The sequence below is a fragment of the Teleopsis dalmanni genome, chromosome X (assembly GCF_002237135.1).
Source record: "Teleopsis dalmanni isolate 2A chromosome X, ASM223713v2, whole genome shotgun sequence".
Lineage (NCBI taxonomy): Eukaryota > Metazoa > Arthropoda > Insecta > Diptera > Diopsidae > Teleopsis > Teleopsis dalmanni.
In genome coordinates this window covers 10,941,905-11,230,262 of record NC_051848.1, presented here as the reverse complement: position 1 = coordinate 11,230,262, position 288,358 = coordinate 10,941,905, and the positions used below count along the sequence as shown (strand labels likewise).

The 288,358-nt window shown below is 33.6% G+C and overlaps 4 protein-coding genes and 1 long non-coding RNA gene across 7 annotated transcripts; 3 read left to right on the top strand and 2 right to left on the bottom strand.

Moving 5' to 3' along the window:
- Window positions 1–5,259: 5,259 nt before the first annotated feature.
- LOC119662587 (nucleolar protein 9-like) lies at window positions 5,260–5,875 on the top strand. 2 transcript variants are annotated; one of them, XM_038072234.1, is made up of 2 exons: window positions 5,260–5,351; window positions 5,408–5,875. In XM_038072234.1, the coding sequence occupies exons 1-2, from the start codon at window positions 5,342–5,344 to the stop codon at window positions 5,839–5,841; spliced, it is 444 nt and encodes a 147-aa protein (XP_037928162.1). In that variant the 5' UTR covers window positions 5,260–5,341; the 3' UTR covers window positions 5,842–5,875. The 2 variants fall into 2 exon arrangements, with proteins under 2 accessions (XP_037928162.1, XP_037928163.1); XM_038072235.1 differs by having other exon boundaries at window positions 5,272–5,348.
- Window positions 5,876–7,624: 1,749 nt separating this feature from the next.
- On the bottom strand, window positions 7,625–14,070 carry LOC119690047 (glutamate receptor ionotropic, kainate 2). Its single transcript, XM_038105030.1, has 14 exons — window positions 13,751–14,070; window positions 13,517–13,669; window positions 13,381–13,443; window positions 11,362–11,565; window positions 11,085–11,296; window positions 10,890–11,006; window positions 10,555–10,827; window positions 10,257–10,483; window positions 9,452–9,641; window positions 9,158–9,381; window positions 8,852–8,989; window positions 8,369–8,799; window positions 8,055–8,317; window positions 7,625–7,982 (listed from the first exon to the last, which is right to left on the bottom strand). Exons 1-14 carry the CDS (start codon window positions 13,836–13,838, stop codon window positions 7,692–7,694), a joined length of 2,874 nt encoding a protein of 957 aa, XP_037960958.1. The 5' UTR covers window positions 13,839–14,070; the 3' UTR covers window positions 7,625–7,691.
- Window positions 14,071–93,864: 79,794 nt separating this feature from the next.
- Window positions 93,865–114,417, top strand: LOC119689559. 2 transcript variants are annotated; one of them, XR_005253449.1, is made up of 2 exons: window positions 93,865–94,888; window positions 114,376–114,417. It is a non-coding gene; the product is annotated as an uncharacterized LOC119689559 (long non-coding RNA). The 2 variants fall into 2 exon arrangements; XR_005253450.1 differs by lacking the exon at window positions 93,865–94,888 and adding an exon at window positions 97,400–97,549.
- An 844-nt stretch (window positions 114,418–115,261) lies between these two features.
- Window positions 115,262–216,660, top strand: LOC119688176 (protein O-mannosyl-transferase TMTC2). The gene is made up of 12 exons (XM_038102861.1): window positions 115,262–115,272; window positions 115,374–115,637; window positions 193,465–193,551; window positions 201,861–202,413; window positions 202,564–204,019; window positions 204,152–204,266; window positions 213,175–213,260; window positions 213,345–213,733; window positions 214,503–214,587; window positions 214,734–214,891; window positions 214,971–215,138; window positions 215,221–216,660. Exons 1-12 carry the CDS (start codon window positions 115,262–115,264, stop codon window positions 215,254–215,256), a joined length of 3,408 nt encoding a protein of 1,135 aa, XP_037958789.1. The 3' UTR covers window positions 215,257–216,660.
- A 34,427-nt stretch (window positions 216,661–251,087) lies between these two features.
- LOC119688175 (piggyBac transposable element-derived protein 3-like) lies at window positions 251,088–252,497 on the bottom strand. Its single transcript, XM_038102860.1, has one exon. It carries the CDS (start codon window positions 252,495–252,497, stop codon window positions 251,088–251,090), a length of 1,410 nt encoding a protein of 469 aa, XP_037958788.1.
- Window positions 252,498–288,358: the final 35,861 nt, after the last annotated feature.

Below are 288,358 nucleotides of genomic sequence, written 5' to 3'. Positions count from 1 at the left end.
AATTCAACTGGTACTGGCGAAATTTCTCGTAGTTCTAATGGGGGTTCATCGACGCAATATACCGATGCGTGTGCGAAGAACACTGTGTTGTTAAGTCTTCACGGCAGGTATCCACGTAAAAATTCTGTACCTTCAATCCCTCAGAAGCGATATCAACAGAAACCATTATTGTGTTCTCCAGTGTCTTAATTCTCACGTCCTTATATATCTAGTAGTCTCGATTTCAAATCCACAAAGTAAATGTTTGTGTGCTCTTCAATTAAAAGTCCTAAATAATCACGTCACCTGTTAAAAGGTATTCTGCATAGCAATATATGGAAATAAAGCTTGTTCAATACCTCTATCCCTCTGCAATCGATATACCTTAAATTGATTTCATTTCCGGTAACACCAACTAATTTTATGCCTTCACTAGCAGAAGTCACTTCCCATCGGATTGAGTTTCCAACTTCAATGCAAAATAATAAAAAAATTAGTGCCGATTTCATCGCGTGCCTGATTCCCATCAGCTCAAATCAATCAGAACTTCACGTAAGTGTTTCTCCATTCCGCACCCGCACCCCAGCTGGCTGCAATTTGGAATATATAAAAACGGTTAAATGGAATACAAAAATAAAACTGTTGGGCTATAAAATTGATTATTTTCACTTTTGTTCTTCGATTGCGATGAATGAAGTGCAACTTTTATGTTTTTATGTTAATTCAATAAGAATTTGTGCCACTTTAAGAGTGAAATACAAAAAAAGAAGGATGTGAGGGATGAAATTCTTAGTCACTAAAATGACATACGTTGACTTAACTAAGACCTCAATACACTATTATTTTTTTAGACTAAATGAAAATTTAATCATTCGTTAAGATTTTGAGTACCCTCAATTCCTTCACATCACTGCAGGGAACTTTATAGAAAATCGAAATCAGAAATCGATAATAAAAATTTAAGATAGGCGGATTGACAACTAACGCCGCCAAAATAACGACTAAATGGCACATATTCATCAAGTGTCGAATTTCGTAGCTATTACTGTTGAGAATGAATTTTATTTTAGGAATTCAAATCATGACCTTAAGCAATGGGACATGCAAAACCAACTTATAAGGTAACTAAGATTTAGAATCCTTGTCAAATTGAGTTTATCTCTTATATTGTAGTCAGATTTAGGATACCATTGGTACCATTAGTAGGGTCTAACGTTTGTAAGGCTTAATAAACTGTAGTCTTCGGGTTATCTTATGCTTACCCTGGCTAAGCACAATAACAAACACCAAGTTACAGTGCAGTACTAGGCATATATTATATATATTAATAACTTGACCACATAACACTAATACCTGCAGATGACATTAATAAAAAAAAACTTTAAATCTTAACCCCGGTTTTCTCACAAAACATGGAAAAGATTCAAACAAATGTTAATCGACTAAAATGTAATAAAATAAATTGGAAATTCGATACTTACACCCGATGTCGCCTGTAATCATTTTATAACAACACATACAATATGAATCAGAACTTCTGTTCAATAGACAGATTAGAGACTTTTTAATCTCTTTAATATGCGCGCGAGATCTTAAAACAACTCTAGCGTTAACTTTTCTTTCTCACGAATCGATTTGCATGCTGGCGAATAAAAGTACTACTTTGGTAATGCATGCTAGGGAACGTTTAACACTATATCACTAGGTATCAGTACCAGCTACCATATCACAAAATGAATCAATTTTAATGCAAACAATATAACTTTAACATCGTCGTTTTTTAATATGTCCACATTTAATGAAATGAGAGCTCTGCTTACTTACTTACTTACTGCTGTCCTTCTCTTCTAGTGAAGCAAGAGACCTCCATGCTCTAGAGCTCTGTATTACTACCAAAATATCCCATCCCATTATCATTCTTGGTCCGATGCTCATTAACGTAGTACACTGACAAATTTCGTATATGGTAGCGCTTGAAAATCCCACTATTTAAATTATAATATTTTAAATAGAAAATAATTAGCTATCCTTCTTAGAGAAACTAAGGCCAACCCATGTCGTCCCAATTGCAAGGCATTAATTTTTCAGACAAGAAAATGACTGACTTCATCAAAAGAAATCTCAATGAAACTCACTTTAATGAGTTCATGGACTTGCGTTTACACAAAATATGGAAAGGAAAAAAATCACCGCACTTGTCAATCAACTTTGAAGGATGCAAGGACCAGGATGTAACAAAAAATGAAAAATTTTAAATTATTCCTTTTATTTTGCGAGTAATTGGAGCATTGTACTATAGTTGAGCCTGATACTGAGCCCCTCTTTTCGATTTGATAATAGCTTTGAAGAAATATACGCCAATTAATTTTGAATGCTCATTACATTTCTTATGTTTTTGTTGCTGTTGTTGTTGTTGTTGTTGTTGTTGTTGTTGTTGTTGCTGGTGCTATTGCTGTCGACATCCTTGTCGTTAAAGTTGTCGTCATTGTCGTTGTTAACGTTGTTGTCCTTAAAGTTGATGTTGCTGAATGCTGTTACCGCAGCATTTATTAGTCTTGTAGGTACATTTGTGTATTTACCTTTGACGTTGAGGTTGAGGTTGTTAGTGCAGCGAGGCGCATTAATTGCTACGATAAAATACCGAGAGCTCTGCTACTGGTATAGCAGATTCGTCACAGCTCCCTAGCCAATTTCTCTTTTATGCCGTTAAGTTTTGTTCACTTGGTTCACTTTGTTTGGTGCATATTGCTTCGTTCATATCGTTCATATCATGCATATCGTCACTCCTCTCCACAGTTCAGTTGAGCTCTATGCCATCTACATTGGCACTAATTGGCTTAATTTAGCTTCTTTTTTTCAATAAATAATTTCGCTTCTACGTTTTGTTTTTGTATTTTACTCTCTATGCCAATTCTCCTTGTTTTTCGGTTGCAATCTTTTATGTGTTTTATAAGTCAACCTGGCGTAGACTTCACCTGCAATCAACTGGGCTTCTAGTTGCTGCTATTCCAGGAGCTTCGACGAATATGTACGGACTGTGAACCTATGAATTCAATCAAAATAAAGCATGAATGCGTTTGCTTTATGCAACAATTACCAGACACAATGCACTGAACGACAACGACGAACGACAACGACAACGACAACGGAATTGCTACCACATGAAACGATTTAAAATATGACACCCAACCAATACGTAGAGAGAGATTTAAGCTCGAAAATGTGTAACGTAATATGGTTTTGGGGAAAAAATCAATTAATTTTTAATGGCCAAAACAGGAAATTCTGGGACAATTAATATGAATCTGCACAGCTAAATATCTGTTTTCAGTACACTAAATTTACGGAGAGTGAGCGCACTTTTTTTGATTATTTGCTTAAGCTTGGTTTTGCAAGATACTGTTTTAGTCATTTATCTATATAAGAAGATGCCCTTAAAAAAATAAAGTAAGAGAATTCCCGCAACAGCAAAGCATACTTCCTAAAATGCAATGAAAAGTAACAACACTTTATGAATGAAGGCAAAAGATATATAAGTAGGGATATACAGAGACCAGGGCTTCTGTTTGAAGTAAACTACTGTGACTGACTCTACTTTTCTGTTCCGATCAAACAAAATCACTCCACCTTACTAATACAATACATGTCTGTAGTTTACGATTTCCTGATGTTATTAAAATAAATAGGTTTATCCCTGAATTGTTCTCTTCAATCCGATAGTTTTAAACCATGGAAGACACTGAGTTATTTCGGCATTTTGACTATTACTTTTTTAATGATTTGGTAAACTATTTTTTACTGTTTGTTTGAATTTAGACTTTTTCAAGCTAGATTAGAGCCTAATGAAACCCAAAAACTTACACTGGTATTTGGTCACTTCTCTTACTTTTGCATATGTTCTCCAGTCACCTCGATATACTAATACGCGTGCTGATTATGTTGCAATCGTTCATATTTCCTACAGCTCCTATTATTGATTGGTAACTACTAGACAAAACATTCACAGAAGTTCTTCCCAATAACTGAGAAACAGTTGTGAGAATAGTATGAAAAAGGGCGGCTTTTGACTTCGAAACAGATTAAAGTCTGAAGACAAAAACAAATTCTACATCTTTACCTTAAGTACTTTCAAATAATTCATGATGGCTCATTAACTGGATATGATACATAATCTCAAGAACTCTCCGTGTCGCTTTAATGCAACTATTTTCATTTACATTTTTATTTCTTTTTCTTTGACTAATTTTTAAATTTTTGAAGTAACATGAGAACACTAGGATTGTCCTTAATACATTTCGATCTAACGACAATGACTTCCATTAACGCCTAACGCATAGAAGACACTAGCTAAAGGCATAATTTTAACTTGGTTTTCGTAAATAGCGGAACCCATGTTCCTTACTTACTTATCTATAACAACCAAAGGAAATTACAAGGAAATTAGAATGAAACTGACTATAATAAAAACGGAAGAACTTTTCCCAGTATTCTTCTTATTTACAGAAGCTATTCAATTAAAACGTAATTGTATAACTATAATGGCAACATAAAGGGAGGCGATGTGTAATTTAAAGGATGATCTATGGAAATGACGCCTCTCACCTATCACTTCCAATCTGCTTATTTAGCTCCAAGGTAGCCACATCAGAATAGGTAATTACAAGTTCGAGTCCATAAATAAGTTTAAATATCTGGGCGGAGTACTCAACGTAAGTAAAAATCCGAATCTTGCAATACGAGATCGTATTCAAACTGCTAACTCAGCATATTTTACCCATATCAATGTTATGAAATCAATGGTGCTAAAAAAGTTGCACATATAAAAACTGTCATTAGACTGGTTCTTACAGACGACTAGGAAGTATAGATCCCGAAATCCAGCGACAACAATCTGCTGCTGAGATCCGTCTTATACGTATACGATATAATGACGGAATGAATGTCTTGGACGAAGGACGTACTATACGATCGACAAATAAAAGCTTAAAGATTGCGCTGGTATGCTCACGTCCTACGAATCAGTAATTAGAACTGAGTAAGAAAATTTTTGATACAAAACCAGAGGGGAGTAGAAAATGAGGACGACAACGACGAAGGTGGTTGCAAGACAACATACGAACGATGAGAATAACATAACACAGAAGGAAAGCGGAATGAAGATGTTCCATTCTCTTATGAAACATTTCATTGTCACATTACCATTGCCACATGTTTCAATAAACAGAATTTTCTGTATACAAATCGAAAATGAAATGATTTCTGTTGATATTCATTATAAAAATTTTTATTCCGAATGTGATTCATAAACGTAAAAATCACAAACTTGAAGTATAGTATTGTATCCTTGAATTCAGCAGATATAATGAGCCGTAGTGAGTTTATTGCTTTTTAAAACATATTAAAAAATGTGATGCGCTTTTTCCTTTAGGTCGAAACAAGAAGCCTCTAACTATAACACTTACTCAGGCGAAACCTCGTAGACGAAAGGTGGCCGGTCGAGTGCAGTATAAGCGGGCAAGTCGCCCGTACAGAAAAATAATTAAATACCCTGGTTGTTATGCAGCACTAGGCCGTAAGGGTGCAAGAACTCTAAACCGTCGTAAAACCAATAAGACGGCATGTGTAGGTAAAGAAGCCGCACATCCTCGAAAGATAGATATTGCTATTTGCCATCAAGGGCAGGAAGGCTTCAGCCATGTAAAAAAGAAATACAACGAAAAGGAAGAAAATGAGAAGAAGGAAAAAAAAGAGAAGAAGGAAAAGAAGGAGAAGAATAAGAAGCAGGAAAAGGGAATGATGAAGAATATGAATGAGAAGGAAAAGAAGGGAATATGTGAGATTTGTAAGAAGAGAAAGAAGTAAAACAAAAAGTTGAAGAACAATGTCTCTTATATATAAATTTAGAGATTTAAAATTATTAGCATCTCAAAAGAAAACTAGAAGAATACACACAATATTGGAAAAAATAAATTGAATACGTAATAAACGTTTTGTTCTTACTTAGAGTGAAATGTCTTTGAAAAAGAAGATTTATTTCGTTTGTTAGGCATATTACTTGTCCATCATTTTGTTGGTTTTGCAAATAAGCTCTTACTGAAACCACTGTCCGGAATCCTATCTGTCCACAATGTTAAAGTCAGCTAATCTGCTAAGATGAATTATTCACTTGATTTTTAGCAATTCATATATAATTGAACAGCTTTTGATGTAGATATAGAGACAAGAATCTCAATGAAGATAATATATATTATGGTATATATTATAATATATCATTCGTTGTTGTTATTGAATGGAAAAATGTATTTAATGTTTTTAAATTCGATTGATTTAAAACCTCAATAGCCTTCATATGACAATTCTTATTTATTTGATGATCGACCGATTAGGTTATCACATTTAAGGTAACAGTGGTTTGGGATTTTTCATGGTACATTATTTACTTGACTTAAAAGATTTGGATATGAGAGTATAAATTTAATTAGGGCTTTTGCAAAAACAAAATCATAAAATCATTTTGAAATCATTTTCACACCTGAGATTCAGCTCGATGGATTGAAATGCAGGTATAACGACTTGGAATTTTTGTACCATTACAAGCACAGAAAATTGTATTTGCTTATATATGTATACTATTTAATCCACAGATATTTTCTTTATATTACTTCATTCGAACCAAATTCATTTTCTCTCTCTACAACTCCATTGAATTCATTTTACAGACAAATAGGGAGAGTATATCAGTAATAAATCGAAAAATATTAATTTAAATTTTGGCTTCATTTATGTAATTTATATCAAAAATATATATTTATTTTTGACATTTCTTTTTAATGCTAGCAAGGGATTTGGCAAGGGAATAATCAGGACACTTCGACATCTTTTCTTATCCAATTGAAATATGTAAAGTACTCGGCGTATCTGTTCCAATTGAGAAATCAAATTGAAAGTAATTTGAGACGCAATAAAAACAAATAAACATTACCATGTGAAATCGTAAATTTTCATTCAAATTTTTCACATTCTGTGGCCAAGAAAAATTGGCACAGTTCTGCCGCTACGGGTAGGAGCAAAAAATGAGAGGAACAATCCTATTGTTGTGAAAAATTTCAATGAGTTTCTAAAAGCTCATAGTGCACTGAGTCGGTCTGGCTTAATGCAGATCATGCATCAGGTAAGCTAAAGTAGTTACGCGATAAGATTTTTCCATTTAATGGACTTCAGAGCAGTTTCATGGACTAATTACTGTACTTGTCAACTGTTTACTGCATTCCAAAATATGACAAAAATGAGAAAAACTTATCCAATATTTGGAACATGTAGAACTATGAAACTTTTACCAAAATGTTAGTACTCCAGATAACAAACTTCAAAGAGACTGCGAGTTAAGCTTAAACTCAGTTGTAATTGATTTATTTGATGTTGATCGTTCATCAAAGTTTCGAAACGGTCTCAATTCGTTAGACTTTTTAAAGCAAAAGAATTGACCCATACGCTTATAAGACCCCCTGGTTTTCCGCTATAATCTACTTCAAATTAAGATATTAATTAAGTATTTAAAGCCATTAATCACTTTTGGGTATGTAAATCTTAGTACCCTTACTTAAGAAGAAAGAGTTGATATTTTTACAAAATATTTTATTGCATTTCTTGAAGCAATTCTCGAATAATAGATCATTTAATTCAGTTTTCCATTTTTTCGAAATACTTCATCTTTAAACATTTGACACATTTTCTGTCACATTACTGGAAGCAATATTATTCCCACCATGGCTATAAGCGGAATTTTCTTTCTTACGGCTGCTTGTATTGGCTCCGGTCATATTCTGTAAATCCTGTAACTCTTCCATTGATTCCTCTGGCGTGTTCTTCGGTGTCAATTTTGGTGTCTTTACTGAAACCATTGACCCAAGACTTGCAGTCGGTGTACAACTTATCGGTTTTTTATTATTCCAGATGCAAAGAACAAACTTCACTTCTTTTATAAAAGCCTTTTTAAACGACAGCTGCCGACAAAGAAAAGAAAAATGAATCGCATCTAAATCTTATTATCTCAAAAAAGCAGTTATTTCTCCTACCTTTTCGTCCGCTGCAACTTTTTGTGTATGTATTAAAAATTCAATAACGCCAACTAAATAGGCAATAAAAAGTCCAATTCCGAGTGTATAAAAAATACCCCTGACCTCTTCAAAATTCATGTCAGGAGTTTCTCCAGTACTTTCTTTCGAATCAGTAGTCTGATTTTCGTTTGGTTTCCACCAGTTATTTTTTATCTTAAATAATTCTCCACGTTCGCTCAGCCTCAAAATACCTACACTCAACATTGAGCGATACTCAGCCCCTATAAAATTTTGAAAATACTATTTGCTGTCACTCACATCACCTAACTCACCATAGGGCACAGCTATCGCGTAGTGTTTTTCTCCAAACTTTTCACCTACCATTCGTAGACTACTATTCTGCGCTATGTTATACTCTAAACTTGTTGTCTCCATTAGAAACATATATTTACCCTCCATTTTCTTCACTCTTTCTACTCCCTCTTCATTGCTTTTGGTATAGGCTGATGGATCATCACCATTCATGATATTGAAAGCCAAACGATATGTAGTTTCATTTGACTCTGAAAAGAATGTGTAAGTGCTGCCCCCCTCCATTGTTCCAAACTTTGTACTTGTCTGCGATGCTAAACTTTTTATGTCGGAAATAGTGCCTTGCATTTGAGAGTTTGTAAGAAACGCAGCTAAATTTGCTGTATAGGAGTTTGAGACTATAATCGCAAAAACCCACCAAAATCCCGTTAAAGTCCTCATTGAAGGGCTCCTGCAAAAGCAGTTTGAAAACGTATTGGATCTTGCAATAAAATTAAACTTACTTTGGTAAAATATCACTACCAGCGCACATCACAGATGCCATAGTTAGCCAAAATGTATTAGCTATGTGCCATTGATTTTCCAAAGCATCGGGTTCTCTATCACATGGATGTGGATTCTCCCATTCAGCTTTAGCCACTCTAAAAACAGTTTTGAATCAATTTTAAAACATTTTATTTTTAGTCCTACAGTCGTTACTTTAGCCTTAAAATTGAGTTATGAATGAATCAAGTCAACAAAATTTAATCAATACTAAGACTTCAGTTGCAACTTTGAAATCGGACCTTAAACTCCAGAGTTTAACTCACCTTGCTACAAACACGAACATAAAGGAAATAATTAATATCGCAGTCATAACGTACAACCAAACTTCTACAGCGAATGGATCCAAGAATGCTAAGACGTGCTTCTGTTCTTGTGGAATATTATAAGCCAGAATGCTGATGCCCAATTGCATGAAGGGCACTGTAAAGTCTACAACAGTCTTACGCGCTTGTGTTACTGTCAGGTCACATATTCCCATGTGTGCGTCCTGGTAGACAGTATGCAGAAATGTACGTAGTAACTATCGTTAACTTTAAAACTTACCCTTGTTTACTTACATTATTGATAAGTTCACCAATGATGCCGTTCCACTGTTTTGTGTCTTTATTGTATTTTCCATAAGCATTGTCGACAACTGGTACGAATAAATACTCGAACTTCATTTCATTTGCCAATGCCTCTATAAGATCCACTGCATAGCCCTTGTAACGTTTGTTTCCTGTGGCATTCGCTGCAGCAGCTTCTTCACTAGAAAGGAACAAGACAAGATACATTTAGTGTTAAAACACAACATCGCGACGTTAAGTGAAAGGAGTTCTGATCACTCTTTCTTTTGACAGTTTGTCAGACGGTTTATCAATAAGGATGAAAGATCCGTTAAAGTAATTAAATTCAGCGAAATGGATTTGGTTTGATTCTTCTTAACTCTTACGGTTAAGAAGGATGGCTTAGTAGAATGGCGAAAAATCACTAATTATGGACAGCGAAAGAATATCTGCTATTTGGTCATATAAACAACTACTTTAAAGGAAAAATTCTTTAATGAAATACCAAACTAAAGTTTTCTCAATAATAAGGAAATCCATTTGGCGAATATGTTACAAATATATATTTAAGAAACAGAGTATTTCCCGTCATACAATGGAAAATATATCGCATTTACATTGAAAATGTTGCACAAACAATTGAATGTATCTCAAAGTTAAAAATTTAGCCGACTGTACTCATTTTGGTCATATATGTTAACTTGGTTTGTGCCAAAAGAAAATTTATTTGACTTGGAATATTGGCAATCAGCACTTCAAAACCTTTACTTATAAGAGTGAAATTGTTGAAAAAAAAGTTGTGTTCTACCTCACTTACTCTATCATGAAATATGGCTCTCCAATCCGCGTTGCTATACGGTATACAATCTTTTTGCTCACACCTTCGTCCACATGTAACAGTGTTATATGACCTCTAGAATTCCAAATTAACATGCCATAATTAAGAATTGGTTCGTATACTTCTATATTAAAACTGAAACGCAAACCGTCTTCATCAAACTGTAGATCCGAAGTTCGGAAGTCCGTATTATTAACACCAGAAATCTAAGTGCAGAAGAGCCGATTAGTTAGTAATTGTTTCCATACGTAAATACGTAAAAGTTTCGTACACTCACCTTTTTCATAGTGCTTACGAGCACCTCACCAAAACTGCGTGTTTGGGAATTCTCAAATTCTTCACCGAAGCCTTCCGTTCCACTATTTTCAAATTGTGTAGAAGCACAACTTGTACTTGGCATTTCAATAGGCCACATATAGGATCTGGACATATTTCTAATAGCCATTACGAAAACACTAACTGCATCGTCTATGAGATTTGTAAGTAATGTGTCTGGTGGCTGCTCCATTGAAGTATCGTCAGTAACTGTGTCTTGTAAATAGCTGGCATCCTACGAATATGCGTTAGAAATATTCAGATTTCTGTTTTTTCATTATAAAGTGCTGGACTCACGCTAGTCTCTGTGGTAAGTAAAAGCCGTGCTGCTGTTACATTAACAGCGAAACTCACATTGTCACGCAAATCTTCCCAGTTGCTATTGTGAACTTCCAAGTTCGTAAGAAATAGTTGCTGTAAGAAATTAGATGGAGATGTCAAGAGATATAGAGGAAAAATTAGAATTTGTTGTTTTAGAAAATTTCGACCTACATTAAATTCGCCAGTTAAATCGAATGGTATGGAGGCGTTCAGTAGATCAACAAGTTTGTCCGGTTCGCAGTCCAACACTATGCGACGTTCACCTTTGATACTCTTCCACAGTATGCGAAAGTCCTCATCGCGTTTATATTTACGTACACGCACCACATCGTTGTGCAGGTCATGCAGTTGTAATAAATCCTGCAAGCGTGTCGGTGCATGCACTGCAATTATCACAATTATATATTCTGTTAAAAGATAAACTAATTCTATTGAAATTAACACTGACCATCCTCTTCATTGTAAACAACAGTAAACTTTCGCCATCCAAGGCTTTGTATAATATCTGCATATGCTTTGGATAGAACCAGTTGTGAAGGATAGACATTCACCGTCATTTGATGATTTTCTTTCTCTTCGACAGTTTCCTCGAATGCCATATCGAACTGTATATGCAGAATACCAGTTGCATTGCAAATAACAGCAACTATGTCTATAAATTAGTTTTACGAAAAGAGTTTTCTAAGAAAATTTTAGAAGCCCTTTTAATGCATAATAACCAAATTTTAAGATTTTCATTTAAGTGCACCCAAATGATGAGCTTGCGGAAGATGATATTTTAAACAAGTATGAAATACCTTCTAGACAGTAAAAAGACATTCATAATGTGTATATTTTTTGATCCCAATAACATGGGAAGGTTAGCATATTTAGTGAACTCCTAGAAGCAGTGTGTAGAAGTCCAGTTCCTCAATGAAATTACTCACGATTACACTTCAAACGTCTCCAGGTAACCTTATTGTACCAAGATCGCATTACAACATTATATACAGAAGTAGGAAAATAAGAGGTGCTATCAAAGAAAAATGAAAATCCTCAAATTTCACGTGTCTTGTTGATTGAGTCAACACTTTTTTTGTGTATTGGTTGGACTGATATGCTTAGTTTGTGTGTGCGAGATGAATTAGCAAGACTTTGTTGTACGATTTTTGATTTTTGATTCTTGAGTCAGATAGAGTGTCAAATTTTGAATTATAACGGGAAATAGATGCAGCTAAGGATTCAAAAGATTGAGAAAGGTCTTTAATAATAATAGTAAGATTATAACATTCACAATGAATGACACAAACGTTATCAGAAGAATATCAAAAAAAAATTAGTGAGACACTGAAGAAGTGTCAATGTCATGTACATCAAATAAAGTAATCTCTTCAAGTATTTTAAACAGTAAAATTTGTTATCAGTCTATTGACTACCACAGTACTTGGCCAACAATGCCTTTAATGTTATGGCGCAACTACTGTACTTTTCAGAATAAATATTTAGAATTAAATAAATACTTTCCAGTACTAATAGACATAAACACTTGCAGAAGGAAAAAACAATAATATAATAAATAGAAATCATAAGGTTCAGTCTATCTGATTTTGATGAGAAAAAGAATAATGAATCACCGGCTCCCAATATGCGAAAAGCTGTAGAAAGGACTACGAGTATTTTTCAATTTTTTAGAAATTACTAGAAAATCATCACTTTATTAAACATTAACTACTTAATCTCAAGTTGACAATGCTATAGACTAAATAATGTCTGCATCCGATACTAATATTTGCATATTCTGCGGTGATGAGAAAGAGTCTATGGAACATTTGATCACCAACTGTGATACACTAGGCTACAGAAGAAACAAAATTTTAAGTGCATACCAACTAGAGAATGAAGAGCTTCGAAAACTCCCTCCAAAGGAGTTGGTTCGGTTCCTCGAAATACTGAATGCCTAAATACACAATAGAGCGTACAACAGTTCAAGCTGGTCGCAGTGCATAGGTGCCGTAGCCTAACTCAAAACCCCACATACCATTGACCACCGTTCAAATTGTATCTGTACGTGAGAGTCCTTCACATATTCTCTACAATATGGAGAATAATTAGTTTAAAGATAAGTTGATGACGGAAAAAAAGATTATAAAGATGGCTACGAAAAGACAGTGTCCACAAGCGGAAAAGTCTTAAAATATAAATTTAAATAACTATTAAAAAACAAATCATAGTTCTTTTGGTCTGGTAAGGATTATATAAAATTATACCCAATACACAATTGGAGCACTCATTACAACTGTAGTTGTAAGGTAGTAATAGGTGGTTGTGCCGACTTCTTCAAGAATTATATGGAAAACAAGAAAAAGTGACCATTAATATCATCTGTTAATTTTATTTTTTGTTCTCTTATTCCCACTTCCGCTGCATATTCATTTCCTCTCATATTAACTGAAAATATTTAAGTGCTTTATGTTTTTTGTATACAAACCATTTTTCGCTTTTGAACTCGGTCCGAAAATAGCCGTGACCCCATTGTCTACCATATCACATGCTGTGTAAATATAAACAAACCATTAAAAATATCCATAACTCAAATATCAAACACCCGACGACTGAGTCCTCACCGGCACGCTGCAGCGCTGTACTTGCCGTGTTTTCGCCTAATTGCCGCACCAAAGGCAGCAAGCGAAATGTGGTGTCCGCGGCACTGTTTACGCGTTCCACGGCCGCCTCGAATGCTCTCGCAATATCGGTTTCATTTTCAAAGAATATAGCACCTGGCGAAATGCAACACAAATAGGGAATAGATGTAAGAATGTTTTAAGTTTAACTAATTTATCTAATTTTTTTTCTACTACCAATTTTTATCGGCTGCAATTCGCGGCCACTCACTACAAGTGGCAACAAAAGCGGTAGTAGAAATCGCAAAAGACGACTCAAAAACATTTCAACACATCACACAAGAATTTGAAAGTTCAAAAATTTTATTAAAACATTTTATTTTTTCATTTAAATTTATTTATATTTTTATTTTTTTTTTGTGATAAATTCACTAAAAGATACGTAAGTTCACCGCAAATGCTTTACTCCAGCTACGACGAGGTCGTTCCGAAAACTGCTCACATGGCGCGTTATGTTGTGCGCCAATCGCCGCACTGAACGATCGGGAGAGTCGAAGATTATTTTTAAATGCCGACAGCATTGAAACGAACTTGGTCTTGAGTGCTCATAGGTGACTTCTATTTTTAAATCTCAAGAGTAGCGAGTAGCGAATAGCGAGAATATGCACCTCCATGAAGACATTAAAGCTCAACATCTTCAAGATTTTTATGTGAATTTTTGGAACTATTTTTGTATTCCACTCAGGCGTTACACAAACTCTCCCACTTCAGAGAAATATTTGTCGTCTGTAAATTAATATTAGCTCCCGACGTCAACCGCAATCGGTGCCCTTAAAGTCCACATCCAACACTTGTACGAATGAAAGCTTTTTCAAAGAATGCTTCCACTTCAAATGGATAAAGACTACAAAGAACTAAATTCCTCATAAATAAATTCAAATGTTATGAATATTATTCCTTGCAAATACAAAGTAGCCCTTTACTCCCAAAAATTTATCAGTTGCGTGTAGGGGTGGGAAGGAATTTAAAATTTAAAATTTGAAATTAGAAATTAGAAATTTCCTTTCATTTTGTTTATTGTTGATTTTGCATTAAATGCCAAGAATTTTCATTGAATTTTTTTACTAAAATATTTATTCAAAAGTCGCTTTAATTTATTCTGAAATTTAATTATAAAATTCCACGACACCATTTAAGAGTTAGGAATTTTCTATTATCACAATTGTATGTCTTATGCCTCTCCCATACCCATACCCATATCCATACCCACACCCACACCCAATTACCTCCAGCCAGCAGCTGTGGTGTCGGCCTGTGCGTTTAAATGATAACTTCAAAGAGTGAAATGCTGTGCTACTTCAAGCAAAAGAATTTGGTTAAACAGTTGAAAATTGTCAGTTGCTAGTTGCCAATTGCCAGTTGCCAGTTGACAGTTAACAGTTGCTAGTTACAAATCATATCAAACTTCAACAAATTAAAATAAACCCATTACAAATCCAAAATAGCAAATATAGGCCGAACGGATTAAAAGTCGTTGACAAATGCAATAATCGAATTAAATGTAGAGTAACTGTTGTTGAGGTTATTATCTATAAGAGAGCGTTTAGTTTATCCAATAAATCACTTAGAAAAGACATGGGTAATTCAGATTTCCTTCCGATTACAGTTAATCATTAAGTATATATTCCAGACTCGTCCATCAGTCTGAACGACACCTTTTCTTAATATGAAAGCAAAGCTGTTAATAAATCTATTAGCTTTATACTGTTATCTTAATAACCTAGCCTTGTCAGCTATGATTAGTCCCTGTCTTTATCTGGAAAGAAATTAGATCTATTTTAACATTTTGTGTGATGACTTATATTTGCTCGAATTACAGGGAAAAGTTTCAATTCAGAAACAATTGTGTGAGCTATAAATACCAAGGACATGTTCTTAGATAGGACACCACTTTAACCAATACAGTCTTAAATACATTACTTGCACTAAGTAGAGAAAAAATTATAATTCTTGTAGGGGTTTTCTTAGACCAATATTGGTTGAGGAAATACATTAGCAAAATTTGTATCTTAGAAACCAGTAACTGCTACTATTGTGAAATAGAAGTTGAAACACTTGAACACATTCTCCATGAGGCATCAAAATTGAGTAATGATATACGTGTACTTATCAAAATTGTAAACGGATTCCTTGTTCTATATAACATACAAAATAGAAGAAGTACGCCATCCAAGGTGTCATGAGATGTGCGTTAAAAGACTTAAGGTAGATTAAGATTATTGTGATAAGCTTAATAGTCAACCTAAATCGTGAAGCACTGCACTGCTTATAACTACTTTTCACAATAACCTTAGCGTAAAGAACAAAAAGCTGATCTACAGCCAGATAATCAAACCAGCACTACTGTATGGGTGTGCCGCATATAGCAAAGCTGCCAACTCTATTATCCAGAAGCTGAAAATTGCTCAATGTCAGTCTCTCCGAAGACTCTTCAAAGCGCCTTGGTATATCCGTACAAATGACATGCTAAGAGACCTTAGAATAGACCCGGTCAAAAAATACATAAGAAACAGAGCTCTGAAGCTATTCACGAAAACCGACAGGCTGCTCTATTTAGGACTATCTAATCTCAGAATAATCTCTAGCCGCAGGAGGCGGTACGTAGATATTAGATCAGTTATTGAATAATCACGAATCTTTTGAGAAATACATAAATTAGTTAGTGAAAAGGGTAGGACTCTGCAGAAAACCCTCGAAAATGAACTCCACATGAACTACTCTAATATTTCTGACGTTTATATGTCATCAACGGTCACTGACGGTAATTCTAGAACACATTCGATTTTCGGATTTATGTAAATAACATTTTCGGCATTATTATTACAGTTTCAGTTCAAATTTCAGAAACTCATCATGGCAATCAAGAAGTGTGAATACTTTGGCTTATTTTAGTTGCAGTTTGTGCCTTCAATTCCTGAAAATTAGACTAAATGCTGTTCTGGCACTTATTAACAGTCTTTACACAAATTGCATTATCAGTTCACATATAAGACTCCCTCCACCTATGCAACTACTATGAGACATGCTGCGATATGTTCTTTTCTTTACTCAAAATAAGAATAATCACGATGATATGCGACATAAAAATTTCATAAGTATTTAGGATGTTTTGCGACGCGACTGTTTTCAAGCAGAATCAAAATTCGGAACTTGCGTTTTACACCACAATCGTATTACATATTCCGGATACCTTAATTAACTGCGGCAGTTTTCTTTTCGCATTTCAAATTTATTCACATATGCGGTTCCCGACAACACATACGATAGAAGCGCAGAGTTCCTTATTATTTTAATAAACGGAAATAATAAATTTCGATTCACACTTGGAAGGGCTTTGATCGTTTTTATTGGATAGAAGGAAGGAAAGGCAATTCTAGCAAATAAATAAGCGAAAGGCATAGAGGCTATGGTATAGCAGGGATGCGCATAACTGTAAATATTAAATTTTATCTACCAGTCGAATGCATAATTCATAAGCGCATAACTTATTCGAACTATTAAAGGAACACAAGACTCTTAACCCTTAACCTACCACGTATCTGCAGGCTTTTTCTTCACATTCGAATTTTGATGCGTACCTCTACTGCGGCCATACAATCATAGTGGCCACTATTCGTCTCTACTCCATTCCATGCAGCTCCACTTCAACGCTCCTCTCTACTCCGTTGAACTTGATTCGACTCTACTCGACTCATCTTAACTCATCTCATCTCAGTTGAGTTCATTTCAATTGAATTTATTTGAACAGCTCAGCTCATTCGCATGCGGCGCGTTTATTTTATCGCATATTTTATTTTATTTTATTTTCTTTTTCTTTTTTTAATTTTTTTTCTCATATCATCTTCCTTTTTGTTTCTTCCTTTTTTGTTTTTTATTGCAATTTATTTCATTTTTTACTGAAGGATGCGAGTATCTGCATTTCGTTAGTACAAATATGTGGTTGGTTATCTGGTTATTGGTAAGAACAGAGCCAAAGTGCTGCTGGCTAAGTTAGTGCTCGTTTGTGAATAAATAAAAAGTTGCTTTCGTTCCAGCATCTTGGGATGAATCAGTAGGGAAGGAAAGGAGTGTGTAGCGCGCTGATGTAGCGCTTCATCCTTGCCGTTGTGCACTTTTGCTAGCTGCCAATCGCTGGCATGAATGAAGCAATACGATAGCGGTACGTGGAGAGGTCGTTTGTGTAAATGCAGAAAAATTCGTTGTCTGATGAAAAAAAAACCAACCAGGAAAAATGGGTTAAACCGGGAAGTGGTACGAGGACTGAGAAGAGTTCATGTTTTTATTAGTTTATAAGCTCAGCTGTTTTGTTTCTTATATCATAAAGCGAAGATAAATGGAAAAAAAAGGAAATAAAAGTAACAATATTTCCATTTTGTTTTATCTTTGCTATTCTTTTATGTGCTGAATTATATTTCACTTATGAATAAATAAATTTCTCTTGCCAGAAGTATAAGATATTTTCGTATCTATTTCCATATTAAAATGTATCCCTTCGCACGTATCTTTTATCTGTGCTTAAGTGTTGCTCTAATGGCGTATCAATGAACAAGCAAAGGAATCCATCCGTCCGTTTGCATCCCTGAAGTGAGATATGACAATATTTTTTGAAGACGTTCCTCGTAATAGAAAAGTGTTATACGCCCTCGAGTACCTGCCTGAAACGTACTTTAGAGTTTTCAATTGCAGATACAATTTCCAAGCTTTTCCCTGTTCCTCATCTTCTGCTTCTTCTTCTTCTTGTCATAGTTGTTTTATTTCGTTTGTTATTAAGCTGTTGTTATATTTAATTTTTGTTATTTTTTCTCTCTGCTTCTATGTGCACTTGGTAGGTGCTTAGAAGTTCCGAGAAGAAATTTATTCATTTTTCTATTTTTCGGCTGGTATTACTGTGTGTCAATACTTCAAGTGCGAAACACTTCAGAGGGCTCAAGTTCTTTTTTTGTGAGCTATTTTTTATCTGCGATTTTCTATTTTTAAGAGATCAAATTTCCAACAAAAGTAAATCGATTGTGAAAATTGTTTTGATTTCTACAATACGAAACAAGCGAGTAATTCTTCCTTCAGTTTCTTCTTATGTGATTTACATATTTGCTTTATTACTTGAGAAAATTGAATTGCGAAAAATATTCCCAAAAAATGGAATCTGAGGTTGTTAAGATATATTCAAAGAGTGAAGAAAATTTTTCAGAGTATAATAAAATTTACATATACGTGTTGAAATCTATAAAAAAGACTATAATAATCTAAGAACTCTTCAACGGAATAAATGCTCGCACGTACCCCAATTATAATGACTACGTCACAGCAGAATATCTTCTACAAAACTCTAGCCATCCCAATAGTTTTATTTACCAATAAAAGTATTTGAATAATCGTAGTGAATAAATTTTTTTTGTAAAAAGTTTAGTTATAGGATTGAATCCAATCCCATCTGGGTAACTAAGGTTAAAAACAATGTTAAGAAACTCTTCAAATCGGAAAAAACGTCGCAGGTTCAGTCAAAAATATTTTAAATATGGTAAAATCTTGGGAACATAAAATTTAGAATATATACTGCATACACTTTAAAAGCAATACCACGTACTTCCTTCAGAAGGAAGCAATGTTTGTTACAAATAGTGTATCTCATCAGTTAATTGCTTGCCAAGTCCTGAAGATGTCTAGGTGCTTACGCATTCGTATATTACGTTAATGAATCATATATAACTCCAAGCGAAATATCTAGCATCCGTTCCATCTCCAATTTTTAATTTATTGTACATTATGCAATATGTATAAATGAAGGAATCTCTGTGAAAAGAATTTCTTTAACAATGTGGAAAATACTAAGCACCGTAACTAAGATGGACAATTATGCTAGTCTTAGTTGTCTTAGGTAACGTTATTGTCTTATTCGAAGTTATTTGGGGTCTCTCGGCCTTTAAAACGGCCAGGTAAAGACTATATTGCAAATAATGAACACAAAGAATTTTGATTGCCCATAGTATCATCAGTACAACGTTGCCAAAAAATTATAGAACGAATCATTATGGGCAATTAAAAATGGATGAAATGCGACAGTGTGATGAAATCGTAAAGCCTCTCGAAAAATGGCAAAAGATTATATAAATAACAAATAAAGAACTGCCAAAATATAATTGATTAAATATAAATAATATTATGGATTTTTTTTATTATATTAATGTACCCGATTATCGTCTACCATAACCAATGAAATCCATTGGCCCATTCTGTGATTAAAGCCAAGATAGATAAATTAAGGCTATTTTTAACAGAAAAAGTATATCATGGAGAAAGTTAAGCCATATCCTGACCGTTGCAGGGTACAAGCAGGAAAGATAAATATACCTCAAGTAAATAACTAATCACTGACTTCTTCATATTCCTTATCTGATTATTATCTGATTATTATATAATTTTTTTACCAACTATTTCTGTTGGTAAAAATAATAAAAAAATTAATTAAAAACTTAACACTGATGCACTACTCATTTAATAATCTGTAAATTAAGAGACACATTGACATGATAAATGATGAACTATATAAGTAATAACAAATTAGCGAATTAGCGAATCCTTCGTCGATCCGGACTACGAGCCATATAATGCATATTTTCCATTTCCTTATTTTATCTAAGTTACGAAGAAATCTGAAATACTGGAGATTTGGTTTAGCACATATCTACTGTACACGTTTTATCATCCATGGTAGAGGAAATTTTAAATGGTCTTTAAGAAGAAGTTTATTAGTAATTTTTCCTTATTCCTAAACTCTGCTCGCATGGGTCTCATAATATATTTTTCCCCTCCAAAATAAAGTACAGATCCTTTGCCATCAATATATAGCAAACTTTACAGTAAAAACACATAATAATGTAGTTCTATTAAAAATCTAGATTTGTTAACTTTTATTGTACTATTATCCGAAAAATAAAAATAGATCATGTGTAACTTCCCGATTAATATGGTATTTTACACCAAAACTTGATCTTGGGAAATTAGCCAAAGGTTCCACGTTAAGGACATACTGTACTTCTTTTAGGTTACTGGTGCATAGGAACCCACAAAGAGAGTTTCTATTTCTTTAATAATTCCTTATTGCGGAAGTTATGAAAATTGGCAAGAAAAAGAAACTTTTAAACATATTTTCTATATAGGTATACCTCAACGTCAACTCGTTTTTGTTTTCGACAGCTTGTCAGAGTGTTCATCGGTAAGAACGAGAAACCTTTTAAATAATCCAAATTCAACACGATTGATTAAGTCTGTATTTTTCTAATATTGAATACATTTCGCATAAAATCACCACCGAGGATGATTATAGAATATTTTTTTTACAAATAAAATGACATTTATATACATAAATTGCCATTGCACAATTTTAATGTTTAAAGATTGCTCCTTAAGCCCGGATTCGTGCTTGATTGCGAAAAATTCACAGTTGCATCTGCAATGGAAAACTGCATAAATTGTATTTTAAAGTGCAGTGGGTAAACAACGAGGCACATCACATATCCGGCCATCCATTCACAATCCTCCCTCTTCATTACTCGCACAACCACAACGTCCATCAATCGAAGCATTCTTCAATGATTTTACATAAAATCATTTGGGTTTGGAAAACAATCAATGAAAATAGAGGAAAACCAAGAGAAACTGAATATGAAATTAAATTCATAAACATTATTCCTCTTAATACTTTGTAATACCATCAATTTGAGTAAATTTCATACGCACATACCCCTCTACCGACCGAATGCGGACACACGCATGCACTGTGGAAAAGGCTCCAAAATTGTTTGCAAACGTGTTGAAGCAAAAAATTATGGGATTACGACAACGTGCCAAAAATCATTTTGTATTCATAAGCACCAGAAAAAAACAATACAAAAAAAACAACAATGAGCCAACAACACTGGCAATAGTAGAAACAGGAGCAGCAGAAGCAACACTGAGTCGTGGACATTTGAGGCAAGCACAAAACACAGGACGAATGAGGAACAATCAAGAGATGTGGTGAAAAATACGAGCGAATGGATTCAATGCTTGCAACAGTCATAAGAGCCCATAAAAAGGATTAACAAGGATATCGGACGCAACACCACAGCCGCTGCCTTCTTCTTTTTCTTCTTTTGCTGACCAGCACAGCATCATTTTCGGCATCTGCAAATTGTCATTTCCGTCAATGACTTCCAAAATCAAAATCAACCAAAATCAGGTAACGAGATTCTTTTGCTGCTGCAGCGGAGGTCTCGAATTCGTAAAAATTCCAACGTGATTTTTGTTTCTGCACTTCCTGCAGTTCTGTGGCATGCTCTGCCATCTGCCATAGAAACAGGCAACGGGCTTTTGGATATTTTCTGTGTTTTGTTTAATGTTTGCTTACAAAAACTGAGATTTTTAAAGTCTGTGAATGTTAACTCATGACGTTTTCATTTTCATGAGAAAGACGTGCAACTGACTTTCGAAAAAGCATGGATTTTGTAGAGGATTTGGGTCAGTTTGGTATTATGAGACACTGAAAACAATCAAATTCTCGCTTATGTAGCTACCAGCGACTCCGACATAGAGTGACTTCTTGATGAACCATTCGGAACCATAAAATTTCCGATCTGGTTACTTCTTTATCATGTATCTAGAATTGTTTCATGGCTATTCAAGTACCAAAGGTGGATTAAGATAGTTGACGACAACTGAGTCAGCTAAGTCTAAACGGTAAAAATGCATAGTTATAGATTTGAAACTCAATTTACCATAGATGAAGCATTTTCTGCTAATTCCGTTAATTAAAAAAACTGCATAAAAACATGCTATGAAAGAGGAATTATAAAATTATGGTTCAAATTTGGCAGGATACGGGTTCGATTCCTGGTACTTGCAATAATAATAATAATTAAATACAGGAATTATTTCCAAGACCACTGATGATGAGTATTTGGCAAAACTCGAAAGATCTGAATGGTCAGCCAAAAACTCAATTAATTGAAATATTATTAAAAATAAAATTTTTGTTGTTGTAGTTCACTACTTGTCGGAAAACCCTCTTTATAAAATCATAAATTGAATTCCATACAATAGTCTTTCTTGGTCATAATAGATTCGATGGTAACTATAAATAACTAAAGATCCTATGAAGGGGTGCCTTAATTCGTTATACACTCATTCTGAACTAATCTTAACTGCTATTTTAGTCAACAACAGAAGATTTCACAGATTTCTCTGAGAGAAATGAGGCTCCCGACGCATTAACTATAACTTAGAGAAATACGCGATTTTAAAAACTTCTCAGTATATGTTGCCGGTTCCATTATTAGAGTTCAATTAAAATTGATTATAGAATATCTATACTCCACCTCATAGGATTGAAAAGCACCGTCGTTGTCAATATTTTACTAATACAATCTTCACTCGTCCTCGTAAAAATGTTTGATTTCCTTTAGGACTTTCGAATTTGATTGAATTTCATTGCGGATTACTCGTTGCTAATTACTCGCTTAGCGTCAATAGCCACAAGTTTTCTTCGAGCCAGAGCACATCGCACGCAACTCGTATACGAGTATATGGTGTATTAATGTAAACATGTCTGATTTGGCTCAGGAGCGGCTAGGAAGGACTGGGTTACAGTAGGAACTTTTAATCCGTAATCTCTAAAATAATCACATCCCAAAATTAACAACGAAACTTTTGCAAAAATAATTCAAAATCGCTTTACAAATTCGACTAATTCGAATGCACAGCAAGCGTCCGATAACTCGCAGACACAACCACAAGCCGACAAACCCATATAGCCCCATTCCATTGTCAAACCCATGCCGATGCCGATGCACGTTTACACGCCTTTCACAATAGACGTGGCAATGGTTATGCTATGTTGAGCTGTGCTCAGCTCTGCTCTACTCTGCTCTGCTCTACTGTTCTGTGCTGTGATGTGCTGCGCTGTGCTGTTTGCTGTTACAAATAAGAAGCAAAATGACAACAACAGACAATATCAAAACAACAACAACAACAGCAATAGTACTAGCAACAACAACAGCAACGAAGTATGACAAACAAAAAGTTTTGTGTTGATTCGCGCAACAACGCGAAACGACGCCGCATAGTTACTTCTCCACACACATATGGCATTTGGTGTTTCGCTAGTTGCCGTAGGGTTCTGGGGTCTGTGCACAAATCTGGCAGGGTTGAGTGAATGTCTAAGCGCTGCTATGTGCGTTTGTATGTTGATTCAGTCCATTTGTATGTTCATCACACATGGAGATATTGCCAAGTTATTGTACTTCTGCTGTTTGTTTCAGATTATTATTTTCCCTTTTCCTTTTCATTCTCCCTTCTATGGAGCCTTTAGCAACCACGCGCCCATCTTCATCGGATTGCTGATGTTGTTGGCATGTTGCTGGCATGTTGTTGTTGATGTTGATGTTGCTGTTGCTGTTGCTCTCTGTGCTGTTTTGTTACTGCTACTGTTTCGGTTCAGGTTTTCACTTTGAATGGCTTTGCTTGGGTTTTGGCTGGGTTCGGTTGGATTTATCTGGCTGGGTACCTTATTGTTCTTATCTGTTGCCTTTTGCAGTTTTCAGCTAATTTGGAAGAGATTTAGAAAGTTTTTCACTTGCTTTGGAGTTTTTATATTTGTTTTCGTACTCAATATTCTACTTGGCTATGTTGAGCTATTTGTGAGTAGCTTAAAATTCATTTTCTGTAGTCGATTACAAAATCGCCAAATTACGAAACAAAAGCCATAAACAATTAGGGATGCAAGGATAAAAGGATAATACATAAGAAAATGTGAACCAAATTAGTTTGGATTTTTGTAATTCTCGCAGGAAATTTTCTAAACAAACAAACAAACAAATAAACAAGCTGTCAAAAAGTTTTCACTTACTGGCGGCATTTATGCTCGAACGATAAGAACTGACATCGCAAACAAATGCACAGATGATCTGGACTCTAGAGAGCACATGAAGCAGAAGACAACTGAAATTAGATGCGTTTCTTTATGAAGTTTATTAACAGATTTTATAAGAAATTCAAAATTTTTTGGTTGACTTTTATTCTACTATTTTATTCTATGTAGAAAAAAGAAATTCTGGATGAACGTCCAATTGTAGGGAAAAGACTAAACTAAAATATTAAGAACTATTGTCAATTGCCCTGCGCTAATACACATACGAAACAGGCTCCTAGGAATGTATACTCTTACGGAAAGGGCAATAAAACTCTGTAAAGTAGGTTCTATACTATTTTTATTGACGCAACAGGGCTTAAAGACCTACTCTAAGCCCAGAATGGGACACAATAGACCCGACGGTCGCAGTGCTACATCCCCTAACAATAATAATAATAATAATTGTCAATTGATACCCGTTTTCTTACCTATAGATATAATTTCATTAGTCTACTCTCAAGCACAATCTGTTTCATACTACTCCTTGTTATGTGTGAAAAAAAAAAAATAGAGTTAAGTTAGTTGCGGTAGTATAGGTAACAACATAAATAAAATTTGATGTAAAATCTTCATAAAATTTGCAAGTTACACTTACTTACTTACTTACTGCTTTCCTTTTCTCCTAAGTGGAGCACATGGCCTCACCGATTCTTCTAAATCTTATTCTGTTGCCTGCTTCTCTTGTGATTTGGTTCCAGGGGTACTATGCATCTTTAAACTCCTGGTCCACGGTTCTTCGCTATGTCTTAGCTAGGGCTCCAGCTAGAGGGCGACTGCCTCCTGGGTTCCAGCGTAGGCCTTGCTTTGTTATGCAGTATGATGTTTTTCTGAGAGTGTAGCCACTCCACCTCCATTTTCTTCTTTTGATTTCAGTGGCAGCCTGTGTTTTTTATGTGCATTCCCAGAGATCAGTATTGGATATGCATTCTGACCACCATATTTTTAGTATTCTTCTTAAGTATTTGTTTACGATTATGTATTTGCATGATTAAATAGAGACCAAGTATTTTCACGTTTCGCATCCGCAACGTTGATTTGACGTTCGAGTTAAATATACGAAGCTTAACTCTATTATTATAGTATTTCTTTACATACGAAAATTGAACGTACATCAACTACTGACTCTTCTTCCACTCTCTTCATAAGTGCTATTGGTTGCCATTGCTTTGGCAACCATCTCTCTTCCACTCTCTTACATTGCTATTGATTGAGTCGCTTATATCTATCATCATAAAAAGTGAGTGTTTTTTTTTATTCTGGTTTATTCAAAGCAATCCCTTTTCGAGTTATAGATTTTTGATATCCCTTTTGATATGCAATCTATAACTATGTAATCGCGAAAATTCACTTCTAAAAACGCATAGCTAAACTCAAAAAACGATAACATATAAAACCTTAACACTATTTGCTTAAATTCGTACAAAACTGCCAGCCAGAACTGCTCCGTCTTCGATGGAAGATTATTAAATACTTTCGCCTCATTAAGTATTGTGACAACACTGTTGGTGTGCTGAAGATGGCACTGGTAATTGCAACTTAAAATTCTGGAATGCACAATTTCGGATCGTAAAATGATACTTCGAAAATTCCATTAATAATCATGAATCCCGTAGGTTCTTCCAGCATCTACGTGCGCCATATTTGACGTGGAGTGCGACTATGTGTTCGACTATGTTTGCGGCTATGTGTGCATATCTGTTTGTTTCTGCCGCTGTCGATTCGTCTGGTGGTGGTGAGGTGTTTGTGTATAATGACACATATTCAGATTATTGCCGTTTATGTTGTCAGTGCTGATGTTGTTAATTTTAATGATGTAATACAATTACATATTTGGCTGTAAACTCGCACATATGTACTCCCACACCCTCCGCTGTCAGAGTGGCAGCAGCAGCAAGGCATCGTAAAAGATATAATTTCACATTTTGTCTTAATTCCATCTTGATTTCAAGCATAACATTTTCGTTCCAGTTTGATATACAGTCGCAAACATATGTCAAATGTATCCTGGTATCTACTAGGACACCTGTCAGAGTATCTTTCGCATTGAGGTAGTTTTGCGGGTGGGTGTGTGTTTGTACTATATAAGTACATTTCATTTTTACAACGGTTTGAAATCATAACCTTTTATATATTAAATATAAATGCCAACACACGTATCCTTCATAGAAAAGGATATGTCAGTGCTGAGTGCCTGACTAAGGCATAGCTCAGTAGGCAACCAAACGCGACAAGTTGAAAAATAAAGAAGAAGAAATCATTGGCGGAAAGGAGGTTTTGGTTAATTTCAAATGTAATTCATTCACTCACAAATGAAATGAAGATGAATATGATTTTTATTAAAACAGAAGCAACCATTACTATAAAATACAACAGTTTTGTGAAGGCTCAGAATGAAACGTATTAAATATTTATTGATGTAGGCAAATAATTTGCACATTGAACCTTAAACGGAAAGGATTTTAAGTGATTAAACCCTCGAACACATTTGTCCGTTTTATAAAATCTTACTTAACATGTCCTCGCACACACCACATTGTGTCTTCATCCACTTCTGAATACCCACAAACCTATTCCATTTAGAGTTGCTGAAACATTTGCTTTGATTATTAAATTTTGAACTCCGTATTACCCGCGTGCCCAATAGAGGATTTGTGCGGCTGTGCTTAAACATTTGTGTAATTCTCATTGTAACTTTGTGCGATTTTGTATAATTGCGTGTGTTTGTGTCAACCACAACCAATTTGACAATATCGAGCACAGAGCACAGTACAGTACCGTAAACCTCAAGAGCAATTTTAATAATTCCGTTATGCGAAAATGGCTTTTTGGGTTAAATGATTTTTCGTGCATTGACTAGAATGCTTACAGCAGTACAAGGCGTCCTCCCACTATATCGTTTAGATCCTAGTCATTTGCAACGGTGGATTACTCAACAAAAAATGTATGTAGCATTTAAGTACATGTATGTCAAACCTATTTTTGATAAAGTGAACTCCAAAAGAATGTTTTCCATATTATATTCAAATGGTACATGCTAATTCGCAGATAGCTAGAGTGACTGTCGTCTCTTGGCTTATTATGATGCCATCGCATGCCATATAACAGGTTGACATAACACTGATTTATTAACGCAGATATGTGAAGCGACTGTCGCTTCTTGGCCTATTGTGATGCCACTGAATATTTATTTTGGCAATTTTCCTCAGATCATACATGAACACTTTTATTAGTGAACTTATGCAAGTTCTAAATTACACTGGACGATTGTAGAGTAGGTACTAATTCGTTCCTTCCTTCATCTCATTACGGCAGATCCTACAAAAATCACTTGAGGGAGCTATGGATATAGTACCGTACAATCAGATAGTGATCCTTCATTATTCCTATCAGGACGGCAAAATCCCGCCTACTGAGCCAACTTAAATTATTTATATTGTTACTCCCTACTTTTTACCACTCTCTGCTCACAAGTTCTTTCAACTGTTTACTAACTATTTACTTGTTTAAGGCTAGAGGTTAGCTACTATTTTTTTTTTTTGAATAGAAATTCACCGATAGTACGTTGTCTGTATGTAGACATCAATATGATTACAGTCGCTCTTCTATATAGACAAATGTTAGAAAATAATTAATAAATATTTTACAAAAAATTTTAATAATTTAATAACTATATATTTTGCGATCGTTCATTATATATGATCGATTCTATATTTTAAAAGCATTTCACATTTTAAAAGCATACAGGCCTTCCCGAATGTGTAATAGACGTCGTTGTCTGTGTCTATACAGACAGTTAAGTGACAATCCAGACATCATCTTGCAGATTGTCATCAAAAGCAGCAGGTACTAATAATGCGAATTTGGACATTGCTTAACTGGGCGATTGGTTATGTTCAAATTGATAGGTATTCAGCTAAAAATAATCTTATATAGACCCGTTTTATTGCTGTAATCTAATGGACAAGCATTTGTTTTTAAAATTTTTGAATTTTAAATTTGTTTCTCAATCTGATTAATTTAAATAATGTTTTTTTATACATTTTATATCTGGCCACAGGTCACCTTATGAATATTAATTCATTTTTATTATTTGTCGGTCTGAAAGAAAATGAGACATTTATTGATATTTTCTTAGATCACCCGACATTGTTTTGTACCAGAAAAATAATAGCGTTGTTATTTTTTTTGGATGAGATGAAAAATAAATATCATTTATAGTCTCTGTAATACCACATTCTCTTCAGAGGATCTAAACTTATGGTTGCTATATACCATAATGATAGACCAAGACAGGTAAAGCTGCGTCTTTTCCACTCAATCATAAATTAGATCTGTTATAATTCAACCAAATATAAAAATCTTCATCACTCGCTGGTTCTGCTAATTTTATTGATGATTTAACCGTAGCAATTATTCAATTCTGAGGAACAGGCTCAAACAGATGGAATGAAAACTTTTAAGCAAATTCGGATGTGAACATGAAATTGGATTGGATGCTATATAACGAAACTGAAGAATAATTTCTGGAACACTGATTTGGACAGAAAAATGAAATGGATTGCATTGGTTATGGTCTAAAAAGATTAACTAATAATCTCGCTTAGAAAGCATAATGATTGAACTCACAGTACCTTGAACACACTTATGAACCAGTCTTGACCTCAAGAAAACCTATAGAGTGTTTAGAATATTCTTGGCAAGATGGTGTTTTTAATTCACATTGTAGAATTTGGAGGGAAAATTTGCAAAATGTTTAATGCGCTGTTGGGGAGTAAGTTTCTTCAATTTGCATATCAGAATTACAGAGTTTTATTACATACTTTGTCTAAGTCGACATCATGATGGTCACTATAATCAAATATTTTTACAATTATAAGCACTAAGTGAGTAATAGATTATGGTTTTAAAAGAATCGATTCATTAACTTCAAATTGATACATTCCAGCCAAGAAGTGGTATCAACTAAAAAATTAATATAACTCCACAGGACGTTTTTTTTCGGACTACCATTATAAGCATAATCCTTAACATCTCCACATTTCACACCGGTTGAATAAACCAACTAATCATCTTCCGGCTCCCACTAGGATACGACAAAACTCATAATCCTAAATGAACATAAAACTAAATCGTAAACTACTTAAATTTAACAAAACCTCGTGTTGATTTCATAGATGATAGACTTCGTCCATTAACGTAAATGTTTTTAGCGAAAAATGGAGCTAAGCATATTCTGTGCGACCATTGTTGGCGAGGGCCTGACGGGCGCAGGTAGTGGGGTAGCAAATGCAAAATACTGTTAATGCTACGGCTTTTGATTTGATGCTTTCTGACTCAGGTGAGAATAACAAGACGTTCCACTTTTCCACTTCACAATGGGGGTGACTTGGTAGGGCCCTGCGGCCAAAACAGTCATCATACAAGTTCATTGTTGCATATAGCTTGAGGCGATGTGTGGGGATGGGAAGTATCATACTTACAAATGTGTGACGCATAAGCGACATTAAAACGGTGGCATGTAACAAAGCACAAAACATGAAAACACATTAAAAAGCAAAAGAATAAGAAGGGAAAAGTAAGGAAATAGGAAATTACAAAAAAGGGTACGGAAAAGAGAAAAAAGGTTATTTTACGAGCATGTTGTGTGCATGTCTATTATATACGATAATACACCTTACATACGCCGCCACTTGTAAGCGCTTGTATTCATGGGCATGTGTGTGTGTGTGTGTATGTCTGTATGTATTTGTTAATACATTTGTGGAAACTCTCATTTGTATGCCGTTTTATATGCTTAATGCTTGAATTGCTTTTACGATCGCATTAAACTTAACGGACATTAAAACGACTGCAGATTATGGAGCTCGAACGCACATAAAAAACATACGAGAAGACAGTGGAAAGTACATGCCAGGAACATAAACTCACACATTGACATATAAACATTTACTAATATGTCAAAGTTCACATATTCGCATACACTCACAGGGAAAGAAGGAATTATTGCTGCATTTGTAACGGTTTTTATAGTGCGAATGCCAAAGCTCGGCATCGGCTGCGAAAATATTATAAAAATTTATGTTTCCGAGTACCATAAAGCCAATCAAATCTGGCGCTTTCGTTTAAGATTTCCACGACTGCGTGCTTAATGTGCAGATTCCAGTCTGTGGCGACTAGTCTTGGAATATTTGCAATCCAAATCTTATAGTAGCTAAGTCCAATGACATCTACAGCGTAGTGAAGTATGAAAGGAGATCGGAAAAGTTTCAAGGTTTTTATTATTAACTTATATTCCAGATAATAAACACCCGCTAGGAGGTCTTGCAAGAGCCGTGGCTCACTAAAGTTCCAAAATGTGAATCCACTGTGATATCACATCTTTCACGCATATTACATACTCCAAGGAACTTTAGGTAAATATAACCCTATTTTAAACTGGGAATATAGACTTTATAACAACAGGCAATATCTTTGTTGCTTATACGAGTTATATCGGAATGACGTTAAAGTAAAATACATCCCACAATAAACGTAGTGATTCTGCAAAGAGGTGGGCATGTTGGTCGCATTTTCGAATTCCTCATATGACGCACAGCAATGAAAATAGTTATCTGATCTTTGAAGTAAGATTTTAAACAATTAATATAGTAGTGGTTACTATATGTTGAGTGACAAATCGGCCTATACCTCTCCACTGACTTCTGCTAGTGATTTTTTTTATCATTTTACTACCACATTTTTCGCAATAAACTTTAAAATACATAAAGACATTGCCTGACAGAACACCACCTTCTGTTACATCCGCAGAGTCATTATTAGTGACTCTTGGGTATAATATCTAACAGAACACCACTCGATTTTAGCTCGTTAATAAGACAATTCACCTAAAGTCACTAAGAAAACTTTTAATTATATATATTAATCCAGGTAAGAGCACACTTTTGGTGATATTACATGGGAGTTTGTGAATAAAGCATCCACGGTAAAAATATTTTATAGTTGAACCAAACAACTTATACTTCTTATATATTCTGTTCTCATAAGATTATTAGAGAGAAGATATATCGATAACTTCTTGAAGAAGTGCTTCTTATTCTCATGTTCACAGTATGATTATGATATCAATCAGTGTCTTTTCTTTTTAGTTGTGAAAGATACATAATTTTCAAAGGCTTAATTGGTTTCCAGGGTGATTTGAATTTTCACTTCAAGTCAAAGCAATTATCTATCAAACTATCGTCATCTCTAGTTCTTCACTGCCTCGGGAAGGTGACCACCAGATCATGTTTAAATTAATGAAAGTAGTAATTTCTCAATAATTGCCTTTGGGCTGCAATTACTATTGGCAGCAGATAAGCAGATAAAATTCAATTTAATTGAAATAAAAACCGGGATATGAAAACTCATATTTACGGATAACGGAAAAATAAATAACGAATGAAAGGTGAAATGAATAAAAAAAACACGAAATAGAAAAAGAAAAATAAGTAAAAAAGTTTTAGTTAAATTTCATCTGCTAATTAAAATGTTGTCAACTTCTTGTGTTTCGCACCGGCAACTTTCTATGTGGATTGTTCATCGCAGGAAGTGTGCATGTGTGTATCTGCATGGATGGGTTTGTGTGGATGAGCAAAGAGACTGTTTCTGTACTTGTATCTATTTCCCTGCACTAAAGTATCTCATTTTGGTACTAATTATTTTCGTATAAACGTCAAGACTTTCATTAATGCAACTTACGAGTATTTTACGTTAATTACATGATTAAATAGAAATACGAGAGGACGACGAACGGAACGGCAACGGCGACGACAACAACAATGTTGGTAACAACGGCAACAACGGCAACAACGACGGAATCCAAAGTGAACCTAACAACTACGACAACAAAACTTTAAATAAAAATGCAGAAACAATGAATTTAGTTTAAATAATGATGAAGAGCTCAGTTGATAGATGGGATAAAAGGGAGAGAGGGAAGATTCAAATTGCAATATCATATACAGCAGCGGTTATATGAATAATGCAATTTCTTTGCAATTTCTTACTGGATTCTGTTTTGACTGTTTGCAAGTTATTCGTAAGTTTAGTGCAACTCAAAAACATATACGGAAGAGAAGGAGGAGAAGGTATACTTATGACAGCAATAATTAATGATGCGGCTTCATTTTAGTAAATTAATATGACTAGATGTAATTAAAGCCAAAAGCAGCACTTGGTGAAATGAGATAAGTTAATTTGCTAAGCGATTTTTGTATAAAAATACAAATTGAAGAGAGCGAAGGTATAGTTTGGATACTTAAACATATTAAATGAATGGTATATATCAGGAGGAAAACATCTATAAAATAATGATCAAAATTTTGACTCTAACAAATTTGACTTGGTTATGATGCTCTTGTAAAATCATCATAAACTATAAAGTCTGAAGCACATTTACAGGACATAATACCTCCAGTCCATTGATTATATTTCGAATGTAATGTCTTCAGTACGTTATACATGTTGATGGACCTCTCATTAAATAGGTCAAAATATGTTCAACGTATTAACCAGATAATGTAATGTAAGTCGTTTTATTCAAAAAAATATGATTATGAAAATTTAAAACTAAGAATGAAGAGTAAAATAATGACTAATCAACTTGCGCTAACAATACAATTAGGCAACCTGAATGGTCAAGGAGAGAATAAAGTGATAACTATTATTCGCAACCTAATTTCTATCATCTACGTTGGATTGTGAATAATTCGAGCTGATTAGGCAATACCACAACCACCACAAAAAAGAGGATTCTATTAAAAACTCAGATTCTATCCAAAACGAAGATTCTATAAAAACAAAACTTAAGACAATGCAGAAAGCCTATTGGTCTGAAGGTATCCATATCAAAATTTTAGTTACTTTTTTTAAAAGCATAGGCACAATCTGTCTATTAAGAAACAGCCAAACACTTCTTATGAAAATACTTAAGTTTGACAATACACTCACAATAAACTCTAGAATTATGCTAACATATGCGAAGAGGAGCTATTATTCCCATAGATATTACAAACGTCTATGTTGACTACACACATTAATGTCAAAACTTAGAACTTTATGTCAGGATGTGACAAAAAGACGAAATGCGCTTCTACAGCAGTTAGTAGCGCACGTTGCTTCATGGACCCTTTCAGTCTCCAAGCTAAGGATAAGATATTTCCATTAATCCTAACTTTTTGAATTATTTTCCTTTTTTTCCACTTTAACAAGAATTTATTTTTGTTCTAATTACAACGCAAAGAAATCTCTACATTTGCTAACAATTTTTAGTGGCGCGTGAATTTCATTGAGGATTTTAATGAAATCCGAACTTGAAGACATACGTTCCTATCACTTTGTTGGTATATCCTTAATTAATTTTTTATTGCTCTTGCAAAGCGCAAAATTGTCCACGAATTGAAATATTCCCACTTCATCCTTATAAGTTCCAACACATCGAATTGCTCGGAGTGAAATTATCAAAACGATTTTCAGACAATTTCACTACAAGGCATTTTCAAATGTCATAGTTACAATTCGCGTTGAAAAGTAACCATTTTATCCTTATCCTTCTGCTCATACAATGAAAATTGAGCCTTTCCGACTAATAAAAAGGAAAGTTGCAAAAAATAAAAAATTCCAATTTACTCAAGGAATTGCGACCCTTTGCAGTGTTTCAACTCCGTGTCTCATTTTTGGATGATTTCAATGCCTGCGGCTTAGATTTGGAAAATATTTTTCTGTAAATTTCTAAGTTCAGCTTCCATATCCGCTGAACCCGAGGCATGGGCTTCTCTATGTGCAAATTGCACTTAAGTATACAGTAAAACCGTTTTCTTCCCTCATTTTTTTCCTCATCAAATTTAATTTAATTATACGCGAATATGAGATTTTGATTCACGACCTTTCAGAACTGAAATTGATATTTTCATCACCTTCGGAATTTTGAAAATTTTATCTTGAAAAAGGATAATCAAGTGTAGTTTTTCCTGAAAAGTAATTAAATTATTTTTTATCTTCATCGTTTCAAATTTTGTTCAATTAATTTAAGAAATATAATCATTCTACAGTAATTCCCAGTTGAAGATATTTTCTGCTTCGCTTGGTAGCAGCAGCATGTATTCGATGGATGAACACTTGGATAAACACGATACTCATTACAAGAACAGTAGACATGTCCTGCAAAAAATTAAAAAAAAACAAGTGAACTAATATCGTTAGTAAGCATACTTTTAATGCTTTGAATTTGCGAGGTTTCTTCCGGTCTCTTAAAATCCAGTATTTATTCACATTTGCACCTTCTCCAGCAATCACTCTAAGATACATTTTTTCGGAACAATCGTACAGTAAGAGAATCAGTTCTCATCTAACTCGATATAAGTCATAGAAAGATACTGTACTTATTGAGAGTAGAAATTCCTAAACGATTTGACTTGTCATATGTCCGTAGACTTGCCTTAATACTATCAAACAGTTGGAACACGCTATTTTTAAACACTGATGCATTTAAACAAATTAATATCCTAGAAAACAGTTCAGGTTATACGAAGTGAGACAGCGCACCTTCTTTCGTATCCTTGCCAGCTGTTTTGTCATGCAATCCATACCATATATTTCAAGGGTCCGTACCTGAAAAAATGTTCTACTTAGAAAACTGTTCTAAATTTACCGATTGATATGACTAATTAAAATCTTTTTCTATTGCACTTTTACGCTTAATAGGCCATTATAACATACTCCACCACTGAGGATAATCTCAAATTTTATCAATGAACTTTAAAGTTTTAGAGATCCACTATGATTTTGTGATATCACAATAGTTCAATTCACCCTAAGTGTAGTGACTACCAAACTAGAATGTCAGTGACTATACTCACATGTGTACCTAGCTAGGACCTTTACGAGTACCTTTACGAGTACCTTTAGAAAAAAGGAAATTAGAACACTTTATTCGCTTCATTTTCAACAGTTTCGAAATTACCGTATGTATGTATTCGCTTGTATTTTAAAGATTATGTGATATCACAGACGGTCAATCTGACCTAAGTACATTGACTACCAAAAAAAGGAGTCGATGTAAATATACCTGCTGACAGTTCTGATCTCCAGCAGAGTTGTTAAGCATTGGAAGGCAAGGCAAATCAATTAATAAAGATGTATGAGACAAGTCTTTGAAGTACCTATATCATTTGCGTATAAATCGTAGAGCTGTTCTGCAAGAACATTGAAATAGCTTAATAGTGGGCATGATTATAAAGTAATTCAAAGTTTCAATCTGCTTCTTAATCTTCATTATAAAAAAATATAGATTTCGTTTCCGGTAAATTCCTTCTGTTCCTGAGTAAATGATTCTCTGGGAAAATATTATGCTAATGGTGAAATAGTCCTCAGATTCAAATTGAGAGTGTCTTTAAAAGAACGCATGAAGACTTCACTTATGAAGGACTAAAATACTTATAAAATACTTATAAATATTGAAATGCAGTACTTTGCGTTTGTTCGGCTTTTGAGTATTGGTGGGGCTGTCACTGCAACGCGACAGCTGATGAAACTGATGCGCACTTCACTGGGTTTCATTACATAAAAATTGTTTTAATGTTTTACTTTTATTTATTTTTATTTATTTTTTTTTTGTTTTTGCTCTACCAAAAATTTGCTTTTGAATTTATTGAAAGTTTATTGCTTAACGGATTTACTTAAAATTAAAAAAGTTTTCTCCGTCCACTTTTCACTTTTACCGTCTGAGTGTGTGTGGGCCGTTGCCAGGGGTTGTCTACCGGATATCGTTGCTTCCACGTTACCACAAAGTTTTTCTTCCTCCGCAGACTTCCCCTTTTCCACTCACAGCCGCCGCCTAAGTTTATACTACACTTTCGTTTTTTTTTTTTTCTGATTTTTTTCATCTGGATTTTTTTTGACCAAAATTACTTTTGTTTCGTTTGGTTATTGTTGTTGTTGTGGTGTTGTTGTTTTAAAAAACAATTTATATTTATTTGTTTTTTATTGTGTTCCACTTTCGGCTTTTCTCATCATCTCTGGGCCTTCAACTTTAGCGTATTAATTTCTTTGGTTTCTTGGTTTGCTCACTCTACAATCGCAGCGACGTAATTTGCGGTTTGGTGCCCGTACGGCAACCAGTGCGGCTGTACTCGTACCAGAACCTTCAATTCCATCAATGTGTGCTGGCCGCTTTGGCTCAGCTCTGTGCTGTGCTGTTCAGTAGAATTCGGTTTGGTTTGACTTGGCATGGCTTGGTTGTTAGTTGGTTGGTTTCGGTGTGAGTTGGTCCTCTGTTGAGTCGGAACTGCTCCATTGCTTCGCTTCAATACATGTGGGAAGAAATGCTATTCGAGCGTTTAACCGTTTCAAAATTAATTTTAAAACTTTGACTTTGGCTGCCTTTCCTGTTTCGGTTTCTTTTAAATTCATATTTTATTTTTACACATTGTTCATGTTTCATGTACACAAAGGTTTATGTATTTTTGTATAGGGTTTCGTTGCATCAATTGCTCGAACGGAGCAAGATCCAAAAAAAAAAACCAACAACTTACTGCAAAAAGATAAAAAAAAGCGTAAAGTATTGCGGTTTATAATGCTCTGAACTCCGTTTAATCACAGTTTTTTAACTTATCCTTTCGATTTAAGAATAAAATACATCGACAATTGCATGGTATGTGAAACACAGATTGAAACATCTACTCAAATTATTTGCCGTTGACGGGAAGTGATCCAGTATCTCCACCCAGATGCTGGAGAAAAAACTCTCGTCTCAACTAATCTACCTTTGCCAACAAATGATCCAGTATCTCCACCTAGGTACTGGAGAAAAAACTCTCGTCTCAACTAATCTACCTTTGCCAACAAATGATCCAGTATCTCTAGATTTGGTTTCATTGAATCGCAAGTGATTTGAAATTTTGAATTAAAAGGTCGTTATAAACATTGCGATACGTCTGCATATTCTCATTTTAAACTGGTTATTTCTTAGTGTATCTTTCAATATTTTCATTTTCCTGCAAATAAGTACTAAGGGATAAATCGTGGTAACTGTACTGCCACACTTGGATAACTGTACTCCTTACTAGTCAACTTGGATTTAATAGCTACCTTTATTTCACAAAGTTGATTCACAAACTCAAATTTGTTCCGCTTTAAATACTCAACCCTACTAAGGGGATCATCAGAATTGTCTGTCATCTATAATATTATTCCTAACATTTCTACAAGTCGTTACACCGATCCCATTATATTTCCTAATAAAATTCAATCAGAGAAAAGTATTATTAAATACTTAGTTCAAACATTATCGGTATTCATATAATCGTCACCATTATCCACCTCGAGTTACACGTGAGTGAAACCCTAAATTGGTAACCGTTAGCTACGCACTAACAAAGGATTTCGTATTTATATTTTTATGTATTTTTTGTTGTTAATCTTCTTTTATTTACTCATACCAATACTTTTTGCTGAAAAGTCCTTTTTAAGGATCTTTATAAGTGCTTCTTAGGTCTTTACGTCTGTATTGACACAAGGCAGAAATACATTGGCATCGGAGGAGGTGGAGCTGTTGACGTTTGGCGTTTGGTATTGATAGTGGTGGTGATGGTGATGGTGACAGCGACGACAGTTGATATATATATATATTTGTCACATACATACGTGCGTTACGTACTATGTTACATATCGGCACTAATGTTATAGGCCAGCCTGTTTGCCTTTGTGAACGTGCCGAGGGGCGGCACTGAAGTACTCATATTTGCTTAAGGTTTTTATTGAAATTTTAGTGAACAAATAAATAACTTTTTGATTTTTAACTTTTGCTGTAATATTTCAAGAAGTTTTCAGTTTGAAGAATCTTTATTTAATTTATGTTCATTTTGTTATTGCTGCCTGCCATTGCCGGCATTGTTGTTGTTGTTGTTGGCGTTGCTGCTGCTTCTGCTGTTGCTGTTGCTGTTGCCGTTGCTGTTGCTGTTGTTATGTCGTTGATGTTGATTGCTTACAGCAACAAAAGTAATAAAAATGTCAAGAAAAAGATTTTTATTGAGCATCTGTTTGAATTATGTTATGCGGGTCAAAAGGATAAAAATCCTGCCGTCTTTTATTTTTTCCATACTTGCCTCAATTCTTTTCATAATTTTCTTCCTTTTTGATTTGATGACATATTTTTCGTTTTTCCTTTTTTTTCTACTTTCATTTGTTAAGGACGTCATCTTCTTCTCTACGTTTTCAATTTTTAAACATTTTTGTTTTTGTTTAGCATTTCATGTGCAATTGAGATTGTCCAGAATTCGGATTCCTGAAATTAATAGCTAAACTGGTATTAAAAAGAAATGGAAACTGTAATCAAAAGAAACTCAATAATCGCCAAAAGTCACAAAAATCCACAATTCCTTATACATATCACAACTGTTTCCGGGCGAACGTAATTTTCCATGTGTAAAGCTCATTTGTACGTTGTGCTTCCGTTAACAAACTCCTCTTCTATTCCATAATGTATACCATGCACCGCCCATTCATCATCTACTGCGGAATACTTCAAGTAGAATAACAAACTATTAAACAGCAAAACTAACAACCACAAAAATGGAAAAATGGAATAAACCGAATCAAATCCAACCAGACCATAACGGACTGGAACAATCCAAAAGGAACGATTCAAGCCAAACCTGCATGGCACTTAATCAAAGACGTTCGATGTTCGTGCCAAGTTATCGAAGTCAGTCGTAACAATTGTACGCTTTCCGTTGTATGATCAACTTCCGTTTCCGACATTTACTTTCACGTTAATATTGCAAAAATAAGACAATAACAAAGAAATCCAGGATGAATATGGAAGAAATCCCTTCATTCGCAAATGAACAGACATTTTCCCAAATAATACAGGTAACATTTTTGAAACTGGCTTGGTTGGCAAGGAGGTAGGGACGAAGTAACAAAGATTAGCAGTACACTGTATGGTCTTCTAGTTATTGAGTGCGTATAATTTATTTATTTTTTTTTTCTTGGTTCTAGAGTAGAGTTTTCTTGCCAACGGTTTTCCAAATTTGACTTATTTGTTTCCATATTGCTGCTCAGGTATAGCGATAAAGGATTTAGAATTTTGGTCTTTCGGTTCGCCAAATAATACTCACTCAATTGGGTGAAAATAAGAACAAAGAAATGCTAAAGGAAAATAGTCACAAAATTTCTTGACTGCAAACTAAGTGTAAAAAAATCCAATAAAAAGAAATCTTTACAATAAAATGGTAATTAACCAGCTATAGGAATATAGTAAATACTAACGAAACTAGATGGAAACCCCTCGAAAGCTGTTCCAAGGGAAACTAATTGCTTTGTTTTTCCATCAAAGCAAAAAAAAGTGCTTAATAATTGATTTGATTATTAATAAATATGCGAATATATTGAAAAACTGATCAAGAAATGAGTAGGTTTACTTCTCTCTCTTGTTCACGCAAAACTTCACAACTCACAAGATAGTGTCGACTCTCTGGCTCTAGAACCAATCTGAACCGATTAGCAATATAAAAACCCCAACTCAAAAGACTCATCCAATTTGAGCAGCTTATAAAAGTAAACTAACGCTTAAGTCACTGTTTAATTAGGTGTAGATTTTCCTTAAACACCTTATTTTATTTCGATTATTTGACCTATAAGCAAATATATCTCTTATATATGTTGCTTATGGCATACCATAAATTGTAATGTGCAGAAATACGTGTTCATTAATATAATATATACAAAGCAGGTTTATATATAACCTATATTATACTCTATAATGACACAAGTAGTTATCACTCTGAATTTTAAACCAATGCAATAATCAGTATTAATATCGCATTATAAGCAATATTAACCTATGTTAATGTATATCTTTTATACTGTTTTCTGATTAAAAGCTATTGTTAGTGCTACTAGAAAGCACTATAGCTAAGGTCTTGTTAATCCACATTTCTGTTTTTACTGTCTTCCCTAATAGATGATCTAAACTCACTCAAAATCTAAGGCTAGTTGTGTTACTAGATTAATGCTCTTGAATAATTATAATCTTTACCAAAAACATATTCTAAACTCTCGGTATTAGTCTACAGTTTACCGTCAAGGTCGCTCTATGAGTTGATTTTACAATAGCAATTAACTGAATTAGAAGTTGTATTTTTTTCAATCTCGGTAAGCTTAATAATAAAAATCTACCTGAACTCCGTAATCGAATACACAAAGTAGGAATACACAAGGAACAGTATTCAGACATCTTTACGCAAATTAGAAAAAGTCTCATTAAGATGACCCATAAGGAAATCTAACATGCGGTAAGTTTATTGACAGCTTACAGCTGGTAGAGAACCATGATAGACGTTTGCGTCTGATATTCAATGAATCCTGTCACAGTTGCGAAAAACGTAGAAAGTACCACAAGTATGCTTTGCGGTCATGGTTGATACTCAGTTTCTACAAGATTTTGACTTGTTTCAAGATACCCTTTCAAAGATCATTTAAAGTTTTAAATCAGATTCAAGATGCTTTTCAACCGCAGAGCACAATGACAATGGCAAATATTTAATAAAATCTATATTTAGTATAATCTATACTAACCTAAACTTAGGTTGTGCTTAGATCATGAAATCTGACCTCAAGGAAATTATAAATATTTTACTCGTTATTAAGTTTTTCTTCTCCTGGTGTATTGTCTTTCATAGTAAACCAACTGTTCTTTAACACTGTGTGCTATTTGGCTATGATCTATCTATCTATACTCACTCTTGCTATATATATTTAGCCAAATACTCTATGCAACTCTCCAGCGGCGACAAGAAGTAGACTTGACTACCGTGGAAGCGGGACCTTAGTCTCAAATCAAATAGTTAAAATGAAACCCATAACAATTACGAGATTTATAAATAGTCTAGAATTGTTTTAGTTAGGCCTTTAGGCGCACAATAGATCTATTAGGTCGGAGTGCATTCTTAGCTATTTTTAAATAATCAGTGTTCTATTGTTGTTTTGTGTTTTATGTGATAACATCGTTGTTATCAATGTTAAGTTTACAAAAGTTGATAACCAGTTTAAATTATAGGTTTCATATGATGAATACAAATCCGTGACACCCGTAAACCCTATGACGCTGTCGTAGTGTATTATTTAAGGCATATTTACTACTTGCGGAATAGTTTTGTAGGACTGTTGAATCAATTATTAGTTTATTGATGTTGGGTACGATGTTAATTCATCATTTATATATGAATATATATTACTCCAAGTGCCGACGTGTCTTTGTGGCAGCTGCGGAATAAATTTTTCATACCTTTGCCAGTTTTCCATGAAATAATTATTAATCGTATATTTTTTTTTGTCTTTACTGAAATATTGTTTAATTAAGTTATACGGGAAATCAGTCCATTTCTACAAGTCTTTGATCACAAATGCTAAGTTTTATTCTTCAAATTCCATTACTAACTAAAATTTTATTTGAACCCATTCCTCTTTATATAATGCTCGTTCTCTATTCTTCAATCCTTGAGGAAAATAATGGATGAATGTTAATTGTGAAGAACATCAATTTCTTTCTGTGTCACGCCTCTGTATGTATTATTTTAGTGAAGTTTTTTTAATCCAACCAATCTTCCACTCTCTTCCTTTAGACATTGAAAAACATAGTAAGGAACGTAATTTTGACTATTTTATTGTCTGTAAGTTTTATTTCTCTAATTATTCAGCATTTATCATTTCTCCCCCCTCTTACCATGCAAACACACATATGAGCAGTCACTAATACTGGCACAGATCCACATGTGAGTGCGAGTGTTAGTGTTGGTTTATTTGGAGTCAATTTTTAAGTAATTTTAATTTGTTTGAAGTTTTATTGCTCACATAAATCTAAACAAAACAAATGTCAGCTAAAGGAATCCAGTGCTGTTATTCGCTTACGCTTCCTTATCCACATCCACATCCACATCCGCATCCCAGTTTCAATCCCAATCGAAATCTGAATCCATCCAACCAGTCCCAATCTCCAAAACATTTTTGAATTTTTTTTCTTTTTTGTTTGTAATCTTAAACTCGTTGCTTTCACAGTTGCTGTAACTTTTGTTGTTGCATTTCAACTTTTCCCCAAAAATTGAGTGAAATGCGCTTAGTAAACAGGCAAACGTCGCGTTACTCGTTGGCGAGTACAACTGCAGCAGCGTGTCAGAGTGCAGCAAATGCGACGAGTAAATGCGACGAATACGACTGCATCCGCTTCTTTGCTTCTTTGACTCTTGCAAGCTTCATCCAATTTCGATTTGGATTTCATTGTTTGACGTTTAAAAAGGGTAAATTATTTTATTTTTCACTCTTCTCTTCTCGTCTCTTCTTGCCCCTTTTGTTTATTTTTACTCAAGACAAATCCTAAAGGAAGAAATAAACTTAAAAATTAAAAATTTAAAAAACTAAAAAATAATAATAAAAACAAAAATATAAAAAAAAAATTTTTGAAAAAAATGAAAAGTTAAAAAACACAAAGCAAACACGCAAACACAAAAATGCAACCATGTGTGAATGTGAGCAGGAATGTGAGCATGAATGTAAGCATGAATGTCAGCGCGTGTAAGTGCTTGCATATAAATATATTCATTCTGTGTACTCAATATTCTCGTAAATGAAATAAAATATTGTAAAAATACGTTTCTAATGTGTAATTCAGTAGGGCACAAATAATGTGCATCAATTTTCAGCTCAATATGCTACGAGTTGAGAATACGTTAACCGCTCATCTTCGTCCCACATTTTGTCCCCACACTTCTCCATAAAACTCCACAAAACTCCAGGAAGACATGAAGCTTGAAGTTTCCAACAAACATATACACACAGTTGACATATAGACAGACAGTTAGTTAGTCGGTTAGAACAATGTTTCCACATTTATGTTTGTGCTTTAGTTTGTATTGCAAGTACAAATGTAAAAAGAGTACTTAGAAAAACTCCAGTATAGTATTTGAGTTGAAATGGAATAAACTGGAAGAAGGATTTAAAAAGCACAATATGGAACCAAGGAGCAAAAGTATTGAAGTTCATCATATCATATGCAGTGATCTAGATGCTAAGTCTGGCGGCAGATTTCTTACAGCGCTAAATTCACTACTGACAATACTTCTATAATGTAGCAAGAACTTAAGGACCGACGCATTTCCGCTTCCGTTAGATGCAGGCTACGTTTGTCTATCTTATAACTTTCCTGCTGACTTTCCCTTCTATAGACACACACCCATACAGTTTATTTGCTTATATTGGTTAACAGCAGTGGTGTCATTGTATGTGTACGTGAGAGTATGTCAATAAATGTATTGAAAACCATTCGCGTACCCACTTCCCAACAACGCGTTGTTGTCGTTCCGTTGGTGGAACTCATGCGCGCACAGTACAAACACAAACACAGCTCACGTCGCATCGCACATCTTCTTCAAATCTGCCACGGCCTCAGTCCTAGCCCCCAACTCTGCATCCGCTTCTGCTTCTGGTTCAGCACTCGTATTTGCTTTTGTTATATTGTAGCATTTTGGGTATTCCTAGTTTCAGCTTTTTTAGATACGAGTGTCCCACATAAATATTTTTCTATTACCGACTTACTGCGGAATGTGCCCAATATGCTGCTCCAGCTGCCGCTGCTACTGCTACTGAAGCTGCTCCTTTGTTTTTATTGCCATTTGTTGTGCAGTTCCTTATTGTTGTTTGCTTTATTTGCCAAATCTGTAGTTATTCTTTTAAGATACCGTATAAATACACATTCCCATACGCGCACATACATAGATACACAACTGGAAGTATCAATGTATCTATCTGCTCGCATGTGTCAATGTTAATGCATGTGCAGGGGTGTCGTACCAGTATTTGCACACGAACCCAATAGATAAACACAATTTGTAATGTATGACATTCAATTGAGTAGAAAATTGAATTCACGACTAAAATAATATTTTATTTCACTTTATTGGTAAGTATTCGCTTCAAAAGACATCCCTTCCTGGCACGTACCAGTGCTGTTGTTGCTTCTGTTCCTTTTGCCAAAAATAAATGTAAAAATAATTGCGTCTCTCCCTTTCCTTCCGCCACTTCAGCTTAAAATATCAGATTTGTTGTCTCCGATACTTTCAATTATAAGATCATGTAATGTCATAAGAAATTGACATAATATTCCAAAACAAAAAATCGGAATGATATCCGTACCACATACTTCACTACGAAATGTAAATCCAAAAATCTTTAAAACACTGATTAAAACCACGTTTTATACAGAAATTATTTTTGAAATTGATATATTATATACACTAACCTCATTTTTCTGCCTTAAGAAAAAGTTACCCCGGTTTATAACAAAAGCTCGATAGAACAGCCTTCTTCCAGTAAAGCTTATACCCTCTGGTTTGGATTGTTTCATTCAAGCTTGTACTCGTACTTCTTTTTACACTATCAAAACTATTGTATCTGCAACCAAAGCAAAGGTTTGTAAAACATGATACCGATAAATGGATTTTGTACTTTCGAATTCTTGTGTCTGCTGCTGAAGTTAGGATAGAAATATCCTGGTTAATAACAACCGCCTCTTAGTACTGTTCTTCCAAAAAAGCATAATGCCTTTGGTTGGAATGGGTTTTACTCAAGCTGATACACATACTCAGATTTCACATTTCCGAAATTATTGTAACTGCCGCCAAACCAAAGATGTGGTTAACTTAACTTACGTACTTATCGCACTTAATGTATGGGCTGGAGAAGGCGCACATGCAGCAGACGCGCCTGGCGAGGATTGCTGCATCAGGCCGTAACGGTTTGTTATTGCCATTCAAATATGTAAGTAAGTAAGCAACTGTATAACCTGCGAATACTAAAGAAGATAGAGAAAGTTATTCGAAATATTTTATTCTATCTAAACAATTGAAATATTACACCATTTTTTGTTGATTTAATAATAGAAAAGAGAAAATCTTACCTTCCATTGCCTCCAAACTAAAGATACAAAGTTCAAGAACTCTTACTACCACCGCGAATGTCAACAACTCGATACTGCAATCCCAAGATAGTGATTGAGAAGAAGCTAACGCGTATGTTATGAAGATACCACGTTATTATTATCTAAATCGTTTATGACACTTCTATGCAGTGGCTAAATTTATTAGTGTGCCAACTACACAGTATATTTACCAACTGCTATTTTACACAGACAACATCGTTATTGTTGCAAATTTTTCGTTGTTTCTTCATGCATAACTGTTATATTTGAATGTTGTTATTTTAGCCCGCAAAGATCTATGAAGTAACAACATGAAAGGAATTACGAAACATGCGTTTGGTAATGTGAGATAGAAGAAGATTGCTTGAGAAAAAAACTGCATTGGGGTTGGGTGAGAATCAAATTGAAGTCAATCATGATCAAAGTAGAAAATTTTAGCCGCTTATATGAATGTAGCACTTCTCCACCAGGATCAAGATGACGAACTTAGCAACTTCTAATAATCTAATATAGCAGGTCCAAAGATCTATTGCACTCAAGTTTGTATGTGCATTGGGGCAGAAAAACAGATGGACGACATTATGGGGGTAGCATTGCAGTTAGGGCACCCTTTGGGAACTTGAATCATTTCTGTTTATTCTTTTCCGTATTAGATATAAATACTATGAGACAAATGAGGTTGTTTACTTATAATTAATACCCTTATTATGTTATTATGTTATGTTATGTTATCAGTCATTTAACTAAATCCATGTATTTATAGAAACGTATGTCCACTTTAAACTAAAATCCTTTTAACTATCCTTTTTTATTGTCGTTGTTGTTGACCTGATCTATGCTGATTTAAACGAGTATCAGCTTAAGTTCATCTTTCAATAAAGATTATAAATCATTACGGATTTTTATATATTTATTTGATTTTTTATCAATTTTAATGTATACATGACGTACGTGTATATGTGTGTGTGTTTGTGTGTGTGTTCGTGTTATAATAAGTGCCTTTTGTAATCAACGGTCTGTGCCACTTTGGACTTTTAATCCCCTTTAATGGGACGAAATCAGATAAAATCGGTTTTGCGCTATTTCTGCAGCTGATTCTGTATTTTTTAATGATTACTGATTGCCGCTGATTGCTGATTTCTGTTCACTATTCACTGTTCACTGTTCGCTGTTCACTGTTCACTGTTGATTCGCAGCATGTGGATGCCACAATTGCTGGTCAGCGCGCTGCTGCCTTTAATGCAGTTGTCACTGCTGCCGCTGCCGCTGCCGCTGCAGCTGCCTTTGCCGCAGCTGCTCTCGATGCTTTTATTATTATTGCAGTCATTATTGGTCTTATTATTGGCAACTGTTCAATGTTGCTTTCAATTAACTTAAAAGGTAAACCGCGATTTTATTTGTTTTGTTTTTAATTATTTTTTTCATTTGTTTTTTTTTTTTTTTGCTTTTGGTTTTGGTTTTTGTTTTAATTTTCTCTCATACATCACACATCCGCTGCTCTACAATTTTGCTCATCCCGGTTACTCGCTTACTAATACCACTACAATTGCTCAGCTATGTTCATCAGCTTCCCTGCCAACCGGCCTACCCGCCTACCAGCCTGCCTGTTGAGTTGTCGCAATTTCCGCATGTAATGTCACTCTGTCACTTGCTTACTTCAATTTTTTTTTTACTACATAAAATCTCCAACCTTTTACCTTTACTTTCTGCCCCTTCCTTTTGGTCGTGTTGTTGGTGTTGTTGTTGTGGCTATGTTGATACGTTGTTGTTGTTGTATTTAAAATAATTTTATTAATCATAAATTATGCAGGGCAAACGAATGCTTTTGCACGCGTTTGCATTTTATTTTCATCCAATTTTTTTGCTCCTATTATCCTTTGTTTATTTGTGAACTTGTAAGAGTATTTGTAATTTATTTGTGTGTTGTTTGGCTGGATATCTCTGCTCTTTAGCATAATTGCAAAACCATTATTAACCAATTAAGAATTTACAGTAAATATTTGTGCGCGCTTGCCTGTGTAATGAAATAAATTAATTACTTGACAAATGCACTACTGCATATAACGAAACCAACATTTTACCAACATTACCAACAATACCAACAATACCAACAACAGCAGCAACTACACAACAACTACACAACATGTGTAATAAAAACAATAATTATAAACAACGCAATACATGTATTAATAATATGAATAACTATGAAATAAAACAACTATGAAAAACAATAACAGAAGCGAATACAATAACAATTGCATTACATTTACATTTATGAGTATTCATTAAATAAAATTAATCGGTTCTTTGGGTAGAGTTTGCCCCTGTAAGTGCTTTTAGCATAACCAAATGCATGCTAAAGCACACGTATACACACACACACACACACAAAGCCATATACAAAAATGCTAGCATTTATAAGCATCATTAATTTTGACACTTGCAGTCGTAAAAATATTAATTACGACGACGAGTTATTCACTCGTCAATGACAAAATTTCCAATTACAAAGCTGCAACCACACACCCAACTTGATATATGTACATCCACAATTCAAAGAGAAAAAGAGTGCAAAAAAGCAGCGCTGTAAAGATAAGCAGCGAAATTATGCTGGACCGCTTTAATATACTCATGTTGTATTTGTTGCAATTATTATAACAAAATATGCATACACAAAGGCCATAATTTTAATATAATGACAGAGAAGAAAAAATGAGAGTGAGAAATATATTTTTGTTAACAAAGCCAAACTGCTTTGCTGGTCTGCTGCTCTGCTACTCTGCTACTCTGCTGCTGCTGGGCTGATATTTCTACCATTTTGTTTTTGCCATTACTGTTTGGTTTACCTAAACAGGTTCTATGTTGTGGCTTTGTTACTCTTTTTATTTGATATTCAGGAAATATTAACCATGATTAAGTAAACATTGATAAAACTCTGCACATGAAATGTGACAAGAGCAGCTGCAGAGGTAGCGGCGGCAATGCATGACAACAGCATTTGTGGGCATATTGTAGTTGTCAATCGGATTGCATTTCATTTCACATGTGAATATTCATAGTTTCTGTTGGAATTATCATATTTATTAATAGCAAAAATATAATTTCAGTTTGGTTGATATAGGGGTACATAGCTTTTATGCCTGTTGATAGCAACGATTAAAACATTTCTGTTATTGTTTTGCTGTTATGGTAATGCAACATACTGTTAGTAGTGTTTATGGGATTAACACACGCAAAAAACCCAAAGCAATTCGTTTTCAACCTCTTACATAAGCTTGAAGGACAAAGACTTCTACGAAAAAACATAAGTTACACCACTGATTGACGAAAATGCCGTAGGGTGAAGCAATGCATTTTTAATATTGTTTTTATTTATTTTGTTGGCGTTGTGTAGGACTTTTGCACCCTACACTATTGAGTTGTAAACATATATTTGGTTAGGTTAACTTCAGAAGACGCGTGCTGATAGTTGTTGCATATATTGCCCATTGTGATTTGTTATCTTTGTGTACTGTCCTTGCTGAGATCCGACAAGTTTGCCTTCGTTTTCTCTTCCAAGTCAGTGAAAAAGGAATCCCTCAGACATTGAAGTCGCCTTGTCTGCCGTCCTGAAGAGAGTCACAGGAAGTGGTTGAAAGATTTTAGCTCCTCATCTTGGCAACTCCTGGATAATCCACTTGTTGGATCTTACCACCGTTGAAGAATAGGCGCAATGGCACAGTGCCCCGTTAGTACTGCAGTGAGTACACGAACTGCAGGTCTGCTGAACCCTAAAAGATTTTTCCTTTTACTTTTGTCCAAACTAGACCATAAAGACCTAGCGACCTCACAGTATTCGCAGTTAGCCCATAAATTGTTACTTGCCATATTGGTGATATCCTTTATTATTCTAAACAGTTCCCATATCGGTGTTTGTATTGAGAGGTCGGCCTCTCTTTTATGCAGATCAGAATCTGTTCTGGCCATCTCATCTGCTAGTTCATTCCCTTCCATATTGCTATATCGAGGAAGCCAGTAAAGAGATGCTCGATGCTCAACAGTGAGGCGCGACATTTTAATAAAATCTTGAATTTAACCGTTTTAGATTTAATTATATTAACATATTAACAAAAATGTCATTTATTTTTGTTTCTCAAGCATGCCAGTAGTTGTTTTGTTTAATTTCTTTATTAAATAATTTATTAGTTTAAAAATTGTATTAAAAACTCAATATTAAAAACTCACAATACTTGTGTATTAAAAGTTCTACAACAATATTAAAAGATTATGCAACACTATTAGATACAGTGATAATTGAGAATAAATTAACAACAAAAAACACACTTTCTACAAATATAGTATATTATACATTATTATTTATACTATAACTTTTATTTCTAATCCGCCAACATGCAAAAAAATCAAATCAAGTCAAACATAACTTTGTAAATCGGAAATTAGAAGTTCTGAATTCCGTAGACGCATTGAATATTCGCTACCAGAAGGATGTTTTAGCAGATGTCACAATCCGACATCTTACTTACTTTTAATTGCGTAAATATCTTTTTACGATTTTGTAGTTGAACTATCCTAACATCCCGCACTTTATGGTAAAAATCCTATTCCTTTTCCGATTATACAACCAGAGCTTAACTAACCTAATTATTATTATTTATTCAAACTTTGTTGCCAACTTCCGTCATTATATAACTTTTATAATTAAATTATTTATTTTATTAAAGGCTAATGTGAATAAGTCAATAAATATACAAAAAACAAAAGCCCATACAGTTTCTTATTTCGTTCACTCCAGCATATGTATTAACAAAAGTGAAATCGCATTAAAACGTCTTGTCGCTCATCCTGATTACTGAACTGACACATCCTGACCTAAATAAATCCCAATATTCACTCAAGCCCTATTGTCTTTTTTCACTGATAAATGTTAAGCCTTCTTCTTTTTGGACTGCTGGAACGGTGGTTGCAATCTGGTTGCATACATTTTTAATCTATGTATTCATAAGAATAGGAATATAGATGCATTTATAGTAGATTCAATTCTCAACCCAAAATTTTTAACATTTTAAAAAAGATGCCATACTAGGCACAATTATTTATTATAATATATTATATATTAAAGTTATAATAAATGTTATACATATAATAAAACTGAAATTTGGATTTGAAAGTATAGAAAATGGTGGTGTGAAGGCAAGAGGATCATTTAGAAGTATGGATTCAGGAAAAATGTTATAGATATATTATGACTGAAATTTGGAATTGAAAGTATAGGAAATGGTGGTGTGAAAGTAAGAGGATCGTATTGGAATATGGATTCGGGATAGGTAGAATTAGAATTAATGTCAATCAAGATCAGGACGAACAAACCTAGCCACTTCACTGGGGCGTACCCAAAGTTACTCAAGATTCCTGCATTTTAGTTTTACAAAGGACTGGTACATGTCATAATGCTAACATACATAATGTTAGTTTTCATTAACCGTCTGACGATCTGAAACGAATTCACTGCCTAATATGCTTTTTACTGTATTATTAAAGAAAATTAAGCTCTTATGGAACAAGTTATGAGACGATTGGTCTGATTAGAATAAGAATGAGGATGCAAGGTAGAGCAGTGAATGTGCTTTGTTTTTTCAGTATAGTCAGTACCAATTCCTCCATTTTGTTTTGTCAAAACTTTCATAAATAGACAAAAAATATTAAAACTTCTTTACACAAAGAAGTCGGAATTCCGTTGCTTAGAACTGGATTTCAGATTTTCTTTAGTTAAAGTGTACTTGTAAATGCTAAAATACAAGTTAATCAAAGAGATTCTATTCCCTCAAGATATCCCTAATTCCTATAATGTTTCCATTCAAAGTATTTCCTATTTTCATAACAATTAGTACGTTCGCTTTCGCCTTAGCAAAGTCTACTTATGCCATACTTACATATTTCAACTGCAGAACTTCAGTATTTGCTGCACTGCAAAATTATTTTGATTACTTGAAATCCACATTTAAATAGTTTAACTCAAAATCACTTAGAATTTCGGAATCTGCAGTAGCAATAACGGAGGAGCAGCACCATAGGAGGAATGCATTATTTGTCTTTGGATGTACAAACAACAAATGAAGCCAGCACACATTTAACAAACCAAAATCGAAGAAAGTATCAAAGTCAAACAGTGAGAACGGAAACTGGGGTGAAGATACGCATGAGAAGTGGGAAATCTCGAAAAGGATTGTAGGTACTATGACAGAAAGTACAAGGGCCAAGTGTGACTTTCTTGATTTTGTTTGATTTTAGACGAAAGTTTCGACTTATTTGTTTGTATTTCCAAATTCGTTGTTTGACGAACGAAAATTTACTGAGAATTAAGCAAAATTGATAATTTTCGATTCTGAAGGGAAAGGAAACCGTAATCACAAGCAATGAACAAACAACAAGAAAATTGTCCTTATCCTTCACTTCCACCTCCGCCACCACTTGCGAATAAACAATTTGCATTCACATTTGGAATGCCCTCCTCGCAAAAAGGATGTCTGAGAGCGTGTAGAATCCTGTTTTGGTTTGGCATAATTAAATGCAAATTCATAAATTTATTTTCTATTAAATTGGCGTGTATGTGCATGTTTGTGCGTGCGTCTACATGATTGTTTATTATAATTCACAATTTGTAATTAATTCTTAATTAAAATGAGATTATAACGAGCTGCTTTCGAGTGCGTAATGCAATGATGTTCCTTGCAAGCAATCCATGCAATGCATGCAATGCGATGTTCTGACATGTAATGAAATGTAACGAGATGAAATAGACGAGATCTTGGGATATAATTATGCGAATAATTATAATAATCTTTGAGATTCATGTATGGAATTTTATTACAAATTTTGTAGTTGTAATATGCGCATCCGATACCAAAACTTTTTCAGTGAAATACTGAACGACAGGAAAAGCAATATCTTTCGATTTTAGCAAAAAAATATTTATCAACTCATATAGGTTTCTTTTAAAATATGAATTTATTTTGATTTTATAATTCGGTATAAAAAAGTCTTTGAATTTAAAAAATCATAGTTTGGCAAGTTTATAAGTAATGTATAAATCCAAGCTCCAAAGAACGACGTCTAATTGCTTGTTCTCGATTTCTATCCATAGTTCAGTTTTCCGCATAACCCATTTCTGATGGGTTAAGTTATTTTTAAAGCCAATACTTTCATATAAATATTTGTGTGTGAATATGTATATTGTTAATATTTCCAATACAATTCGACACAAAATAATCCGATAATTGTGCCTTTTGTGTTTAAACTACTTTGATTATCTATTTTCTCCTTACCTACTTACTTACTTAATTGGCCATTATAACCCATATTCTGATTTCGATCTGTACGAAACCTTCTGCATACGCGCCTACTACAGTCTCACACAACAAGCCCCGTTAGTGTTAACTCAACTTTATCTTTCCACCAGAGACACAGTTCATCTCTAGTGCCTCTTTCTCTAACTGCCGCTTTAAACATTTCTTTCGCTACACCATCGTTATCAATTCTCACAATCACTTCTACGATATAATTGAAGGAAGCACATGAAAGCAGATTTCCTATCACGTTTGAAGTTACGCTTGGGATCAAAAGATTCAGAGAACTTGTTTTTACCTCGTTGAAACTATGAATACTGCACAAAATCCATCCTGGTGTATTAACTTAAGAGCGTCTGAAGAGTTCAAGAGAGAAAGTCATGGTATGACCGCAGAAGAATAAAATAATTGACAAATAAATGTTTTTTTGAGGTTAAAAATTGTTAAAGAAATTCTCTAAATGGTCAAAAGAAGAAACACAAATATGAGTATGCGATTTTCATATTTTAAATATGTAATTAAATGGAGAGGAAGAGAGCTCGAAACCTTCTCAATTAGCTAACAGACAGTGTCTGACAGTGATGCCACATTTCTAGTAATTTTGGAGAGAGGACTGAGCGTTTTAGAACCAGTCTAATTAATAGAACAAATCAAATTTTTGGCTGATTTCTATCTTAAAGATAAGGTAATTCTATAGTGTTCACTTACAGTTAATTATAAACCTTTCCAGTGTTTAGGAAAATTAAGTCAAACGAAACAATTTTTTTTTTTTATTACAAATATTGTAGAAATATGTACATAGCAATGTTTGTTAACTAGTTTCAACTAGTTACAAGAAATCTAGCGAGTAGTTTACCTTTAATGCCATCATACATTTTTACTAAAAGACCCCACATTAATTTAAATGACAATTAGATCATGTGACTACTTTCGATAGAGTTATCGGTGTAGACCTATGGTGTTTGCAAATAAGAAAAGAAGAGAAACAAAGAGAATAAAATAAAAAATAAAACGAAAATGATTTTTTAAGCAGATATAAGCGAAATGTAAAAGAAGGAAAAAATATTAGAGAAAATTGTATAGTATAATAAGTACAGAGCGTGGAATAGTACCAACAATAGTAGAAAGCGGAAATATAAAACGAATAACGATAAAAGTGTTGTAAAAAAAATAACTTAAAGCGAAAGAACAATTGAAAATGGAATAAAATGTCCTAAAAGCAAGAGGTGGTGATACACGAAAAGGATATAATTTGGTGTATAATTGATAATAATCTGTAGGTGTTGAAATACGACAGCGATATATAATTTTAGTTCAATTTAATTATTTACGTAAATCTAGAGAAAAAATGCTAAATATTTTAATTGCCTGAAAAATAATTTTAATTGATAAAAAATTTAAATTCAATAAAAAAAAATTGAGTAAACAAATTCATTATATGCTAATGAATATAAAAGCGTTGAAATTATCCCGCGCTCTGCCCGCTCGCTGCCCGGGCTCACCCGGCGCGGCCCGGCGCGGCCCGGCGCAATTATGCGATATTTCACAAACATGGTAATTTGCATGTAAAATTAATGTTAATTAAGAAAAGGTAGCGAAAGTAGCGAAAGCACTCATTAAAATCAATTTCCCGACCAAATTGAGCTGAATTATGTAAATAGCTAAATTATATTTATAAATAAATGCATATTAAATACGGAAGTGTGAAAAAAGCGCGTAAACGACGTTGTGCCGTTCCAAAATTAATTAATTTTATGGGGGGAAAGTACAAACAAAGCCTCAAATTAAATTAGTATATTTTTCTATCCAGTCAATAATGACTTTTGTTCACCGTACACCCACGCAATGTAGCGAGCAATATGTGGACTGCATTAATACGAAAACTATTTAGCGCTTATCATCGAAGCACAAATAATAATCCTTTGTCCTTGTTGTCATCAGAACGGATTTCGTAAGGAGTGTAGGGAACATATTTGCATTATTTTTTGCTTTTCGTATTTATTTAAGCTGACAATAAAAAATTCCCCAATTTTTTCCACTGTTTATTATTTTTTGCGACATATCGACCGATTGGAATTGATAGACACCCATAAATTCAAATGCAGAGTGGAGCGTACGCAATATTTCCACTTTGACATGTTTGATAAATAAATACTTAAGCCTTTTTTTAGAGCTGATGTGTAAAGCAGATTAATTTCCATTAAAAATATTTCATTTATCTGCAAATTGGTTTGTTATTGCCATCCAAACTGAGTTTGAATTTTTTAGAGCAATTTTACAATCACTAAATCCGCAATGTTTTTGGCGAAATCAATGCAACTGACTGGCGAGGCACCCATTATGGGTGATGTCGTATATTCATAAGCTTATCATTTTCACAATATTGAAATAAAAAATTAAAGTAATTGTAGTTCTTTTTTATTTTCTTCATCATAAACACTGAAAAAATAATGTACTTTCTTTCTTTACTGAAATGAAGTTTATTCCCTCTGAAAGATATGAAATCCTCAACTTGTGAATTAGAAGAAAGCAAGCCTAAATTTCCTTCCATAAGGAAATATGCAGTTTGTCTTACTTGGGTTGACTCGTTATACAATAGTCACACTAGTAAAATGACGACAACTGTTTTTTTTTTCTCATACAAGAAGATAAACTTAACATCATATGAATGTCCAAGAACGGCCGGACACACGTTCAGAAGCCACTTGTCAAGTTCGACGACCAATTGACGACCAATTGACCCAAAAGAAACTGTACAAACAAGTCTTAGTGGACGACAGCAACAACATTTACAATAACAATAGCATCATATGACGTCTTCGAAAATTATATCAAAACAACATAATGTTTACTGGGCAGCTAATGACAAGAAGCATTATAATAAGATTATAATAAATATTTCATGCTAGCAACAAAATCGAATTTAAGACTTCTGATTCTTAAAGAGACTGAAGCTAGAAATGTCATCTAAACACTTCATATGAAAATCTCGATAACTTCATTACTAAGTCTGGACTTTGAGTGGAAAGAAAATGTGGAGTTACACATTATAGGCATCGACATGTCGGAAGGAAACGCAAGTCTCGTGTAATTTCATACGAATTGACTAAAGAAGAGAATTGGAATGGAAAGAAACTGCTTTTAACGGAGCAGCAGATATACAGAATTACGAATAAAGATCAAATTAAAATTTTGTTAAAGCATTTCTAATATATGATAAATATTGAAACACTCAACCTAGTATGCTGCTTCTGGTATAGATCAAAGCCACATGGTTATATAGAATCCAACTAAAAGACTTGACTTAATAGTTCTTGTAAGAGTTTCAAACAGTTTCAATTACTTAATCTTAGTGTAGACTTTGTTAAATGAAAATAAGACGTAGAGAAACACGTAGAAGGTGTCCGTTGTTTGAAAAAACTCCACTAGTGAGAGTCTTCTTTAGACATAGACCAAACAGTTTCAATCAAGCGATCCCCACCAATACTGTTTTTTCGATAACCGAATGGTTGGTGTCTTCTTTAAATATAAACAAAATATTGAAGGTTGGAAATGGTATTGTAAGTGCTACCAGTAAGTGTAAGTGTTAAGAACTAAATTAGTTCAAATAAGGTATTAGTCCACGTCTGCTAATCTAATCTATTTGATGCTTCCTTTTTCTTCTTTATCTTATAATATGCATGATAGTTTATTAGTTTATTTACAAATCAATTTTAATCGCAATGACGAAATCTAGTATGAGTTGACATTTTTATAAGATTTCAGATGATTAAATTGGCAATATGCATTTATGGAGATACATACGAATCCGAGAACATGTCATTTTATAGGAACATAATGGTTATGAAGAACGGGACACATCAGCAATTTTAAAAGTACTGTCTATCATAAAAAAATGCATATATAATATTTAAAGGTTAGTTTTGTTTCTCTGTAGTTAAGGATGTTATAAAAAACCAAGCTAGAAATAACAAAAAACGTATGTTATATCATCCCAACCATTTTAGTAGTAGAATAATAGCAGGAGAAAGAATGTTCACACGTCTCCGCAAACAAACGCCATTGGAACTTTAATCTGTGACCGACTTCAACAGACGGATGTGTTACTGAAAACAATCCATTCAAGCCATTTTAAGTATTTAGTCACTTACTCTTAAATATTTTTTATTGTCTATTCTTAAGTGACAGATCGCAATAAAAGAAAATAAATTAAAAAACAAAAAAAAATTTCTAAAACCTCTTTTTGGTAAGTATATTTTCATCTAGCTGGGAGTATGAACTCATGCCGTGTGAATAGGTTGTATAACTTTCTTAACCATAATGCTTATTGGTCGTGAATAAGCACTTCAAATGATGCATAAATACTTCGGTTACTTCGGTTATTACTGCAGTACGGTTCAGTTTAGTACCAATGAAGTTCTAATTGTACCCCTCATTTCCACATCGCCTGCATCTCCATCTCTCCCACCCAACTATGAAGGGAGCGCATTACTATTTTTGTATATTAAATGTGGAAATCCTATTCAAATATTTAGGATTTTCGTTGCTACAAGAAAACAAAAACTGAACGCGAGTAAGTAAAAGCAAACTTCAAACGAAAACAAGCATGGTAAAAAGTGCAAATAAAACAAAAAGACGCAGAAATAAAATAGACCAGGGAAAGCAAACAAAACAAAAAAAAAAAACACGAATAATAGAAAAGGAACAATTTAAAGAAAAGACCAAAAAATGGATGTGTTTTCCGAAGGCAAATGTAACTAAGCCGCTTCCACAATTTAGTGCTCCGCTGCTGCTGCTGTTTCTTCTTGTTAAAACAAATGAAGCTCATAATTTAAAAACACTCAAACAAACACAATCACACAATCACACACTCACACTAGTGAGACTCAGACCCCAACACACCAACACACATACGCACATAAATTAAATAAACTACCATAAATACAAAAAGAAAAAAATATAAAAAAATAAAAATCAAGTGAAACTAACAACAAGAAGAGGAAATTCTGCAAACGCAAATGCGAATGAAAGTGGGAATTGAAAGCGGCGTTGTTTAGCGAAGACAAGCAGCGGGAAGAGGGGAGGGGGGAGGGGGAGGACGGCAGCAAGCGAGAAATGCAAACGTGAACGTGAATGGAAAATGCAAAACTGTATCAAGCACTGGGAACGAAACCATAAAAGCCATAAACTGACAATGACAGCACCAACGGCAGTAGCACCACCTCCACCTCCACCTCCGCCACCAACACCACCACCACCACCACTACCAACACTACAACAAACAATTCGCAATAATAACTGAAACATAAACACAAAAACAAAAAAAAAAGAAAACAACGAAAAACAAATAATATTATTAACAATTCTGACAGCAAAAGCAGAAACAGAAGGAGTATGCCACCTTAACAAATTATCCTTTTTGCTTTCTATTATTGCAGGCAATTTATTTTAAGTAAATTGAAATATACGCCACTTACCTGTAGAACCTGTAGAAGACAGCAGAAGCGCGGGTATTCACACATGCACAACTGACATGAGAACCACGTAGAAACGCCTAAAAGCTCGCAGCAACGATAGTCAGCAGCCTGTGAGGGCTCCTACCTTCATCATTCAAAACTAATAATATTTTTAAACGGACGTGTTCGCTTTCAGAACTGCAAAGATGCATGTGAAGACAACCACTGTCGTCCAAGTTTTGGATGGAATAGAAAAGTAATGCTTATTCTGGGTTCGATAAGTAGTCAATATGCTTTAGAAACGTTAAACAAATCTAGTCAAGCACCTCAATGGAGAATTATTTTGAAGAAAACGTATCTTCTCAAAAAGATGCTCGTGTCGATTGGTGTACACAAATGCTCCACCAAGAATAATGGCGGTGCTTCAAAAGCCTTAATTAAGATTGTAACAGGTGACGAATCATGATACGTGCTTATGAGCCAGAATATAAACAGCAGTCGACTGCATGGGTGTTTCAAGATAAACCAAATCCAACAAAAGTTGTTCGCGCTCGAAGCACAAAAGGTCACTTGTTTTTTCAGGAAATCTGCTCATGTGGTAGCACTATACCGATACCATTATATGAAAGTAAAATGATCAATTTCATTTGTAAACCGGTAGTCTTCAATGAAATACGGAAAAAAGTATCGTACTACATGTACTCTTAACCGAAAAGCCATCGCTCTTATCAATCATCCACCAGACTTACTCCCTTGTAATTCTAACTCTCTCCTACGTACAAATGAAAAAAAAATCATTACGATACAATCCGGATCATTTCTGAAATTAAAGTTATAAGCGCCTTGTATTTCTGGAACAGATGGGATATCTAAGTAAGATGTAATTGCTTTTCTTTAAACTCAAGTAACCATTTTTTCAATTTTAGAAATGTATTCAATAAGTTAAAGAGTTTATATTCGATTGTCTTTAACAATTATGTTAAACGGTACAGATATATCGGTAGGCAATCATGTTGAAAAATTAGATATTTTCAGAACTCTACAGGAAACAAATGGTAAAAGAAACAATTAAACACTTTTTATGCGAAAATCGACGTTTTATTAAATTAACTTATTTTTTTATATAAATCTATAAACACTGAGCCTGACAAACCTTCTATATAGACATTTTATTAAACTTGCTAGTCTTAAAATATATCCATATACATGGTAAATACCAAGATTTTTGAGAAAATCTGATAAATTCAAAATTATGACTGCTATTTTTTTGTTCCGATAGCTATAAATAAAATTAAATAAATAAATTAAAGTAATCACACCTAACTATAATGTATATTTTCGATTGAATGACAATAGTCGCCTTGCTTACTCATTCCAAATTTCTCGTTCCCACCGCAAATGTGCCTGTTCTGAGTTAGTTAGTTAGTTAGTGAGTCATATCAGTTATATTAGTATGGCTGTTGTTGCCTTTTCCTTAATATACGTTTTTGAATACACTCTTTTTTCCATACAACGTTCTAATATTGGGTTGTAAATTCTTTTAAGAAGTAGCATTAGAATCATTAACTATAACGAAAAATAAAGATGACATTCCAATTTTCACACTTAACAGACAAAAGAAAACAGGAGCAAAGACTTGTTTCGGTCTTTAGAAATTTTAAAAAACGTAATGTATACTGAGTCGGCTTCAAAAGATCAATTCCCGCTTAATTGGCGGAAGTTTTCCTTCGGAAAATTCTTTCTATATAGCCAACACAAAACTTCTCCGACCACTCAGAGAAGGTATTGAGCCATATCAATTATAAGCATTGAGCCAGCTTTCATATATTTAAACATTTGTTCATTTTGTTTCAATTTGTAAGGATATCCGTATCCCATTCTAGAAGTGGGCATGGATTTTATGGAGACTTAAATCTTTTCACTTTCCACCTTTAATGTGCAACAATGAAATTTAAATGTACTTTCTTCTAATATTTTTATTTCCCTTGTTTCTTCTAACATTTTTATTTTCTCTTCTTATTCCATTTTATTGGTGATGTTGTTGTTGTTATCCTTTAATGACTTAAAAAGTCAATTACTTATGAAACCCCACGTCCTTATGTTCACGCAGCAAGAGAATATAACAACATTAAAAAATACATGGAAATTAAATGAAACAAAAAATCTAACCAAATAACCAAAATTAAAGAAATGAGGTAAACGGAAAAGGGATTCGGAATTACAAAGATACTAATCGTCATCAAATCATTTGGCAGCAATCAAGGTAAGTGAGAGAGCAAGCAAGTTCACTAGCTAGAATCGGTGCGGCAATAAATGTTGGACTTTGCGGTAACGATGTCGCTATCTACAGAGTAGAACTGACGGACAAATGCAAATGGAACTAAAAGGACAACAACGGATAATTGCATCGACGCAGCTGTTCTGGACGGAATTCGCAATCTCAGCGCTAAGAATATCTTTTGATTAACTCGGCGGTTGCCTCTTGGGCAAATGACTTTTTATGATTATTGCATTCATTGTCATGCGGACACCACAGCAAACTCGAAGTCACATACATGTTCGCATATTCACACATATTTGCACAGTTGATTTCAGAGAAGACCAAGGATATGGCATATATACACACATTCATTCAAAGTAGGAAAGCATTTTCCTGACAACGCACTGGTGGTGTAATATACCAGCTACACGGTTGTACCATGTGAGCAATGGAATGAGTGCAAGTGCAGGACGTAAGAAATATACACAAGGAAAGTAGCGTGTCCTGTTAAGAGCAAACTCCTGCCTGTTCCATAACAAAATGGTGAGGATTAAAAATCTAGAAGAATTTTGAATTTGTTAATGCGGTTGTGATTGTGATTTTTACATTAAATTTTTTCTCATTTAAATATGCAAATTTTATTCTCTTCCTTTAAGATATTCAGGACAACGGAAGAACGACAGAAAACGTTACAGTAAACACAAACCACATAGCCTCCGCTAAAAAATCTTCATGATAAAAAGGCCACAAATCCATAAGACATTGTTTGGTGATTCAATGTCAAGAACTTCGATCTATTGCTTACAAAAGCATGTAAGGGTTTTCCGTATTGGGTAGACTCCGAAAAAATTGGCACATATTAGGTTTCACTTTTCTTAATTTAAATAAAGACATACCAAGGTTACTATTGGTATATCAGGTTTAAACATCTGATAATATCAGGTTTAAACAATATCAGGTTTAAACATCTTATAAAAGTCGTATAAAAAGCTATATGAGTTTGAACTATTGTCCAATCTAGGGATTATCGGTGACAGTTGATGTTAACGCACAGCTCACTTAAGTTAAAGAAAGATCTATATTTTATTGATATGATTTAACAATATATATAAAATTATTTTCCACAAACCTATAAACTATTTTCTAACTTTCTATTTTGCGTTAAAATTAAAAACATATGTTTGGATTTTATTCCTTCCATATACATTATATGTATACTTAGAGTATTGTGAATAGAAGTGATAAGACACTGCATTAATTTCATCTTATTAAAAAGACTAAATCCTTAAAACTTTTTCAAATGAATTCATTCTAAATTTTTCAACTATTTGCCCTTGGTTTAATTATTTAATATTTATAAAGATGGATAAAAGCTACTCCCATCTAGTAGAAAATAACCTCACATAGGTTATAAAGGAAATTATACCCCAAAAACAGTTTTAAAACACTAGCTAATTGTAGAAAACTTGAATGATGCTATTTCTAAACAAAAAATCATTATGCACTTCTATTGAAGTAGACAGTTTCTTTGAATAACATGCCAGAAATGTCGGATATTGATTCAAGGAAGTAAGAGCCTAGAATGAATTAGCAACTTTCGGGGAGCGCCAGTCTAAGTGATATGTATGACTTTCTTTCTTTTGTAACTCACATCAATTTTTAACGCGCCTTCTTATTCGATCTCTACAGCTTCTAAATAAGTAGTGTCCTTACAGCAGAGTAATTATATTACACAGTTAATTTATTTTAATGTGATTAAAGATGGGTCATGTTTTACATGGCATGATTATTCTTTGTAAGATCTGTAAGCCACCATTTCAAAGAGTTTTTCAAATAAAATCAACTTAATAAAAATTAAAGAGTACAAAAGAAAATTGTTAGTGTATCACAGAAAAAGAAGTTTCTTATTCTCTATCAGTTTTCTTATTTCTTTAATTGAAAAGCTGTTGGAATATAATTTTGTCTTCCATTAAGAAAAACTTAACGAACATCTTTAAGAATAACGCAGGACGTAGTTACAGTACGTCTTTTTGTGATTAACATTTTTGGTTTGATTTAATCATTTTTTAACATCCTATTAACATCCTTCCTAGTTTCTGACATCGTCTTTCACTGTTGCTCATTTTCCCTTTGTCTCTCAGTTTTCCTTTATCTCTCACTTTGTCTCTGTCTCTCACTTTTTCTCTTACTCTTACATTTCTCTATGCTTTCTTATTTACCTATGCTGTAATAGGTTACGGGCCCAATCGCTGCCCAATAGATAGCTATTTTGGTGAGTTTATCGGCTTACCCATTTCACGGTATTCTTGGCTGACCTAGAACCCAGTGAAGTTAACTTTTTGCCTTTGCGTACCTGATCAAATTTCTTAAAACAGTCTTATACTAATTTGCAATCAATTTCATTGAGCCTATTGCTCAAATCCTAACTTGACCGTCAGCTATTGTGGCCATATTCCGGTATGGGCATATTACATGTATTGCAAAAAACTGTGCACGTCTTCCAATGGCAAATAATTCAGCTCAAAAAAGTCTGGAATGTTTTCTTGTGGGTACTGTACACTGAGTTCATAACCCAAATACATCTGTAAAGCTTAGAGTAGACCGGCTTCTTCTTCAGGAGTCCCGAACTAAACTTAATAATCTACTACAGTCTTACAGTGAACTCAGGAGGAGAGTAGTTTTAAATGTATTTTAAGTAACCGTTTGTAGTGATTACTAAGCAATACTCCTCTCATTACTAACCTCAGTGTGTAGTTACAGTTAAATCGGTAAACCAATTGGCGTTTATTTAGAATCCGAAAAAGCCAAAACAAACACTCTTAATTCCAGAATAGAAGACGAAAACACTGCTCTGAAAAAGTTGCGAAAATACAAAATACAAAATTAAAATTTAAATAATCAAATTTCTCGAATAAGAATCTTGCATTGCAAATGCTAAATTTAATGCTTCAGTCATTTCTGTCGGAGAAGTCAATAATTTAAATTTATGTATTTCTTTTAAATTTAAATGCTTCCTTCCTTCCTTCAGCGAATGCTGAATTCCTTGACGGAGATAAAAATGGAATTGTGCGTATCATAAATTAAATTGGCTTACGCTTGATATACTTTATTATGTGATATATTTTTAGTGAAATTATTTTTGGAGGGGCAAAGAAGTAGAAACCACATCAGATCCGCACCACTTTTCCTCCTGCTCCGCTCCCAATACGGCACGCATGCATTACGCACACACACACACAAATGCACACACGCACAGATATTGTCAATATTGTTATTTCATGTTCTATTCACTAAAGCGCCACACTTCACTTGGCATTGTTAAGCAGTCGGTCTAAAGGCAGGAATTGATAGAGCTGGGCCTGTGAGTGAGAGGGGTAAAATGAAGAGTTTTTGTACTTAGCAGAGAAGCGTAACATTTAATATGAATTTGGTGCTCGAAATCTCATCACACATCAGCACACACAAAACTCAACTCCTTCGTTCACGTCACTATCGCACACTGCTTCACACTCGCGCCCGGCTCTAAACGCCCACATTTTAATGCCCCATCATGAGAAGCCTTAAAATTAAAGCATAAAATGATTAAGATTTTGTAATTAAACACATTTCCGCTCTTACAAATATTTAATGACAACAACAGCACCATCAGCAGCATCAGCACCATCAGCACCATCAGCACCATCAGCAACAGCAGGATTGGCATCCGTGGCTGGAATGGCGAAAAAACCAACAACAATAACAACAGACAAAAAAATTAAATAAAAATTATTCATATTAATAAAATTTTACAGAAGCCACTGAGGAAGCGTGACACTGGAACAGTGTACACACCACTGAGCAAGGCAGAAGACGAACACTGTTGACTCTATGCTTTTGTTATTTTCAGAACAATACGGGGTCGCCAGCAAAGTATCGACTTTCCGACTTTTCCACATTTCTCTGTTGTGTGCAATTAAACTATTGCTTTAAGTACAAAAATTCATTAAAATCTGTATAGAGTTATTTCCAAAATTATTCGAGACCGTATATGGCACTTCAGTATCAGCCCTCGTAAAGTATTATTTCCATTTAAACGGACGAAAATATGCCATAGATACTATTTCGTACATACATGACTTTGTGTTTGTGTAGCGGTGATACTCCATACGTTCCCACATCCAAACTAATTAAAATTCCGATGTTCTCAACCACTCCCATCCATTTTTTTGGACTGTCTTTGCTGTTTTTCATGTTGAACAAACTTTTTCGCACTCTACTTGGCATACAAATTTTTGACGTTTAAAATTATACACCAATTTTATATTTTAACAGTTCATCATTCCCAGGCCATGAAATTTCATTTGGAGTACACCGAAAAACATAACGCCCATCTCTTGATTTAGTAGTCGCAGTATCGTTTATAATTCAAAAAAAAAATTACTCTATGGAAAAAAATTACTTCTACTGCATACATATGTCTGGAGACACGCCTTGAATCCAGTGCAGACAAAAACTGAGTCCACTGTCACAACTTACACTAATCAGGTTTGGACCAGGTTTGTAGATATCAGCTTTGACTTTTTGAAAACTGAATAAACTTAGCATACTCTTCCTTAATACAAACAACCTTAAAAACCTGGTTGGACAGCCTTACACTTTAAACAACAGCCTCATCCATATTATTTAGATCATTTTAGAGCAGAAATCCTTACAGGTTGTGAGCTAATCAGTTTAATGATCTCATTTACTTATGATGTTCCTATGTTCTAATGCAGCCTGACTTGATTGAATACCGTGAGAAGATTTGGTTTATAAGTAGGAGTTTGCTTACACGCTTATCAACAATACAGTATTATTATTTATTTAAGAAGTTTAAGCCTTAAACATATATAACCAGAAGCCAATATTGAGAAGTGGCTGCAGTTGACTAGCTATCATTAATATTCTAAGACATTGTCTGGCCTAGTTGTTAATATATTACTTCTCTGTCTGAAATGACGTTAAAAATAGAATTAAATTTTCGCCTATGGTTACCAAAATATCTTCACTCATGTCTGGATTTTAAGCCCTAAACTTTACTAAAAAAACGTTAACCGACCCTTTTGGATTTACTTCCCATCCAAACTTTTAATTCAAGCCACCTCTGAAAAGTTTAACTTTATTAAGTAATTGCACAGACAAATATTTAAAGGAGACATTGTTTTCGGTTCTTGAATGGCACGAATAACGTTTTCAAAACATTATTTTGCTTTCTTAGCCAATCCAATGCATTTCCGCCTATTCGTTAAAAGTAGAGACGAGTTGTTTCCTAGATTAATAGCCCCATTAATTGTAGAGCTTTAAGCCTAGAAACCAACACATATTAAAAGTGGAAGTGGATCATCAATCAGGTACAAACAGGATCACGGTGTCAGTTATAAGTGCAATTCAGTTCAATAAATTCTTGGAGTGATTTGTCAATGCTCTGCTGATTACTCCGTCTTGGATATGATAATAGTCGGAAGGTCTTTACCTACCATAGCTATTTTAATGATATATAAATAAATGCTCGGGAGTAATTAAGATTATCCTGATTATATGTAGTAAAAATAAATAAAGTATAAAACTAGACTACCTACAATATTGGTAATATTGGAAAAATTTTAGTAGTGATTATAGTCAAATAAATTAACTGATTTATTTTTTAAAACAGATAATCCGGTGGGATTTTATCACCCACCTATCAGTTCACTGCTGACGTACTTATATTGAAGATCGCTGTGTAACATTTAACTTTTAAGCCCTACAATATTTCTTCCGTAATCCATTTTTCTACACTCTTTGTTTTCCTCAGCAGTGTCATACGTCCATTCCTCTTCACATAATTAAATGTGGTAAACGCTTGTGCATATGGATGTCCTTCCGACTATGTAACTGAGTGTCCATTTGTCTAACTGTCATGCCTTCCCTCTAGTAAGTGTAATTATTATGTAATTTACAAATGCAAATGTAAATGCAAAAACACCAACAATAACAAAATTATGCAAATGCACATAAGAAATAAACAAAAAAGGAATGATGGAAAACCGAGAGGAAAAACCGGAAGGAAAAACCAAAAGGCAGACGGTAATCGTTTCGAAATCGTAATTTAAATGCAGCAAGCCCAATTTCAATTAATAAATAATTTTCACTTGATATCCGTATGTGAAAATCCTTGAGACATAAAACTCTGCTCCTTCTGACATGTTTCCATGACCAAAAAAGTGGTGTGAAATATTCAGACCAGGCAAAGCAGGAAGCTAATCAAATTATTCGAAGCAATCGAATACCAAGAGTCACTAACACTAAAGGTAGTAGAAAGTATCGTTGGTGAAACTGGAAGTATAATTTCAACCAAGGTAAGTGTTGAGATAATGAAGATAATTTATCTCATGCTCACATTAGTGTATACAAGATGACCGATGGATGGAATATTAGGATAGCAGTCAACTAAATGAACAGTTGTATCTTACTTCATTAAAGCGGCAAAGATAATTTCATTAAATTAGGGATATTAAAAACTCTGCGGTGAATATATTTAATGATAGTAAGTATCAGATAAGATCTGCTTACGAAACTTGTGGTTTCTAATATAAGTCGAAACTAAACCTAATCAGAGAGTGAAATGAAAGTCTCTTAAAAACCAGCATAATAAAGAAAGTTGCTTTTTTTAGAAGAACAAAATAAATGTGATGTCACCCCTCTTTTTCGATTTAAACGAATTTATTCAGAGAGAATATTACAGACGATACAACAAATATCGCATAACATTATAACTTGACGAAATTGCTTAGAATGTCGAGACCTCAGTTGATTGTTTCTGTTGCATGATAATTACCTATCCCTAAGTGATTTCAATGATTTAAATTTGGATAGAGTGAAATCTAAAAATTACTGTAGATAGTCTTCAGTACATTTTTTCTTTAAGTGGTAATTCGTTTTTTAAACTTCCTCCGGCTAAGATCATGAGTTGGAACATAATTGACATTTTCGCCTGTATTTAAAATAGTAAAAAGTTTTTTTCACCTATGTTAAGTTCCTAGTAAAACAAATCGGTTAGAGCCACAATGCCCCGCCCAATTAATAATCTGAAACTCTGGAAATATATATACACTCTATTTCACAATTTATGTTATTTTGGTAATTCCTTTTTATGGCTTCTTCCAGTAAAAATTTATTTAAAATAGTATATGTCTTCTTTTCGGTTTGGTTCAATTGGTCGTACAACAGTTCAGCTGCAACCGAGATGCTTTATTTCACAGGGAGACCAGGACTCTATTGATATGTATTCATTTTTAGGGTACAGATTATATTAGCAGTTCGTCCTTGATACTTCCTCATTAGCTGGAATGTAGAAATAATATCTTACGATAATGAAATGAACCCTTACCCCTTTACGAATTATTATATTTAAGAAATATTTAATACTTCATTTTCTTCATTTCGTAACTTTTTTATTGCTCTAAATTCCCTCACATCCAAGCACTTTATACTTCTTGAACTCTCGACAAAAGTGCATATTTTATTATTTTTATTAAAAAATTAATAATATCACGAAAACGGGAGGAGTGAAGTAAAGCGGTAGTAGAAGAATAAAATTTGTATTTTAGATTCCGAACTTCTAACTACCGACAGATGTCACCCAACGCGCACACACACACACATACACACACACTAACAAGAACACGATATGTGCTTACTTCGACAAAGCAAAGGCGGTTTGTTATACTGGAACTGTTTTTTGTCACAAATGTACAAACAAATTATGCCATGACTCCGTCAAAATATGGTTCAACATAAACGATGATGTTTTGGGGGCAGGGGGGAGGGTTTGCAGCGAACTTACAACGGCAGGCACAATCGCCTGGCACAGCATTGCGAAAACAATTTAAATTTTACATTGACATTGTCAAACGGCAAATTCTCAATCACGTATATAGTAAACACAATAAACAAGCCAACGCACACCGCATCCCACAACCACTCACTCCATCACTCCACACATTGCCTTGCTTTGTGCTGTGTTGCGTTGCGTTGCGTTGCGTTGCGTTGCGCTGCGTATAAGCAACAAAGTGTGTATGCGAAAAGTGTTAAAGAATTTATTTATAAATTTACGCACCCAAAAAAAACACAAATGAAAAATTTGATACAGACACACACACACACGCACACATGTACGCTTGTTGAGAATTGCAAATTAAAAAAAATAAAACAACGAACTTACTTGTTTCCCCACACACGCACACACACACACTCACACACACGCTCACTTACACTCACTCATACACTTACGCATTAGCAATTGCAATTGTTTCGCCACACACAGAAAATAAAAGCAACAAATTTGCTGCTTCAATCATAACAAAAACAAAAATGGAATATGTAAACATGTGAAAAGATAAGAAAAAAAATATTGAGGGAATTTTAAAAAAATAAAATAAATAAAAAAACAAATAAAACAAAAAGAAATCACAAATTAAATTGGGAATTCTTGGGTATGATTTTGACTAGTAAAGCACGCCAAATCCTCTTCCAGGCCCGCGCAGGCCCCAAACGCTTTACTACTAACAACTTTATGAAAAATTAGTTTTCTTATTGTGGAGTGGGACCGGCGTGTGGAGGGAGTACAAATTATTTTGGACTCTTTATTTTTTATATTAAAACGAAAATCTCTTATTTTTTATTTATTTTTATTATTTTTGCCTACGATATAGAATAAAATATTTTCTTCTTTTTTTCTTTTCCTGTTTTTATTCTTGACTTGTTTTTTTTATTGTTTTTTGTGTTTATTATTTGTACGCAGTGAGGCGAGGGGTGAAGTTGACATTTTAACGCAACGCATATAAGTGTGCGTTACTCACGTTTCACAGCATATGTGACGGCGTACGGCAGGTCGTCGTGCCTGCTGACTGCTGACTGCCAACTGCTGTGTGGAGCGTTTCGCATTGCGCGTCAGGCATCCTGCAGTGCCTAAAGTGTATTTGACATATCAGAGATGGCTGGGACATGGATACGATATGTGTGTATGCGTGTGTGTGGGTCTGTGGTCGTAGTGGTGCGCTGGCGTTTATTTGATTGTGAATTGGGACATTCATCTAAGCATTGGGATTCTTTTGGGGATTTGTATCGGTATCGGTATCGGTATCAGTATCAGTATCAGAATTGGAATCAGTAGAGGAATGGTAGTATTCAACGAAAAATATAAGCTGACTTGACAAAGGAAAATTGAATATGAGCTGTTTAGATGACAGTTTGTGCCTAAGAGCCGCAAACACTCCACGCCAAACGGCAAAAATTCGTCATCGATAAGTTTACAATTACAAAAATGGGAGAACCGCAGTAGAAAAAACATCACTACTTGAAAAACAATAAAAATATTAATCCTAAGCAGTTTTCCGAAACCCTCATCAGTTAAGTTTGTTACAAGGCTATCAGGCACCGAGGTTAAAACATCCTTGAACTTTGGAAATGTTATTTTATTTACGTTGTGGCACGTGACAATTGCCGATGTTGAAACCGATATCGCTGGCTTTCCATAGAGACTGTTAAATTCAATTATTTTAATATTGAATCTGAAGTGCGAAGGTTGAGTGGTGAGGGGTACGTGGTGAGGAGAAAACAAATTTTTTAATATAAGCGAATGCATTTTTTTAATTTAATATAGTAAGTCCTATTCTTTTCGACTTGTTTTTTACTCCTTTTCCTTGACCTCATACTGTACTAGTTTCATACATCATTCAGCAATTCCGAATAAGAAATACTTTACCTACTAACTTTACTTACTTAGTTGCTCATTGCAGACGTGATTTGTTCTTGGCCACGTTCAATAGCCCCGACAGCTAGCCCGATCAGTTACTTGCTGTCGCTAGTTAGTTGTTATTGTTGTAAACCATAAGAATCTGCTGGTGTATTCTTTTTTGGTTGGGTGTAGTAAAGATAGTACTTGTTCTTCGAAACTGGGCCATTTATGAAACGTACCAGTTGATGAAATCAAGTGCTTTCATGCTATTAGCCAGATGCTGTTGAATCACACACCCTTCCAATCGGAGTATTTCTTCCAATCGCACGACATGACCAAATCAACGAAGTCTTCGAATTTTCCAAAGAAGTTTTTTTTGTCAAATGCTTTTAATAATTTTTTTATTCTATATTATTCTACATTCTATAAGATATGAAGCAAAAGATATAAACAAAAATATGTAATAAAACATTTTTTTTTATTGATTTATTTTTGATCTATAATATAACCCGCCCTCTTTTAAGATAGTGATAAATAATGATAGCTCTTTCAAACTTTTTGAATAATATAAGTTGTCCAACTCAAAAAATAAAGAAATTAACTTATTGATAAGCTGCTTTCTGATAGCATTAAGTTCTCTACCAGGCTTGGGAATAGAAAATAGTTGCTCTATTTTCATTGTCTCAACTATACTTTAAGGCAAAACAACAATTAGTGTGGGAAGTAATGACTTTATTCTATTTATTATTTCCATATACAATAAATCGAATCTGAGTGCCTATTACTATTTACTGTTACTAGTTACTGTTGCTGGTTAATGTTACTAGTTACTGTTGCTGATTACGATTTACTAGTTACTGTTGCTGGCTACTGTTACTAGTTAATCTTACTAGTTTCTATCACTAGTTAATGTTACTGGTTACTGTTACTAGTTACTAATTTCGTTTAAAAACTGTTTTTAGTTTTTTACTTCACTTCCCAGTAGCTAAGCACATAAATAAGACTGGAACAAATTATTGTGCAGAAAAAAAAAGTAATTTAAAGTAATTTCACTTAAGAAGTAACCTATAAAACTTTACGAAATAAGAAAAATGATAAGCTACAAATAGGGTAAAGTACGTATTGGTCTCAGTTTTCTTACTACTTTGCACATATCATTTTTATTGCATTTCGCATGAAAATAGAAAAAACATTAATTGAAGAAGAAAGAGGTATATGCAACTACGGAGAAGAAATCATGAGGAAAAAATTAGAAGTTTTTGTTGGATGATTGCAAATGATCTGAAATGATTAAAGGACAAAATACGTGATTTCATCAAAGCATCCAAACAGAAGTGCACAAGTCATTTTGCAAACTTCCATTAAACTTAAGAGTGAAACTTAAAATAATTAAACATGCAAAGGAAAGTCACGTAATTCGGAAAGTAAAATATAAAGAAACCCAAAGAAAGCTGAAAGAAATATTTTTGTACTAGGACAAATGGTAAATTGAGAAAAATTGAAAGAGTTTAGGATTAGTTTAGGACTACACTAACACTTAATTGAGTTGACATGGCAGTCCTGTAATTCAGATGCAAATGGACTTTTGTCAACTTTTCTCACATTTTGAGGTTTCTCACTAATAAGGTTTGCTATTCCCCCTTGTTTACAGTGTACACCATTTGTAAGTTTTTAAAGTTTATACCCAAAGAATCTAATTTTAATCAAGTTTTATTATAGGGGTTGGCGATGCGATTCTGTAAATACTCTACATTTTTTCACCATAATTAATGGTTCTAACACCGAAAAGTAGAGAACTTAACCATAAATGAATCTCAAGGTATTTTCCTTATTTATTATTGTTCTTTTATTTATTTTATTTTATTCTCTCATTTTTATTTTATTATTAAAAATCTTTCATTTACCATTTGTCGCAATATTCATCCATTTTACTCGCGATCTATTTAACTATTTGGTCAATCTTAATGTACTTATCGGTTCTGAGCATATGTTATACTTATTCTAATGGAAAGTTTTTAAATCTATAACGATTATATATTCGCTCACATTAATCTAATTAGAATCTGAATTCATTATTAGATTACTTGGAGACGGTGTGATTCAACAATTATTTTAAATTTTTTCACGACAATTAAAGGTAAAAACTACCCAAATCAGAGACCTCAAATATTTTAAAGTATCTCCATTATTTTCTATTGACTCTCGTCACAGACCATTGATTGTTAAAAACTTTGCGTTCATAACCTGTTACATTATTCATAATTTTGCTAGCGATAATTTAGCCTCAATAGATTAGGCTTTTAATACTTAGAACCTCATTGGTACTAAACCAATTTTAATGGTTTAGAACCGTCTTAATGGTTGGAGAATACTCTCAGAGATAATATTTGTGTTTGACAGACCTATTTTGAACTCCATACCTTCATCAAGATTGCATTATTTGCTTCTGTAGAACATTCGACAAGTGAAGGTGCTACCACTCATAAAGAAGATATCTAAACACTATATGAACTAAAAAGAAAAAAGACAAAAGGAAATGAGGACGGGAGGAAATTCGCAAGAAAGTTGAGACAAAAATAGAAAGATTTAAGGAGAAAAAAAATGATAAAAGTCAAAAGCAAGAAAAATGTGAAGGATATTTTACATTCAATCGCACTAATTAAGAAACATGAAATTCTTGTGTCAGCCGTGGCAGCCAAGGCAGCCATGGCAGCCATGGAGTAGGTTTCTCCGCTGCTTCGCACAGAATTAAGTCGGAACGTGACTTGTGAGCATAAAATAGTAATTAAATAACTTTATTTTCTATTGTCAACGTGTTGTTGTTCTTCTCGATGCTCCTGCCTCTTGTTGTTGTATTTGCCACTGCTGTTCCACTGGCGCTGCCATCGCTGCTACTTTCTTGTTGATGGCACTCTGTTTTTGTTGTTGCAATCGCTGTAATTTGGGATTGCTTTTCTGCTTTTTTAATTCAGTTGTTGTTGTTGTTGTTGTTTTAGTTTTTCTGCATATTTCGCTTATATTCGCTTATATTCTCATTGAATTGGATTTTTTTCTTACTTACCGCGTATGCGTTCCATATTAATAGATGTGCGTAAGCAAAAGAAAAGAAAAAAACAAGCGAACACTGCAACATCAAGAACAAGATAAAGAGAGAGAAAGAGAGAGAGAGATAGTAAATCACATGAAAATGTGATTTCTTTTTTCAATTATTTTAATCCGCATGCGAAAACAAAAATTTTGCTGGTGAAAAGAATTCACGCGAAATATGTAGCAGAGGAGAAATTATGTTGTAATTACTCATAGTAATCGAATTTCCACTAATTAAGGACACGTTCCCCCCGCCGCCGTTTACGTTTGCGCGTTCGCAAACTCAATTTAAAATGTAAATTGAAGAAATAACAAAGTTTTCCCACACAATTACACAAATTTTATGAAAATTTCGCTAAACGCCGTCTGGGTGTGAGGGAGAGTGTGGGTGGGGGACAATGGAAGTAGAGCAGAGAATGGCGGAAGGGGGCATTAGATATGAAATATACGAGCCTTTCGAGCTGCTGGAAGATGAGAGATGGGTTTATGGGTTTCATTTGAAGTATTCGAAAATCAAAGCAACACCCTTGGCAACGTCAGTAGCATAGAAAAAGCATGGTAAGTTTTGCGGTGGGCGGGGAATCGTTTAAAAATATTTTTACTGTTTCCATGGAGCACAAAAGTGCGTTGCCGTTAACGTTAACGTTAACGTTATCGTTATAGTCATCGTCTTTGCCATTGCCTTTGTTAATACCGTTGTTATTATTGTTATTGTTGCTGCTGCTGTTGTTGTTGCTGTTGTTGTTGTTACCCTAACAGTCATCGGTGTGAAGAGAAATTTCGGAATCGTCTTTTAAATATTTAAACTATAATAAAAGTTTGAAAGTTGTCAATTTACAAATACGAAAACTTTATGAGACGTAATAACGCAGAATGGTTTAGTTGGAAATATCCGCTTGGGCAAAGCGTAGGCTCTGACGTTACGACAAAGATAGTATAAAAATATTGAAAAATCATGTGGAAATGTGAGAAAACAGAATCGTGAATTAATAGTTTCAGCTCAATGACTGTGAGTCAGGAACCATTACCACCAACAGTCGTAATTGTTGTTTGGGCAGCGGTTAATGCGAATCCATATGTGAAGCTGATAACAGACGATAGTTAGACGATATTAATTGTTTACATATCTCGGTAGTTTTATTTGCGCAGGCACTCGATACTGCCAACTGGCGAGAGCAAGCCACTAGTGGTGACTGAGTAGCGTAGGCTACCAGACAGAGCCAAGAACGACTCACGTCTGTAATGACCATCTTAGTGAGTAAGTGAGTACATCTTAATTATAAATAATAACCTGCAATTTGAACGAAACTGATGATTTTTAAGAAGTACAGCGAATCTAATATAAAATCTTGATTAAGGGCTTGAAATAACTAACATTACCAGAGAACAGTTAGTATATATATTATATATTTGGTTTAGACTTAGTGAGATCAAACTTATATTGATATGTGAAGTGTGAAATGTTTGTGCGATCGGCTAATCGTGCTATTTGGCCTGGAATAATTTTCGAAACAATATTTAAACGAGAATAAGCTCATTCCCACCTCTGATATTATTCCGATATCTAAGAGAGTACTATCAGGTTAAGGTTTCTCGGGATAGGCTACTCATCAGCTTGTGGTCAGTGCGTAAGCATTCCAAACCTAAGGTTACATGAGTTTTTCAATCATATTGTTTTTTGAAATAATTGTTTTGGGGAATAGATTGTAGTACATAACCCGTAACTTCAATTATATGTAGATTATTCAATATGAAATAAGTAATGCTTTTTAGTTAGCATCAGATGTATCAAGCTTTTAGTATTACTCAATATAATGTGATATATATAATGAGATTTGTGAGTTTTAAGTACTGAGATAAACTCGTTTATACAATTTTTAAGGTATTTTGTTAATATTTTATTACTTAACCAACTTTCACAATTTATTATCTAGCTTTTAATATTTGTTTAGCGGTCTCTTCTCTCTTTACCGAGTAATATTAGCCTAATGAGCCAAATATTTCAATTTAACCTCAAACAAAGTAATAAACTATATATAAGCAGTATCAATAATCTCTGAAATTACCTAAGAAAGCAATAATCACTAAAGGTGTGAATAATGTAATGGAATAGAAGTCTTCCACAAATAGATGTCATTGTTTATGCCCATAAAATCTTTTAAAAGTATACGATTGATATAAACGATCTTATATATACCCATTAAGTTATATAAAGACATAGATCATTATATAAATGATCTAATACTGACTTCACAAGAATTTTTTTCGTACAAGAGAATACAATTGGACTCAAATCATTGAAGATAGTCCACGTTGGCTACGTCCAAATGATAAATTGACTTAAATTTATTATACATTTTCTGCCTTCGTATTTTTATAGAATTTAATGAAGTTTAATTTTATTTAAATAAACTGCAATGAGGTGCCATTTATAACGGGGGGACGGACAGCTGAAGCGTGGAGAATTGGAATCATTGAACTGCGCGGTACTGTAAAGGAAGCACAACAAAAACGATAAATAACAATTGTTGCATTGCTGTATTTGTTGCTCCACTCCCACCAACCCAGATCCGTTGTTGTATTGAAAATTGGTATCGGTGCGTATGAGTGACATTCGGTAGTGTGGGTGTATGTGGAAGGCGTGAAGGCAGTTGGGTAGCGCGTGCCGAATGCAGTAAAAAAAAAAATTGAGAAACCGCAACAAAAGTCATTACGAGCAATGCTTTTAGACGATTAAAAATGTTTTGTTGCGGTAATTTATTTCGCATATCAGAAATGAAAGCGGCGGTGAAAACGTCGAACGAGTCACTACGATACGAGAACGTGTTTGCTCGAGGCTAAGTGGTTCCGTGGTCCCGTGGTTCCGTGGTTCCGTGGTTGAGGTATTCAATATATTGTCCATTTTTATGCATTTGCCTGTTCGTTAGTTTTTATTTTTATGAGTTTTTTGTTTCTGTTGTTGTTGTTGTTGTTGTCAAGAATTTTGTTATTGTTGCTATTATTGCTATTGTTGATTGTATTTTTTTATAAATTTTATTTAAATATAAATTGCACCGACCGCACTTGCACTCGCACGGAATATTTATGAAAGGGTTTTTTTTATTGTCATTCGCACATAAATTTAAATACATTTTCCATTTATTATTGTGCGCTGGGATTAAATTGCAAGGATAACAACAATAAGGCAAAATAATCTCTTCTGCTGTTTTCTCTTTTGTCGTTGGTATTTATGGTCATAAATTTTTGCACGTTACACATTTTTGCAAATTAAGTGTCAATATGGGTCCCACGAGATGCATTTCGCGAAAATTTATTAACTCATATTATTCGCTTTCGGATCCACTTTCGCACTCGCACTCGCATTCACTATTCAGCATTCACATCCCCATCCACATCCACATCCACATCCATACTAGTATTGTTTAAATTATTGTTCTTGTTGGATTTGGCTTTGAGTTGAAGGTAACAAGATGGAGGCAATGCTGCTTAAAAACTGCAGGCAACAGAGTTACAAAGTTGTGGATTATCTCATTGTTTGATGGACTTATAGTAGACAAGTACAGTACCAAGAGTAGAATATTATTTATAAGGTTATACCTTAAACACGCCGCGTATAACTATGTTAATACGAAAGCAGAGAAGAAGCTAATGGACCGCATTTGAGAAGACAGAAAAACTAAACCATAATAACCTGTAAGAATATAGACTCTTTAATCAATTTTTAACAGAAATAGAATATCAGAAAAATACTAACTTAATTTCTAAGTAGAAGAAAAAGTCATCAAAAAACCCCATTCTCTGACTACACTATACAATAGAATTGGAGTAATTTTTTCTCTTTTCTGAGTTTTCAATTATTTTAGATTAATTAGGGTCCAATGACCTTAACTTTGCATCACATTTGTCATAAACATACGCATTTTTCTGTTAACTGTTTGCAACCTGAAGTTTTGAACTTCAATCCATTACTGGTAGAGACTCAGATGTCTAGGAAAAAACAGATTGCAGCTTAGAGCACAATGACTCCAAAACAATTTAGCACCATGCAAAAATGGTGTTAATGGTGTCTCTCTTTAAAAATCTGCCACACTTTTGTATATGATGAAATCATTAATAAATTCATGCAAGTAAAGCTTTGAACCTTTCTAAAACATGATTGAAATATTTGACGTGTCCAATCAGAATACTCAAATAATAATAAAATAATAAATTAAAGTTTGAAGGATATATCTTCGTTTAGATATATCGCTACTTCCTTTAATGGTGATGATAGATTGATTGCACAGAGAAGAATAAATTCAAAAGACTGTTGAGCACTACAAAAATCTTAATAAATAAGTTTTCTTTTTCATGACTATATTACTAAAAATAAAATATAATAAAAACATCTATATTAAGAGCTTGATATATCTGATATCACCAAATATGGCTCACATTTAGTGGGAATAAATCAACTTTTGGCCAAAATTATATTGGTTTATGGTTTGTTTCTTCAGTTGTCGCTCTGTATATAGCTTAGTTCCGTTTAACTATTAAATTTGTTTACGATATTATTAGAGCTAAATTAAACTACACACTTCAATCCCTAATATGTTTGTTCAAATCAAAGTTCGATCAATTGAAGAGTCTGATCTTTTGTTTAATGTGTTTTTACTAGTGTTTATTCTATTTTATTATTAAAAACTAAAAGCATTTATTTTAAACACAGTTTACATTTAATATATTCACTAACAATTCTCTTCCACATAAAATCGGCTAGCATACCAAGCTTGCCAACCTGTCATGATAGGCTTTTGGGATCACATCAACAACAATAAAGCTAATATAATAGTTATCACTCAGAGTAGGAAGATTAGACGTTTTATAATATTTTTTGTATTTACCAATCCTTACACTGGACATAGATATAGATTCTAGAGTGAGGATTTCTTTTTTATCTAACTTTGAAAATTTTACACCAATAGCTCTTCCGATTTATTTATAATGCGAATTGCCCACTGTATATTTAAAAATTATAATTTCAGTATTTTAAGTTTCTTTAGCTTTTTAATTAATCTATTTATCAGATCCTATCAGTTCATATTTACAATGAGTAGAAAAAAATTTCCTATTTAACTTCTGATAAGTTTGGTAGTAAAGCATGAACTTGTCTTAACATTTGCTGAGCTGTGAGATCAGGACGACATTGTTAATCACATAAATAAATTCAAAAAGAAAATGACATACAGTACAGTATTCTCTAACACTGACAGCGCTTAAGCTTCCTCTAATAGATTTCTTTAATACAATACTTGTATTAATGTCAGTTTCTTTGATATACTGTATTATGAGTTTTGAACACCGCGAATAAATGTATGCTCCATTTACACTTAACTTTATTCCAATGATCTATTACTTGTGTAATCAACTTTGCCACGGCAAACTTCAACAAACTCAATCTTCCTAGAGAAACCATAAATCGCGAAAAACGTTGAACGCAGAAGAGCATTCGTTCCCCAAATTAAATTGAATAGAGCACACTTTTCTACACAACCACGAATTTACATGTTTAAACACAACAATAACACAATTACACAATTACACAAAACGGTAAGCGGTATCCACATTCAAAACACATAGAGGACTTAGCAGCAGCTCGCACCTGCACCTGCACCCGCGCTTGCATTATTTACTGCACATGAATGCCATTTGCTCATTATTAATTTTCAAATATTTAATGTTGCCTGCTATGCGAACAAGCATTCAGGCTGGCAGTCAGGCAGGCAGTCAGGCAGGCATGCAAGCAAGCAGATTGGATGATGTGTTGGTGAACATGCGGTGCGGGCGAGTATGTTGGCAGTTGGCAGGTTGCTATCATATTTGGAGAATTGCATAATTCAAAGATACACATTTGTGCCTTGAGAGGAATCGGTGGCTTAGATGAAAAGCCACAAACTCACTAACAGTGCAGGTGTTGCCTGATGGCGGCGAACACCAAAACGTGAAAGGGATTGTAGGGCAGAGTAAATGCTGAGTTCAACCGCACTCCTCTTCACTGCAAGTGCATTTGAATGGATCTTAATGGTTCTGAAAGGAAGCTCGAACAACTGTGGTTAGGCACAAATCTACAGCACCGCAATGTTGCTGCAATAATAAACTTGTTGCTTGAAATATTGCTTGCAGATCTTAGAATTTAATTAAAAATAATGTGCAATGAACATTGCATCGAGCATTCGTAATCACTGTCACTTTTTGTTCAAAGAAAAGGACATTTGTGCTGCCATCTTTTGCAGGGCATTGAATTTCCTTTTTGTTTATTGCTATTACTTATTATAAGTAAAGCTAAAATCCGACTTAAGTCTCAGTGTTTTTATAGTAGACGAATTTTTAGAAAAATCAATTCTACAAAAACCCGATACTATTTGCGTACGTCAACGATATCGATCATTTTGACCTGTGTACCCGCGCCATCAGTGCATTGTTTTCTTCTACTGAGAATAACAAGCAAAGCAAATGGGCCCTGAAGGAAATTAGAAAAAAACTAAATACTTTCTACGAACAAATAAATTTCCTGACCGCCTTGAAATCCACGTCACATATTTGGAATTTGTTAGGCTTCACTTTGACCTTGCTCAAAGTGAGTGTACTTTGACCACACTTTTTCAACAGCATCAAAACATGAATGAACTTCCACCCAGTAAATGCAGTAAACTGTTGGAAAACTGTTATAAAAACCAATTTTAATAATTAATTTTACGGAAGTGTGACATAGACTATTAGGCATGATATGAATATAATGTTGCCATAAGCTTAAAACTGATAACAGTTTACAGTTGGTTATAGTTTAACCAATTCCCATAGTGAGGCTAGTGAAATAAAGGAACTAATAACATACATTAAGACCGAAAAGTTTTCGGAAATTCTCATTTAAAATTCGCGCGCTGTATATTTTTCGATATTTTAAGTTTATGAGTTTGGCAGCACTGTCCTTAATTACTATGCCAAAAATGAGCGCGATCTGTCAGACAGTTCGTTTACGGCAGCTGTTGAAACCAGTTCACCTCAGTAGGGCGTTGCGAAAAAAACAATGGAAAAAAATATTGAACAAAGAGTTTGCATCAAATTTTGTGTTTCGAACGAAATTTCGTGTGCAGAATCGTTGCGAATGCTACAAAAGGCTTATGGGGAATCAGTTTTATCGAAAACTCAAGTTTATGAGTGGTACAAAGCCTTCCAGGACGGTCGTACGACCGTCGAAGACATTTCGCAACGCACTACTGAGGTGAACTGGTTTCAACAGCTGCCGTAAACGAACTGTCTGACAGATCGAGCTCATTTTTGGCATAGTAATTAAGGACAGTGCTGCCAAACTACATAAACTTAAAATATCGAAAAATATACAGCGCGCGAATTTTAAATGAGAATTTCCGAAAACTTTTCAGTCTTAATGTAGTTTAATTGAACAATGTTATTATTGGAGTTAAATACAAATCTGCGGTGAAACCTAACTTCAATTGGGAGAAGTGCACGAGTAGTGATATGAGTTTTGGGAGAATGAATCAACTTTTGAATTTTTTATTCATTTTATTATTTCGTCTTTAATTTTTGTAGAGTGCAGAATCTTATTTTACATATTCATTTGCGAAATTTTTTAAATGCATAATTTTTGAGTACTTCTAAGAACCACTACTCACTCCATTCTTAGATGCATTTTTAATGCTACCGTAATAGCAACCGAGGTAGGATCGTCAGTTTCGTCTTTGGTGGTCGAAAATTGTATTCTCTGCACTTTCGGTATGACTTTAACAATTGTGTTAGATCCGTTATTGTGTGTTGTTGTTGTTGTTAGTATTATTGTTATTATTATTCTCATTACTGCTGCTTACATTAGGCAAATGAGAATTGCAAATTATTTCCAGCTTAAGTATTTAATTCAAATGAAAGGAATAGTTTTCTAATTTATTGCAAACGAAAACAAGTTATTTTACGCCGTCTCCTCCATCGTTGTTATCGTCTTTTGCTCCCATTTAATTAGAATGGCTGTCGTTAGAGAAACGCCATCGCTGCAACGATGCAATCATGCACATTGTGCACTTTCTGCTCCGCACTTCAATTACAAGCAAATTCATAATTACCATATTGTGAGAATGACTTCTTAAAATACCATAGTGCATACCTGCAGCTAAGAGCACATCATCTATAAGAATTTCTAAATGAGTACAGCTCGACAACAACAAAACTAAAAACAGAAACAACAACAACAGCAACAACAATGTTATGAAGCAATTAAATTTTATTCCTTTAACCTCAAGTAAGGCACGGTACATGCCACGTTACCTCATCCAACCCAGTCAGCGTGCGCCCCCCTTCTGAAGTGCATCTCATAGTCAGACAACCCAGTCAGCTACTAACTGACTGACTGCAGGCAAAAGGAGAAGTGGGTAGTGCGAAAACGGTACTTAACGAGCTGGCAGGCACACGTCAGTATACGCCAACAGTTGCGACAGCAATGAACCGACAAATTCTGGGTCGTAGGTGCACATCAAAGCCAGCGATTTCCAGCAATTTGGGTTATAACAAACAATAATGGCAGTAGCAAACGGTAGCAAAGTTACGCGACGCGACAGCGGTGGCAACTCTAACTGACATTGCAGCTGTGGCAATTTCAGTGGCAACCCCTTAAAATAATAGAAAGCACTACTCGCCCTCTGCATTCTAAAATTGCCGTAGCACCATTTCCAGCGACCAATTTTTTTCAAAACATGGCAAAATACAAACAAACATACACACACACACACAAACAAATACAAATAATTCTCTTGCACCTCGGAAGCTTCTTACTTGTGTTTATTAATTTATTTACATTTTCATTTTCTTCTCACTTTTGCATATTTTTTTCATTTTTTTTTTCGCTCTTTTTTTCATTTTTAAGTAATGCCTTCGCTGCTACTATGACACAACATGCAACATTTTAATGGGTGAACTGTGTGCACACACACACATACACACACACGCTTACACGTATATGCACGCCTGCATACAGAAACACTTTTGAGTAAATAGCAGAACATAAAAGCTTGCGAGGAAGGTAATTTTCTTTATTGCAATTTACGCTCTTTGGGGTCTCGTTTAGGTCACAAGTGCAATTTTATAATTTTTTCATTAAGAGCGACACCGAAATTCTTTTTAACGAGCTCAAGCACCTCTTCACATGCACAACAACGAGCGCTCACTGAAGATGCTAAGATGCTGAATAGTTAATAACCGAAAAGTCAGAGATTTACTAAAAGGAGACAGCGAAAACTTGGTCAAAGTCACTCAGGTAAGTGAGTTTCCAACTGAAATCGGCTTTTATTTATAAAAAATTTCAAAAACAATAAAACAATAACTCAGATGTCGATTGCAAGACTAAGAAGAAATGAAATAAACACCCCAGACCGAACAAAAATTGACATTTTGTATAGTATTTCTCAAGAATATTACATAAGCCTCTTATATTTCGATGGAATCGAAATAAAATTAGCACTCTAGCTCGTATATCTTAAGAAAGCACCCTAGACCCAAGAAAACTTCACATTTTATGTATAACTCAAGAATATCAAAAAATAAACTTTTAGAATTTGAATAAAATCTATTACATTTTCATGGCACGTGCATCAGTGTTTTCTCCAGTCTCGTACATCAGGTAAGAATAGTGCTTTCTCAATTTGATTTTTCCATCGAAGAAATAATCTACCGCAATGACTTTATCGAAGCCGCTTTATGTTAATTCTGTGAATTTTATCAATGTCGTTATAAAGGTCGTTGTTTTCAACTTATCACCTCTTTATTCTTATTTCATATTCTAATTGTCTTATATAGTGAAGGAAGTGCTTTGCCGCAAAACATATTGAAACGACTCTATCTTCTTTCTTTGATAGTCAGTCTGTTAAAAGTGTGCCTATATTTAAAAGAAAAATTACAATTTTTAATTTAACATCCCATTTATTGCGATATATCTCTCCCTCTTTCTCTCTTTCTTTCTCTCTTTTTATCGCCTTCGTTTCATCACCTCTCTTCACCAATTTCGTATTCTAATTGTTTTTAAATCGATAAATAATGCTTTAGCGGATGATAGCTTCTCTTTTGGTCTCTGTTGATAGGTAACCTTCAGCCCTCTGTAATATCCCTTTAAAAGTAGAATTATCTCATCTATTCTAAGCTTATATATAATCTAGTATATTTAACCAAAATTCAAACGAAATGACAATACATTCCATAAATTTCTTTTTGAAAAACTAAACAAATTCTATTTTTTTGGGTCTGAAAAGTCCTTTCGTTTATAAAAGAAGTTCCATTAAGCAATCACCAACCTTCAACTGTTGCAACTTCATTCGAACGTCGAATGTCAAACGTCGGCCCGTTCGTCTTCATCGATTATTGCACTGTTGAATGCGATATTAAATTTTTCTTATCTTTTGCATATTTCATAAATAACCTCAACACGTCAACGGCGCTAAAGACTTTCGGTCATTTGTACTTGTAATCATCTTTTCATTGTTGCTGCCACTACTGTTGTGTTGTTATTGTTGTTGTTGCTGGAAATGCTCATTTTTCTTTTTTGCTATTTGTTGTTTGTTGATTTTTTCTCTTATGCAAAGGCTGCCCTACACAAATTCATCACACTCACACTCACGCTCATGCTTACTCTCACCCGCATAAATATGCAGCAATTTGTATTTGCCTTTATGTTGACGTTCAACTTAGTATTGGCTTGGACGTGTGTTCGTGTAGATGTTTGTGTTTATGTTTGAGTTTGAGTTTGAGTTTGCTTCACTTTAGTTAACTTTACTTAACCATTTAATCAAAGCGCTGCGTAATCTTAACGTGTGAAAGCAATAGAAGCAATAGAAGCAATAGAAGAGTAAAGCAGAAAAAAGTAACTAAAAGAGTAAAAAAAAATTTATAATGTCAGCAACATGATTGATAGCATTTGACGAGTACACAATATGTTAGCAACAACAGACATCATCGCCGTCGTCGTCGTCGTCGTCGTCGTCGTCATCGTCGGTGTCGGTGTTATTGTTTTCGCTGCTACTGACACAACTTAACTACACCATACATACTGCGTAGGCCTTTGGTATCTATTGTGCTTTTGAGCATATCTTGCTGCAGCACATATTAGCCTATTCAAAAGCATTTATACAATACTTGCATACTTCGCTTCGCTGGCTAAACAAAAGACGACATCAACTCTGTGTGTGTGTGTGTTCGTTTGTCCTTAACGATATACATAATGAAGGGCACAGAATGAGCAATGCTTTTGTTTGTGACTGAGGCTGTAACGGCACATTGGCAGCACTCAAAGCAGTGGCAGTGGTAAAAGCAGCAGCGTCATATGTGTAAATGTGTTTTCGCTGATGATGAATGATTGTTGAACACGCTGATAACAAAATAACAGTTACAACAACGACAACTACAACGACAGCGACAACGACAACATTAACATTAATTTTGTTGTTGCAGTTGCCGTTGCTCGCAACTCACTACTCGCTACTTGCTACTCGCTGCTCACTGCTCACTGCTCACTGCTCACTGCTCTTCAATTACTAACAAATGCAAATAAAAAGTTTAATCGTTTTTATTGGAAAAGTACACAAAGTGATTGTATAAAGCGCGCGATGAAAATCAAATAAATGAATTATTGAAATTTAATTAAAATGATGAATGATGCAAATTATATCATTTATGATCAACAGCAGCAACAGCAGCGGCAGCAGCAGCGATTTAAATATTTTATGCATGTTCGCGGAGGCACTAAATTAAAGGATAAATAATTAATAATGGATTGCTCTGCCATGCCATAAAACGAAATGGCAGCGAAGTGAAAAATTCGCTTTTCGCGCGACACTTCATAAATTTGATGTTCCCAATTTGCAAGGATAAGCGGAAGCGAAAGTCCATAACATGGAACATCCATAGCCACAGTCTGCAAAGGATGTGAGAAACTGTAAACAGCGACATCGATATGAAATGGAGTGGTGAGTTTTAGGTTAGACACCGACTGGTGCTAGAAGATAAGTTATTGATTTTGCTCATTTTTGTGAAAAAGATTAATGATAAAAAGATTATTTTGGATGAAATTTATATAAACTTTCATTCGTTATTCTTCCACAACTTTATTTTTTTTACTGTAGACCTCTCTCTCTCTCTCTCAGCAGCGACTTACAAAACTTACGCTCTATAGGTCGCTCATTCTACCTATGCTTTCATATGACACAGAAGCATGGACGCTATCACCGAACGATGAAGCAGCAGCACTGAGTGTTTTTGAGAGAAAAGTTCTTCGTAAGATCTTTGGTCCTCTATGAGTTGAGGACGAATATCATATTTGAACTATCCACAAGCTTTATCGCAACATTAAAATTATTCACCAATTTAACCACCAGCAGAGAATATTCCAACACATCAATCAATGTGTTTGTTCGGAACTACAGTAAAGATGGCTTTATTTTCATGTGTTTTTTCAGTTCTGACATATAACTCATGTGTGTTTTTAGAATCCGTTTAACTTTAACAAGTAAATGAAATGGCTGCACCAGAAGAGCAGATAAAGTCAGATGGAAACAATCGTCAGTGCAGTTCGCTACCTTGGGAGCTTCACAATGCACAGTAGATGTTTTCGAGTAAAAGTATTGGTATTAATTGGTATTTAGGTATATTAGCATGTGCCTTCTTAACCAATGCTTTCTTACTAACTTTAACGTCATGGCACTTACATATACCAAGACTTTGGATTCTAACAAGAAATGCATTTAGTTCAGTCATATAAATTCAGTCCAGTGTTTTCCATTAAGGCAGACGAAACTATCCTCCTACAAGTGTTACGTCAACACTTACATGGAATATAAAAATATCTATTGCTTTCAATGTTAGATGGTTCTGCTTACAGTCTATTCATAGCCCTTATACTTCTTGTTCAGAGTTTATTACTTCACTTGTAAATTATTTTATTGAATTTTAAAAGAAAAAAACTAAAATGCAAAAAATCACAAATCCGCAGCATTCTCTTCACATTCATCTTAAATATGATTTTGGTATCGATTTCAATATCAGAAAATAATATCAAGGACATTCGCAATATTTATGAAATCCGCACTTGTTTACTTTTCGCGAATCTGATGGCAAATTGAGATTTTCAACCCTTAAATCCATTTTGAAGGAACAAACCCTGAAAGGGTATAGCTTCCCCCAAGTACATATGTGCCGTTCAATTACATTTCACTCTGATTAAAAACGTGGAGGACGGCTGTGGTAATTGCAGGATAACTTAATAATATTAACAACAATATGAACTCTTCGACCGTTGGTTGTAGTTGAAAAACATTCAGATAGCGGAGTGAAGTGGAATCTGTACACTTATCGCCACATGTTCCAACAAAATCACAATAATTATTTATGACGCAAACATTGTCCAAACACATTTTTGTGCGGTCTTCCTAAGGGATGAAATGCTGTATAAGTAGAACCACATCTCGGGGGTGGCTCTACTTATCGAGTTGCTAGCGTTGATGTCTTCGTTAGAAGAATTCAATTTCCGAAATATTTATCTGTCATTTCCTGACTGCAATTTGTACGCTTGCAAAAATTTCCTAAAACTTTTACACCTTAGATTGGTTTTGGTTTCCTTGACAAAGTTTCCTCGACTCGTCGACTACTGGGACATTCATTTTGTGACTCTTTAAATATCATATTCCAAACAATAAGCTATGTTTGTTTATATCCTGGCGTGCTTTAGCTCATATTTCCTTTCAAACACTTTTGAATGGTTGCATGTTCTTTTTGTTGTTGTTGTTGTTGTTGCATGCACAGTTTAAGTCTTACAAGAAGTTATCACGCCAACCTGACACTCTGCGGCAAGTATGTGACAAAACGACTTGACTTGACTCGACTCGACTCGACTCGACTCGATTCAACTTTTCCAAATGGCGGCAACATGAAGCGTCCATCTCTGATGTTCTCGTGCATGCAACGAAAAGTTTCATCATCGTCATTCGCCCATGTATGAATGCCGCCTTGTGTGGCGCGTGTCGATGTTTGTGCGGTCCCGTGTTTGTTTCCCGGCTTGCTTTGCTTGCAACCATATATTTTTGATATATTTTTATTTGTATCCACAGCATCTCTATCTCTATCTGTGACTGTGTATCTTTTTTTAATTTATTTCGTGTAGTGCGACTCCTTGAAGGCGAACGGCGTTATTCTAGCAAATGACTTTGGCAACAATTCATGCAACTTCCATTATTCCGAAAAGTGAATTGTAAATTTACAACAAACCATTTACAAATACAACATATTCCGTTGTCGTGCTAAGACTCACAACTCACAACTCACAACTCACAATACACAACACACAACACATAATACACAAGGTACAAGATACAAGATACAAAATACAAAATACAAGATACAAGATACATTGTATTATGTTTAATGTATGAGGTAAGCGAATGAAAATAATAAAGAAACAAAAAATATGACGAAAAAAATGAACACTTAGAAAACGATTGTTTCCCATCGCTGCTAACGGTTATCCTCAAGGATTGTGTTCCATTGAATGGATACCAGTGAACGAATCGGAGTGGCGAGGAAACCAGGTGCAAGGTGTAGAGGGCGAAAAACATGAAAAAACAAAACAAAACAATAACAAAATGAAATGAAAACGATAACATGTTGACAAGTTTTTTAAGTGCAAAACCAAGAAAATAAAAAAAAATAAACACGAAAAGCGAAAAGAAACGGAAAAGGACGAAAAACAAAAAAAAAAAAGAAAAAGGAAAACAACTACTACAACTAAGACGACGTCGACGAAGTAGTTAACTTTTGATTTACAACTGTTGTTCACCTTTTGCACACTTACATCAAGTTAGATATAACAACAACAACAAAACACAACAAAACAACAACAACAACAATTGTAATATATTGTTTCTCTAATTTGAAGTACACAAGATATTGAGACATCGAACGGATGCACTATTTTTGTGCCATTTGTCAGTCGATAAAGTTTTTGGTGGCCGCAATTGTAGGGTAACATCTTCACCTTTTAAAAAGTGTACCACCTACTTCACCCCTACTCCATAGCCGTTTCTATTATTCATTGTTGTTGTCAATTGTTTAAACGATAAATTAAAAAAGTAATTTATGATAGAAGACATGTACAGAGTAACCATATCCCCTTGGGTTACCTTAGAGCACATTAAAAATAAATGCGAATACATGCGTCTTATCTTGCTATTAGTAGAAAATAATGTGAGAGTCTTTTATAAGAAGAAATAGCACTCTGTGTAGATCAGAGAATATCAATCAATTCCTTTAAAAACTTCTGGGCTTTCTTAAGTAAATGAAACGCTCACGAAATGAGTGATTTTTCACTAGAAGAAAATCAACAATCGACGATTTAGTAGAATGCGTAATTTGAAAAGACAATTTGTTTTTTCACCCCGGAGACGACAAGATCAGAAGAGAATAAAAAAGAATAATGGAAAGCACAATAAGTTAAAATATCACTTCATCAATAGACCCACAACAGAAAAACACCAATAAAGTGGTAGCCCAAAAAGCAAAGGGTAAAACTAGGGAATGGAGAAGAAAAAGAATGTAAATTAACAAGAGAAAAAAAAAAGAAAACGAAACAAACAGGAGAACATAGAATAAAATTAATGACAAACAAGCAAACATACGGAATACGGAGTGACTAAGTAAAATTATAAAAGAAACGAGCAGCAACCCAACAATATGGAAAAACAATGAGAAAACTGTAAAGGCAGAAAAAATACATAAAGAAACGAACAAAATAAAAAAAGAAAGGAAAAGGAAAGCAAAGAAAAGAAGAGAAGGAAAGAGACAAAAAGAAAAGGAAAAGGAAAAACAAGGAGAAGAAAATAAAAGAAAAGGAAAGACAAAACAAGAGAAGAAAAGAGAAGTGAATGGAAAAGAATAGAAGATAATAAAAGAAGATAGAATAAAAGACAATAGAGAAAAATAGACGAGAATAGAAGTAAATAGAAAAGCGAAGTAAAAATACTTACAATAAAATCAAATAAATTATAATATAATCAAGAAAAAAATAAGAAAGAGAGAAAAGGCCAAATAGAACGCAAATTATATAAGGAGAAATAATAAAAGAAAAGCTCACATAAAAAAGTAAGACTATTTTTAGAAAAAATAGTTTGTGAAACTATACCAGAAGTTCTGATGGACCACAATCTACAATTACGGCACGCATACAAAATTGAAATTACCAGAAGCAACTTTTACAAAAAATTCTAAAGGCTGGAGAGAAAACATACCTCAAATGCCACTTATTATTGCTACCAAAGTTATAACAAATACTTTGCCAAAAAGTACAATTTATCTAACTATTTATCTATTTTCTGTCAGATATATATATTCTGTCAGAAAGTATATATCAGACTATATTAATAAATAATACTTGCAGTCTCAAAAATAATTATTTACGAATAATTAAATACAAGAATTATTTCCAAGACCACTGATGATGGGTATTTGGCAATACTCGAAACGGCTGTATGGTCAGCCAAAAATTCAATTAATTAAAATAATATAAAAAAAAAAAATTTTTGTTGTTCTATTTCACTACTGTTCGAAAAAACCTCTTTATAAATAAATAATACTATTTATAATATAGTAAATATAACAGATATTAGGAAATCTAACGCCACCGTAAAACATTATTGAAATAGTGTTTTTCAAGCAAACTGTTGGGAACAACAAATTTTTAAGAAATAAAGACAACTATGTAAAATCTAGGGTAATATGACCAAAACTTGATAAGCAAAAGTTCATTTTCGGCCTGTACTCAGCTGAACAGAACGCACAAGCTTAAGATTGTGCCTTGTATAATCATTCACTGACTATTTCTTAAGCAAACATGTCTTTAGCTCTCTCACTGCGATATCCAGCGCTTATATTTAAAGTACCCCGCGCTCTATAAAAACCTTAAAATTGTTCTATAAGTTATATAGCTAAGGTCCTGCATAAAGCAGTTATGTCAAATGGAAACTTAGAGCTTAATTGAATTGGTGAACTAAGCTGACTCAATAACAACAACTCAAGCCGACAAAGTCACATTAACATATCCTTGTCTAAGGAGTTCGACGCAATTAAAATCAAAAGCAAGCTATGTCTTAAGAAGATTTCATAACGATTTATTGCATTTCCGCGTAAATGTAAGCTAAAAAGGCTGCAGATGCCTGTTTCTAATATTCATGCCAAGAACGGTGGTGTTCAAACTACATCCTTCAAGCTCACTCTTTGCCGACCAAAATGATCCAACAGTATATTGAGCAAGAATTCTGTCCGAATAAGAAATCGGGTAATCGAGATTGTGATAAACAAACATACTACCAGACTGATATCTCTACGGAGTATCTCAATAAAAGTTCTTATGAAATTGCAATGAGTTCTTTACCTGCAGAACTCCGTCTGAACTTGTCTGCCTTGCAATCGTCGAAAATATCTTCATGAGAAGCAACCCAGAGTTGAAAAGTTTTAAACTGCGTCGACATGTTATTAAAAAATATGTAGCAATCTAAAAAAAATTCTTTAATGTAAATTGGACAAAACTCAAGGACTTCAAAGCAGCTTAACTAACTGACACTATGTTTATATTTCAATTAAATTTTTTATGCACTTTCAGACGAGCTGTAGTTTTCCTAATAGTGAGATTGTTCGCTGTAGTAACTGATATGAAATATCTCATCGTCCTTTTCTCACTTCATTTTTTTGTCTAGAAGACACCATTTTAAATGTTGTGCTTGCCAAAATATTTAGTAAGATGGGAGTAAGCAGTTACTTGAAATAGTAGTAGAAGTAGTAGTTACCATAAGATATTCCGTAGTAATGATTGGACTTTACTATATGCCTAGAAAGTATTGTCTTAAATTTTTTTCATCCAAAGTGGTTCATTGCTTGAGTAGCAGAAAATATAAAAGTAGGAGTAAAGGAATAGTAAGAGTTGTAGTATTATAAGTAGTAATTTATCTCTTTTTTCTTGTCCATCATATCACTTGTCTATTCAGAATCTGTTATTGGATAATGCATCCGTATACCGTAGAACACTGTAGCATGGTTTCTATACCTTCCGGGTCACCATGGACTGCGTTATCACCTTAACAAAATGGGTCTGTCCGAAGAGAAAGATAGTCGACTCTGCTTAGAAGCAAATGAGACTTCTAGTTACATTCTCTGTGACTGCGCAGCCTTGACCTGGGCCAGGAGGATGTCACTAGGTCGAGAACTATTCTCCCCTCTGACATTAGTAGGTCCTCAACTATTGACATACTGGCTTTCATTCGAAAAGGGAACAGGCAGAAGACGTCTGTTAAAGCACAAAAGATCAACTATGGTTGCAGTGCTTCGCTTCGTTGGGAGCTGGTACTTTGTTTATATCTATTTAATTTAAATTCTATACCTTTCCTTCTGATTATACTCAATTGTACTAATTTTAATTATTTTATTTCTCTGTTTATTAGCTATTTATAATTATTTATTTTTAGGATCCATTTCTAGAGGCTTTTACTCTAATATTAGCACTGCAGGAAATTTTGCTGCGTTTCTGTCAATGCCTATACGTGCTTTGTATACCACTACATATGAAATTTTATATATAGAAAAGAAAACACATTTTAGTATCGATTAAATTTAATTGAAATGAGAAAAAAATATTATTAACTGAAATTTGTGGAAATTCATTAAAGTCCTTTTATTGTCACACACATTAAAGACGCGCACAGCCTGTGCTCTAACCAATGACCTGCCATAATTTTATAAGCATTTTGTTAACAGTTTATAGTGTGGTGAGTTTGTTACTAACATGGGTACAGTTTGGAGAATTTACGTTGAATGTGTTGAATTTGTTGAATTTACGTTTTGAAACAAGTTTTATAAATGTTTAATGATTTATTTTATATTTAACTATTTAATTAATTACTTGTGTTGAGTAAAAGCAGATATTGTAATGTATTTAAGCGTCTTTTAGTTTAGCTAAATAAAGAAATATAAATTCTAATTAATAATAACAATTTTGGGAAGAAGCAGCACGGATGTTGTCCAATTTGTATTTAAATTTGAATTGAGTTGCTGCTGTTAGCGAATTCTGCCGCCCAACAACAGGCGAGGACAGAACAGGCGAGGCAAAAAGTCTTAATCACAGAATTGTTACAATTTGTATTTATTTTTGCAACCCTTTTTTCTTAGTTTCTGTGGAGCAATGCAAGCGGAGCATTGGCATTATTGTTTTTGTTTTTGATTTTGTTTTTAGTGCGCAATAATCGCTTTTTTGTTTTTGTGATGTTATGAAATATTCGCATAACTGTTGCACACAATGTATTCAGACGACGACGCCGACAACATTAAATGATATTCGCGTTTATTCGTTGAATCAGCTTGCATCCGCTGAACGCACATTCGCACACACACGCGCATACCCAAACGCATACCCATACACACGAACGAACAACACCGAACACCACATACACTAACTATCAATCAAATATGAAATTAGCATTTGCGCTTAGTGAACCTTACTTGCGTTGCTCTTCTTCTGTTCGTAGCTGTGGTTAAGCTTCGTACTCGTATTCAAGCTACGATGAGTACATCGTGGTTCAGCTCGTGCCATAGCATTTCTGCTTGTCGTTAAACTCTACACCACACGATATAACTTAACAGTGCTGGAGCTGTCTGCTTAACTTAATACACCACAATTCACCACACACACGATGCCTAACTCAACCTGCATGACAGTAGCGCAAACGAACCTGAACAGCAGTGAGAAAGACGAGCACTCGTAGAGTATGTGAGGACGATGTGGACGATGTGAACGTATTGTGTACGTTTTGGGTATTGGGTATTGTGGGTGAGCAGCAGCAGGACGAAGAAAATGTACATCGTTTTCATTTAGTCATTGCGTTCGTTGTGCTCGTTGTGCTCGTATTTTGCTTGATACTTTCGTTGCTTTCGTTGCTGTTGTTGCTGTCGTCGACTGTTGCTATTGCTTGTACTGTACGTGCTGTACTAGCGCTGGTGCTGGCGCTGTTGCTGTTGATGTTGCTGTTACTGTCTTATGCTACCAATGCTACCACAACTCACCGCACTGCACAATTGCGATTCGTACCAGTGTCAGTGGTGCGTGCTTCGTTGCTATAAAATTGCATGTCACTGCGCTCATCGTATCAGTCGTCGTGGCACTTTGAAAGCGAGTGGTTCTAAGAAGAGAAGTTGTCGGTGCTCTAAAATCAAACAAAAATTTCAAATCAAAATATTTTAACAACAGAATACCAACAAAAATTCATTACTGTTTTTTTAGTGTATATTCTTCTTCTTGTTTATTATCAGTTCATTTTGATAATTTCATTTTTTATCATTTAAAAAAAAATTACAAATTACAAAAAAAATAATAAATAAATAAAAATTAAAATTAAAATAACGGAAAATTTAACGGTTTTAACGTTCAAATCAAATTCAAAAGTGCACTGGTTCGACTTAGTAAATTTAGTTTGGAAACAGATGAGCTCAGCTCAGAGAAAGTGAAGAAAGTTGAACTTTTGACTGATATTGATAGAATTTTCAATATTTAGAAGAATTTCTAAAAAATGGACAAAGTCTTTCCTGATAAAGCAAGCAATACGACTGACTTTAGACGGAAGACAGAGCAAACACAGAAATTTTAGAGTTTGATAAAGATTCTGACCGAAACCGAAGACGGAGTCAGAGCCAGAGTCAGAAACATAGACGTAGACGTAGTTGGCGACTAAGCCATAGTTTAAAGTCTCAGTCAGAACCAGTGTTAGCACAAATTTTTAACAAAAAAAAAATTCTTGAGAAGAATACAAGAAAATATTAATGAAAATGCTAGAAGTTAATAAAGAAAGTAGAAAGCGTCGAAAGTTCTTAAAGACAATCGCCATAGTGAAGAGTTCATTCGACTCTGAATGTGAACGTTAATGTGTAAGTGAAGAACTCTAATATGAATGTGGATGCGACTTGGCTCAGTGATGGCCTGGTGTCGCTCTTAATATTAAACGGTTTTTAATGGATTCACTGCTCTTGTTTGCTGTGAAAGTGATTTCGCCTTTGTGTGATTGCGTTTTTGTCACTACATCTGCAGTGGTGTAGTGCACAGCCACAGTCACTGTGCCAGTCACTGTACCAGGCCAGTCGCTGTGATTGCAACTCGTTTGCCTTTTCACTTTTCGACGACTGTGTTCGTGGTAGGGTTGTTGCCATTGTGCACTTTATTGTCTATGGCGAAGGCACTGATGTTCAACTTGAAATTGAAATTGAAATTATAGTTTAAGTTGAAGCTTGAAGTTGAAGTTAAAGTTGCAATTGAAGTTAAGTAGTGAATACAAATTCCAATCAAGTGAAAATGTCATTCTCGCTAATGCAATCGACTTAATTGCCGCAATGCCGCAATGCTGCTGCTGACTTGGATAAAGGCAAAGTATGTTTCAAACTCAAAATTATTAAATTTACCATCATTTTTAGCTAAGTAACTTTTCCATTTAGTTTAGTACAGTTTTAGTTAAGCAAAATTAAGTTTTCCGACTTAATTTTAGTATTATAGTAGAGACACGAGTACGTATGCCTTTGCCGAGCTCAACTTAACTGTTTTACATTGCTCGGCCAGTAGCAGCTGCTCACTTATAACTACGGATCTGCATTATTTATTTATGCATGCAATTAATAAATTTGAATTCAAATTAGTTTTGGGCATAATAAGCAATAGTAGACCAGCTACTACTATACCATACACATTGGCGAGAGCTGCAATAGGGCAACACCACCACAACCGCCCATTGTAGCAGCTGTTGCTGTTGCTGTAACTATTGCTATTACTTTCCCGGCGGCCATCCTGCCATCCGGCCATCTAGCCATCCTGCCAATATTATACAAATTTCGCTTCGTTGCTGTTGTAGTTGCAGTTGCAATTGAAATTGAAGTTGAAGTTAAAATTAGAATTAGAATTTTGTGGTTCTCATAGCTGTGGAGCTGTGGAACTACACTGGCATTCTGTACAATTGCTACTGCTACCATTTCCAATGCGTTTGTTGAATCAACAATTTATATTTTATTTGGTCGACGGTCGCTGGTCGACGGTCGTCGGTCGTCGGTCGCTGTTGCTGTTACTGTTGCTGTTGCTCCTTCCTGTAGTTACCAGCTATCGCCATTGTTTCTTGCCAGTCTTTCGAGAGCTTTATTTGTACATTTTGTGCATTTTATGTAATTTTCCATTTCAATTGCAATTGTGCACTTTAAATTTAAATGTTGTAGACAATTTTCTCTCTTTAGCACTGCTCTGAGGTCTTCGATATGAACTTCCACATTAATTTCCCATTGTATGCTGTACCCTGACGCGGGAGGGCATTCGAAATTTTCCCAATTAATTAAATACAAAATCAGCAAAAATGACTCTATGCAGGCGGCACCGAAATAAATTACATTCGAGTATTTAAATTTCCAAAAAAAAGCATATAAGAAAAAATTTTCCCGAAATTATTTGAAGTCATTTTGTAATGGAATGTTTACTCTTATTAATGGCACAAAAGAACAGTAGAAGTAAATATTTCGAAGAATGTATTCTGAAATATATAAAAGAAGGGAAAAGTTAATTTCATCAGTAAAACTGACAAACGCATAGATGGCGATTTAATTTGCTCTATTGTGTTCGTAGGACAAATTATTGGAGAAGTAGTTTTTCTTTTTCACTAATATTATTCACGACTTTGAATACGATTCATTGACGTAACCTGTACAGATGATGATATACTTCGGTTTATTGTGTTCTTGAGTTAGGTCATTATCTCTCTGATATCCTTTATTAAAATAATTTGTGACTGTGAATATAATTCAAAAACGACATACGGACAGATGATGATGTACTTTCATTTTATTATTGTGTTCTGGGTTCGGTTATTATCTCTCTGATATTCTTCAATCAAATAATTTTCCACATAAAATAAAGTTTCAAAAACGTTAGATTCTCTAGATGTCTACATAGATGTCTACAACTCGGTGCTTGATATTGTTAGACTGAAATCTTCAAAAGCTTACTTCTATTAAGAAGCTTACATTTTTTCCTCCAACGTTTAGCTTATATTATATATATAGCAACATATTTCCATTATTATAAAATTTCATATTTCTCTCAGGTTTTCCAATGACTGCGAATAACAAATATGATGAAAAAAACTCCCAGTAACTCTTATATTCTTCATTTTGATAAAATCGCCAATTCTCCCTCATTTTCATAATTATAACTCCCGCGTTGTAGTATTCGTCACTCGACATCTTCAGTTTTGTGAAAGTTGCAATAAAAATTTAAATTAAAACGATTTTTATCCGAAAAATCAGAGCATATGGCAGTCAGCAGACTCCGCTGATGTGAAAATAGTCGCGTGTCAGTACGTTGATTCCAATGAATTTCGATACGCAACTGCTGGTCGCAGTTCTGCGCTCATCTTCTCGATGGAATTAAAGCATATCAATATGCTAATGACTTCCTCGAGTCAGTCACTGGCACAGAATGTGCCACATCCAAAGTCACACACTACGAAAGTTTTTGCTGAAATCTTGACAGAAAAAGATTAAACAAAAAAAAATTATAAGAAACATTAACTTCAACTCGTAATGACAGCAAAATTAAATTGTTCCAGACAAGCCAACGTAGGGCCAATTTAATACATAAAAACTTATAAAATTTTATTAAAGATGTATCTTTCATTTAATTCTACTCTTCTTCTTTTTATAATTTTCTTTCAATTACAATTTAAAAAAAAACTTACCAAAACTGCTGCCTTTTTTCGAAATCTCAGTTTAAAATTAGAAAAAAACCTAATTTGAGCAAAATTGGATATAAAAAAAAATGATTGGCCGCGCCAATTTAAAAAAATTTAAATTAATTGCGTCTAATTAAAGGTTTTTTTCTCTTTAATTAAAAAATATTTAGTTCGAATCTTAACAATTATTTGAACGTAAATGACTTTACCAGATAATTAAGCTCACAGAGAAACGCTCCTCGAGAGATCTCTGAAAAGTAACTTTGAGACTTTCTGTTCGTCCGCTTACAAGAACGCTGAACACCAGTACCAAGTGGTCCGCTCAGGTATGTATGAATCCCGTAAATTTGTTGTAAATGTTTTGTCCGTTGTTATATATAAAAACTATTAAATAATTGATTAAGAAATAATTAAATAATTAAAAAATAATTTAATTAGACTTTAAAATAAACCAAATGTTGTGATATTTGGACGTAGGTTGTATGCGAAAAATAGGTACTGTGTTTTTGCATGCGAAGAAAAGAATAAAAATGCAGCACCAGCGAAAGGTTTCAGAGTGACAACTTCGAATTAGAAGTTATACCTTTAAATTAAAATAAATATGATAATTATTGCACATTATTAAATATCTAACAAAAATATCTTAGACAACAGAAGCTGCATAACTACTTAAGTCAATAATAATTAGAAAAAATTATAGATAAATATTTTGCATAAAACCAAACTGAAAAACTGGAAAGAAAAAAAATTAAATTAAAATTAATAAATAATTTTTATTATACATATATAATATATATTATTTAATATAATACATGAATTTATTTTTGCAAATTCTGTACACAAGTTTTTAAATTAATTATCGAATTTTTGTCTTCAGTATATTAAATTTTGAATTTATTTCTCGACCTGGTTTTTTTAATAACATTTTTTAATAATTTTTAATATGTTCTACATTTCTCGACTCTCCTTGAGAGTCATCATCAAAATCATGATCTAACATAAATTAATAAAATAATCAAATCTATATCTAAACGTCATATTGCACTATAGAGAACGAAAACAAGAGCATGACGTTTAGATATAGATATTATTAATATTAATTTTTGTTAGATCCTGGTCCTCATGATGACACAAAGAGTGTCGAAATATAGAACATATTAAAAAATATATAATTAAACAAACGTTTAATTTTTATTTTAACAAAAAGTAACCTATAGCCGGATTTATCTTTAATATATATATTTATCTTTAATATATTATATATATCTCATACATTTATATATATTTTAAATGTCTTATATATATATATCTCATATATTTATATTTATCCTAATTCAAATACCAATGTAACCGATTGGTTAATTTTTGCCAAGCTTTAAATATTTTCCATTTACTTTTTTAGTTTCACATGCAATGGAAATAATAAAAATTTCTATAGCAAGTTTATTGCAATTTTTTCTCAAGTTCGGTATAAATGTATAAGTACAAGTAAAAACACTAAAAAGCAAAATATATCGAACTTGCCAAAAACTTTGCGGTGTAGCCTGCAGAGTGCAGATAACATCTAACTCATTAAATCAGTATCAGTAAGCTCGTGATAAGTGCTTTACTTAAATATTGAGATATGTTCTTGATGGTAATAAATAATAGAAGTATTAAAACTGAACTCAGCAATTCGTTATACAGTGAATAACAAAGTATAATTAATTTCTAAATTAATATAATATAATTATGTATAATATATATAATATAATTAATTTTTAAATTTTATAATATCAAGCACAAATCACAAGACCCTAAATTTAAAGATCTAAATAAGCCTGAGTTGAACTGTAACTGACATCAACTAAGTATAATACTCTTTAGACTTAAGTTCAAAAGACAAATCTTCAGAAATTCTTTCGGAATACCAATAAATAGTTTACTGTCATTATCTTAAATTGATCAAATAGTCGTAGATGATAGTAGTTATTAATTACATTACTATATCGCCTATAAGTTCTCAACAGTTGAAAGGCATATTATAAACTAAAATACATTTTACAAGAAAATAATAAAAAACAGCACTTGAAAAAAAAATCTTAAATAGGACATAAAAAGAACTATTCAATAGCTCTTTCCAAATTACCTTTCTCATGTCCTCATATTCTTTAAATATCGCTCCTTTAATATTTTCCATTAGTGGCTCGCAATCATTTCATTTAAAGAGACCAAAAATACCATAAATTACCAGGACACAAGAATTCGATTTGATTTTAAGCAGATCACCCGAATGTACGTCGCAGTGATGATATATCCAGAGAAGAAGCTGAAGATCTATTAGTTAGGCATGAAAAAATTCTAAATAATGTTTAAACACATTATTTAAAAATTATAAGAAAAAATTTAAGAATGTTACAAATATTGAATTAGTTTAACAGATTTGAGAAAATCAGAAATTCACAATCGCAATTAGACTGCTAAACTCCATAAGCAGCTTATACCACTTAACAGCAATCTATTTAAAGTTATGACTAGGACTTACAATGCACACTTAGAATTCCGTGCACCTTTTAATTACATTTCTTTTATAATAGAACTCAAAATTCTACATTTCATTACCAATTTTTAATGCTCCTTAACATTAAGAAGAATTACCATCTTATTATTATTCCCACCAAAGGTAGATCTTTTATTCTTTTTTCGAGTCACAAATAAGATTGAGCGGATTATGTCAGATCTCCAAAGTAGAGCTTCAAGTCCAAATAAGATTAAGTAGATTATGATAGATTGAATCAAAGCATCGTACTTGGTTGTAGGACTTTTTTAATGTCAGAGTTTTCCCGGATTTTCTTTGATGTACCAAAAAATTTAAAGTTTGAAAACAGATATGTCACTGACCACTCCCTAAAAATATTACCTTTTACGAAAAACAAGAACCGCGGAAAAAAATGCTGCAAACACTAAAGTAAATACCCAGTTTACGAGTTTACGAAATTGTACTCAGTTTATAAGATTCAGCAATAGAAATATTTTAACTCGTTGCATCAAACTATATAACGAGGCATTAGTTATGATAGAAATGAACATACCTAGTAAAGATGCTATAGTACCCTAAGACTTAGTCAATATATGCTGCTGTATAAACACCAATTCATACAATTTGTGTGTGCTGTCATTAAGAATATTTCATAATATCAGATATATCATATCTTTTTTTCAGTCTACCAATATTTAAAAACTTGAGTCCTGTTTAGATCTCCGATATTGGAGATTCGTTTACTACGACAACTTTTAAAAATGCACAGTCTTTTTTTTGTGATTGCAATAGACGTACCTAATGATATGGATAACCAGTAATAAGTAATGATTCGGCTATGTTAGGCAAAGGCTCTACAAAGGAGCGAGGGTTTTGAACCCACTAAAACCTCCTCTTAGGATTGAATAGAGAAAATATCCACAGCTGTGTGGAAACTTTATTCCGGTAATCATGGGAGAGAGACTTAATACCTAGTTAGGTATTAGCTGGGTTCATCTGAGAACTATCCATTTTATGTAATAGACATAACTGATTCAGATTATTATTTATTCATTTAAATAAATTTGACAAAATGGTTCCAACTAAATTCGGATGATATTTTTGAACTAAAAAATATTGCAAGATATCTCAAAATCTTCTTTATTTCAATAAAGCCGTTTAAGCAGATTTATAAGGGAACTACATCGAAAAACAAATTTAAAAATAACGATTGTCATTGACTTATCCAAAAATTCTTCTAAATGTTTCATAAGTCAGCCCATTAAATTTTTTGTGGTGTGGTTGACTTCTTTTAGTGTATCATCGCAAAGATGACTTATTATTTGTGACTGTCCAGCTGTAATAACGCTCAGAAAAAACTTGTTTCATATGGAACTTCTGTCATCAGAAGAGATTAAGAACTCTTCTCTTGAGTTCTTAGTTCTTGACTTTATACACAAAGCTTTAAGTAGCTTTGTGTAATCAATAGTAAGGCTTCTACAATAGAACTCTTCTGGCCGCAGTACAGACTGTTGGAAGAAGACAATGTTTTGAATTTTTTGGCTAACATTTTTAACTTGAAGAAAGTCTCAGCCGAGTCAAAATCATTCTCATATGTAAATTAATTCTCAGAAATCCTAAGCAAACTACAGGATTTCATTATTAATAAATAATATCTGTAACCAAGGAAATTGCAAATTTTAAAACATCAAGTGACAGAATACACAGATACACAGATATCAAATAAAAATTTTAATATGAAAGTCCTTTCGTGTTGCGAATTCTATAAAGAAGAAAAGAAATATTTTCGAAAATAAATAAAAAGGACGAAAATCAAACGAAATAAGGAATTAAATGTTTACTGCGAAAACTGCACGTCGAGTAGTGAAATCAGCGCTCAAAGGACTCCAACTGTTAAGTGGCACCATACCGTATCAGCGGAAGTGAAATACTTCCTATCTTCGTGTCAATTTGCTGCTCGTTCTTCCTGCAGCTTCTTTCGCTTTCGCATGCAAGTATATGAGCTGAGAGGAGCTTAAAAGTCAAAATTCAAGCAAGTCGAAAAAAACACGAGTACGAGTATAAATAAATAGAAAAGATACATAATTTAATCATAAATAGAAGCAATTTGTATCTTCCCTACGTGAACGACAATAACGAAAAAAAAGGACAAGCGAAACGAGTACAACGAGTACGACGGGTGCGACGGGTGCGACGAGAACGCCGAGTACTCTGACTGCAAACAGACAAGTGAAGCTGACTATCGAGAATAAAGGAACTCACAAATTCCAGATAATATTAACTGCATTCAAAATGAGCACACCTACGCTATGTACACAGATAAGACTGTTTGTAATACGCAAGATTTGTATTTGAAAGTTTCAATACACTTCCTTCCAGTTTGCTACCTGCGAAGGATGAGGATGGTAAATCCTTTCACTAAACTGACAATTTCTTTTGCAAGTGAAGAAAGCGAAAATTTTCAAATATATATTTTTGATCTAGTCATTTGTCATTTAATATTTATCAGTTTCCAATTGAATCATCTATATGTGTATAGTTTTAAACTTAGATATAGGACATCCCACGCCTCTTAAATAATCCTTTAAACTATTTTGAGCAATATTTTGTGCTCTAAACTGAGTTCCAGTTTTAATAGTTCTCATCAGTATTACGTTGAGCTGCTGTACAAATCCTTTTACCAGATTTGCTTTCCGTAATTCAATGCAACATATATTCGCTCCTCGCTCCACATGTCCTTTTGCAACATTTAATGGCTTCGCATTAAAATAGTTGAAATAGAATTATGTGGAAATCGTGGCCAAAGTCCGAAATAGAAGTGATGGCCACGTGCAATTTTATCAAAAGAGTGAAAACAATGAAAGCAAAAAGTTTTTCATTAAAAATTTACGATTTTTAATGAAAACACCAACAACAAAACCAACAACAACAATCCGAACAAAAAGCATCAGGACAAAAGGAGTGCAGAATCCAGAAGGCAGAAGGCAGAAGGCAAAAGGACAAAATAAAAGGACGAAATTCAGAATGGCGAATAAATATCAAAAAATATTAAAAAAGCATTAAATCTCGTTATGCACACTTTGTGAGACGGGCGAGTGTGTTCCAGCTGCACTCAGATGAGTGGCCCTCGGATGAATGTACTCGTACGTATTTATTTAGTAAAAATTTTTGGTAAAATTTTATGAAAACTTTTATGGGAAAATGAAAATTTTTGGTGACATTTATTCGGCAAACCAAAAGCAAAAGCAAAACAAAACGAAGCGAAACCAAAGCAAAACAAACATACCGTAGCAAGTAAAACTTTTATCAAAATCGCCTGCAGCTTCCCAGTAAAACTCGTACTCGTATCGCACGTTTGACATCGTCGTAATCTCGGTTTCAGAGCTAAAAACTCGACGGACTAAAGAGTTGGAAAGGCTTTTAAAAATATTATTCAGCTTCATTCGTTTTCGATATGAAGCCACAGACTCACAAGCTCAATTTGATGGACTTGATTTTGCCTATTGCACTTCTACGATTACATGGTAGTAAGGATAGGGTCCGTCACTCGACTCTGTTCAATCGAAGCACAAGCATTGGAGATGGTCAAGTTAGTGTCTTTCCTAGCCGCAATGCGGAATGTAACTAAAATGTTGTACGTATGTTTCAGCGGAAAGAAAACTGGCTAGCCACTTATTTTGCTCTCATTGGCTCTTGTGATTGAGTGTTGTACGTCAAGTGAAGAAAGATTTGACTGAGGAGGAGATTCTTTACCAAACAATTTGTAAATATTATAAATAGAAAGACGTTGAAAATATCCAAGCAAAATGCATAAGTAATTCAATGAAAATTATACCGAACACTCATTCATATGAAATGCATAACATGGTCTCCATCACAGTATTCCATCACTGCTTCTGCCCAGAGCTGACCATGACAGTAAAATAGTATGCTTAGATAATCACTCCAAAAATTAGTCCTTATCGAGAGTTTAATAGTAACTTGAGGATGTTAAATTTAATAACAAGTGGTATAATAATGTTAATGCTTATACCATTAAATCGTTGAAATATTGAAACTTCTATTTCTGTTTATACCGCTACATTCAAAAAATTAGATCAGATACGCAACTTATTACTGAGTTTAACTTAATTACATTTAAGATTCTTATTGACGACAAACATAGTTAATCGTCAATGCACGGGGACCAATTCATCTATTTATCAGGCGGGAAGAACAAGTCTGGAAGAACAGTTCAAATAAAATTAAAATAATATCGGCTGAAATAAAGTCTTATAGAAAAGTGTTAAGTAAAGACACTAATTTATAATTTATTTATGAATTTTTGTGGACTAAAATTGAATTAAAATGAAAACATATTGCGATTTATAGAATACTATGGTGTACTTTTAGTAAAAGAGCCAAAAATTTTTCATCTCAATAAAATACTGGATAACCAGCTGATAACCAGCTCTGCAGACTAGTATTTAAAAGCACCCATATGATTTTCTACAAAAAAATCTGACAAAATAAACTAAAATCACAGAAATAAAATCTTCAAAAAGAGGCCTAATTAATTATATTATCTACAGAAATGAATTGGATCAGCTATGGAGTTTTGCAGAGCAACATCACACAATTCTTATTGCCTTTTGTTTAATAATAATTTGGGAACATAATTAGAAAACAGTCGAAAAATATCGGAACTAATACGATATTAATACCGAAGTACCCACAAACAGCATTAAATTTGCTCATTTACACACAACCAGGAAGTTGGTCGGTCAAGTAGTAACAGTAACAGTAACAGTGTTGTTTACCGTGGGTAGCTGCTGCGAAAGCTTAAGAACACGGTGCTCTCCAAATACATGTATCAAGATAATCCGCTGATAAACGCCCCATTGTATATTCAAATGAATTTTCAACGGTTCCAATGAAATTATGTGATCTTTGGGTCTTAGCACCCGGTGGTGAATACGCAACTATACGCAGCATGAATGATAAGCAAATACCGATCATTTTTCCCACGTAAGTTTGGGTATTAACAACAGCCACTACGGCTCTGCTATTCATCACTTAGTCAGGACATGTATGGAGTACTTTTTTCTAAATGGAACTGCTAGAAAATTATCTCAGACATGTAACCATCCCAGTTAGATAGACATTTTTATTATAATAGTTATACAATAGTTATATCCATCTAAATAAAGCTTCTGACTCATAAATGCGATTGTCTAGTCTTTCATGAGATAGGAACACTAGGTAAGTGACAGAAACACTAACACTTTTTAGTGCCATAAAAAGGATAAAATGACATAAGCTTTCGACTTTTCTAATAAGTAAAGAAAAATTTGGTAGAAATTTAATTTAGTTGTTGCCGTTAATATTGTATCTTAGATAATATTGGTCCTAACAGAACACTAAATTATAGGACGGCATAAAGACAGACTGAGTTAATCCTATAAATCTCTTATAATGCATGTTACCCAGTGCTCGAAAAATAGATACTCAAGTACCTATTGTACCTATGTCTAGGTTTAAGGTTTAAGGTTCTATTGTACCAAGTTTAAGGTTTAGGGCACCCCATTTTTTAACTCAACCAACGATATTTCCATCATTGGTATTAGCTAGATACTTTCATTTATTAGTTCGTTTGGCTGGTTCCAATAAGTCCAACTTTCTACCCACAAGTATGTAGAATACGGAACAAAACGGCTTTTTTAGCTATTTCTTCCACTTCACCTATCTACCTACCTCATCTTCAATATGTCCAGCATATTTAAATTGCTGCTCTTTCTCAAATTCAAGAATGGGTACTTCGAATTGTCCTATATATATGTCCTTAAATTTTTTCTTACAAAGAGAGATAAGAAAGTCAAAGTTAGAAGAGTTTGTACACAGTAACTTGTTAATCTTCGATGGGTTTTGTTTTGTTGTTATAAAGAATGTTTCAAATCTGACTTTTCCTTGATTATGATTCCGATTTGTCACACATTTTTTTATTTTTGTTATTAGAATAGAGTGAGCAGTGGATTCTGAGTAAATTATTTTCAACAGTTCTAATCCGAACTTGTAGAGTGTAGTTCATGGTCCTTCTGGTTTTTCAAATAACGATAAGTATTGAGAACATGTATTTTAAGAGCACAGATTTAAAAAAAATGTTCTGTTAATGCCTGATTCAATAACCTTAAAAAAAAATGGGAATTTCTAGTAGCATTCTGTACTGTCCTTCCTTCTTCCAGAGACTAGTGGCCTTAAAGTGTAGAAAGTAATTTCACAGTACTTCTCACAAAGTTTCCAGAATCTTGAGTAAGTTCTCAAAGTTTAAATTTGCATATATAAAATTCTAAAAAAGGACTGTGTATTTTAGAACAAAATTTGAAGCTTCCAATTCTGACCTACCGTTAGTGTATTTAATATGCCACATCGGTGCTGGAGAAGACCTCTAAAGTTAATTGAAAAATCTTGTTTCACGTTCCCGTATACGACAGTTAGAAATTCTGGAATGCGGCTGAATTCAAAGCAAGTTATTGATCAAATACTTGAGCAGTATGTGCCACTTATGTGGAGACAAGCACATACACCCGGAAGTTTTTTCATCCACACCACTGACTCCTATGCAAATGAGTGTTTGTGTTTAAGTTTATAGGCCAAATAAGCAACAAGGTTTTCTCCAATTATGGCAGCCTTGCTTCCCAGCCCAGTCCTGCTTATCGACTTTGTCATCATCATCGTCTGGCAGTTGAAACAGTGGGCCGTTCAATTATGCCTTCACTTACATATACACACAAACTAGTAACATAGGTCACACACCTGCACTGGAGCATTTTACAGACGTTGATAGAGATGGAGCTGGAGTTGAAAAGTGAGAGGATGGGGCGACTCCATACATGTTCACATATTTATGTGCTTAGCTATTAGAGAAGTTAAAGTTTGAAAAGAGTTGTTTCGTTTTAATTTTGCCTTTATTTTTGACTGCTCGGAATTAAGCACTTTGCACACACTCGCACACACAAGCACACTAAGCGCATACATACACACGACATTGATAAATGACATTTTGCAAAAAGTTTTAGTGAAATTGATGTGGAATAATACTGAGGAATATCGAAGAGTTGTGGTGACTTTCTACTCTAGGTCGTTGATAGCGGGTGTAGAGGTAGCAAGCGCGTTGGCGAAAGAGAACAGCACATAAAAAACAGTAACAAAATTTAAAATATTTCAGAAAATAATGGCAGTGACAGCAATAAACAGAGTGCATAGAAATTGCCACAGTCTGCTATCTGTGCTTCCAACCCAGTTCCGTCGTTTGATGGCAGAAAATACCACTGCGGCTGCCGCTGCTCATATGTGCCAGCGTCTCCACAACAATGAAAAGCAAATGCATCCACTTTCGATTTTCTTAAATTTTCACTAATTTTCGTCTTTAACTTTAGCCTTCCATTCTGCTTCCTTATGTACGCGTTGTCCTTTGAATTCCGTCTATGTCAACTATTTCGTTCTTAGGTATTTTGCTTTAAATTGGCTCCTTTTCGTCAGTTTGTTTAATTTTCTTTTAATTTCTTCCATTTGTAACACCTTTTCAGCACACATATACAAATTTCTTATGTTTCTCTTGGTCGTCCTTCTTTATCATAAACAGTATACCCTCATAGCACACCGCACATAATGCTGGGAGCCACAAGGAAACATAAACGAAACTATGGACATATGCACAGACATACGGACAGACACTTACCCACATACACACGCCCGTCCGGCTATACAGAGTCGAATATTTGCTACTTGTACACTTTCCATTTTCCACAAGAATTCAGAATAATAGTCACTATCTGCAGCATTTTTGTTTCTAGGTTGCAGTGAACTTTGTGGTACTATTTCGTGCAGCAAACCTGCAACTAACACAAAAACAAACAATCACTAACACACATACACATGTATATATACACACAAACTCACATACACTCTTACATAATCTTATCGCTTGTGCACTTCGCAGTGTTATGGAAAACAGAAATAATAAGATTGCTACCAGCAGCTTTCCTATTTTGAAAATATTTCCGGCCCATGAACCCCGACAAGCATAGCATTTCGCCATCACAAAGTTTTTCCCAAACGAGAATTCCTTGCTACATGACATCTATAAAATTCGGGTTCATTCACTTTACTTCCCAAAAACGTATTTGCTCAACGGTTTGTCTTAGTATTGGTTGACTTCACCGGTATGGACATATGAGTACGTAGTGGAAAACTATGTACTTTTCTACGTGCCCTGGACTTAAATTTCATCTGTGAAGAATTTCTGCTTCTTACAACAAATCTTTCAAATGACATGGTATTACAGACATTTCCTACTATACCCAGTTCATCTGATTATTTAGTCGTTTGTTGTAAACCACCGAGTCATAAAATAAGTGTTCTGCATTTTTCCATTCTTCCATTCTAGGATTGTGTCTCCGAACAAGCAATGTACCGCCTCTACTAAATGGTCTTGAGTTACTTATTTCTGGCTAGTTTTTTCAGGATATACTCTATAATATTCTTTAAGCCATTTTTTTAGAAACCGCAATAGTAATCTATTACATTCATAATAGTAGCATTATTCTAGATAAATGCTTTCAAAGTCTCTATTATTTTGCGACATGTCTTTAATGAAATTGACAGAATCAGGTGGCAGCTTTCACCTGGTTAATAGTTACTTTTGTATTTGCAGTTCTTTTGACGTTGGTTTACAAAAATATAGCCATCCATCTATTTTTCATAACCCAAAATGGTCTTAATCTTATTATCGAAAGAATACGATCAAGTAGGAGTAGTAGATTTCATCAATTACTATAACATTAATGTGACCGAAGAACCATATCAAATTAAGATTTTTTATTTACTTATCTTATTCTAAGTATTTTCTAAGACCTGATAATAGTTGTCAACAACGCTACCCCACGTTCTACATAATATTCCGATCTCAGCAATACTTTTAAGCCTTGTTAAAAACAATTGTTCTTATAAAAATTTTAATGAGTTCACCGAATTCGTATCAGTGCTCCATGAAGTTCGATCCCTTATAAGTCGCCTTTGTAATTGCAAGTTACCATCCTATCCCACCAAATAATTTAGTAATTCCAGCTCCGTGAATCTCTTCAGTGCAGAAAGAACAATGGCCATTAATCCATAAATTAAAAAATTTAGCGGAATTAACCGAATTTAAACAAAAAATTTTAATTGAACGCGAAATTTTTTATTTGCCCTTTCATTTCCGCACTTCTCCCATTCCACCAATTTTCCTTTACGTATATGAACACAATGAAACAATGCACCGAAATGGCGCATTGCTGGTGCCGGGTTGAAAGTGGTGAATCGAGGAGTGATGGCTGGGAACAGGAAAAGCTGCCTGAGTGCAATTTCACTTCGAGTGTGATTTTCGTTGTTTTGTTCCTTGTTGCATGGCTCAGTGAACAAATTCCAATTCGATAATTGCTTTACTAAACTTTTCAATGTTTCTGCGTATTTCGTTCCGTTCTTTGTCGATTTTCAATCACCCAAATAACAACAGCAGCTGGAGTAACAACAGCAACAACAACAGTAAAAGCAACTACCAAGTACCAAATGGCAAGGCAGCAACAGTTCATATTGCCAATAATTCCTGACTGCAGAAAATCGGAATTGAAAAAAGGTTTCGGAATATTTCTGGAATTTCACTGGAAAGCCAAAGAAATTATTTACTTTTGCCATTTTTGTTGCATTTCTTTCTTTGAATCTTTTTATTTGTATTTTTCTTGATTCCAATGACTAAATAAATGACATAGTAAAGCATTTACACCCCTTTTGCCGGTACATATACAGATATATACATGTATATATAGACCTTGGCCTATCGTGATAAGCTTAACACCAGGGTATTGCAAACACTAGCATCAAGATAATACGCCAATGGATGCCCTTTAATGGAATAAACTTCTCCGATACGATTTGAAGTTATATATTTGAATATAACTTCCTCCTCTGTTGTTTTTTGGGTCACAACACCCGACTACAAAAATGCAACTTTATATTGAATAAAAACACAAATGATAACACTCTTCCGGCGTGACCTTAGGTATTAACTAATAGGTACTAACCACGACACTCTCTTACATAGCTAATTCAGTGTACAGGACAACCGCAATTGTCGACATCTGGATTCCGTAGTACTATCTTGCAGTTCTAATGGGTTATCACAAGTGAAACCACATTTCGTACAAAGACTTTAATCGGTTTTTACGACAGACATATTGTAGTTCGGGACTATTATTGTTTAGGATAAACTTGTGTTAATTGTGAACTTAAATAAGATTTGTGAATTTGAAGACCATTATTGAGTTATTCAAACAATCATCAATATATTTTTCATTCATTCTGAAAGATTATGTTCACGAAAATGCAAGTTCATCATAATAATAAGGATTTATGATGCTTCTTAATATTGTTTGAGAATTCTCATTCAAAATTATTTGAAAACATTTTCCATTTATATCAGATTATGAATAGAGCTTTAAAATTTTTTTCAAATAATCTATTTTAATATAAATAGAAATTAGGATATTTCTTATGTTTTGGATAGATATTTACATATAAGAACTATTTTCTCATATAAGAAATTGGTAAGGAATGTTTCTGAAATGACATGAGAGAAGGCCAACGATTGTTTTTGGTCCTTCTGTTAGTATGGTAGCTATACCATAAATCAGATGGAAAGATTTTGACCCATATCTATGAACCGATTACACGCAGTAGTGATAAGGCGACAAGAGAAAGGATATGATATGAATCATATATTGCTTATGTTATGTTTTTATTAATAGTTATTAGTATTAGGATTTAGTTATCCTTTTTTTCAAATTAAATTATCTGCGACAAAGTTGCAGATATTGAAGGAATGTTTGCAACAAAACTACTTACGTTTGGATTACCTTGTGTTTAAATGTACTCTACACTGAGAATTCTCCTGCCATGCTCTTTGTCTGACAAGTGATTTATCAACATATTATATATATTGAATATAGAGCAACTTGTGAAAATCTCAAACACTTTTTATATTCCTCAACTCTTCGAAATTTACTTTCAGGCTATTTTCTTCTTTTTTGTTTACATTCTTCTTTTCATTATCGTACTTCTATATTTAAAATCTTATACTATTTTTTATGCCTAACTCTCAATTTAGCATAGTTGCGACAAAGTTGCAAGTAATGAAAGTATGGTTGCGACAAAGTTGCAAGTAATGAAAGTATGATTGCAACAGAATTCTATACGTTGGAATTTCTACTTGCTCCATTCCAATATTCTCTGCGAGTACTCGACCAACTTTATAAATTAACATCGTGCTTATTTCCACTTTAATAGTTCTTTATTCTTTTTTCGACATTTTAAAAATTATTATTTTTTTATTCTTGTTTAACATTATTGGTGTTTTTTTCCACAGTTTATTCTTGTCTTAACATTTAACATATAAACACAAAGGAAAGAAATTTACTATAGTTTTCAAGCCAACAACGCTGACAGTTTCGACAATCCATTGTTATTAAAAAAATAAAGTGAAAGTTTTCATTTAAAGTCCACGTACTTTTTGGTTTTGGCACCACTTTTTTCCGGTACTTTTTGGAATACTTTAACACTTCTTTGGTTCATTTTCCACAACCTACCGTATTGCTCAAAGCGAATGCTTAGTGCTCTGCCTTGAGAACACAATGTACAAAGACAAAACCACATCTTTGCACCAACAACGTTGCTGTCTTGTGTCCTCTACATATATGTACATAAGTGTAAGTGTACATAGCTATGTATGGGATTTATTCAACACAGACTACACTATTCAAATTACCGGTTGTATGGAAGAACATTTTAAAATTTCACAGCTCGTTCTATAAAAATTTTTATTTTATTTTTTAAAGTCGTTCGATCCAATTGATCCCAGTGCCTTCCCTCCCCAATTTTACAACTTCAATTTTATGTTCATTTATTTATGTAAAAAAAAAAATTTTTTATCACTAAAATTGAATTTATGTGATTTTTATTGCTTTGCATACGTATTCCCTATGCCAATATTTTTCCCAACCACCCAACATACACACCTGCTTTAAGTACTTCAATTACTGCAAACTTCTCCCCTATTCCCCCTATTCGGTATACCGTATTTCCTCCCTTTACGCTTTATTGTCTTCCAAAAATATTGCAATAAAATTTTTGTCTTCGCCATAGAAGCAGTAAATCCAGAGTAGAAGCAGCTCCACTCTGCTCTGCTCGGTTTGGCTCGGTTCGGCTCAGTGCGACTCAAATTAAATTGGATCGAATCGAGTCGCATCGAATCAAAAATTTCAAATTATTTCAATAAAACAAAAGACAATAAAACTTCGAACTTTGTTATTTAAAATTTAATATTTAAATTACAAAAATTTCAATCTTTTCATTTCAAAAATTTCCTCTTTCTTTGACATCATTTCGGTCAGCACAAGCAGTCGGAGCAACTTTTTCCACTCATCCCTAGAGAAGTGGGCTGTGAGGCGTTTACCTCGATTATACAAAATTTTTCCAAATATAAAATTAAATTTTGTTGATATTAATTTTAAATATAAATAATTCCATATAGACTAGTAACTCATTTACACGTACAAGTATATGTGGTAGTGTGACTGCTGCCAGTAGACAGACGTCATGAAAGAAATACGCCTTGAGTCCTAAAGTCCTGAAAACTCAGCTACAAAATAAATAAATAAAAAAAAGTATAATAAAAATTCTAAATAAAATAAAATATTATTTTTTGATTCTAATTGTTTCATGCCTTCAATTTGTTGAGTATTGTTCCCTGCCCCCACATACACCCGCTCATTTGCCTAACCGACCAACTGTCTGTTTGTCTTATACACCATAAACATAGAAATAATTTTGTATGGATATTGCATAAGCGTGTACCTTTACGACCACATGCATACGAACTCCCCCTCCTCCTGCCATTAAAAGAAGGCCATAATTTTTCTATTTGTTGTTTTTTTTTGTGTTTTTTTTTTTGCTGTGTGGTTTTTTATGGTTTTTCCTCAACTTCACAATGGGCGGTGTTGTTGTTATTGTTGTACGGTTAGGTATTATATATATTCAATATAATCATGTTAAGTCGTTGTGTTGCGATAAAATGTGACTGCATGAAAGTCGACGTCGGAGTCACAAATGAACTTGAAGTACGAGTTGTGAGGGCAGCATGGAAGAACGCGACAGTGCCAAAGGATAATAGTATAGCGAAAAGACTCCTCTCTTATGCAAAATCAAAGTGGGTATTAAGGAAATTATTTCATTGCCTCCACGTTTTTATAAGAAACACAGCAGAAACGCACATAACAACTACGGTACTCAAGTCAGTTACTCATTCCCATACCCATACCCATTCCCACCCTCGCAATAGACCCGTGAAATAATCAAGCATATGGCGTATTAGCAACCGTTCATGTCAGCGGCATATCCTTGCTGAGCGTCACATGTAAAAATTCACATATTTAAACAGTTCAAAACTAAATAGCGCCACCACCCGCCATTAACCATTTCTCATTTTATATATTTTATATGCGCACATAATATATCTATTATAAAACCCGCACAAACACACCCACGCCTACATATCGAAATTCCGATAAGCCAAAAAGTGAGAAAAAAATCCGTTGGACTGAATTTGATATTTTTACAAATAATAATCATTTTCAACTTCGGTAATTAATTATTCAGCAGGCGGGAGTTTCGATTGCCGCAATTTGAACCGTTTCTCATGCCCAATAATCGCTTTCCGATATACGTGGCGACCGTGCATGTCAATATGGGTGAGTTGTTGGTATACGACTGAGGTGAGTTCAATTTATGTGTCATTTGGTAAAGTGAAGCAGAACAGATTTAGGGAGATAAGAGAATTTGGTAGCACGACACCGTTAATGATTATAACCATGTCACGACCTTTACCTTTGCTGCGAAACAGAATAACTCAATTAATACAATTGTTTCACAATGAAGAGACAATGCGTTCGCAAAGAATCCATTCGAATGGTATTTGGTAGAATAACGCGACTTATGTTTTTAACACCATCCACCCATAGTATAAATGTATGCTATACTTTAACTAGAAAATATGTCTACAAATATCAAAATAGAAGATCTTAAGGTATTAGGATGATTCTATTGATTCACATAGATATAGTCTTTGTTCACACAGAGTATACTCTTGTATACTTTATAGAAGTACATAAGAAGGATTATTGTTCGCAAAACACATGTATAGGTACACCAATGCACATCCGTGGGTGCACTTATCTAAATCCCTAAATCCTGATACCCTCTTCATTAAATATTAGTAAAATGCTGATTTTCGCCCATAACCAATGGAGCAAATACCATTTGTAATGTAGTGAAGTGGTAATGGTATTTACTGCACTTTAAATATCTTTTAGGGTTAATGGAGCCTCAAGTTACGTTTTTTTTACTTTCCCGCGAAAATTCATCTCAATTATTTTTAAAAAGCGAATAATTTTATATTATTGAACAAATTAAGTTTAATATGCTTTATTAAATACATTAATTACTATTAGTTTAATTATAAATAAATTAAATTAAATTAAATTGATAATAAGCTGCATTTTTTTTTAGCTGCTCCAGTAAGTTTATGAATCGATGCAGGAGTTGAAAAAGGAAAAAAATTGAACAACGTTAAAATCAATGTGAACCTATCCAAAACCCGCAGCTTTTGAGTGTTGGCATTTGATTTCATTGGTATGAAAATCAATTATTAACCAATAAACTGAAATTAATTGAAAATATTAATAATCACATAATATCGCGTGTTAAACACTGAACTCTAGTCCGCAAATTTTCCAACGGACTGCATAAATAATCGCTCGCTAAATTATCGTCAATTTTCGCAGGCTCCAAGGATCCGAAATCGGAAAACTGAAATCTAAAATCTAAAATCTGCAAACGCGGTAATTTGCAGCACAAATACCAGTGTTGCCCATAAAAGCTTAATGATACAAATTAAAAACTTAGCAATTTAATCAATTATTCAGTAAATACGCAAAAATTAAAGTGCATAATATCAATTCGTTTGAAAGCGTTAACCAAATAAAATATGCAAAAATGAAGAAGGCCAAGGGCACAGTAAATCCAGTGGTGGTTGCGGAGTTGGACAAAAAAACCAACAACCACAATAATCGCAACTACAACAAAATCAACAACACTAACAACACTAACAACAACAAATACAATAATAATTTAGGCAATGGCCGTAATGAAATTACTGCTATCAATAATAATAAAAATAATAACAACAACAACAACAACAATGAGAAAATAATTTTGAATAATAACAACAACAATAAGAACAAGAACAACAACCATGATAAATATAATACCATCAAAACTAATAATAATAATGCAAACAACAGCAACAACAACAATATTAAAATGAATATGAGTTCCAACAACAACAACAACAACAACAACAACAACAACAATAATAATAATAACAACAACTGTAATGGTATCAAAGTTAATATGAACAATAACAACAACAACAACAACAACAACAACAAAACCATAATGAATAATAATAACAATAAGAATAAAAATAATAACAACAACACCAACAACAAAACCAACTTCAATAATAACAACAACAACAATAATAAGAATAAAACCAATAACAACAACACCAATATTGGTGGTAATGGGTTACATACCAATACCAATACAATTAACAACAACAATAATAATAATAATAACAACAACAACAACAACAACAACAATGCCAATAATAATCTGGAAAAAATCAAGAAACTAAAGGCCAGAAACAAGCAAATCTCCTACTTCGTACGAATTAGTAACTTCGCTGATAAGATTGCTCAGAGCACAAGGTAAGTGGATTAATCGATTTTACTTATATTCTTAGTTCTTAGTTTATAGATTGGATCTTATAATAAACAATTACGAAAAGATGAGAAGATTCTATAGCACTTCCGTATAGTTATTAAGCTTGTGGTAAGTTTGTTGCCAGGTCACAACCGATTAGTAAACTATACTAGAAGATTGCATCATCCATTTAATCATTCCTCTCGCAGTTGTAGAGAGCACGATGACAGTACCTCACACGTGCTTGTTACTATTCAACATAAGCGCTTCGTCATGAAACCACTTTGTGGGCTATCTTTTTTGAAGATTTTGACCAACTTCAGGACTTTCGTCTAAACAATATTTTCGGCTATAGGTTTTTAAACTCTAAGTTTCTTATGCGTCAACACAATACGTCAACAGATCTAAATGGACTTTTATGATCGCCGGTATAATCTAACCCAACCTAAATAGAATCATTTTGTCGCATAATCTTATGTGATAATTTTATTAATTGCAGACTTCTCTTTTAGTCATGTGCACTTTAATAATGGATGCTAAATTTGAAACATCTATTCGAGAACAGGTCTTTATAAAGTTCAATAAACACACAATGTTTGATGAACATCAATCAATTTCTAACTAATTCCTAATTTTTTTGTCGACCATAGTTCCTTATGATAAAAAGAAACTAGAAGTGTTTGAATAGTAATGAAAAAACTACAACAAAAATTTTGATTAATTTATTGAAATTTGGCTGATCATACAACGCTATTTCAAATATTGCCAAGTACTTATCCATCTGTGATCTTAGGAAATATTCTTATTTTTATTTAATTAGTTAATAGTCAGTATATAATTTGTTGGACTGCAAGTGTCAGGCTTATAACTTATACCCGTCAAATAAAAAACGATGACAAATCATGTTTTTCGACAAGTAGCCAAGGCTGCACGAATTTCTATAAATTTATTAAAGTTTTTGTTGTTGTTTTTGTTGTCTTTTTTAATGTTCGGACTCATCAATCAATTCCTTTTTAATTTAGTGAAAATAATACTAATAGGTCCTTTTACTATAGCTTTTAACAAGAATTTAAAAAAAGATTTTATAAAGATGTTTTCAAAAAGTAGTGAACTACAACAACAAAAATTGATTTTTGATTGATTTTTGGGCTAACCATACAGCTGTTTCGAATATTGCCAAACACCCATCATCAGTGGTCTTGAAAATAATTCTTGTATTTAATTATTCGTAAATAATATTTTGAAACTGCAAGTACCAGGAATCGAACTCGTGTCCTGCCAAATTTGCAGCTCAAAGTCAGACCATCTTAACCAACTGACCCAAGCCGTACTTGACTTTTATGTTCGCACATAAAAAATTTTGTAATATTTTATAGATTGATTAAGGAATCTCGGAGTTTCTTTCAGGGTTATAGTAAGATAATTTTTTTTATTCCCTTTTTGTAAAATATAACTCAATTTCTTTCCTAAAAAACCTCAGGTATATGTCTACATCTAGATATATATTATTTCATATATATATATAACCCATAATACATGTACTTTTTTTCACAATGCTATAAAATTCCCAAAACTTCGAAGATTTCGAAATATCTAAAGTCCTCCAAAGTTCTGAAGCTACGTAGAAACTTCAGATAGCATCGAAGTAGCAAATGGAATAATTTTTCACCGTTTATCAACAAATCCATGTATGCCACAGATAGCAACCTTGGGGGTAGATCACCGAATGCAAATAGAATTTGCACATAAGCAAATTTATACTGTCCGTTCCGGCGTGGCTCAAAGTTTTGGATTTTTATTAAATTAATTGCGTGTGCACTTTAGCACTCGGCGGACTACGTTGACAACTTTTTCAATAAGCGAGAAAAAAGTTTTTGTGATTTTCAGGCTCGAGGTGCAGAAATAAATTATTTTGTAGTCCGCAGGCAACAACGGAAACCAAAACAACAGCAAACTAAATTGCAAAAAAAAATTATACTTATTTTAAAAAGCAAAACAAAAGCCAAGAACAATGGCAAAAAATATTGCAAAATGATTTATTTTTGTATAAAATTAAAAAAAAAAGTCTTTCTCATTTTGAAAGGCTCTTAATTTGTACCGACGTCTTTAATGTGAACGGACTACTTCCTATTCCTTATATCCTTGGTAGCTTACACTAAGCTCGAGATCCTGGCGACCACAATTTGTCAATGCGTAGCACGAACGCCCATTGCCAGAGGCCAAGAACAAAAGAAATATAAATAATAAAGACAAAAAGAAAAACAAAAAACAAAAAACAAAAAACAAAAAAATACAAGCTAAAATAGAAAAAAAATTGAAAAAAATATATAAAAAAATATTTTTCACAAGTCGCTTAAGCGGAGGATGTGAACAACTTTTGTGTCGTTCCTTGTTTTGGCATATTGAAAATGGACCGAAAGATTAAAAATTCTTGAAATGTCCGGCGGAAATAATTACGCTACGCCATTTTGTACTTTTGTATAAAGCGAAAGACTGAAAAAAACACCAAATAAAAATCAAAAACAAAAAACAAAAAAAAAGTTTAGAAAAAGCAATGGAAATTGCGAAATAAATACGCAATATTCACACAATCTTATACCAAACGGCCATACGCTTCTACAAGCATACATCCAAACACACACAACTAGATGGCGGGAGGGACATTTCCGAAGTATGAAAGCAAGAAGCTGCATTCTGCAAAGCCAAACAACAACAAAAACAATTTTTACGACATGTACCGGAACATGACTAGCATAACAAATCCCACGAATTCCTAATTTCCAATGGCAGCACATTAAAGCGCACACACTCGCAAGAACGAAAGCATTAGAAAACACACACACACACACATACACACGCATACACGCATACAACGGCTAGGCGGACTGGACGCATAAACGCATGAACGTGTAAAAGTACCAACGTGAAGTGAACGAAATATTTGAAACTGCGCTGCGATTTGAAAGCGATTTAACGGCGATACAAAACGCATTAAAATACAAACGGACGAGCGGAGGAACACGTCTCTATGTCCCTCGGCATCCTTTTAGTGCTTTTAGTAAAAAGAGAAAGCAAAGATGCAAAAGTAAGAATAATTCGAACATCAATTAATAGTGGAAAATAATCAATGAAAGCTATAAAGTTTCTGATGACAGTGGCGTTTTACTTCTTCGACTGTCCGACTTTCACTATGTCAAGGACTTTCAATACCTACGCTTTTGGTGTCCAATAGAAATTGTTATGGTACGACGAGTCCGGGTGTAGATGGAAGAATGCTGTCGGAGTAGATATTGTTGGCGAAAATTGTTGGGGCTGTCAGAACTATTTCTTGCAATTTTGAGTACAAATAAATTAAATATTTTTTTAAAGTTGACTTCGAAGTCAATGCGCTACATTTTTCACACAACCAAAATTTTATGAAAGGTTTTCAATGCTAACATTTAAACGAGTTAATATGCACAGGTTGTTCTACAAACAGAAAAATTTGTCATCTATTGGTTCAAGAAACTTATTTCGAAAGCTTTAAGAATGCATTTTGAATTTTGGATATGACCATTCTTAGTAAAAACTATGGCTTTAAGTCGATTAACAAACGAATCGCAAATAAATTGATATCTCTATGAGGTACACTTGATTTCTTGTTTGCTTACGAATAGCTTATAGACTTTCCCAGTCTTTCTCAACAAGAGAAGGATATTCAGTCAAGGATAATTCATCAATAATTTTGGTGAAATGCTTTTTCTTTTCAAACCCATTACTTTTTAAATCGTTAATAAGTGTTCGTTGCATATTATTTACATGCTTAGCTGAACAGACATCTATCTACAACTGAATACCGAATATTGTACTATTTTAGGCCTTACTCTTCGAAACACTTACCACGCATATACGATTCTGTATTCCGACCAACAACATGAGACGTGACACCACAAATTTTTGTTATTACTAAATAAGATTTGAAATACATAAATTTTTTTCCTTTCAAGTTCTTCGGAAGAATGCGTTCTATAAATAATGGCTTACGATTTTCAGCTCAAAATATACTCACAAAGTACTATCGCTCTGGACAAGTACAATTTATTCATACTGACTTGTTAAGGAGAATGGGTTGAACCAATGACAGCTGGTGGTTTTCCACTTAAAACATAGAAGTTATAGCTTCATAACTGGTTATGGTTATGAAGTCTATAGTTATGAAATCCTGACAAGTAATGACTTATTCGGGAGAATGCGCTGCACTATTCGTCGTCACAAGTAATGACTTTAACGGTAAAGTGTGCTGTCCCTATGAGAAGTGTAATAATATATTTATCTTGCTTAATATATGGTTACAAAATAGTAATAGAATAATAAATAGAATAAGTAATATTTCAACTTATTCTACCGATATTGGTTTTCCGTTCAAAATAGGGCTTCATGTGCTATAAACCGAGTATAACTCGGGACACATAAACCTTTTTGAAACTGAACTATTGAAGGTAAGAAGCAAAATGGTAATTACGGTATTTCGCTTAGAATATAGTGGAGTCATATTATCTGTATATTCCATTAAGGATATATTTTTTAATTAACTTAAATGTAAATATTTTTGCATGCTTGAAAATAATATTGTGGAAAACAAATAATAATATTGCAGAGTTCGTGCCCATCGATATGACATACCCGTATTTTGAAAGAAAGTAACCCTATGCTCCACTTAGGAGAGTGGGACATCAGTAAGTAGGTAAGTAAGTAACCAGTATATCGTTAGTTTAAAGTGAAGAGGAGCTAAATTATATTTACCAATAATTATATGCATACAATCGTAAAATTATGGATCCCTGCTATTTAGAGAATTAAGAAAAAACATGACATCTGTATTTAAGATTTCAAAAAATATTAAAACCTTAAAGATTTATTAAGTTTCGCGACTCTCTTGTAAAATTGGAAAAGGTGCGCTTAGCACATTCTCACTCTAAGCCGACGATGCAATGAGCTATCAGAGCTATCAGAGAGTTGGCACTAGTGCGAACAGTTTAGGAGTTTTAAATTGCTTACAAGCCAATTGGGTCATCCTGCATTTTTAGTCACCCTGTTTTCTGCGCCATTTTCGCTAATAAATTTGCGAATTTCACATTTTTACAATACTAAGCGAGTTGTGGTACCGAGTTTAATAAGTGTTACATTTTTCCACACTTCATCAATATTTTTGAAGTAAGACGTCTCCACTACTCCTACCCTAGAATATCATTTGCACCACAATACCAATCCGAAAAAAAAAACCATATACGATAACATCGGCATATTGACTCCGTTGTGTGTGGAAGTTCACGATTTGTGTCGACAAAAAGGAAATTGCTTTGCACATTACACGAATTATCAACTAATTTAGTACGTAAGTCGGCAGGGAAACACATGTACTCACATAATTCCGGGTCACGCACATGGCGCGCCAATAATTGCGTTCGAATCCGTTTCACTTCACACATCTCAAACGATTACGGCAAATAAATTCAAATCAAAGTGATTCGCTCTACACGAGTTGCGAAATGCGAACTGCGAAAAAGTGCTAAACCGTCGTCGATGTTGGATGTTGGAGAGGTTGGCATGAGGGAAAAGCAAGGGAAAGGAAAAAAAACCAAAAAAAAGAGCGAAAAAAAATCATAAAAAAACTGAAATGGATTCTTAATTACCAAAGTGGATTCACGCATAAGCAGATATCGTACTCGATAGTATCACCAGTCGCAGCCACGATGAAATCCGCCAAGGCAAATGATGAAGATACAAGGCAAGTGGAGGCTGCTCATTAAAATTTCAAATCACTGTGATTATGATTTTTGAATTATTCATAGCGCAAAATAAACTTATTTTCGGTTTTCGGTTTGTGGTTTGCGGTGGATCCATACAAACGTTTTCTTTCACAAATTTGCCGGTCCTCCCCTCCGTCATCTCACAACGCAATCTATGAATGTGGATGCCCATAAATAAAAATAACATCTTTTTTCCGATTGTCTTATTTACTTTTATGTTTTTATGTAGATTTTAATACGAAAAACCAATTCGCTCAATTCGCTGAACGCAACCGAAGCTCCAACAACAATAAGAATGTTTACAACAAAAACCAAAACGAAAAGTAAATCAACAAAGCACACAGAAGAACTGCAAAAAAAGAGAATAAAGAAAAGTAGAAAAAAAATATAAATATGAAGTCAGAATCAAAGAAATCAAAGAAATATCGGAACAAATCTACAGGAAATCGAAGTGTACGTTTAAGTGAGTTGATGGCTTACGTTGACAAACGAGTGGTTAGTTCGATGGAAGAGAGCTGAGGTGGGAAGGAGCGATTCCATAGAGGTAGCGTACAGAATGCCTATATTAAGAATGTCTTACGTTTAGTTTCAATTGAAAAGTTTATTTCCTGTCACGCGGCAAAGTGAATTAAAATTGTTTCAATAGCGCCGCGGCGGCTATTGGCATAACGCTGCCGCCATCGTCCGTCTGGCAATCCGCAGCCGTCGTGGAGTTTTCTTGAATCATTTTCATTCTCCTCTTTATTTACTCACTTTTCATCTTTCATTTCATTTCGTTTTGTTTTCCATTGTTTTGTTTTGTTTTGTTTTGTTTTGTTTTGTTCTGTTACATTTCTATTTGTTTATTTGTTTATTATTGCTGGCATTGTTGCGCGATTGTTTTTATTCTTCTTCTTAGTCTTCATTTTTTTGGTCCCTTATTTTTGTTTTTCTCTCCCTCTCCCTCTCCTTCTTGTTGTTGTTGTTTTTGTTGTTATTGTTTTTATTTGAGTAGCATGCCTTTCAATTTTATACTTTAAATAACATTGGAAAATGGTTTTCTACTTGCTCGAGCCGAATTACTTCAGCTACAAAGTTTTCACTTTTCATAAAACTTTTGCCCTTTTCCCATTCCTCCTCATCCTCCCCATCCTCCCCATCCCCCATCCCCCTACTCCCAACTCATTTACAATTTATTTGTTGCATTCGTAGTCCTTATCTGGTGTCTCCGTTTTGCGCATAAATAAGCTTCAATTGTGATTTATTTCTCATGTGCCGCGTAAGGCTTGTGGTGTCTGGTGTGTGGTGTTCGGTGTACGATGTACGGTGTACGGTGTGTGAAGCGAGAAACGCGGAACGCAGTGTGTGCTGATAACCACTTTCCACTTTCTACCCCAACCCATCTGTCAGGGTTTGCTATATTTTTGACTTACACTGCTGTATTTAGCCAGTGCTTGCCTCTTCATTTCTACACTTGTGGCAGCAGTCATGCCCCTTTTCAAGTTGATTTTTAAATGTGTTGATATTTCTTCTCTAATTTTTTTTTTTTTTTTGTAATTTTTTTTGTCGTCAATCATTTCTATTTTCTATTTTTTTTTACGATTATTTTTATTTTTCACTCTTTTATTTTCGTCCCCCCCTTTCGATTTAATTTTCTTTCATTTTTATTCGATTCGATTTACACAGTTTAGAGATTGCTACACCGTTGAGTGTAGTTGTGTGTTGTGACTGCGATGCAAACGACCCTCATTGTTATTCGCTCGTTTTCAAATCGGATTTTCGTCTTCTGGTCTATTTTTGTGTGAAATTCTTATCTGCCGGGATAATAGACCTTTCACAGTTACGCGCCCCGTCGCGACCGCTTGCTTGCACAATTATTCTTTACTACACCATCGTTGTTGATGTATGGAAAGATGTTGGGTTTGCGAATGAATGAGTTAGTGAATGGCTGAATGATTTTATACTCTGCTCCACTGCTCCACTGCTCTTCCTCTTCCACTACTCCGCTTCGTTCTCCATACTAAACATTGCTTCATTCAATTCAATTCCATTCAATCCGTTACAATCCAATGAGATGATAGTCAACTGAATTGACTTTCAGTATTTGCCATTTGCCATGATGTTGCGGCGCGACAAATCGGCCCCGCTCTTTGCATATCGCATATTTCGCTAGATTTGTGAATATTTATAAGGTACTAGGGAAGTGTGCGGGTGAAAGGAATTGTAAGTGTGTGATTGGATTCAAGCTTTGTTTTTTATTCCTCATCTTGTTTGTTTAGTTGAGTGAAATTGCAAAATTAAATTAAATAAATACATTGAAACTCCACCACACCGCTGCGATTGATTCGATTACTTTAATAGACTGGCGAGCGAATAAAAGTTACTGGACCGGAATTTTTCTTCTTTTCACCTACTATATATTTAAGATTATTGATGATTATAATGAGGTTTGAGTACTCTTCGAAACATCACAGTATTACACAAAATATTGGTAGCCTTGATATGCACAAAAATATACCAGAAGTACGAAAAAACGAAAAAATTGTTAGTAAAAACATAGTAAGACACTTTTTTTAATTACTTAAAAAAAAAATTTTCCTCTTCTTTAACTACAACGTCTAAGTAATATAAGTTGCTCTACTCTCGAAGTGGTAAATCTGTTTTCTACCAAAAACATTTTCAGATTTCGATATAGTATATTGAAATAAAAAACTTTGTCTCGTAAACATGCTTCGTTATAATTTAGCACATAACGAAATTTATTAGACCAGATTATACATTCAGTTCCTATCCTAATACCTAGGTCTAATACCTTAGCAGAAACGATATTAAAATTACCACTGAACTTTTTATAGGACACTATAGACTCAATTACCACATGAAGAATTCAGGAGCGGTAGAAAGTGATTCCTGTCGACTCTGCCATGGGGAGAAGGAAACATCAGAAAATATTCTATGTAACTGCCCAGCGGTGACAAGACGTGGACTTAACTACCTTAGAAGTGGGATCTTAGTCCCAAATCAAATAGATTAAATGAAACCCACATTCAAATATCATTTGTAGTAAATTATTTGTACGAAATTGAAATCTTAACAATATGATTCCGTTATCGTTGCGTTTTACTGAAGTGACTTCAGCCTTTATCAGAAACTCCACAATAAACTAATTTGATTGCTTTTGATTTTCAATTTCTTTAGGTTTTATTCAGATTTATATTAATAAAATAAAAGAAGTCGGTTATTATAGAATAAAAGATTTTTCTAAAATAAAGATAAAATTCCATTCAGAATACAAAATTTAATTTACACTGTCGCTGAAGACAATATCGTTAAAGAAAATGTCGTTGAAGACTACGTCGTTGATAACAATGTCGTTGAAGACAGAGTTGTCTTTATGTTATTTAGTAAATATCGTAATAATAATGTTTCGAAAAATTGTAATTGTGTATGTGTAGTCCGGTTTCTGATTCAACTATTACACACACGATCGCTCAACTCTAACGCCTTACTTCGGCTGATTTACTCCTATTGCCCGTGTTGCCAGCTAAACTCCAACAACAAGCAGGGTTGCCAGCTCGACTCTTCACATGTATTCGAAAACTCAATTAATAGTAATACGCAACTAATGTTTTCAAAAGAATCAATATTAGTTGAGAACAGTCTTAGAATCATTCCTTCTTCTTATCACCTTAATCGTCTCAACAGAATGTTAGTTATCACTTATAATATTATAATTATTTTATATATAGATTTTGCATATACATATGTTATAATATTAGCGTTTAATTTTATATAATATTTCAGACAATGTTGAAGTAATCAATGTTGGAGTTCTGTCTTTCGTGTAGCGTCCATCAGTTATCCAAAAGTTCCAAGCTTGATTTAATCTCGAATTATACGCACTTAAGATTTTTGCTTCCCTCCAAATTCATTTATTCCTTTCTCTATAAATTGTGACAAATTTTACCTAGAACTATACATTATTTCCGAATATCTTTTTCCGAATGTTTATCTCTATTTAGTCTTTTTAGAATCATTGAATTATATACTTGTTTCCAAGAAATTTCTAGTATTCCTAGACAACACCACATCTCAAACGATTCCAATTTATAAATTAATACAACTTTAATCATCCATGCCCATACAGCAATATGGACCAGACCTAACACTTGTGATATCGCAGACGAAGTTTTGGTACGACAGCGAATTACTTTATCTCAGCTTTTTTTTTTGTTTTATTATTATCCGTAATAATGGACACATTTTTCTGTTTCTCAGAAAGAAATCTAATAAATATCGTGTGACTACTGCATTATTTTATATATTAATTCTACTAACTCACACATCCCCATTCCAAAAAATCTTAGAAAAGCAAAACCCAAGTTTTCACTATTCATTACAAGTATTACATTACCACACCTGATTTTCTTATAAATGGGGAAATACTCGTACTCTTTTCAATTTTCTGAATCATTTAAAAACTATTTCAATATATCTACAATTAAACCATTTTTTAACAAATTTTATTTATAAGGTTTTTAAATTCAAACTTTTTACATCAATTCCTGTAGACGCCAATCACTGCTTCCAAGAGAAGAGAATAGGTAATCCTATCAAATGAGAATTTGAGGTGTACTACTTTGGATGCGGCTTCATCGATATTATCACTTACTACTGGTAACCATATTCTCAACAGTTTAAAAATGGATTGTAGTTATATTCTCATCATCACTCTAAAAAAAATATGACTATTCTTGAATAGAAAAAAGTTATAAGTGTACAATTTTTCCTTTAAAAAAGCCTGTAGAAAATAAACCAAACCTCTTCATCAGTACTTTTCATTGCCATAATCTCATACAGAAAATTAACTAGGCATAACCGAAAAATATCAAATTTCCTTAAAAGCTTTTTTCAATCCACTTCAACGAAACAATTAAAGAGCTGAGCAGATAGAATCTTCCAAATCACAAATTTCAAATGGAGTATTCTAAAATGTTGTCGCTTCACTTGGGGAAAAGAGAAAAAATTCTGGTAAATTACAAATTTTCCATGGATTTCCTGACACAATTTTGCAAAGGTTCAAAAATGTTCGATGAAATCGCTTCACAATTGAAAATGAGAATAATCAGGACAATTGACAAACTCCATAAGCACACAGAACTTGACAAACTAGTAAGAATTCACCGAGCTAAAGGTAGTCACTAGTAATTTATCAAAAACAAAAGAGTAAAAAATCAGTTGAAAAATTGAAAAAAATCCTGAACAAGATTAAACCTACCTTTAAATTTGCTTATGTTTAACGCTCAATTTAAATTCGGTACACTATCGAACAGTACAGTACGGAATGAAGCTGGCTAGAGCAGAGTTGAGCAGGGTTGAGCAGGGTAGAGCAGAAAAGAGGAATACGTATATGTAGCGAGTGGAGCTAGAAACTCGTCTCGTAATATAAAGCACACAAGTCAAAATGGAATTTCCGAATTTCCATAACGGCAAGAATAACAAATTTTAGACAAGAGCAATTTTCACAAATAATATCAGCAATCATACAAAATAGCAAGCAAAATATGCAAACTAGGAACGACTCAGAAGAAGGAAGGACGAGAGGCAAGCGAGCGAGATATGCGAAACGAGGTATGCGAAGCGAGGTATGCGAAACGAGGTATGCGAAGCAATGGGCAAAAAGTACAGAAATCAAATTTAACTTTACAGAGTCAGCAAAATTACAGAAAAAAAATGGAAAATTCAAAATAAAAAATATATTAAAAAAATGTGGAAAAAAATAGAAAAATGGAATAAATGCACAAAATATGAAGAATTCACTAAAATTTATGTTTAACTTCAAATACGCGCGGATACAGAAACTAAGCAAGACAAACGAACTGAATAAAATAATAAATATTCCCTGAATCAACAGAAAATGATAAAAATCCATAAATCATTGCGGCAGCACACCAAGAAAAAATATGGAAACAAGCAGGAAGTATGAAGTGCAGAAGACGCGAAACGGGAGAAGGGCTCCGTGCAGAGGTGGTCGAGAGAAAGGGGTAAAACCTTTATATACGAAATTGGGGCAGTGCGAAATACAAGTCACACACGAATACCAACAACCGCATAAACGCAAACACGGACACATCCGCATCCACAGCAACATGTGCACGCTCGGAGTGGAGTGATGTGGTGTGATGTGGTCTAGATGTCTTTGAGAAATTAAAAAATTGTTAATTGACCAACGCCGAAAGTGTGAAGCAGTAAATCAGCAAAAAAGACTGCTGAATCCAAAAAAAAAAAAAAATAAAAAAAAAAGGAAGGTTTTCGAAAAACTCTCAAAGAGAAACCACAAAAAACGAACATCAACAACAAAGCAAAATAGAATTGCATTACCGAGTAGGATGTAGCGAAGAAAAGGGAGGTGGAAGTGTTCAATCTACTTAAAGGACCTTACAGATATTACAGAAGTAAAGAGAGTTTCTTTTTTGGGACGTAGTTAAACGAGACTACAGAATGGAGCAGGTAGACATCGATCGATCTCACAGTTGTTAAATCCAATTGTGCATTTAGGGAAACATTGAATAATTAGAATGAAATTATTTTATAAAACAGAAGAAGCATGAAGTAGAATTAGAAAGAGGAAGAGTTTTCCAACTTTCAAACAAACACAAATCATATAATTTGATTCTTACCTCTGAATATAGAATGTGCTATAAGTACATGGACTTCACTATCTTAAAAACTGAGTAAGAAGTGACTTTTGCAATAATTGAAACAAGCTTAAAACATGAAAAATAAGTAATGACTTCCTTTGAAACTGACACTACCAATTTAAGTTGCAGTGAGAGATCAGCAAATATCCCTCTGCCCATAATTACGAATAGTAGTATTCCCTGCAAGATCTCTTAAGTTATTTAAAAAAATACTAAGTCCATCTCTTTAAATTTAAGTTGTCTGATAGATCTTTTATCGTGATCGATGTCTGTGACAAACTCTGAAAGAATTACTTCTCTAAAAACCTCTTTCTTCTGGAAGCCAATACTGGATAGTTACAGAGAGAATGCGCAACTATTTCCTTTTCTTCTAAATTTAAGAAACTTCAACAATGAGTATAAAAAGAAATGCAAGGGTTCCTATACACTAGCAAATATAGAGAACTACAGTAAGAATAACAGTATTTACGCGGTCCCTTATAACGAGCTCCCTGGATTTAGTCTTATTATATTAAAGCAAGTTTACCAGGAAGTGGACATGACTTGATTACCTTCAATTTCCTTTTGGCAAGTCAGAGAAGCTTGTGGCAAGTACTTCTCTTAACGACTTTCAAGGAGACGTTCTTTCACTTTACTATTCCCATACCCGCGAACCCAAGCTTTCCGTATTACAATCAAGCTCTGGTTTTTTGAACTTTGTCACCTTTAATATTTATAAACCACAACTAAACACACAAGTATCCTTATTTCAGTCCCATATAATATATATATATACATATTCAAAAACTTTCCAACCTTTTTGTTTATAACACAAGTATCCTTCTCCTGAAAAAAAAATTTATTTACCAAGTGTAATTTAATATTATTGCATATTTACAGGAGCGAATAAACTGTCTTCTCCAACTATTGAAGTCGAATCTTATTTTAAAACCACACGATAACAGAAATTGGAGTTATTTCCAATATACTTCATATATATATATACTTCATAACAGACGCCATATAAATATTTATAATCTTCCAGCCAAATATTGATTATTATATCTACAAAACAGTTTACAGTATTAAAAGAACTTGTACCGAAATAATTAACTTATACGTTTTCTTACAAACTCACACACTTTGAACATAAAAAATATATCTCAAAGGAACAGAAAAATTATTTGGTTGGGAAAGGAAGATTATAGAGACGTCCTTCAATTACCACCGCTGCACTCAATTACCTTAAATTAAAACAGAAAATTCGAAAAGATATTACTGCTTTCAGATTCGAAGCAGATGTAGTAATTAGAATACAATTCCAAATAGTAAATTCTAATAAGTGCAGTTCACTGCGACAGTTGCAGAAAGAAGACTATATCTTAAATAGAACACACTTGAAGTACCAGACAACAGAGGGCTTTCACATAGCCGATTGTTGTAGCTCACTAAGTCAGTAAATGCATATAACTGAATATTACCAGATTTACTATACTTTGACTCACTACTCACTTGATTGCCAAGAACTGCTGCGTTTGGCCAAAGCTCGATAGCTAATTATTGTGATCCATTGTGGAAGTAAGTGCAGGTCTCTGAGTATTACCAATGTCATAATACCGTCACTCTATATTCTCTTGATTGTTAACAACTAAATAAAATCTAGAAGTTGATGGGCTCAATATTGTATCTTTCTACTACTTTCAGTTGGAACAACTGTATTAAATCAAGCAGTTATTTGACACGGTATAACATCTCTCTATTCTTCATAGTTACGAACAACTACTTGGATTCTAGTAGTATTTCTTTGTTTTTTTTTATGTCTTTAACTAAATTGTCTATAATGTCAGCTATTATTTAGAATACGTAAAAAAGGTGCCGAATCTGCAACTTAAGTTTATGACTCAATTCGCGGCATAACTCTTCAGTCAGTTTCACGCTGAAACATACTGTATATAATAACAATAAAAATTCATATGTTGACGACATTTAATATTTTCCGAAAAATAAAATTTGTTAAAAGCATATTGAACCATTCAACTAAGCAACTTCTAAAGCAGCTATCATTGAAGACACCATCAAATAGAAAGTTGCTGTGAAGCGACAACTCTTAACTGATATGGAGGGGGAATTATGCATACCACTCATCTGAAGTGGGTATGAAGCGAAAGTAGGCAAATAAATACACAGGCGAGTAAGTAGGAAAAATTGCTTATCACTCATGATGCCAAGTGCCTAAAACACATTCCATCAAAGTCATAAAAATTCAAAATTAAATGAATATTGCCAGACTATTTGGGAATCGAGCGGCGCGTACATTACGTGTACGTGTTTATGTACTCAACATTGCTAAATGGCGCAGCGTTTTCTGCGGTCCTGGAGTTTTCTATGGAGAATGGAGTGTGAGATAGGGAGGTGTGGAATATGAGTGTTCTTAACGTGCCTGATGATAATATTGAAGAAATTTAACTCACACTAGATAACCATACCCGTTCTCCGTTCCTATTTCTGTTTCTGTGCCTGTGCCCATTTTTCTATCTCCGTTCTTCAGTTCCCATTTTCTATTTTACACACTGTATCATTGTATCTTGTATCTTGTATTTTGTACTTACAATTCAACACAATTGCTCCGTCAGTAACCCCATTAGTGGGGTTTTTTTTTGCGTCTCTTATATTTTTTGGTAATTTTTTAGCAGAGTTCAGTGGTGCAGGAGAATGTCGAGTAACTATTTTATTATTTATTTCATTTTGTTGTGTTTAACGCACTTGAAGTCAACTTCAGCCACTGGATTTTTTATATAAACAATTGGCTGGCAATTCAGAGCTGCTCAGTTAGGATAACTTCTAACAGCCTGGCACAGCGAAATAGCGCATTGAATGCGATGATTTATATAAGAAGAAGAAAGCTTTTGTCGACCGCGTTAATGCCACTCGTTCGAAAAATTACTAGCTTTCGCTTTGATTACAGAGAAAAATTGTTAAAGTGCCGTATGGCAGGGTAAGAGAAAAAGGAGGAGGAGGAGGAGGAGGAGAATGAAGGAGAATGCAATGCAAATAGCGACAGGAATAAGGGCGATAAATGTATATTATGTGGGTGGAAGTGGCGCTACAAAAACAAGCGTTTAATATGTTTGTTGTTTTTGTATTTAAATGAAATGCCAAAGCAATAAAATAAAAACTTTGCATTCACTTAGGCGCATTAGAAAAATTGAGAGCACAAAAGGCAAACAAAATACAAAACACGAAACAAAAATGGAGAAAAAGTAAAAAATAAAAATAAAAAAAACAAACACAAAAATAAAAACAATGAAAATGAAAATGAAATCGTAAGCGCGCAAAACACTTCACGCTGATTACATTTAACTAAACGATGCGTGTATAATTTAAAATAAAAATAAATCTACGCACACGCACAACATAACCCGCACTCCCTCACTCCCAAACCACTACATATACTCACATACACTCGCATTAAGGAGAGTGCAAATAAATGGCACATATCCATAGAAAATGAAACGATTTTTATGCAAATGAACTCTTGTCAGTTCGTAAATGATATTTGCTTTGGAGCATATGCCTAAAAATATGCTACATTCTTTACCCATCGAGCCCCCTCCACTTGACAGCGTATATTTTCTTGAATCTATTTCCTTCATATCTTTTCCAGTAATAATAACAGTGAATTTCGCAAATTTTTATTAACATTCCAAATATTTTGCTATTTGCTACTCAAATTGACTATTCCCATTCCCAAATCCTTTTCATCGCCTTTGCTTGGTTTTTTTTTTTTTTTTTTTTGTAAAGTGTACATATTTTGTTTCTTCTTAGTAATATTGTGTCATTTCTGGTACTTTCTTTGCTTTCTTCACTTCTTAAGTTTCCGGAGTTTCTTCGGTTTGAAAGCAAAAAAAAAAAAAATTACTCAAAGGAAATGTTACTTATGCCGCACTAATTTTTGATGTACTTTCCCTACACGTACGCACATGTATTTGTGTAACAATTATTATTACGTGTGTGTGTGTGTGTATATGTGCTTGTGTACATTCACAATAAACGTTATAAAATTCACAATTTAATACACACTCATGCATGCTGTGGCAAATTAATTCTGCTCCATTTGCGCGAAAATATAAAAATACAAGAAAAATATCATAAAAGGATCGAACCGAACCGAAATAGTAGAGCAACGACCTTCACTACACACAACACACTTCCCACACTTCCCATACTTCCCATACTTCCCATACTTCCCACACTTCCCACACTTCCAACACTTCCCACTCATACCACTCCACACTCCATACACAGAACACAAAAGTAATCGTACGTTGCGGTGGGGGCTAAACAACAGAGTTGCATTGTCGTATTGTCGTAGTGTCGTATTGTGCGTGTATTAGAGAAACTGAAACTACTAAAACATAAAGACAACAGGAAACAGGAAACAGAAACACTTTTTGCGGCACAGTTTTTACGCCGCTGCTGCTGCCACTTAGCAGCATTGAATCAAACGCTCTGTTCCCTATACACAATGGGTCTCTCCACACGTGCGAGTGTGTATGTAGTGTGTATAGATGTGTGTACGTTTATTTGTAGTTTGGTGACTACATTTATTCGGTTTCCTTCAATGTGAGCGGAAAATATGCAAAACTATAATAAATCAGAAAACAGCACAATAAAATCCTTTCTGCTACTCTTGTACTCTAATTTAGTTAATAATTTTAATTTTAGTTATGAAAATGTGTGACAGAGAAGGAGCAAGTTTATAATAAGAACGAATAACAAAAAGTGTGGCACCGAAGATGAAGTAGTATATATGTGTAAAGGAAGAGATATCGATTCTAAGTATTTTAGTAGGAGTTAGTTTTCTTTTATTTACACACAGAAAAAAAGAATACGAGCGATATTTGTTTTTCGGTTTCTCGAAGCAACGATTCATCTTCTTTATAATAAATGAAGACTGTAATAAAATTTAATGTTAATCAGAGGAATTAGTCCTGTATGTCCTGTTGCAACAGATACTAGATATTTTCAATATAACTGTTAAGGTCTAGTTTAGGTAGGTAGATATGTGGATAGTTAGATAGTGGTACGTATACGTAGAAAAGTATGCAGGTAAATGGGTAGGTGAGTGGATAGCTAAGGAATTGAATAAGTAAGTATGTTATATAGGTAACAAAAATGAGAAAAAGAACGAATCCTCTTCAATTCACTGAAAAAGCGGTTTTGATTCCACATTCTTCTAAATTGTGGGTACAAAGCTCTACATATCAAAACCAACTTGCAGCATAAATTGATATCTGCCCAATTCAAATGTTAGTAATAAAGCCAAGCGGAGTTATGAATGGGTTGCCTGGTTTTGAGTAACCCTGAATATAGACACAATAAGTTTCACTCTCGAGCGCCGTTAACACAGAAGAATCGACAAAACTGGTCCAACCTAACTTCATGACATCCTATAGTCAAATTACATATTATTTTTGTATTTATTATATGATATTATTTTTGTAAACGGTCATAAGTTAAAGCATGGTATCTTTGTAGCAAGCAGTCCAAGCTTACAATCAAACTATCTTTGTAATGCTGACAACATTGCTTTGATTTATCTATACTATTTTTACATCTACATTTTAATAATCAACTAGATAGTTACTGACTTTCTGCAACTCGGCAGCTGTAGTCATTATACACTCACTTTCACCATTCACTATATTATTTTTAAGAGACTAAACCAGACTCATTTTACAGTTCTTTTGCAAGGTTAACGTCACGCTAACCACAAACTGATACAGAGATCGTAACAATTGAAAATCTGAACGTTGTATGTCAGTTTTATACGGTAGGTGCCGACCACCGCTAACATTAAGTAAGGGTATTATGTAAGGTACAGTTATGTTTAAATCAACTATTTGGTCTGATGATAAAAACTCACAATGAATGATACATATCTTTCTAACTCAATATTGGATGTACTCAGTACTCACTCAGTACTGAATGTACTCAGTACTGGGTGTACTCAGTACTGGATGTACTTAGTACTCACTCAGTACTGGATGTACTCAGTAGTCGCTCAGTACACACCGAACACTCTTTCTTGGCATCAATCACTACATTGCCACTAATTGGAGAGTCGTGCTTTCTTCAGTAAGATTAATATAATATAAAATCAACCTAAATAATTCACATATATTTTGAGTACAGATTCTTCTTCCTAAGATATTATTGCTTTAATTTTCAATAACCTTTAGCAGGCCATAGCATAAAAAAGTAGGTCTTATTCAGCTTTCGTTCTGCTGAAGGAAACTTTTTTGTTTTTTTCTTTTGATATATTTGATTCATAATTTCTTATAATTTAATGATTATTAAAGTCAAAGTTTTAAATTCACATTTCATCACAATATTTTCCTCCAGTAATTTCGAAGTTTTCCTTTGTGTAGTTGAAGTTGGAAGTTTGAAGTTGGAGTTGATATCGTTGTTCTAATATTTTTAAAAATTCAAATATTGTAAATATTTTGTCTTATCAAGCAAAAGTTTCTATTGGAATTTTTTGTTCCTGCATCTCCTATACAACGGCGGCGCTACTCCACACTTCGCTACAATCGCTCCTCTTGGTATTTTAGTCATCTTCGAGGAAAGTTGCACTGCAATTTGCAACAAACATGAGAATCTTAAGTTTTTGTCTCCTCAATTTTTTCATTTGCGTTGCCTCCACACTTTACTTTAATAAAGTTTTGTGTTTGTCTATATTCTTGATTTTAGATTTTACTTTTTATTTTTGTTTTTTGGTTTTTATTTTGTTTCTGTTTTTATTTTTGTTGATATTTTGTTGTGTCGTATTGTAAGCGACATAAGACTGCAACTAGATTTCTGAAGTTTCAACCCATTGTGACCACCAACCACCCAAGAATTATAGGAAACTACTAGTTACGAAACTGCAACTTCTTGTTTGCTTCCTTGTTTGCAATCTCATCTCATGCAGTTGTGATATTTCATAAGAGCACAGAGCCCCTCTAATCTAGCAAAGGGCTCTGGAAGAAAGTAGTTCGTTTCGAAAAGACTTATAAGGACAACAGTTTTATTTAAGGCTTTTACTTTTAGCTGTTGTTCTTATATCATAATTAGTATTTTCGCCCTTCGAAGCTGAGACAGAGCCCCATTTAATTTGCACTTTTGCTACGCATTAAAAGATACACTCATTTTTTTTTGAATTCATTAATGGAAAACTATAGCAGGAATTCTGAAGCTCTGGCTGAAGAAAGAACAACACAAAGTTGTGAGCTTGTGAACAGAAATGTAAATGCAAATACAGTTTTTGAAAGACCCAGCAGGAAAAAATGTGCTTCCCGTGGACAATATCATCTACATGTAATACACTGCAAAAACACTGACAAAAATAAAGTCAGTGTTTTTGCAGTGTATTACATGTAGATTTTCTAGTATGCTCATGCCTTGGCACAATTCTGGCTGTACCACTTGTATTTATTTATATAATTTGTGAAATGTGAAATGGATGGTGAAATGTGATGGATTTTACATCATATATGCTCCACTTATTAAGACTTATTTGTTATTATTGAAGTGAAGTTCTACATCTAAAGAAAGAGTACCATTACTTATATTAAAAAAGAAACTCAAATCAACAAAAAATCAGGAAGGATCAAGAAAAACATAGAGTATTAGTCTGCGGCAGCATCTTAGAAAGATGAATATGAGTCACCAGAAAGCAAATGCGTAGAACAGAAAAGAATGGAGAGATGTTGTAAAACAAACTTAGATTCTCAATAAACTGTAGTGATAATAATGATGATATTAAATAAGGTTCAGGTGTCAGTATGGGATTGTCTCTGGTTTCTGTTACTTTTGGTTATTTCGAAGACGCTTCTGAATTTTAATTCAATAATTTTATTTTGTTAATTTTATAATTTAATTGATTTTATTTCAAATAATGTTATATATTTCTTTTTGATTATGTTAAGAATTGAAAAGAACAATGAAAAGCAAATAATTAATTTTAATATTCATCAGATGACTTTAATTTTAATGACTTATGCCTAATCTGATTGAAATAAATAAATTTATAAAGATATATGATATTTGCTTATGATCAGTTTCAGTAACTTTAAACCACTGCAGTCTTCAATATATGTTTACAAAGTTATTAACAAACCAAGTTCGATTTCATGATCTATCCGCAAATCTTAGTATTGCTATGCAAGTCTTTCTTTTTGGAGATTAATATAATTAAAGTGTACACTCTAGTTTTTATGATACTAAGCACGTCAGTATGAGAAATTAAAAAGTTTTCCATTGTTTTGTGTAGCACCAAAGTAAAATAATTGCTATAAATAAGTTTACAACACGTTCACACCATCGCAATTAGCGCATTACGCAATTACCTCGATAGTTATGTAGCAATAACTCGCAATGAAATTAAAAAAAAAACAAGCACCATATTAATTATTCTAATTAATAATGTATATTTATATCGAATTAATTGTACTCTACACTAGTGAAAATAGTTACTTGTCTTTAAAGCTTTCTATGCACATTCTTTCAACTCTTGTGTCATTTCAAAGTTCGTTAGTTCATTATTTGCTGATGGGTCATTTGTTGACACGTATGTGAATTCATATAACCTCTCTAGGAATACATACACATACACATTCAGTCATGTTATATCGCACATTGCATGTTGCAGTATGCACGACTTTTTTTGGCCCACAAAACTATTTTTCTGTGATACAAAACAGAAACAAAGAAAATAAATACTTTGCACATTTTGTGATTCCTGAGGAGGAATCCGCACCAGCACTAGCGCTTGCACTAACGACATAAACAACAACAGTAATATCAAGAACTAAAACTACAGAGTAACGTAGTGGTGAAAAAAAATTGTGATAAACACTTTGATTTCCACTCCAAGCGAATTGTGGACTGGAGGATTGCAAGGGCGATACGCAAGAAACTGGGTGGTTCTGAAACTCCCCATTTTTGATCACATTTCTTGTCGGATCCAAAAGAGCTTAACTGTGATAAGTTGCAGTGCTGGGTCTAGGTGGATGTAGAGTGCGACTGTGTAAAAAATGTCATATAAAATTGGAGCTTCCTTATTTGGCAAGCAATAGCGCAAGTTCAATTACAGTAACGCAGAAAAGTATGCACGAATATCATTCGTCATTTTGTGATGAAGCAAAGTAAGGAGCAATATTGTGCATGCGAAAGGGGGAGGTATCAAATAAACAGAAAATAGATTATAATAACACTTTTCAAGCCACAAATTCTTCCTTGAAATTATGATTTCGCGATATCTAAGATAACGAAATTTTCTGCTTCTTTCTGGCAATGAACTTTCAAAAATAATTTTGAGTTGCTTATATAATGGTGTTTTCCTTCTGCCTTCGTTTTTTTCGGAAATAATTTTATTGATGCTCTTTCATTGGTGCTCATTAAGTATGTAATAAAATCTAATTAAAGTTGTTTTGATCTGGATTGGAAGCATATATCAGCCTATATTGGTTTATATTCAAAGAGCTGTGTATCGTTTACCGGGTTATAATCTGCGCTAGCGCAATAATTTGCCCACCGTAAAAGTGATCTTTCCTATATCCTATTATTTTCTACACTAATTTCTATTCTAGTTGAAATTCTATTTTTGTTTTTGAAAAGATTGACTTCTTCTACCGGTCTATCCAAAATTGTTTGAAACAGTTTCTAAGGTTTCTTTATTGTCACCTTTAGTTCGCGCAGAATAGATAAAATTAAAAATCATTAAAAAGATTTATAAACCTGTTTGTCTATTAATTTCCTGCATATCCCTACCCTGCTATCCTCATTTGAATAGAAATGCGAAAAAATTGAGATATGAAAGATATAAAAAGCAAAGAAGGAATAACGATAAAAAAACAAGATCTAAAAGAAACATTTTGGAAATCCTCAAGCACATAAACAAATTTTGCGGTTTATTGCCTCGACAGAGTCCTTTGCGCGGATTTAGCTACACAGCAAATTGTGCAATTTGTTTTTATGTATTTCATTGCGGAGACAGGACAGTCAGTGCATGAGGGTGTGGGGAGTAATAATGCGAGGGAGGCTAGAGACTGTTGCGTGCGTGCGTGCGTCGTTTCGTTTTTGACAAGCTTCTCAGCTCCACTCCGCAACGCTTTGTACTACTGGGAGATAAATCCATAGTAACCAATGTCAGTGTATACGTGTGCTAAAGTAAAACAAATAGAAAACCATACACACACACATATACATGTGTATGAAGCACAATAAATATAAATACGAACACAAATAAAAATAGAAATAATAAACAGAAGCTAAATAAAATATTACTGCATATTTTCGGGGGTTAAAGTAAAATATTTGCCATCATTTCGTTGCTTGGAATTAATACTCAAAATTTACTGAGTCCTATGCCGCACCACATTACACCACACAGAATAGCAGCATAAAAGTTGATGACTCTACCGAGCGGTAACAGACAACGAGGGCAATGGGCAACAGCAGCCACATCAGCTACAGCGGCTTAACCTAAGCAGCTTTCGGTTCATTTGTCGTACAAAGGACGAATTCTTACTTTGCAACAGAGTCCCACAGCAGTGCCCGCTCCCCTGTCATTTACCTCCTCATTTCTTCCCGCGTACCTAGTACGCATCGTTTAAGTTCTTTCATTTTCAGTTTTTATCCTTATTTTTCCATTTCAGTTCCAGTTTTTTTTATGTTTTTTTTTGTTTTCTTGTCTTGTTATCCTCAATTTTTTGTCCTTTTTATAGCTTTTTTTTAATAAGCAAACATATTAGGTCGTTCACTCAATATGAAAAGATGGAACCGTTCACCGCCAAGGTGCAGTTGGCTTAAGATTATTGACTGTAGCATGTTCCCATTGTCAGTTATGATGTGGCGTTGTGCAAGCGAAGCGAAGCTCTCCGCATGGTCCTTGTTGTGGACTGAATGGTATGCGGTGTGCGGTGTGCGGATATAAGTAGCTAATGTTGATATTATCATAATAGGCGCATATTTCTAATTTTGAGATTTCTGCAATTCCACGGATGAGGCGAGCATTGCCATCGCCTGCACTGTAAATACATAGAAATGATGATTGTTTGCGCTGTACGGAATCTTTTCACTTTCGCTTAATTTCCTTTTTTGGATTTTACTTTATTTCCGTTTTTATTGTATTGAGCTTTATTTTCATGCGTAATACACTTTTAGGAATTGCGAGCATAATTTGTTGTTTTCAATTGAATTGTTATCGCCTACGCAAATAGGATATTTCAAATGGAAAAAGTTGAAGAAATGTGTATTTTCAGTTCGAAAGCTTCGATAGTCTCTAAATAAATTAACATGTTACCATTCTCGTGTGAAGAAAAGAAGAAATCTAGAATACAAAAATACTTATTTTGACTTTTCGGTGTGGTCCAACAAACGAGTTGGACTCTGGACTATAATACTTTGCAGTGTTAATCTTAAACTCTGCAATTTCTCATACTAAAATGCCGATGACTTGTAGACAGTTCAAAAGCTTGCTTCTTATAGCTGTATAGACTACTATTAGGTGGGTGTAAATTAATTAACGTTGCTTATCAACAATTCTTATTGACGTTTTTTTATGTGTTGGCTTAGAATATTGTCAATATTTTCACTTTCTGTCACTTCAATTATCGGTTTTCTATAACAGACAACCTTCCTGTCATGGACTTTGAAGAAAATAGTCGTTCACTTACGTAAAACAATGGCAACTGAGACCACGATATAGTTTACTTGGATAGCCAGGTTACCATGAAATTAATGATGGTCAACAAGACCACGGGAAGGACGGGAGTTAGTCTTCCCTTAAATGCAGATATTGTAATACCTATCGCGAATACATTTAAATATTATTATAATATAATCATTGTTAACAAATCCAATAAGTCTTGGCCAAATCAAGACACTTGTGTAACGTCTATACTCAAGTAGCCAATAATTAGCAGCTTACTCAATCTACCAAGAGACACATCTGTAAAGTCGTATCTTGTAGAAATGGTCATTGTATTTAGAGTAAATTAGTAATATTCAGTCATTTATTTATGAAGACTCTAAAAATGTCATCAAAGCTATTCTGCTCAATTATATTGCAATTGTCCGGTTAAATTTGACCACATATGTTTCGATACAGTTGTTCGTAATAGGTCAGCTGTTGTTAGCGAAATATGAGGACAATCTTTCCAGCAGTTCACATTTAAATTACCTTGAATTGATTTGAGTTGTTGGGTCAACCGTAGCATTTCAATACTAGGGTTTTCTTCAAGAACTGCAGTCCTCATAAGGATTAATGCATACAAATTCCTCTAGCTTGGAGTACAAGTACCAGTTAATTAAGGCATTTAACATAGTCACATCCTAGCTTACTTATATTGAAAGGCGTTCTTTCAATGAAGTCGAACACTGTAATGCGCCTTTCATGACCTACTCAAACATCCATTTAAACTATCAATTTACTTTTGTTAATGCTTGCTTTCGGATCCTTTTTTATTTTTTGTTTATTTGGTATTATAATTTAGGATTGTGTGCTGCGGTGGCATTAATTTAAATAAATTCGGTGTCACTCTTGAATGCTGCACAAGTTCACTGAATAGCGGCGGCTCCTTAACTGCCTATTCCTTATGCTTTTCTTTTGCAGTTACTAACAAGCAGTTTTCGTCTGTATTTAAGATATGCTTTTGCAGTACGTTGTGCCTGGTACTTTACGGGTTTTTAGAAATCTGCATGACTTTCACTGCCTACACAGATTTAAAGACCCACATTTTTGATGTCACGTGACTTTAACTCATAATAAATAAATTTTACATACAATAAGCGAAGCCATTAATGTGTGCGTTTGCATGTGTGTGTGTATATGTGTATGTATATGTATATTCCGTATAGTATGGTAGGGTGCAGGTTGTATATTGTACGGAATTGTAGGAACCATACAACAAAATAAGTTATGCTTAAAACATGGTCATAAATGATTATGATAGACTTTGTTTGTTTTACGGATTCGACTTGCGTGAGCAATTCTAGGAATTTCTGGTCACTCTTGGTACAGATTTGAATAATGTTAGAACTGTTGATTGAATTTTAATGAATATGAGATCGACCTATGCGTTCCTTACATTCGTGCATGTTTCAATTATAGTAATGCCAGCCTTGTGCTGGAATAGGCGTAGTAGCATCATTCGTGCAGTGATTTGAGTGAAGGGCAGGCAATATAAAACCACTGCACTTAGTTGACCATAGTGCCCAAACCAGAGGGTAATGCTTACTGTGCAATTGTCCTTTTTATATGCAACCAAACTGAATTTCAATTTAAATTTCTATAAAACCGCACCTAACTAATATGTGAACGTGTAGGGCATTGTAGTTTCCTACCAAAAACCCACAAATCCCTAGTCCAAGCACACGTCTACCCTTTAGACATAATGCGTGACTCGTTCTCCGGGTATGTGCCCGTGCTCGTTATTCGTTATTCGTTGTTCGTTACTCGTTACTCGTAACCTTCGCACAAAACACAAAACAATAAACTAAATTAAGAAAGTCAACGCAATGCAACTGTTCCGGCGACCCCCACTCACCTCCCCATAGAACCAAATTCCATTCTCAGTTTGCTTTTTATCGCCTCGGCAATAATTTATTCTTTCATTCACTCATTTCTGTGTGCATTTCCGTTTATCATAAATAACTGTTATACTCCAATACACATTAAGCAAAAAGCTGAGACTCAAGCAGTTGTCGGAATGGCGCACAGTAGAGTGAAGTGGAGTGGAGTGGAGTGGAGTGGAGTGGAGTAGGGTGTAAGTGAACTGGAAGTGAGTGTAAATGTGAACGTGAAAGAAGCACACAATCACAAAATGCTCACATTAAAATTAAAACAAATGCACTACAAATGCAAATTGTAAAATGCAAAATGCAAAATACATAATGTGAAATGCGTGCGTGTGTGTGTGTGTGTGTGTGTGTGTGTGTGTGTATGTGATTGTATTGTTTTACTGTCTGGAGTTCATGTTTGTTGGATTTGTGTGTACATGTGTATGTATGTGTGTGTGCATATGAATTCCTTTTAAATTATGCAATTGTGAAGTGCACTCCATACGTATATTTCTTGTCCAAAGGCAGGAACGAAGCGTGCCTCTGTTCAGTTTTGCATAATAAACGCATAAACACGTTTACACTGCTGACCACATACCGGCAATAGTTGCGTCGACGCTAACGTCAACGTCCACATCAGCACCAACGTCAACTACTGCGCTAACGGTGATGATGGCCGACGAGTCCGACGACTCCGACGACTCCGACGAAAAGCAGTCAATGTGGCGGGAAATTTTTCCAATAAGACACAAACACGAAATCGACTCAATCTAACCAAAAGCCAATGCCAAGCTTGCTGTGTGTGTGTGTGTGTATGTACTTGTAAGTCAGTCAGCAAAGGTGTTAATATATGAACAAGCCCAGCATTTGCATTTATGTCGCTGGCGTGTATGATTGCGTATATATGTGTGTGTGTTGTTCTCCATGTTGCATATTAGTGTTTTAATTCCATTTTGTGTTTTGTTTTGCTTTTGGTTTTTTACATTGTTTTGGTTTGTAGCAGCGTGTTAGTGTTAGTGCTTCGTTGCAATTTCGAAACAACAACAATGTCAGTAAAAGCAACAACAACAACAATGCTTGTTATAACGAAAAGCACAACAGTAGTAAAAACACAAAAACAAAAAAAAAATAAATAAAGAAAAACATGAACTGAGAGTGATCAAAACGTATTCTGATTATTTTTAAGCAACCATTTCCGTTTCATTCTTTTTTGTTTTTGTTTTTGTTTTTGCTTTTGTTATTGCATTTGTTGATGCTCACTTCTGTTTTCTGTTTCGTTTTTTGTTTTTTGTTTTTTATTTTTTGTTGATTTTGTGCTTCTGTGTGAACTTCAAATAAAACAAATTCACTTCAGGTTTTTCGTTCGCGTTCTAATGAATAAATTAAATTGCGAATACAATACGAATCGGTGCTTACAGCCCGGTTAAGCGGAGAAGGGGGACAGCTCACTATTTTCCCATTGTTAAGTTGTTTAAAGTCAACAGAATGAATTATTTGACTTTGACTTTACGTAGTAATTTCGTAATTTCGAAAATTGCAGCCAGTTGAGGCGGAAGATTAATTAATTTAAAACTTTTCAATACTGATTCGAAAAACTCAGTTAAAAAAGTATAGATTTAATTATTCACTAACATTTCTAAATAAAAAACAAAAAAAAGTTAGTTATATTGACAATTAACTTTCTGTTTCTTTGAATACACATAAACGAAATACAATACATACCACTTACACGTTTTCTCAATTCTCTATTCTATACTGTTTTCTCTATCATGGACCTGCTCTCTCTCTTTCTTTATCCACTTTGTATTGGCTATTTCCTTACTTTTACTTGGTTAACTCAACCTCTCTCTTTCTTGATCCATTTGATCTCCTCAATTTTACTTACTTTTACTTATTTTATGTGATCTCTCTCTTTATGTCACTTATATTCTCCTTTTTAATTCATCTCTTTTCTTTATTTTACTTACTTTTATTTATTTTACGTACTCTCACTCTCCTTCTCTTTCTTAATTTGTCGGTTTATGTCTATTTTACTAGCTTGAATTTAATTTAACGTACTCTCTCTCTTTCTCTTTTTTAATTAATCTGTCCTTCTCAATTTTACATAGTTTTACCTTTTTAACTTACACTCTCTTCTTTAATTTATCAGTTCTTATCTATTATAGTTACTTTTATATATTATTCTTTCACAATCCTTCTTAATTCATCTGTTCTTCTTTATCTCACTTAAAGCTCAGTTAGACGGTAGGTAACGTAAGAAATTAATTCGAAGCGAAATGCACAACCAACCAAATCTGCGTATTTGATAGGAACGAAATAAACAAAAACGGTGTACTTTGTTTATAGGAACGAAATAAACAAAAACGGTGTACTTTGTTTATTTCGTTTCTATCAAACACACAAGTTTGGTTAGTTGTGCAATTCGCTTTGAATTATTTTTTTCATTACCTACCGTCTAACTGAGCCTTTACTTTTACTTATTTGACATACTCTCACTCTCTCTCTCTCTTTCTTAATCCATCTGTTCTTCTCCATTTTACTAATTTAAATTTATTACTTAATTTATATATCATTCTTAGTTTTACTTGCTCTTAGATATTTTACTTACATTTTTTTTCTTTCATTTTATTTCTTTTTAAACACTGTTTACACTGCTGAACACATACTGGCAGGGTATGGTTTTTATAGTTCCTGTAAGACTTATTCGATTGTTGAGCACTGCAATTGTTTTAAACAGACTACAATACACAGTCACCCCACACCTTAGCTTACATCTAAGTACATCTCTCAACTCTTCACTAACGTAATAAACATACAAATCTTTGTTCACTGACAAAACCATATATTTGCGTTTAAATATAAAAATTTTGTCAATATCTAGCTACTACAACCACTTTTGAAAATTAATATAGACAAAATTACATCATTAAGTGCTTTAGTTCCACACTATTCCGTATACACGTTACATATTGACTATTATCTAACTTTAACAGACCCATAATACTTCTCCAAAATATCCGTTTAAAAAGTTTTGGTATTTTCAAGATATAAGTTCTACATATATAGACAAATATTGATCTGATTACAGTTTTATACAGGCGACATAAAAGTATATAGTAAGAATTGTCATCTAATTTCATGGGATCAGTAATTCCATTCAAAAATAAGAATACCGCAAAGTTTAAATTTGACATCTATACATCATAAAATTACTACTTACTTTTTTTATAAAGCCAGACCTATCATCAAATAACTCCCTTAACTGTACATTGTTGCGTTTATGATAAATATTATCGTCTAACCTTATTAACCAATGTATGGATTAAATCTTGCTTCCAGTTTGAAAGTTTCAAATTTGCTTTAATAAAACTGTCACCTTGTAATGGTATATGTATATGTATTTTGATATATTTAATTATATATACATATATATATGATATATATAAAAGATATATATACATAGAAAAGATATGTAAATATATTTTTATTTTGTGTTTTATTTTGTGTTTATTTCAAATAACACTAATAAGAGATAGTCGAAATTCTTAAATTTCTTTTTTTTTATATTCTATTCATACTGTATTGTTATGATTTTATTTTGACAATCCCTTAATTAGGCTTTTAAAAATTGTAATTAAGTTCATCTATGTATTTGTATTTGAAGCTGTTTTTAATATACATCCCCTTTCTAACTGACACAGTACTTTCGTTTCTCAATATGGAGTCGATTTCCTGAAGTCCAAAGTACCTGCTCACTTTCATTACTCAAAACTGACAGACAATGAAACTGGAAATCATATCGAATTGTAATTTAACTACAATCCCTAAAACATTTTTATATCAGCAGTCGTGTGCCGTGTTTACTTAAACCCAGAATAAGAAATCAATGCAAACACTCGCATTTAAGGTACAAAGAATTTGAACTTTCGCAAATGGATTTTGCATAATGAATATTTCTTAGCATTGAGAACACTTCTGGGCTACGCAAAAAGGCTTTGACCCCAATTCAATGCAGAATTAAAGTACGAAATCCTTCTTGAGATGTTGGCTTTTAACCGCAGCATAAATATTTGCACTTTTGCACTTCTTACTCGCCTTCATCATCCTCCTGTGCTCCATACTCGTCTTACTCGTCTTCAATATCGGTTTCGACTAAGATTTGAACTGTTTACTTGTGTGTTATTTTATTTATTTATTTTTTACATTTCTGCTATTTGTTTCACTTCCGTTCCAACAAGTTTTTTTCGGTGGATTTTCTCCATTCCTCCATACTTCAAAGTGTTGTCCTTAAAGTTTCCGTTCTCTTTTCCAGAATTGATTTCGATGTTGTTAAGTTAATTCTGCGCGCTTTTAGTTGCGACAACAGCACTCTCAACCTTTGCGTACCACATTCACAATGTTGATTTTTCCGTGTGACTTAGACTTAGTTTACTTACTTGATAGTGCTGTGAGTACCAGGAAAGTAGCGCTAGTGTGAAGTTCATGACAAATTATTGTAGTTTGCACTTCCAACCAACCAAAGAGTTTTCGGATGTGCCTCAGTTGAATATTTTCACTTGATTCGGCTTTAAGTATTCATACGAGTATTGAGAAGATAAATGATAAACAAAAGACTATGGAGGTTAAGAGACTTTATTTCCTATTTTAAATAAAAATATTTTAGATCTCGTAAAAGGCCACTTCTAACGCATTTACGCGTGTCAATCTTTTGACCAATTTTTGTCTATATTATGTTATGTTTTATGAAAAATATGCGATAATAGCAACACATAGTTTATGTTACGCCCCTCGTTTTTGACACTGTTAAGTCCCTGAATGTTCAGCGATTGTCAGAGAAACATTTTTTAAACTAACAAAAATTAATATTCGAATAACAACAACAACAACAACAACAACAACAACAAATGCATTAAAAGCACTGAACCCTACGCTAGCAGAAACGGCTGCAGTGGTTGCGGTGGCAGGATCGCCAATGGTAGCAAATAAATTGCAAATAATCCTGTTGTTGTTATTATTATTATTGTTGTTGTTGTTGTTGTTGCAAATACTAGTTACATTATTGTTGCTTTTTCGTGTATTTACACCACAGCAGCACAAAAAATACGAGAACTTTTTCATTTCATTCATAAAAATTGTTGGCTGCGAAGTGGATGGCGCACGAATTACGGTAATCTGAAAAAAAGAAAAACAAAAACAAGAAATAAAAAAAAGAAGTTAACGTATTTAAGAAAAATTAAAGAAAAAACAAATGAAAACAGAAATGAAAGAAAAACTATTGGAATCAGCACTAAAATTTCCGTTGTTGCAATTTTTGCATAGCCAAAAACAGAAATAAAAATGAAAACAAAAATAAAAATAAAAGTGCCTAAATCTGCAGAAGATGGAGAATGCAAAAATATGAAAAATGCGAAAGTGACTACAATAAACAAAAAAGAAAAAAATGCGAAACTTTGCTTTAAAATATTTTGCTTACGTAAACTTTATTAATATAATTAACTACATTACGAGTATTATGCGGTTGTTGTTGTTGTTGTTGTGGTTGTAGTTAATGCTTGCTATCGCAAATGTTGAAAGCAAAAAACGAGTTAAATTAATGCAAGTAGGGAATAATGAAAAAACAGGTGGCTACACTTCCATATAGCATTGAAACACACCTGGACGCATAGGTACAAACGCACACAGACATATGTACACATATACATACACCCGCCCACACATGAAATACTTTCGGTTGTCTATTTATCTGCTTAAGCACTTGGCGGGATTTTTGTTTTTTTTTCTATTAAAATTGTTTTTCTTTATTCCATTAAATATTCTTTGTGTTAGGAAAAAAAGTGCTACAATCTTGCACTTTTTTCGCTGACAGCATGTCAAAACATCTGCATTTGAAAACAATATAATTTTATTAGATTTCTCAACACTTCTTCATATTACGGACGCACCGGTATGAAAATGGAATCCATTTTAAATCCATTTCTGTTTATTAACTCCAAGGTTTGAAGGTTAAAAATAGTTAAATAAAAGCCAAAAAGTGTTTCTAGTAAATGTTTCGAACAGCAATTAATAGTTGGAAATGAAAGCACTTTTCTTACTCGATCTGTTTTAATATATTCCATAGGTATTTATAACTTATGACAACCTTTTGACAAGAATCTACAAATAATATTTGCTCAATACTATCTACAATTAATTATCACGTTCACTGTGTTTGCACCACAACACAACCGAAGTACCAAATATTCGAATAGCCAGGAAGCTGAAAAATCTCACGAATCCACGAAATCAAGAATGGTCCGACGCTCTTGTGTCATATTTGAATTGACCAGTAGAAACAAAGTACTCAACAAGCCTAAATATGTCACAATGAGCGATTGCCACTCTACCTCCCACTCCATACTAGACTTTAAACTATAGTAGGTTTAAATAACAGTTGATATTACAACGTCCAGTACTAGCAAAGGTATCAACAATGTATTCAAATTGAAATTTCGACTTGTACTTTGTTTGTATGATTTGAAATCATAGATTTGAAGTTTTGTTTTTCTTCTTTTCTCACGTTCTTGTAACAGTGGAGCATTAAGTGCCGGTGATATCAATTTCATTTATCTTAATACTCACGCATAATTTGCAGCGTTCAATTTGTTTATTGTACCACGACTGGAAGTTATGATTCTATTAATGTCTTGTTCAGCAGTTCGTATCATCAAACTTTACCTTACTATGGAAGATGGGTCTTTAAAATTCAGATAAACATAGTTTTATGACTTATCCCTAGTCAGCCAGTTGTTGCTAGCCCTATCAATTAAATGAATAGATGCCAGATGTATAGTTTGTTAACAAGTTTTTCCATTCCCGACGTATATGGTAGGGTTTCAATTTTTTTTTTTTTGATCACCTAACTTTGGAAAGCATTCCCTTATTCACCATCTTTAGTTGCACCTGTTAAGAATAACAGTTTTATTATATAATATGTATAGAATAACTCTGTCTACTGCAAAATAGTTGTTTTCTAAGACAGAAGGAACGAATGTTATATTACTTGTTCACAGTTTCGAAAAATTTTCTTTTAAAATTAGAATTTTTAAATTCTACTTGGATTATTGTCCCAGAATAGATTGAGTTCTTAACAGTGCAAAGCTTGAGATGCCATTGATGTGTTATAGAAGAACTTTTCATTACAATAATCGTACGTGTGAATCAAACCGTAACTACTTATCTAACTTTTTTTTTCTAATGACCAAAATTCGATTAAAATACTTCATACATATCAACACATTACTACCAAATTAATCAGTTTGTGCTCTCATTTAGCATAAATTCCGGTGAAACAGCTTAAAGGCAACAATAAAGTATAAAGACCTCCTCCACCTCATCCACCTACTCCAGCAAAGGTGCAAACATAAAGCTTACATTAGGAAGCAATGATGTACATAGATAAGCTAATTGATTTGCATTGGAAATTTAACATATCAGTCTCCACCTCAACTCCTGCTCTAATAAGACACTAATGCCAATACCCATGCTACTCATTACATTCATTTCTGACCAAATTTCATTTGATACCACATAAAATTTTATGGAGGCATTTATGTATAACTAAGAAGTTGCAAATTTGTACGTTATCCTTCCTACGACACAAGAAACTCTCATTCTTTTCAACATCTCTGTTGTTGTTCTCCATTCATTTGGTTCGTTTTATTTTCATTTGTTCGGAAATGCCATCATAATAGCACTAAATTCGAAAAAGAGAATTAATTTCATTTGAATTTCGTGTTAATTTCTAATTTTATGGCGGCAATTGCATGTGTGTGAGCACAAACGTATTTGCTTTGCGCATTAGTATTAGTCTACGTACTGCTCTGATTTTTATGTGCTGCTTACACACACACTCATCCATATACTCCGCACATACACATACAAATCCAGCTTCCTGTTTCCATTTACGACAAAAGCCATCAAAAGAAGAGGGAAAAAAGCACAGCAAATAGAGGAAATGAAACTTAATCCATTTTTGTTGTAATGGCACAGCAAGTCCAATTGGGTTTATCTTTTTCATTCTTCTACGACTTGATTTTATTTTATTACATTTATTTTTTTTTTCTGTTTTTTTTTTTGCTTTTTTGCTTTTTTCATCAATTTCTTTCTTGTTTGATATTTTCTCCTTTGCAAAATAAATACTCATCCGCACTGAATGCCAAGTACAGCCAGCAGTACACTTGTGTATGTGTTTGCTTATGCAGCTGTGTATTGCTTAGGTGTGTGCTAGCACTGATGTGCTTTTATGTGCGTGTGTGTGTGTGGCTATGTGTGAGTGTGTATTTATGCATCTGTGCGTACCAGCAGAAATGAAAGTAAAATGTATCGTAATTTAAGGGTAATCGTACGAAAATATTTGGACAATGTTAAGTCTTCAGCACACAATCAGACATGCTAAAGCGCAATTTAAGGATATTAATTAAGTAAAGAAGGAACTCTATGTTCACAGTTCGAGCAATAGGGATAATGAAAATAAATGAACGTAATAAAAAACTGAAAATATTATGAAGATGAAGATGTATGGCGAAAGCGGTAATGTGTCTGCTTTAACATTTGCAAATCGGAGTACATAAAACTTCGAACAAATTCAGTGAAATGGAAAATATATTAAAGACGTAAGACTTAAAGTAACTGTCAAGTCAATAATGTATATTATACGAGAAAGAATAGAAAAAGTGTTTAGTGCTATTTGCCAACAAACAAAGTATAGCCAATTCGAGAGACTGTATTGCAAACTCGATTCCAATTATCAATGCAAAATAGAAGTACGATCTTGTTATCAATATGGATGCAAATATTAGAAGATTTTTCACATGAACACAGACTTCCCAGGACTTAGACAAAACAAAGCGCTGATAAAACCGTACTCCTATAAAAACATTCTAAAATTCTCAAAATGTAATCTAAGGTTGATCACGTGTTTAATTATAAGTCATTATAGTCTGAAATATCACCTTCAAAAACTACGATTAACTGCTAAATCGGAATGTAGATTATGCCTCGAAGATAAGGAAACTGCTATGCACATTCTTTATGATTATCCAGTTTAACAAACGCACAGAAAAAACTCATTTCGTATAAAATTTCTGTCACTAGAGCAGATTAAGAGCTCTTCTCTAGATTTAGTGCTGGACTTTGTTCACAAAACTTTAAATGGCTTCATGTAATCAATAGTGAAATTGGTGGAATAAACTTTTAATAATACATAAAATACGTACACATTAGTTTTTAAGATCTTATTTATTTAAAAAATTCAACTAAACAAAAAAAAATATATTATTAGATAATGATATCGGAGAATTTTGACATAAGCCTTACAAAAATAATCAAAGCATTAAAAAAACTCTAACTCTAACGGAAATACTAGGGACACTAAAACGACAAAAGTTGAAGTTTTTCGGTCATATTTTGTGGCAACCGGAAAAGTGCGGACTACCGAAATTAATTATTGAAGGCATAATTGAACGCAGACGTGCACTTGAGAGATGAAAGATTAAATGCCTGAAGAATGTATGTCAATGGTTCAATTAAAGTACAAGATCACTTTTTCAAAAGGCTGTAAATAAAATCAAAGTTGCAATCATGTTAGCCAACGTTCGAAGCAGTCACGGTACGTAGAAGAAGATGAATGGAACTTAAAGGTTTTTTCATTAAGTTTCATACGGAACTTAAAGGTTTTTTAGGAATTAAGAAATAAAACTTGATAAAATGGATTTAAAACCACTTTTCATTAAATTTCAATATTTTCATTAATGTTTTTATTATTCATTATCTTGAATAATAAAGACAGTGCAAAAGAGCTCTTTTCACAGTTTCAAAACATCCTAAGACTACTTAGTTCCAAAAATACCTAATAAATGGGTATTTGCCAATAACATTCATAGATCTTATTAGAATGTAAAAGTAGCCTTTAATATTCTTTCTTGCATTCACAATCTATTTACTTTTTAATCAGTAGAGTGTCTTATATTTCAATGAAATATTAATCTGAATTTTTTTTCTATATTTGTCAATAAAAGAAAGATTGTCCAAAAATACATTTTTTTTTGACCATTCTGAAATATCTATTTATGATATAATCTTTCTTTTTATGGATGTAATAAGTAGACATTTCAAAATAGTCAAAAAGTATAACACACCATTCATGTTATAATAATTTGTTTTTAATATAATAATTTATTCATTATTTGAACATGTATATAATTAAAAACCACGGCACACTAAATTTCTTCATACTTTTAATATTAAAAAAGTCTATCAATTTCTTTCTCTAAGAACTTTTTATGTAAAATAAATTAATAACAATTTTTTTTCTTTTTATTTACAGGTAAGTCATCCCGAATCAGCATACAAAGCTTATGTTATAATATTAAATTAATTAAAAGGTAAATATAAATTTAAATATAAAATTCAATAAATTGAAACAGTAAATTAAAACAATACTTAGTATGAATATCTTCATATGGGTCTCATTACATCAAAAACGATAGGATCTGATATTCCATTACTTGACTTAAAGTATCACACTCCCGCAGTTTCAGTCAAGAAATAAAAATCAGACCTTATAAATTATATATTCTAGTAAATATTTACCATAGATTATTAGCATTAAATATTAATTTTAATATTAAATATAGCAAAGTTAAATCAGCTTTTTTAATTTTGTGTTAAAAGTCCAATTTTAATTTGTCCGATTTCTACCTCATACTGCATGGTACTAGCAACAGGCCAGTAAGAACGCAGACTCCTAATAAATCAAGAAGGTTGTGAACTATATGATTATCTCAATGTACTCGACAAATAAACACTAATACAAAATATAACAAGAAATATCATCCTCTTTTGAGTGGTGTTAGCAATCATTGTCCCGATCTCTTACGATGCTGGAGAATGCAAATGTAGCCTGTTTAATAATCTTAGTCTCAGCTATGATATGCTGTTAAGTAATGTACAAGCAGTCGTAATTCTCATGCATTAAATCATTTTCTGAAAATGTTCTTTCTATACATAAGAATATAATAAATCTTGCATTTAAAACACCAATTTTTAATTTCGAATTAAAACTCTTCATGGAAAACTTTGACTTCTGATAATTTCATCTGTTCCGTTTCATAAAAACGCCACATCTGTAAATTCTTCACACGGAACAATGGGAAAATATCCATTTAAGAGCCAGAAACTCCACTCAATTTCGTATTTAAGGGTTTTGAATGACATAACAGCTTTTGAAATATCGAAAGCATTCATTTTCAATAAACCCATTAAAATGTCCATTAAGAACGCTTCAGAACTCATTTAAACCATCCATCATAAGCAAATTTAAATTAATTGAATAAAAAAGAAGCGATAAATGTTAAATTTATTAAATACATGACAATAATCGTAAAAAATATAATAATGATAATTAAATAGAAGACAACAATAAATAAAATAATAATCACACACAGTTTTTGTGACAATAATACAAATTGCATCACTTAAAGCTTCACCTGGTTCTGGATCTCAATGCTTCCCCAGCAAAACGAGGCAACATCATAAAAGCGGAACCAGCAAAGAAATGAGAATATAAATTGAATTTTTACATAAATCCATCATAGGAACAATATAGGAAAATGTGTAAAGGAGCCAACTGGCACAAAAGCTACAGCAACTGTGGCAGCAATCGTAATAGCAACGGCAACAGCAATTGCAGTTGCAGCAACAGCAAAAGCAACAGCAACATCAGCAATAGCAACAACAAAAATATGAAATTTATTTTTGCCACAATGTGGCAGAACTCATTAGTATTAATTTTTACCGTTCCTGCACAAAGACGAACTTAAAACTCTGAATTTCCACAAAATGTAATGAAAATGAAAAACAAAACGGAAGGAGGACGAGCAATAACAAGTAATGCAGGAGCTGAAACAGAAACAAAAACAGAAGAGCAGCAAATAACTTGAATGAAGCACTAAAGAGCTGAAGGACTGAAGGACTGAAAATAGAATAAAACTACTTACAAATAAATTGAAAGGCACCGAGACAGACAGACAGACTGCAATGTAATTTCTGATGACATGTTGCATATAAAATCACATGCAAATGAATATTTATGTACATACATAGTAGCTCATGCAAGCATACATGTGACATACAACCCGCATCGTGCAACCAGCATGCGAATCACACAAGCTATACAACGTGTTTAAAAGAATATTCCAGCAAATAGTCCAAGGTGGCTTATGAGAATCTCCGATTGGTCAGGACTACATTTTATACCCCTTTCGTCGGAATTATAAATTTAAAATGGGAATAAAGTTGTGAAGAAGTATATTATAAAATATCGAAAAAAAATATTCTGCTTCAAAAAACAAAGGAACTATAGCCACCGAAATACTTCTTACTGTTAAACTGTTTCCGAATCATCAAAAATTATTGGGAAATGACACATTAAAGAGATATTACCTACGGCATTTTTATTACTAAATGAATCAACGTTTCTTAAACATTTACTATCGCAAATTTTACGCCTGCTTCAAAAGTATATAGTTATGAGGTTATCCTATTATTATATAAAAAGAATAAGACGTCTGACATTACATATGTCATCTAGGCAGCCAGAGATTAAACAATTCATCACACAATACTCACCCTATCTGTATGTGATAATTTAGTACTTATCCTATCATAAATATGATAGAATCCACAACCGCTAAAGCAAAGTGTCGCTCTCTGTGTTAAGGTACTTATTTACTATTACCAGTTTCTATTTAAATGTCAGTCTTCCATTCATCACAATTGCCTCGTTGTAAAAATTGCTCATGCCAGCTAATTATAAATTTTATGTTTTTTTTTTTGCCATTTTATAGACCCTATATGTTTCTCTTTTTCTGACTCTTACTATATCTTATTTTCTGTCTTAATCTCCCTCACTGTGTCTCTCGCGCTTTTTCTATTCCCTTCATTCTTTCACACTTTTCCACACTTTCTATCTTACTCTTTTTTTCCATATTTTTTCAAAATTTTCACTCTATTTTTCCAAAATTCTCTCTCTCCTTCTTTGTATTGTTCTCTGGCTCCTATTTTACTTTGTCTCTCATATTTTCCTTCTTAAATTCTTTCACTCTCTTTCTTATTTCTAATTCTATTACTTTCAATATCCTAATTTTCTGGTGACTGTCTATTAATCTCTTTATCCATTAGTAAATCCTTATCTTCAATAGCTTTAAGTTCACAATCTAACTTAATACTACTGAATAACAAAATTCGGCACTAACGGGTCGTAGAGCAGCAATTTATCTCAGCGGTGACAAGGGCAGATTTTAGTCATTCAGAATAGAAGCGTGTGTCGTCATACAAATTTTTAATCTGCACATTCATAATGCGAAACGCATGAAAGGGAAAAGTGCTCAGTGTGCCGTGCCTATATGGAGTAAAACGGCACTTTAAGCAGCTGAAGAAGGCAAAGAATTTTAAATTCGCTTATTTAAAGTGAAAATAAAATGCACATGCGAATATGTATGCATGTGTGTAACGTGATGTACACAATACGCGAAAACACATCCAACTCGGCTCTGAGACACCCTTCAGTACAAAAGTTGGATTATGGAACTTTTGCGGAATCTTCCCCAGATACTTTTAAGTCATTTAATTAATTAAATTCAACTTACCTCTTCTTTTAACGACAGACTAGGAAGGATTACATGCATCATGAGTGGGAGTTAAGTTCATGTGTAATAATGTTAGCATGCATTCTCCAATGGCAGATGCTTTAGCCTTTAAGAAGTAATCGATGAAATTTAAATAAAATTATCTTTCAATTCGAAGCCATCTATTGAATTCCAACAATACCGATCCAGGGCTTGAAATAGAATATCTGCAGCAAACTCCCAAGTTAAGTGACAACTCAGTGCCGCCATTTCAAGCGCAATCACAAATTTAATGTATCGCATCCTCTTTCCCGCAGAGTAGTTACGAGTGCAGCGTGTGAAAATGAGTTCATTTCAAACAGGAAAATCCATACACAAATGTATAAAATGTACAAAATGGAAAAAAATGGAGAAAATGGAAGGAAAATGGAAAAAACATAAATTAAAAGCACAAATAAGGCTACAGTTGCCGATTCAGATACTGTTCAGCTTCAGCCTCGGCTACGGCTAAAGATACGAATACAGATATACCCGTAGATACAGTTGCACATACTAGTATTAACATACTTTCCTAAGGGGCCAAATGAACTGAATAATGACACATCCTCATTTGGCGTTGTGTGTTCGTTTGCATTCTACGGTAAAAATATTTAACAAAAAAGGATGAGCAAAATGCTGCAATTAACTCTGATTAAAATGTTTTCACTGTTTAAGAAATGTGTAAACTTTCCATTTTACGAATGAAATTGAAAAGACCTGCGACGGGACGACACCGACAGGAAGGGTAATATAAATCGGCCAACTCGTAACGGTACACAATCACACATATTCGCTAAGTGGTACGAGTAGTTGTGCGTTAGTGACTCAATTGGAAAACAAAACTAAATTGTTGATGATAATCCCAGAGTTATCCTTCTCTCTCCAGCGTCGGGGCTATTACCGACAATATGCTATTGCCAATTGCTAAAGATTAAAATAATTTACCATTGCTTTTGTTTAGCTGGCACGTAGTGTTAGATATACAAATATTTTTGCGAATTTATTTGCAAATCAGAGATGCACTATGAAATACATTAAATCGATAATAAATCGAAATAATCGGACCCACACATTGACTTCAGTTGCAATGCAACATTGCCGCATATCATATGGAAATCGAAACATCAACTCACAACAATAAACCGAAATGGCTCGATGCAGCAAAAGTTACTGGCTCGCACGCCAGTAGAGATTTATGACGAGGCAGGCGTATGCGCTTCTATTCCATATTGATATCCGAACCAATGCACGGCATGTTAGAGTGACAGCCTATGGGTGGAATGATGGAATGAATACAGTTAGTTACTCGTAGAGAGAAGGCGAAAACAGCATTGAACTCGACAAATAAATTTTCAGTTGTAAATAAAACAAAACATAACTAAACTAAACTCGCAATGACACAATAAATGCATAAATTTCGCAAAATTTATGGGCTTTCCATGTAAACTCTGCCAACTGTAAGGAATCGCATCGAGCCAAAGCGAAAAGAGTCAAATAGTATTGAAGTCGTTATCATTGCTGGCAAAATATGTTTTTCGTATCATTTATTGGTTTGTTGTGCCTAAAATAAATCAGAGATTATTGGAACCCTTAAGGAAGCTTTTAGTATTTATCTGATAAAAACGATATATTATGTTTATTTCATTCAAGTTTAAAAAAATAGCACTTAAATCCAACAATAACTACGACAACAGTTAATTGCATATAGCTGTGGTTTATTCATTTTTTTAATAACAGCAACAATTCGAACGAATTATTTTATTCCAAGTGAAGTGCTTCAATACATGAAGCGAGAGTTCCACGCTTGGTACATTTAGTATAATTATTATATATGGACGTGACAAGTATTTCACAATATTCGACACAGATGTTCGGTCAATCAAAAAACTCATTTGATTACAAAACACAATTTCGTTGTAATAATTTACTACTATTCAGAAACTCTTCTGAAAGTGAAATTGCTTTCATTCGTCATAATTGATTTCGATAATTGATATAAGATATAGGATCTTTTGTTTAACTGTAAAATATAAAGAGAGATTTCAGTAACTAAACAATTAATATGAAGACAATATTAAGCAGGGCTTGGAACCGGAACCGAACCGAAAAACACCGATATTTTTATAGGAACGAAAACCGGAACCGAACCAATATATTTTTTTCTTTTGAACCGCATATGGTTCGAAGCCATATCAGAACCTTAATTATAATAATTGTTTAGAGAACCAAAAGAAAAATGTTACTCATCTATTCTCTCACTGCATAGAACTCGCTAAATATCATACATCCATTATAGAGTTTTTTTTCTTCTTTGTAATATGTATACTACCTAACAAAATTAATTCTAAAACAATTTACCTGAAAATATTGATTTTGAACTGTAGCATTTAATACGATATTTTTCATATTTTATGAAATTTTTATATTCATAACTAATTAACCATATTTATTGATAAGAGAACCAAATACAGAACAAGATTTATCACAAAATGTTTTTTAAAAAAGTTTAGAACAGAAATAATGAAAAACTTTTCAACAAAACTTTTTTTTATTAATATAATATTATTAGACCTTTGATTTTCGACATGGACTACGAAACAGAAGCTAAGAAGCATATAAAGGTAATCGCCAATTCATGTCTTGATCATATAGACAGCACATTTCTTTGCTAAATGTTAATTTTAAATAAAAAATATCTCATAATAAATGAAAAAAGTGAAGTGCTGTCTAATAGCACTAAAATTCTTTGAAAATAACACAACATTGATCAATAAGTGTGTGAATTTTAAAAATTTAAATATCTGTACAAATGCTTTTAATGTTATAATACAGTTAGGTTAGAATATGGTAGGTGAGTTTGGAGTGCCAGCCTTGTGCACCAAATACCACTAAAGCACAAACAATGACCCATTGTGTTACCACAGCACAATATAGCACATTTCTTAAATCTGCAGAATTTACACAAATCCATCTTCTAATAACAGAGTACTCTAACGAAACAGCCAGTTCCATAATTGACGCAGAATTGGAAAATCTGTAATGCTGAAATGATATAAAATGCTTTAACGGCCAATGACCAAACTTTTGCTCCATGACTGTTAAGACTAAACTTTAAATTTTGTAAAATAATCCATCCAAGAACTGCACTCGTGCGTTCTTAAAGAGCAGACAATTGTTTCTACTTTTAAAGGGGCAAATGCTGTTACATGCTTTTTCACCAACTTGTAACTTGTAACGTGTAACGCGTAACACATGTAACACAAACACCAGAACATGAAAAAATTTGAAAAAAAAATAATTCAAACGAAATGAGATAAAAAAAACGTGTACAAAATGGGGAAATAACGCATCATTTCGGGTATTTAAGGAATTTTTAAAGGTTCTGTCGAAATTTCATTTTGCAAGTTTGGAGCAGGAAAAAATGTGCGTTCTGTGTACACACGTAGCGATACAAGGATACTAATAAAAAATCATACAATTACATAAACATGCACAAGGAGCAGACACACATACATACACAATTCATACAATGCGGAAGTCAAGAAATATAAAAAAAAAATAAAAAAAAGCGAAAAATTGTGTTACAGCAGAAAATCACTTTCACGCCGTCTTATATCTCTCGACGGGTCTGTACATAAACACGCATCCATTCACTCACATTCACAGCACCCGCACCTCCGTTAGCTCACAGGGACTAACACAGACACATTTATTTACATTTAAATTTACACAAATGAACTGTATTCACATAAAGGATAATGACAACAGATTACGTGACACATTTTGTCATGCAGCGCTATTTTTTGTGCCGTTCACTGTATGCTCGCTCGCCTATGTTTAGTTAACGCCGATATTGGGACAAGCGCAGAGCCCCCACCATCGGCCGTTACGCCTCACCATATTCGAATTATCATGTAATTTGTGAACGCAGTTACTTGCCGGAGTGATTCTCCATTCGATTTACAGCGCACAACAATTTCGACACCATCGACATTTGGCATATGCCGTAATCGAATAAAATTACAGAGCACACACACAAACAGGCACATTAATACCAAATACATATGCACATAATGCATATAGGTGTGTGTATATATGTCTAAAGGTATTTCTTGTGGATTATTAAATGAATCAGAATTTTAACCTGCGGCATTTCAAGCGAAAGTTGACGGCTTCGTATTTTCCCATTTCCCGGAAGCTTTAAAATGACATTAAAGAAATTTATTAACAGTGAGATGATGACAGCGGAGAAGAAACTCAAATAACACTGAGACATGAACCAGTAGCAACTGAGTGAAGCAAAGCAAAGTGAATGGATGAAAATAGCTACAACCTTATGAATCCTTGTAAATAAATATGTCGCCCATATTGATTGTGCTGAAGACACAAGATTTGAAAATTTTTTAAGTAAATGGAGTTTATAAAGTTCTCAGACTTACACTGAACTCTGCAATATTCTACTGAATTAAAGCTATGTTTTGCTTAGCAGCGTATATAACAAGGATTCAATATACTGTGCTTCCTTGTGCACCTACAATGAATTGGAATCAGATGCAATTGGAATCAGAGTTCAGTTTATAGACTAAAAAAACAAGTACCTAAAGCGAATACATTAAGTTGAGTTCGATTAAGTTGAGAGCGCACATAATAATACATATATAAACATTTCTATTCCGAGAAATTATTGTCCATTGTGATGCCCTCAAAGTTAACAGGGGCGACGACTACTTCACTCGTAATTTCCATTTCTTCATCGGCCATTCATACAATATTATGTCTCTTAAATAAATTTACAAATTGAGATCTTGTAAGATGCCCACGTTATCTTTGTCATCCTTGTTTTTTTTTAAAAAAAACTTCCTTTATTTATTTTACTATTGATTGTTGATTTATTACTATAGCTGAATTGAACATCATAGGTATTAAGCCATCCATATAAAGCTACATATCATTTAAGATTATTTGATATCTTCTGACGAACTTTCTTAACATCACGAATATCTAGATAAGAGAGTCTGTTAAAACTGATCGTATTATAATGTTAAACCTTACGGTGATAGTACCCCAAACTGTATTTATGTATACTTACACTATCTCTGTCATCCTTGTTGGATAACAATACTTAATCCTTTATGCAAAGTTAGCATTTAAGATAATTTACATATATCTCCGTTATCTCCAACAAGCACGAAAAAAATTTAGCTCCAAAACATTGAATTCACTTCGTCTATAATCATAATCAAAAACTCGAAAAATAGTTAATGGAAATTTCTTCCTCTTCATCGCATTAGGTTTTTACAAACACTATTTGTCGAAAGATACAACCGTTAGCATTTCAGTAATCACAAGAACCGTAGACTTCCTAAGTCCCAAAAAGTCTTTCGTTCTTTTTCAACGCAAAAAAGAGTTAAAAAGAGTTTATTTACAATTTTAAGATATTACCATGGCTTTGCAATACTGAATTACCCAATACTTCTGTATTTCTAGTTGCCCATTAAAGTGTTAGGCATGAAACATAAAAGACAGCACTTCCTAATGTCCCACTCTCTATTTCAATGAGTCTCACAAACACATAGCAGCCCCCTTAATTAATTATTTGACCTTTTTTGTGATTTTCCCATTGTGATGACCTTTGACAATGATGGCAGAGTATCGTCTTCAATCATCGTTCCGCAGAATCCACTGCACCAATGGGAAACCACAAGGCATGCATTTATTTCGATATATATTTTTTAGCATTTTATATATTTCGGAAACTACTCGTGCTCAATTTGCGCGGAATAAAATAATCGATCTCTGATCTATGCTGGTTTTTGAACTAATGTCGCGTTATGAAAATCTCCAAATACACCAACTATCAAGCGTATTTGGTTAAATTACTATCGGGCATTATGCATTCTGACCAAAATGGTTACTCTGCTGTAAACGATTCACAACTTCAAATTGGTAACATTAATGAGATACTTCCGAAGGTGCAAGAGTACTGAAAAATAAAAAGCTTTTTGTTTTAGAAGCCGGAGAAATCAGAATTTAAAGCAATAAGAGTCAATAGTATGGAATTAAAAAGGGATCATAATGTTAAATATATAGGTCTAACTTAGCTAAAGAACATTAAGGTCAAAAAATTGGCTTCTAATACAGTTTTGAATGCCATTAAAAAATGTTTACTTTATTAATAAGTTCTTAGACCGAAAACAGTTTCTGTTTGTGTTTCTTATAGCAATACTGCCACATCTAATTTTAGTAAACTTCAAACATATTAGAACATTGTGTTTTTTTCAGCCAAATTTAACGCAAACCCTCTATTACGTTTGAATTCTATTATGAATAACTTCAGTCGAAGAAGCTTGTAATCCTGCATATTCCTTCAGAGTGACATGCTTTGGATTCAAACTATATTTTTGTAAAATTATCTCAATACCTTACAATCATACTTATTAGGTATAGTTGTCAGATTAACTCGCATGTCATCAAGCTAAGAACGAAAGAAGAAAATCAAACGAATAAATTGTACTCTATTTGACTACCAATTTTCCCTCCTAGATGTTGCTGCGTTAAGAATTCTAACGGAGCCAGTTTGAAGGCAGTCCGAAACAGACTGTGTATAATTTAAGCTCTTGGTATAAAGGTAATTGGTATAAATATTATTTTTTCTTTTAAAGTATTTAAAAGTATTTAAAAGTATTTTCCATAACTGTCGTATTTAAATATATGAACAATGATGTTTAAAATTCATATAGAGTTTTTGTTTATTGTTAAAATAACTTAATTTTTAAATCTTTTTTTAATTAAATTTTATTTAAATGTTGTTATATGCATTAAATTCAGTTATTCATTATCGAAATTCAAATTTCCTATAATGTTTTTCCACATTTTATCAAAAGTTGATTTCGCAAAATTTTATTAATCATACGCCCCAGTGGACGCAGCCAAATAATTCGTTTCCAATATAGTTTTGTTTATTTAATTATCCCCTAAATAATATTTGTACCAATGAAACTAACATATTGTGCATGGGCAGCCACAAATGTCTAAACATATAACAAAGTTTGGGATTTGAATTTAAAATAGATATAATGAGCCCGCCAGTGCGTATGAGTAACATTATTCGAAAAAAAACTCGTAGCTCATCACCTATACGTAGCCTTTAAACAAAATATTTGAATAATTTAGAACAAAGTGTCAAATTATTAGTGTAATTAAATATTGCATCTTCCCATGTGAAATATATATTTACAGTGAAAAATATCAACAAAATATGACAATAATTGGATTTGTGTCGAGAAAATAATTATAACGCATTGAAATGCTTTTTTTCTGTTTAATTTTAAGGAGTCATTTGAAATAAATTGTATATTTAAGTTATAATTATGTATAACAGCTGTAGACAGACAACTCTTTCTAAGCACAAAGATACATTTTTTTGGCATTATTTCCAGACTTTAAGATAAGGAGTCACTATACAATATGTTATAGTTATGGTAATTTTCTTTTTGAACTTCAGCATTGTCAAATGTTTGAAGATAGCCCGTTGTTTCTGTGCTTTTGTTCTACTCCAGCCATTGATACTTGACAATCATGAACTCATATCGAATAAATATTACCTGAACCAGAACTACTGCGGTTTGAGCTCAGTACCACAATTTGTTGGTATATCTTTTTTAAATTAATCAACTGGTTCTTCAATCTTCTGCGGTCCTTTTGCACTCTGCGAAAAGTTTAGAAAGTGTTGAGGTTATGAACTTCTACAACAATCGGTCGCGCGCTCACATCGCACGTTCGCAAGCTGCAACTTGACAATCCATTTCGTTTGATGCAAAATTTTTCACTTTAAGAGGTTTTGCTTCACTCCTATTTGTCGAGTGTCGAGTGTCTTTATTCCCTTTGAAGTGTTTTTCTTCCACGTTTTTTCTTCCACGAATTATTATATTAATTTTTTTTTATTCCATTCTATTTTTCTGTTTATTGTTACTATTTTGCGTGTTTTTTTTTCTTGTGGTTTCAATTTTTTTTTTGTATGCAATGTTTCCCTTCGCAAATTCACTTCACTTTAAAGGCTGACATGTCGCTTCTCTTGAGCATCCTGAAGGTGGTTAGCGGTTTCCTTAGAGAGTTGAAAATCAACTCGCTTCTTCTGCAAATTGAAACTTTTTATAACGATAAGGAATGAAAGTTTATCGATGCGAAAATTTGTGGAAATAATCCACAATTTTTGTTGATTTACTTTACGTACTTTGCTTTATTGTTTTGTTCTTCATTGCTTTACTTCTACTTTTGCTTTAACTTTTTACTTTTTACATTTTTATTTTATATTTTGTCTTGATTATTTAACTTTTAATACTTTTTCATATCTTAAGGTAGAAACAAGTACCGCATAGCAGGAAATTCTTTTTAAAAAAGTTTTTATTGTTGAGTTGAGTTGCAATATAGAATGGTACTCAAAACGGAAGATGAGGGTGTGTACTTATTATGGAAGTGAAGTGCTAGTTGCCAGCTGAATTTAAGTTGATGTCATAAAACTATTAGGGTCCCAAGATAGACACTAGTTCGCTCTGGAATCAGAGAATTGCTCAGCACATATCGAAAAAAAAAATACAGAATTCAATAACAAAAGAAGGGGAGCCTTCTCTTGAAGAACTCAATATAAAATTTTGAACTAAAATTTCTTTTCGAACTTCATAAATATGTGTACAACTTATATGTGAAAACACTTCATTTGGGAATTGAACTTCATCTGATGATAGAAACACAAATTTTTATTGGAATTGTGATTTCTACCTAAATAAATACAAAAAACAATATTTATAATATAATGACTTACTTACATACTTAGTTAGCCATTACAAACGTGACTTGGACGTCTTTAGTCTCGTCGAATAGCCTGCGCCAGTTGGCCCGATTAGTTGTTTGCTGTTGCCAGTTGATTATACTCAGCGCCCCCAAATCGTTGGTTACCTGGTCCTTCTACCGAAGGTGTGAACGTCCTCTACCGCGTTTTCTACATGCGGATACCGAATCAGACAATTGTTATTTATATTATGTTTACCTTTAATTTTGGAAATATTTTTAAAAATTTCCTGCAGTGTTAACATGGTGTAATTAATTTAATAAAATTATCCACTTAATTATCTATTAGTTTAATTACTTTAACCTGCAAAGCTTTTTATAAGTTTTTTGTCGCTCATCACTTTCCTACAAATTGTAGTACGATACCAGAGATATTGGCATAACACGGAACCCTGAATATTAAGATCACTTTAGATGATCTTTAGGAATTTGGATTCGGATTTAAAGCGAAACATTAGATAATCATGTCTGCTATGAGACTAGTATAAATGCTACTCACTTATATAATGTAATATAATTGTAAATATTTATTATATATTATTATATATAAACTAACATCGTTAAAATCATCATGCACCGTAAACTACTCCTGGAATAAAATTGGTCATGATGCTCTCAATAGAGTAAGATTTAAATCTGCTGTAGAGAGCCTATGATCCACGAAAAGAAGAGAACTACAGTTAAAATAAGAAGAAAATGCATTGGCGGAATGCTAAGTGTCGTATCTTACCAACACATCTCGGAAACATTTTGAAACAAAACAATTCGTGAGTGAAGGTATTTAAACATAGGCACAGCCAATGTTGACGTCACATTCTCTTTTTGTAATTTTAACACTTATTAAAGCACATGAAAAGAGCTTCAATCAGTCAGCTTTTTGCTTCACGCCATTTGCAATTGTGTCTGAAACTAACACAATCAAAAAAATGTTATTATCGTTATCTGTACTCCCGCTGACATCGACGTTGACATTGACGTCAAAGTTGACGTCGAATTTCTGCTATTTTCTTTTTAATGAAATTTGTTTTTAGTTTAAACTGTCAGACATTTCGATTGTTAGCATATAAACGTACTTATGGTCGTACATTAATATAAAGCTAACTTTGTTCACACACTCTCCCACACACACGCACACATATGTATGTAACAGCTATGATTTTGGCCTGCATTATGCTTAATTCAACTGCTGTGCATGGCATTTTACGCTGTTGTGTTGTGTGAAGTTTTTAATTATTTTTGCGGCTTATCAGTGCTCTCACCTTTAATGCTATGAGCTTCTGAGCTTGATGCATTGATACTTGCATTTGTATGTGTAATTCGCATATGCTGTTGTTGTTGTAGTTTCAGTTGTTATTATATGTAATAATGCGCTCACCATACTTGTTATTAAAGTCGCTGTTAATGTTGATGTTGTAGTTGTAGTTTCTGTTGCTGTTGTTGTTGTTTTTACTTCGGATTTTATAGTTGCTTTCTGTTGTTGTTTTTTATATTAATTAACTGTGACTTTTTGACTTGTGGATTGGCCTTTTTATTATTGCAGCTCCATACCAAAAGTCTTTTGCATATGTACTGTTGTTGTTGTCGTGGTTGACTTTTTTTTATTTGCTGCATTCATTTTCGTATTTTTGTTTTACTTATCGTTACCATTGACTTTGACTTTGTGCATTTAAACATTCATTTTGTTTTTGTTTTTTGTTTTTCGTTTTTTGTTGCATACTATACAAGGTGTTCTGCTAAATTCTGTATGCGTCGTATGATCCATGAATCATAGCATATACTCAGGTGAGTATTAATGAGTCGATGACTCGTATGAGTGCGTATAAAATTTTGTGTGAGCGCTGTTGTTTGCTAAGCAAAAAATTGCTGCGCTTAGTTTTATACTTTTGGTGTATGTTGTTGTTGTTGGCATTGTAAATGCAAGCGTTTTGCTTGTGGTCTTAATATTTCTTGTGTATTAAAACAGAGGTTGATTTAGATGGAAAATATATTGGCTTTTGTTTCAGGTTAACATATTATTTTTTCTTTAAAAAAATCAGGCACAGAAAAATATTTAGTTATAATTTAGAACAATAAATAAATAATAAAATAAAAATAATAATAATAAACAATAATAAAATAAATTAACAATATATCATTTGCATCATTTTCGTGACGAATGTCGGTATTTATGAGTATCATATGAGCAGAGTATAAATCATTATAAGTGCTGTCAGCTGTTTGCATGAACCAGTTGGTGTCGAATATATGAAAAAGAGAGTCAGAATTCATATAAATAAAACAAAGTAAATGATTCGAGTACGATTCGAGTGTCGAGTACTCATAGCAGTTCTCTGGTTTAGACTATAACAATGTATCAATATATGAAAAATGTATGAAAAAGGTTTATAAAATTACTAACAATTTTGAAACAAATATAATGATATTTTGCCATCGTACTTTTTGAACACTTTTCGAATACATTGAGTGTTTTTTATCACATGTTTTTTATCTGGCATAAAAAATTCCACTTTTGACCACCTTAATTTTTGAACCTATTTAAATAAAACCATATTCACATCACGAATTTTGGTCGTGAAAGTGGACTTTGAACTCAAAACCAATTACCAAAGCTTTCTTTCTCATATTAAAATATGCACAATCAAAGTTACGCTTTCATTGGTTGATGCCACAACTGTCAATATGATAACCCGAAACGATTATATTAACGCTCTTCAGCACCCTATATCGTGATAACTATTGAAAATGGAGCCATTTTTCCCATACGATTTACATTTCCTACAACAAGGAACCTTTAGGGTATCTTCTCAGGAAACACCCAGTATATATAATTTGTTTCTGCGTTTGTTAATGGTTGCTTCTCTTATTGTGTAATTTCCATGTAAAATTTCCGAACACATCACCCAACCACAAACTGCCCAAAATTTGTCCGCCTTTCTCTTGTACTTTTAATTTCTTTTGCAAACAAAAAATTTTTATTTAATTAATTAAATAAGTTTTATAAAATTTTAATTGAATAAAAACATGACAGCGTAATTTTACTGTTTGTTATGGCTTTTTGAATAACAACTTAAAAAATTTAAAAAAATATGTAAAAAAATTGCAAACATACACAAAAGTAACATTTTTCACTACTATCGAAAAAAACACAACCCTACTTTATTTGTACGAAAATATTTATCAAAGGGACACACTTTTTTTGCAAAGTTTTTTCTTTGAAGCTGAACAAAATTCAGTTAGTACTGATAAAATTAAATGTCAATTGCTTTATGAACATGGCTTACATAAGTAAAATTTTTAACCAATATGTACTTTATGAAAAATTAATTTTATGCGATAAATTATGAAATCAACTTAATTCAGTTAGGTTATGCGATTCTCACGCTATAGAAGATCTATGACTTTATCATCGTCGTCTATTTACGGTTATACCGAAGATTTGTCTAAATGTGTAGGACTTTGTCAATCAAGTAGCAATTTTACTATAGACACTCCAGTAGACTGATGCTTAAGTGTTCGATATTGGTAAGTGTATAAAATGGTATTTAAAAATCAAATGAATGTTACTTCAGTATCAGATTGAGACAAACCTCCCCAATGCCTGGTCCTATAACTAAATGCAATCGTAGGAGTCTTTACCGTAAACTAGCACTACAATCGTGGTTACAATAACCTCTTGCATAGATTTTACTTCTAACGAATAATTATCACCTAGCAACAAGATTCTCCCTTCCTTCCCTCACTGTTTTTCGATTTTGGCTTAGATAAATTTATTTTGTAAGTGCTTAATCTTCAGTATTTTAATGTGTGTCTTTCACTTGGTTACCGGAATGGGGTTTCACCTCTCGACCATTATAGGCCAATGGCTGAAATTTGTTCGTTCTGCTTTCCCACGAGTGGGCTACGTCTCTTTTGAAATATTACAAAATATTTATTTATAATATATTTGCATGTCATTTATATTAGAGTAAGAGACATATGTCGTATACTTGTCGTATATGTCAGTTCTTTTATTTTGTCAATTTTTTCTAAAGTCGAGTTTTTATGACTTTTGAACTTTCTCGATATTTCCGTTGTGCTTTGGAAAAATCAATTTTCATGTTAAAAAGTGCAATCAACCGAACTTTACGTTATAAATAAATTATTTTTCACTTTTATTATTTTTTTTAGTTCCTCTTTATTTCTTTCTATTACTACTCTTTCGATCTGCAGTGTATCGTTGGACTTAATATTATTTGTTTTAATTTTGTGGAAACGTTACCATTTTTGGCTGCCACTGCAAAAATTTCCCGCAATTTCCAATCCGTAAAAGGCAAAAATTTATTGCACATCGAACGGTTTTGCATATAAAAATTTGTAAAAATATATTTTATAAACAAAAAAAAAACACACACACACACAGACGTAAACGCACATACATAAAAACAAACAGACTTACGTGTACCTGTGTGGAGTCGAAAAAAAGGAAATTAAAATATTTGGCACTACAGCTGGCTTTATGCGTATGTATGTACGTGTGTATGTGAGGCTGCACACAGTTGCAATTTTTATTTCTTTCTGTTCCTGTTTCGACGGGAAGAGCTTTTAATCTTCGGGTAAGAAGAAAAAAAATACACATATTTTTATATATGCGCGTGTTTTTCTGCTTTTGTCATTGGAAAAAACCATATATGAAAATAACCAAAAAATAGAATACAAACAAAAAAACAACAGAAAAAAGTAAAAAAAGAAAAAAAATAAAAAAAATATTGTTGCAAAAATGAAAATAAATCAGACGAAAAATATTTACTTAACACTTTGAAGATAAATATTAAACATTTTACACAAAATAAATACGCAAATAAACTTAGCACACAGGACGTATGAGCAATGTAAATTTATTATGTGTGTGCATTGCCACACTGTCACCACACACACACATGCAAACACTTTATAAAGCATTAAAGCATAGCACAGACGGAATTGGAGTCAGAGACAGAGTCAGAGTCAGAGGCACATGCAAACACACTCACTCACACACAGATACAGTTACAAACATAGAGACACTAAGACTCGTTATGCATGTATTTATGGAGTGTTACGGCGTTTATTATTCATAAAACTTAAAGCGATTAAATATGAAAGTTTTTTTCGGCAATTAAAATCATTAAAACCGTTCACTGCCGGAGTTGCAACAACAATTAAAATGCAGTGTTGTGTATTTAAAATGCGTTATGTAACATTTTTAGCTTGTATCACCGAAAAACAGGTTCGAAAAGATATAGATTTCAAAAAAAAAAGGCTCCCAGGTTTTGAAAAAAAAAGCCTAAGCACGAATATAATTTATTTAAAGGCCAGATTACACTTCTCTTATTCAAACAGAAAAAGAGTTCAAATGTAATTGTATTTATTATTTATTTAGACCAGTGGTTTCTAACCTTTTTTTGTCCAAGTACTAGAATAATATTGTTGTTTTCAGTATAGACCATCAATATTAAGAATAATAAACTGAATGATTATTTTAATATCGCATGAGTACATTATATAATAAGTGATGTCTCAGTGGACAAACTATAAACAGTATATCCATACCTGTTAAATTTGATTCTCGGACTATTTTTAACCATCTCGAGGACCACCGATTAGGAACCACTGATTTAGACTATACTGCGACTACAATAGATTGATTATGCACAACCTTGGTTGTCAAGACCACACTTATATAAGTATATAAGTACTAGTGTTACTCCTTTTTATTATTATTCATATTGTTACTTTCTCTATTATTATTCATATGTATATTTCCACACTCTCATGGATATGATGATCTTAGTGTGCAAATAAAGAAACGTAAAGTTAGTTACGCTTGACACTCACCAGTACGCAGACGCGTTTTATTTAACTCGGAGACCCACATATCTCTACTTTAGCATACTTTGCGATTTTTCGTTTTAAAATGTGACTCTGTTCCTTGTAAAAAAAAGAGTTAAATGCAACTATAATTTATTTCAGAACCAAATAACACTTTAAAGTTACTATGCATACTATAGGCTTAATTTCAAACCTCTCGTGTTTAAGCCTTTAACGTACTTTGAGATTTCTCATTTTAGAGTTATTCTCGAAGCAAACCATTGTCTGTCAATAACACAACATACAGAAAGACTGTGTCCTGAGACTTCAATGTCTAATATATATAGAGTCGATGAAATCAATGTTGAAAAAATTCAATGTTTGTAAGGGAGAAACTACCCAAATATTAACTACCAATTAAATCACTAAAGTAAACAAAAATTCTATTGCGTTTTTTGTTATTTACTACTTACTATATAAACTCATATTGCCTTCATTTTCGTTTTTTTGGTTTTTTTATATACAAAAAACCAATCTCTACTGATTTCAGCAAGAAGAAAATAGTCATTTTAATGCTAAATTTATTTTAGATTTGCTTTTCGCACACATTTATAGAATTTTCATTTTTTTCTATTGCCTGAAATTAATTTATTTAAGTGTGATTAGGCCATTTTCACAGTTCGTCGAAGTTTTTAGCTAATTAAAAGTATCGCTAAGAGCTCAGCATGCCTCACCTCACACAGTCAGCGCGACCCAAAATGAAGCCAATTACTGGCATAGATTTCTATGGAGCGTGCCACAACAGCCAGCCGCCAATGCTGTACTAGCCTATGCCTATGACTAGTATTTGCCTTCTCATAATTGCTGCACCCCAACACCGTAAACATGCTCGCCCATTGTTGACACTGTAACTGACAGCCAAATTGAGGCTTTTGACTCTCTCAACTTAAGTAGAAAACCAACCGTAATTATGGACTTTTTGTAATTAATAAGGCAACAAACGAGTAACGCACCAAAATCGAAATTGGTTTGTTTTGATAACAGCCTACCACATAAACAGTACCCAACAACATCCACAGCAACAACAAACAACAGTTGTTAAAACAATAACAACAACAATAATAGCATCAGCGTTGTCAAAAACAAATTAAAATTTTAATTAAAATTAAGAACATTGATTTTACAACTTTAAACTAGATTTTTGGAAAATTTATTAAAAACCACAAATAAAGAAAAAAGAATCTCTTATAAAATTGAAAAAATTTAATTATACAATAAGACCAACCTGGTCATATCTGAATACACTTTTTATTATATACCTTTTGAGATCTGACGGCTTAAATTTCTGAAGTGCTTTAGTTCAGTGTTTTGACTCTCTTAATCATTGCTCCATTTCAAAAAGGTCCTAGTCTATCAATTCAAAAGATTTCGAACTGATTTTGCAGAGTCACAATAGATTGGTTTATACTTTAGTTCAATGATATCAGATAGTTGAAACTTCGGTACCATAATTAGAGTACCATATTTATACAAGCGGCTTTCCCTAAACCAGTACTTGCAAGATACGACTAATCAATTTTGAAATAAGAATTTAATATTTATTAACCAGTACTCGTAAGATAAGACTGAATAGTTTTGAACAAAGCACTCTTAATTAATATAATTCAATCATATATAAAATTAAACTAACACATAATCAAACATATTGTAATAAAAAAAGTGCTTCTATAATCTCAACCGAAGTAATCATTAGAAATAATTTCCAAATAAATTCTGTCCAGGACAGTTCACGCGAATGCTTGCTGTCTAAAAAAAATCTTGTTGGAAGTTCATTTGTACATACGTAGGAGATAATTATCAAATTAATCAAATTAAAAAAAAACAACAACTAAACAAACTACTTTTTACTACTTTTTACTCTCAAGACAGCTATCATAGATTAGATCTCTCTGACTATTGGTAATAAATATGATCTAGATGAAGCCACACTAACATCAAATATAAGATTGCAGCTCATGAAGTTAACTTTTCATATGAAGAAAAGAAATAAAAAGACATCATTAAAAGAAATCCATTTTAACTAACCTAACAATAGATGATTTGTAAGAATAATAGAGAGCGGCGGATCGATGCGATTTTCACTGGATTCAGGTTAAATCAACCATTAATTAATGCATACAATTTTGTTTTGTCGTACAATACAATGATCTTCGATGCAGATAAAACTGAGATATTGTTAAGGCCACACAACAACATCTACTAATCTTGTGTATTTAACTATTTACCAAAAAATATTTTAGTAAATGTATATACTATGTACAGTATATACTGTATATATACTATATACAGTATATGCATATATACAGCATATGCTTTGAATTCATAATGAAGTTCCAACTTTACCAACTCGTACATTTTTTTTTTTTTATTTAACTACATATCTTTATTGAATCGCTTTAAATTAAAGCCTAACAATAAGTTTTAGAATCTTAAAGACTAATAACATTGTATTACAAATTATTTTATATAAACATACTATAATGATACATATAATGATTTGTAAATTATTTCAAGGGGCCTCTGAATAAGTAGCCAGGGCTTATTTACCAGATATCACGGTGTATAAGTTGAATTAATCAGGATGATCATTAGGAAAGTAGGATGGCGGGTCTATCGTTCCGTTTTAGTCTAAAGGAAGTAGTCATATTAGCAAGAGGTCTAGCCAGCGGATTTACATGGTTTTCAAGATTTGAAATATGTTTCTGCCTTAGTCTCTCGAATTCGACTTTAACCATCTGAACTCTTATATCTAAATGTATGTTTTCATTTCTGATATACCAGGGCGCACAACTCGTACACAAATTAAGAAAAAAGGGGTTCAAATATCTTTCTGCTTTGAAGAGAAAAGTCATTACCGCGATTAAATGGCTAAAATGACAATAGACTGTAAATTTATGGATCAGAATTATTTCTTTTAAATTAAAAAACATCTTTATAGGCAGATGAATGATTTTAGTAGAACTTAAAGTAACTTTATATTTCAAATCTCATTTCAAATCGCTAAATAAGTTATATGATCTCTAGAAATACTTGTACCAAGTGAAATCGATTAAAAACAATTATGCATTTTTTCTGTGTATACCCAGCTCTAGCCGCCAGCAGAAATAGGGTATTAGGGAAATATTTTTCTGATAATTTGTCAACTATTAAATTATCTAAATTCGTTGGTATGGATTTCGTTTTTGACTTTTTATATCTTAAGGTTTCTTGCGATGTATGTGGTTGTAAAACGTCGAAAAATCGCAAATTTTGGTCAGAGATCTACAGACCTGGCTTGGCAACCAATTAACTGACCCATGTCCTTAGTTTGTATCAGAGACTTTACTTCAAATCACAGCGCATATGTTAGTGGACTTACATTTAAAGAATACCTGTTTACAGAAATAAGCTTTTGCCAGAATACGAAATGGGAAATAGAAAAGAATGCTTACCAAAAAAGATGATAAAATTTTGATGATGTACCCAATAGGAAATAAAAATGAATGCATCCCAAAAACAGGTGATATGATTAAGTATTAATTAATTTAAAAACAATGAAAATACGAAACTGGATAGATTTGCTTGAAACCAGACTACATGAATTTTACTTAACTATGTGTGTTTATGAAATCACAGAAGACAATTAGAAAGAAGATGGAACTTATGCATATATTGGTTTAATCACATTTTTATCCGTCTAAAAAATCGAAGAATATTTCAATGCTAATATTCGACTGAACTGTGCGACATAATAATAATAATAATATATTGTTGGATAATGAAATTAAAGATATAAATCTGTTATACCAACTTTTCTTATTCTAAGGGTATGAACATAATACCATAGATGCTTACGTTTGTTTTTTTAACTCTATTTACATCTACTTAAATAACAGTTTTCAGTTCATAACAATTATATTAATATCATCTCCTAATAAACTTGTCTTTATACTCGTATTCTTTATTAAAGAAAAAATATAGGTGTGTCTCACTTTCTGCTTCAAAAAATATACTACCCACTCCGACTCTAAACAACCACGAGCCTTCATTGTAATTAAAATTTCTTTTAATGAAATTGAATTTTTGTTCTTCTTCTTGTCATTGTAATTAAGCGTTTTCTGTCTATTAATCTAATATATCTTAGAGAAAAACAGAAACACCTTCTCCATAATAACAGTAATTATCACCATAGTCACAGTAGACAGCTTCCTCTTCTGGTTTTCGCTGTTGTTATCATTATCGTCGTTATCGTTGTTATCGTTGTTAGCTAGGCTTTGGCTTTCTGCTCTTCATCGTCTTCATCGGCATCGTACTCAATTTTATCATTATTATTATCATCATTAGCAAATATCTATTAAAATTTCGTTTCGGCTAAAGTAAATTATAAGCTACCTCCAAATAAACTGTTCACAAGTGAAACGTGCACATCCCTCCCCATTCTAATTACTGCTTCCCTTCAATCCACTTTCATTGATCCAAGTAACTGCCAAGTTGCCACCAAGGTGCGCAGTACTCAACAATTAACCCATTGGAGGCTGAAAATTTTTAATTAAATTATTGTGCGGTTGCCGCCTTCATGTTTTCGTCGGCGACTGTGTGCGAAATAGGAGAAAACAACCATCCATGAATGAATGAACAACATGGATGGGATTTAAGGATAATAGTTCATGTGTCTTACGAGATGTGCGGCAATTATGTGAACACGAACACCTCCAACGCTATTTATTTTAATTGTGAATGTGTATAGCACATGTCTACATGTAATGCGAATAGAAACTCTATGGAATGATATGTTGGAAGGCAGTGAATGTTGCAAAAAAAAAATATTAAATTTGAACTTAAAGTAATAAATTTTCATTTCATAGCTATAGCTTCATATCAAAGCACAGATTCAATATATATATATATTGTGTGAACCAGAAAACTTTCTCGAGCATTGTTACTCTATAATCGATAAACGCTCTATGCTTTACTATACTCGCACAAGTGGGGAAAGTGCGGAAACGGGTGTTAGGGGCTTATGCAAATCATAATTTTTTCTCAATTCGAGGCAGAGAAATGTGTGCTGCAGCAACAGTTCGGTCGGTCCCTAATGCAAAAAGTTGTTGCCAACAATAAAGCAACATTGTAGATAAATTTTTGCTTAAAAGTTAGCAACATTCAATTGACAATAGGCAGTCACTAGTCCACTGCCGCCTACTATTCATTGTTGTTGGCTGTCAGGCGTATGTGGAACAAAGTTGGCGTGGGATAATGCTTTCAACTTTTATGATTAGCATTAAATTACAAAAATATTTGTATTTGTATATGCATGCAGCTGTGTGGGTGTTTAGTATCATATGGGTCTGCAAATGTGGGTCTGTATGTGTTCAAATGTGACCCACTCAAACTCAAATCTAAAGTTTGTTCAATGCTGTGGTCTCTTTAGCGGCACAATGTGACCAGAAAATAAGTTGTTACCAGCAGTCGAGCAGTGCAAGCCGTTTGCGGAAACAAATAAGTTCCAACCATCTACTAAGCACTTTACTTCACCTCGCACTCCGCACACTCCATTTCGTACTCCACAAACTGACTGCACTGTCCACCCAGTTCTTCAGTCAAAGGAAAGTGCATACTTTGCCGAAAATATTTTTAAAAAATAAAAATGAGTGCACAAAAAAAACCACACATGCATTTGGATTTACATATATGTTTATATAGTTAAATATATATAGATATACATATATATGTACATGTATATAAATAAATAAAATACAATTATAGTTTTTAACACAGCTCCAAGCAGGCATTTAAACTATATGGCAAGCGAACTGTGGAACTGCGCGGAGCTTTGAGTGCGGTCTGCAGTAAGCATATGACCAAACAAATCCTTTTCCCAACACTTCTTATGTGCTCGTACTGAAAAATCGGTCTCATACTGTTGTATTTCCGTTTGTTCTTCAGTTTTCCGGTCTTCCCACGAAAGCGAGCAGCAGCTCCTCCAATGTCAGAGGAGCATACGAGTTGTACATTGCATAAAGGCAATATTATACGAAGGCAAATGTAAGGCAGAGGAAGAAGGAAGAAGGAAGCCGAAGTAAAGCTAAGGAAGTAAATGAAACGACCGAAAGGATACACAGTATTTTGGCACAGTTTCAGGCTGGCATATGGCATTCTCAAAATTTTGTTCTTAATAGGCTGGATTACCTTTACAATAGTCCGCAATCCATTTGCATACGGAAGGTCTGGAAATTTAAGCAAATGTATAGTATATATGTATGTGAGTGTGTCTGAGTGTGTTGCAATCTGTGTTATAATAAAGTTTTCCGAAAAAGTTATTTTTCTTTTTTTTTTTTATTTTTTTTTTTATTAAAATTTTTACATATTTTTCTTTTCTCGCCGCGCTTACTTTTGCTTTCCTTGCATATAAAACAGACAAAACCCAAAATGTTTTGAATTTTTCGGCAAGTTTACGTTATTGCATTCACTTGTTGTTGTTACTATTGTTGCTATTGTTACTGTTGTTGTTGTTATTGTTATTGTTACACATACATTTGCAATTTCAGTTTCCGTTTCTGTTTCAGTTTCAGTTCCAGTTCCAGTTATTGCTGTTAATGTTAATATTGGCTTACGTTCTTGTGTGTGTTTATGGGCGTCGGTGTCGGTGTTGGTGTTGGTGTTGGTGTTGGTGTTGGTGTTGGTGTTGCGCTTATGCCGGTGTGGTGCTGTTGGTGCTAGTGGTGCCGGTGTGGTGCTATTGCTGGTACTGGTGCTTGTGCTGGTTGAATGGTGGTACGCGTTTGGTGCATTGTTTTTGGCCCATTGTCCCTGTCGGTGCCTGTCTAACGTGGTTAAATAACCGTTATAATGGCTTTGCTCCATCTCCGCACAAAGGTGATTGTATTAGTTAGATTTTCCCGTTTCACTCTTCACTCCATTTAGTCTTTGTCTTCGCCATTTTTGGTTTGTCTCCTTTTTGTTTTGATATTTTCGACTTACTCAGTCGCTTTACTCCATTTTGGCTTTTAAGCTGTTGACATAAGTTGATTTCCGCTTTCTTTGCACTTTTTTTTTGTTACCATTGCCATTGCCGTTTTTGTTATTGCTATTGCTGTTGTTGTTATCGTTGTCGTTGTCGTTGTTGTTGGTGCTGTTGTTGGTGGTTTTGGTTGTAGGTTGTTAGTTGTTAGTTGTTGACTATTATTGTTGTTGTTGTTATTGTTGTTGTTACTTTATTAGGATTGTTGGCTTAACGTAAATTGACCTAGTAACAAAAATGATTTTAATGGGTTTCTGTTATGTTTTTTGGCATTTCGAGGATAATGTTTCCGTTTCCGATTTAAGGTGTGTAGGTTATATAAAGTTTATGGCGTCCTTAATGCTTGAGTTTCCGTTACACTATGCAATTTTTGGCAGGAAGTCAAACGGAGTCCCTTAATTTATAACAATTGTGTATGTTTTCTTTGACATTTGAAAGAAAACTTTATTTTTGATCAAATATTTAGTGATACCTGCCCTAATCTTATTGCAGTTGATGACCTTTTTAGAAATATCAACTTTGTGTTAATGTATGTAGACTTTATGTATTATGTAGACAATCTATGTATGTAGACAAAACATCATATATAGACCCTTTGATATGTAAGTATTCAGGCATGTTTTCTTTTTACCGTACGTTCTATGAGTACAATAAATGTCTGTCATATAATTGTCATGGAGACACAACTACAGTTAACTCTTAATTCCTGTCTACTACGTATGAGTACTCGATATCTTCTCTTACATGGTAGTTGAACTTACAGAATAGTTTCAATATTTGATAACTGTTAGCTTTAACTATACCTTCAATTTTTCAGATATCCTATATATATATATCTATTTTAATACGGTAAATTACGATATAATTAATTGAATGAATGGAGTTTTTAAATAGCCGCCAAAATGTATACTCAATAAACAGGTATATTGCGGCTCGCAAGTGAACGTAGGTAAACTAGTGTTTTTAGATGCAGATTCAATATTTTTCCATAGTATTTCAAACATAAATGTGTGCTCAATGAACAGATGTATTGAAACAAAACTTAATCAAGGTAGTAGTTTAAGACCCAGATTAAATAATAATCCACAGTATTTCAAGCATGAATGCCAAATGACGGTATAATCTTTGTTAAAGAGTACCGAAGGAGAGTATCTAAAGAGTACCAACAATAAAAACTGACACCACTGTTATGTATCCCTATTACTAGAAAGCTGTGAAATCTGTCCGATCTTAGACCATTAAGTGCTGAGTGATTATATGAACTAGCTAATATGAAGAAAGTAACAATCGACTGAATATCTGAGCATAAATTTTTAGATTAATGTTAGAGGCCCGAATTAATAGTTTATGGTTTTTAAATTGAATCGATGGTTAGTATTAGTTCCAGCTATTTATCCTGTTTATCAAATACTCTTTATATTCATATTTGTTCTGCTTAGTTTTGTGCCTCTATGAACGTAATTCCAATTAAAGCATTCAAAACAAAATAGTTATGTTCAAAACATCATCTAAACTTTTCTATAATGTCTCAAGATTTATTTTTACTGAAATAGGACCTTATTTTATAATTTTACAAGAGGATAAATATATTGAAAAACCTGGAGCTATCGCTGACTTTATTAATGGTTCAACATTTGTATAGTAACGGAGTCTCATTGAATTCATGTTTTAATTGGAACAATTTTTTTAATTAATCTCTTTAATTCGTCATATAAATAATTATTTTCAAAAAATTATCACTTTGGATTTAAAGCCGCTGCCAGATATCTCTAACAAAGAAGTAGATAAGAAGTGATCAAACCACGCAACTATGAAAAAATTCAGCTAGTGGTCATTACAATAGTTCGTGTCTGTCTGTTACCTCAGTTGTTCTTCATATATTCTCATAGCAATGTCTTTTTTTATTAAGTCCTATAACTTTCAACAATTTTACCATAAGACCCGTTAGTTGTTAGAAATGCATAATGTAGATCAAAAAAATCTTCTTGCTAAGATGATGAATTGAAACTTTCATGTTCCTCAATTTCAAGTCATTTTCTGAAGTTTAATTAAGGTCGAACAAAATAAACAATGCACTTTTTTATTAGTAAGCAAGTCCCTCTCCCAGCAATATCTCTTCATTGTATTATCTTTCGAAGTTCTTTGCTGAAGCAGCAAAATAACAAGTAAGCTAAAAACTGAAAAGGTAAAGAGGAATAGTAAAAATTCCGAATCCAAGTGAGAAGCAAATTCATAAAAACACATTCATTCGTATCACGTTCCACGTTATCTGCCATAAAAACATTTCCACAAATTCGTCGATGCTGTTCCACCCTCTTTTGTCTTTCGCAGAACAGCTGAGGCCGCGGTTGCGTTTGGGGCTGAGGATTGTAATATATCTACGTATCTAATTACAAAAGTAGACAATGAAATTATTATTATTTTTTGTACCCACTTTCGTTATTTCATTTTTTTAATCTTCCATGTTGACAATTACAGTCGACAGCTCCTTGCCACCGGTTAAAGTCAACGAAAGTTTAACTTAAAATGTGAACGACATGACAGCGAAAGATTTTATCTCCGCATTGTTGGTGCTGCTGCTCCGTTCGCTGCTACTACGACAGTTCAGCCAGTGAGGCCGGTACTTGTGCCGCTGTTGCCATTACCGTTACTGGTGATGCCACTGTGGCACTGCTAGTGCGTCTGTTGCAGTATCAGCTTCATTTAACGGAAGCAAAACACGTTGTGATTAATGGCAATCATTTGCTACGTACTATGGTGAGTGTGTCTATGGAATGAGGTCGAAGATACTTTGAATTGTAAATGCTGAATGGTATGGAGGCGGGACAGGCGAGAGCTTAAATTTAAAAATGGCAAACTTACGAAACTTAACACAAAACAAAATTATGAGGAAAATTATTGTCACTCATTGTTTAGCTGAAACGTTGATGCTCAGTCGCTTTCAACTACGACTTCCTAGTGCGACGCCGGGTTAGGCGTTAGGATATGATGGTGTGTTGTGTTGTGTTGTTAGTCCCTCAGAAGACCTTTGCTTGCCACATTAAATTCTATTAAAATTTACACTGCAACTCATTGTTTTTTGGTTTGCTTTTCATTGTTTTTCATTGTTTTTCACTCGTTGCTTTTGTTGTCTACGCTTTTTCTCGTTAGCGGTCATTTCTTATTTTATCATTTAAAACTAATTACAAATATTTTCTCTAATTCGCTGTTTCTGTTTTGCGGCTCATATTCCTTAATTACGTTATATATTTTATTTCTGCTACTCCTGCCCCAACACCTGCAGCTGACACTATCACTGCTGTTGCTTTTGCCGCAGAAAATGTAAATAAGAATGGGCCAAAGTTTGGATAGGGCATGGGGCTTAGAATGAGTTTGAGATTGGCAAGTGACAAGTGGGTGGTTCCTGTTGCTGTGCTCTTAAATTACTTTAATACTAAACAATAGTAAAAACAATACACATAAACGAAAAAATAAACCAAAAAAAGTGGATGGAAGAGAAAATGAAAATGAGAAAAAACTTACATAGTAAAAACAAAAAATGGCTTAAAACGGATGTGCAAATTGTCCGCAGTTTTAGCGACAATATCCTGTTCACTGACCTATATAAATTTTGATTTTATACTTTATCTAACCCCCAGCATTCGGTACTACACACTCTGTGCTCCTCACTCCATCATCGCGTTATTTGGTATTTTATTTATTTATTCTACTTTTATGTTGTTGTTTCGTTCGTCCATTTTATAAAGGTCTACCCAAAACGACATAATGTGTGTCTCGTTGGGAGGGAGAATGTGGATGAAGTGCATTTTATTCGTGTCAATTAAATATTTTCTTAGCATAGACAATAGAAATTAGCACAAATAAAAAGTGAATGGATTTATATGAATATTTTTTATATCCTCAGCTCCATGACAAACATTCACCGCATTCCAAATAAAAAGGAAGAGCTACGTTTTCGGCTTCAGGCATATATAGCAATGCTTTACAACAGACAAAGGGAAACAAAAGTTATAGTAGGCCATGTTTTAAATACCAGTTAAAAAATTGTAATTATTTCTTGGTTTAATTAGTCCATCTTCTGTATAACGATATTTCAAAATCCTATGTTACATTCTATTTCCCGAAACAACGACAATTTAAGAAGACTCTGTTTCCACACAAATTCTCATCTCATCAGCTTACTACTTTGAACTACATAATATCATTAGACCTTAAAGCTGTGGAATAAAAATTCAAATGTCCTTTAATTTATGACTATAATCCTTTCTACGCACAATTTTTAGACACTGAAAGAACAATAACAACAACAATGGAACCATGGAAGCAGCTTGTGCACCAGCGCGAGAAATGAAAGCAGCAATTACACGCACCGAAACATACCAGGACTCCAATCATACATTAAGTAATTAAATTGGGCAACACTCACATATACACCTGAATGCCGATGCGCACAGCTGGCGAGAGCCGACCATGACTGACCTTAACCGATAACTAAACTCAGTCCCAAGTCCGACAACATTTAAGAGTACGAAAACTCAAATTAATTCGGCATTTATTAAACAGCAACAGCCAATTTGGACGCACTAATTCCATTGCCCAGTACGCATACCGACAATTAAGGATATTTATTCCTGCCCCTGGTGTTGATTATAAGAAATTAATGGCATTGAGAAAATAATTACAAAAACAAATGTGTTATTTATAAATAAAAAATAATACATACAACGCATTTAATTTTCTACTGCGTTCATCTGTGGGTATGTGGTGGGACCTATTCAGCTGGATATAGACATCGCCATGAACGACTTCATATCGATAGAGGGCGCGCACATAACCATTCCCATTTGAGTGTCCCATAGTCGAAATTCCCTGTATATATAATTATGCCAAACAAACGCCAAACTATAGTCTCACATGGAAGGACATATTACTATTGTTGTTCTGGTTGTTGTTGTTATTGTTTCTGGTGTTGTTTTTATTGTTGTTGTAACTCATTATTTTGTAAAGACGTCGAAAATATGTAAGCGCGGATAATGACAGTATGACTGCGGATAGAACAAGTCAATGATTTCATTATACGGCGATTTATTTGCTGAAATACAAACATATTATTAAGCGCTTACAGCGGAAGTGCTGCGATGGCATTAATGATGAAGAATACGACGGCGACGACGACGCCAATGCCAACGCCAATGTCGACGATGATAATGATGGTATCGGTGAGTAATATTCGAAGCAAATACGTAATCAATCACATATAAAATACAGCCATAGCTGCTACTCGTCTGTCCGCAGCCCCCATCTCCATAGCCATCGCAATGGCATGTGCTATTTTGCTATGTCGGATTTTCGGTATCAGTATCGGAATTATATCCTATTATCCTTTATTAGAAATTAATTTTTGTACATTGAAATTACACCGAAGAAAGCGCAGTAAAAGCAAACTAAAACAGACACGGACACGGACACAGGAGCAATTTAATACTGCCAATGTGCTCGTGAAAGAAAAGAATAATAAATTACGCCAGTTTATATAATCGTTCCATTCGAAGAATGTGTATATGCTCTAGCATGTGTGGAATATGTGGGTCAAAATATTAAAAATAAGGATAACTGCAATGTTTTTGATGTAATATCATTGGTTTTAATGTATGTCCTTTTATTGCAATTAACTTCAACATAAAATATACAAGTGCTATAGTAAAATGTATTTATTTCATGTTTAACTTATTCCTCGCTTTGGTATAATAGTTTGCATTGTTAGTGTAGGTACTACTTTCGCCCACATTGTGGTCTTGTCTTTAAGCACCCATCAGTCTCAAAGCACAAATTATTGTAGATGATATGAAGCAAGCCAAAGCTGATTGTCAAGGCCAAAAGTAAAGCCAAATGTGTATTAAACAACGGTATTCCTCCGCAAGCTCAAAGCCAATATAATCCTTTTCTTTTAAACAATATAGAAACGTAAAATAGTAAAGAAACTAAAAACTAATTTGCAGGTTAAATGAAAAAAAATTAAATATCGCCAGCTTACTCGGTCCCATTCAATCATGACGAACTATATATATCACACATATCGCACTGAACGTACTTTAACTATCGCCATTAACTATAGCAAGGAAATGTAAATGAGTGGTAGAAACTTGGAAATAATGTTGATAGAATAATAACCTTCAAAGCTTTCAAACAAATTGATTACAGTTTACTTAACTAGTGTTGTTGCACGCACCAAAGAAACATAAATTACTTATACAATATAACTCAAGCAAATACGTTGAGATAATCCACAAGTTATTGCGCGGTATTCCATATATTTTTTATATTAAACTTTATTTAGTGATAAATCACACTCAATATATTCATCAACTCATATTTCCTTATATAGTTTTCGTGCAGCTAAAAAAGTGCTACTAAATAGCAATAGTGTAGTGTAGTGAAGTGTAGCAAATATGTAGTGTTTTTCTTAATTCTCTCTTTATTTTGGAATGCAGTGTCGTGTTAAGAGTTTCTTATCCAAAATTAAGCATTCAAAGTATAACATGTCTATCTCTCTAATTTGCTTCTCCCGTGAAGCATAGGGCTTCTACCATCCTTTTGTATCGTATTCTGTTAATTGAGTTTCGGTAGATGTTATTCCAGGAATAATTGACTTCTCTTAGCTCTTTCTTAATTGTCCTCCTCCAAGTTCTAGCAGACCACCTCCACCTCAGTGTTTGGCGTGTAATGTTTTCATTAGGTCTACAGAGATTGTGGCCTATCCAGTGTCATTTGAGTTTACATATCTCAACAGTAACAAGTGATTAATTCGTGACGTTACTTAGTGTTTATTATGCGGTTGCTTAAACGAGAGTCAATATCTTCATCAGCGCTGCTCTTTATCCACTCATTAGACGGCTTCTTCTTCTATTTTAACAACTGACGAAGAGGTTGAGCTATATCCTCCAGCCATTACTTTTGTCTTGTCGCAATTAATTTCTAGGCCGGCGACTGCTACATTTACCCCAAGTGCTTCTATATTTTTTTGTAATTCTGATGTCATGGCTAATTAGAGAAACGTCGTTTGCATATTCCAAATCTTTCAAATACATGAATGGATTCTACTGGATATCTTTATTGCATTTTAAAAACGCTTGCATCACTTTATCAACCCCGGGGATAAATAGTAGTGATAATATGCACATTTCCCTTACTGCCGTAGCTACTTTAAATGTATTCGGTACCAACTTGTTGTGCAATACTCGGCATTTAAATCCCGTGAAAATAGCTTTAATAAGATTTATTACTTTGAGTGGAATTTGTCGCTTCTCTAAAATGGTCCATAAAAATCCTCTGCTGACACTATCAAACACGTTTTTGAAGTCAATAAAAGCTGCTTATATCAATGTCTGGAACTCGTCACATTACTTGAACACAATGCCGACTGTGTTGATAAGGACGACGCCTGCACGTTTTTGTTGAAATCCGAACTAATTTCCGCTCATTGTTTCCTTCACTGCTTTTGAAATGCGTAATAAAATTATACGGCTTAGTATCTTATTTGGAATAGGTAGCAAAATTATGCCCCGATAGTAGTTGCAGTCTATGGTGTCTTCTTTTTGGAGATTTTTACTGGGGTACCTTCATTCCACAAACTGGGTAAAGAGTTCTCATTTCTAATTTTTTACTAGAACAGCCATATTCTGGCTGTCTGTTCTATATCGCACTGTAGTAATTCAGCATAGATATTATCATTACCAGGTGACGCATTTATTCCAGATAGAATAATATCACGTTCAACTGGTGTTTGCTGATCTGTGCAAGGTCGTAGTCCTACGGACTATTTAACGTTTCGGTAAAATGCTCAACCTAAAGGGTCAATTGTTCTTCTACTGTTGTCAATAATTTTTTTTCATCTCGGGCCGTAATTTGTGAATCTGTCCAAAAGTAAGTTGCTTTGTCTTGATAGCTTAAATCAAGTTTAACTCTTGCCATGAGTTCTGCTGCTAGCAACGCTGCACACAATTCTAGTCGTGGAATTGTTTGAGATTTTATGGGTGCTACACGAGATCTGGAGCATAGTAGATTAAGTTTTATCGTTTTATCCTTTTGTACTGTTCTAATGTATACTGCTGCACCATAAGCCTTTTCTGAGGCGTCACAAAAAGCGTGCAGCTCAACATGGCTGTAGCCTTGACTGCTGAATACGTGCCTCACAACTGTTGCATTGTCCAACAAGGCCAGATCTTCTCTATACGATGTCCATTGTTTACGTATTTCTGACGGAAGATCATCATCCCAATCGAGTTTTAGCTGCCATGCTCCTTGCAACAAGATTTTACCGGTGACCAAGATTGGACCAATAAGACCCAAGGGGTCATATATGTGTGCCAAATCGGAGCTCATAGATCGTTTTGTTGTGTGACTATGGTCTCGAATGTTAACCTTGATACGAAATGAATCTGACTTTGGTAACCATAAAAGACCCAGCGTCTTTGTGAATTGGGTTTCCTTGGAGTCAAAATTGAGATTTACTTCTTGATCTTCTGGAGCGATTCCATGTAAAAGTTTTGGGTTGTTTGCACACCATTTTTTTAGTTTCATTCCAGCCTTGTCTAGAATTGTTATTAATTGTTGTTGAATTAGTAACGCTTCGTTGATGGTATCAGCTCCTATTAGACCGTCGTCAACATAAAAATCCTTTTTTAAAGATGTGGCGCCATATAAATAATTTCCTTGATATTCATCCGCCAATTTTGTTAGACAGCGTGTTGCTAAATATGGTGCTGCTCTTGTGCCATAAGTAACTGTGTTCAACTGATAATAATTAAGTGGTTCTGTGGGATTTTCTCGCCACATTATGAGTTGCAGATTTCGATCATCTTTGTTAACCCATATTTGACGGTACATTTTTTCCACATCAGTTTTTAAAACATATTTGTGCATTCTAAATCTGAGCAAAATCGAAAACAGTTCGTCTTGAACTTTTGGACCATTAAACATTATGTCATTTAGTGATGGCTCTGATAATTTGTGTACTGATGCGTCAAATACAACTCGCAGTTTTGATGTTGAGCTGTCTGGACGTAGCACACAGTGGTGAGGGATGAAATATTGGGGAGATATTATTTCGCTACCGCTGAATTTTGTCATGTGTCCCAATGCTTCATATTCCCTCATAAATGAAACATATTGGTTCTTTAGATCAGGATTTTGAATGAAACGGCGCTCGATTGTCTTGAACCTCTCGTAAGCGATTCCTTTTGTATCTGGTAACACTGATGGATGATTCTTTAGTGGGAGTTTTACAACAAATCTGCCATCACTTCCTCGAAAAGTGTGTTGCAAAAAATGTGACTCACAACGCAATTCGTCTTCTGTGAGTTCCGAAGTTGAATCTGGAATTTCTTCTGATTCCCAGAATTTCAATATAGATTCTTCTAGTTCCTTAGTAGTGCATATGCCACAAGTTGCCGTGCTTGAATTTAAAGTTTCAACATTGCCAGCTACAACCCATCCAAAAATAGAATTCTGAAGTGTTGGAAGACTACCTGCTAGTTTTATTTGACCTTCAATAAGTAACTTGAAAAAGATCTCTGCTCCTAACAGGCAATCTATTCGGCCAGGTTTGTTAAAATCTGGATCAGCGAGAGTTAATTCCTTTGGAATATCCCAGGATTCGATATTCAAATACTGCATTGGCTGATCTGAAACGATTTTTGGTATGATATGTGCATCCATCTCTGCTACAAATTCGTTCAACGTTGATTGTACTCGAATTATTGTTTGATGACGTATTTTTGATTCATTTGCTCCTATGCCTTCCATACTCATAAGCGTTGGCCTAGGCTTGCAGCCCAATTTTTGTGACAGGCGGTTTGTTATGAGATTGATTTGAGAGCCAGAGTCCAATACTGCTCTGCATTCAATTTGTCTTCCATTTGATGCCAGCAATCTTATTCTGGCCGTCCCTAATAAGACATAATTAGATTCCTGTCTGGTATTGTTTGTTAAAAGGGTTATTTTATTTGATGATTGGTTTGAAACTGAAGCTTGACCTGTTTGTTGAGGCGTCGAGTTATTTCCTTGAAGAACAGTACCTTTTGTGTATTGATTCCCCTTTGGATTATGCATCAAAGTGTTATGTTTTTTAGAACACTTAGTGCAGTGCCTTGATTTACACTCATCAGCTCGATGTCCAATCCTGAGGCAGTTCACACACAAATTGAACTCTTTAACCCAATTCCAACGTTGTGATAGATTAGCCGTCTCGAATTTTTTGCAAGCATAGACCATGTGACCGTCTTTATTGCAAATTGGACAGGTTTTACTTAAACCAAATTTTGTAGCTGAAGCACATGTTCGAGTGAATGATGAATCTCCTTTTCCCCTAGCCTCAAGTGATTGAAATCTATGTTCCAAAAATTTTAGCAATTCATCAATGGTTATTAAACGTTTGTTGTCTGTTAGCCCTTGTTCGAAAGCTGTTAGAGTTTCTGCATCCAGCTTGCGCAGCAATAGATGTACCAGGATAATATCCCAATGTTCGACTGGAACTCCTTGAGCCTTGAGACCATGTATGCATTCCTTGCTTACATTGTGTAGAGATTTTAATGCTGGTGCCGACTCCCTTTTAATGGAGGATTGTCCCATTAATTTATTTAGGAGTGTTGTAACCAGAAGTCGTTTATTTTCATAACGGCTTGTAAGTAAAGTCCAGGCTATATTGTAATTTTCTCCTACTACTGGAAGATGTCTAATTAGCCCCTTTGGCTCGTTATCCAATGATGTAGTCAGATAATGCATTTTTTTGCTGTCACTGATATCCGTGTTGTGGACCAATTCCATATACAAGTCCTTGAATTCCACCCACCGCATATAGTTTCCATCAAATTTTGGTAGTGATATTCTTGGTAGAGGCAATTCGCAATCTGTCTGTCTTGAGTTGCGAATTGTCTGATTATTATGCAAATGTTGTTGTAGTTCGATCATGGCAGCTCCTGCCTTTTCCTCGAGTTCATAAAACATTTCCAGTGTGTAGTCCTCAATTATGCTTTCGTCGGTAGCTTCCCATAACGTTGTGTTATTTGCCGTTAAATCGACCATATACCCTTCAAGACTGGCTGCCTTTATAGAATAGTATGTAGATGGTTGTTCAACTTGCCTGTTGACCATGATTCCTTCTATCGTTCTTTCAATTACACGTATGAGTGCCTTCTGATTTCGGAGTAGTTTCCGAATGTTTGAATCATTTATCTGATTGTTTTGCTCAATTGTTATGCCATTGCTTGCTGAAGATAATTTTTCTAGCTCTATTGCTTCAATTTCTAGAACCTTGTTGTAATCGACAATCATTTTAAGAATACTCTGATACTCTTTGTTCACCAAGTATTCATGGTCGTCAACCTTGTCCACTGAAGCCATAATTTCCTGATGATTTTCATGATATTCGTCACCCAACCTTTGCAATTCTTGAATCTTGTCTGTATAGAATTGAGAAGTTCTGCGAGGTTTTCCAGCTTTTTTGCAATTACCAATAAATTGTTTGATTTTGTCGCCCAATGCCTTTTGGCGATCCACTAGCGAACTGAAACCCATTATCCAGTTAATTGATTTGTTGATTAACAGCCAATTTCACACCTTGTGAAACTAAAGTTGTTTTATTTGTCCTCTGTTGATGCTGACACCAAAGCCTGTATTGATGTGATCGTAGGACACCTTTACGTCAATTCGTGTTCTTTGTCCTCTTTTGATGCTGACACCAAAGCCTCTGTTGATGTGATCGTAGGACACCTTTACGTCAAATTCGTGTTGAATTATCAAGCGATTCACCTGATAATCACGTCGGGGTCACCAATTTTAATGTTAATGTATTAACATCAAAGATATTGAGTTCACAGCACTTAAACTGTAACTCTTTAATTGAAGGTTGAGTTTTCAGCACTTGAACTGAAACTCTGGAAAATGAAAATGAGAGATCGAATATTGGTTTCAATCTGAATTTTATTAAATTAAATTTTTCCTTAAATACTAAATTATTACAAATTATTACAATAACAATATCTAAATTTTATTCTTTTCCTTTACCGTCTTCTTGCCTAAAGTGCAAGCTCAGCATATATTATGCAACCAAATTCTTTGTTGTGTCTAGCAACCAAGAATTAATGCCAATGCACTGGCCTTGATATATGTTACATATTCAAAGTTCAGTGCCACTGCACTTAACAAAAAATATAATGCAAATATTCAAGTTCAGTGCCACTGCATTTTACCAATTAAATAATGCAAAGGAAAGTCAAAATTTGGATATTGCTAACATCAGCATATATGTTCAAATTTTACAAATATTGTACAATAATAACAATAGTAATAATAATAATATTTTACAATAATAATAATGTGTGAACAGGGGCTATTTGTATATGTGGTTTTGCCCACTAGGAGTCACGATATCTCAAAAGTATAAAGTATAACATGTAATTATATATACCCATAATTGGGTTTCTAATGGTATGAAATGAAGATTATGCTATTGAAGGTTGACGAGTAATTACACCGACGATTAGTGAATAAATACAGCACTTACATGACAAACTCAAAAAAAATGAGTAGTAATTTATGTATCTTGTATTCGATATTTATAAAATGGGTAGTTAAAACTCAAGAATAATGCAATAACCTATTTAGCTATCTAACATACTGATTATAAGCTTTATTATTGATGAGTGTTGGTCTATTAGTCAGATTTTTTTGATTTGGTTTTTTTAATAAAAATTTTTTTATTGTTTTATTTATTTAATATATATAATATTTCCGACGTTTCGGTTGTTTAAAACCATCATCAAGGAAAAAATTTTTTAAAACAGCTGAATAGAATAAAATTTCTATATGAAAAAATTTTTTGCCAAATGTTTTAAATAACAACGAAGAATATGAAATCAGTTTATCTTTAGAATGATTTTTCTAGCAATGCATAATTGACAACAGAAATATTTTCTATATCTCGCCGCAAATTGTATGTGGGTCTAGTCATAATATGTAAGAACACTTTCTTGATGAAAATCCTTACCCAGATTTTGCTTCGGTGAAGGTATTGATACGGAGCCTTCCTTGTCTCGACGTCTTACCTTAGAGTCATATACAAATTTTATTCTATTCAGTTGTTTTAAAAAATTTTTTTTCCCTGATGATGGTTTTAAACAACCGAAACGTCGGAAATATATATTAAATAAATAAAACAATAAAAAAATTTTTATTAAAAAAACCAAATCAAAAAAATCTGACTAATAGACCAACACTCATCTATAATAAAGCTTATAAAAAAAGTAAGCATATATAAAATGGATACTGATTATAGTTGACTCGCTTTAACTATTACTGTTGTATACATCACAGAAACATATATTGTTTATACAACATAGTTCAAACAAATACGTCGAGATAATCCACAAGTTAATTCTTGGCAATGCTATATATTCTATATATTAAACACAATCAATATATTCATTATATCATATTTACTTATATAGTTTTCAATTAGCTGAGAGCAAGTTAACAATATGCTACCTAATAGCACTAAAGTGTTATATATGTTTTATTTTTTATTTCTTTATTTTTTTTGAAGTGTTTTGAAATAGCACATTATCTTAAGGGTTTTTTATCCAAAAATAAGAGTGCTGAATTTATTACATTGATTTAAGATACCATCGCCAATAAAATTGGCGATGGTGTGTATATTAAAAAGCACTTAAATAGATTTAAGATATTTTTATCGTATTATATTCGATAGTTATATTGATATATCGTACATAGTTGCTTGGTTGCAGTGGCAGGCCATTAGATAACTCCCATGTAACTCAATAAACGAATTTTTTCTATTTTTCTACCACATTCCTCACAAGAGCCCCTAGTGTAGAAGAGTAGAGACTAAATTCATGCGATCGAATTTAGGTAATTTATTAGGTCTCTCAACTTCATCAACGGAAAGTCTGATAAACTGTCAAAGAAGTATCTTCCAAAAAATCTATTGCCTCTGGATGTTTTTTTTTCCTTCGGATTTTCACAACTTCTGCAGTGATGATTATGAGGAATACGCAGTTTCTCCGCATGGATTTCTATACACCAAATATATCGTATATATATTTTTTCATAGTATTGCTGATCCCTTCTTTAGCTATTATAGCTATACCTTTAACTCAAAAATGAAAACATTTCGAAATAAGTATAAAAAATGTTAATATATTCTGATCACCTCCTTTTACTTCACAGGAAAAATATAGAAAAAAATTTGTATTAGATAATATAATTATTTCTGATATTTGCTATTTGCTATTTTTCCCCTTTTCACATTCGATTGCACCCCTATGACGCTGCAATTACATACCCAAATAACGTTGGTGAGCTTTTCGTGCACTACTGAAGATATTTACGTAGTTAATATCATTAAAGTTTTGCACAATGCACCCCAATCCCCATTCCCCAATAGCGCCATGGCCCTTAAGCGTCACAAGTCGTCTTAAGTAGAAGTGCAAAATTTAATTTGCTCACACACTCGTTAACAGTGCACGCGCCCTACTTAAGCAGGGCGCTTTTTGACAATGTTAAAATTTTTCGTCTATTTCATTCTTATTCTCATTTTCATTTTCGAAATGAAAGCCGGAAGCGAGAAATGCATAAAAACATTTTTCTGCCAATATAACTTCTGAACTTACACATCTCGCTGAACTCATTCAGCTCGTGCTATGCGTTCACTACGTCTAGTTCGTTCGCTTGTTCGCTTGTACACTCAACTGTTCGTTTGTTCAGGCGAACAGTTTGCCCATTAGCCCGTTAGCCTGTTAGCCGATTTGACACTGCAACAATTCACTTTAGCACGAAACTTATTGTGTGTGCAAGGGAAGCGCCCGCGAAAGTATGCTTCAATATTGTGCCTTTGTGTTTTATGCTTTTTTAATGCTTTTCGCTTATTGCACAAATACTACGAAGCACAAATACTACGCATACTTAAGTTGGAAGGAAGAGAAGAAGAAGTGCTATAGCCGAAGCTATTGCTGAAATAGAAGCTGAAGCTGACGCTGAACCTGACGCTGAACCTGACGCTGAACCTGACGCTGAATCTGACGCTGAATCTGACGCTGAAGCAGGAGCAAAAGTTGGAGCGGAAAGAGGTGCACTCATAATGCGAACACTGTAGGCGCCTGTAGTTTGAAGGGTTTTCTGAAATTTATTTGAAATAAATCGATGAATATTTAAATTGAAAATTCCTCAATGCGTTGCATAAACGTCAATGAATCCGAGTGTTACGAAAATTCACGGAAAAAAACTAAATAAATAAATTCAAAATTACGCTGAGTGAAGGGAAAATGAAAGAGCAACTAAATTGTTGGCAAAATGTTGCAAAATTTCATTTCACGCTAAAATTGTTTAAAGCCAAACGAAAATTTTTCAAAAATTTTCAACAAGCATGTGGAGGTTTGATATCGTGCTTGACTACATAATATGCACGCATGACGGGATGACATGCGTGACTCCTAACAACAGCCCCCGCCTGAAATGAGCCCGCCTGAAATGAGTGCACAAAAAATGCAATTACCGAATTTATAAATTGTAAACGTGTTCAAATGAAAAATATACAATATTCTTTTTAATTAATTTTTCATTTTATTATTATATATTTTCATAATATTTTTTTTTGATAGTTTTTTCAACTTTCAAAGATATAAAATTTGAACACTTTCTTCTTTTTTGGTCACAACGAATTCAACATTTCACATTTGCGGAAATTTTCAGTCGTTTTTCTAATTATTTCGGGTGCTGTTATATTTTGGAAATGGCAGTTCGACTCTAGGACACTTGGTCTTTTGGTCATTTGGTCATTCGTCCTGCATACGTCGTCATGTCATAAATACACAAGAGATATAAATACATATTTACATATTAACACTGCATAAATACAAACTAATAATTTTATGCTCAATTTATTTATTTTGTTCCTTGTTTGCATCCTTATTTGTTTATTTATTTGCTTGTCCATTTAAAGTATGAGTGCAAAAATTCGTTAACGATTATGAAAATAGATACGGAAATGAAATATGTGCTTCCGTAAGGATGTCTTCCTATCTATGCATCTGTAAGCAAACATCTAAACACTCATGGAATGTGTGTAGATGAACTTTGAGCTGTGTAAGTTTGCCTCGGTGTGTGTGTGTGTAAACAGTTCAAAACATAAATTTCATTGTGTTAAGAATTCATAAATGCAAAATATTCTGAGAACTTGGATTACATATATGTGAATTATTTATTAATTTAAATAAATTTAATGCCAACTTAAAGCTAATTTCACTAATGTCCTTAATTCTGTGTACTTTCAGCTTGGATCTGACTAGTTTGAGCTGTTGTATTTTGGCTTGTCTACTTTACTGGAACACATTGAATGCAGATTTTGTTTATGATGACAGGTAAGCAAGGTAGTGCTAAGAAACAAAAAAAAAACAAATAAAAACTTAAATGCTTTTAAAATATTGTGGTTTTAGTAAGAAAACCACGGAAAGGAATTTTTATGGTAAATGGAATAACCAACGACACTGTCTAGTGTAGGATGCTTTAAAAGTACGATAGACAAAACCAGAATTCCAAGTTTCATTTGACATGAACATAACGATTCAATAACATAAACATCACTAACGATACAGCACTATATACTACTCCGGTACTACAGACACTGTTAGTACTAATCCAATACAAAGCATACCAAGTCTAACCAAAGATCATGGAAAGCAGTAACAGCCCATCTTCTAAGCCACACGGCGCAATGACGCACTGAAAGGACGATAAAATTGCGATGCCACCCTTTTCGTAGTATTTTGTAGTTTTAATACAACATGCAGTATTATGAAAGGATCATAGATATATATATAATTACCAAATGCTACCTACAAACTAAAGTGATATATAAATTCTTATACGTTGCGCTGACCTAGATCGATAAAAAATCAACCAAATAAAATCAGTGATCGTAGAAACCACCATATATTAGTCACCATATATTAGCTACAAACAAAAGTGAGATATAACTCTTTATACACTCTTCTGCCTTAATAGGATCCTATCAATACTAATCTGATACAAAGCAAACAAAGTTATTTAAAAACTCCTTCAACTCCTTGAAAAGGTTTGCGGTAATTACCATGTTGATATATGTGCGACAGCTACTTTACTCTAACGAAAATAGATTTTAGACACTGATGGACACTGATGGAATCCAAACCTTCTTAACCCTAAGACGGTTTTTTAGGATATATATTCCATGATTAGGTTCGAAATATTCAAGTAAACTGACGCTTATTTTGAACTGCTATTCAAAACTTGTTACACATCGATTCCATTACAGTGATAATTTTTGTAGGCACATACCGTGAACTGACAATCATTCAGATAAATAACCTTTTCAGAATATCGAACAATTTTGCAAATGTGTAAGGGTCACGTAAGTTTCTCAACAACACACTTTACATTGCTTAAACGGAACAGTTCTGTCTGTGTTACCTGATCCATACCATAATTTTCATGTAAAGTAAAACCACTTTTTCTGAGATAATTAGTAAAGAAAAATTTTTTTTCTTCTGTTTATTGTAGCAGATTTTGATTGCAAGCCACTGATAGTTGAGGATATTTTAAAAACCTCGGTACTTACATTATTAAACCAGAAGCTTTTCCAATCTTGAACGGTTTTTAATTGTTAATACTTCCCCTTAAAATTGTGCAGTTATTGTAATTCCTTAGAAGTATTGCATTAGTCTTTATATTAATATTTCTGTAATCTTGGTTTTGCTATATCTTTTAAAGAACTTATTTAGCGCTTCGTATAACTTAATATCGTCATATGTTGACATATTTCTACTATTTTATTTGACTTTTGTAAGGCGTAACAATTTTCTTTATTATTTTCTTAAATCTCCGAACTCTTTGTTGGTTTCCAATCTGACTGTATCCGTCAAATTTCGTTTTAAAAATCAGGATTCAGGATCTTAATGACACTCTTACTAATACAGCAAATGGATTAATGTCAGTGATTACATTAGGGTACCAGTTATTAAAGTTATTAACTAAATTAATAATCACTAATAATTTTACACTCATCACTCTCATTATCAATCATTTCATCGTCATCTTTCTTCCATATAATTGCCATACAACGACCAATTATTGATATTCATTTGAAACTATCAACAGCGTTTGTTATTGTGTTCATGACGTCGACTAATATCATTCTTTTATGAAACACAGTTGTACACCACGCTAGGTTCTGGAAGTCTAGGATCTAGTCTTGTTGCTGCTTTAATGCTTTAAACTATACTTAACGTGTAATGCATGATTATTCCGATTATGCATGATTATTTTTCTTTATCATGTGTTTTATAAGTTGAAGTACTTATGATACTGGATCTCCATATATAAGCATAGATCCATAAATATCATTTTTGCACTATAATAATTACAACCCTCTAATACTTCTGTTCGGCTTGTTAAAGCCAAATAAATTTCTGCATTGAAGCACGTTGAAAGGAGTGCGGCGGCAACTTTAAACCCAAAACCAAAACAACATTTGTAAAAGTCATAAAAACCTTTTTATTCTGGTTTAGGCGAGCAGTTATAAATATAATAGCAAAACAATACTCGAAGCCACAAAGAAAAAACTCAATACGTAAAATGTTGTGAACACATAACAAATGCGGACAAAGCTGAGTACCATTTTTGCAAACACAACACGAGTACTTTTGGAACAGCCCTTTTGCCTGAGACACTAAGACAATCCCAAACTGAAGCGAAAGTCAAAAACCGAAACACAACAAAATATGACTTTGCACAAGACTACGACTCCAGAAATAGCACAAAAACAGAAATTCAAAGGACACTGGCAAGTTGTAACTACAACAGAGTATGCTCCATATATCCACCCACTTTCACTGCCATTCACACACCCACATATAGACTAACAAAACGCAATGTACCATTTATTTAGTTGCGAGCACCACCGCACCACCGCTACCGCCTCCCAGTTTCTTTGGTGTTGCCGGTTGCTTTTTGCTGTTACTATTCCTGAGCAAGCAGTCAGTCAGCGAGGTAGAATGCCATACTGACAGAAAGGCAAGCAGGCATGCAGGCATAAAGGGATGGAGGCATAGAAACAAGAAGATTGGGAGATTGGGAGGTAGGAGTCAGGCTACCTGAACTGAATTGTAATGTGGAAACCTAAACTAAACAAATTACCCATAAATTTTATCAGTCATGTACAATGGGCAGGAATTCCCAAGTGTTGTGCATTTTCTTTACAAGAATAATCGCGTCCTGTGTTGTTTGTTCCTTGAAACAAAGATTAAAGTTTTAAGAAAAATCAAAGTGAAATTTGAAACAGGACATAATATGTATGGCTGATCTGAATTTGATGATAAAGCAAATATCTCTTTCTTTAATGGAATTCCAGCTACACAGGACAACATGCAACAAAGGAAAATTGCTTCACATTAGGAGAATCATAGAAAAATAAGAACAAAAAACACTAGGAATAACTTATCTAAACAAAGCAAAATAGAGTTTAAATACTTTTTATTAAAATAAGTAACAGAACTCAAAATTTGTAAAGTTTTTTGGAACGAAAAATGTAGCAGAAATACCTTGGAATAGGAAAACATATTTTACACAATTAAAAGTTACATATCATTTTCAGTTCCAGAACGCCAAAATGAACACAAACTTCATACTTCAAATGTATTAATTGAACATAACAGATTCTATAAGATATTTGTATTCATTTTAGGAATACTACGTGTGTGCTCTCTTTAAATATAAGTATTATTACAAAATTAGTTAGTTTACTAACTAATGAACGCCTCTTCGTTTTTCCGTAATAATAATAGTAGATCCAATATGTCCATATTATAAAAAATGTATTCCTATTGTTGTGCGATTATGTCCGCACAAGTGTAGATTGGGATTTATTATTATTTGAACTAGTACTGCGACCAAAAGAATGCTATTCTACCAAATTCACTTTAAAGTACAGAAAGGCCTATAAAGCTTTGTGAACAAAGTCTAGAACTAAATCTGGAGAAGAGCTCATAATCTGGTGGCACAAATTCCACATATAACAGGTTTTTTCTGGTCACTGTTAAAGCTGGACAATCACAAAGTATATGCATCTACATAATCTGCATTCCCGCCAAAATGATCTGTACTGAAACTCGTCATCAACCTTAAATTACATTTTGAGAACTTCAGAACGCTTTGTAAGAGTATGGGTCGATCTGTCCTTTGCTCTGTTTGAATCCAGTAAAATTTTTCCAGACACATAAAATTCTTCCCCTCCCTGATTATTTGTTTTATACTCACCCAGTTCAATCCACAAAAGGGTTGGGGCCTATAAAAGCGGTTTTTGATGAAGTTTTGTCTAGCTCATCAGTTGGCTCATTAATTAAAATCTCTTTGTTACCCAGAACACAATAAAGACTTACTTCATTCCGAGTTCCCTGCAGTACTGTAGGAGCTCATAACACTCGAGAACCTGTTTTAACTTGAAAGTCCAAGAAATCAGTGCTTTAAGAACAGCCTAACTGTCAACGTTAATAATAATTCCCGAGCCAGGTGATTTTTTAATGATATTGAATCTCACGCATAAGTTGATTACGAGAATTTCGGCATGAAAAACACTCATTCATTGCCTCCAAAAATTTAGTGTTAGGTCCATATGCACCAGCAATCGTGCCTCCATTTATTTTTGATCCATCTGTGTACCAAATCAAATTTTGGGTCAAACTGCGGGTCAACGTTATCCCACCTTGAACGTTATGGTAGGTGCAACTCAAATTGATTAGGATAATGTTATTACAGAGAATACTTTTGTCGATATCTAATTTCTTTGCAACTATGCACTATGATCCTATGATGCAAATAAGTGTAGGCAAGATATATCTTTGCTTGACCGCGGAGATAACTGCAGCAATGTTAATCAAAACTTTTTGTAGGCAAGCTAGCCTTCTTCTTATATTTCACACAATTCTTACTAATCAAATAAACTTCTTTAGAATGCTATTTTTTATTTAACTTGGTATGGGAAAGCATGGAATCGGATGCTGGTGATTAAGAAATAAATGTTATATCAAAATATTTAATCTACTCTATTATTTAATTCAGGTATTTGGCTTTTATACCTACGCTTGCATTGAAACTGCAATTATAACAATTAATGTAGCACATTAATGGAAAATTTTAGCACTTAATTTTTAAAAGTTTAGAGAAATATTTGACAACACTAAATGCTTTTTGCGACCATAATCCATAAAACAACAAATAGGTTGAACCATTTCCCTAGGGGAGAGTTATACAATATTCAAAGGCGCATTTTTTATATCGCCTTCTCAATAAATTTGTGTACCACTTCACTCCACCATTTGGAGAAGTAAAATTCTTAATGAAGTTTATAAAAATTCGGTGTTACGCTCGATACTTTCTTCGAATTTAATATCACTTTAAAGTCTCGAATTTATCGAAGCGCGTCGCTTGGCTGCGACATGGCATATCGTGACCTGCCCGTCTAGACCAAGCCATGGACTCATAATAAATTCAAATGCTGCATGCCGTCTGCTTTATTGCTCGACAACTTAAACGGCAACAAACCAATTTGTTGCATTAGAGAATTTCTGCTTCGGACCTGCAATTGCTGCCTTTTAAAGAGAAACCAATTGGATTTGTACAAATTATGCTTTTCGTCTGCTGATTAGATGTGCATGGGAACCGGAAATGTCATTAAATGAAGCAGTAAAAGAGGAATATTTCGAACTGGGCAAACGGATAGCGGCATGTAGTGGGAAGCAACAGTGTGAACAACGTGGTTTACGAGTATTTGATGGAAGTGATTGATTTAAAAAAATCCATAACAAAGTAGACTCTTGAAATATTAAATTTCTCAAAGCATTTCTCTCCATTTTAATGCAACACAATTGACACAACAATAAAGACGACTTTTTGAAAAGCTTATAAAATTTTATTCCAATTTACAAATAATCAAAGCCCCTTGCAGATGGCGCATTATTGACTCAAATGTAGTTTGGTGTCTTTAAAGAAGAGATTTTGTTTGGTCTCCAATGATTGTACTCTAACCTTGTGATGTTTGCAAAAAAACTCCCAACGAAAAATAAAATAAATTAATTTCACACTCATTATAGAATGAGAACAAAACGAAATATATATCGGCTACTGATAGAAATGTACTTCTTCGGACGACAACCTGGTGACTAATGACTATGCTTTGGAATCTGTCAAGAATTTCATCTGCCTTGACACCGCCATAACAAACAACAGTGACATCAGTGCGGAGATCAGATAAAGAATCACCATTGCCAATAGGTGTTATTATGGACTCAGTAAACAGTTGGAATATACTATAAAGCTTTACGCTTTACGCAGAATTTACGCTTCTGTTTGGCACAGAAGCATGAGCAGACTATGACTGAATATTAAAGCAGCATTGAGAATTTTCATAAGATCTATCACGACGACCATCACATCAGAATAAACTATGAGATGTACGAGCTTTTTCATTGATATAGTTCAGCAAATTAACACTCAGCGGTTTCGCTGGCTCATGTCGTCATGTCATGAGAATAGATAAAGATGCTGCAGCTAAAAATATATTTAAAATTCTGATTAAAAGAAGCAGGCATAGAGGTAGACCCTTCAACCAATGGAATGATCAAGTTAAGGAAGTACTGACCGCACTTGATGTACAAGATTGAAGAAGGTTCGCACACAACAGAGGCCCCTAGAGAGATATGATATCTTAGGCTTAAAACCGATAACGAATTTTTATAGCCATTTAAGTAAATTACTATAGTAAGTATTTCATATAGACAATTGTATCATTCAATCATCTAATAAGGCATATATGAAGTACTATATTGCGAACTTCGTTTGCATCACTTTCAAACATGTGTACCTACTCAAAACTGTTCTAGAAACAATTTGAACTAAACTTAAACAACTTGTCTATCTCAAAGTATTAATATATTTAATATATTAACCACTTCAAAGTCAGCTACAACTTGTGAGTGTATTATGGTATTACTATTTCTAATTTCCCAAAAAGCTTAACCATCACCCACCTCTTCCTTTAACTTTAAAGTCGAGTCTCACAAGCATTTGTTACATTCACGCCGCTTTGCTGTGGCGATATACATTTTCCAATGTACCAACAGTGACTCAATCGCAGTAAAATATTTTCATGCATTTAATGATTTAATGGCACTGCCATTGGCTCAAAATATTCCAACATCCCAAATGACACCATATTGGCTTGGAAGCGTAAATCAGTTTTATTAGAATTGCCGCAAATTTAAGCAGCAAAAGTTGAATCATTAAAATTTATTACAAAATTTATGAGAATCAAAAAGCTCAAAACATTCGAATAACAATTAAAAGGAACAATTTGCACGATTTATGGGAATGCAAAGTGATACAAGGACATGCCTAGGCACGGCGAACAGGAGTGCGATGAACATAGGCTATTTGATATCTAACCACAAATTTGCATAAAAGCTCGAGAGTGCAACACGTACGTGCATGTGTTAACAATTAAGACAAAATGTGTTTTACATACCTACAGATAGTATCTTGCACTTACTCTCACACCCCGCTTTCACCCTACACCACCCATTGAGTTTAGCATAATTGAAATGAGTGAAGTGTGGTTGGTCCCGGCGATATTGAAAGAAAGTGCAACTTGGAAGGAAAATGTTCATAAAGTTGTGAGTAAATAAGTTGAGTATTATTTCCTAAGCGACCACAAAACACCGTGGTTAAACTGAAAGCATATTAAAATAACCACTGCTCCCCGCATACTGTATGCATTCACAATGGCATTCCCTGCCATTGTCCGCTTGGCTCGAGCTTCAATATTACATGTACAAATCGACAATTAATCACCCCAATGGAAGGGCGAGCTCGGGTTGTCTGTGTTGTTGGCGAAATTTATGTGATACCAACAATAACTTTGACTGCGCATAAATGTGTCGTAATGAGGGGGTGTGGCAGAGATGAAATAGGGCTGTGTGTATTGCTTTGCAAGAAATTGGCCAAGGAGTTTCGAGTTTCATGTTTCCGCTTGATAATGCAGGCCAACTTACCAAGCAACTGCCAACTAAACAAGTAAACTTTTAGTCAACAACGAAGCGGGAAGAGTAGCAAGAGGGTGCGTGGGAAGTATTATACATAAAAGCAGTAACGGTGCAAAATACACTAAATGGATGAGAGCAAGCCGTGCTGGTCGTTTCTAGATCGCTAGAAGAAATTAATTTCGGCACAAATGAAAACAGTACTTAATCATTTTAATTAATATGACAGGTGGTCTAAGGAACTGCGAATTCCGAGCAGTGGCCAAGTTGGCAGCTAGTAGCACAGTGCGAAGAATTAGCAGTAGGAACAGTGTCAGGCATAACTACTCTTAATGACTAAATAAATGGCATCAGTGCGCATTTAGTGGATACTTGCGCTTACACAAACACTAACACCAATACCAACACCGACACCGAACACTGATACTGACACTGGCAGTGATATAAATACCCTTACCAGTCCACAGATTATAGCACACAGTTGATTTCTGGAAGTAGATTAAGCGAATGTAGCATATTTTCTTAATGCCGTCACTACTTGAAATGCTGTTGTTTTGTCAATAAATACATTTTATTAATAAATGTTTCTTTATCTTTCACAGACGCGCTATCATGGAAAATAAAGACGTCGCTGGTATAAATCCTTGGCATGAAGTATTCTTCAATGACTTTTGGGGTACTCCTTTAACAGATGCTGGTTCACATGGGTCATATCGCCCACTTTGTGTGCTCAGTTTTCGGCTAAATTATTTATATAATGGCTTTTCTGCACGGAACTTTCATTTGATCAATTATGTGCTACATTGCTTCGCTACGGGCTTAGTGGTAAAGATCGCACGCGACTTGCTCAACTCTATGTGGGGTGCGATAGCAACAGGTGCTTTGTTTGCAGCTCATCCGATACATACCGAAGCTGTCGCTGGTTTGGTAGGACGCGCCGACTTAGCTGCCTGCATATTCTACTTACTGACATACCTGACATATACGAAGCACATAACATGGCGAGAAAAAGGATACCGTCGCCAATGGTTCGCTCTATTTTTGACTATTGTGCTCTCGATTGTAGCGTTGCTATTCAAGGAAACAGCGATTACAGCGTTGTTTATCTGTGGATTTTTTGATGCTTTACGAGGGTTGTGTGGAATTAATGATAAGGTATGTTGAAAAGGCATTAAAAAAAAGACAGTTAATAATACTTTATATAAATTGTTTTCTATTATATGTTTTATATAAACAGCCTCATTAAGTTCTAAAATGAGGTTATAGGATTGTTTAAAAATTCTTATTATATTTTTCTCCTTCCAGAAACGTAAGCGTTCTCTCATTATTTTGGCTATTGCCTTTGCGGCCACTATTTATTGCCGTTTGCATTTGCTGCCACAACCACAAACGGCATTCTCGACGGCCGATAACCCAATTGCAAAATCGAACTCCACTTGGACGAGATTCTTAACTTTCGCCTACTTGCCCATTTTCAACTTTAAATTGATGCTCTATCCGCAAATTTTGAGTTTTGATTGGGGCATGGATGCGATTCCACTTATATCCACCATTTGGGACCGTCGTAATCTTTACAGTTTATGTTTCTACAGTTTCATGTCCGTGGCGTTATGGCGCAGTTGTCGCATTGTGATACGTCGTCGACGCCTACTTCTATACAGACAAATCCAAAATGGTCAATACCAAAATTACCACCAAAAATATCGTAACGCTCGTCTAAAACGTAAACTGGAGATGCAACGAAATGCCCAGGCAACAAATGCGCAACCAGCAAGCACCAGTCCAGTACGAAAATCAAATGCACTTGGCTTACAACCACAACAACCACCAATCGATAAAAAACCATTAACTTCACATGTACACTGCGTTTGTCGCGACTGCAAACACGAGCTCAGCGTTGGACAACATACCTCTTCCTGTCGAGCACTCAACAATAATAACAATGTCTCACTAACAGCAACAAATTTGAACAATGAATGCTGCTGTCAGCAACTACTGTCTTCCACCACAGCTCCTCATACATTTTGGATTACATTACAAAAATTAATTGGCATATTAACGTTACGCAATGCATTCACCAAGAACAGCAACAACATCAACCAAGACAAAACCAACAACAACAATGATAACAACAACAACAACAATGAAGATGGAAACGAAAAATCTAACAACAACAACAGTAAAATTGGCAGTAAGAGCAACAGCAACAACAACAACAAAATCAACAACAATCACAATAACAATAACAACAACTATGGCAATGGAAACGACAACAAAAATAATCCAAACAAAAAGCCTATAGTTCAGCAAAATAATGTTGCCAACAATACCAACTCGCAACCGAAGCCTACTGGTAACAACAACAACAAACCACCGATGCAAAACAAAGACTTAAAATCGTATTACCTCCTCGCCAATATGCCGACATCTTCCGCAAATGCATGCATCATGCTTATGTCAATCGCATTCCTAACGCTTCCATTTTTGCCCGCCACCAATTTGTTCTTCTACGTTGGCTTTGTGGTTGCTGAACGTTTGTTATATTTGCCCAGTGTCGGTTATTGTCTTTTGCTCGGCTACAGTATCGCCAAAATAATGGAACCAGTCAAGCCACCAAAATCTCACAAACGTAAAATTATCATGATCATTTGTATGACTGCCGTGTTGAGTGTACTCTGTGTACGGACAGTACAACGGAATGCTGATTGGAACAATGAAGAAAATCTATACAGGAGCGCTATACATGTCAATCCACCGAAAGGTAATTAATACTGATCTTAATGCAATAATATTCGATTACTGTCTATATTGGGAGAAAAAATTATTTTATTAGCGATTATATTGACTGATCCATTGATTACTTTTCTTCTGCTCTTCTCTGCATATTTCACAGCTCTTGGTAATCTTGGCAGCATTTTGAGTACACAAGCCCGATATGAAGAAGCTAAGGTCGTTTTAAGGGAGGCTATCAAATATCGACCCAATATGGCAGACGTACATTATAATTTGTAAGTACATTTCACTTTTAAAAAATTAAATAGAAAGCACTTCTAGACAAACATGCTGTAATGCAGGCATTAAAGAGTCGAATAGATTGTCAGAATTATATGGAATTAGAGAATTTCATTGGTTTGAATTGCACCAACTTGAGTTTGCTTCAGTTGTCTAATTATTTGTGGAGGAAGAGATAAGAGATGGTTAAGTTTAACAGACCAAGGCACGTACTTCTTTTAGCTGTTAATTTCCCAGTTGACTTAATTAATTTTAATATCATTTAATATCATAAAATTAATAGTAATATCGTCAATGCTGTTCCAGAACGGCGCACGCAACTAGACAGTTACTCTAAAAACAACATAAACTGAATATTCCTTATAAAGAGAAACTGAAGATAACGAATAGAAAGCAACAAAATCATGATGTTACTGAAACGTGAACGCTCTGAAAGACTTGGACGCATTCAGTCTTCAAGACACATTTGTAAACATTTTTCAAAAATGTCATCAATGGCTGTTACACATATGAATTGGTCCGCCTTTTTGGGATTCTATCCATAACTTGAAGACGTTTTCGATGATGGATCTATTCATTATCTTCTAAGTAACACACTAGTACATAAAAATTTGATTCATATATGAGTAAAATACAAGGCCGTAAACTATAGTTAGGATCCCTATTGCGTATGATAGAAAAAAAACCAAATCAATTAATACTTAAAGCATCGGTCAGTCATAAGTTTATTATATATATATTAAGTCTAAAATACTGGTCGGAAAGCGTAAATAAAATAAAGCAAAAGTGGCACAGCTGATACTTCAACCAAAAGAAACAAGTCCTAGATAAGCGAATAGAAATATACAGAGTCATATCATTATGGGATAAATATTTTTATTTTTATATATGAATTAACTTTATATCACAAGTATATATCAAGGTGAAATAGAGTTGTCCTCCATAAATAATAATTATTGCCATATACTCGTATTTACCAAAAAATGCTCTATTTAATTGCTGTTATGGTTTTTTTCATATCTACTATATACACTTTTCCAAATTACATATATATACATACTATATATACTATATTAATCAATATTCTTACGTACATATGTTACGCGTCTGATTGTATGACTTCTGGAGTGACGTCATTCTAAGTTGACTATGCATGGCATTTACTAACAATTGGCATCATTACGACAATTGCAATTATTGTACAATGTAGCAATTTATGTGCTTCTTCTTTTCTTGTTACCTACCTTTCACCTGGCTTTTTTTCCTTTTTTCCAGCTTCAATCGACAAATGGCCTCCTCTTCTCTTTCTCTCTCTAGTGCTCTCTCGCACTCGCACTCCGTTTTAAATATTCAAAGAACTTAAATTGTGGGTATGATTGCAAGTGTGAACACGAATGCGAATGAAAAGGAATTGTAGGTGAACCGAAGTGAAGTAAGAGTTATTCCTTTGGTCTGAGCAGCAATGAATACAAAATTAGTTGTCATAGTCGTTGTCGTCATAGCCGGTTCTACTGCTCTGCAGCTGCTGATGTTGAATCTGATACTGGTGCTTTTAGCAGCCACGACAATGGCGGCAATCTCGGCCCTTCTTCAAAGTTATTCATATTTGCTTTTGGAATTTGGTCCACATTTATTCATTTCTAGGCTTAGCATGCACCACAATGGAGTGTTTATGACTTGCAACTGAAAAGATGAAAATGTATCAGTGCAAGAAACGAGTTTTTAATTTAAAAAATCCAATCTGAAAATCCAATTGGGAGTACAAAAAACGTTTTATGTGTCTTAAGTGTATAGAAAATGCAATTTAAATCCTAAGAAGGATTAAAAATTTACACGATGCATGCAATAAAAAAGTTCTGGATTAAGTTATTTCTGATGAGAATCGAATCCAACTTATTATAGTACCAACATTCAGAGTTTTCTAATTTAATTTACAAATTTTTAAAAAACAATTTTAATGGATGCTGTGATTCTATTTAAACACATTCATAAGCGCATCATAATTTTCAAAGGATCTTGCTCAGATAGTGTCGATTTTCAGTGGCCGACATTGGATGTAGCACATATGTACGAGTATTTCTTCCAGTCTGCGAAACACTTTAAATAGGAGCTTTCCGATATGACACTTAGTTTCTTCCACTATTTAAGTTTTTGGGCTGCGATGGATAGCAGTCAGCAGTTACTACAAAGCGGATTATAATTTTCGAAAAGCAGAACTCCAGTGAATATTTTGTTTGAATTTAAACCTCATAATGTTCATACTACTATTAATCCTTCATAATATGTAGGCCATAGGACGTCCTTAATAGGATTTCATAGGACATTAGTTAGAAAGATTTTTGCAGCTACTTTTTTTTTATCACCTCCATCATTTTAATGTACATTTATTAATATTTTTTTCCGAAGCCAACATATTCTGAAGTGAATGGTCTTCTTGATAAATGCGAACTCTTTTATCTTAATCATTTATTATATATTATACTCCTTTTCAACTCCTTTCTCCTCCTCGTTTCAAACCTATGCTTAACGTTTTTTTAATTTTTTTTTTCTGATTAATATATTGTGACAGAACTTGCTACATGACGTGTCTTCGTAACATACCTCTTAACATACATCTTAACAAAGTGATAAATACTTTCTTTCAACCATTGATTACGCCTATTATTATGAATTAAGATGGTCATAGATATTAGCTGCAATCAGCTACATATCACCATTGCCGTTGTCTATTATTAATTTTAGTTTACACACGATGTCAGTTTAGAGGGGCTAGTAGCATTGAGCGCTGACAGCACATGCATCTTTATAATGTTTAGTATGACAGCAGTCGCTAATTTTAATTATATTTATTATTTTTATAGCTTTAAAAGCTTGGCTCACTTATTGTCCTAAGAGTAGGATATAAGATGTATATTATATATTTTTTATATAAATAGTTTTATATATAGTTTTTTTTTAACACTATCACACCAAAGCCGTACAAGAGTGGAAACAAATTCAAATCTTGTTAGGAACTGACTATTATTCCTCTCCTAAACTGCAGCATTCATCTTATAGAATGAATACAAGTCATAATATTAAGTTAGACCCTCATGAAATAAGCACGTATATATGTAATACTTAGATTTAATTGGATTGCCTAGTATGGAATGAAAAACGTGCAGCTTTGTGATATTTGGACTGTAGTAGATCAACAAACTTCAAAAGTACAAAACGTTTATAGTCACATAATCTATTCTTAACTATACTGTACTGATGAAGTTCAATTGAGTAACCTGGCAATTGAGTAACCTGGTGCTGAATAACAAGCATATACACACTTCAAAAGTGCAACAACAACATAATAAATTTCTGTAAAGAATCGTTGTTAGACTTAAAGTCAACATTCAAGAAAATGCGTTTGTAGTACTTTAATACGTACAATATTATTCGCATCACTTAGAGTTCCATTTCTTTCAGTTTTTCATCTTTGGATCTTCAGTTTTTTGTAATTCAACACATATTTTGACTTGCAAAATTTTTAAGTTCCTCGGGATTTCCTTCATGTTTCACATTTCTTTTCCGTGTACCAAAGCGGATTTTTGCATTCGTTTTCATTCGAAGTTCGGAGCACATTTAACACTTTAGCACCTTAACAATGCAAAATGAGAAGCGAAAAATATTAATAAATAACGGATAAAGGCGCAACAAGAATTTCTAGAAATGAACCTATTTTCCACCGTTGGCATTCCGCTCCACTGACGCACACACAAGTGCACGCAATACACGAACAATGACAGTGGAAACGCGTTGTTCAACTGCAAACGAAATCCAAAAGAACAAGGAAAAAAGATGTGCGAGAAAGAGAAAAAAAAATTTTGTGCTAGACTAGAATTTGTAAGCAATGAAATGTCATGTAAATAGCTTTTGACTATTTTCCATTTTTCTTTTTTTTTGTTTTTTTTTGTTGTTTTTTAGTTTGTTTTTTTTGTTCCCCCATCCTTTGTTGGCTCTTCTAAGAAATGACATTGCAAAGAATCAGTCTTCTTCCAATCTCTGCGTTATTGTCGATCCGACATTTCAGCCAACAGCGCATCGTCGAAGTTGCAGTTCGCCGTTACATTCTTGTTTTTTTTTTTTGTCATTCAAGACGTAAAAATGCTCCTGAACGGCACACAATCGTAAGGACTTGCCTTTGACTTTCTATGCCAACAAATGAAAAATTCCTAAATGGCGCGCTCCAGTATTGCAAGTCCCCCGGTGTCCACGTTCCGCTCCTCCTGTACTTTTGTTGTCCCTTTGCCGGAGTCACACTGTTGAACAGCTCAGCATTTTCCATTGTAAATCGTTTTGTTGTCGCTAACTAAAAAACTTTCAGGGAAAAATAACGAGAAGGAAACAAAAAGAAAGTCCTTTTGAATGTTATGTGTTGTCCTCAGTTGAAAATTCAGTGCGACATTTCGTCATTTTGAATGTTGCAATTTTTATGGGTTTCCTTTCAATTTTTTGTAAATTTTTATCCTTTTTTTCCTTGCTTGCTTTCCTTGATTATTGTGTCTGGCATAATGGGCCGTTTTTGCCAGCTTTAGTGCTTTGGACAAATTGTGAGAAAATCCTTTTTTCCCTTTTTCATATATTTTTTTTCATTTATATATTTTTTCTTTTTTTTGTGTAATTGCATTTGAGGACTCGCACTTAAAATTTTATTTTGATTAAAAATAATTATAAAATTAAAAGCATAAACGATTAACTCAGAGATGCCAATTACTGTCAAATGCAGAGATTAGGATTCCTTTCTTTTTACTATATAAAGTAATGTCTAAATATATATTGATTTGAAATAAAACTTTTGAATTAAATATTTCTATAATAAATACGAATTTATATATCAAATCAAATACGTTTCATCTGAATTCAATTTCTTCGTATTCACGTCTTAATCAAACACAAAAGAATTTAATTTGGGGTGTCAAGTTAGTCATTTCTGTCACAATATGTATTTCTATGTGAGATGTAAATTCACCTTGGCTTGCCCAAAACTCAAATAATAAAAGAAAACATGATAACATGGTATACAGACAGCTCCCTCATCAGTGAAAGAGCTGCAGCTGGTGTGTATGGACCAGGCAAAAGTTACTGAGAAGCACAGAGGAAAAATATAACCATCTTTCAAGCGGAAATATACGCGAACTATACTATCGAAACCGTTAAATTGCAATACTAACTGACAGCCAGGCAGCTATAATGACACTCTTATCCTACCAGGTAACATCCAATGCACTTGTCAAAGTGCATTGACAAGTTGAACATACTCTGCTGGAACCATTAGGTGCACTGAATATGGATTCCGGGACATGCGGGTATTCAAGACAATGAAATGGCAGACAAACTTTCAAGAAGGAGCGCTGCTTCAATAATAATAGGACCAGAACCTTTCTGTGGTCTTGGCAAAGGAACTCTATCCATTCTTATGAATGGTGCTGAGGAAAAAAAAGAGAACTCTATTGGGAAAGGCTACCAAGACTATCACTATCTAAAATGCTTTAAGGAACATACAACCTAAAATGCTTTAAAGATTGCATAGACCGGTCAATGTAGGTTGAATAAACACCAAAGGAAATCAGGAATTTAATCTAACTCAGACTGCAGATACTGTAGAGAAGAGAGAATAACTGCATACCATGTGCTTGGGGAGTGCCCGACACTGATGTACAAGCTGAAGACACATCTAGGAGGGTATTTCATGAATCATAAGTATTCAAGACTAGGAAAATAGGCTCTATATTGCCTTTCATTAAAGAAATCGGACTTGGAGAAACACTCTAATCCGACTAAAGGACAAAATAGATCTTTTAGGTCACAGTGCACTACCCTTTTTCAAATAATAATAATAAAAATATGTTAGCGTTAACAATATTATTATAAACAATAATTTTAAAAATAAATTAAAATTATTATATTACCATATCTTATATAAAATTAATTCAAAAACGAAAGGTAATATCGTTTTAAAAGTCTAGAAGCCAATTACTCTTATTATATCATATATGATATATAAGAGATTTTTTTTTTCTTATTAGAAATTGCAAGAAAACTATGTAAATAATAACATTTGATAATTTATTCTAATAACCATATATTTTTAAATAATAATTTTATTTTTAAAACGGACTAATTGGTCATTAGTCAAATATACTATTTATACTATTTACTTTTATTCATTTTTATTTTATTTATTTTTTATTTTTACTTTTTATATTTCGACTATAATCTATAATTATCCTGTTTAGTGTCCTGGGGATCAATATCATATCGTATTCGTATTCATATTGGTAAGCCATTATGACCATTACTAATATTATATTGAACAATGGAGAACGCTGTGACCTATAATATCTATTGCACAATTTCTAAAAACACTCTGCTCTTCTAATTAAGAAATATTAAGACTATCGCTAAACGATATAATATTTCCTCGTTTGAGATCACAGATTTCACGTGATTTAATTGAAACTATATGTATTTATCAGACAAGATATGTGATAATAACAGGGCACTACAATTAAGACAATATATGTGTTAGCGTTAGCGTCGTTTAATGTAATCAAAACACTTGTGCCTTGGGCATTATGCCTACATTATTATTAATGATGACGTAAGTCCAAATATTATGCGCGGTCTTTATTACTATAAGGGTTTATTGTAATGTTCATATTGTTGTCTTTCAATGATAGAGTAATCTGTATTTGGTCCAGAGATATACTACTTGGATTTGCTAGACAAAAAGACTACTTTCACACAAAAAGAAATGTAAACGATCGATACATTCTTTGTTCCTAAGCTTCAATCTTAAACAACAGCATCAAAAGTAAAGAAGAGTCCTTTTGACTAACAGCCAACAACCATCAGGACACTAAAATCTTTGTAGATCACAACGAAATTGCTAACAAAGTCTATGTCATACCAAAACATACCCTGTAAAAATAATTGAGCTGGCATACTATAGATTCTAGAACATACTGGGTTTATTGATAATAAAAAGATGAATAATCTTGTCTAGAAAGAAATATCATCCTTGCTTGTTAGCCAAGAAATTTTTCTGTTTCAATTTCTGATATATAAATTCTTCATATAATGCAAATAGATTAAATAGTATTAAAAAAAATTCGTTGCTACACTAGAATTATAGGAGGACAAAATAAAATCATTTGATTAGTTATTCATATACCTTTTGAAGTAATTTAAATTAATTCAATCCTTTAACTGAACTTCATCTGCCAATTGTAGCATGTCAAAGATATTCGAATCAGTCGCTACCAGTCAGTGACCTTCTCTGAAGCAATCGTTAAACCATTTATCGTTACCCTTCCATATCGAAAAATAAATATAATCCGGAAGACACATTCAACACGGTCTTAGCAGTTATAATTTTACACATTTGCAATTCACATTTCTTCTGTTTCCACCTATTAACTGCACATAAGCTGCACATTTCCATCGAAACTCGCATTCGTGGTGGCTGTCTTTATGTGTCCCTTGCTCTTGCCTTTTTCACCACCCTTTCGACCATGTAGTTTTTCCTCAATGTCTGCCTTTACGAATTGCACTTGCCAAACCAATTATTGCCTTTGTTTCAACGATTAAGTGGCAATGACTTTAAAAATCTTTCAGTGACAAGCTTACAAATCTATTTTTATTCCATTTCGTCGTTTTCTTCTTCTTCATTGTGCTTTGATTTTTATATGACCACAACTCATAACGAGGAAATCATGAATTTGAAATTCGAAACCAGTAAATAAAGTTCTTAGTGTTGGCACGATTACGAGTTCGCTACACTTTTTGGATGGTGTGTACGATTCCTGTAGTTTATGTTTATAACCTTATAACTTATTCTTTTTTATGTTTCTACCAGAATTGTATACGTGTGTCTGTACGATTAGACACTTAGCACTTTTTTACATTTGATTGTTAGAATAAGTAGGTAAATTGGGATCAGCACCTAGTTATTTTCGTTTTCCTGTGCTGCAATTTATTATTTTAGAGCCTTGTTGGTACTGGATTAAGTCAATCGGTCGTAAAATATTAAAGCGCCACTGCCTCGTTACCATCTTCTGGGGAAATCTTTATATATAGTTAATATGTATAGTCACTTAACTTTATATATAGTTAAGTGAGCTAATATTCGTTCGAGATGTTACTTGCCCATGTCCATATAAACTTGTTCGATAGATTGTATGTGTAGGTCCTTACGGATATCTATGTTTATAATGTACCAGTCCGCATTTGTGATTTGCCTTAGTATTGTAGCCACTGTATAACATTGATATTGAATTTTTGTTGTTCCATATATTTGCAGGTTATAGGTCCAAATCGGTTTAATTATTGCTTTAAAGAGTAGTATTTTGTTAGAGCTTCTTTTCATGAGCCAATGAAATTGTCACAATTTTGATTTGATCTCTTTTCGATATAAAACCTTCACGTAAATTTACTTTCCCCTTATCACTTATGATTTATGATTATAATAGACGTAATATTGTTTGTAATACCACTCCTACTTCAGCACTCAAATAATATTATCGTAACCAATGCAAGAACATTACTATTGTTACAAAATTTAGAACAAGATTAAGTGAATAAGTTATTTAAACATTGACCAGATACCATTAATAATATGATATTACACTACTTTCTGTAAGTTGGATGCTTCATCTTTCAAGAAGTGAAAGTTAGCCTGCTTTCATCTTTGGCAATCATTAAAATGCACAATGTCTATGTTTTTTGCAGAATGAAAGCAAACGATATTCAGAATCAAATATTGTAGGGGTTTTCAATAAACTTTCTGATAACTTTAGATCTAGAGAAACTTGCCTATTTCCATATATTGTTTTAAGATATATCATTTTTAAATTTCATTTTTACCTCCAGAGGAATCATACACCAGAAATTAAAAGAATATAAATTGGCCGTGGAATGTTTCCAACATGCTATAGTTTTTCGCCCAACTTTGGCAGGTATGTAGTGCTCTAACAATATTTTCTTTATTAAAATCAGTAGGACTAATAGTATAATTTGTTTCTTGTTTTTCATACTGACAGTTGCTTATCTAAACATGGGTGTCTCTCTAATTGCAATAGAGAAGAATCAACATGCAGCTCAGATACTTCGACAAGGTAGTAGAATTGAGGGCGCCAAAGTGCGGGACCGCAATGAACACGATAATGCACGCATATCTATGTATCTACAACTTGGTGCTCTACATGTGAAACAAGGCAAACTGAAGCGAGGATTAGCTGTCTATCGTGAAGCCATACATGCTCTACCTTCAAACTATTATCAGCGTGATGTGATTTATAATCGCATGGGCGACATATTCGATAGGCTTCAACAATGGAGTCAAGCTGAAAGCTTTCAAATAGCTGCTCTCAAAATCAAACCTGATCAAGTTGCTGCTCACCTCTCTTATGGCATGACATTGGCCAAAAATGTAAGTATCAACATCAAAAAAATGAAAATAGTTACTGCAGTGCCTTTCTGTCTATTTAAGCTGTCTTTATAATTGAACTACAGTACATCCATTTTCAAAGGAATTTTATTAAATTTTTATGATGTGATATGTTCAATTTTTTAGTTTTACATGAATGTAATTTCTTGTAAAAAGCATATTTAATTGAAAATAAGTTTAAAAGATGCTACACCAATTTTTTTTTCTTTAAGTTGGTATCACTCCAATACACTGCTACGCAACAGTTGAAGCTGCTCTGTTATCCCAAAAAAGTATTAAAAATATCTCATGCATTCTGTACATTATCCCCTATTTCAAAAAGAAACTTTTGGAATTCTACACTGACTTCCTATCAACTTTTCGCTCGTAAGTTTTAACAACTTTAATAATGACTGATACAAGGAATGCTCAGTTTCTCGTATAAATTTTTCAATCTCCGAAACTTAAAACACTATTTCTCTCCATGAAAACGGATTTTCAATTAATATCGACCTTAAAAGAAAATTCGCAGATTAAGTTGAAGACTTGATTTGATAATTAAAAAAAACTGACATTGATTTATATATTTTTATGTTTTATTTATAAGTTCCGGCTACTTTTTATATAGAATGAATATTCTCCAAAAGACTCCGTTTTTTACTATATAAAAAATTGATTATGTTTTCATATAACTATATAGTATTTATAACATTTTATTTGTACTATTTAAGAGTACACCATTATCATACACTTCTTCCAATTCTGATTACAGTCTAGCCGTATATCCGAAGCTGAAACCTGGTTTTTACGCGCATTAAAGTTGGCACCTGAACAGTCCAGTGTTCATCACTACTATGGTAAGGATATAAAATCGTAACAATAAATAAGTTTTAACAATTTATTTTACTTAGGTATTTAGTAACTCATAACATCATTTTTTACCTTATACAATATTTTATTACCTGACTGCTATAAAGAATTTCCCTTATTATTTTTTTTGCAGCTGAGTTTCTAGCTTCTCAATCCCGATTCGAGGAAGCTTTATTATTTCGAGTACGTGCATGCGAACTATCGCCAAAAGAATTTCCACTTGTTATGGCCACAGCAACTGCCCTACGTCTAATGAATCGTTTAGAAGAAGCAGAGTCATGGTATCGTAGGGTAAGTTCGCTTTCCACATCCACTTTTTTCCCATAAATTTCCCCACATAATGGGCACAATTTTATGTTACCCATTACAGGCTGTAAGGCTACAGCCAAAAGACTCACTCGCACACACAAATTTGGGTGCCGTTCAACATTTGTTGGGTCGCCCCGAAAAAGCCGCCGATAGTTACAAGAAAGCATTAAAACTGCAACCCGGCGATATTACCACACTCGGAAATTTAGCCAAATTAGCTGTATATAAGGTATAAGCCCAGAAAAGTTTAACTGCACAAATTTTATGCAGTTTATGCAGAGTAGATTTGATTAACATATTGGGTATTTCAGAAGAAGAAAGGCAGTGAAGAGGAGTTGGTAGATTAAGAAACTGAAAAGAATTTAAAAATGGACTTCGAAAACAAATTATATCAAAATTTAAAGAAATACTATTACTGAATTATTAAATGTTAAGCATACTAAATATGTAATATTAAGACAAACTATTTTTTTGAATGTATGAAATACACAAGACATGCGTACACCAAAATTTTGGTACATATGTTAGCCTGTAAATAATCGCGACCAAGATCCAAAGAATCTTAGAAATCTAAATATGCAAGCATTTTAGCAGAAACAGTCGAAAAGACGTAAAAAACTATTTAATGAATCAGAATCAATGTTTTTATGTGTACAACTAAAGAAGCTTACTAAAAAAACTAGTCTATAAGTCATTTTAGAAACTCCCTTCCGGAATTGAGACCGGAATTGAAACGCTACTAAAGCTCCTAAGTTCATTTAAGAGCAACTGGAAAAACGAAACACTTTCAGATGGCTTCACATTTGAGTTCCAACGGAATGGAGTATATTTGCGAATTTCCAATAAGAAACAAATAGAAACAGAAAAAAGAGAACAATAATAAATATTTAAATGTATTAATAAAAGAACCTCTATGAATTATTTAATAATTTTTGTTATCTAAGAACAGTTAAGAATTTAAATACATAAATGAATACATTATATAATTGCATATGAATATGAATATGTATTAGAATATGAACATGTTTTTGTGAATGTATGTGTTATTTTGTACTCGCACAAGCCAGCTACAGTCAAATACCAGATACCAGATACGAATTTAGGGCTAAGTTCTATTCATACTCGCCCAGCTTGGAGGCGTGCAGGTATTGGCGAGCTTTACTTTGTACAGTGACTGTTAAATGTATGTAAAATATATGTAAATAACCGCTAACATAAATATGGAAAAGAAAACGACAATGTAATATTATAGATACATAAATAGATATAGGTAAAGACATAGATAATGATGAAGTATAAGACAGGGAGTTGTGCGCAGGAGTGTGCGAAGCGAGCAGTGCGATCGAAAGATAATTTAGCTAAAAAATTGTAGATAAATGAAAAAACTAAATAATTGCAAACTAAACTAATATATATATAAAAAAAAAAATAATAATGATGAAATAACAATATTTTTAATTAAATGTGTAATATATTCACTGAATATACTATGTACGAGTATGTACTGAGAGGGGTCGGCATGCGTACATGGAGACACTTCAAATGAATTGAAATCAAGATATCAAACCGATCAACTTAAAGCAACTTTGTGAAGCAGACTATTATTAAAATTAATCTAATAAAACAATTAATAATTAATATTCAATTTAATCAACTAAGATTACCATATAAAATATTTACCGTTTATAGATGTGACTACTAATACAAGAAAATGCAAAAATAAATACATTAAATATATTATCAGATCAAAGAAAAAAGAAAAAAAAACAAGATTGAAAAAGAAAAAACAAAAATAGAATAAAATAAATGTAATTATATATATAAGATTCATTTGATTTGTCCTGATTGAGAGGTCTGCGCACCTCTCTTAAAGATATTTTTTATAAAAATCTTTTTATATTATCCTCTTTATATATTATATAAATTCTTTTACAATGTGTCCTTTATTGCTAATTTATTTATAGTCTATCAGTTACAGATTTTCCCATAATTCCACCAATAGCCCGACAGTTTTTGTGTCCGTAATTAAATATTACCAAGAACTCAAAATATATTAAACAAATAAAATAAACTAATAAAATATAAATGTTTGAGCGCTATTCTAATATAATAAAAAAAATGTTTTATTTTTTTCTTCATTTTGAGAGAAGAATTCACGTAAGTACCTTAAAAGCAAGACATCTACAAAAACTGCACAAAGAAACTAATTTTTACGGTAAGAGGCAGAATCAAAAGAATAAATTTGTAACATTAAAGATCATATATTCTTTTTATGGATACGACACTTTTCATTATACAAGTGTTTACATGATCTCTAATAGAAAGTATTAGATACCATCTCTTACCATCGTATGGCTAAGCACAGTAAAGAACAATGTTGGAGAGACCTAGTAGTGAGCATATTACTACGGTACATCACTGACATACATATATTTCTAAATAGGTTCATATGCGAAAAGTGTTAAACAAACAATTCATTTATTTGTTGCTTGATAAAAAATTTTATGGTGTTTACTCCCCAATCTAATAATCTCACAAGGATTCTGTTGTTTATTAACAATGATGACGACAAATTACCCTTTTTTTTAAAATTGGAATAACTGGTAAAAACAATGTCATTACTTCAATTTGGAAAAACAATAGGCTATGATTATTCTAAAAGACAGCAAGGCAATTAAAACAATTCTAAAACTATCTATTTGGTACATCGCAAATACTATTCTGCGCCCTATTACTCCGCATGTAATGAAATCTAGAAATCTTTGAGATGCCCACAAAGCTAAGTACTCTATAGATTTCTACACAGGAATGTCTGGACTACAGTAATTGCACAAAAAAATTTCAATAGAACAGCAACAGTTCATAATATTGAATGTATTTAGCCATAGTATTACAAAAACATATTACAGATCTGTACTGACTAAGAGTCATACCAAACATACCTAATACTAGGATGATTGGGTGCAAACACAACAGGCACCATTCCGACTTACATAATTAGCAATCATTTGTCATTTTAGTAACACATTGCTCCGAAGAAGCCATTGTAAATAAACCAAATCCATTCAGTTTAGTTTATATAGCTTAACAAATCTTTTTTCTTACTGAGAAATATTCTGTCATACTGTGAAGAAAATATTTCCCCAAACATCTGTTCTGTTAGTCAAAGAGAAAGTGTGTGTTTGTCCCACAATTTCTGAAACGATTGTAGATCGGAAGGCGCAGATTTTTTTGCGTGGTGTTCTTTAATCAGTCACCAGAAAGTGCTAGAATACATCATAAACGTTTTTAAATTAACATAAACCCGGAAATAAGATTGAATAAGAAATTTTAAAAGTCAATTTATCAAGTTAATATAGATTATTTTAAACATTTTAGATAATTATTATTTTAGATCTATATATGGAATATTTGTATTTGTATTTGGTTTCCTTTTCATTTTTATAACTTCTGCATGGATTAAAATTAAACACTGATTGCTGGCTGATCTTAATTAAAAATCCCACTACATGACTTCCTTTAATTGTGAATTATGCCAGAACAGATTGGTTTTTTTGATTGTCGACATTGCTAAAATCAAACAAAGTCATTATATGTTGCTTTTTACGCCGTTTTGCCACACCACTAACGTTTCTGTAAGATAATATTCATAATAATAATTTGAAGTTGTATACCTTGCCACCTCCCTCTCTTGCCGGTAATCGTAATTCCAATATTTTCTAGTTCCGTACCAAGCTGACATCAGTACTTTACACTCTCAATATTAACAAATGTGGTCAGGATATATCGATTCAACTCCAACAACCTCTCTATCACACAGACAGCGTATTGACCTACTTTTTGATGTACATGTCGTGTATTGAACATATTTTCTCTCTATGACCAATAATATCTCAAAGGTTATAGAAACCTAAGCCGATAAATTGGGTTTTTTGAAATTATTTTTTAAAATATTTACTTCATTATTACTTCTTCTCTAAACAGTGAAATATAATTTAAAGCTATTTAATTGTTAAGTAAATCGAAGAAATCTAAAACACTTTTGGAATATTACTGCTCGCGTATACATTTTGGAAAAAGAAACTAGTTGGCTGAGAAAAAAATTCTCATTAACTGTTACACAATACACAGTTACAGAGAGGACGTCACAGGATGGCGAAAGATTTCTTTTATAAAAAGAGACCACACTTTTAATTGTTGATACCCTCATTCACGTGGAGAGGTGCTGAAAGTAGAAGAGCAGGTTTCTAATTATCAGTGTAGTAAATTAACAACGAACGAACTGAATGAATTAAAATAAAAATTAATAAAGAGGTTTTTCGAAAACAAGGGAACTACAACAACAAAAATTCTTTTTGTATTATTTTAATTAATTAAATTTTTTACTGACCATACATCTGTTTCGAGTATTGCCAAATACCCATCATCAGTGGTCTTGGAAATAATTCTGGTATTTAATTATTCGTACTATAAGTATCAGGAATCTAACCCGTGCCCTGCCAAATTCAAAGCTCAGAGTCGGCGTTTTTAACTAACTGACGCAAAGCCGTACTTGAATAAAAAAATAAAAGTTAATTAAATAAAATGAAAACAAAATTTCAACATTATTAACTAAAGTATTTAAAATAAATACTGAAAATATTCTCATTATAAAGTGAACTTACTTTGTTGTTAATATACCCTTGGCAAATAAAAAATTATAAGCTAATCATCTCCTATTAACATACCGATTAGTCAGTAGGTTATTTCAAGTATGATCTACTAAAAAGTTTTGCTAGACCTTGTTCATTTTCTCATATTTGTTTCAGTTATACCTAGAACGGTCCATTGCAATAATATCGGTTGCAGTCAAAGCAATTCCAAAGTGGCAGTTAGCCTGGGAAATACACCTGTCAGTTGCTTAAATCTTCTGTTGCAACAAAATTTTGATGCAGCAGCTACTGAAATGATGATTTCTTTCACAAAATACTCCAACAAGCTTGGAAAAAACATTCAAGCAGTTCGAATATTCCCTGCCACTTCACACGATGTTGTTGATTGCGATGATATCTTTGCCACTCACTGCTGATAGCTCAGACGTGCACAAGCAGCATCAAAGCACTAAGTACCAAAGTACCGAAGCACCAAAGCAACAACTGTCAACAACATGAAGCAGCAACCAGCAAAAGCAGCAATGAACCCACTTGCTGTAGTGTACACTTGTCTTCCAGTCTCAAACGTGTACTTATGCTCATCCTTACAATTTTTTTCATAAGATGTTTAATATTTTTAATAGAAGTGCAAAGGCGCCCAAATGAGTTTACGCTGCACTCTCCACAAGTAACAAGTAGCGACAAATACTCGTGGCCTATCTGCATGCCAAGCTCCAAGACTCGCTGCTGCATTCGCTTTCGCCAACCGTACTCGCTGCACTCTGTGCAATTGCGAAACTGACAAGGATCATTGACTTAAATGCAGAAGTATCTTGTTATCGATGAAAAGAATATTCGTGCTAATTAGAGTGCCATGGAAATAAAGTAATCCGAATTGATTGAAGACAGTCAGTAAGAGAAAAAAGAGTAGAACAGCCAAACAAGTAAAATCAAACAGTTGGAATCGGCTATCGTCTTTGAACGGAAATAACTTATATCCTGTCATTTAATTAGTTAAAGTGTTTATAATAATTTTGACATACCCGACTATAGCAGTTATGCTTAAGAAAATTCAGAAAATGATAATAACTTCAGATTGTGCTCCATCAAATGCCAGAGCAAGTAGTTTAATGCTTCAACCTACCAAAAAATTAATACATTCTTGAAATCTTTAAAAACTTAAAATAAACTTAAAGTTGAGAACTATTCTGTACATGACATAACCCAACAATTTCAATCCTTGATGTAACTCAACAACTCTTGTGCAATTTTCACTTACAGAGACACACGAATCCACTTGAACCATGTAACTCACGCCAAACGATGGAAGGACTTACTGAAGCGGCCTACCAACGTACAGGCGCCGCAGTCAGCGACATTTTTAACATAAGTCAAATTATACAAAACACAATTTGATGTCGAAAAAGCAAGGGCAGACGGACCAACCGACAAACCCAAAATCAAATGGTCAAACACTGAGGCCAGGAAGATGGAAGTGCTCTTATAAAAGTTGACGATACTTATACGTATACTCGTATGTATGAAGTTAACATTCAACTTTAAGCGAATTTATAATGACGTATGGCCGTGTGTGAATAACACTTTTTGTGTGTATGCGAGTCGGTGTGTGTGAGTATGTGTTTCAGTGGATTAACAACCACATCAAAATTTAATTAAAATTTCATCAACGCTTGCTATAATCCCTCTGATGTCTCACGAATGTACCCAAGAACACTTGTGCCCGCAAATAAAAGGAGGAACATGTGATCATCCTTATGGAAAGCACGTGCCTCTTTCGCTGCTCACTGCGTTGCCTACCAACCGAAAAAACCGATTACATATGAAATGCCCATGCGAAATAATTTTTTCATGCCCTGCAGTCTGCATAACAGAATTATAGATAGAAAATATGCTGTCAAAATTATTAAAGTAAATCAAACAGTAATTAAAACTATGAAATAAATAATTGGAGAATCCATTTGCACCAACTGAAAGCTTATCAACTGTCGAATATCTGTATCAGTATTTGTACTAAGTTTTATTCAGGATGATTACAAATAGAATATATATAGTATCTACTTCAAATTATGTAATTCTTCCGTATCTAAATTCTTTTTTAAAACTTATTGTAAATATTTATTTTTTGTTTTAATTTTTGAGTCGTTACTTCGAAAATGTTTAAATGCGGTTATTTTTGTTTTTTAAAAATATACTAACTTTTATTTCGAAAGTTTTTTTGTGTATCTCTTACTGTAAATAGTTTACTCATTATCTGCTCTCGATCATATATATATTCTGTATAAGAACTCTTATGAATTTACTTTTGATTTGATTGTATCCACTTATATACCTATACGACAATATTCAATCAATGTTCTTATAAGGATTATTACAACTAGAATTCACTGAATACTTATGAAATCAGACATTTTAAGCGCCAAAGTTTCGATTAAATTGATTGTAATTTAATGTAGGCGGTATAGGAATTTAGGAATAAACAGTAACAAAATTTTTTTAAGAATAAAACTTATCTACTCTTAATTATAGTAATATTCCATACCAAGTCTTTTATAAGGAAATGTTTTGAATATATTATTCACTCATGAGAATGTTCGCTATCACTGTTCTTTAAATAATAAATACTATTTGAATCTACTAAGTACTCATAAAGATGAGAATGTTATGTGCCAAGATTCTCATAAGGATGATTTGAATACAGACTGGAGTAAAGATGTATACAGTACCAATGTTCCTATTAGACTAACAACAATTTCAATATATTGCGGTTCTCATAAAATTTTACAGATATAAGACTTTTACAAAGATAATTAAAATTTATCAACAATAATATAATAGCCTACAATGAGCGTATAAGACTTCATTATTTTTGCTAGTAATAGTTTTAGCGAATATGAAAAAGGAATGTAGTGCAATTGTAGCACACTACGAAGTCGTCCTGCTGTACCATCAAGCAAAACATGTTCCATAATATTTTTGTTATACCAGCGTTAGCGTTAGCGTTAGAGCAAATGAACACAATATTATAATAACAATAACATTAGTAAGAAAGAACCCCTTTAGCGGAAAAATAGAGGAAAATATTTATTTAAAAATATTTGGAGCAAGTACCAAAAACATAGAGTGTCGTAGTGAGAAAACAGAATTATGAAAACTACTTTAATATAAAGAAAAATGTAATCTTTTTTATCCCATTTTATATTATTTTCTATGCATATTGTCAATATATTTATATATCTTCATATAAAAAATTAAAACCTATACAAATGTGACACATTATTGGCAGTGTTAAGAACTGTATTTCACATGGTCAGAGAATGGCAGGAACTGGTAAACCAATAAACACCTCTTTTAAACACAGCACTCAAGTTCCATTTAGATAATTTACTGTTTTACCTTATCAGAACGTATAGTTAATAAAAACTATTGAAAGTACTTTTGTTATTCTAATTAACATCTTTAGAACAGAAAAGTACAAAAATTGGTCTCCTATTTTTAAGGACTCCTTTTTACAAAGATAACGAAGAAGTTTTTGAAATCAAAAGAAACTCTTTCTCTTAAAGATCAGGCAACTAATGTAAGCACGTACCTTCAATAGGATTATTTTCGTAATAATGAAATAGTGTTTAATGGTGTAGTGATTCACATTAATGAATCACAACTATGCCGTCACAACAAAGACGGCCCCAATCATTTCAAAAAATTCTTGAATTTTGATGCTAATAGAGCACACATCGTTCTCAACCCAAAAAAAGAAAGAATCTAAAGTCACACCTACACAAATTAGGTATATCCGATACAAATATTTGACGATTCTGCTGTAATGAGGTAGAGTCTATGGAATATCTGATCACCAATGGTCACAGTGCAGAAAGACTGGGCTGTGGACTTCTGAAAAAATATAGAGAAGAATAAAAGACATCACACAAACAAAATTGTAGCACATGAGATATGCTGGATAGGTGAGTATAAGAAATGAAGACACACAAACTAAATGGTAGCTGATTCGATAAAAGACCCAAGTTAGTTCAAATACTAATCATCTTATATTGCACCTCCTGATTACTGGAATGTGACTTTAGCCGAGTTGATGGCTGAGATCTTCTCAACTCGTTTCTAAGAGATTGTTTTAGTCGGTTCAGATCTTTGAATCAGTGGTGTTAATATTGATTTGTGCAATAAAAATCTGATAACACATTTTAACCAAAAATGAGTTATGAAAAATATTTTTGAAAATGCCTAAACTTTAACTGAAGAGTCAAGAACGAGATGAAGTGGAATTACTTCAGGGGAAAAAAATTGTTTTTGATAAGTTTATGAAATATTTTTTGTGGCATTTAACAATTTTCTTTATATTTTGATGGAATATTTTTAAAAATATAACAAGTAATTAAATCATTAATAAATAATAAAATGTTTATGATTTGAAAAATTAAAATTTATAATCATATATAATTAATATGCAGATATTTTGATATTTGTGAAATACCAGGTGTATGCATAAGTTTTTCTGGTTTTTTGTTTTGCGAATAAAAAACCCTTTTTACGACCTACACAACAAACAAATTAATGTTTTTTATTCAAAAAATTGGTTTTTGCACATTTCGCTCATCTTTCATTGATGAACCGTGTTCATCATATGCCTTTACTAGAAAACGATGACTTTCAACCGCATTTTTCTTGGATTAAATAAGAGAAACTCGATATGATCAATAAACGTTAAAGCAAAGACTCTAATTTTTGACGGACTCAACTTGTGTGTGTTACTAGACGAACAAAATGATTTATATGTCAAATTGTAAGGTTGCGTACTTTTCTCTGACGCCATCTTTTAACTTGACCAAAAAAAAGTTTTGCTTACTCCTGGTATATTTATAAAAGTTTACGAAATCTATATTTTAATTTTGCATTCAAAACCTAAAACTAACAATTGGTAAGTAAATACCATAATTCCCCATAAATTCCTAGGTTTTCCAGAAGATCACAATCGTATTAAATAGAAACAAATCTCCTATTTTAATTTTGATTTAAAATCATTCACCAGTTCTAAGCTAACAAATATTCATTCAATTTGTAATTAAAAATTTCATAAGAGTCCTTTGACACAAACAAAAAATTAAATCTAAAAAAGATATTTATCTTTTTTTTCTGCACCTTGAATCCTTTTCCCTTCCAATATGAGCCGACTTGTCCGCACTTCACTAATTTACTAATTCCTAAATTTTTATTTTTTTATACCCTATTATTTCGGTTTCTGTATCCTTTTTAATGTATATTAAAAATACTTTATTTCCGTTTAGGTACTTCATTTGTTGTTGTAGTCGGTACATTATCCAAGTGAAATTGGTTAAATGGTGAAATCCTTTACTCCGTGCTCGCTTCGCTCACGTACATTACCCATACAAAGCTGAAAACAATACGATAGAAGTATTTTTCAAAAAAAATGAAAATAGGATTGAAATCCTGTTGATTCCTTTTTATCTGAGTTGGGTTAACGCTTGTTTGCTATACACATATTCACACAAATACATTTGGGTTGCGTATATGTAAACTGAAGGACGCATGTATGAACACATTTGTATATGTGTGTGTGTGTGTGTGTGTGTGTTTTGCACAGAAGTATTTGTGTCCATCTCTGCTTTCGACACACAGTTATTTCAATCCACGGGCTTATAAGCGATATTATCTACCAGAATTTTAGTTTAAAAAGTGTATAAAGAGTTACGAAAATGACAACAACAACAACGCCAGTGGGAACACAAACAAAATCAACGATAACAATAATAATAGTAACAAGAGTACAACAGTACAAGAGTCCAACGATATACAACGATACAATAATAAAACTAGAAACAACCGCTTGCGTACTTCTTGATAAGGGTCAATGAAAAATTTCTGTTATGTTCCCGCTTGACCAATTTTCCATACTCGGCGCTTGTTTTCCTTTCGTGAAGTGAAGTTATCACTATTTTAGGTTCACTTGTAAACTTTTCTGTGAACTACACCCGGAGAGTGGGATATACGTATGGAATGGGACGGGCCTAACAGCGCATTTGTCCATAAAGCGTTTATTTTTTTAAGTTAACTTCGTTTTAAATTTTTTTCTTTTCATTTTCCCCTCACCAATTTTGCTACGATTTGTTTTGACTTCTTTTATAATGTTTCGGTTTTGTTTTTATCCTTTCTTCTCATTTTTTTTTTGTTTTTTTTTTATTCTTGTTTTTGACATATGCCATCAAAACGATATTAAAAACACTTAAATTCGTCCGTTCACATTTGTTTCAAGGATTTTTGTTTGCATTGTTTTCACATTTTTTGTTGTTGTATTTAATTTTATTTTGAATGTTATTTTTGGTTTTCTTTATAATTTTTGTTTTTAATTTTCTTTTAAATTCTTTTTGTTTTTACTTTATTTTTTCATTCAAATTGAAGCTCAACAAAGGACGAAGCATTTTAGGCAGCAAAAAAGTAAGAAGCAGATTCCAGGATGGTTTCGAACCTTTGATGGAGTTAATTAATATATTAGAGGAGAGAAGAACGAGATATAATTTTCAAAGGAGACCGACATTATTTAAAAATTGTTTCTACAGACTTTTTCGAATTGTGAATGCCACTTAATTGACCAAAATTAAATTTAAGTTTTCTATACTTAATGAAAAATGTTTTGCTGAAAACTCATATACCACACCCTTAACAAAGCCAAAATCTAAACTCATGCAAGAGTCCTCCTCTTCTATCAAAGTCCTATTAAAATTTTGTCAATTATTGCAAAAGAAATGGCTCTGGACCATTCCAACTAATATAACGAATAATTGAGGCTGGTGTGGTCTATACAACAATGCAGTGAGGATGATACTGTTTGCTGCAGCTTGATGTGATTGCAATTCGGACTGCAGAAGCCCAAAAGGACTTTTTCAAAAACTTGTATTGCTTAAAATTCTTCAAAGTAAATTAAAACAAAATTAAAATAAATATGATTTCACAATAAAAACACTTAATGTTACATTAATACTTAATGGCTTAATACTTATAAGCCATTCTTAATTGAAAATAAATTAAACCGTTTATAATCCTGTTCGTCCTACTTTGCTTTGTATGGCCTCTGAGTGTGAATAGCTGCAATTTTAAACACCTATCACAATATGTTGGAATAGCAAAAATGGTGGATATGTTGGATGCAATGGGTGTGTTAGGTGCATTGGGTGTATTGGGTGTGGGACTCAACTACTGAAAATACTGCATTAGTGCATATATTTTGAACTACAGCGAATAGCTGTGATGTTGAAATGTTAAAATATTACTGGCACAAAATAAAAATAACAATGAAAACGCACTTAAAATATATATAACACAACAACAAAATTCTAAAAAAAATGCTATGTAAAAATTAAAAAATAAAATAGAAGCATTTAAGAAAAAAAAAGAAAATTTCGTTCATTTTCAGTGAAAAAAAAACTGTGAGGACTACGCTTTATTATAGTTTTGAAATATACGAAATCTCAAAAATTTAAGTAGGAGCGCGTGTTCAAGTGACACAGAAATTGCGGAAAATTGTGAGAAATTGCAGCAGACGTGCCCCGCCGGAAGGTGCGACTCTTAACTTATTACAACTGCAGCGAGTGGATGACTGACTGACAGCAGTTCAAAAGAGTGGCAACGTTGACAAGTGGTCACAATTCATACAACGAAAAGCAGTTGCAACAACGTTTTTTTTGTTTGCATCACAACAAATACAAATCAAAGATACGCAACACTGAATGAAAACAGCAAATAAATGATAATAAAATTTCATTCAGATTAGAATATAAATCTGCATATATTAGCACATTTCCTTGCTCCCCTAACCGAAGACATTCACGTATTACCACTTACCACAAACCGAAGACATTCACATTAAATAAGGGAGCGAAAAATGTGATATCGCACTTCACATCAACAATTTCAAGACTAAAATTCCTTAGTCTTATCTCACTTATCTGATATCGAATCACGTTGCAAATCGATTTACAAAGTAGTCATATCCGAATATTTACGAACTTTCAATTATTATTGCACCATATATATTCATCTACCCGCCATCCATACATCACTTTATAAGCCTAGTCAAACCAGACTTAAAACATAAAATCCACCATAAGTGGTCTTAGTGAATAGTTTCCATCTGTTCCAAACTCGTATACCCCAACTTCTCCAAAATAAACGACGAGTGTAGACAATGTATGGAAGACGCAGAAACATCCTACAAAGCATTGGTTCACGAACAAGTGTATATACTAATAAATACTAATACAATATTAAAAAATCAAGACCACAAAATGATTGACCCTATATTATTTATATAAAGATTTTAAAAGACCCATCATCCTTGAGGTGGTATCACGCGAAACAATTAGCAATCTTTACACCTACTTAGCTACGCCAGCACGAAGATTTAAAAAACACAACAGAAGCACCTAAACGCCTAAAAAATCTTGGAAATCTTGGAGTTTTTGGATTCCAGTGGTGCATGAATACTACTAGCTTATTGTTATATCTGTTATCAAAAGATGCCTGATTTCTAGTCGAGACAAGGGTTCTTGTCTTAATATTCTTCTCTCAGTCGGAAAACTGTAATATCACAAAAAGGAATGAATAAAGTCATATCATTATATAAATAAATATAATATTATTCCTTCTAGCCCATCGAGGACTTAATTTTAATCCACCGGAAAGAACTCGCAAGAATTAGAGGAACAAATATATGTCTATGTTTACTTCATATGTATATTGTAAGGTTCCACAAGAGGTCAACGATGTTCAAAATCATTTCATTTATGGAATCACTTTCATATATTTTCTGAAAATACTTTATGATATTAACTACTTAGATTTTGTTAGTCTAAATAGTGGTAGACAATGCTACACTATAGCACTATTACGGAAAGTAAAAGGTATCATATTGTGAAAACCGGAATTCTAGATAATTCAAAAGTAGAAAAAGTAGATTAAATTATATGAACGAAGTCATCATGAAAAACTACTTTATAATAAAAAATGTTCCTTTCATCCTTCTGAATTGAAGTCTTAAATTCTTTACAACACAAAAGGGCAGTGGGTGCCGCTGTTCCGTGCCCTTTCTGATTTGACAAACACATGAGACTTTCCGTATATGTTTATTCATGGATAAGAATGGTACTGGTAAATGTGTATGTGGCATGGACACATGCCTCAATGGAGGTGAACAAACGTGTGCCATCAAAGCGTTGATTAAACTTTGATAAAAAATGAAACTCGAAATTAGAAAAGCTTTAAGTAAAACGTTGTAGGTTGTTGATTGCATATCGCGCTGAAATTTAATTTAAACATTGTTGACAAAAACATTGCAAAATGGGAACAGGGAATGCAAAGCGGGAAGTAAAATATAAAAGCCAACACCAGGAAAACAACTGTCGAAAGTTACTATCGCAACGAATACTTAAGTCACTACAACTATACATTGGATACTCTGTGAAAGACATTTATATCGACGAAAGAAAAGTTTCTTTAATGTTTCGAAAAATTTCGTAAGAGCTTGAGTTATGTCCCAAAGTTTGTAATATAAACTCTTTTCCAACATGGTAGTCACTTAGTGGTGTAGGGCACTCACTTAAGTCTGTTAATGCTGCTTTAATGAATTTGACTTGACAGTTGAAAATGCAAGAGGAAAGTTACTTTTTCTTTTAATCTGATTACCTTTGCAGGATTTGATTACCGTTGCCGTTGTACATCTTTACTTTCACCAAAATTACAACCTGTAAATGATGCTATCAGCTAGTAATGGAAATGAATTCGTACTAAAAAAACTATACGCTATCATTGCCAAAAAAAACTCAAAGGAAATTTGCGTCTTCTCAGTTGACAGGCAAGTACGTGAACATTAACTGTTTGGTTGGATGGTAAATTGCAAATTGGGAATTATCACGGAGAAATAATCGCTCGAATTTAATAAAAATTCTTAACTGATTTTGTAGAAGAACGCAGTAAATTCCACTACAATCTCAAGAATGATTATGGATTGTATGGTACGAAAACCTAATTGTGTAGAAAAAGTTTTTAAAGAATATGTAATATTATTTTTGATCTATCTCGCCCTAAAATGAAAAAGAAGTTCTTTTTAAAAGTAGCCTGAAGTTATTATGTCTATGTGAAGAGCCGAAAACTACAACTTCTAATATGTATAAAAGAAACTGAACTTTTTTTTTCGTTTATTAAGAAATTCATCGAAGATCCAAAATTGCAACCATAATTTCCCTAAGAAATTTAAGCTTAAAATGTCTGCATTTACTCTAAATCGATTAAATAAGAAATCTGAAATTATTTTCCGCTAATGAAAATTTTTTTTCTGATTTTTCACACTAAATCTATTTATTTATATTAGGAACCTAAAAAAATAGAGCTCCTGTACTTTATATTATACAAGGCAATCTTAAGCATGTTACTAATTTTAATGTTTTGCTTATTTTACGTGGTGTATGGCGGTGTCCAGGACTACCAACTGTTCTGCACTTTTATACACAATGCTACAAAACTAACTTGGAACAGAGGACCTAAATGGAGCAGGTCGCAGATATTTTATATTAAAAGTAACTCACTAACCTCTCAAAAGGCATTCTGTCAAGCTCAGCAAATGTAAAAATATCTTTAGTCGAGGAGTGCATGATTATTGGCGAAAACTAAAGAACTTTCCTTTCTGTTGTCGAATAAGCTGGGACGAGAAATTTCGCCCCTCACAGTGCTGGCTACTTTGTGTTAAATGGTTAATCTGAGCGCTTACTTTGGAAACCTTCTATTTTTACCTCCAGATATCCAGTGCATCCCTAAATTGTACCATGAATTGATTTTTAAACTAAGCTTTCAGAAATAAACAAATGACAAGAATCCTTTATTATTATGAAGTAGTTATAGTTTCACCAATTATCATTTTAATTTTTCTTTTGTGTAAAAGTAGATCACATATAATATTAGTTTTCTCATATTTCTTAAGCATATCCTTTAATAACCAACCCTGCTGTATAATAAATTTATGTAATTTACAGATAATTCAAATTTATAATCCTTACTTGAAGTGGAAACTAAAATTTTATTAATCGCATGTGAACACTTGATTTAGATTCAAGTCACTGCAACGAGTGTGTCCTTTTACACTTCGAGAACATGGTTCTCATATTTATTTTAAAATTTACACTTTATTCATGGATACTTTTTAAATGAAATCAGGAAGGAGCATAAATAATCATATAAAAAATGCAATCACGATTAGAGACAAGTGAGTTGTAAGTTACCTGGAAGGCCGAAGGGCGCGCAGAGGACACAGAGCAGTGTACGCCAAAGGACACATTCGAAATGCAGAGCAAAATGTGCATTGCATTAAAATTTTATAATAAAAAGTAAAAATTTATTTACTATTCGAAAACAAAAAATAGCAAAAAAACAATATTCTTTAAACTCATAAAAGTATAAAAATGTATACCATATACATACTTTTAAAAGGTTCGGCGGAGAGCGGGAGTGGCAGCAGTTGTGTTGGCATTATTCGCCCTTTGCAATTTACAACATTGTCAGCGGAAACTGGCAAGGTAAAATTACAATTCGAGAACAACATTTGAATTCATTTTGAACTACTTCCGTTTCTTGAGCATATGAGCATGCAATATCCACTACCACCAACCCCATCCCCCATGCATACCCCACTGCAGAATACACACACTGGCACAAGCACAGTTTTAGAGCTATGGTATATGTTATATGCTTATGCATATGAGACAATTTTAAACTATTTATGTGAAGCCCCATTTTAGAGCATCACGGCAATAGGGCAGAACTACAAAAAATAAAAGCAAATGAGCACAAACGCCACCGAAACCAAACACAACCACGACAACTGAAACAAAATGGGCAGCAAAACCGAAAAGTACAAAGGAGTTGGGTAAAAATTTTGAATTGAAAATAATGAACTTTCAAAATGGATCGGAGCTTTCAATTGTGGGGTTTCAGTATAGAGTCACTTTTGCCGTAAAGATTTCTTTGATAGTACAGGAATCATGCCAACAAATTATATAGCATCCATTAACATTGCCTTAGATGTTACATTTCTTTATGTACATTTTCAATCCAAACGAGAAGGTCAATTCCAAGCATGACCCAAAATAATATCGTGTCAAAGTGTTGTTGAAACCTTAATAAGTTTAATGTTCTAGAATTTATATACTTTGACATGACATGATATAACCAAAGAACGGTTTTATAATGAATAATGTATTAAAAATTAACTTAGAAAATACATCTGTAAAGCAAGGTATTGCAATACGTACGATGTGATCGACCTAAAATTCAACGTCATGCGACTACATCTTTCCAAAAACTTAACGTAGCAGATTACGATACTTTCAAGACTTCTTTATTGAATCTATAAAATGACCCAAAATAGAGCTTAGTAATATAAATAATAAAAGCAGTGTATTTTAGACTTATAAGACACACCAGTTTAATATCCCAGTAGTACAACCTCAAATGTAACTATGCCTGATATAGAGAGATTAATAATAACCATTGCAACCGATTGCCAGACAGCAATTAGGGCTTACTAGCTCCCTAGCTTTTTCTTAACAAAAATGAGATTATTAAAGTCAAACGTCATCTCAGTGTAGCTCTATGGATGTGAGGCCTGGCTTGTAACTAACTTTTTTACTGGAGAAATTCAAAGTTTCGTCAGCAGATGTTTTTGACGTGTTCTCAAGATGTGATGGCAAAATGTCATCAGTAACTTCGACTTATATAAAAAATGTGAATTGGAACTGTTTTATGTTTCTGTGGAGATCGTTTAGAAAGGCACCAACCTCTACTTACTTCAACTAGCTAATAATAAGTAGAATACATAACAACATTATATACTGGAAACTCATACACTCTATACTCCGTGAACGTTTCGGCAGAAACAACCAAAGACCTATTAAATTAATTAAATTCAAGAGAATGGATCTAGTTTTTATATATTCAGTTTCTTTTGTGAGAAATGTTTTAGTAAAGCGGTAAATAAACTTAATTTATTCATAATAAAAATATATCTAGTGAACATTTAAGTCATTCTTTAAAAATGTCTTATTGAGTTTATATTAGTTGTGAAGAAAGACCCATTACTCCAATATCGACTTTGTAAGGGGATAACACCCTAAGAGAAATAGATCGAGTTCAGTAAATTAGCAAAACCTCTCCTCCTTTCATATATCACTGACTTTTTGAATGGTCTTATTGCTGGCTTATTACAAATTCTCAAAAAAGATTGTAGCAATGGATTGAAGAATTAAGTGATTACAAATATCTGATCTAAAACGAAAATAAAATGTTTGAATACACTATTTCTTACTTTAATGCACACTAACATATATCTATATAATATTACATATCAATTAGTTCTAGCATTTTTAAAAGTATTTAGCAGGTTATTATATATCTCATTTCCTGTATCCATTGGGATAAAATATGAGAGCCTAATTATTCATTGCCAAGCTGACTGTTAGCTTTTAATATCGTACTACTAATTTAACTGTCCGATTAAATAGAGTAAAAGAAGAACTTAAAACCTAAAAATTGGTTAAAATATATCAGATATCAATGCAAAATTTTGTGTTGTAGTTATTAGATATTTTACTTTAATAAGAAATAAAATGAAATATTTTTAAGGGTTCTGCTTCGGTACTGTCAATTACAGTTTTAGTGAAAATTAAACCGAAAAATATGCCGAAATATTGGGGAGTGAGAGTATATTTGTTCAGAAAACTGTTGAATTATTTTTGAAGACGAACATTTAAGCTGACCATTAAATGGAACCAGTAAAAATTTATACATATTTGTACCGAATGTTCAAGTCTAAAGCAAGTGTAACCACATTTTGGCAGCAAATTTCAATGCACATATCGAGACCAGCACACTCGGTACCGAATCCACAGCAAATAGCTCCAGAGCACAAAATACACAACTACACATATTCAAACACAAGCATATAATCGCACACAAATACAAATGCATACCAACACACACACTGAAACACACACTAAAACACACACTGAAACACACGTGTGGGTAACGTGGCCTTACGTCTACAGTACATAGAAAATTCATTCAAGCGAATAATTAGAAATTATATTCAATTGCCCTGCGGTTGATTTCTGATTTAACAGAATGTTAGACGTAGCCAACAGGAGCGTTAGATGCGCCTGCACCCACATCCTGCTTCCATTGGGTAATGCCGTCCGTTCGCTCTATTACGTACCAATGCGACCAAACAAAGCATTTGATGCCTGCGATTACGCTTACTCCCAAGTTTCTGTTTTTACTGCTGTTGCTACTCCTGTTGATGTCGCTGCTGCCGTTGCTGTTGCTGTTGACGTTACTGCTACTCCTGCTGCTGCTACTCCTGCTGCTGCTGCTGCTGCTGCTGCTGCTGCTGTTGTATCAAATTTGGCGTGTTTATTGCTGTAACTGTGTGGCTTAGCAGTCGTTGGAGTTGCCCCAGCACTTGTTCATGTATTTAGTCAGAAGATGCGATTTAGTTCGGGCATCTGCCAACGTGTCTGTTGTGGTTAAGTTCAAACGGCAGAGCATATTACCGAGCTAGCCTGCATCTGTGGTCTTTAAATACGTCAGGCTTGCCTGTTTTTGGTAGACACATCTGCATGTCTGAGCATGTGTGCATTCGCTTGTATTTATCAGCATTTCCAATTACACATGGCATCGAAGCATTCATATTCCTTCAATAGCCCCAAGAAATATATTATATTTTCATTAAGCAATTCTAAACATGCTTAAATTAACTCTCAAGGCGCACTACATACTGAGCAGGAACTAATGCGACCACAAAGCGAACAACTTTTAGGAATAAAATGACACGTGTTTCAAATAGATCGGATATTAAAACAATCTTTAACCGGGTATTAATTTACTGTCTAAGGTAAGAATATTTTTGTAGCTTAACTCTTATTATACAATTTTTGTATAATGTTGCAATAATAACTTAAGACATTATCATTTTATATTCCCTTACTATATAATCCTTTAAAATATTGCAAAGAATATAAAATCGTAGCAAATAATTTCGTTCGAATTCTTTCGGATGCCAATCTTTTTACTGTATTCCAACTCTTCCACTAAAATCACAACTCACCTTAGTTAATCCATGTAGAATTATGTTCATGAATATTTTTAATAATATTTCTGTCTATACACATTCACTATTACAACAGAATTATTTCTTCAGTAAGAGTGCCTAGAAGAATAGATTGTGTATAAAAGAACATCCGAGAACATATAAATTAAAAGCTTGACTTTAAGTTCGATTTAGCTAAACATAAGTTTAAATGATAATAGATTCTTTAATCCAAATAAATCAGTAGCAAAGCACAAAATTAAAAGTACTCTTATATGTCGTATACATATACTCTTACTAACCTACACTTTAGAACTTTATGACTGAACATATCAAATCGAGATCGAAAGTGTTCTTTGGTTGCAACGACGTCATCTTCAATCAATTATTAATAACCTGCGTTAGTTAGACTACTATAACTTTTAATGGAGAATTTTCTTTCGCGATCAAATATTTTCTATTTCGAAACTTTTAATACTGAGTTTGATTTTGTGATGAAATATAATTTTTTGCTATATTATGTGTATATAGAAATATACAGTTTAAATTAAGAATTTGGTTGAAAAAATTTAAGGGATTTTGCCCTAAGAAAATTAGTTTTATTAATTATTATCAATAGAATTTATATTAATTTAACACAATTGGTACTGCCAAGGCGGATGATAATTTAGCGAATTAACGTTCAGTGATTTCGCTTGCTTGGTCTTGTCGTGAGAACGCATGAAGATGATCTATCGAAAAAGGTATTTGAAGAATTAGTTGGAGTAACAAGACATAGAGATAGACCGTGTTTCCAGTGGAGTGATCAAGTTGAGGGAGCACTAATCGGACTTGATGTACGAGACTGGAGAAGACACTAAAAAAGCAGAGGCGACTGAAGATACATACCGACATGCTGCCTGTAAAGTTATTGGCAAGCTTTTGAATTGTTTTAGATATTGTATTGTATTTTTTTTAAAACTCATGCCAAATATTGAAACGTATAAGTTTGAATATAATAAATAAAAAATCGCAAGTTTTTTATTTTAGATTATGTACTATGTATTATGTAAATTATGTCATATATTGGACGCTATCTGTTTCAACAAGTTCAATTGGTTTTAGGATCCTACCGGTTTTGTGAACTAACATAAACACATAAAATTGTTCAAAAATAATATAACGTAGATACCGATTGGTACTTCAGGTTTAGATAGCAAAATCAAATACACGATTTATACGTTCATATTAATATTTCAAGTTAACTGGTGTCAACCAAAACTATTATAATATGTCATTTATAAATAACACTGATCAAAGATAATGAGAATTGTAATTATTATTATTATTATGACATATTCCATAAGTTATATTTACAATTTAAGAACTTAGTCAATTCACGTAAGCTTTCCACTTATTTCTATTATGCACTAAAGCTCTGAGTTCGCTGAATGATTTGTTTGCTTCCTCGTTTATCGATCTTCTCCATGTACTTTTTGGCCGTCCACGATTCCTTCTACCCTGTAGGTTCCCTTCTAATACTGAGTGTGCAATGAGAATGAGAACTTTATTAATCATTTTTTTATGATTAATATTAATAATCAATCAATAGCCAATAAATTGTTATTTATCATTAATTATTAATTATTAATCCTAAGTCAATAATTATTAATAACAATGCATTTGTATGAATGTGAGTGTGAGTGAAATGGAGGATTAAAATATGCTTTGAAAAGTTAAATATTTTTTATGTGTTAAATGATTCTAACATATGTATGTACCTAAGTATTATCTATATTATATATATGTTTCTAATACTTTGGAAATAATGTAATACATTATAATTTAGATAATAATAAAGATTAAAGAGTAACGTCATTGGTGTCTGTCCGAAATTATTTTAATTCTACTTATATATTAATAAATGATAACTGATTTTTTTGTACCAGAGTTCCCATAACAAATATGTTCAGTTCCTTGTTTAAATCGACGACATCGACAATATTAGGAACAATAAGCATACTGCTATAGCTATCTTTGCTATTATCGAAAAGAAAGAAAGGAGGTATATGCCGGCTATTGGAAGAAATGTGTGTCGCTTGAACGTCAAACTGGTAACTGGTATCTGGCGACTATACTTTCAAATCTGTCAAAGATTTTATCTGCCTTGACATCGCCATAACAGAGAACAATTATGTCAGCCTGGATATCAGAAATTGTGATAAATTCAGATAAATTATGTTGATTAATTAATAATGACTGATTTTCTTAGGGCAAAATCTCTTTAATTTTTTCAACCAATTTCTTAATTTAAACTATAAGTATTTCTATATATACATAATATAGCAAAAAATTATATTTACTCACAAAATCAAACTCCCCATTAAAAGTTTAGAAATGGAAAATATTTGATCGCGAAAGAAAATTCTCCATTAAAAGTTATAGTACTCTAACTATCGCAGGTTATTAATAATTGATTGAAGTTAACGTCGTTGCAGCCAAAAAACACTTTCGATCTCGATTTGATATAGTATCTTCAGATGTATAATTTTCTTACTTATCAATTGTGAGGTGAAAATATTTGGGTATATTTCTAAATCTTCAATGATGAGTACATCGAGCTCAAAGCAAATTTACACCCAGACAAACAATACAAACAATAAAGGCACCTTGACTGCTTTGGCACTCATGAAAACGGCACTTATATAGGCGAAGCTTGAGGCTTACCTTCAATAAACACAAACACAAATATACGCTTAGGTCCATATATCGCGCACCCTATACCCACAAGAACATTGTATAGTAACTAAACAAAGGCATAGGAACAATGCAAGTTCCTTGTTTGTCTGCAGTTTAAAGTATTTCTAAATAAAACCCGACACACAAACATATTGTGCTGTAGTCAGGATATAAAGAAAAGATATACAAGATATACATACACACTTTCCCGCAGACACCAATATATGAAATGAGAATAGCAACATCAGCGACGCATATGTTTAACCTCCCTTCCTGTTTCCTGCGTTTTGTTTAAAAATGCAAAAAGCATCTACAGTAAACAAAGCACAGAAGAGCGAAACAAAAAAATCATGGAAGCGGCAAGAGGCCGGATAGATAGCGAGGACACAAAGACGCTCCTAATGTTCTCATGCATGTCTAACATGGAATTGTTGTACCCTCAGTCCATCTGCCACCTCCTCATGCACTCTCACAGTCACCAATCCAATTGCATGGAGTCTTTCTCATTTACTTCACGTTTTATTTTTTTTGTTTTCATTTTACGATTATTTTTTTTTATTTTTAAGTATTTTAAGTGCAATTATTTGTCAAGCATTTTATTTTTATTATTTATTTTATCCTCTTAGTTGAAGCGCTTAGCATTGAGTGTAGTGGAGTGGAGAGCTCTGGGTGAATTGAGGGTGAGCTGAGGTGATGTTTGCATACTTCTCGTTTGAGGGCACAAAATGAAGCATTTCACTGTTTGCCAACGTTTAAGTGTTTCTTGTATTCTGGCCACTTTGTCACTTTAACTGTCATAATATGAAAACAAACAAATAATTGAACGTTGGGCGAATTGCATTCTGAAGAGCGAATGATAAGTAACGAGTAGCGAGATTCGTGTGTAACGTAGGGTACGATACACTTTATGCAAGCCTGTCAGGGTTGACTGAGTGCATAAATTTCTCATTGCACTACTCACTCACATCCTAAAATTGTTTCCAACATCCAACAACAGTATGAATATGAAGAGGTTGTGATTTCATTTCATCAATTCACAAGTTCATCTTTCGCTGAATCGTTCTCCTTCTGTAAAAGTTCTTTAACTTGTAGTTCAGGATCTGCTATATTACTTTATTTTTTGAAAAGTGGAGCGGTTAGCTCCTCTTCTTACTATTAGCAATACAGTTATAATCTTGTACAAGTGGGATTTGCTTCACGACCTACCCGTGCAGTTTACTTAATATTACATTGTTTATATTGATTGGTATAAGTGGTCATCGGATCTATGTGTTCGATAATTTTATCACGCATATATGCGACACATTATTATCTCTATCCAGGTATTCAGTTGTTTGAGGATACCTTTGGACTAGAACTTACTATGTGATTTAATTGTAAAAGATTTTACAATCTTATTAAAGAGGTCTACTTTCAAAGAGGTGGGCGTGAACAGAGAAAATGGAAAGCAATTTTCTTTACCTGTATTTTCCTACAGTTATGCAGTTTATTTAGAAAAATAGATAGTAATTAAGTAATTCATTTCTGAGGCGCATAATATTTTTGACCCTTGAAATTTTTTATTATGAGTTAACATAAGATATTTCCATAAGATATTTGTTTGAAATGTAAAAGAACCTTTTTGATGAGATGAAAATTACTCGTTCTGGTCCTCTGTTTCATCTTTCCTACATTTACTTAATAAAATATATATTCTTTGTGTAATTTTAAATTTCGTGGTAATTGAGACATTGTTGTTGTTGCAACAACTATTGCTGCCACTCTGGTTTCATATTCTATTCTTATATCTTCAATAGATTTTCTGATGAAAATTCTCTGTTCTTCTTCTCAAACTGCCTAATCATTGCGGGATATTAACAATTATATCTGTTATTTTAATTTATTTATTTTTCGTATTAGATACATGAAAAATAAATACATAGGATACAAAAATAAAATAAAAAAGAAATAAGAAAAATAAAGTAATTTATAAAACACAGAAGATCAAACATTATCGTCATATCATCTAACTTCACGGTCCGCAACTGTCAAGCCATCAAGTGACACTTAGGGTCACAAAATAATTGAGAGAATAAAGTAGAGAGAGTAAATAGAATTAAGTTTTTAATATATATTGTTAGGATTTTGAATCTAGAGTAGAGTTAAGAATCAACTGTTGTAGTGTTAACTACAGAGTTAATAACGTGACCCCGTTTCTAAGAAATAAAAATTAAATATTTTTTTTTGTAAATAGAAATAATATAAAATATTAACTGGCACCCGAGCAGAGACCCTTCTATTAAATACGTCCCGAAAATATAAAGCTGAAAAATAAAAAGTACAGCTAATGAATATTATACTTCATTGCAAAAAGTCGAAGTACTAAATCGGTTGATCAGTGGTGAAGAGATTTCTTGTAGGAAACAAGAAGGTACCGTCGAGCACTCAACAACAACGAAATTAGCTGGTCACTCAATATGAAAGCAGTTCCCATAGTGTAAGAATATAAATTTATTTTCTATAATTATTAAATAAGAAATAATCTCAAGAATTAATTTGAAATTTGAATTAAAATAAAAATTTAAAATTGAAATTGAAACTGAAACTGAAATAAATATATAAAAGTAATATTAATATATTAAAAGAAAGATTTTTGTAAGTAAAATTTAATTATTGAAGAAAAAAGTTTAAAAATATTAGAAGGAAAAAATACAAAGAAAATTAAAATGTCGAATTTAGGAATTTAAATATATGGAAGAGAAGAATCAAAAAAAAACTTTAAGAGATTTTGCAAAGTTCGAAAAGTACATTTTATTATGAGAAAATTTAAGAACTGACTTAGTGAAAATTATTTAAAATTATTACTAAATAAATAAGTAAATAAATAAATAAATAATAAGTTAACATTTTTGTATCGTTTTTCTGCGAAAATTGTTGTGATGGTGCCACGGTGCGTATGAGTGACGTATGGGTCACCTAATAAATTAATTTTTTTTAATTACTTTTAAAAGCAATGCCACTCTGGAAATATTTAATTTTTAAATAAAATTTATTGGTTTATATATAATTCATAACTAAAAAGAAAAAATTTATGTGACATATTCCTCTTTTTTTTTTGCTGCAAAATCGTGTGTATAATATATATTTATTGTGATGTGAAGGATAAATTAATTTTTTAAAAGCACTTGTAATTACAATATCGTTCTGAAATTTTTAAGTTTTATGTGAAATCGAAATCAAAAATATTGTATAAGAATATTTATAGTACATTCTTTGAAAATTTATTCAATGGAAATATAGTACACATGTGCTTGATGTATTATATGGGAGAAAAAAACAATTCAAGAAATTCAAAAAATAAAGCCATTAATGAAAATGAAAATTTTTATTTTTCAATCAAATTTAAAACTGAATTCAAATAAAACATATAGAATAAAAAATTCTTGGCACACATTTGAAAAAAATTTTTTTTTTGGAAATCTAACAGTTAATATTAGTACTTACATATAAACAATTTTAATTATTTAAACTATATTCTGAAAGCTCAATCAATTATCTTTAAAATGTAACAAATTTCAAGTTTCTATCATTTATACTCATAAAGTCTGAGATATGGCTATTTAAAAATCTGTCTACAATGCCAATTCTCAAAACCCCATGCATCTATATATCCTGAGAAAAAATTTCAAAAAACTTTTCCCGATATTCGGGTCTTCTTATATTATGACAAGAACTCATAAAAAAAATTTCCGCCAAATCGGAGGAGATGAGGTTATTTTTTAACAAAATCCGTTCGGTTTGTCACAATAACAATAAAATGAAAAGATGGCAGTAAAAAAATTCAGATCATAATCTTATTCTTTCTGCCAATGTACCCATTAATGATACTCATCATGCAATTTCTAAACATTCAGAAAGGTCAATATATCAATATCAAATAGTTTTCCCTCTCATACATCGTCATATTATTAAAGCACCCACATTTAATAAGCAAAACCTCATATCGCTTTTAAAAAAAACAGTATGAATCATTTCTGTGGCGAATATGAATGCATGTAAGTAGTGTTTAAGAAAAACATTTATATTCATTTAGATTTGGTTTTTTATGAGTGTATTCTGAGTATTAAAATTACGCCCCGATGCAGTTCCCTGATCCTGATCACCATGTTTTTGAATTATTAAAAAATATAAAGAATAATGTTTTTTATAACCAATAATAATAAAAAAGTTCAGATTAATAATGCAATTATTAAAAGTACAAATAATTTAAATAATGTTATAAATGATATAATAAGTATATTAAAATCAAATAATAAATTTAAATCGCTTAATTTTAAATGTGTTTCTGATTATTACTAGCCTTATTTCAATGATTTAATACATAAAATTAAATTATAACAATGACAGGTCTAACATACACCAGCAGATATATGCTGGTACAACAAAAAACAAACACGACATAAAGAGCAGATTAACTCCCAATGACTAAAAGACAACATTAGCGACCCATTGCTCAATGATGAACCATACTCTAAACTTTGGAAAAGTACAGATCATTAACAAAGAAGCAAATAATAGACGTAGACTAATACTGGAAGTGTTACACATAATTGATGTTCCAAAAAATCAGAGACTTAACTACAAAAAGACACAGGGGGTCTTGCACAAATCTACAGGTCTCTGAAAAATCATAAGAGAGAAAGTTACTATATAATTAATAAATTTAAAATCAAATTTTTTTCCCATTGTTTGCTCAATTCGTTTTGTTGTTAATTTAATTAATTTAATTTAATTATTTTTTCTGAAATTATGTTTGCTTTGACTGAATAAATTTAAATATTAAAAGTGTTAAACATTAAAAGAGACTATATTGGTTGTCATTTTTGATTTTTTTGTTTTAGATACATGTTTATATGTTTATTTAAATGTATTCTAATAATTTATTTTCTTTATTATTGTACACTAAAGATGGACCGAAATATCTGTAATATAAATAACTTTTTATAAAAATTAAAATAGAATTAAATATAAATATTTAACACAAATTAATAAGTGTGGTAATAAATAGATATAAATATAATAATCAAATAATAAATAAAAAACTGATTGTAAATTGGTCGTAATAACAATTTATTATTAATTTTAAATATGAATTAGACATTTTGAAAGAAGAAATACCAAATATTGAATATACCTAAGAATAATATTGCACATTCAATTATTTCAGCAAATATTGAATTAGAAACGATTGAAAAATTATTAATTAAACATAATATTATGTGTAATAATTCATATGTACTCTTCAGTTTTGCAAAAATTAATATTGTATTCAATAGAAATAAAATTGTTTATATCTTAAGTCCACAAAGAACGAAAAAAAATTATGAAAAATTGAATTTGAAAGCAATTAAAAGAAAAATATTATAAGCAAAATTGATTTTAAATATATAACCCGATGTAACAATTTGATATGAATTGAAAATTTCTTGCAAAACTTATGATTAAAATAATAGTAGTATTAATGATAATAGAAATAGAATAGAATAATATAATAATAGAAATAGTGTTAACGGCATAAGTAATTCTACATGTATGTAAGAGATGAGCTCAAATTAATATTAATAATTTAAAGGACTTTATTAAGTATAACAATAAATGGAATAAAATTTAGAGAATTAAATATAGACAATGTAGTCACGACCACAACACTTTGATTGCCGCCTGCTGACTTCTGGCTGGACTTCTGCTACTGCTACTAGTGGCCTCCTTGAACGCCTTCTACTTAACTGCTTAACCTAACATCTGGCTGCTAAATTAACTACTGCTACTGCTTGATTACTTGACTGCTTGACCGACTTCTACTTGAGTGCTTAACCGGCTTGCATGTATTCCAAAGCTATTAAAAAATATATTAACAAATAATAAACACATCCCAACCATTGAAGAGGTGACATCAGATATTTTATTATTGAACAAATTTAAAAGACCAATCTACTTTCGCAATAATACTATATCAATAAATGGTTGATTTATAATTCGGCATAGTAACTGAAGGATTACTGTAAAAAACATCACATATTATTAACAGCAGGTAACATATTTAGTGCCGTGGCCGATATTGTTACTACCAATAAATTAAAACAATATTGAAAAAATCTTGTCATTGGAGATGAAAAACACAGTACAACAAATTATGTATTAATTAGAATTAATGGGATAGTAATAACCACATTTTATTGTTAGATGCTATATCGCAAAACAATTAGAGTCAAGAACCTGAAAAATAACGAAAAAACCATAGAAATGGAACACTTATTCACTTATCCAGTATAGCAGTTAACAAACTCACCCCATTTTCTAAAGAATCAAACGAGGACGTTTAAATTGACGAAGGGAGGACTTAACGCACAAACACATATTATTAATTGATGCATAATTATATACTATCATATATCATACAAGCACTTAGAAGTACATTAGATAAACAAACAGTGATACTTCATCTAAACACAGAAGATCAAACATTATCGACATATCATCTAACTTCATGGTCCACAAGTGTCAAGCCATCAAGTGACATTTAGGGTCACAAAATAATTGAGAGAATAAAGTAGAAAGAGGAAATAGAATTAAGTTTTAAATATATTGTTAGGATTATCAAAAAGTTGGTAAAGTTAAGTACCAACTGTTGCATATAAGGGAGACCAACCTCTAAGTACAAAAACCGATACGCGAACTGTTTAGGATCATAAACGAATTTACCAATGCGGTGACTAATAACTTATGGACTAACCGCGAAGAGTGTGAGCTCGCTAGTACCTTATGGCCTAGATTGGATAAAAATAAATCAAAAAGCCTTTTGGGCTTCAGTAAACAAGAAGTTCATGTATTTACTAGAGTACTAACGGGGCACTGTGTCATTGCGCATATACTTTGGCAGTGGCGAATTTTAATAGGTGAATTATGCAGAAGTTGCCAAGAAGAAGCGAAGGTAAAATTCAATAACCACTTATTGTGTCTCTGTCCAGGACTGCAGACAAAGCGGTTTCAATGTCTTGGAGATCGCTTTCTCACTGGTCTGGCAGAGATAACAAATGCAAACTCAACGAATCTCTTTAACTTCATATGGAAACCAAATGGCTTAACTAGAACAGTATACGAAGACAACAAAGGTTAGCAACTCACCTCTACTTGCATAATCTTTGAGGGCATCACAATGGGCAATATATGCCTCCAAGTGGATTGCCGATAACTGTCAACAAACGCCTTCTTAACCTAACCTAAGCTAAGAATCAACTATTGTAGTGTTAACTACAGCTTAATAACGTAGTCACATTTTAAAGAAAAAAAAATTAAACTTATACACCTAAGTTTAAAATTCCGTTACTTTTTAATCACACCTTTTGTGTACAGAAACACATATATATTCATTTTCTTTGTCTTTACATGTACATTATATACAAGTACATTATATACAGGCCAACTTTGTGATAATGCAAAAAATATAAATCGATTAGCCTGCTTTGTCCATCTGAAATTCAAGTCCTTGCCATGTAGCCCTAAAATCTGAAGCCCAGTCGACCTAAAATGCATTGAGGCATATGCATTATTAAATAGTAATTCATGTCCGATGATGGCTGACAAATTGAATTACATAAAACAGAAAACCGCTCTTGTTTTAGTGTATGCACGAGCAATTATTATTGTAATTTTTGATTAAATTCGGCGCCAATGAAATGCGCCATACGACCACAAGCAACCACAACGCAAATCAGTGGCATGCTTGGCTTCCCAGACAGCAGCACTAACACACACACACAGACACACTCACACAACCACAAATATGCACACACGCAGTTTTTCGGCAAATAGACACAAAAATTTACATAAATCATAGACATCAATTGGAAATTATTTGCCTAAAAGTTGAAATTCCCTTTGATGCTTTATGGCAACACTGACAATGACACCGACACCGACACCGACACCAGTATCAGCACCGGCTTCGGCTTCGGCTTCCGCATCGGCGTCAGACATCGATTTTCGAATAATGACAATGATTCCATGTAGGTGGCAGCATCATTTTTAGCTTAGTTGATTCGCGATTGTTGCAAGTCAGCAAGCAGTGCTCCAGTCCACGTCAGAGTTTCACGTGTTCTAATTCTGCATTGGAATGCTGTGACACTGGCATTGGTGTTCTTGTTGTTGCTGTTGACTCTGGAGTGAGATATGAAAGACATATTTTTATTAATCTACCCCACATTTTTTTTATAACTGGCAATTCTCCACCTATAGGCGCCATTCTTCGCACTATCCACGCTGCAACTATATCATTTCAAAAAAAAAGGGAAGAGGATGTCAACATTTTGAACCTTTTCATCCTTTCCGTTTTATTTATGAAATAAAAATAATTTTCATCATTTGACATGTGTAGAACTATAACGTGTGAGTTGTCCACTTAGTTAGCGAGTTAAACTCAGCCACATTGAAAGTTCCAAATGTCATGCACACCTACATTCAATCTCCAACTTCATCAAAGCAACTGAATCGATTTAATTTTCTGTCTTTAGATTTTGTTTTTTTGTTGATATTCAGTAAAGCTTAAAGTAACCAAACTGCAAAGTGGAATCAGGCAACCGATGTGGCCGAGCTCACCAAACTTGTGCTGTCAATTTGAACGTCACTCACATACATGGCACATCGTATGCATGCTGGATTTTGCAAGCTCTCATCCAACCTCCTGCATGATGGCGGTAGAAATCTAATGCACTAACTCAGCAGTTTTTCATACCGAAATTACTCTAAACTATTGAACTGACAGTTGAAAAAAAAGTATAGAATTGCTTACCAAAAAGTTTAACTAAAAAATCTGCAGTTTGATTTTGTCATGACTCAGTGCTGCAGCGGAGAGAGGTTGGTTTCTATACCCCACTGATAGACTCCCGCTTATGCTCATTCACAATTTGTATGCGGACAAAAATATTTTACGATGATATATCCTTTAATGGAAGGCACACTAAATTCCTAAGTGGAAAGTTTGATAAAATGCTTTCGGCGCTAATGCAAAAACAAATTGAGTTTTAAAGCTTAGTAATCAGTCGTCGTTGTTTTACAAACCCAAAGACTTATACTATTTGCCTGTATTGGATTATATACAATCATCAAAATTCTTTCAATGAAACAACAAAAATTTAATGAAATATATTTATCAATTTCGTCATTTAGTTTTTCTGCAAGTTTTAAAAGATACAAGACATTTAACGAATTATATTTATTAGATACCTTAAAAACCAATGGGGAACTCTAATTATTAATCACGGGATTCTACAACTCCAGAAATACACAGATATTTTTTGACAGACCATCAAGGAATGACACCTATTATTACTTGATACTTTCAGTTTTTCATCTTACCAAGAACTTTCCACATATTAACCTCTACATAATTTTCCATTAAACGGTTGAATTGGGGCTACTTTATTCACTTCCGCTCTGATACTGTATGTATGCGATCCGACTACATCGAAGAAGAGAGATGTTGCAAAGGCTTGTAAACATGCCATCACATGGATATGAGATCTCTAACTACAGACCATGATCGAAGAACACTAAACTATCCCACCTGATAGCTATAAGGCTTAAAATAGCAAATTAGATGTGATAGAAGAAGACAGATGGTAAGGCGGTTTGAACTAGATCATCTCACGGCTATAACAAAATAAAATCTACACAAACGACTCGTTAAAGATGAACGAAGTAAATGCTTCAATCTAGCTTGTGGAAGAAACCCAGTAAGGTAACTAGTACCTACTTACAAAGAAAGCAACTTCGAACTGAAAGTCTACCTGTAATATATAACCGTGCAGTTATGTAGTCATCGCATATTATAACAAAAAAGCTTTCCAATACTAGTGGAGCTATAAAAATATTAAATGTGACGTTTAAACAAACATGAAATGTGAATATATACTGAATACCAGACCTCAAGTGCATTGAAGAAAACAGTGCATTGAATTGCTAAAGCGAAGCACATTGAAATTGACAAAAATATAAAACGGCAGAAATTGACGAGTTGGATTAATAGAAGAAACTGCAAAATTCTGCAAAAGTTGGAGAAAGTGAAATCGATTCTTGCTAATGTGGTGAAGAAGGAACTGCAAAAGTATCATCGATTCTGCAGCGGTACATCTGAGAAAAAAGATAGGATAGGTGGGATAGGAATCATTAATAACAAAGTATCCAGCAAATACAACTACTTTATAACCTTCTTATGTTTACGTCGTACATCATCACGCACAGGCGGAAATGCAAGAGGATGCTATATGTTAAAAGATTGAAAGAAATCTGAGACGTAAAGTATTAAGTATTTTTTAAGTGCGGTATGTACTTCCCACATGATCTTTACTACAAATTAATGCCGAGACTTTGCTCCATTTTATAAGTGCCAATAGGCCTACTCGCGATTTAATACCAGATAGGACTCTACCTTAACAATTAATTTTGAAGTAGTCAAATTCGAGAAGTAGTTCATGAAGGCAGTGTGAAAGTGATATAAAACATGTGCAAGGAACTTATACCAAATAGCGAAAGTCTTTTATTGAAAATTGCCAAAAGTCGAGAAGAAGAACAAGCGCAGGGGAAAGGAAAAAAAGCAAAGAAGGAAACAAGGAGATCTGCTGTATTTGTTAAATGAAATTTTTAACAGAACTTAATCGTTGGTGTAATTGGTGCAATCAAGCAATAATTAGCAACACTTTGCCATAGCCGCAGATAGGACAGTGGCACCAAGTTCTTCATTCGGCCATAACGACTGCAATTGCCAAGTGCTCCATATGCCGAATCCTGCAAAACGGAAACCAGACAGAAAATTAGAAATGTAGTCCTCAAGTGCTGGAGTGCTGCGGTGGTGTCTAATGAAATTGCCACTAAAAATAATTATTGATTGTTGAATTCTTAATATCGCAATTTATGTACGACACATAAATTTCTCTTAGCAAGGATGCCAATATTGAGGCCGATATTTTTGTTATTTTAGTGTTTGCCAAACATGAACAAAGTTTTCAACCAATCGCTTTCTTCTTTAGTCTCTACTTTCTAGCTATTTTTTATACTGTTTCTGTCTTCGGTTCGATGTCTTGCATCGTAAAATTCGTAATTAATTATTCGTGAACTCTATATCTCACGCTCTTAAACACTTTCCCGGGAGTTGAAAACCTGCTCTTGCTTGGATCATGTGCGTCTGTTAGTTTTGAAGTAATTATAAACAAAAAATATATGTTCGTGTAATTGTGTCTTGGTTTGGCTTTACGAGTATAATATAAGGTCATTCCGATGTCCTTTTCACTATTTGCAATTCTACTTTCACGTGCCCTCCAATATTTACTAAATTGTTACGTTTCTCTTTTTTTGTTTCTAAATATTGGCAAGGATACGAACGCAAGCATAGACACAAGCATTGGCAATGGGTATTTCAGTAGCTTTGGCGTACTGCCAACGCAATAGTAGTCGAGCTGCAACATCCGTTTCCGGAGTTTTTACTTATTTCTCTTACACTACGTAGGATATCGTGCTTTTCAAATGTCCTTCATCTTAACAGCTGCTCCCTATTATATGAACTTAAGTAGCTCATGCAACATTACACGCTTCCACCATTGCAGCACACCACAACAGAACACATTTTGGAACACATCTCGGAACAGTCAGTGGTTACAACTGCAGACACAAACATGACTCCAGTGCGAAGCATAAATTCAACCAATAGGCAGACCTACATCAAATAATGTGCAGCACACGCTCAGCATGAGTGCCGGCGCCTAATAAAGTCATTTTAATTAAAAGTAGCAAATTTTCACAAATGAAACGAAATTTATAAATTTACATATATTTCAGCTGTGAACAGCGTAAGAAAATTTTTTGTTTTCGGACTTTTTCCCTCCGCTTCAACATTACCAACATCACCAACGACACCACCTCATTCCCATTCACTGCGTCACTGTTGTTGTCGTTGGTGATGTTGTTTATATGGAGGCAAAGTGTTATCGCTTAGTAGAATTAATTAATATGTCGACCTTTTTATTTCGCCAATGACTTCGGCACTGTCACTGACACAGCCACTTAAATAACCCCATTCACCCTCTCCAACCCCTAGCCCAACTGCTTCACCCGCACTGATGCTTTGTCCAACTGCAAAGTCACTGCATACTTTCTAATGTAAACTTAAAATGACTTTTACAGATGCTTCTTGTGCTTATTGGTTGCGCATGTAGCGTTGCTCCTTTCCGGTTCCGGTTCCGGTTGTGTTTTGAATGTTTTTGGCATCTTCAGCTTAAAAATGTGATTCATTAAATTAATTAGTGGGAGTTGACCCAACTTAAATGGGTTTAATTTTGTCAATGTCGCTACTGCTAGCGCGTCCTTCCAACCAACTCCCCGCCATTTTAGTTTTGAATGTCAAAAAATGTCAGCTCTTGGCATATACTTTCAACAGGAAGTGGATTAACCATTTCTGCCTAACATTTGCATTTAGTAAACATAAATAAGAAATGTCTCTGAAATAAGTTAATTAATATTAAATATTTGCATTCAATAACAAAATTCTTCTCAAGTTAAAGCTCAATAGCGTAAAATGTTTGTTTCGGGAACCTTATAGACTTGAGCATAAAATTGTTGAACGTCTTATCTTAAATGTTCCATTATTAAAATTTAATTATAAGATAATGTTAGTTTAAGCAGAAATTATGCTTAGTCGTATAAAAAAACAAACGTCTTTTTCTTTAATTAGAAACATGCGTTTGTTCTGTGTAAAAAGTATCCGAAATTAATTTTACCATACATTAACTGCACTGTACTACACAACCACACAAGAGTTGCCCACATAGATTTATACCATTTTTTTTTTTGACAAATATAATTTTACTTCAAAAAGATGTGCGAACATACAATTCAAATACGGCTATGGGTTAGTTGGAGTTATTACTACAAAATTAGCTATTGAAGAAAACAATCAATAACTTCTGATATTCTTCTAACATACAGGACTATAGATGAAGCGAATTCAATGCCAATCATTTCTTTATTGACTTATAAATAGACAATGACTTTATCAGATCTGCTCAACTTAATCTGAAAAATTAAGTGGTTTAAGATGAACAGGGCACGAAGTTATAATCTAATGTAATCGACTAAATAGATCTAATCAAGTAATTAACGACCTGAAGATTAATTGAGTTAGTTTTTTCCGGCAACAAAAAAGGCATAGCAATAGGTATTAGCAATAGGTGTCTTAACCCATTAAGTACCAGGCAAGTTCAAACTTGGAATTTTATGGTGAAATTTTCAGAAAGGTTTTATTTTACGTAAAAAATATTCCCTGCATAAATAATTTTTTTTTTTTTAAAAGTAGTTTTCTGGAAAAGTGCCGTGTGGTGTCGTGTAACCACACGCTGGGACCCATAGTACATTTCTCTCTCTTTGATAGTACAAACATTTCTATCTGTGTTTTGTTCGCAAATATGGTATTAAGTTACTTTTATGGTGAAGTAAGTATCGTTGTAAGTTGTATAAAGTACACGTAAGTATAAAAGTCAATGTTTTATTATTTTCAAATATTTATTAATCAAAAAATATGTTTGAATTATTACATATGTATTGTATTATGTGAAAAGGAATAAGTTTACTTGCGTCGTTGTCTACGATCAATGTAATATTGCTTATTTTCATGGAAAGTTTTAAAGCAATTTTCTACATGAACATGCACATTGCACTTTTCACATGTGAAAACTGTGGCTTTTGGTGTACAAACAATACAGCGACGGCGATTTCGAGTTTTTGTGGGAGCGTGCATACCGGTTACACGTGGTAAATTTCCAGGAAGATAAACATCTTCTGATGCACTGTGATTTTCTTTTTTCAAGTCATCGTAAACGGTAGCTTCTGTAATGAACACTGAGTCCTCTGATGCAAGAAGAAGGTTTCTGGCAATGAAGTTCTTGAAATCTAGCAGAGGCATCGGTTTTGTGTTGTTAGAAGCAGCGGCAAAGCAATGTAGCTTCCAAGCATTTACAACAGCGCTATCTAAAAACTGTACCCATAATGGCCACCACCACTTTCTGCCTCTAATCGCGATACGATAATTAACAACTCCTTTATCATGTAAATTGACGCCGCCTATGTGTCGGTTGTAGCTGTTAATAACTTGAGGCTGTGGGACACAAATGTTTTTTTTCTTTTCTCTGCTATAGCGTTGCACATTTACTATGGGTTCAACGGAATCATAATTAGTTGCGATAGTGACTTCGGAATTGTCGATCCAACGAACTACCAATATATTATTCGTCTTATCGTACAAAAAATCTGATTCATATTTCTGTAATGTGACCTGCCCTTTGAGTTTCTTGCCTGTTTTCAATGTGGCACCAGCAATGCGATTAGAGCGAACTTTACCAGATGCACAGAAACCACGTTCTTTCAACAAGCACAATAAATAATGCGATGTGAAAAAATTGTCGAAGTGAACGGTATGTTGCAATGGATGCTCACAGTGGTTCAATAATTCCATTACAACAGATGCACCGATTCCCAATTGTTTGTCGTATTTGTCAGTTGCACCGGAGTACGGCAGAAACTGGAAGATATACCCACTATCCGAAGAAAGGGTCCATAGCTTATAACCGAAACGTATTGGTTTGCCACGAATAAACATTTTAGCAGAGCGTCGACCAAAGTATGGTACCATGGTTTTATCGATTGATAAATGCTCCGCCCAGACACCAAATTGTATGTAACGTTCATTTAGCATTTTGAACAATGGCCGCACTTTTGCAAATTTGTCAGCCATTGACAAGGTGTCATTATTTGCGATATGGAAATTTGATTTTAGCCGCAGGAAGGTATTACGCGTCATTGTTTGTCGTATGATTGGTATTCCAAACGCTGGATCCATGCTCCAATATAATTTTACATTTGGCACATGATGATATCCAGAAAATAGGAGTACTCCAATAAAACGCTGAATTAAATATTTATCGCAACATATTGCGATATTGTGTTGCGCTGCATAACGATTGGTTTCCTCCACAAGCATTTCAACAACATCATCATCGAAAAACAATTGAAATAATTGTAATGGATTCTTTTTATCTATTAAATAAAAATGAAATTATGTTAGAATCTGATGCCTGAGATAGATATAAGCTACACTACCAATTGCCGCCAGCATTGGAGTTTGTTTTGTTTGCTGTAGTGGCTCATGCATCGGATAAATATCATATTTGTACCGCGTAGTCTTTTTCCAGTTCGGCTTAAAATCACTTTGAGGACGATATTTTCTTACAGATGTTTCAAGTTCCAATACCACTGATTGCGACTCAGGCATTTCCTCAAAACCACCATAATCTTCTTCATTTGATTCGCATACGACTTCAACAGTACCTAAATACCCTTTTACAATTAGATAAACCCAATTCAAAAAAGGAGAAATACTAACCGGCCACTTCATTCAAAGGGCTTAAATCGCATGTAAGGTTTGTTGATATTTCATCGTCGTCAAGCATTTCATTGTCCGATTCACCAGCAACATTATCCGGGGGCAAACATACCACCATTTCAATAGGCAGCGAAGTGTCGTTAGGCACTAATGAGTCATCTTCGCTCCGATTTTCAATAATGTCCAATAGTTCTTGATTTGTTAGATATCTTCGGCACGACATTATAATTTTATTTACAGTAAATAATAACGACAGAACTTTAACATGAAAAAAGGCAACCGCTACACGTAACAACCAAATTCAGACTAACTCAACCAGCAATCAAATTTCAATATAGACTCATTACTACTTTACATAGTGAACATAAAAAGTTTAAGTAAATCAGAAGAGTATGATATTTATTAGAGAGAATAGTCTCATATTATTTCATTACCTAACGAGAAACATTTATATTGCATTGTTTCATCATTGTATGAGTAGTATTATGGGACTCAGCGTGTGGTTTACCACACGCCTTTTTTTGACGGCGTCTGGTGGCACATAACCACATAACTGGTGGCACATAACCACATAACTGGTGGCACATAACTAAGGCGCCCGGAAAAAATTACGAAAATTATATTTGGATTTTTGTGAACACATGTTATAACAAATATATTAGCTCTATTTCTGTTTATTTTAATTTTAATTTGATTAAAAAAGTATTTTTTTGGACACTCTTTATTTCCAACCGGGTAAACTCATGGACAGATGAAAACTGTTCGAAATATGTATTTTTATATTATTAAGATATGAAACTAAGTAACACAAATAAAAAACATTAAATTAATTACTTTTATATATTTTTAAATAATTTCAAAGTTAGATACGAAATGGATTAATGAAAATTGCATGTTTGTATTAAACACATACCCTCTCAACCGATCCAACCTATGCGAAACAACATAATACAAATACAAATTTATAGGCTTTGCAATCAGTGATCATAGAATCGCTGAAATTATCTATGAAATCCATAGTTAACTGTTGTGAGTCTTTAGTGTTATGAGGTTCATTACAAGAATACCTTGCCGTTCACTAGCACTTTTCTGAAAGTGTAAGGCTTACTTCAAAGTGACTTGGTCTACTGATATTATTGTAATACAACGTCGATCATTACAGTAGCCAAGAAATTTAAACAATTTTTCAAATTGACGAACGAAATAAGTAATGCCACTAGTTTGTATTAGCATCAAATGTAGTGTTAGTAGTTTTGTTATCGATGATCGTTTCAATATCGCAAGTGATCTCTACAAGTAGCTGACGGTGATATGGCATAAAACATTAAAATAGAGAATAAAACATAGGTATTAAGATGATAACATAACTCATAAAAAGGTATTCGAATGAAGTTTGCCAGGTATGAAAATTCAAAAAATTTTATTTAATATTTAGTAAAAGATTTAAAATATTTTATTTTAAACTATTAAACAACCTTCAATCCATGATTCTATCGAATGGTTAAATTCTATGTTTTTATTAAAGAATTTCCTTTATAACAAAACTATCCGTAATGTACAATGCAATAACTGAGCCCGCATCAACTAACGTTTTTATAATCTCTACAGGCGTTTCACTTTGATTTACCAAAACGTATTATTTCGGCAATTTCACAGGATTTATGGATTTATATATAATTTTAATACTGTTATTAAAATAAAACTATAGTACAAACCATCTCCTCGTAGATTACAAATACTATGTATCTTCAAACTAAAGGAATCAGAGTTTTATGTGCCATGTTTTTATTCACTTTTTATTTTCAGTGTGGAGAACTTTGAAGAGCTCTTGAATATGCAATAACGAAAAATGTAATATTTACGATTTTATTTCTATTTTATTCTTTTTAAACATTTCTCTACATATGTTTATACTATATTTAAATATATATTCACATGCATCATATATCTTTTTTTTTAAATTTTTAATAAACGCATTTACGAATTGCCTTGTCTAGGAGAACAAGATGGAATGGCGATGCGCACGGGAACGAGAACGTGAACGGCGTAAGTTAAGTATCTGCTTTCGCATACTCGACTGAACTTAATCCAAAAAATATTAAAATTTTCCTTTCTGCTTTCTGCCATACTATCGTACTATATGAAAGTCGAGAAGAGCGGGCTTAGGCGGATACATCGCAATACTTAATTCATATATTATAATGCAGAAAGCAAAGCGCAGATATTTTCATTGTAACTGTTCTAGTTGTTGTTCTTGCTGCTGCCATAAATGCTGTTTGTGCTGAACATGAAAACTTATAAAAAATTTAAAATATCTCAAATGAGTAAAAATTTACCACAACTCACTTGCCATGTTCATCACGAACGGCATTTCGACGATACTCCTACGTCATATTAGCTACTTTTTGTGCCAAGATATTTACGATATGTATTTCATTAGTTTTAGTTTGGATTAAAAATTTAAATTGCTTTATAAAAAACTCCATTCGAACTTATTAATAACACTATAACAACTCTTATCTTAGATGGATAAGTAAGTAGGTTGAAGTGGCCACCTTGTATCCAAGAAAGCCCACTTCAGCTCAAATAATAGCTTATTACGATGCCACAGGAATAGCGGTGGTACGTACATAGACTAAAAGGTCAGCATACGACCAACGCCGTAAAAGAAAACAATATATATTAAATATATCTATCTAGGGCTCAATTTTTAACTTAAATGCAGAAAAAAGTCGGGAAAATCTTTGTACAAATCATATCATAGCGGATTCTTCCATAAGGTACAATAACGGTTATTGTAATCGTGCATGCATATATGCGCAATACCTATTAAGACATATCTTATGATTCTCATTATTGTATAAGTGCTGAGCAATTAAATCCAAATTTTATAATTCTTATTAAGTTGAATTAAGTTTAAAGATAAAGTTCAAAATAACACAAACTAGTTGACTACTAAGAAATTTTAATATAATTATATTGTCAGAGTGCTCCTTCGCACCTTTTTTTCAGCAATTAATTAACTTCAACTCAAATAAGAAGTTTAGTTATTTCTTAATAATAAATGTGTTTAAAGGACGATTTTCAAAACTATGTTTATATGCATTTGCTTACCTATGTTGACACTAAATGTTTCTAAAGAGTACACCTTCGTTTAAAAGCTGGAAGTAGGTTCGTTATTTTGCCAAATAATCGTTACTTTCGAGATTTCAAATGCTGGACTGACTTGTTCTTTGCCACAGCTGCTAATTCAATATGAGTTTTCCCTATATCAGCTAATAGTTATAAAAACAAGAGGAAAAAAGAAAAAAAATTAGATAGCAGCAATAGTAAAAAGTGCTAGCACTTTTTAAATCTCTTGTTTTAAGAAAAATCTCTTGTATAAACATTTTCCATATCTGGTCTTGTTCATATCCAACTGGTCGTGAAACGATGTCAATCATTTTAATACATTTTTTCAAATATTTACTTTAATTGTTTTAAAAATCAGAAACAGTTTCATAATTTTTAACTTTCTTCTGGTCACATTTGAAGGAAGTAGAAGGATGTCAGTAAGTTCCATTAAACTGTTAACCTCTATGAAAGCTAAGTGAACGAATCCTGCGGAATTTTTGTCCATTTAGGATTTTATATTATTTTTATCCTTTTTTTCCACTTTACGGTACTAAAAGCAACGTTGGTTGCCATAAATTACAACTCACTACCTCTATGACCGAATCTCGTACGACAGGAAAGGGCATCGATAGAAAGAACAGCAGCAGGACAAAATTCTGAGAAAAGCATTAATATCCGAGCATGACTATGACTTTGAGTAAATGTCTCAAATTAAAAAGAAATTTACCATTTACTTAACACTCGTCTCTCCGTATGATTGCAACCCAAGTACAGAAGCGGAGGCATGTGGCATACGTATACAACGTAATGCAAAAAAAAGAGATGCCACATAATCACACAAACTAAGCCAAACCTCATAATGGCACAAAATAATAACATATTTTGGATAGAAAAAAATGAAAAAAGCGATTAGACGAACTAGAAAAAATGAAAATAGCAAAGGAAGCCATTAAGAAACTAAAATGTAGGCGTACGAGTGTGTGGGGGCACACGTACATGTGTGTGTGAGACTATGCATGTGTTGCCAGATTGTGGTAGAATGAGCGTTGCTCTACAAAATGACTACACCAACGACAACTAATGATGGCATCTGAAATGATTTATCTAGCAAACAGCAACAGAAATGAAGTCAAAAGCCCACAGTCAAGCACTGCAGATCACCGCTAGACAACGCTGGACACGGATGAGGAGCCCTCCAGTTGCCAGCCAAAAGCCAAATCTAAAAAAACGCAAGTCAACTGTTGTTATGAAACATAAGACATAAAAAAAGATTCACAAAAAAGAAATGGAAAACCAATACAAAGAGAATGTGAAAAAAAAAATCAAAATCGAAAAAACGCAACGGAAACTACGTAAATAAATGATGAATTAAACGGTGCAGATACACTGCAAAAAACAAACGAAACGGAAATGAAATCAAAACTACAGCAGCACGAAAAAAATTCTACAACGAATTGGATGAATTATAAACGAAATATTTAGGAAAAACAAATGGCGAAGAGAAAGTAGAAACGAACTCCAATGCAAAAGTCATTACCACAGGCAAAATTTTGAAATTCAAGTAAAACGGAGGAAAAATAGAAAAAATCGCTTTATGAATAAAATCTGGTCATATTTTAGCTGCTGGAGGATATAAATCTGTGTTAAGAAACCTGTTTTTTAAATATATAACGACAACCGATTTCTTCCGAAGAGCGAAAGTACTTTTCTCATAAAATTGCGAAATTGCGATTCAACGTCGGAGTTTGAGGTCAGATATACAACGAGAAACCGGCTGATATTCTTATAACTTCAATACTGCTCTCAAAAGAATTCTACTCAAAACCTACAATCAGTCTCATGGAAGAAAGCAGTACGAGGATGCACGTTCGACTAATGGAAAATTTTTTTTCATTCATTAAAAGAATCATCATTTCAATAAAATGAAAATGTATAATGTACTTCAACTTTGAGTACTCTATAAAAGTATCATTGTTATAATATATTCAATAGCCAAGCTCTTTCCAAACTTTTAAAACTATTTAATTTTTCAAATCCATTTCGAATTGTTGATACTATTCAGCTCTAATTTCAGCTCTAATATGGTCAACAAACTCGTCTCCCACTTTATGAATGTAAACCCGCAGAATCTCTTTTTTTTTAGATGATTTTTCTATTTCAGTACTTTTTAGTACTAACTTAAGCCTACAAAATATCTCATACAGAGGAATCGAACGAGATTACGACGCGGTCAAAATAAAACTTATCTGTAAATTTCACATGAAATGAGTGCCCATGGTTAATTTCCCTAAACCACATGTTTTATAGTTAGTATTCCAAACTTTTGAAGACAGTGAAATTTTATATATGCACAAGCTAATAAACGGCTTTATGAAATAAAGTATTCCAAATATGGGAACGTAACCACTAACAGCCTTACTTTCGCAGAATACTAGAATCTTTTCAACTGAAAGTATTAGATTAATAAGTTTTATCTCAAACACGTAATTTTTTCAACTTTCACACTTTTACTTCAGATTATTATGAACATCATATACCTATATAAACGATTAAAAAAATATATAAATAGTAACCATATTTGGTAGAAAAAATGTTCTACAGATATATTATTTCAACTAATAAAAATGCTGGAATATAGCACTTAAAATCAGGTTTTGTTATAGTTCAAAATAGTAAACTCTCAAGGCAGTGGATATAAAATGTTGCAGCTAGAAGCTAAGTCTGTGATTATTCTATGCAATTCGAATCAAGTTCTGACTCGCCTCATCTCTTCCTTTAAGTAACTCTGTTTCTTATCACCTTCAATACCTTCAATTCAACCTTCAATAAGAAAAAGCATTAAGATATCTTTTGCAAGAATATCTAACCAACGGGTCTTTGTTTTTCCAGTAGATCTTTTGTTTCCTTCCATATATTGATTTATATACAAACACAGAACTCTCGTTGTGAATATTCGATATACTTGTTCATGCGTTATCGCCATTTATGCTCTATGAAAACGAAAAGTTAACTTAGCTTAAACGGACCTTAATATAACTCCTTCTTGAGCTTTCTTTCTTTTAAACTCATAAAATATTTTTTTTGAAAATTAAAGCTTTTTTTAATATAGTTTAGTCCAAACACCAAATAGTCCGAAAACTATTTTATATTACAAATACACATTATATATCTTCCTATTTTCAACTTCTCTGGATTAAGGCTGTCATTTAATTGCATTCGGCCAACTTCTATATGTCGAAGACTTTGTGTAAAGCACTCAATCTACAGCGTTTATGAAACTATTATACGGAGTTTTTTAAAGTACTCTATCCACATCTGTTAAAGAATAATGGCATATTTATCACCAATGTACGAGCGTCTGCATTGACGTATCAAAATATGCATGAATACATGCTGACTAAATCAGTGGAGTTTAGCAAGGGAATAAGGACATAAAAGTGTCCTTAAAATAATCAAATCTCTACTTAGTCGTGGTAAATATCTTGGCTAAACACTTATCATTAAAAGTACTTTGCAGTCCAGTAGTATGTACGTAATTTTAAATCACACTTTATAAAATGCTTAACTGAACTCAAATATTTTAGTCTTTCATTAGTAGATTTTATACACCATACTTTATATAGTATTACTCCTCCCACGCATATTTCTCTTGTAATATAATATTTATACTTTTTTCTTCTGTAGTCGTAAGTATAATCTGGAATATCAACATCAATTAATATAAAAAATATATATAACACACTTAACGTTTTGTCACAAATAAAAAATAATACTCAATTCCTCCCTTTTAATGACAGAAGATGAGTGAGAGTGCAATTACAATTTTATGTCAGCCAATTGCCCTCATATTAAATTAAAGTAAAACGAATAACTTGTCCAATATTTGGCTATACGAACAGTACTATTCCAAGCAAAAAGAGCAGGAAGCTGCACAGAAATGTGAAAAAGGAAGAAATTTTTGGCAGCAAAACAAATCGTGTGCCACATAAACAGCAACCGAAACATCATCCTTAACACCGCAAAACGAAGTTTAAGTACGAAAAATATTGCAGGACGAAAAATAGAGAAGCGAAATAAAAAAATTAGGGGGAAGAAATGCTAACTATGAAAAATGATGCACTACCGGAGACAAAAAGCAAACGACATTCATGTAAGCAGCAAATAAGCCAAGACACCAGAACACCAGGACAATATCAGAATGCACATATGGCTTCCACAACGGCAAGGACACAATGCCAAAATTTGACACCGTACAATATTACACTAATATACATTTATCAGAAATGCACACACATACTCACACTGGACGGGGCTCAGAAGCACACCAGCACAACAAATGTAAAACAAATACAATTAAATTGTTTGGACTCGAAAATGGAGAAAAAGACGTCGTTCCGAATTATTTATTATGCACATGAAATGTAATGTAAGTTTACAAAAAACGGAATCCAAGTCAGAGACATGTCATCGTTAAAGTGAAGAAATGGACGATGCTTCGCTTAAAACTGTTTCATTTGCATTCGAATCAACAATTTATTAGCTCACAGAAAGAAGACCCATTGACTGAAGATAATAGCCTGCGTGAAGACAAGTAGCTGCTAAGAAATTCCGTTCTAAAGAATGGGTTATCCATCTTACTAGTCCAATTTCTTCCCTCTAAGTTAGAAAAATAATTCTAGGGCTTGAGAAACCAACAAATAATAGAGCAAGTATTATACTGTTCGTATTACTAATCCTACTTTACTCTAAGTGAGGGAGGGAATTCGCTTGACACCAAAAATTACTTAAGAAGTTGATAAGAAATGCCTAGAAAGGGACAAAAGGGATACTAGGGTTGCAGCTTTTTCCTTTGCTTAACATCAGAACTTTCTCAAGCATTTTTAATTTAATTGCATCTTCTTGTGGGTTAATGCTCAATTGCTACCACGAAAAGTCTTTAATGGCCATAGTACCCCAATCCACTGAGAACAAAGAAAGAAAGCAGTACCAAACATGTTAAGCGAAAGCTATCTATTCCCTAAGAATAGAACAATGTAGCTTTATTTAACTGTTTTAACTAACTAACTACGTAGCCAAAAAGAGACGCTATTGAGAGACGCTGAAGACCTGGACTGTTCATTCAATTACAGTAGGGTGTCGTTCCTCAGTAGAATGGAACTAAGGTTATTGGAAAATTATCTAATGGGTCATCATGATCTGTGATATTATCTGAATCTAAAGAGGCATAATTCTGTCTCTATAATCATGTGTTTGTGACTGTCCGATTTTGATCTGAGCCGCCTGAAAACTGATCGGTCGGGTGTTTCTATTCTTCGTCCTAAGTTGGGATATCCCCAGAAGCTGACATTTTGGATTCGATTCAAAAAAATGAAATGTTAGGGTTCTCTTTAGTTAGGGTCAGAACGTAACAGAAGGATCAATCATGGTCGTAGTGTTTTGATACACGAGAGCCAGTGTATTCTAACTCATTCCAACGTTAACGAGTAATAAAATAACAAAATTTAGAGTTATAAAATATAACCTTTATGTTTTTATATAAATTCTTTCAGACAACATCCTTCATTGCAAATAATCTTATTAATTTCGCATGTTCTTGAGTATTTCTTTAAAAAAAGATAGCTCTTATATATTCATATATAATATAATATAAATTATAAATCAGATCAGTTCAGATTTAGCTAAGCTATCACATTATTTAATAATAGAAAAAAAATAATAGTTCAAAATGATTTTGCCAGCTATGGTTGTATGTTAGTTGGTCATTCCAACGATTTGTTAATGGAAAGTTCTGCTCGATAGTAACTAGTAATGTACTCATCTATCTTCCTAAATCTATAAATTTTAACAATTTTTTCAGATATTCAGAATTTATTATCGGGATAGTTTAGAGACGCGCCAGATACACACAAATCAGCGCAATTAGTAAGCACACCTGTTTTCGGAGGTCTTTAATTCTAAAAGTTTTGCAATTTGTTTCCACTTTGTTAAAAAGTTTGCGTCCACAAAAATGGATCACGAATTGAGAAATTAATTTTGGGAATGAATTGAAGATGAGAACGTAAGCGAAGGCTGTTAGCGCCATATGCGACATGCCGTCTTCGATTTTCCTCGACATTGTCGTGCAATGCACACGGTATGCGATTGTCCAGACACGCCGAATACGCGCCGTCTTTGGTGCAGGAACTTGGAATAATTTATGCACACTTAACACAGAAGCCATTCGCATTGTTGTCTGCAACCTTTTGCGGCAATAGCAACTTATTTCGTCTTGCCGCAGCAGACTTGCAGCAAAACTTCCGAAAACATAGACGCACATTAGACCCGCCGGTGAAATTAAAAGAAAAAACTAAATACAAAAAACTAAGTGTAACAAATCTTTCCTAAACAACTAAGAAGTATTTAAGAACAAATTTAAGCAAAAAAAAAATATTTTAAACGCGACACGCCATACTAACGAGTTTAAAGGCGAAAATTAACAATATTTCTTCTCAATAACATAATTACTGCTGCTTAGAATAACGTACCTATAGGGTATGAGTATGAGTCCTAGGATATGAGGATTGTATATTAAGTATAACACGGGAGTATGCTTTAATTATAGTAAACTTTGCTAAAATTTTTAAATACTTTCTTTTTACATGAAATGTGGTCAGTAATATTAGAGTACCATATCGGTCATGTACATCCCTCATTCATGTAGAAAAATAGTTTAACTTGGCTGAGAAAATGTCCAAAAGACGAACAAAATGTATTAGTAAAATTGTAGCGGACATAATTGATTCGCTTAACTTTGTACTTCTGGATTTCAGTCATGCTAATAGACGACAATAACTCTAAAATTTCTCTGTTACGATATGAAGAAAAAACGAATGCACGACATACTTAACAAACTTTCGTTTTGGATACAGATCGTTCCTAGTTTCCAAACGTATGCAACACGCGATAATCGCTGTGAAATTAAGTTGGAGGTGTTACTTATCAGAATATACTTTCATCAGAATATACGATACGTTAAGTTCTGCTTACTTACAATTCTAGAAGTCGTTGAACAATCAGTCTTTGAGGCATGTGTAGTGGACCTGAATGGCACCTTATTTAATAAGAAGAACTCAAAAAGACAGAAATCGAAAACATATTTTTGTTGAAGTTATTTCCATGTAAAGGGTATGCGAAAACTGTTGCGACATATCACGAAGCAGCAGCATAACGACAAAAATATTTTTTCATTATTTTAATAAATTAACCTCCGAAAATTATCCTTACAATCATCATTTTTAGATAATTTTTTTAATCTACCGATTTCACAACAGCAGAAAATTTGACGTCCACATCCCCAATCGTATAAATTGGAACAATATCATTACCTAATTTAACACCAATTAAATTACTTAAAGTTAAAGGCATACTTAAAGTTCCGGAACTAATAAGGAAGTTGCTGTAAAAATTATCGGACCAAATATTGGAATGGAAGCTATAGTTCACCGTATTACCATAACTGCAAAAATGTTGCAAGAAACGATGAGAATTAAACATAAATTTTGAGAAAGGCATATGTCAAATTTTAACTTACTTAAAGATAATGACAAACAAGTGTTGCACAAAATTGTAAGAACTATAAAAAGATAGTCTATCTTTTAAAAGTATTCGCTCTAAAATGTTTCTATGGATGTACATTTAATTATACAGCCAACAATTTTCTTTGGCTTGAAGCTTAAGCAGATGGCGCTCAAACAGTAGTATAATATGAATAAACTGGGCCAAATACTGAGAATAGCTTAAGTAAGTGCTATAGGTTTTGTAGAAATATTCCTCACTCTCTTCATGAAATCGACAGAACTCCATTTCGTCGCTTTCACTTCTAATGAGTGGCGCCTGGAATAGTAGACGTATCTAGCACAGTTCGGTTTTGAATAAGATTTGTGGAACTCTCGGAAATAAATTAAAATATCAAACCAAAATATTCACCACAATATTAAATCAAAACTAGACAAACAGAAGGATCACACACATCCCTTGCTGAAGAATAAATACTTAACTCATTTAAAAGTTGTATGGCATCTACACAAAATCATATTTTAGAATTAATATGTCATTAGTAGAAAAATACCATTGAAAGCGAAATGACAATTTAACAAAAATGAATATCATATTGGACAGGGCTAAAGACGAAGTAGCAAAACTGACAGCCAAACAAGTTAAGCTTTCTCTTTAAGTTAGATAATGTATACAAAAATTCAAAAATTACAGTGATAAAAGGAACCAGAAAGTAATAACACCTTGTCATGTAAATGACGAGATATTACATAATTATGAAGTCCATAACCTAATGAACCTAGGAAACATTCGATATATAGATCTGATAACAATAATCTCCATTATTAACTGCAAAGAGTCCAGAGAAGGGGCGGTTTCATATCTTATTGGGCCACAATCATGGGATAATACGATTGCCTGCAGGCAAGCTAAAAAATTCATACCGAATCGATCAAAAGCCAGAACGACGATAGCTGCGGACTATGTTGCGAAGAAGAGGAAACAGCAGAACACATTCTGTATTACTGTAATAATCTCTCCAGACTCAGACTTCGGTACTCATCAACTGCCTATCCATTTATAACGGAATTAGGCAACATCACGCCATAAGCCATAATGACGTTTTTAACTGCTACTCGTCTAGAAAACAAATATGGTTATGTCACAACAATCCTTAAAGGATGCAGTGATGTGGTGAGAAGTTTCCAACCCGTTTTAAATTTATACTAATCTAATCTAACCGCACAAAGTGCATATGAAACAAAAACTCTCTTCTTCTGATGTGGTAACAAAACGATACTTATACGCTATTTCGATAAAGAAAACTTTACTGACACTAAAACTAGCCAACGATGAATAAAGTGATGATTTAGATTTCAAAGATTTACCTTGAAAGTCGATTACACTACACCTTGTTAATTACCTGTTTAAATTGACTCGTACTCTCCCAATGAGAAATTGAAGTCCTAACAAAATGACAAGCTGTTGTAAAAGAAATACCTTATAATTATATATATGATCTAATTGTAGAAAATAGAAGTCCAACATAAAATTGAGGTCGGTCATAAGTCAAACAGACTACAGTCGTGAATTTCTAAACACATCTCTGAAGCGCTATCTGAAGGAAGGAGACCTGTTAAATTTCAGTAGAAAATCTAACATAAAATCGAGCACGGTCAAAAACATCGCTACGGAAACTTCCAAATATGTCCTCGAAGCTTTCCTAGGAACAACACCTGTTGAAGATCCAAAGTCAGTATTTAAGGACGTGAGCTTGAAAGGCAATGATAAAAGAAAAAAATTATGGAGGAAATAAGAATAGCGGTACAAAACCGTAGCTAGTCAAAATGTCAAAATGATGAAAGAATGCAACGACAATAAAGAGGTTTACTAAAGAAGATGATGAAATACTTTATATAATGGCTGACTGATATTTATGCAAGCTTCCTTCTACGATGCATATGAGTAAGGAGCTCCGAGAGGTATATATATTTTTTTAGTAACACAGCTAAGCATAGAAAAAACACACAGGCATCACTTCACCGCAATCATCTTCTCTATTTGATGAAACCTGTTACCAGCTTGAATGCTTTTTTTTTTTTTTTTTAAGCTATACGAGCTAAGGGATGTGGAATCTTCAAAAGATACTGGTAGCCCGTACTACCAGCATGCACGATTCGCAACCAAGACTTACTATTTTGCTTGGTATTTGCGCCTACGTACTAAACCTCATCCTAACACCGTGTCTCTTCTAACCATAAATCCCTCCGGAACCACTTTTAAGCATTACTTCGGAGGGTGGTGATTCAGCGATTGCTGTCATCTCTTACTGCTCTTCTAGTTCTCTCTGCTGCTCTCTGTTCTTCTGTGATTTCTTTCGCAAAAATACACACCAGGTTCCAGATTTCTGTTGACTTTAACATCAGTTGGATGATGTTATCAGGTGTGACCTGCTCTCTGATTGCTCTTGCCAAGGAGCTGCGGTGGCTCTCATATCTCGGGCAATCAAAGAACACATGTTCCACCGTTTCTTTTGTATATGGACAAGCTGGGCACGTGTCGTCTTCGTCATGTTTGAACTTAAAAAGATATGCTCTGAAGCAGCCGTGTCCAGTTAACATCTGGGTTAGGTAGTAGTTCACCTGCCCATGCTTTCTGTTGGTCCTATCACTTATCTTCGGAATGAGCCTATGCGTCCATCTTCCTTTTGTGGATATATCCCAACTCTGTTGCCACTTATTCAATGCTTCTTCATTGAGCTGATTGAAGTTTGTAACCCCAATTCTTTTTGCTACATGCTTTTCCTTTTCAATTTCTGCTTCCTGCTGTAATGGCATCATTCCGGCAATAACCATGGCCGCGTCAGTAGATACTGTACGGAATGCGGAAACAACTCTGAGAGCGCATCTTCTGTAGGCTGCGTCTACTCCTGATCTGTACGTCTTTTTATTCATTGCTTCTGCCCATATGGGAGCCGCATATATAGCAATAGACTTAACTACATTTGTGAGTAACTGTTTCTTCTGTTGTCTAGGTCCACCTATATTGGGCATTATTCGCGATAGTGCACACGTTGTTTTCGCACATTTTGCAGCAACATATCGTAAATGCTCTTTGAAGGTGAGTCTATTGTCAATCATTACTCCAAGATACTTGATTGCTTGTTTTGATGTGACTCGCTCATTGCCAACAGTTATTGTAATGTACTCAATCTTTTTCCTGCTGCTTACAAGAAGGACTTCAGTTTTATGATCAGCAAGTTTGAGGCCTACACTTGTGATCCAGCTTCTTACCATAGCGACCGCATCGTTGCATGTTGATTGTATCTTGTCTATATGTTTCCCTTTAACCACCAGCGCGATGTCATCAGCAAATCCAATTATTTCTGCGCCTTCTGGGAGCTCAAGTCTCAGCACATCGTCATACATAATGTTCCACAATATTGGGCCCAGTACCGAGCCCTGTGGTACCCCTGCTGTTACTTGGTATGACTTTGCGCCTCTGTCTGTGTAATACACAAGCACTCTCTCTTTAAAATAGTCAACGATTAATTCTACTAGGTATTTTGGAACGTCTTTCCCTTGAAGTGCTGCTAGAACAGTGTCCCAGTCCGCTGAGTTAAATGCGTTTTTAACGTCTAATGTAATGATGACACAGTATTCTTTGTCTCCTTCGAGCCAACGGTCTCCTTTAATGGCATCTTTTGCTATGGCTATGACTGCTTCCACGGCCTCTATTGTAGAGCGTGCCTTCCGAAAACCAAATTGTCTATCTGATAAACCATTGCCATTCAAGGCTTCTTCTAGTCTTCGGCTAATTATCTTTTCCAAAAGTTTACCGGCCGTATCAATCATACATAGCGGGCGGTAGCCTGATGCATCTTGTACGTTATTGCCCTTTGGTATAAGCACCAACCTTTGTATTTTCCATATCCGGGGGAATGTTCTCTCCTTTATACATGCGTTGAACACTTCCCTGAATGAATCAACATTGATTTCTGTGGCCATCTTTAGTGCCAGATTTGGTATTCCATCTACTCCAGGTGCTTTGGTTAGTTTCAAACCTTTGCATACTACTTCCAATTCTTGCCTGCTAACCTCAGGTATTTCATTTTGTGGCTCACTATCTTGTACTGTATAGGTTATATCAGCTCTCTGCGGGAAGAGACCTTCAACTATTGCTTGTAGCTTAGCTGCGTCTGTTGTAACTGGTGGACGGTAGCTATATAATTTTTTCATAACGACTTTATATCCTAGTCCCCAGGGGTTATTATCGACCTCCTCACACATTTCCTTGAAGCATCTTGCCTTGCTATTCGATATCGCCTTTTTTAGTTCAGTTCTCGATGTTTTATAGGCTTCTTGGTGCGCTATAAAATTTTCGCGACCCCTTGCTCTTTGACATAGTCGTCGCGCATGTTTGCATTTTCTTCTCAGTTCGGAAATTTGGTCAGTCCACCAATACACATGTTGTCTGCCATTCCGCCGGCCTTTCTTTGCCATAGATGCGTTATATGAATTTGTTATGCAGCGCATCAGTTGTACTGCTTTATCATTCGCACTGCCAGTTAGGTGGATGTCGTCCATTGAGAGCTTAAAAGCTTCTTTGTCCAAAGTTAACTCCTTCCATAGCGGATTTGGAGTGGCTACCGCAGGAATGGTTCTTGCTGAGCGGTCATGTATTTCGAATATGATAGCTTGGTGGTCACTATGTGTGTAGATATCTGACACTTGCCACTCAGTTGAATTAGCTAGTGGATCGCTGATAAATGTCAAATCAATCTTAGAGCTTCTACCGTTCCTTGTGAATGTATCCTTTTGGCCGCAGTTCAGTAATACTACATCCAGTGTGGCCAATGCTTCTAGTAGGCACTCTCCCCTGGGGTTTGTCAATGTTGAGCCCCATTCAATGGCCCAGGCATTGAAGTCACCGGCAATCACTATCGGCTTCATATTTTTAGCGTCGCTAACAATATTGTCCAGTCTTTGTTTGTATTCTTCGATTGATAGACTGGGGGGTAAATAACAGCTGAAAAACGTTATTCCATTCACTGTACTTTTTACGTATGCTTCCCCTCCATCGAAGACCTTCTCTAGTGGAAATTTACCACACGTCCATATCGATGCCTTGTTGCACTTGCTGGTAGCCCAGCAGTGATTGTCTAGTGTACTATAATGTTCGCTCATTATAGCTAGATCTATTTTTAATTCGCGTACAGTCTGCTTTAAAAGATCCTGTGCCGCTTCACAGTGGTTTAAGTTCAGCTGTAAAACTTTCATCTTTTTTTATTTAGTATCCTCCGACGGGCAGTCAAGTAGTGGGGACATTTAGGTCCTCCCGTAATATGGTTAGCGTCAATATTTGTGTCAGTTCTACAAAGTAGGCAGTGAGGGGCACCTTGACACGCTTTAGCAAGGTGGTCCTCTCCACCACACTTGTAGCAGTGTTTTGACCAGTCTTTGGAGCTCTGACAGTTCCTTGCCACATGTCCAAAATCGAAGCATTTGTAACATCTCCTGGGGGTAACTTTTTGGAGTAATCGGCACACGGTCCATCCAACTCGTAGTTTGCCCACCTCCTCAGCTTTACCGGCCTGCTTCTTTGGTATTACAATTATAGCCGTTCTGGTACCTCCAGGGGCATTTCTTATTGTTTTGATCGCCGAGGGATGTATTTCGCCTATTTGGTTTTTCCATGCATCAATTATTTCCTCTTCTGTGGTTATTTCGTCCAGGTATCGTAGTTCAAAGGTAGCTTCCTCTGTTAGCGTTTTGACCTCTATTTCCTCAGGTAGTATACTTTTGATGTGGTCTTGGTGGACACTTGTTATTGTTTCTGCTGATCTTTTGAATTCAAGCAGAAGTTCCCCTTTTTGTGTTTTCCTGATAGAGTGAACATCATTACCGACTGCTTTAAGCTCTGGAGCTCCTTTTACTTTCCGGAGTATGTCCGCAAAGGAAAGTTTCTCAGACGGTTTAATGATCACTACATCCGGTCGAGGTGGTTTCACGCGTTTTTTTGTTTGTACAACCCAAGCGTGTCGTTTGTTGTCTTCAATTGGTGCTTGAGGTACATCAGCGTTGCCGTTCGTCCCGGCCACCGTATCTAAGTTGCTTTCCAATGCTTTCCTTGGCTCCTTAGACTTAGTATTATTTGCCCCCACGGGTCGATTTGTTTTCGACTTCTTAGGCGGTGTCTTCCTACTTTTTTCGATTTCTTCTCTTAACCGTTTGGATATAATTGGTGTTTGCTGCGGCTGAATTGTTTGGGTACCTCTATCGTTGGTTTTAGCAGTGATAGTTTTATTTGGTGTCTCTTCAGCAGTTCTTTTATAGAGCGATGATATCAATGCAACAAGATCACGCATTGCTTGGTGGATGGACCTTCTTCCTCCACCCATCATCTCATTTAGCTCGGATATTTTGTCCCCGAGTTTAATGAACGCTTCCTTTTCACTTTTGGAACACTGTTCCCATTAAGCTCCGGAGGGGATGAGCGAGCTCTCTCGTTATTTTGCCTCTCTTGTGATAGCACAGGTGAGTGTGTTAGTCTCGGCGCCCTCATGAAGGGGTTTTGGCTGGGACTGACTATCCGTGACTCCTTTGCACTTTCGGTGCCGGCTGGAGTATTAACGCCAGAGTGTATTGGTGTTTTTGTGGTTTTTGTGTTTGTGAACATTTTTCTTTGCAATTGGGTCCCAACTTAAAGCCGTTATCTTGGTTTCGTTGTGTAGTTACCCTTATTGTGGTTCCATGATTATCTTTGCAATGCAGGGAGGTCATGCGAGGGTTGACACATAGCCTTATGAGCGCATGTGTTCAGAGCCAAACCAGGAGCTAAGCAGAAGATATTCTTAACTGCCCCTACACCCCAACTTAACAGGACGAATCCAAGATCGTTCTTTAAGGCTTGCCAGGTTTTAACGGGACGGAGACAGATGAAGCATTAGCCTGAAAGCCGTCTGGACCAGATTTCACTCTAGCCCATATTGGTAACAGAATACATCATCCACCAGCCCAAGTCATCATATCCCATCGTTTGCTCCAGTATACCATAATCAGAATCTTACTGGTATCGATCCTGATGCCTTTTCTTATAGGCTTTCTCCATTATCATGTCATCATGTCCAATCGTTTGCTGTTGTCCAGTATGCCGTAATCAGAATCTTACTGGTATCGATCCTGATGCCTTTTCTTATAAGCTTCCTCCATTATCATCTCTCGTATGTGAATTGTGATGCGACAGTCGTCCCTAACATGATATACAGACGCTGCGCATTTCCGACTCCCTCGTTGGCGCATCAATTGCTCTCACATTGGAAGCAGACATTGTGCGCTTACGTGTCCCTCGATGCCATCCCGGGATGGTGGACGCTTAGTTAGAGCCGGCGTCTACTCGGCTCAGCTTAGGGGCTTCTCAGGGTTTCTGTGACCTTTTAAGCCACACCCTCCGACGCCTAGCTGGATTTTAGTCGCCTCTTACGACAGGCATGCCTTACCGCGGGAATATTCTAACCCCTATCCCGCAGGGAATAGCTTGAATGCTTTTGTGTGTGTGTGTGTGTGTGTGTGTGTGTGTGTGGGCATATACGGCTGTATATTGTGACTACACTCCATAAAATATTATTTTATTTAAATTTTATTTTATTTTTATTTATGTGCTTTTTTGTTTTTTGCTCAAGGCGGCGGCATGTGATAAATTTTGTATCAATTTTCAATTTTCTTTTTTCATTGAAAATTTTCTGAAAATTGTGCTCCGTATGGGTGTGTGTGTGAATGTATATGCGTCAAAAGAGTGTGTGCCTACACATGCACATGAATGGGTACTGCGGTTACCCACGCAGCAATACATAAAAACATACACATCGACATGCATTCACTCTATACTGTACACAAGTGCGCATTGGAACCACATAAGTAAAATTTATAACCAAAATGGGAATAACGAAATCCAATAAATTTTTTTTTAAATTTTTTTTATTATTTTTCTCATTTTATGCGTTATATTGTGTGTGGTGTATGTGTGTGTGTGTGTTTGAACTTTTCACTTTTTTATTTTGGCTTTTAGATATAATTTTTTTCTCGCACGACATTTCGTTTCGTGATATTCAGATTTTGCACATTAAATGAACTGCCAATATGTGTCGGAAAGGGTATACAGCGAACACACACTTCCACATGCACTCATCGACAGACACAGTCACAGACACAGGCACATACGCTCGCTCAAACTCTCACTCAACTGCATGCAATGCAAATAAACACACACAATCAGTTAAAGTGGAAAAAATGTTGTTTCCGCCCTGCGGTGCGCTAGGTAAGCACGTAGAATGGCGTTTGTAAATCAGTGCCCAGTGTTGATTGTGTGTGTGCCTATGTGTGTGCGTGTATTTATAATAATTTATTTGTTTGGTGCAATTTACAAGTATTTATCCACTTTTATATACGATCCGTTGTTATAAATTCAAATTTCGCTTACTCACATTCTTTTGTGTCATGCATTGCAAATCGTAAATCGAGAGTCGTAAGTCGTTAGCCATTCCCAACTCCCAACTCCCCACTCCCCATACACTCGACAAATCAAAACACTCTAGGCGTTAATGCTGGCCTTTGCGACAGAGTGTTCGGGTAAATGAATATATTTTGCGTAAAAAAATTTTTCTCGATGTTAATTCTATAATGATAATGTCAATTTACGGGGGATGTTAGAAAAGTTGCAATTTTGCAAAAAGTGCACAACGTTGAGAAAAAAATTTTATTATTTTTTGTTGTTATTTTTCGACATAATCTGCAATAATCTCGATGCAATTTCTTAACGATACTCCAATTTTATTAACCAATTAACGTTGACACGTTTACACAAAAGAGTATTCACAGAGAGGACAGATCTAAAGTAAAGTTCATAAGTTTTAGCCGTCTAGGACAAATTTATTGGAAAAGAATGAGTTTCTCTCAGTTTGAATCCTTAGTTTAGAATCTTAACCTTAAAAAAAATACCTTGAAAATAAGAATGATTTTAAAAATCAAGACGTTATTAGCAGTTCTTATTCTTAGTGGCTGGAACTTTTTAAGCTGAACATTTTCATTAACAAACAAGAACCTCATTTGATAAATGCAATTTTTAATTTATCTACAGGTTTTACATGGAATGATCTATTTATTCTTTAACTCCGATTTCGAGATAGTAAATTCGCAATGTACTATTGCTATCTCAAATCAAATAGCAGTTATCACACAAACATTTTTCATAGAATGCTCTATTTATTCTCCAACCGACTTCGGGGTTTTAAACCAACATCATATTCCTGCTATCTTAAATCAATACGGGCAATAATCAACTTATTTCCTAGTAACGATCTTCATCTTTTTGTTCCAGCCATTATAATGAAGTTCCAATAGTGTTAAAGCTATTGTATTTTTAGTTCGTGGTCAGCAAATGCAAATTCAATATTTTCCCAATGTCTTCAAACGAGTTGGCGACAGACTAAATAAGCTCTTTAACTTCTATCCGACGAGCATCCAACAACATTTAGCGCATTTTTAAAATAATTTCATTAGTGAGCGCAGTTTCTAATCATCCAAAACTGTCTTCATCAAGTAAGTTGGTAAAACTAACATCGAAGTTAGTCAACCACGAACTTTACTATTGAACATGTTGACAAATGAGCACATCACAAACTTTACCCAATTCGTATATTATTTAGAACTATAATATTGATTAAAATTTAATCAATTTTATCTCATATATCTAAACACTTAAACTTATCTAATTAAAAAACTATTCAAACTAATCTTGACCATGAAAACAGTCATTTAATCGAAAATTGAAGTGTAAACAGAACCTTGAATATTTATAAATATAAATTTATTATTCTTCTAAGAGCAGATATAGAGTAGTCATTTTTTTTCAATGGAGTAGAGGATATTTACTAAACATTATAGCAGCATCAATTTATTTGCGATTGCATACTCTCCAAAAGCTTATTTTCTCTCTTCAACTGCGAAAAACTTTTAAAGGTTCAAAATATTTGCGCTAAGTGCTAAGAACCCAATTCACACCCTCCCATCACGGCTGTGTATTTGACTACATTTTTACTCACTGCAATATTATTGTTACTTCTTTTGGGATTCTTGCTTGCCTTAGATTTGAAAAACAATCCAAAAATTCAATGATTTGGAAGAGTTTGGTTATGCTTGGTACACTTCGGTTACACTTGTTTCAGTTTAGTTTAGGTTAGTTCAATTGAGTTGAGTTCGCTTAAGATTGGTTTGATGTACATATTCCTTGCTGGCTGGTAACTTCTGACAAAAACATAACAAATTTGTGTTGTTTCGAATTTAACACTTTCGAGATTCACTTACTCTGTACTCCGCATACTACCCCTTGTTGGCTACTGTCTGCCAACTGGTATTCTATTCCAGCCTACTCTACTCTATCTATTTGTTATGTTCGCATGTATTTAGCCGGTCGGCTACAAAATGTTAATTTACAAAATTGCAAGTGGCTCACTTGGAGTCGAGGAGCTCATTTGAGTGCTTAAATATGTGTTTATATGCTAATATTAGCCAACACGAACTAACGTTTACCATCACACAGTCACAGTCACAGCAATGAAAACAACAACCCACGTTAGCACAGGTATAGGCACGGACCCAAACAAATATCCGCAACTCTAAGCTAAGGTAAATATTTTTTCAGATTTTGCTATTTTGGTTTTTTTTTAACGGCACAAGTATCCTCGCATATCAGCGCCGTTCGATCTTGAAAGTAGAAATTTACACGTTTACACCTTCGCTGCTCATCGTTGATTTGCTTGTAATTTACATGTTGTTGGGTCTCTTATGATGCGTTTATCGTTTACCGTTTTCCATTTTCCATTTACCATTTACGGTTCAGCATTTATCCTCAAATTGGTAGAGAAAGGAAAGTACAAGACAGTGCAAAGCAAATGGCAAGTATCACTCTTGTGGGCGTATCCCCGATTCCCTGCGGTAGTGGAAATGTTTGTGTGGTAACAATGTTTTATTTGGTGCTTAAAATGAATTTAAAATCAAGTGTGAAACACTATAGAGCAGACGTCGCACCACCAACGAGCCACCCTGCAATACCAAATGCATGCCTCATGCAAAGAAACAATATTACTATTACAATACTCAATCAGTTTGTGGGATGATATGGAGACGGTGTCACCATTTAAAAAGTTAACAAAGTAGCAACCTCCAAATAGTATACGTCAATAATTTTTAAAATTTAATCTTTTGCCTCTTAAAATTTTCAAAAGTATAAAAAAATTTAAATTTCGTATGTGGATAAAGTATTCCTTTTAAACCATAGAAAATGCTGTGAAAATCCAGCATTTAGTGGACTAAAAAGTGTTACGCTACCTCTTCTTCTTCATTCCATTACGTTTTCAGGGAAACATTAGGCCATGGTTACAGTTGTACCTAACGAATTGATTCTGTTTAAACATGAGTTTCGCACCTCCAAATTCGTTGTGCGTGCTGCCGAAGCAGGTAGATTCGTCGTATCATTACGGGCACCACTTGGGTTTTGCCTCATGTTTCATATCCAGAAAAAATTAAAGGGAGCAAAGCCCTGACGTTGGGTTACAAGCGCAATGTCAGTCCTGTAAGCTTTGCACGTAGTAACAGGTCATTTTTAAATAGACCGCACCTAACCTGTAGAACAGACGCCTTTTGCAGCCGCTCACTATGAGTACCGACACTACGTTGTGGACTGCGCTAAGCTTCATTACGCCTCATTCGACCTTACCGGCATCGCTCGAAGTTTCTCCGTAACTACTGAGCCTCCTCACCACGTCAAGGTGGCAATCCTCGATGAGAAAACCTCTACTCTATAGAAATCAAATATTTGCTGTTATTTCACTGAGTTTGTCCAGGAACGTTAAAATAGCAATATCTGATTTTGTTGGTTATTCCAGAAAATATCTAAATACTCCTCGAAATTATATTTAATGACAGTGAGTCAGTTAAGATAGTAGCTTATACCTCAAGGATATCAAACATAAGTAGTAACAGTAAATTTCTTTAACATTTGGTGCTGTGAAAGGTGTGTATCATATGGATTCTAAATGTCGTCACAATCAACCAGCTGATTAAAGCTGTTTCCAAGCAACAAAAATGATTTTTTCATGCAATACGTGAAGCGAAAAAGCTCAATATTGTTCTTACATAGAGAACGTGTTTTGGCTTCTCAGTTAGTTTTCTATATTTGATTTCGGTTTCCTTTTTAATTAAATCCAATTAAAGTGAAAACGTAACAAATTCCCTGCTAACTACACTACACCCCAGAGCTAGAACTCAAAATTCAGAAAGTCAATCATGCTTTTGGGCACACAAGGAAATTTTACAGTATTCAAATATTAAACAGAAAACAGTAATCAAAACTTTTGACGCATTAAATAATGCAGATAACATATATAGGTAAGAAAACTAGATAATTACAAAGACTCTAATGTAAGAGTTCAGAAATCACAACTTAAGAACTTATTATATCAACGCAATAACTAGCTCACGACTTCGTTCGATCTACATACTGAACCAATTGAATAAGAAACTGACAGGAACCAGTACAGAAGATTCGATAATCTCGACAAGATTAACAAAAAGCAGCAGCACCAGGAAGATCGATAACTCATGAATTCAGTATAGTCCTTTGGCAAGCTTCTAACGATAGTGCCTAACAAAAGTAATGGATAATCCTTTATAAATTTAAAGAATTTCCTTTATTATTCAGAAGCACAATACTTACAACTTCTTTATATTGTCAATTAGCCAATAATATATCAAACATGGATTATTTATTACACTTCAGTATGTACTATTACACTTCGGTAGTTAGCTTAGTAAAAAGCAACCAATGAAAGTTGCCCAAAATATCGAAAAATGCAAATATCGACATATCCATGGATTGCACACAATATTTTATTGATCGATTATCTGGATAAAGAAAAACAATAATATTAGTACAGTTATAGTAAAAATCTAAAAACATCACTATCATATGTGAAGACGAAGAAAGACAAACTTCATATTAGATTTTGAATTCAGTAAAAGTTGAGAATAGTGAGAAAATTTTAAATTTAAAATGTAAAAGTTTTTTAAATTCCTAAACAAGTGCTGAAACTCCTGAACCGACCAAACAAAAAAAAACTTACAAAAATAACAATTTTTAATTATTGAATTAATGCAATCGTAATTCTAATCATAATTCTAATTAATAACACAGTAAGTGCAAGATTTATATATGAAAACGCCTCTGGATTTGATAAAACTCAAGTACATAGCCTTTCTGTGTTAACTTATTAGTCCACGGCTTAAATTTGACAGGGTCCAATTCCTGACAGTAGTCTATAACACTTCATATAGACAATTAATCTAAGAAATGTTTCCAGAGACCACTGGTAGTAAACATTTAAAGATATCTTCGATATTACTCTTCTATTCGAAATTGATTTCTTCTCATAACAATAAAAATTATTTTTAGGTAAAAAATTGCTGCTTATCCACTTTATTCTCCGGATATGATGCCCAGCGATTACCACAGGATTACTGACCTTAAAATAATCCTGAGTGACTATCAAGATTGAAACTCGTTTTGATGTTGAAGATAAATCGTACTAATAGAAGGACATTAAATTGTAAGAGAAGCGTTGAAATAAAACAAAATTATGCCTAAAACCTTTTTTAGTTAATCCGTTTAACTTATTAAATGTTGTACAAACTCAAAGCAATAATTTGTTGAAAATATTCTATCTCACCTTTTATCTATGCTTGTAATTCTCAATAATACTCATCTGTGTATCGTTTCGAAAAGCATTGAAAATTAACGAAAATTACCCAACCATTTCCATGGACTGCATTCCACAAATACTCCATTTCTATCCACGTGCCTCACTTTGTTTGCGATTATACTATATAATTTGCCTTATTAAATGCAGTATAGAATTTTCAAATCAAAAATTATTTCGACTTCCATTGATGGTTGTTTTTAGTTACTCGTTGTTCGTTGTTCGTTGTTTATTTATAATTTCTACCATGAAAATTTGTTTATTTTCAGTAAATGTTTATTCTAAAGCAAACAAGAATCGAAAAAGCAAATCGAACGCATTATCCGCGCTAATAACTGCAATTCGCAAACAATTTTCCAATAATCGCATCGCACTGAAAAGCCTGCTTAATCATCATCAGAGGTTCGAACAACACCAGCGGCTATACCAGCACCAAAACGAAATGGCGCCAGCGGCACCAGTGACCGCAAAAGGAATAATGGCACAGCAGCAGTGCGAATGGCAGCACCGCCAACGGCTGATTTAAATTTGCAAGCGAGAATTTATCCACCAAAATGTTATGATAATCAGAAACCGCACAACACAAAACAGGCAAAATGTTGCAATTACCAGAAATATACAAGCGTTCCTACGCGAAAGCCGATTACGATTAGTTACCCAAAATTTTATGCATAAAGTTGTACTATTTGCGATGAACGTCCCCCATTTAACGTCCGTTCATAATGGCAACCGCCCAATGCACGGTACCCTATCCGCGGTGCTTGATGCACGTTGACCGATGCGCAGTACTTGATGCTCGGTGCTCGGTGCTCGGTGCTTACGGCTATTGTGTCCTTATTAACGCAGCCACAATTCAACAGCGATAATTGAAACGAACTAAACGATTTTCGAAAAAAAATGTATTTACTATGAAAGCGGAAAGGATCAATTTTCTTTGTGCGTAGAAAGTGTATTTTGGCTTTTCAGCGAATTTTCTATATTCGATTTCGGTTCCGTTTTCATGAAAATCCAATCAGTATTAAAACGGAACAAACACTCTGCTAACAACACCAGTTCTAAGAGCTTCTAAGGCGATGCAATCTGGCAATGATTTAAACGATGATTTAGGCAGTCCTTATGCGAAAACGACATAGCATAACACGTGCTCTCTACAGCAGCCTCTAGCTGCTTTTAATAAAACAATTTGCCCTAACCGCACCTAGTTTTTTGATGGATTGTCTATACGCAGTGGCGTAGCTGCATATGTGTGGAAAGCATGAACCACAGCGGGTAAAACCATATCGCCGTAAGAGAAAGCGACCAAACATGTAAGAATCTACAAAGGCAAAGATTTCTTGTATCCTTCTGTATATTTCTACCTTCAAAAAACAAAAAAGTTATAGATCTCACCTCTTACATTATTTCCAATCCAAACTTTGAGAAAGTGAACATAATAATAGAGGAAGTCTGACTTTTGATAACGTTGACAATAAGTGTGTCTAATTACTAATCACGACGAATCACCTCTATGGATGTTAATGACTTAATACGCATAGAGGTGCTAAAGCCATTTGGTAAAGAAAATATGAGGAATTCATTTTTGATGGATGTGTGGACCATAACGTTAACCTATACGGTCAATACTCTGTTCTAGCAAATTCAAAAAATGTTTTCTCAGGTCTCTTAATATTATATATGCTACTTTAACTCATCGATGAGATGTTCGAATTTATAATACTGAAATTTTGGTAAAGAAGCTATTTTTTTTTCTTTTATTTTTTTGTTGAGGTGGAAAGCTTATTGAACCTTCAGACCGACCGTTGTCGGAATGCTGTGTCAGCATCGAATTCTTATTTGATCATTATCAAATAACAAAGTTAGTGAAAAAAGTGTTTATCTGTAGGATGCAGTGCCTTCGAATTTTCCATATGACCGTATGATCAAATATATATTTTGTAAACAAAACTTACAAAAGTATGAAAATTAAAAAGTCCCAAGAAAATAGTCAAAAAACACTTCGAAACGTCGCACAGTATTGCAGAATTCGGTATTTTCTGAACCAATCGAGATATTAAAATGATATAAATATATCTTATATATTTATTTTCCATTTCTTTTTTCATTTTTTGAGTATCTCAAAAACTGTAATAGGTAGAAAAAAAAGGGTATGTACTTAATACTTGAACTGTGCCCTTTAGGATCAGATCACTAAAGTTTTGTGAGGTTTCGCTTACTGTAACACCTATCCCATATACAAAATTTTCTTAAAAGAATGTCTATTATTTTTAAAAAAAAATTTACAAAATGATGATTTTCTACTTATTGTAAAAGTGAAGATATAGTAGCTTTGAACTTTTTAACTTAAGTGAGTCAAACCATCAAACGAAACCATATGTCTTTACATAAGTAAAAGGATTACCATAAACTTGACTGCAAGAATATAAGCGATTCACAATTCCGACATAAGTTTATGAAAATATTTCCTTTATTTCAATTAAGATCGACGGTGCTGTCTTCAGCCACCGTAGCAACATGTATGGCTTTATACATCAATCTATGATAATCTTTAAAATGTTACATATGAAAAACCAACATTGAAAACTAATGACAAATCATAACAACTGAGCGACAATCTAGTACGTAAGGTGTATCAAAATGTTGACTTTAAAGATATATATTTTTTTATTTTTGTGTTTTGTCGCTAGAAATTTCAATTCAAAAGAAAGTTTTTATTCTTACAACTTACACGTGTATACTTTATAGAAAAAGATGCAAAATTGTTTATATCGGATAGTTCTATTATTATATATTTTTCAAGGCGTAACTTGTTATCGGAAAGGGAATTGCACGTTTATGGAAGGAACTTCCAAATTGTATTGTTGCGGATTTGAAGATGAATCACATCTCAAGAATCGTGATAATCAAACAACATCTGGAGAGCCTTACGCTGTATACATAGCCGAAGAATCAGAAAATAAGGTATTTCTATCAAATAAAAGGTTGGCTTGGAACATGTGTCCCGTACAACCATATGATGGTCCAGGACAATTTACATGCTACACTGGTCTCAGCACTCTGCACGCTAATATAACAATTACGAAGGTTTGGTGTTTTGAGCAAAATTTAGATATCTGCCATGAAGTGATTTACACATGCCTTACCGAGTCTGAACTTTCTATGAACTCCAATTTTAATTGTACAGAAACCACTTTTCATTACACGTTGCTCGATATTGCCTATAAAGATTCTGAGACACTAAAATTGCCAGCGATTTATATTATGATTGTTACGATATTTTTAAATTTTATGTTTGTTAATCAAATTTACATATAAAATAAATATTGCTGTTATATATACAACACATCGGCCAATAAGTCCGTAGGATAACCAAAAAAACAATAACTTCTTGACAAAATCCGAAATTACATATAGCTTTGTTTCGTTCTAACCATTTGAATAATGTAAAATAATTTCGAAGGAATACGTCCATGATGAAAATCCGTAAAGCGACATCACAAATTCACCGCACTGCATAACACCAACATTAGCTACGCTACTGTCCGTACTATAGCTGTCTGATTGTTTATTTGCTTCTAAGGCGTTAATTATGAAAATTTGCTAAGGCATGTCCATGTGATGCGTACAAACCAAATCGGACGGACTGCGCATCGTCGCCTCGTCATCGACTCAAATACGGATGAGACCGACTGAATTTGCATCTCAGTGTATCTGTGTATCTGCGTTCGATTATGAATTTATATTTCCATTTTCATTTGCATTCGGATTTGGATTTGGATTTGAATTTGTATTTGCGTTTATCCTGATCAATGTTCGATGCAGTCCGGACCAGCGTTTACATATTTGCTGTGGCAATAATTGCATATTTCTGATTATAGCCAAAATGAATGTCCTTGTTGCTTTGTCATTAAATTGGATTGCTCGATTGAATCGTAATTAAATTATGAAAATACCGAATTCAATTTAAATTTGTTAAATCCAATCAAAAATTTACACATTTCAAAGCTGAAACATGAAAATAATTTCATTAAATGGAAATAGAATTAAAAAATTGTGGAAAATTTGTGTGAAAATGTGAAATTACAACTAAATTTTGATTAAAAGGACTTAAACGAAGGAAGGAATATATTGATAATGAAATATGCCCTTGCCAGAGTGCTGGTATAATATAATATCTAGTCGGCTAAGAAAACATTCCCTGCTGACATAACTCCATGTGGGTCGAAGTTAATAACATAAGTTATTATGTTGAGGCTAGTTGAGTCAGTGCACTTTAGCTCTTTTACTCTCTATTAACTGCGAGGTTTCTTCATAACCCCTCTCTACTATATCTAGCTATCGTTTTTCGACTATATTACATACCCTTGAGTGTCAGTTTATTTATACTGTCATTCTACTTTAGGGTAACATGTCTAAGCCTTCTTACTCGCTACAGTTTAACGAATTGGAGCATTGCTTCGCGGTGGTACCAGTTCAGCTTTTTTGTAAAGATAATATCTTCAAAATGTATAGCCCACAGATTTTAATAAATGCTATTACATCACAGACAGCAAGGTGTTTGTTGTCTGAATTTTTATTGAGTATGCCTCGCAGCCATATGTATAAAACTGGAACTAAAATATGTTTTGCGCAAAAGTATCCGAAAAGTATGATTTAAAAAATACGTATTAGATATACCTACTACCACTGTATTGTGTTACCATGCGACTAACCTTAACGCGATCTATTATTCAGAGTGTTTCCGTCACATTGCTTCTGCAATTATACTTTAGAATGTTCTGCTATGTTATGACTTTTTCTAGAATTTTTGTCAGAAAACTTAAGGAATCAGATGAACTAAACCGTACTCATTTGAAATAACTATAAGAGAAAACTCGGTGAATACGTTGAGGTCCATATTTTATCAGCCTACGAGAAATGAATTAAGGATCGGATAAAGCGTTAGTGAACTTTTCACACAAAATTTTTGCTTCAACAAGCTTTCCAGTTTTTTAATGTCATAATCTTTAAACTTGGTGTTTGTCTTCAGGGCATCTAAGTTATGGACGCCATCTTTTTTATATTACATAAAAATTATTTCTTTAGGCTTAATTTTAAATTTTCAATTTTGTCATTCTATTCCATTCCTTTGGCTTTCTTCTTTAACGAAAACAATAAATGTGAAATGTTTCTTAAAAATCAAAAAATTTGGGTATTATTAGGTTTTTTTTTATTTCTGTTTCCACACCGTCGTTTATTAACGGTTGAAAAGTGTACACAATTAGTAACTTAAATTCATTAATCTATTTTTTTCTTTATGAAATCTTTTTTTCAACAATTACCGCTGTAATGGTCCCAACCCCAACCTCTCAAAATGTTTTCTATTCTACATGAGTCTATGGCATTCTTCTTTTTTCACCTGTCATTTTTTCTCTTTTTTCCACTACTTCTGAAACTTTGTCCTCTAATATTATCCTCGAGCACTGAGCAAATCTTCTTTCTTTTAGATTAACTTGCACTACGTCAGTCGACTTTATGTGAGATGTCAACTTATTGTAGTTTGCTTACTACAAAATCGTTTCTTATCCTATCCTGCTTACTTTTCTCGACAATTCTTCAAGGAATTTTTTACCACAGCTGTAACTTTAATAAAATAAACTTTCAACAAGTGAGTCGCAGATTTGGAACTTAGTTTTCTCTCGTTTTCTAAAAAACTTTAACTGCGGATTGATGGCATATTCTATGACGTATGTTCCCACATTGGTATACATATAGTGGAACCCAAAAAATTATGCTACGATCCACTTTGTTAAAAATGGTAATATGATTAATCTGTTGATTATTTTTAAATATTATTTCCTTATACCAATTATTGTTGTGTTTCCCTATATACCTTTGTAAATAAAATGAACTATTATGTCCATATGTTAACATATCTGAAGATACGCACTGTATTATCACTCAAAGTGATAGACACCAAAAAGTGTTATAAATATCTTTTCTCTTTTAGTTTTATTGTATTCTCAGATATGAAAAGCTTTGTGTGCTGATTCGATCCATATTTACACCTCTCCGCATAAGTACATAACAATGGATGACTTATTATGTTGTATTGCAAGTCTGCGGGAATTGTTGCTTCGTCATACTTTTCAAAAATTTTGGATTTCATCTTCGAAACAATGGAATTTTACACGCAGAAACTAAAATAAAAGCTACACGGTGGACAAACACGGTACCAGACTGAGGGGAAACAAATGCAAGCAAATTTCGCATTCCTCTTTTCTTTTTGCATTGTGAGAATAATGAACGGTGAAGAGCGAACGGTGAACGGTGAACGGTGAATGGTGAATTGTAAATGCATTTTAAAGGAAACCAGAGTGCTCGAGGGAAGCTTAAGTCATTAAAGCAGGATTAAGATTTCAGTTGCGACCAGACCACACTTATTCGCATCCGCATTCAGGGCTTAAAGCAAAGCAAAAGCGGACATCAAAGGACATCAAGCTGAGCTATTGAGATTTGAGCAAACAAAGCAAATCAAAAAGGAACACAAAATATTTTCTTTTTTTTTTTTGGTGAAAATTTTGTCTTTCGTGTTTTTGTTTTTAATTCGTTCTCTTTATGCAATTTTTATCCTAGATGCAAAACCAGAAAATTGAATACCAAGAGCAATGCAGTTGTCTGCTGTGGCGAAATGAAGGTGCTGTACGGAAGATGGGAAAACTTGCAAACCGATTCCGATTGTAATAAGCACAGTGCACTGTTGAAATGCATACGAAGTCGCATAAAAATAAAAGGCGATTTCTTATTTTATTTATTTTATATAACAGCCATTTTTTTTTTCCTTATATGTCGAGGATACATAAAAAATCTGCGAAGCGGAAATTCAATTTAATTAAAAATGTCCTTTCTGCTGCGCTCACTACCAACTGGCGTTGAGTGCTTGAAGCTACAGATAAGCATATCCTTATGTTGTCATGGTTTGCAGTAAGGATGACGAACGTATCCTACAGGACAACCGTCGGACTAATGCGATGACAACTGCAGCAGAAATACGGAGCTTAAAAAATGAGCAAAGCATAAAAATGCATTTCAAATAATATTTCACGACAAAAACAGAAAGCGCAAAACTCAAGCGAGGAAGAGGAGCAGATGTTGGAGGGGCGGAAAATCAGGAAAGCCAAAAGAAATGAAAAGAATAAAATTAAAGTAAAAATATTACATGATGTCGCGTTAAGGACACACTGGAATAACATTTGGAATTACTTTTGCTAATGGACGCTGGTATATCCAAGCAATGGCCAACAATCTAAGCTCTTCATACTTCATACTTCTCACTTACTCGATTGCTCGATTGCTCACATCCCTCATTTTATAACGCGTAACTACGCTTGCCTCTGCACATTTTCATTTTTTGCTACACATCCATTACACATCCCAACTACATCAACATCAGTTTCGAGCCTTAAAGCCAGAATTATATTTAAATGAATTATTCTCGCATGGCATTTCCAATTATAGTTATCCTTATTAAAAGGAATTAAAGTTCGCATTCGCATTCGCAACGACTACGACTACGACTACGCCGGACTAAGCTTAACTGTACTGCATGGCGCAGGGCTGAAAAGAACCAAACTTGTCTGGATTGGACTGGATTGAATTGGATTGGATCGCCGCAAAGTGCACTGCAAATGTAAGCACAAATGCAAAATGCGAAATGCAAAGTGTAAGTGCGACTGCAGCAGCTGAAGCAGCAATAGCAGCAACGGCAGCAGCGGCAGCAGCAACAGGACAACATCGAGCCAAAAGGACTTATATTAAATTATATGAATGCGAATATTATAAATTAAATCAACAGAAACAACAAACAGCAAACAAAAACTCGCAATTGTGTTCGCAGGTCGCATTCGCAGGACAAAGCAAAAAACAGGCCATAATCATAAACAGGAAAAAATCCGATTAAAATACAAACAATTATTTTTGTTGTTGTATTTTTTATGAAATCTAAAAGGCAAGGGCGGTATGAAAAACTGGCACAGCAAAAAATCCATTTAAATGGGGAACTCAACAGAAATTATCAGTTTCAGTTAAGCAAGTTTTTTTAAGGACAGCAAATCAGCAGAGCCACAAAAAGCAGACAGTCCACACTCCGGTAAATGTATGAGGACAACGCGCGAAACATTTTTTATGAACCACGAAGTACTTTCTTCTCGTCTTTTTTAGTTTCATATTCGTATGCAACAATTGTGTAATTCTCTCCAACCCAATAAACACAATAAAATCTATTAAATAAAATATTAAATAAAATCTTTAGAAATTGTCCCCGCGTATTCCGTAAATAAAGGAATAAGGGCTTTGTTTCAAAATAGGATAATCTCTCCAATTTTCTTCGAAGAATTTTACACGACTCGAAGCACCGTTCGAACATCGTAATGCTTGAGCACTTCGAATATACCCGAATTCGAACTTTAAATCGAACGCTTCAAATATTCAAAAATATTTAAACTGTTGAATTTATTAATTTTTTTTTGTTTTATAGAAATACATTGTGACCGAAAAGTTTCCGGAAATTTTAAATAAAACGCAAAATTCTTAATCTTCATCAATATTTATTTTATCTCCTTCAAAATATGCTCCATTAGAAGCGATACACAAATGCCAACGTTTCTTCCAATCATCAAAACATTTTTTATAGGCGCTTTCCGGTATGGCTTTGAGTTCCCTCTGCGAATTCTGTTTTACGTCTTCTATGGATTCAAAACGCGTTCCTCTGAGTGGTAATTTGAGGTTGGGAAACAGGAAAAAGTCACACGGTGCAAGATCAGGTGAATACGGTGGCTGTTCGATGGTATTTATTGAATGTTTGGCCTTAAAATCGTTGATAATGTTGAACAAATTGAGGTGAATCGGAACAAGCCGGGCGTTGACACGTCGCATACACAAATTGTCCACCAAAATCAAACGAGCCATCTCACGACCGATGCCTAGCTCTCGTGCTATCTCTCTAACACTCACATGAGGATTTTGGAACACGATTTCCTTTGCCTTTTCAATGTTTTCGTCGGTGGTAGAGGTCGAAGGTCGTCCAGAACGCGGCATGTCTTCGACGGTCGTACGACAGTCCTGAAAGGCTTTGTACCACTCATAAACTTGAGTTTTCGATAAAACTGATTCCCCATAAGCCTTTTGTAGCATTCGCAACGATTCTGCACACGAAATTTCGTTCGAAAAACAAAATTTGATGCAAACTCTTTGTTCAATATTTTTTTCCATTGTTTTTTTCGCAACGCACTACTGAGGTGAACTGGTTTCAACAGCTGCCGTAAACGAACTGTCCGACAGATCGCGCTCATTTTTGGCATAGTAATTGTCCTTAATTGCTGCCAAACTACATAAACTTAAAATATCGAAGAATATACAGCGCGCGAATTTTAAATGAGAACCTCCGAAAACCTTTCGGTCACAATGTACGTGTAATAACAAATATCCAAACACAATATACTATGCACGCATATCCGAGCGGCGCGGACCAAATACTCAAGCGTAAGTATATCTAAACATCAAAATCCTCGAAACTTGTGACAGCTCGAATAATATTCGAAGCACTAAAATTTAGGAAGAACAAAACTATGGCATAATATTAAAAGTATTCGCGGTTTTTTTTTGTCACCAACTCATATTGGTATGCACATATCTGGCAACTCAGATCCGAATATATCAAACGAACCTATGTTAAGAAAATATTTCAGGTCACACTTTTTGTGAAAACAGTCGGGTAATCCGTCACTCGTATAAAAAGTTATATTGATTTGACAGTCAGCGATGCTTTATCAGAATAAAAAAGATGAAATTACTACAAAACACCTTAAAAAAATGTGCAGTTTACGCTGAGAAAATTGTGAATGAATGTCGAACCTAAAAGTGATTAGCTCGATTCCGTTCGAGAAATTTGGATATTAAGAATGCCCTTCCCTCTGGTCACAAAGAACACAATAACTTATTGTAACTAATAGAGGAAGACTTGTACGCAAACTGATAGGAGATAGTAGAAACATCAGCTACACGACGGTTTGGAATAATTTAAAAAGAATAGACTTAAGAATTTAAGAATAGAATAGAATAGACAAAGACATTCGATATTTAAATATTTGGATACGACATGAATTCCAACAAAGAAATTTTATTGTTGAAGTACTATCAGTGAAACGTTGCTGAAGCGAAACGTAATTGTTTTCATATAAATTTATTACAGTTTTTTTATAGTTTTGATGAATTCATCGTTAAACCTCAAACCTTGCACCATCTGACAACCATTTACCATATTTCGATATCTGCAAAACTTTCTTAATGGTAAAAAATAAGCAGATCAAATAGTCGCTGAAAATCACTTGACCAGTTCTTTCGTGGATAAACTTTTTAAAGACAGAACTTCTAAATTTCATACCAAAACATTTATTATCATACTATGCCGTCCGTGTTAAAATATTGAACTTCTATTTTGATTTTAATTAATGAAATTCGATTGTATCAGCCACACGATCTTATAGTTTAAATATTCTTTCTTCAAAATATATTTTTTTATATAAGATAAAACTATAACAAACTTATTTTTTTATCAATTGCCTCCATAATGCACAATATACCTTTCAAATATATTAATATATAGTTTTATAATTCTCATTTAGTTTAATTGTATTTAGAAGTTCACATCAAAAAAATAATTCTCAATTAGTTTGTTGGTTTAAATGTATATAAGTCTATTTAAATATTAACTGAATTAGATTTGATTTTAATACAAGGATTAATAAAAATGAACACATAACTCGAAAATATTTGAGAATTGAATTAGTTTAATGTCTAAAACATACATTAAAAATATGCGTAGGAAATATAACATTAAGAATTTTAGTAATAAACTGTAAAAATTATTGAAATTACAATAAAGTATACTGAATCAATTTAAAACTTTTATTTGGAAACGTACCAAAAACAGTGGGCTCTTTATATTAACCATTACATATTTGCACAT

Coding starts and splice junctions, on each gene's coding strand:
- LOC119690047 (XM_038105030.1), bottom strand. CDS start 13,838: ATGTTTTTGAGTCGTCTTTTGCGATTTCTACTACCGCTTTTGTTGCCA. Junction 11,566..13,380: donor GAGTTCAAAAGCGAAAAATG/GTTTGTATACAA, acceptor ACTAATTTATAG/ACATAGTTGCTGTTATTTGC. Junction 8,318..8,368: donor CGCGATAGCTGTGCCCTATG/GTGAGTTAGGTG, acceptor AAAATTTTATAG/GGGCTGAGTATCGCTCAATG.
- LOC119688176 (XM_038102861.1), top strand. Junction 213,261..213,344: donor TTTTCGCCCAACTTTGGCAG/GTATGTAGTGCT, acceptor TCATACTGACAG/TTGCTTATCTAAACATGGGT. Junction 215,139..215,220: donor CCAAATTAGCTGTATATAAG/GTATAAGCCCAG, acceptor TGGGTATTTCAG/AAGAAGAAAGGCAGTGAAGA.
- LOC119688175 (XM_038102860.1), bottom strand. CDS start 252,497: ATGCTTGTGGAGGAAACCAATCGTTATGCAGCGCAACACAATATCGCA.